Below are 216040 nucleotides of genomic sequence, written 5' to 3'. Positions count from 1 at the left end.
GCGGGGAGAAGCCACGCTAATTTCCGCAGGGAGCCTGACACTCAGCTCTATCCTGCTCCCCTTTTCGCCGCTGGCTGGATTCCGCGCTTTTCCCCTTCCCGGATCACTATGGTTTACCCCGTCCTTACGCCATAGGCGTCCTTTCTGCCAATCAGAGGCGAGCTGGCCTGGATGGGCTACGATTGGCTCGTCCTGGCCATGTGACCTTGAAGTCGGGTGCTGATTGGCTGGAAGGGGGAGGCCTACGTGAGACTCGCTTTAGCTGCAGCGGCCGCTGGGGGTGGGAGTGAGGCTGTGTGCCGGGGAGGGGGCGGAGCTCGGGGCGAGGCCCAGCGGGCAGGGGGAGTAGACCGGTGGATGTGGAGGGCCCTAGGCGCCCTAGCGCGGAGGAGGCCGGGAACGAGAGTTGGTGCGGACCAGGCCTTCCGAGGCGCCGGCCGCAGCTGGCCCGTGCGAGCCGCCCCGAAGCCGCCGCCGCCGCCCCCCAGCCAGCAGCCTCGGCGCTCCCCCGCCATGCCCGGCAGGAACAAGGCCTCGTGCAGTTGCCCGGACCTGCCTTTGGGGCAGCAGGTCGGGGAGGGCGGCCGGGACGCGAAGGGCCGCCTGTTCCAGGAGGAGTCTGAGGAGGAAGGAGGAGACCGCAGGGCAAAGCCCAACTTGGGGGACCCCGACGTTGTCAAGTCCCCCAGTGACCCCAAGCAGTACAGGTGAGGGGGGACGGGAGCCTCCCTCCCCAACCTGCTGGAGGCAGTGCGGGGCGAGGGAGCCAGCATTGGGGGAGCTGCCAGTGGGAACTGGGAGGGCTCCGTGTAGCGCGAGGGGATGCTGGGGCATGGGTGAACTAGGGGTTTTGTGTACACGTTTGAATGCACTTAAGGCTGACGTTTTAGCCCATAATTATCACACATGTTGCGGGTGGTTAGCGGGAGTTCAGAAACCAGAAGCTGGACCATAAGTCACAGTCTGTGATCATGACCTGTGGGATTCTGACTTTTCCTTTCTAACTAATGGAGTTAGAAATACTGCCTGCTGCTCCAGGGGGGAAAGGGGGAGCTCTGGGGGAATCCAGGCGGGAAGGGGGCCTGCTTTCTTTGCTTTTAGCAAAGTTGTGTTTTGCTTGTTCCCCTCATGAGCTTTTTCTCCTGATGAGATGGATATTTGAGGGAAAACAAGAGAGGAAAAAGTGCCCCGGGGAAAGGATACAAGATTGGTAGGATGCCTGTAAGGGAGTGGAGACCTCGTTAGGGGGAAGGGGAAGAGAAGTGTCTTGAATGAGGGAATCGGAGCCTGGGAGAGTGAGCGATAAACAGTACTGGAGTGCATGTGGGGAAGATACTAGGGGCTGGGTCTCTGAACAGTGCAGGGGTGGTGTTAGGGCTTTTAACATTAGAGGTTTGGTGTCCAGGGAGGAAAAGTGGCTATGAGTTAAGAGGAATATAGCTTAAAAGGGTCTCCAAGCAGTACAGGGTTCAGGTTGAGGGAAGGAGAGAGGGTGTGATGAGACATCTTGACAGTAGAGGGCTGGCGTTGGGGAGAGATCCAAGTCAGCAGTAGAGCTGGCAATATCTTGTAAGCCTTATCCATTATACTGTGCTGCCACTATTTAATATTTGCAGGGTTAAAAATGTATGGCCAGGTCTAAACTAGAAACATTTGCTGATATAGCTTTACCAGTAAACTCTCTTAGCGTAGATACAGACTTATACTGCCAAAAAAAAAAAAAGGCTTTTTGGTAATATAACTTATACCTGTTTTCTATGTGAAAGAGGTTATATGGGTAAAAGCACCCTTATGCAGTTGTAAGTGCTTCTACAGTAGGGCTTTTGCAGGTATAAAAATGTTGCCCAAAAAATCACGCCGCTGACTAATGTTGCTGAGCTGTCAAAAGTTTCTAATAAAGGTCTGGCTTTCATTTTCCAGCTTGCCAATGACACACTAAAAACTAGTTCTGTCAAACAAGAGGGAAACCAGTCTGGGGAGTATGTGACCTAGCACCCATGTGCTTTAGGCCCTAAGTGAGCAAGGCACTTACCTAATTTTAAGCGGGGGGAGGGGGGAATTATTTTGTGTTTAAATATGCTGTGAATTCAACAAGGCATTTGCTTCAAGAAGAAGGAGGTGGAGGCAGAGGCAGAATAATCCAGTGGGAGTGGCTAAACAAGATGGAAATAAGTGGCCCATCTAATGATGGGACATGACATGTGTTTGTTGTGATGAGTAGCTTCCCTGGATCTGTTTATACGTATTTTTTTTTACATATGCATGCACCTAACCCTTTGAAGCATAATTAACCATCTATTTAGATACAGTTTAACAATTTTTAAATGGTTAGCTAGCTGGCACCCCTGTCACTAGCTAACTTAATTTTAAAGGTGTTAATCTGCATTTTACACTAGGCAGTAAGTGGTGTTTCAAAGGGTGCTACGTCCCCCACTTTTTAAAAAGCCCATCTCTCTTCCTAGTTTAGATAACACCTCGGGTACTAACAAAGTTAATTTTGTGGGTTGAGAGAAAAATGAAAGTGAATGCCTCGCTAATGGAGTCCTTAACCAAAGTGATATGACCACATGATAGAGTGGTCTCTGCACACACATCTTCCTTGAATGCAGCTTAATTTTATGGGCCACTGGGAGCAGTTAGCCATTTTTGCCATTTAGTTCCTGTAGCCTTCATCCCAATGAACAATATATGGCAGCCATTTTTAAAGAGGCCAGTTAACTGGATTTCTCTTAAGGAGATTTCTGTGTGCCAGCCTCTGTTTAATGCTAAACTTTCAGTCTTGAAGAATAAAGGCCAAAAAAATTGCCACTGGGGGTGAAGGCGGTACTCTTCATGCAGCCAGCTCCCACTGGCTGCATTTTGCCATTCCAGGCCAATGGGGGCTGCAGGAAGCAGCAGCCAGCACATCCCTCAACCCATGCCGCTTCCCGCACCCCACATTGGTGGGAACAGCGAACCGTGGCCAGTGGGAGCTGCGATCGGCTGAACCTGCAGATCCTGCAGGTAAACAAATCGTCCCGGCCCACCAGTGGATTTCCCTGATGGGCCGCATGCCAAAGGTTGCCGAACCCTGCCCTAACTCTTCTCTGATGGAAGTCAATGGTTAAAAGTCACTGATTTCCATTGGAGGGGAGTTAGGCCGGCACTTGAATGGTTTTGAAAATCTCACCCTTAGAACACAACTTTGGTGTTCCTGTATGCTATATCTGACAACCCATAAGCAAAGTATTCAAAAGGCAGGTAGTCTAACAGTATATGCCATCTACTTCTCCACTCACAGACACACACTTAACCACTACGGTACACCACAGACCGTACACCATAGCCTTAATTCTGTGTCCCAGTGATGCCAGTGTGCCACCATTACCTCTTGCCAAACTACACCCTTCACACAACAAAACAAAGTACCTCTGCCCTCTAGTGACATCATAATGGGGGGGGAATTTTAGATTGGTTAATTGGGACAAAAATATCCATGTCTTAGGTCATAATAGCCGGGCCACGCAGTAGCTGTGTCATGCCATCATTCAGTTGCCTTAACTGAACATTTCCATACCATTAATGAGTGTGTTTGGAATTCTTTAAGTTTAACCTTATCCGCGTTTCCTGGGTTTATAATATTTGTACTTGGATAATTACAGTATCCCTGTAATGTTCCTTAACCTAAATTGATATGTATCTCAGTCTTTATTAGTTATAAGAACAAAAGTAACAGAGAGTCCTGTGGCACCTTTAAGACTAACAGATGTATTGGAGCATAAGCTTTCGTGGGTGAATGCCCACTTCGTCGGATGCATGAAGTGGGCATTCACCCACGAAAGCTTATGCTCCAATACATCTGTTAGTCTTAAAGGTGCCACAGGACTCTCTGTTGCTTTTTACAGATCCAGACTAACACGGCTATCCCTCTGATACAAGAAAAAAAGTGACATTCTGACGCATAACTTATCTCCAAAATTGCTGTGTTTTGAGCATTCTCACTTTTATTACCCACAAATACTCTGTGGTATGTTCATCTGTATATCTGAAGCATCTTATATCAGCATTAGGATTTTAATTCAGTAAATGGAGTTTCCTCTGCTGGATGGAGCAGAGACTCTAGCTTGCTGTTTTTTTGGCTAGTTGACATGTAAGGAGGTAACTTGTCACAAGAATAAGTGTTCTGTTAATGCTAGCTATGGTGTTTAAATTTGATATCCCTTTTTAAAAACAAAATCCTAGCCATTCTGTGGCCAATGTCTAGTCTGAACAAACAACAATGAAGAATTTCTAAAAAGCAACCAAAATATACACCACCCTAGTTTGTCTTTATGTTTTAGGTTCAGTGATGGGAGTCCATCATTCCTACATGCTGCTCAGATACTAGCAGTAACTAGTGTTCAGTTATAGTTTGATTACACCTCTCTCTTTTTTTCCAGCTGTGACTAAAACATGGAAAAAGTGAACAATTAGCTCAACTAGCATCTCTGCTTAGCATTACCTAACTCTGTTTTAGATTCTTGCTAGCTGAAACCAAAGCGCCTTCAGCAGTTGCCTAGTTCATCCACAGCGTTGTTCGTGGAATCTGTTTCCCTGCCTTACTACTTAACATCTTCAGTGATGATCTGGAGGTGGGGAGTAAATATACAGTAGTATCATCTGCTCACTTATTTATAGGGGGAAGTGTGGTGAGGACAGAAAAAATAATGAAGACTTTAAAAGATAAAACTTGCCAAACCAGCATATGGCTTCTGTCAAATCTTTCTTCCAAAACAATAGGGATGCTGTGTTGCTTTACCTCAAGCTTCATATTGATCACTAGCAAATGAGTACCAATTGTGGGCCATGAAAAACTGAAGAAGCTAACGGTCTCCACCAGTGAAGAGGATAACTGATGCTGTTCAGTTGTAGGCATCCTGAAGCTATTCTGAAATTACATCAGTTGAGGATTGTGCTTTGAGTTCTATGGGATTCGAGTAAATATTATAGGCAGTATTTGGAATTGTATGTGTGTAACAGCTGTGATGGCCGAGTGGTTAAGATTTTGGACTTGATACTTATGCAGTTACAATTGTAAATAATTTTCCAAATTTGTATGTATGGTATAATTAAGATTCAGTGTTGGTGGTAGTGGGGTAGTTTTTAGTGCATGGAGTGGGGTTGTCTCAAAAGTTAATTATTTCTGCATAACAGAGAACTATTTTAAAAGCTATTGTCATGATACCTCCAACTAATAATAGTCTGGCTTTTCCTTCCAGATCAAGTGAAGGGAGGGCTTCTACCCTATTGGGTAAATGTGATCCTTGTCCTTGGCTGTGCTAAGGATGATAAATCCCTGCACAGAGGTGCAGTACGCGGAGGTGGTGACTTGGACCTCTTAGCCTTTTAGGTTGGTTTTGGCTCTGTAGAATGTAAATCATAACTTCATAACACTCAACAAAACACAAATGAGAATCAGCTGGAGAAGAATACACAGCTAACTTTTTTGTGGAAGTAGATTATCCAATGTGCATACATGAGTGGAGGGTGAAAGCTGTATTACTGAGAAGAGTTGTGGAGTAACACTGGGCAGCGAGTTACAAATTTGTGCTGCATAATAACAGCAAAGAAAGCCAGTTATTTTCTTTAGGCTGTAGCAGTTTAAAGTCATGGAGCAGAGAAGTGATATCTTCTCTCTGTTGTGAAGAAGAGGCGTCCGCTGGGAGGAAATTCAGAGCAACAATGATTGGGGTCTCGAGAAATTGACTTAAGGAAAGATTAAGACCCACTTCTACAAACTGCTCTTTGTGCATAGACCATTGCACAGGCAACGTAGAGTCCCATTCACTTCACTGAGCTTTCTAGGTCCGAAGGTCTGTCTGCATAAAACTAGTTGCACTTATAGGTGTATTTGCTTCAGGAAACTAATATGACATAGGGAAAGAACTTCATAAATAGCAACTGCAGCATTTGATGGTTTGTTTTTTTTAAGTTGCATAAGGTAATAAAAGTTCACATACTTTCCACTGACTTTATCTCACTGTAAAATTTTCATCTGGCTTCTGCTAGTGCTTTGAGCTACTTCCATGTCTCTCCATTAGTTCTTAAAATGCTCCTCACGTATATTCTGCAACCAACAGGTCTACAACAACACTGGATATTTCACATTCCTGTCATACTTTGACACCGGTATAGCTTGTCATATAATGTACGCTACCATAGCAGACTGAGCACTCGACAATCAAATATTCTGCATCTGTGTAGGAAAAAAAAAAAGTTGCACCAATAATTCACTCATATAAAGATAATTGTCAAGTAAAACACAATGAAGTCTCATGATATTACATCTTCCTTTCATACTTTGTAAACCTAGATCTGGAAAATCTGAATTGGGGATTGGGCCTTGTTATCCTTAACTATATGTGTCTTTAATAATGTAGGAATTAATGTATGTGCAGGCTGTTTTATAAAAGTTAAGCCCATGTCAGCTTATAAGGCATATTTAATTAAACAGCAAAAAATGTACTGGTAGATTAAGTTCTGGTTTTACTTTTGCACGGTGAAATTATTCATCTTGCTTTAGATCTTCAGTTGTTTTGATTTTAGAGGGTTTGACTAAGGAACTTCAGTTGAAGAGCCCAGAACAATTGTGGCAAATCCAGAAACACACAAACTTTCTGTGAGGTTCAGAGGTTTTAGGAAACAAGTGAAAAGTCTAAATAGTCATATAATTATTCTTATAGGTACATCAAATTACAAAATGGCTTGTGTGCGCTGTTGATTTCGGATTTAAATAACATGGACACTGCCCCTTCTGTGGTGTCTTCGGAGGGGGAGGACAGTGATGAATCTGAGGATGAAAGTGATGAGGATGACGACTCTGGAGCAGAGATTGAAGATGACAAAGAAGGTGATGATGACGACGATGACTATGATGAAGATGATAATGGTGGAGATGATGAGGATCTCAATGACCCTGATGACAGTGAATTGGAAGAACTAGCAGAAAAGGAAGAGACAAGAAAGAGGGGTTGTACAGAAAAGCAGGTATGTACTAATTTTACATGATGGAAAAATTGTTAAACGGAGAACTCCTGCCTAGGCACAAACTCTGAAGTGCTGTGGTCAGACAAGCAGGCTAGTCTTCCATGCATGTGTGTGTCCCCTACCTAATTTATCTTTGTATTTATATTGCCTTCATCACTTTTATGTGAGACCCCATCTCTTGCCCAGGTTTGAGCCTGTGCTGTTATTCATGAACACAGTGCTTGCCTAGTGATTGCAGCAGGAATAGCAGTAGAATGAAACATATTATAGTCCTGGTCCATATTCCTCTTCTGATCCTGGGGGGAATAGGGTAACTGCTTGATTGGTGTGGGATTCATTGCTACCAGATATAATTTTGAAAAATGACTCTTACCGTGGTGTATTTTCTAGTCTGCAGCTGCCCTTTGCGTTGCTGTCGGCAGCTTCTCTGACCCTGAAGACCTACCTGGATTAGCACACTTTCTGGAACACAGTATGTATCTGTTTATATTTCACATTTTCCTATTTCAGTGAAAAATGTGTTGCCATGTAGGTTTGACTTTATATAAGACACTAAAGAAGCAGCATTCTAGACTGCAGAATTACTGTTTTCCCATTTCAGATAGCTTGTGCCTGAGATTTTTCCCCACTGAACTCCACCTACATGTAGAATTCTTGCTTAATGACTGTTTGCATACAAAATAATTCTTCCTATCTAAAATCTTGTGATAGGTTGTAACTAGTATAAAATGTAGTTGAAGTTCAGTTTGTTTTAATTTTAAGGTACGGAGGATACTGTTTTGGAATAACATAATTTAATAAGGGAGAATGCAAAACATAATAAAAAGATGTATACATTAGTCGTAAGAATTAACTCCTTAACTTTGTATTTTGTAGATGCACACGCACACCCACCCCACTCTCTTTATCTGTGCCCAGATACAAAAACTCTGCTTTCTAACACTTAATCTATTATTATTAAATGTGGACCAAGCCTTTCTCAGAGAACTAAAAGCATGCTTGATTGATTCTGATTTATCTGGTTAGATGTGCAGGTCTCTAGAAAAATTCTGAATTCAACTGTTCTTCTTTTCCCTGATCCTATTTTCATTTGATTCAATGAATTGCTCCTTTGCAAACATTATCCAATAGCAATTCTAAAATTTTCTTCCGACAGCCATAGTTGAGTGGTGGATTTTTCTTTCTTCTTGTTTTGAGTGGTTATTTTTCTCTGTGGTCTTGTGAATTTGAGGGAGTGTCTCCCAAAACATGGCAATATAGGTTTTTATTAAAGTGTATATTGAAGGTTATCTTGTAAGCTTTCCGATATTCATGGGTAGTCCCAGGAAACACATATGAGAGATGAGGCACTTTAAAACAACAACAACAAAACCCTAAAACCCTTGGTCTTGATTTGCACACTCTTCCACTGCTTTTGTACCCATGTAACTCCATTGACTTCAGTGGAATTGTTCCTGATTTACATCAGGGTATGTGAGAGTACAACCAGAACCTTTGTTTTTATTGTTGTGCCTCATGTTTCCCTCAGGATAGGCTTCTTGCTTGTTCTTTAAATCTTGACTTTCCTGTCAAACAGGCTTGACTAGGAGGAAATTTAGGGGCTTTATGCCCCATCAATACTGAACTTTTTCCCTTTTAGTTCACCTCTCTCTCCTTTTCTGTATGCAATGTAGTTGTAGCCTTATTGGTCCCAGGATGTTAGAGACATAAGGTGGATGAGGTAATATCTTTTATTGGACCAGTTTCTGTTGGGTGTACCTTTTCCAGACCTGAAGAAGAGCTGTGTGTGGCTTGAAAGCTTGTCTTTCTCACCAACAGAAGTTGGTCCAATAAAAGAGATCTACTTTTCTGTAATGAATACAGTGGCAGATGAGCCCACAAATGGCTCATGGGAGGTGGTGATAGATAGCTTGCATGTCTGGCCTTTGTATAGTGACCACTACGGCCAAATTCAGATCAATATACTCGGTTGTCGTGGCTTAAAGACATACTTGAACATGAAACACTTGTCCTGAATTATTGCATGATGTTAGGCCCACAGTAACTGACCAGCCTGCTTTTCAACTGCCTTATCCATGATATAGTTGTTTATGTCTGTGGCAAGTTGCTGTAAACTGCTAGTATTCTTATTTGGTAGCATCTTGCACCCACTTGCTACTGGTATAAATGACTACACGAAGTGCAAGGCAGTGGAAAATCAGGCCATCAGTATGTAATTACTTCTTGTTCTACGTGATGGCTCTGTGAGCTGTCTTTCTGCAATCAAATGTTTATAAAATCTCCCTAATTTTGATGGCTTTTGTTTCAGTGGTATTTATGGGCAGTTTGAAGTATCCAGATGAGAATGGGTTTGACGCATTCCTGAAGAAACATGGGGGCAGTGACAACGCTTCAACTGACTGTGAACGGACAGTCTTCCAGTTTGATGTACAGAGGAAGTATTTTAAAGAAGCACTTGACAGGTAACTCGATCATACCGAACAAAGGATAGGTTAAAATAGACTAACATGATCTGTATCTGCCTGAGGAGACTGTGTAACTTTGCATTTTTTGTCTTGGCCTGATTGAAGGGAGCCAGCAGTGACTGAATCTTTAGAGGTCTCCTTATTGCAACAGATGACATAGATGGAGGGACTGACTGACTTTTGGATCTCTTGCTATCTTTTGAGATTGCAGCTGTACCTCACAGTTGTTTATATTCTCTTGGGATTAAGGTGATTTGTGCACCTGCTACGAGAGGAGGAAGGATTTCAATGGGTATGTCTACACAGCCTGTGGCAGTGAGCCTTCCAATCTGGGTTGACGGACTCGGGCTAGCGCTCTAAAATAGCATGTAGACAGTGTGATGGGTTCAGTCACAGAGACCCCCTTGGGACTGTCACCTGATGTGCTGAAATTACCTCTGAGCCCGTTTTCCCTGATAGCTTGGGACTCCAGAACCCTGCCTTGTTGAGCCAGACACACTAGTCTGCTGCAACACTGACCCAGGTCTGAACCATGCCCCCAAAGCTGCAGACTTTAACCAAAAACTGCTCAGCAAGTCACCTATCTCCAGCACCCAGACACCCATTTCCCAATGGGATCCAAACCCCAAATAAATCCGTTTTACTCTGTATAAAGCTTATACAGGGTAAACTCATAAATTGTCCACCCTCTAAAACACTGATAGAGAGATATGCACAGCTGTTTGCTCCCCCAGGTATTAATCACTTACTCTGGGTTAATTAATAAATGAAAGTGATTTTATTAAGTATAAAAAGTAGGATTTAAGTAGTTTCAAGAAATAACAGACAGAACAAAGTAAGTCACCAAGCAAAATAAAACAAAACATGCAAGTCTAAGCGTAATATATTAAGAAACTGAATACAAGTAAATCTCACCCTCAGAGATGTTTCAATAAGCTTCTTTCATAGACTAGATTCCTTCCTAGTCGGGGCCCAATCCTTTCCCCTGGTACAGTTCTTGTTAGTTCCAGCTCAGGTGGTAACTAGGGGATTTCTCATGACTGGCAGCCCCCTTTGTTCTGTCTCTCTGGGTCCCCACCCCTCCTTCTAAATGGAAAAGTACTAGGTTTAAAATGGATTCCAGTACCAGGTGACATGGTCACATGTCCTGTGAGACCCTAACCTCCATTCTTTCCGGCCTGACTAACAGGAACACAGGAAGGCTTACAAGTAAACAGAGCCATTTACAACCAATTGTTCTAGTTAGTGGGAACCATCAAGATCCTAAGCCACTGTTAATCGCCCACACTTTGCATAAGTACAATAGGACCTCAGAGTAATTCTTCATATTTCTAATTTTAGATACAAGAAGGATACATTCATACAAATAGGATGAACACACTCAGTAGATTATAAGCTTTGTAATGATACCTTACAAGAGACCTTTTGCATGAAGCATATTCCAGTTGCATCATATTCATACTTATAAACATGTTTCCATAAACGTCACAGAGAGCACTTTGAAGTTGTGTTTCAGGATGGAGTTGGGGCTCTGAAGTCTGCCCTCTTTGGCTTCAGAGCCTGGCCCCCAAAGCGCTGTCTGCATGCTATTTTTAGGGCATTTAACGCAAGCCCCGATAGCCCAACTCTATCAAACTGGGCTGGGAGGCTTGCTGCCATGGGCTGTGTAACTATACATGCACAATGTGTGTTTACTGCAGATAACATGTTGGCTATATTTTAGGACTTTATAGTAAAGTCTCCTGTTGTTGCATTTCTAGTTAATTCCATTTATCAACTACTCAGGAGAGGTGCAGCTAGAATCTTTTAGTGGCCTGTTCCTTTTAAATATGTGTCCCTGAAGCTATTTAATTTTTGGTTAAGTCTCTTTTCAAAAAAGAGAGAATCTTCAGTCTTACAAAAGCTCTAGTTTATGTGGTCCACAATACTATTCAAGAAAGTCCATGTTTAGTGCCATGAAAGATCATTGAGTTTGCTCACACAAGGCCATATGATATGTTAGCACAATAAAGCTCCATCAGTCTAACTGGATTCCTGCCATAAGGAGAAAAATATTCTCTCTCCTTTTGAGAAGTGCAAGTTTAATATTTTTAATACATGTATTTCCCTCTTCTTGCCCCCCCATCCTCCTGCAGGAGGAAACTAGGCTGCACTGCAATTAGGTGTTTTTATCAAAGCCATTAATATGTTGATTGAGCTAAGGTTTGCCTGAGAAGGTACACACGATGGGAGTGCTGCTTTTATGGGAGCTATGAGCAAACATGTAAGGACAGAATTCAGCCCTTAAAGGGCTGAAATCAGCCCAGCTTGAAGGGGTCTAGAAACTAGCAACAAAATATTTAGAGGTATGTTAAGATTTTTCTTCTACAGAGAGACTGAAAAGGATGGGGCTATTGTGACAAAGAAAGGATATGATAGTCTGTAAAGTAATGTATGGTATAGGAAAAAGTAATTCCTGTTAACCGTACTCATACAAGAATGACTGCAGCCAATGAATGTGAAAGGCAACAAATTACAAACTAATGAAAGGAAATATTCTTTAGTTCAGTGGATAATGAAGCTATGGAATGCTTTGCCTCATGATGTTAAAGCAAAAAGCTGAATAGGATTTAAAAAAATAATTAGACGTTTATTTATTTTCATTGTTTACTAGTCTCCAGTAAAAGGTAACCTACCCAAAGCTCTTGCCAGTCTCTAAAAATACACTTATACATAAACAGCTTGTCAATTACTCCAAGATCAAATCACCTAACAACTGCATTGATATTGTCAAATTGAATTTAAAAATTCAATGCTTAATCCCTTATCCGTTGAAGCATCTGGTCCTGGTGGCCACCGTTGGAGATGAGAATCAGGCTAGATGGACCACTGATATGATCATTCTTAGGATGTAAAGGCAGATAACTGTGCATTCTATGGTACCATGTCCTACCAATACACTTCCACTCCAAAGAGCAGGGGGCCTTGCTTTTTTTTTTAGTTTTTAAGAATACTTAAAAATTGGCTTTATAAAATTTTCTATAAAGGCTTTAAGAACTGGTGCAAATCCTAAATGTAAAAACAGTGGATGTTGTTTGTCACAAAAACAGGTTTTTTTTTTTGTTATAGAAAATCTGTTTTGTTTTTATTCTTCTCATTAGACAATGGGGGAAAATGAAATTTACCATTTTTTTTTATTTTTTAGGTGGGCACAGTTCTTCATTCACCCACTAATGATCAGGGATGCAATTGACCGGGAAGTTGAGGCTGTGGACAGTGGTAAGTGTAATGTTCTTCTCGCCATTATTCTTCCCACCTCACCATTATTCTTCAGAATGTTTGGTGCTTGGTATAACAATATATTGCACTTAAAGTACTGAATTTATTTAGATGCTGTTTCCCCTCAAATGTAACCAATATGCTCCACTTCTAATTCACCACATGTTCTAGTAAAGCCCAAAGTAGTATCTAATTGGGCAAGGAGTACCTAGGTTTTCTGACAACAAGGCAGTACATATATCTGACAGAAGCACGTCTTTGCTAAATCAGTGAAGCAAAACAAAACTGATGTACAGAATGAAAAAGAAGGAGGTTAGAGGTAATCTGCAAAGAGGTGAAAAGGTTGCTGCTGCTTTTTGATGCTCTGATACATAAAGAAGAGCTGAAAGGGGTGAGCTTTTAAGGAAATATTAAAAATATTTTTTCTTCTTGTTTTTTAAGTTAGGAATTATAAGTCTGGTCTTTCCTGATTTTGTTAGAGGACATACTAATGGCCCCAAATGTGTATTGTGAACTTTCTCATCCCTTCCACTGAAGGTGGGGCAATAGGATCTTTAACAAGGATGTCTTTTCTCTGAAGTGCTTCTCAGGGGGCTGAGTTTAATTTAAAGTTATTAACAAAAACAGAGTTTAAAACAGTCTAAGAATCCCTCATGCTTCAGCAGCTCAGTGTTCAATCTCTTGATTTCATAATCCTGCTGGAGTTCCAGGGTAGATAAACTTTGGCTATAAACTACAAGGAATAGTAATATTTAACCTGTTCTATTGTACTTTCTTTTTAAAGGTCCAATTCCACAAGGTGTTGCCGGTCCTCCATTCCCACTAAATGGAAGTTGAGGGCATGCAAAACGTTGCAGGATTGGGCACTAAATGTCTCCCTCCCCCCCCCCCCCCCCCCTTTCTCCGTTTCCCCTTCCCTCCCCATACTTGGCTTCTCAGCAATGAACTGAGGTTTTGTTCTCTTCTCTTCTCTGTCCATTTTGAGCACAGGGGGTAAGTGATGTAGTTCAGCTACTTCACTGCTGCTTCATGTGCCTGGCAAAAAATGCTCCCAGTGCTGCTCCATGTAATGTGTCCCCTGTGAAGGTTAGTATTAGTTACATAGCAACATTGCCTCGCATAGCGATGATTAATACAGTGCTAATGCTTTAAATTAACAGAGTATCAACTAGCAAGACCCTCTGATGCAAACAGAAAGGAAATGCTGTTTGGAAGCCTTGCCAGGCCTGGGCATCCTATGAAGAAATTCTTTTGGGGTATGTTCTTCTCTGACATTCTAAGACTTCATTAAACATGTGGTGTTAGAAAAGGTAGCAAAATGTCTTAACGATATGAGATTATTTGTAGTATCACACTAAAATCTGGTGGCAGTTGAAATGCGTGAAAACAGTTCTTCATTCTGAATACAGTAAAACACTTTGGGATAAAAGGTGCAATATCTATTTAATATATTTTCAACGGTAGCCCTTCTGTTTAGCTGATGCTAATTAGACTGGCTCATGGTCATTTTGTGTTAGTGTACTGGTGATGCTCTCTAGGGAAGCCCTGGTTTGCATAACCTCTTGTCTTTTTCCTTTAAAAATCCTTGGAAAAATAATATTTGTATTTGGACATAAAAGAAAAAGTACATGTGGGCTCACAAGGACTGAGTCTAGGAAGATATTTCAAAAGGGTTGGTTCAGTCTCAGGGCTGCAGTAGCAGCTGAAGAGTTGCTTCACTGCCATTCCACAGCCTTGTGGGTGGGAGAGAATTCACTTCATATGGTCCCAGGAGAGCCCTTCTGCACCAAGCCCCAAGTGTGCTGGTGTGCATAAGTTACAAGATAATGCTTGTGTTAAACCCTATCAGCTTTGAAATCTAGCCAGGTTAAAAAATGGAGTGTAGTTCCATGTGCTACATCAGGGGTCGGCAACCTTTCAGAAGTGGTGTGCCGAGTCTTCATTTATTCACTCTAATTTAAGGTTTCGCGTGACAGTAATACATTTTAACATTTTTAGAAGGTCTCTTTCTCTATGTCTATAATATATAACTAAACTATTGTTATATGTAAAGTAAATAAGGTTTTAAAAATGTTTAAGAAGCTTCTTTTAAAATTAAATTAAAATGCAGAGCCCCCCGGACCGGTGGCCAGGACCCAGGCAGTGTGAGTGCCACTGAAAATCAGCTCGCGTGCCGCCTTCGGCACGCGTGCCATAGGTTGCCTACCCTTGTGCTACAGCTGAATCTCTCCTGACAACTGTTGCAGTTTTACAATCACATTTTCCTTTAAAAAAAACAAACAAACAAAAACAAAATTTGCAATAGGGGAGAGAGAGCATCGCATAAATAGGGGAAACGAAAAGGCCATACACCAACAGCTGTCCACAGTGGAGAAAGTGAACATACAGAAAACACTTTTTTTTTTGAAATATTTGTTACTTGTAACAATACTAAGTAAAAACTGAGTGAAGTGTAACTTCAAAGTTGATGTTCCTTTAACTCTGTTTTCTAGCAGTTGTTTTTGTGTGTTAATACAGAACCTTAACTTTAGTTAAAAAAATTTCTGTGTATGTTTCCAGCATTTCTTCATGTTTTTGTGCCATTAGAACACTCTGTGCCAGATCCTGTATCCCTTGCACATGCAGAATTCCTGTTGGCTTTACTGGGAGTTTTTGGTACTCAAGGAGTCCAAGACTGGGTTCTGTGATCTTATGTTATATGAGGCTCTGGCATATCTGTATCCAGATAACTGACTTTTTTTTTTTTTAATATATTTACAGGCAATGCAGAGACACTCAAACATGAGCCTAAAACGAATAATATTGATACCTACACCAGGCTGAGGGATTTCTGGCAGCGCTATTACTCTGCTCACTATATGACTTTAGTTGTCCAATCTAAAGGTAACAGCAGTTGTTGCTTAAATACAGTCAGTTATTTACTGCTTTGAAGTAGTGGTCTGTTTCAGTCTCAGCTCAGCACTATCCCCATCTACTTACATAATGCTTCACATCTGTGACTTGTGTTGTTCTACAAACTTGTCAGGCAAGCATCTATATGCGTAGCTTTTAAACATTTAAATTAGTTTATGGGACTGTCTTGGAGATCTAACCATCAGTTGTGAAATACCTAACCAGGGAACCACAAGTTTGAATCCCGGCTTGACTCTCTCACCTGTCTTTGATCTCCTTACGTTGATTTCCAGCAGCTTACTTTTTTGTGTTTTTTCAGGTGAGATCTTAACGCACAGGATCTGTCTTCTCTGTATGGAAACTAGAGATTTTTTGACTTTTTTCAGTAGGAATTAGGGGTTTGTCCTGGGCAAAACTGCATGGCACACACCACAACTTGAATGCAGCTGAAAATGATGACATTTCAGTGATGAAATGATTTTGTACTTTGGGCTGATAGATTATATAAATGACATCCTGATCGACTTTGTGTTAGGTCTCAGTTCAGCAAAGCACTTAAGCTTGAGGTTAAAGGGAGTTGATCATGCTTAATTAAGCATGTGCTTGAGACCTTTATTCAATAGGGATAGACGTAAGCAAACTCTTGAAGTTAGGTATGGGCTTAAGTGCTGCTTTTGAGTCTCAAATTCTCTGTGCCTCAGTTCTCCCTCTGTAAAAATAGGGATGATACCTTTTCTTCTCTGACCTTTATTTTTCCTATCTAGACTGTATGCTTTTCAGGGCAGAGCCTGTGTGTTACCAGACTTTTGTGCAGGACCTATCAGGTTAGAGCTTCTAGAGATGCTACTATAATAATGGAAAACATGCTAAGTTGGATGCATTGGCCTTGGGTAGTATTTGCAAAAGGCAGATTACAGTAGTTCTGTTGGTTTTGCTTGTGATTGGAAGAAATGCATGGGAGCCACTAGCCCTGCAAGTCATCTCCATAGTCCATCTCTGTTAAAGAAATGTCGTCTTTTTTCTTTTCTATAAAAATCATCACTTTTCTTGTGATATGAGGAACACTAATGTACTGGTTGGAATGCAGAATTCTTGCTAGTCACACTTTTGCTATTTCATGATTTTTTTGAGCTGTTAACTTTATATAATCATTCCTTTACAAGGAAGCAAGGGAAAAAGTGCTTCTCATGTGATACTCTGCAATATGCTACTTAGGTGCACAACTACACCAGATTTGCCCCTTCTCAGACTGCTGCATCAGTTCTGTCCTTGGGGTGATTGAACAGATCTAGTATACTAGGCATTTTGCAAATCCCAAAGCTGTTAATGCTTATAAACAGGCACTCCAGGTACCACCAACCTTTCAATATCAGTCCTAATAAGCGTGTGGTGCAGGTGGTACAGAGCAACATCAAGACATGATCCAAGGCCAGGTTTATATGGGGTTTGGGAAAATCAGAGTCAACCCAACAGGTTTTGATGTTTGCACTCCAGCACTTACCAGTTTAGAGAGAACTGGCCTGCTGTCTCCCTAAATTAACTTGGGCAAATGGGGCAGGATTGGTAACCTGCCCTTATCATCCTGAGAATCTGCCTTTGTCCTTCAGCAAGGCGTATTTTTTTTTTTTCTCTCTCTCCTTACTAGAAACTCTGGATACTTTGGAAAAGTGGGTGACTGAAATCTTCTCAGCGATCCCAAATAAGTAAGATTCTTTTCTGATTACTTTCTTACATGGAAGCTGTGAAATTACATTGCAGACTTACAAAATTCCATGCATGCACTGTTCAAAACTGTTGAGATTTTTAAAATGCCATTACCTCCATTATTGAGGAAATTATCCTCTTCTAACTGACTGAATACTGGTTGACTTTGGAGGTTAAAAGTTAGGTTTTATTTTGATTAAATATTTCTTAATGTTTTTGCATAGCAAGTTTTAAGCATTTAAGATGCTATGAGGTATCCATCCGCCTGAAGTTAGAGTGTGATTGGCATCTGCTACACCTGTGCTGATGCCTTGTTGCCTGCTGTGGTTGGATGGAAAATTATAATCTGCAGTTACAGCATTCTAAATCTTACATCACTGCTTTGTGTTAAATAAATGGCAGCAAGTTACAGCTGAATCATGGTTTGTGGTGGTTGTTAGCTGTCATCTTTATAACTACAACAGGTTTTGATTGTGGCCTTTCAAACTAATACAGTATAATCCACTATATCATGCTGTCTAAAATGGGCACGTAATCCAAATGTAGTCTTAACCTTAAAATTGCTGAATTCATAGGGTGTATCCCCTCAATTAACAATAAAATAATATAAATAAAACAATCTTACCAATTTGTGGCTGAAAATGACTGTTTTCCCCCATCTCATACCTACCATTTTGGTGTGAATGCTTCTTGATGTGTTATAGAACACTGGGTGACTTGCACACACTTCCTCAAACTGCAAGTTCCTGCTGACAAAATATTTGTTTAAAGATAGCACCCTTTTGTTTACTTATCTATGTCAATATCTCTATTAGAAATCCAAGAGGGATAGGGAAAACAAGGGGCTCTCACAACCTACCAGGCTCTTAACAAGGTGTGGTGGTGGGGTCTGTGTGTGGATTTTGTGATATTCTTGCCTGCACCTGCTCCAAACTCCTGTTCCATGCTAGCTTTGGGAGGTTCGGTGCCATCAGTGGAGTGATGTGCCCAAAACTTGGGGAGCAGGGTTTGTGGAAGTCTCATGGGACTGGTGAATGTCGTGTGTTCTTTTATTCAGGATGTGTGTAGCTCTTGTGCCCTAATCCAGAGTCACATCAAAAGACTAGACATTTTGGTTCTCTAGGGGCTTGAGGTTATCATCACTTCAGGACCGTGGGCATAAGGCAGCTTGTACGTGCCTCTGTGTGAACCTGGATCATGACCAGTAAACATCATGCTACATACTTCTATTTTATTTTTTTTTATTTTTATTTTTTTTAAGTGGCTTACCCAGGCCAAGCTTTGGTCACCTGACACAGCCTTTTGACACACCAGAATTTCACAAACTTTACAGAGGTGAGTGAACTGATTTCTTCTTTCTGTATTGTTAAGTGTTCTAAATTGGAATTGTATATACCACTGTGCAGATTCTTATTTCTTTGTTTTAAAATGGACAATATATTTTTGTTTTAATAATGTAGGGTTATGTATTTTTCCCACTACTTTCTGCATTAAATACAATATTTTGCCCACTTCTGATTTATCAGACTTCGAGACAGGAGTAGTAATGTATTTGCATTTAATTAATACATTTCTTCCTGTTCAGTTTTTCCAGTCAGAAAAGTTCATTCATTGAGCATCACCTGGGCACTTCCCCCACAGGATCAGCATTACAGGTGAGGATGGACAACATCTTATTGATAACACATGCTTGACTATAGGGGAAAAAAATCCTCTAAATAACTGAGGCTCTTTGGATTTGTTCATATTGCAAGTTGTGCTGGTTTAAGTAAAGATGTGTGTTTAAAATTAATCTAAATAAGCTAGTGCAAACCCCTGTGTGGACACTCTTAAACTGATTTACATCTGTTTTATATAGATTAAGTTTAAATTGATAATCAGTAAGGGAGCTGTTAATCTCAATGTCCTGATTAATTTTTAGTTGAGTCACTATGTTCTGTCTACCTAAATTCCACTTGTATTTTCAATTTGATATCTCTTTATAGAGATGCTGTTTAAAGATGACACTTGTCGCGGGTGAATTGGGCAGTGTATAACGTAGTTGTTTGTCTAGTGACTTGGGATCTTCGCATAAAAGATGTTAGTTTTACCTCTTGTCATTGTAAACTTTTTTTGTTTTAGGGTGAAGCCACTTCACTACATCTCCTGGCTAGTTGGACATGAAGGCAAAGGCAGTGTTCTTTCCTTTCTTAGGAAAAAGTATGTATCAGAGTTCAATATAGTGTCCACTGTAATAAAGTGAAAAATAATATTCTAAAGTGAAAATATTTGGGAAAATTGATCTAAGATTAAGAAGAGTCAAATTTTCTTGGTAATTCCCTTTCAAGTTTGTGGCAGCCATGTTACTTAGTTTAGGATACTCTGATAATTTACTTCCTCCTAGAAGTAAACTTACTTCCCTTCTAGAATGTTCGTTCTTTCTTTCTTTCTCAGAGCTTTGCACTATGTTTTGTGAATTGGTAGAAAGGTATCTTGTGGTAGTCTGTTTTGGTATCTCTTTGAAAGTCCTTCAGGCAGTCCTTTCATTATGCAAGTCAGAGATAAGCTCAAATAAGTGTGCTGTAATTATAGCCATACTTCAGGATAGCTTTTAACTGGAATAATGGATACTGGGTTTAAATCTTCAATAGATTTTGGGCTCTTGCATTATATGGAGGAAATGGTGAGACAGGATTTGAACAGAACTCCACCTACTCTATCTTCAGCATTTCTGTGACTTTGACAGATGAAGGTTACAAGCACTTCTATGAGGTAAACCTTATTGCAATTTGGATTTCTGATCATTTTGGTATTTCCAAATGTCAAAATAACTTTATCAGTTTTTCTTTGTCTTCAGGTTGCACATGTTGTATTTCAGTATCTGAAGATGTTGCAGAAAAGAGGACCAGATAAAAGGTAACCATTTAAATCCTTTGTAGTGTGTGTTTCACCCTTTTACTTTTTTGATAAATATATATTAGAACAGATGCAGTGAATCAGTGGTGGAAAATAACTTATTTTAAAAAAAAACCCAGGAATTGTAGGTCACCATAAAAAGGCAATGTGACAAACAGCAGTGGAGTGGTAACTGTCACCTACTGGGGTTTGCTGACTGCTCTTGTATGCTTTAACCAAAGGGCTAGTGTTCAGAGAGCACAATTTTATGTGCTCTTACCTTGTTATTTCCATGTGGATGATCCAAGTGCTCTGATTTTAGGGTTGGGAAAATAGCACCGATCTAACTTAAACTGGTTTTTAAACCAATGTAGATAAACCAGTGCTAGCTCCTGCTTATGGACACTTTTTTCCGTTTAAGAACAGTTTATTTTGTTTTAACTTAAAGTTGTTACTAACAGACTTAAGGTAGACCAAGTAAGCCTGTTTTAAAGCGAAATAAGTGTCCATGCAGCATTTTGCACTGGTTAACTAAATTAGTTTAAAATAAACTGGTTCAACTCAGCATGTCCTTAGTGGAAGACAAAAAAGCAAGAAGTGGAGAATTCTGTCCTAGGGAATTGCTAAAGACATCCCTGAATGCCACATCCTTCCCCAATAGTAAGCTCAAGCATTTCTGAATTTGGTGTAGTAGTTGGAGCCTGAGACTAGAAGTCATGAGTTGAGGATTCTGTTTTCGGTTCTTTAACTAACTTGCTCTCTGATCTTGACTATTTTGTGATTCGATATCTCCATCTATAATAAGGGCATGATTATTTGCAGGAATAATGAGGGCCAACTGACAATGGTAAACTGCTTTTGAGATTCCCAGATAAAAGGAGTTGTATGTGTATTTCGAGTGCACGTCTCATAGATGTATGAAGAATTATTGCAGAGAAACTGACTTCAACTTCCACTATCATATCTTACCTAGAAATGGTGTTTCATTTGTGTCTTGGTAATAAATGTTGCAATGTAATGGAGAAACTTTTTTCCTCCTACAGAATTTGGGAAGAGATCCAGAAGATTGAAGCTAATGAATTTCATTACCAAGAACAGGTACTAGTTAATCTTCATCAGTTGCTTTCTGTGTGTAGCTTGTCTGTCAGAGGATTTGAAAATTCTGATCTCACAATACTTTGAAAACATAGATGAGATGAGGCAGAACGAGAATGTGTTAAACATAAATAATTCATATTTTAGGTAGAGAAATGTTAGACTTTGACTTGTGAAATTGTCCTTTAACAAAACCAAAACACAACTTGAATTTTTTGCATGTGGTGCCCTTCCAAGGGCCATCATCCCTTTCTTCACATTTTGATCTTCTTTTCCTTGCTTATTATGGTCAGTTTCTCTTTATCGTCCGATTTATATTGTAAAATCCTTGCAGAGGGAACCTTGTCTTATTTACCTGTAGGGTGCTATGAATGCTAATGATGCCCTCTCCCTCTCTCCCCCCCCAAGCATTTCTGCATACTCTCATTTGTGGGGAAACAGCTCTTGGTACTGTGGCACTTCAGGGCACTTATTACAGAAAGCAGCGCTGATGTGTTAAGGGGTGAAGAATGAGTTGGGCACACAAGGGGTAATGTGTTAATGAAATCCTTGTTCGCTATTAAAGCATTAAACAGTTAAGTGCGGTCTGTGGTTTTGTGTCAAGTTATTACTGGCTTACTCCCATTGTAACAAAAGCTTTTTAACCTTTTAAGAAAGATACAGGAAAAGAAGGAAAAACACTTTAAAGCATTTGAAATGGAAAGTATTAAGGCTTTCATTTTAACAGTATCCATTATTCCCTTTCCCTTTAGCTAGAGTCTCTTACAGGAGAGATGCCTGTTTGACAGGATTTTCGATGGTATTAACTGTCTCTTTTGAGGAAAAGAGAAAAGGTTAGTTTAGATCAGTGGTTCTCAAACTTTTTCTATTGGCGACCCCTTTCACACAGCAAGCCTCTTGAATGTGACCTCCCCCTAAAATTAAAAATGGGGGGATTTAATTTAATGGGGGCTTGGGCTGTCAGCCCTATGCAGGATTGACAGACAGCTCACAACTCCCACGTAGTAACGTCGCAACCCCCAGTTTGAGAACCCCTGGTTTAGATGGTTTGGAGCTGTTGTTGAAGTCCCAACTTTGCTTCCTTTAAGACAAAACAAGACACAAATACACACAAAGTGGGAGAGAAGTCTAGCAAAGATAACAAATGTGCCGTGGGTAACTTCAGAAAGTTAAGCGTTTCTGAATTGTGGATTGGAGTTAGGCTAAATAGCTGAACTCACAGCTTCTGATTTCCTCTCAGGACTGGAGAGAAACTTGTTGTAGACTTCACTGCATCAATCATGTGCTAAAGACCTTGTCCCAGGTGTGATTACCAGGTGGTACAATTGGCATTTGTAAAAAAACAGGGACAGCTACTGTTTGTATATGCTAGTGGGTCTCAATCTATTTACCATTGTGGGACGTGTATGTGGCCCACAGTGTGTTATCCAATACAACCTGTATGTCCCTGAAGATTTCACTTGGGCCGCAGCTCTGTGCTGATTGGGCTGCAAGGGCCCATGGGCCTCAGGTTGAGAACCACTGGTATATGCCTTGCATCAACATGATCCAGCCATTGACATCGTGCAATGCCTTTTTTCCCTAGTGTAGACAGACCCATAATTGTAGCCAGGATAATACAGTTATTTTTCTTGCTTTTGTAAAAGTACAATCAGATCTAACCTCTCTGCAGCTAGTCACAAGATAGGGAGAAAGCAGAAACCTTTTCATTAGTAAAAAGCAACAGAGGGTCCTGTGGCACCTTTAAGACTAACAGAAGTATTGGGAGCATAAGCTTTCGTGGGTAAGAAGAAGTGAGGTTCTTACCCACGAAAGCTTATGCTCCCAATACTTCTGTTAGTCTTAAAGGTGCCACAGGACCCTCTGTTGCTTTTTACAGTTTCAGACTAACACGGCTACCCCTCTGATACTTTTCATTAGTGTTTCTTCTTAAGGATGAGCCCTCTAATGTTGCAGGGCTGGGGAGAAGTGGGTGTTTGAGTGCCATGAGTAAGGATTTGTTTATGAATTGCATTTAGGCTCAATAACCAGAACTAAAACTCAACAAGTGCAGCACACAATAAATTCTACTTAGCAAAAAAAAGTTAACGTTTCAGATGTCTGATGTGTGAAACACCATTTTACTTGTTTACAGACTGATCCAGTTGATTATGTGGAAAGCCTTTGTGAAAATATGCAGTTGTTTCAGAAAGAGGACTTTTTGACAGGAGATCAGCTTTTGTTTGAATACAAACCTAATGTAAGTAGCACTGTAGCTCTGAATATGTATATTTGAAGTGTACAAGTTTGGGAAATTCAGACATATTGGAATGGGTTTTTTAGATTACTTGCATCACTTCTGTAATGAAAAAAAATTTAGAAAGCAGATTGCTTGGTTAAGAGTAGATGTGTAATCTTTTTGTCTTCTGGATTTTCAGAGTAATTTTAAATTTTACAGCTTGACAGACACAGCTAAAGTTGCATTTGAACTCAGATATTGGTTTATCTTTGTAGGTCATTGCTGATGCCCTTAACCAGCTCTGCCCTCAGAGAGCCAACCTGTTTCTGCTGTCTGCTGCCAATGAAGGAAAATGTCACCTGAAGGAGAAATGGTTTGGGACACAGTACAGTGAGGAAGGTAAAATGACCCTTTCAAGTGTCTGAGGTCACAGAGCCTATTAAACAGGGTGGCAATACTGCATGCAAGTACACAGGAGTGGGAGGATGATTTCTCAACTGTGATCTTGACTTTATTATGAGTCAGTAGAGGCTTAGGTGCTTTGTCCCATTCTATAGCTACTCTTTTCTGTCTGTAGCATTGGCTGAGTCCCCTTCTCTACGCCTGATAGGCAGGTCCTTTTGTTACAGGGTCTTTTTTGGGAGGTGGAGAGTCATGGTGAGTCTTCAAATTCCCCAAGTCAGTACTGAATAGAGATTAAAACTTACATAATGAAGGCTAAGACAATATGTTTTTGGTAACATGTGATGTTAATGCACACAGCTTTGTGTTTAAAGAATGACTATTTGTTTATAAGTTTGCTTAAAGTGAGGTTTGAGCAGAGTCTTAAGTGGAGGCTGGGAAGGTGAGCCAAATGGCATCAGGAAAGGAGACCCAGTCTTTGTGCAGACAGGCATGGAGGCAAACATCTAAAGGAAAGAATTATTATTTGAAGGGTCTGCAGCTAGATAGCTTATCTGCTTTTAATTTAATGTTTTTCACAGATATTGACAAATACTGGAGTGATTTATGGGCCAGTGACTTTCAGTTAAATGAGGACTTGCACCTACCTGAAGAAAATAAATATATAGGTGAGTGAGAGACTAGTATCTAGTGGACTTTGTCATTTTTCTATTCCCTGACATTCCCTTTGAGGATAGGGGTTTTCCTAGGACACGGTCTATGTTTTCCTTTTTTATGAATGTTTAGTTTTTAAATAAACTGTTTCCACTGGAATAGATAGAAAATATGGAAACATTTGTTTCTGAATTTTTATTAGACTTTTATAAGTTTAAATTTTTGGCCAAATTTGACCTGACAATGCCTCTTTAAAATACTCCTTAGTACAAGGACCAGGTAACCAAGCAGAGCGGCCATGGTGTACTCGTGAATCGCTTGCATATAGCTATAAACAATGGTACCTGGATTACCGAGAGCAATGTTAGGTTATTCCCTGCTCTTCTGGGGGGAAAACACAGACCCTTAAATAACATCTGGATCTGTTAATAGAAGCAAAAAAAACAAAAAAACTTCTCTTGAACAGGCTATAAAAGGCCTCCTCTCTTGACAGTGCAATGACCCATCCATACTTCACCAAAGGGAAGTGTGCAACTGAATGTACTATAGTGACATGAGAGAGGAGAGCAGCCTGCTTACAGTTTTGAAACCTGCACACTTGTGTTAATGGCTGTAGAATTGAGATACAGTAACCCACATATTCTGTTTCTACATTAGCCACTGACTTTGCTCTGAAAGCACCTGATTGCCCGGAGTCGGAATATCCTGTCAAAATACTAAGCACACAACAAGGCTGTCTGTGGTACAGGAAGGATGATAAATTCAAAATTCCCAAAGGTAATGCCTATTAACTGATATATTACACACAATGTGCAAAGCAAAACTTTTCATATGCAATAGTAGGCATCTAAAATAGTCCTAGAAACTTATTTAGAGTTAGGACTTGTAGCTTCATTTTAATCTGATTTCCAAACAGCACTGAGCATCACTCCAGTTGCCATTGCACTTATAAAACCCCCTTTTGTGTTTAGCTCCTTGTTTAGGTGGCTTCGGGTTGGAGCTTGGTGATCAGATTTTTGGCTAGGGAGTTATAATCCTTCACTACATAGTTCTTTTTTTTCCCTAGCTAGTTGTTCAAAAATCTTGCTTCTGCTCCTCTTCCCTGCCATTCCTAGTTTCAGTTGGTGTTGCTGCCTGGGATTTAGAATGTGAAGTCTTGAGGACATCCATTCCTCGTTTGGACTGTTGTTTCATTGGATTTTGCCTGACTATTGTTTATAAGCCTGCCTGAAGTGATGGTTAATAAATTCTAGGTGCCACTTGCTTGCATTTGGCTTAGTAATTGTGGTAGTCCCTAGAGGCCCTAATCAAAGTGACTGGGTTCCATTGTGCGAGGCACTACACGTACATAATCCGCACAACCCAAAAAGAGCGTTCCAGCCCAAGAGTTTACAGTTGAGGTAACTGATTCAAGTGTGGCTGAGGGAGTCAGAGCCAGCCCCAGCCCACCCTGTATGGTAAGTGCCCCTCCCCCCGGCCTCTGGGGTAGCAGCAGCACCCGGGGCTCTGGGAGCTATTTAAAGGGCCCGGGGCTCCCCTGCTTCTACCACCCCGGCCCTGTAAATAGCTGCCGGAGCCCTGGAGTAGTGGGCGGGGCGGTAGAAGCAGCAGGAGCCCCAGACTTTTTAAATAGCCCCCAGAGCCCCGCAGCCCTACCCCAGGGCTCCAGCAGTGGGGCTCTGGGGGCAATTTAAAGGGCCTGGGGCTCCAGCCCCTGCTGGGAGCCCCAGGCCCTTTAAATTGCCCCCTGGGGAAGCCGGGCCGCCCCGGTACGGCAAACCGGCTCTTGCCGGTATGCCGTACCGGGTTGTACTGGCTTACTTTCACCTCTGTTTAAAGGGTAAGTGGGGACGGAAGGGAACTACTTTGGTGATTCAATACAGATAAAAATGTTGTCTCAGCTGAACAAGCATTTACACATGGGGTTCAAATAAAATAACTGACAGGAAACAGCAAATAGGGTGAAGGAAAAACCAGTTAATGGTTAAAGCTGCGTGTGTTTCTGTAGTTGCTCATTTATGGGTGTGTTTTTTTTTTTTCCCCCAGCTTATATACGTTTCCATCTGATATCTCCACTGATACAGCAGTCTGCAGAGAAGTAAGAATTACCTTTCTCATGCTTATTTTGCAGAGCAGTTAAAATTCCTATACGGGGTTAAAAACAACCTCCTCCCGCCCCCAATTAACTTGTAGATAGAACATAACAATTGGGTTTCCTCTTTCATGTTCTTTATAGTTCAGTAGTTTTGGGGGAAGGGGAGAAGTGTTTGTGTAGGAGAAGGGAAGTGTGTAAGACTTTTGGTACAGTTTTCCCATGGTGAAGGGCAGGCAAAATGAAAGTGACACAATAGTACAGTAACTCCTCGCTTAACATTGTAGGTCTGTTCCTGAAAAATGGTACTTTAAGCGAAACAATGTTAAGAGAATCCAATTTCCCCATAAGAATTAATGTAAATGGGGGGGGGGGGGGGGGGAGGGGAGGGTTAGGTTCCAGGGAAACTTTTATTGCCAGACAAGACTATATTTGTTTATACACACAGTAAAAGTTTTAAACAAACAGTTTTAATACTGTACACAGCAATGATGATTGTGAAGCTTGGTTGAGGTGGTGGAGGATGGGATATTTCCCAGGGAATGCCTTACTGCTAAATGATGAACTAGCACTCGGCTGAGCCCTCAAGGGTTAACACACTGTTGTTAATGTAGCCTCACACTACAGGGCAGCAGGAATGGAGGGAGGAGAGACAGCATGCCAGAGTGAGTGTGTGTGTGTGTGTGTGTGTGTGTGTGTGTGTGTGTGTGTGTGAGACGCATTTATGTCTTGAAAGTACGCTGACAAAACACATCTTTCAAAACCGAAAAGACACAGTCTTGAGCCCTGGTGTGTGTGTGTGTGTGTGTGCGCCCGTCCGTCCCCCCCACCCTCCCGCTCTATGGAGATGGGTTACAGGAGCGGAGAGAGAGAGACATGCACATGGCAGTGGGGGGAGGGACAGCGGAACTGCCCGGCAATTGATTGCCTCCCGGGCGGCTGCTGCACAGGGAACTTAGGGGGGCTGCCGGTCCACCCTGGTTCCAAGCCCCCACCAGCTAGCTCCAATGGGCTGCTCTTTTTGCGAGCAGTGGACAAAGCAGGCGGCTGCCAAACAATGTGAGAAGGGAGCATTGCGCAGCTTTAAACGAGCATGTTCCCTAACTGATCAGCAACGAAACAACGTTAACCGGGACGACTTAAGTGAGGAGTTACTGCAGCAGTGCATCTGCTAGAACAGAATGTTTCTGCAAATGCTGAAAAGAGTTGCCTGTGGTAGACACTACAGCCAACGACTTGGGGAGAAGTGTGTAGGTGAGGGGGAAAGCGATTGAGAGCACCAGTTGGAGAGCTATAATATGTGAGCACATTACACAGACTTTAAATTACAATTCAGCATATGCACCTCGTCCTCCCATTCATGGCACCGCTACTAGCCCCGAGGTCTATCGGTTGTAACAAACAGTATAGTGACTTTATCATAAGACCACTAAGGAGCTGCAAGGGGGGAGTGGTTTTTTTTTTAATATCTTTGTAAAACTATTTTTCTGCAGGACTTACTAGGGAAAATACTGGTCTGAAGGTTTAACCAGAAGCAGTTGGTTCTAATTCTCTATGGCACTTAGAATTTTTAACTGGCTTAAAAGGACTTTTACTTGAATAAGATCTTTTTATACCTATTAAATCCTAATCATAGCAACTTCCACTTCAAATAAAGCTGTCTCTCTCAAATTCCTTGAGCATATTTTCTGTGTTAACACCCCAATATTCAACAAACGCACTTTACTATTAGCTGATGTTGCTTGAAATATATATTCTTTATTCTAGTTGGATTTTAAACCACATATAGTAGAGGAACGGGGTTGCTTGTGTACTATCCTGATGTGCCTTGTAAAGTGAATAACTTCTCCTTTCTCATCTGATGCAAAAGTATTTTAATTAATGCCAAAATGACCTCTAGATAGCCCTGGTTTTTTTGAATAGAGAGAGAGATTCACAGCCCTGTGTTTGTAGACTTCTACGTTACCCAGGACTAAATTTCTTGCAGAATACAAATCCGTTTTTTAAATTGGGTTTTGTGATTTAAGTCTTAAATATCTTTAGCTATCTAGTGAAATAATTCTTTAGGACACTTCAGCGTATACCCTCAGACCCACTGACTTTATGGTGGTTTATGTTTTTCTCTTCCTTTTTGGTTCCCACTTTTACCCCTTTCTCCATGCAGTGTGGTGCTTTTTGATACTTTTGTAAACATCCTCACCCACAACCTTGCTGAACCAGCATACGAAGCTGATGTTGCTCAACTGGAATACAAACTGGTAGCTGGAGAGCATGGTTTGGTCATTCGAGTGAAAGGATTCAATCATAAACTACCAGTGAGTACTAGCAGTATTTTTTTCTCTACTATGAGTCAACCAGCAATTTGCTGGATATCATTTTCTAAACTATTCACAGCTCTGTCCTTAAATATTGGTGTCTATTAGTGGCCTTGCAACCCATTAATGGGTTTGTATACAGTGGTTTAAAAAAAAAAAAAAAAGTCTTCCTGCTGAGATGCTCATAAATCTGCAAGAGCAGAGAGAGAGTGTGTAAGTTTCCAGGTCTGCAGGAAGGCATAGTGACAGGGATTGATGCTGGTGGGAGTGCAGTGGGGAATCATGCCCAGCATGAAATGGAGGAGATGTTCAAGAAAGCTGGGTGTGGAACAGTGTTCCAGAGGTGATCAGACGAATTCAGTCTGGCCATCTTCAGGGGAAACTGCAAAATACATTCCTATTTGATTGTCATTCTAGTTATGGAGGAAGAAACTTTCTCAAAATCAACTGACTCCTCTTATTCCTCCTCCCAAAACTAAAAAAAACACCATAAAATGCCCGATCCCAAACAAAGCTTTTGATAAAAGGAGAAGAGCTAGAGACTTGTGAAGTCCAGTAGGGACCTTGATATTGTTGGTGTATTCTATGTAGAAGGCACTCAGATATTATGGTGATGGGTAGCAATACAATAACCCAACACAGATCTATCTCTGTTAACATTCTGCCTTTCGTCCTCTCTCTCCACCCAAAATGACTATTTTTAGTAAGGAAGTTTTCCTGGTCTCACATGTTCAACTGTATTTCCTGTGTCTCAAATGACCTCATATAGTAATTTTCTTGTTGGGATGTTTTCACTAAGAAACGCCCAGCACTATTCAGTTGTGGAGATATTGAAGCAGCTGCAGGTATTTCTAAATAAACTTTTGAACATTGCTTTCCAATATGCACTTCGCTTAGCCGTAGATAAAGTTACTCTGAGACTTCCACTATAAAATACAGTTTTCATGTGCTTGGAACAGTTTTCAAAACCTCTCCTTTTGGGCAGCAACTTTCCATGCTTTTGTGGATTTATTTAAAGTGACAAAAAATTGGTATATGGGGGCGGCGGGAGGGTTAGGCAGAATACAATGCAGGAAAAACAGTCTTCTTTTTTTCCTGTTTGAATTACTATTTACATTTTTGCTCATCTGTAAGCCAGAAATAGTTGAACAAAACAGACTTGCATGCGTACTGGCTCATTGTCTGTGAGAATAGTATTCTAGATACATTTGCAGCAGAAGGTGGAATTAAGATAAAACTAAGCAATTACAAACCACTTCTGGGCATGCTTGGTTGGGATCTGATTTTATTAGAGGTTAACAAATTCTTACCCCACACCACCCTCCTTCCCCCCTGCTGGCTTACTTAGGACATGGCAGCCTCAAATGGAGGCTGATGAGGGAGAGTAAGGGCTTATCTGCACTATTACTGGGTCAGGAGACTTGGTTACAACACTGTTAAAACTTGTAGGTTAGACTTAACAAGGTGAAAGCCTTGGACAGTTCAAATTGCACCTGGGTCCTTTGACTTGATTAAAGTTGTATATATGGGGCCAAAGTGTGTCCTTTGAAATATACACAGTAAAATCTTCAACATGAGGGAGAAGGAAAACCATGGGTGTGGAGAGAATTGAGGCTCTGATCTGTACTGCGGTCTGCATTTTTTTTACACATTCTCAGCTTCCATTAATATACATCATTTTTAAAACGCTCTCTCCTCACCCCCCCCCCCGCCATTGAGGAGATACAGTAGTCAAAATAAACAAATGTTCTGCTTTATTAAAGGAGACCTGCAAAGGAGGGTTAATAGATTTGTGCATGCATGCAACAGGATTTGTTTGTGCTTGTCCTTTATTTTAGAAATATCAGGAATACCAAGTCTTGTCCTCCCTGTATTTGGGGGACTTCTGGGGGGATCAGAGAACTGGAATGGGGGCTTTTGCAGCCCTCCATTGAAGGGGCATGGTTGTTGAATCTTTCACAAGGAGAGATTTTTTCCAAATGTTTAAAATGCCTAATAATCAAAACAGACCCTGGAGATTTAAACAGTCTGACTGAATACCCTTTCCCTTCTGACTTGCTCAGGTATTTTGTGACATCCTCCTACTAATTCTCTAGTTGTCCAAAAAATAGAGAAGGTTCTGACTTTCTAATATAGAAAAAAATGTCTAGAATTCACATTCATCCTCTTTGGCAAATGTTCTCCTATTTGGTAAAAATAGCTTAGAAAACAACATTTTATTTTTCTTTCCAGCTGCTGTTTCAGCTCATCATTGACCACCTGTCTGACTTCAGTTTTACTCCAGCGGTTTTTGAGATGATAACAGAGCAGCTAAAAAAGACCTATTTTAACATTCTTATCAAACCAGAGACCCTGGCCAAGTGAGTGTCTGTGGGGAGATTAAATGTGGATGGGCTTTCTCTGGTTTAGGTGGAGGTATAGGTAGAGTAGAGTTTTCTCTGCTTTAATTATGTTATCATGCAGCTGCAGGAGTTCCCTGTTACAAGGATAAATTACTGTGCAGTATTCTGCATGGTCAGTGAATGAAATGAATCTTGGCATCCTCAAGAATAGAGCACGGAACTTAAATGGTAACTTTCTGCTTTATAAGTGCTGGTGCAGCTGATTACATAACAAAGCAGAGGTATTTTTTTTCATTCATATAAGGGAGTGTGTATTGAGTAAATTACAAACCAACAAAAATCAGCATTAAACTCTTGTCATGCTATCTAATAAGAGAGGATGGCTTGAGTGGAGGAGAGATGTAATTTGAGACCAGTAGAATCAGGCCAATTAGAGCTAATTTTACATACTAATATTAAAGGAAGTTGCAAATCTATTTCACAGTGGTGAGAGGGGTTTGTAAAAAGCCTCAGCTGACAAGAGCAGAAATTAAAAAGAATTCTTCATAAAGCTCATGGATTAATCTGACACCACTTTTATAAAAAGGCACATTTAATACACTTGTACGGGTATATGCCTGACCTCATCATTTGAATTAAGAAAGGGGGGGGGGGTTAAACCTCTGATTTTAATCTCCCCCAAACTAAATAATTTCTGATTTTCTGAAAGCTGCAGTGAAGACCAGTTTGGATTCTCTAAAGTGTTTTTGTCTGCTCATAATAACCAATATAGTTCTTATCCTTTAAGATGAGACAGAAGTGAGTAGGAAAATACCCGTCTCCAGAAAGAAGATACAGTTATTGTCTGACATTACCTTAGAGACCACAGTTTACTGTACGTTAATTTTACTCGGCAAGCGAGAAACATAACTGTTAACTGGGAATCATGTTTAATGTCTAAAACTGCCTCTAAAATCATATAAGCCTTGTACCTCCTGTTCCAAAACACAAATGATGCACTTTGTAGAGACAAAACTCATCCCTTTCCTGGGGTTTAGCTTTATTAATTAAAGGAATTAGTAATAAGATTGCTCAGTCCATGCCCTCGGTCTGCTCTCGGACCGAAGAACCCTGTGTCAGTACAGCTCAGTGCAGAAGCCTGCCTCTTCCCTCTCCTTCCAGCTTGATATTGCTGGCTGATGGAAGGGGGGGCAGGCCTGGCTTCAGCCCTTTTTGGCAGGACCCTGTAATAACCGTCTTCAGTGTGAGGCTTGCCAGCCCCAGCACATTGGATGCTCTTTAATAAATGAAGATGTTTCTTTATTGATTTTTTTTTTCCATACAGCTAATTTTATGGTGTAACATAACTATCACAGGCTCAAGCCTGAGCCCGGCAGGCTACACAGCAATGAAACAGTCCTGTAGCCTGATCCCAGTGAGCCCAAGTTGGCTGGCACAGGCCAGCTTGTGAGTATCTAGTTGCTGTGTAGACATACCTAGCTTGTCACAGCTAAATACAAGGTCTAACCGATAGTTTAGCATAAGTAGTTGGCACATATTCTAAGGGACCATTTAAGTTGAAGTGGGCTGTTAACACTCCTATAGTCATAGGACAAAAATGGGGGGGAAGTTAGTGGGTTACAGATTGTTGTTAAGCCATAAATCCAGTGTCTTTATTAAGACCATGGTTTTTAATGTCTAGCAAAATTATGAATTTAAGTTCCCAGGCTTGTCTTTTGAAAGTGTTGTGCAGGTTTTCTTTGAGGATAAGAACTGATAGGTTAGAAATAGAATCATTGCTTTGTGAAAAGAGTTCACCTACTGGTGATATTGTCTTTTATCATTTTCCTATGTGAATTCATTTGAGAGCATAGTGATTTGTCTGGTTTCACCCACATAGTTGTTAGGGGCATTTACTGCACTGGATGATGTACACCACATGTTGTGATAACACGCGTGTAAGACGGGACCCATGGATCTTTAAAGGTGTGTTGTGAGGGGTGCTGATCATTGTTGCAGTGGAGATATGTCTGCAGGTTTTGCATCTGTTCTGGCAGCGTCTGATGCTGCTTTGATTTTGTGTGTCCTGGTCCATGGGGAACTTACTTCTGATGATGAGGTGTGCTTGGGGGAGGGGGGGAGGTTTGAAGGCAAAAGAGGGGGTTTAGGAAAGATTTTTTTCAGGATCTGGTCCCCATCAGATGTGGTTGTAGTTGTTTGATACCCCATATGAGTCCCAGTTTGGGGTGGTAGGTGACAACTCAGGGTGTGAGGTCAAAGGAGATTCAATTTCTGTATTTAAGAGGGTTCTCAGGTATTTGGGTGGCTCGTTCCATGATGCAGTCTGTTTCTCGGGGGGAATGTCCTTGTTTAATGAAGGCAGTTTTAAGTTTAAGGCAGCAGTTCTCAAATTACGGGTCGGGACCCCAAAGTGGATCACGACCCTATTTTAATGGGGTCACGAAGGCTGACATTAGACTTGCCGGGGCCGAGGGCTAAAGCTGAAGCCTGAATGTTTTAGCCCTGGTGTCGGGGTTCACGCATCCGCTTCGGCCCTGGGGGGCGGGGCTCAGGCAGGCTCGGGCTTTGGTCCCCCTCTTCTTCGGTCATGGAGTAATTTTTGTTGTCAGAAGGGGGTCACAGTGCAATGAAGTTTGAGAATCCCTGCATTAAGGTGTATATCCCGGATTTTCTCCTTGGAGCATATTCTGGGATATCTCAGTGCCTGGCTGTATATAACAGACTTCTTGATGTGTTTGGGGTGGTAACTGAATCTGTGAAGGTAGGTGTGGTGATTTGTGGGTTTCTTGTAAATTGTTGTCTATAGGGTTCCATTGTTGAAGCTGATCCAGGTGTCCAGGAAGTTGATGCTAGTGTGGGAGTGTTCCAGAGAGAGTTTAATGGACGGATGGTGGTGGTTGAAGTGGTGGTGTAAATTTGTGAGGGAGTCTGTTGTCTGTGTGGAGAACGAAATTTCATTGTGTATCTCAGGTATATCATTGGTTTTGTGGGTTGTCCCCAAAAATCCTTCAATCTATAACCCACTTTTGGTCCTATGACTACAGGGGTGTTAACGGGCCACTTGACCTTGAATGTTCCCTTAGAATACATGCTAACTACTTATGCTAAACTATCTGTTAGACCTTGTATGAAGCTGTGACACTCTGAGTACCTCTCTCAGATCTGAGGAAGAGCTCTGTAGCTTGAAGGCTTTTCTCTCTCTCTGTTGGTCCAATAAAAGATATTACCTCACCCACCATGTCTCTCTAATATCCTGGGACTGACACGAAGACAACAACAACACTGCATACTACTTTTATTTAATAGCCTATATTACCACATGCAGCTCTGCTTCTGACCGATCATGTTGTGAACCACTTAGAGCTGTTCGAGTAATATGTTAAAACTCCTGCAGTGGGAAAAAACCAGACCTATATCAGTGACCTAGAGAAGAAAGGGTAGTCTGCACATCACAACACACCTCAACAAATGCTGTTTAAAGAGGTTATTGTGGGAAGCAGGCTTTAAATCTTTTCCCCAAGGACAGCCCAAAGCAGTTGGGCTGCAGAGATCCCAGGTTACCTGAGGCATTTTGGAGCTGAAGCAGGGCTGAAGTCCCAGGGCAGACTGATCAGTACTTGATATTTCTAGTTAGGATTAGCTGAAATTTTGCTTGTCACAGTTCTTGGGTTTAAGAAGTTAAGGGTTCTAAATCACTGGTGGATAACGTATTTTGAATTAAATAACTTTTTCTCTTGTTACAGAAATGTGCGTCTTTTAATTTTGGAGCATGGCAGATGGTCTATGATAGATAAATATGAGACATTAATGAAGGGCCTTTCCATCGAGTCTCTCTCATCCTTTGTTAAGGCTTTCAAATCTCAGCTCTATGTGGAGGGTCTTGTACAAGGAAACTTCACAAGCAGAGTGAGTACCAACTTCTGCAGCTGAAGCATAAATTCTTGAATTTAGAAAGTGATTAAACACGTTTGGCCCAAACCCTGTTTCACCAGCCTATGGCTTTGTCTGTACTGGCAGTTTTGGGGATCTCTCACATAGGTGCAGCTTCCCTGTTAACACCATGGGACAGCTAATGTAGAACTGGCCACTGGTGATTTTATCGCTGTGTTGTCTAAACGAACTCAGTCATTTTTTAAATTCCAGGTATCGATGACATGGTGATTTAAACACTTCAGTGCTGGTGCACCTGTGGAAGAGTTCCCTAAAGCTGTCAGTGCAGATACAGCCTGTGTGTGACAGGATGTCATACTGTGTCTCCTAGGGCCCAATACTACTATTGTTACTCTCTCACAACTGCTATTGAAGTCCAGTGAGGACTGTCTGATCCAGCCATAGGCCTGACCTAGTCTAATGGGCTTTTTAAAACTTGGATACAGCAGGGTTTGTCCCCATCCATGCAGTGTCACAAACGGGTGGCCACTGAGGAACAAACTTGCAGTCTTCACTTTGTACCCATCAGTTTATCCTTAGTCTGTCGAGCCTTTTGGGAAATTCACTAGTGTATTGGTGGGGATGGGGATCCTTGTAAGGACAAACATAGCCATGTGGGCTGATGGATTGTAGGGGAAGCTGAGGTTTAACCATGGTTCTTAGGGAGTCTCTGTTCGCAATGTATTTTGCACTAAGTGTAGTTTGTGCTGTAGTTTGAGTTAAATAACTTTTAGGACCCTGGATGCCCTGCAGTCGCACAGTGAGCCGTGGTCTACACTGGGGGGGGGGGGGGGGAAATCAATCTAAATTATGCAACTTCAGTTAGGCGAATAACGTAGCTGAAGTTGACATACATAGATCGAGTTACCGTGGTGTCTTTGCCGTGGTGAGTCGACTGCTGCCGCTCCCCCGTTGACTCTGCTTGCGCCTCTCGCGGCGCTGGAGTACAGGAGTCGATGGGAGAGGGCTCGGGGGTCGATTTATCGCGTCTAGACTAGACGCAATAAATCGATCCCCGCTGGATCGATCGCTGCCCACCGATCCGGCGGGTAGTGTAGACATACCCTGAGGTCCTGCAGCACTTATCATAAGCTCTGCTGTTTCTCTCTTGTTTGCTGGCACTGCCTCAGCAGGTGCCCAAGCTGCTCCTACATAGCATTCCCACTTACCTAGTACTACTTTTGTGCACATCCATTGCTGTGAACATCTGTTAGCAGATTCTCTTAAGACATTTCTCACATTTAGTTTCCTCTTTCTTGGCTTCCACATTGCCCTGAGAGGCTACAAACTTCCAAGGAAGAGACTGGATTGGAGATGTCTGTTTTCTTCCACAACGTAACACAGATCACGTTGTACTGTCACAGTGTAGGGGAGGAAGTGACTTGTGCTGTGTTAACCTCTGGCCAAAATGCTGTAATGTGTGGCAAGGATGGGGAGGATTGGACAGTTCTGTGTTCGCTGGTTCCTTTCTGGATGGCTGTAGTATATATTGGGGCTGATACCTAAAGGGCTAATAATTCCATTCTCCAGAGTAAAACTGTTTGTTTTATCTCTTAGGAATCAAAGGATTTTCTGAATTATGTTGTTCAGTGAGTATTTCTCTTTGACTCTCTCACCTTTTACAAGTGGGAGCTATAATTATATTACAAAACTATGAACCTTGGTTAACTTTTGGTGGGGCTGGGAAAGAATGTTGGAAACAGTTAGAATTTCCTTTTTTCAGAAAAATTTAACTGTATTGTCACTATTTTCCAGAAATCTGGTTCAGTTTTGATGGCAGTTAAAGTAAGAGGTGGTTACAATTTGTGGGCGCGGGAGGGGATTGATGGTGATTAGACTTGAGGCATCTGGAATATGAACATTGGTTCTTTGTTTTGGTTTAAAGAATGGGAAGGTGAGTATTTGACGCTTTGCTGTTTGGACTCTCTTTAGAAAGCTGCAGTTCTTTCCCCTACCGCACCGGTGTCCTGTTCAATTTCGGGTGGTAGACCTGCCAAACACACACCTACTCTGCAAGGTGAAAGCCCTTAACAAAGGTGATGCCAACTCTGAAGTGACAGTCTATTATCAGGTAATGTGTTAAGCATTTGAGTATACTCATTTATTTTCCTTGCGGTGACTGCTGCTACTTGTTATGCTGATGGCTTTCCTAATCCAGACTGTTCTCCAACCATTATTTTCTAGAATATGTTCTGAATTCTAGCGAGCCCATAAACAGAATCCCCATGAGCAAGACCCAAGTTACTAAAACCTTCTTAATGAAGTTATAGTCTGTATTCTTTTGAGAGAGTTCTAGATTTATTATGCCTTGTGCAGGCATATTCCATGCTCTTCCATCTTGATATTGCCTTCCTCTCCGATTGTGCCTGTTGCTGCCTGCCTGTTCTTTGATTACCTTGAAATTGCCTTTTCACCCACAGAGTGATCATTGTCCCATGAACAGACCCTTGTCTTTCGCTCAGGGGGCTGTTTTGAGCACACATCAGAGGCCATAAAGTCTGATTTCTTTTTGTTGCAAATTGCAATGTATGCTTAGTGCTGAAATCCATCCTGAATCGTTTTTTCTCTTAACAAGGCCATTCTAGTGACTTGGAGCCATAGCTCTTCTCTTTCCATGAGAAACTCCTAAAGTGTTTTCAATTAATGTTTTTTCTTTTAGTCTGGGGCTAGGAGTTTAAGAGAATACACCCTAATGGAGCTGCTTGTGGTAAGTTTTTGCTCCTTTCCTAACAAATCTTGAGTGCTTATTAACATGCACCCCGAGAGCGACACTTCTGTCCTGCCCCGACATTGTTTTGCTGTCAAGACAATGCTACAGATGAAAATGAAACACAGGTGAGACACATACATGCCTGTGATCTGCTCTAATTAGCCGTTTAGTTCCTTTCTGGATTTTGGGGGAGGGGGGTTGGTGTGTGTGTGTGTGTGTGTGTTAGTGTGTTAAACTGATACCAGGACAGCCCACATGAGCCATTTCATTCCTTTCTGCGATGTGGGGGACATTGAGGCTTTAGGGCTTGTCTTCAGATTACAGTACAGCAGTGGCACAGCTGTAGCGTTTTAGTGAAAATGCTACTATGCCAATGGGAGATCATCATCTTCTGTCAGCGTAGTTAATCCACCTCCTCAAAAGACGGTAGCTATGTCGACAGAAGAAGCGGTCCAGTTGACATAGTCCTGTCTATACTGGAGTTAGATCAGTATAACTACATTGCTCAGTGGTGTGGATATTCAGTTGTACCAATATAAGTTTGTAGTGTAGACCTGGCCTTAGTGTCTTTCCACTGTTTCTTGTTTTGATCTTTGATCATGCTTTTGTGCCAAGCTAAACCAAAGCTGCTGTAAGTAGCAATGCTTTCTGACTGAACTCGTGCTGTATTTCAGATGCACATGGAGGAGCCTTGCTTTGACTTCCTGCGAACCAAGCAAACCCTTGGGTAAGTTAGCTGTATTGGGGTACTACTCCTGTTCAGCTTCTTTATCGTACTTGAGTCCCATGTGTACTAATAAACTGCATGCTGCATGGTGGCTAACTCCATACTGCATAGTGTGGCTGAAAGTACAGTGTAACATACCACGACCAAAACCAGCAGCGTTTTTTGGACACCATCTTTAACTTAATTGCTTTGGTGCCCTTTGAAAAATGGCAAGGTTATGCCCAGTAAAGCTGCTGTCAAGTTACTGGCCAAAAAAAAAAAAGTTTGCAGTCAGCAAGGTCTTGTCATCCAGGTTAGAGTCCATAACCAGAAGTTAATGTAATTTGTCTAAACAGAAGACTTTCCCTCTAGCTTGATCAACATTGACTTGGATGGTGGAGCTAGACTTCCTCAAAAATAACCTCCCCTCACTCTCTCCCAAGTAGCCACTACTATAGCTTTCCCACAGCATTTATGCAAGTGGTCTGCTGAGCTGGAATTAACTCCTGTCACAACTGCAGATGCATCCCCCTCTGTTTAGGCCCTTTTGTGTGAACTAAGAGACTCCATTAACCCTGACTGCACAGTATCTGTTTTATGGGGGTTCTTGCACATTCACAGATCTGGGTTGTAGGATTTCTCAGTACACGAGTACTCTGCTAAGCATCTTACAAAGCCCAAAAAAGGATTTGCTGAACAAGAAAAAGCCCAGACCACTTGATGCAAGAGATTTGATTTGTTATTCCAGAGTGAATCTTGTGCATTGGTAGACGCCTCTTCGCTAATACCTTATGTCCAAGTATTGACAATATTCTGATTTCATAGTTATGGATGGTAAATGTAAAATGGCTTGTACTAGTGGAATGACTTTCTCCTTTTGGTTTAAGCTACCATGTGTACCCTACCTGTAGAAATACATCTGGGATCCTCGGGTTCTCTGTTACTGTAGCAACACAAGCAACAAAGTACAAGTAAGTCTCTCTTACTGATTTAAGAGGGGACTGCATGTTAATGATTCCATCTTGGGGCCCTTTGAATTCTGTGGTTCTTCACAGCTAACCTCTGCAGATTTTGGGTGAAGTAATAGTTGCTTACAACCATGCAAGCGCACAGCCAAATGGGCCATCAATGTCTCCTGAAGGTCAACAGAGCACAAGTAGAAGCTGGTACACGGACAATGTTCAAAGCTAGGGGTGATCTGAGAGCATCCCAGATGGACTCAACCATTATCGTGGAATAGGTGCTCTTTCCTAAACTCAGAAGTTGGACCGAGTCTGATTCAGCATATAGGGCTTTATATAACAAACACAGTATTTTGAAAGCACCCAAAAACTAATTGGAAGCCAATGGAGTTACAGGTTAATGTGCTCCTCCAGACAGGAAACCTAGCTTAGCAAGTGGGGTCACTGCATGCTGCCCTGTAGTCAAAGCTTTCAGGTGTAGCTCCAAACACACTGATGATCTAGATCCTCATTTAGCAAAGTAGTTAAGTATAGGGCATAACTTTAAGCATGTGCTTATATGTTTTGCTGAATTGAGACCATAAGCAGGAGCTGGTAAAGATATGGCATGGATAACTGGTGAGCTCATAACTCCTTGCTGGCAAAAGTGAAGCAGCACTCCAAATCAGAATTCAAACTAGGATGAAGGGAAGGATGTTAACACTGGTTTGATAGAACTATTGTTAGGAATAACAAACATTTCTCTATTTTTGATCCCTTCATTGTTCTTATGGATACTAATGTATGGGGGAAAGCTCTTGAAGAATTTAAATATTGCCACTGTTGAAAATAAGTGGAGGATTTATTTATGGTAATGCAAGAAGTAAATAGGATGTGATGAAGAAATGGAAAGTGGTGAGATATATGTGGCTGTGAAATAATATCCTAAGGAAGGTGGTGGAACCCCCATTGTGTGATTTATTTAAAACTAAGCTGTCCAAAGCACTAGAGAATGTGGGATAGGTAAGGCTATGTTTGTCATGGAATTAATGGAAGTCTCAGAATCCGTGACCTTTGACATTCTCTGCTTCAGCCCCAGGGGCTGCAGGGCTCCAGCAATAGGCAACAGCCCCCTGCAAGGTTCCAGCAACTGCCAACCTTGCTGGGCTGGGGGAGGGAGAACAGGTCTCAGGTGAGCAGTTGGGGTGTCCCGTTTTCTCTTTGGGAAATATCATCACCCTGCAGCTTCCAGCTGCCATGAGCAGAGGGGGAACCCTACAGCTCCCTGCCACCATGGAGCTGCAGCAGCAAAAGTCACAGACAAGACACAGCTTCGTGAATTTTTGTTTATTGCCTATGACCTGACTTTTACTAAAAATAACCTTGACAAAATCTTAGCCTTAATGATAGGGAACACTCCTAGAGTAGCAGGGAGATGGACTGTGTATGGATTTAATATCTTTTTATCTCCTATTCTAAGAACAGTTGAATCAAGGTGTAGATGGTGTATTGAGTGTGTGCACTGACTTCTGACCTCACAGCTAGAGCTACATTTGATCTGGCTTATGACAATAGGTAGCTTTCACTGAATAAAACAAATCTAGTTTGAACCATGATAGAGCTAATAGTCTATTCTTACGGAGCAGCTCTGCTCTGACAAAGAAATCTGAAAAATGATTGTTTCCTTTTGTGGAATTATTTTTCTGGTGACAATAATTTGGCCACAATATAGGGCAGCTGGATACATCCATGTTTAGAAACTGCCAGCCCTTTTTTTACAGGTTTTTGAGCTGGCCCAATAGGGTGAGAAGAGCTGCATATTAATATTCTGTCTCACTAGTTAAGAATGACAACTGTTACCAGCTGTTTATCTCATCTGCTTCACTGGCCCCATGTGAAGTGGAACTATTTTTGGTAATACTGTGTCTGCCCTGACAGATGCTGAATCAAGCATTAATAATCTCTTGCTTGATATAGGAGTAGCATTGTCTTCCATGTTCTTTCCTAGCTATCTTTACCTTATTTCTCAAGAACTGGAAGAAAATGGAAATGTCTTCACATTGTGTATACCACAGCAAGGAGGGGGATATTCTCTTCCACTATGCCAAAGTGTACAGTTCCTCAGGCAATGTTAGTTGCCAAATTCAAAACTGGTGACTTCCCCAACTTATTGGAGTGCTGTTTATTTTATTGTTTCTACCCATTCTTATTTTTTCCAGCTCTGAATTGGTTGACAAGAAGATAGATGATTTTCTTTCTTTCTTTGAAGAAAAAATCAAGCATTTGACTGAAGAAGCATTCAGCACACAGGTAAAGGGGACCAATCAACTACATAAGAATAACAATTAGTGAAGGAGTAGAGTCAAACAGAAAATACAGTCTGTTTGGAGAAAGTGGAAGTACGCAGCTACATTAATATCTGCTCCTGTCTGGTTTCCAGGAAGTGGCTGCAGTGCACAGTGGCATCCATCTGAATTAAGTACGGGGCAGATTTTTCTCTTTTGTGAATTTTGACTCCCCTTTGTCAGGGAGTTCACTGTTGTCTGGAGGTGGCCTTAGGGGGGACACAGCCTCCTACAATGGACTCTAGGGCTGTTTGTAATTCAATATTTAAAACAGCCCAGATATAGACAGATGCATATTAGAATTTAATACATTCAATGTTGGCTTTGAAGTAGAATCCCAGCTCTTTCAAGAGAAATACTAAGTGGGGTTTTCTTATACAGGTCACAGCTCTAATAAAGCTTAAAGAGTGTGAAGATTCCCATCTTGGAGAAGAAGTGGATAGGAACTGGAATGAAGTGGTGACGCAGCAGTATTTGTTTGACAGGCTTGCCCGTGAGGTAGTGAATTTATTTACAATATGAACAAAGTTTCTTGAATAGAAGTTTTAACCTCTTCGTAGCAGGTGCTTTAAATCACAAAACAGTACCAATTCAAACAAATGTTTGTTAGGTTGTATACACACAATAGCCACAGGGGGGCCCTGATCCTTGAGGGCCCTAGAGTTTTATGAGCTGTGAAAGTATTGTGCTAAGGAGTGAGCTCCAGGCAGAAATTAATGTTGACACTTAAAACAGATTGTTGCTGTAAGTTTCCACAATCTCTGAAAATAAAGTTTGTTGCAACTCCACTTAAACATCTGTTAGTGTTTCCACCACAAACTGTTGCTTTCAGGGCTTATAAATTTGGCTGCAAATAATTGCTGTTTAAATGTTGGGAATTAGAGTGCTTTTGAGATATTAGTGTTTAGCAGTTTGAAAAGTGTGCTCTTGCGTTTTTAGATTGAAGCTCTGAAATCCCTTACGAAAGCAGACCTGGTGGACTGGTTCCAAGCTCATCGAGGCAGTGAGAGCAAAGTGCTCAGCGTACATGTGAGTATGCAGTTCTAGATTCTTAAATTAATGGAGAAATCCTATCTCCTAGACCTGGAAGGGACCTTGAAAGGTCATCGAGTCCAGCCCCCTGCCTTCACTAGCAGGACCAAGTTCTGATTTTGCCCCAGATCCTTAAGTGGCCCCCTCAAGGATTGGACTCACAACCCTGGGTTTAGCAGGCCAATGCTCAAACCACTGAGCTATCTCCCCCCCCCAGTAAGATTCCTTCTGATCACTTATTCTTTTCCAAGCTCTATATTTAAATTTGGCTTGCACCATGTCTTGTCTTCTTTTTAGAAAGCCTTACAACCACAACTACAGTCTAAAAATGGTGTTAACTAGTTTAAATTCATGTAACTACCTTAAATGCATCTCAGGAGAGAATAATTCAGAATACAGTAATTTATGCTTAACACTGAGCTCTGAAAATTGTAGGGGGAAAATCACTACCTGTGTTTAGTCTTCTACTAGCTTATCAAGCTTCCATGGGGGAGATAATTGAAAAACTATTTTAAATGAATGGGTCTTGAAGCATTCATCTTCCTGTTTTCTTGATGATAAAATCTGGCCTTTGGCTTTTCAGGTGGTTGGATTTGGAAAACATGAAGGGGATGCAGAAGTACCAGCTGTCTCTGATGTTCAGAATTCCTCATGTGGTGAAATACCTCAGCTAACTTTCTTACCTCCTTCCTCCTTGATGACTAACACCACTTCCATCAAGGACATCAAAGCTTATACATCAGCTCTGAATGTTCTCCCTTACCATAAAATATTAAAATAAATGTGTCATTTTGCCCTGCAGTGGTGTGTAATTTAAATTATTTAGTCTCAAACTAATGTGCAAGATCATTCCTTAGTTTTAAAAACTAAGGAATCTTACTCCTTCCCCTCTTGTGAAAGCTGGAACAAAGAAAATATTCCTGATCTAAAACAATTGCCTATTCTTAAATATTCTTTCTAATAGAATAAAGGCAAGAGGGACAAGAAGTTATTTTCTGTAACTGCATGGTGTTACGTCCTCATAATTTACACAAAGCATTAGTTTAAAAGTTTACAGATGCTTCAGCGAACTGTGCAATAATTACTGAAAGAATTGGTTAGTTTTCAGTAGATACCTACAATGCATACTCCTATAACAAATGTTTATTTTCTATCCAGGCCACTGTATATTATAAGACAGTCTTATCACCTTTTTTCAGATCTATTACTGCTGTGTGTAGTGAATGGGCCACTTAAGTGTTAATTTATAACTACCTCAAATGCAAGGCTTAGCTCAAATCGTAAACACAGGTATTTAAATTTCATCATTAGCATTAACTGAGTAGTTGCTGATTTCCCCCCCCCCCCTTCTACTAAAGCATTAAATAGGGTTGTAGTCTGGCTGTATGCTAATTTATCAATTGTAGGATTAACAGTTGTCTGGTCTAAATGCCACTTTATCACATCCTTAGCCCTAAGCTACTGATAGACAGTAAAGTGAATTTTATTTATTGATGCTTGTGAAAATTCAGACTAATCAGTTGGAAATTAATTTTTGTTCTGGGGAAGACAAAGTAATCACTTGTTACCACCCCTGCAGTGATGAGAGAGGGGAAGGAAAAGCATCTCCTTTCTCCACCAGAGGGATGTAGGTAGGACAAACAAGGCAATGGACAGAGGCTAAGGCTCCACAAGCAGCAAAAGAGAAGCCTCCAGAATCAAATCAAGTGGCAGGGGAAATCCAAGACAAGTAATACAAAATATTACTTCTCCTTCACAGAAGAGCTGCCCTTGTTGTGCTGAGGGAGTGGTCCCTTCTAGCAGCTGCTGTGTTAGATTTCTAGTAACTTTCAAGCCTTTATACAAGTCTACAAAGATGTCTAGTAGTACAGTATGACTACACAAATTAATTCAGGAGGGGATAAATCTGACTAGATTCTATACACCACCAGAATAATCATTTTGAGTGAGTTCATCACTATCTTATTTAATGTTTCCTCAAAGCTTAAACACTGTTCAACCCATACAGTTAGCAAAATTTTGAGAGCATATCTGGCTAGTGGGAAGCAAGGCCAGGGCCAGCTTCCAGAAAAGTTCCTGTTACAGGTCTTGGGAATGCCCCTGTGTACTCTAGAGCATGGACATATGGTGAGAACACTGATACACAATTTTTTCACTGATGCTAGGTAAAACTTTCAAAAGCACTTTACATGACAAGCTACAAAGTGCTTATATAACTTTTGAAATGGGATTTAGGTGCTTTAGAAAAGTGTACTGGATTTTTAAGTGATACTAATTTTTCACATACTGAACATCTGGAAAGTAATTTTTTTCATCATAGCACAGTTTCAAAACAGTCTTGCTGTAAAAGGTTTTTATGAAATAAATACAAATCCATAAGTTTGAAAAATCTATTTTATGAAGCTTTAAGATACACTGAGTATTTCAATTGTAGTCTATGGTTACATTTTAATTTCTAAAATAAAAAAATTATTTTGGGTGAGACACAAATGCCAAAAGGTTTGATTTTTATCATACAGGTGGCAGATAACATTTATGTAGATTTCTAATAAACTGTCCAATCAAAGGAATCTTCATATTTACACATCAAAAATGTTAACTGGATTTAATTAAGTGAAGTCTTGCATTTTTATATATATATTTATATATGTAGACCCCCAGAATATTATGCAAATGATACCAACTATGTCCTTTACAGTGGTTATACCAAGTGTACGCTTCCCATGACTTAGGCCCAGGTTTCATTGATGCTTCTGAAGCATGGGTGAGGGTTCAGCCATCATGTCTTTGAAGCTTGAATACACAATCTGAATGGTAAAGTCCAAAGCTACTCTGTGACTGTCAAATAGTTAAGACATTTCCTGCTTTAAGTGTTCATCAGCATTATTAAATCCAGTATCCCTGAGATAGGAACCACTGTAACTGGAGGAGACAGGATCTCCAAAATAAAGTACTTGATAGTCATAAATTTATCTTGTAGTTGTAAAATTCACTAAGCCAAGACCTGAATGTTTTAGGTTTTTATAACCACTTAATGTTTAGTGGCAGCAAGTCGTTTCAATAGTGGCTCATCATAAACCCAACATTCTCCATCTTCATGGAATAACTAGAAGAAAATAAGTAAATGTAAGTTTTTTGGAAAAGAATGAGGCAGAACACAGGTCAGGGTGCTGGAACAATTTTTTACAGTGGGGGTGCTGATAATGGAAACCATATATTTGGTGTGTGTTGTTACTACTTCAGTTTAAAGGATAAAAGCCTTTCAGATTTACATTATTTGAATAAAAGCTCACCCTTGTTTCCCATGATGTCTCTTTCTCCTTTCTGGCTCTAGCTTCAGCTCTTTGTCTTTCTTCCAGTCTGTGCTTTGCATCTGTGGCTGCATCAATGTCTCTGATTTTTAAGTTGTAAGTTACATCTTTCCATAGGCTAAAGAAATAGAGGCTATTATTTTCAGATGTTGATCTAGGGGAGGAAGCAGTGCTACTAGGCTATAGAAACATTTTTACTGAATCTTATCACTGTAAATAAATCTGGAAAGCCTTTAACATGTTGCTACAACTAAATCAAGAAAGAATTCTGAGGTCCAAGTTCAGGTTCATTTGTACTTATTTGGGAAACACTTTAATTTAGCACCTGAACTATCAGCTATAGCCCCACAGTGCTGATTAGTATGTATAGTTTGGGTAAATTTAACTCCGTTTTAACAGAAGTTCTATTTCAAAAAAAAAATCCTCAGACATATGAACAAGATAAGAAGCTTTCAACTGTCACTTTAATGAAGCTCTTACCAGCGGGATTCATATTCCTCTTGGTCTTCCAGTTTCTTTACCTTCTTCTTAACTGTAGGCATTTTCTTGGTATCTATAAAGACTACACTCTCCTAAAGAGAGAAAGTTATTCTGCTGTTAATGTGTTTAAAAATAAAGAAACAATTAAAGTGTAGGCTACGCTGTGTTCATACAATACATTTCCTGGCAAAGGACCGATAAAGATCTGTTTCTTGCTTTAAGTTTTTCTTATAGATTTCTGTAGCAAAAGCCTACAGCCTTCAGCTACCCTCAGAGCAATTTTAATCCAGTGTGAAAAAAATTATTCAACACCTATGAACTTTCAGGCAGCTTCACAGGAGCATTCGCCCTGTGCTTTTAACATCTTAACTACTGCTGTAAAGGAGTTTCAGGTGCTCCACTCTTCCTTTACCAGATCCTTAGTTTTGACCTAAAGCCATCATTTACAAAAAGCAGGAGTGAAACTTTTACAGTAGTCCCTTAGCATACAAAGTCAGTATTTTCCATCCAGAAATACATACAAAATGCAATGGCATATTCGGATTTGCCAGCAACACAAATATCTGAACACACTGTTTCTGATAGAGTAAAAACAAGACAAGTTGCTTTACCCCTGTTGCATATTTTGCATACATGACACCATTCCATTCCCCTTCAATCGAGCAGAAGGATTTCTTGTCATTAGGAGAACTAAATGAAAGAAAAAGTAAAATAGTTAAGTTCGTTATTGCACTACAAACCCCCCTCTCAGGATCAGGTCCTTCTTGTCCTAGGTACTATACATATAAATAGTAAGGCAGTGCTTGAAGTAAAGAATAGAAAGTGTCAATAGAGATGGGAGAAGTACAGTATTATCTCCATTTTACAAATGGGAAAAATGGGAGAGAAGTGATTTTTTTTGAGTGTAACTGCATTGGTGCAAACTCTTAGATCGGCTGAGCCAGTGTAAAACAGGTTTTGATCCGGAGCAGTGTCTCTACTCCACTGCACATTACCCTAATCTAGACATGCCCTACATTACTAAATTCAATTCACAAAGCTAAAACAAAAAGTTTGTGGAAAACTAGTAACACAGGGCAGGATTTTCAGAGGCTGAAGATTGAGTGAATGTGTCCAAATCCCACTGAAATGCAATGAGATTCGGTTGTCTAACGCTTTTAGGCCTACCATATGAAAACCCCAGACAGCCTGAAAGTACAGCTAAGAGAACAGGATGCATTAATATACAAGTTGCCATAAACAGTCAAACTAGCAATCTAATGTACAGCCCTTTGTCAGCCTCCCTCTGTCCCCTTAATTATTTGTATTACAGTAAAGTCCCCAGTCAGGATTGCGGCCCCCATGATGCTAGGTCAGGGGTGGGCAAACAGCCCGGGGGCCACATCCGGCCCTTCAGACGTTTTAATCTGGCCCTCGAGCTCCCGCCAAGGAGCGGGGTCTAGGGCTTGCCCTGCTCTGCGTGGCTCCCAGAAGCAGCGGCATGTCCCCCCTCCAGCTCCTACGCTTAGAGTCAGCCAGGGGGCTCCACATGCTACCCCCGCCCCAACTGCTGGCCCCACAGCTCCCGTTGGCCAGGAACCACGGCCAATGGGAGCTGCAGGAGCAGCGCCTGCCAACGGGGCAGCACACAGAGCCGCCTGGCTGCCTCTACGCGTAGGAGCCAGAGGGGGGACATGCTGCTGCTTCCAGGAGCTGCTTGAGGTAAGCGCCACCCAGAGCCTGCACCCCTAGCCCTGATCCCTCTGAGCCCCTCGGTCACCCCCCTGCACCCCCATCCCAGAGCCCGCACCCCCCAGTCCGGAGCCCCCTCCCACACCCTGAACTCATTTCTGGGCCCACCCCAGCCCCGCCATATAATTTCCATACCTAGATGTGGCCCTTGGGCCAAAAAGTTTGCCCACCACTGTGCTAGGTGCTGATTTAACACTAAGTAAAAGAATGCCTGTATTGAAGAGTTTACAATCTAATTTAAGATGATGCAACAAGTGCGTATGACAAATAGGGGAAGGAAAAATGAAAGTATTAGTGACCTGATCATGTGCACAGACAGTCTATACAAGCAGCTTGAATTTAACTACAAATCAATGTTTTATTAGACTCCCTGTACAGAGGCCCAGGGTGAAACGGAGACGCTATTCTACGCCAGCAACATTATAGAAAAGATCTTTTAGGAGTGGAACTAAAGCATAATCGTTTCTATAATAAAGGTTTTGCTGCTAGGTATGTAAAATATAATTAAATATTTTGGTATATGGGCAGGATCCGTCTATTCCTGCAAAAGGAGTCAGGAACATTTTTGCAGTAGGGCATGATAGATCCAGGTTCAAGCAGCTTTCCTTACATCCTAATGCACATCATCTGACTTGATATGCCCAGACTAATCTGGTGGCCCACAACTGGGAACAATGACCTGGATACAATCTTTTACTATAGTTGGAGATATTGAGTACAGCCCTCTAAATTACTCTTTCTATGACAAAACAATTGTGAGCATTTACACAAATGGAGCAAGACTGAAAGAGAAAAAAAAGCTTACAAAATTTCAGCTGTAACTCTATGCTTCTTTCCTCCATAGAAAGGTTTTGTGTGGAAGACGATGTTAGCATTGTAGCCTGTTTTTGAGCAACTAATACTGCATTCTCCACCCAGTTCTATCCATGGCACTGTGAGAATAGATCTGCAATGATAAACAATTGCACTTTTCAAAAACTTAAAAGAAACAGGTGCTCAGTGCCATCTCAAACATTTTTAAAGACAAAGAGGTATAGCATTTACTTGCCTTCCATAACCATTGGGGAAAGTCAAAATATAGTGCTCATCATAATCTAGGCATGTCACACAACCTGTCAGAAAGAAAAAATTACCACTGTACTAATAATCAGCAGCACTTGTAGAGGACATTTCATATAGAAATCTCAAAGCACTTGACAAACTAAGTATTACAAAAATAAAGAGGATAAAGGCCTGATTTTCAGAGGGGCCGAGCACCGGTAATTCCTACTGCTGTCAATGGGAGGTGTGGACATTCAGCACCTCTGAAAAGTGGCTCACTCAGGGACAAGCTGAGTCCGTGATGCATTGGAAATGGATCCTGGGTCTCAAGCCACTGACAAGACTGCTTCAGCAGCTACTCGGTCAAGTCATCGGTAATTTTATTGAGAATGAGTAATACATTGCAAGAAGTTTGTAGAAATTGCTTTTTCTACACAATGAAAATTGAGCATTAAGAAACTGTTAGCTCAAGAGTTTACCTTTTAAACTACATACACACACTTACCTTGCCCTATATTATGAACACCAATAGACATCCCCAAGAATTTTGACTTGGTCCAGATGTGAGCATTGAATTGTATTCTCTTGCTAAAACACTCGGCATAAAACGCTGAAACTTAAGAAGAAAAAAAAGTAAGAATACAACAAGACATTTACAATAATTAGAAGCAATTTTTACATTCAAATAAATTACAAGATATTGCAGGGGAGGTGAAAGGGGTGAAGAGAAAGAGCGAGACTGCAATTTACTTCCCAGAAAAATGGTCTAAGGAGAGAAAAATTTCAGATTGAAAATTCATTGCTAAACAGAAAACGTTAATTCAAGGTCAAACCTTAAAAACTCACTTCACTGTTAATCAGTTCCTGTCCAATAGTATAAAACTCCAGTGGCATAGCAACTTACTTGGAGGGTGGTGAGAGACCTGCTCTGCTACAAACGTCACACTGTTTTTGGTAACCCAAGGAATTGGTCCCTCTGAAACAGGCTCCTGCAAATAAGTTAAGAGTTGCCTTCATTTGACATGGTACATACAGTTTTCAAAAATATCTGAGACATGGTCCATTGAAGTAGCTTCTAATGAGAACTATCCATCACTTAACACAATTTTAGAATCTTAACATGGTGCAGCTTCAATATAGTTGTCGGTTTGCTGGTTTGAAGAGGAAAGGTATGAACCCACTGATGCTGGGCCTTTTGGAGAACATCCCAATTTCCAGAATCAATTTGATTATAGATACATATATAGTGTTTGGAAGGTGCTCAGGGATTACAGTGATGGCTCACAAATATCTAGGATAGATGACTTCTGAGTTCACACCTTGCTATCTAAACCCCCTATGATACATTTTATACCTTCCAGGCTGGGGAAGTCTGGGTGAGCTAGGAGGATCTGAGAAGCTGGCACTCCTGGAACCTGAGATGCTGCATTTTAAACTGCTGCAGCCTTTCCTCTAGTAGCAGAAGGGTGTCTTGCTGCCTTTGGTACATGCACACAGCTGACACATCAGAATGCTTCAGGCTGCGCTTCCCCAGCTTGCCCAGACTTTGACTGGACAACAGAGCTGGTCTTTCTGTTTGTGACCAGAGGAGTGCTGCAGTTCGTGGCCTTTATCTGACAGCCATGTCTGAGCACTCTGCAGGAGGAAGAAAGAGTTGCAGAACTGGATTTCTGACCATCTCTTTCCCTGTCATTTAATCTCAGGATCTAGATCTTTGGAAAGATTTTAAAATATGAAATGCTCTAGCCTTCAAAATCATAAGTAAGATTTCTAAGAGGAAAATGAATCCAGTTTAGGGTCAAAGGTCTGACTCCAAGTGGTAAAGAGGAAACCCTGTTAAGGCTGCTGATCTAGACTGCAAGTGACTAGAAAAATGACTAAATCTGCAGTTCTTAAGACCAAGGAATGTATCCTTGGGACTGGACGGAATTAACACAGAATACTTTCTGCATGTCAAAGGATTCTTAAGAAATTAACTACTGAAATTACATATTGTTTGTAAAATAACACACAATTGAGAAGTCTGCCCTAAAAAGGAGGGTGGGGAAACTTCCATTAGGAAAAGAATCACAATATTTTACATGGTTTGCCCCCGGTACAAACCCCATGCCATTCTACTCAGAGATTAGAGGAATTAGCAGCACACATTTTAAGCAGTAAAGAACACCACCACAAAACTAACCATATTATCTTCATTTTCCGCATTTGGCAATATCCAATGACACCGGAAAATCTCGCCCAAAATGGGATTGTAAGGCTTTTTAGCAACAGATCCTTTCCTTCCCGCATGAAAAGCTGAGAGGTACCATCTAACCACTTGAACCATTCGGTCCTTTGGATCCTTTTGGTCACTAATACTAGAGGAGGGGAAAAGTATCATTACTAAACACTAAAGTAAGCCACTGCTGTTTGAAAGAGTAAAACATAAAATTAACACTCGTGTTTTTTAATTTAAACTCAGATTGAGAAGAGCTTTTTGAAAAACGAAAGGCAGATTAGATGGTATATAGATGCACTTTTCATAGTTTGGATAAAGATCAAACAGTCTTCAAAACAGTAAGCATATACTCTTGAAACTGCACAAGGCAATATCAGAACTGATTAATACTGTACTTAAATCAAATACCTCACAAATAAGTCCGGATGTGCAAAAAAGTCAGCATACATTTCCAAAAGTGATCTTCTTTCCAGAATAAAAGTTGGGAGAACCACCTGAAGAAAGAACAATACCTCAAAACTCTTAGAACGCTAGTATTTTAGTATCTAGAGAACGCCAACTCCACAGTATTGACATATTGCTAAAAACCCATCAGGTTCAGGGAACTAGAGAAGGGAATTAAAGATGAACCAACATTAATTACTTACTGAGCAATAAAGGTAACTAAAGTTATGTAGAAAAAGAAATAAAAGCAAAACAGACCTCTACATATCACTAGTAAATGGAGATTGTTGTTAACAACACTATCTTACATATATGCAGACAGTTCACATTTAAAGGGTAATTGCATACATTTATCATACGGCCTCTACAAAAATTTAAATATATGATCCAAAAACATACTGTGAAGCTCAAATCTGTGCCATGAAACTACTGCCATATTAACAAAAGCATTTGAGGATAAACTGCTTCTCTACTCCACTCCCGTGCTGTGATTTGTGAGACAGGAAATCATGGATTATTTAAGCATCTAGCCACACATTTGGTGTTACGTAGAGTTGGTTGGAAAACTTCAATTGAAAAGTTTGTCAGAATTTGCTGATTCACTGAAATCAAATCCTTTCACAGAAACAGATTCTAAAGGAATTTCCAACAGAACTCAGGCAGGTTTCTATCCGAAAACTGCCTGATTTCCTGCCAGTTTGTCCACTGGCACCTCAGCTGCTTACTAAGATAGGAGCCTCACAACTTTGCAGCCAGTTCTCCCAGACTCCCCTTCAGCCAGACAAGCAAGCTGTTGAGGATCTTGACTTCCTGGCACACTGTCAGGGAGCCAGGGCGCCTGGAAGCCAGCTCTCCCAGGGCTTGTGAGCTACTGAGGACTCAGAGGTACCCAGGTCCTCAGCAGTCCTCCTGGCAGGCTGCCATGATGCCACAGACTGAAAAAGTTCTGGACATAATTCTTGTCAGTTTCACAGTTGCCTAAAACTGAACAGCAGTGGTGAAACTGATCAAACACTTGTTAATTTGACAAGGACACCTTGATCTTGTGCATCTCTGCTTTGGGGTATGAGGACAAGAGGAGGCAGGAGGAAAGGTACTGCCTCTACAGATCTTCCTTCTCTTATCCCAACTCCATGGGTAGTTTAGGGGATCCCAAATGATCTAGGGGATCAGAATGAGCAAATGATCACTTTCGCTGGTAAATTGCTTCCCCAGCTCATGGGATTTAGTAATTCAATTAGTGTTGTCAGCATTAAACTTATCCACTTTCCCACCTCTACATTGAGACAGATCCACTAAAGGAATAGCACAAAAAGAGTAATCTATAGGGAGGCTGAAACAGTTAAAACTTATCAGAACAACAAATATATAGTTGCAATAGTATCAGAAGTGTAATATCCTAATAAACACCCTCATTCATTAAAAGCCTCACCCAACACAATATTGTAGCAATATTCCATTTACACAGCATTCAGATTTTTCATGAAGTACTGCCTTTGAGTCTTACCTTTGTTAGATCCATTCCTAGTCTAACCTGTGATAAAAGATGCATAATAACACTCTTATGTTCTTCCACTGACTCTCCTTCACCATCATCATCTCTATCATCAAGAGGATCAAAGAGATCTAAAAAAGAAGTCCACTCTGCTCATTATGTTTCTTAAAATATCCCCCCCAAAAAATACAATATTCAAAATAGAACTTACATCAATAAGTCCTAACAGAGCACATATTTTATTTAACATACAGATGAATTTTCTTTATTGTTTCATTGAATAAAGCCTTGTTGAAAAATACAGAGATCACAAAAAATATTTTAGGATTTAACCATATAAATAAAAAGAAACTTTCACAAGTGCTGAAACATTCACCTACTCTTAAGATTATGACAGAGACTGAACCCTCTTTTTTGCAAAAACAAGCTATTAGAAACTTTGTATTAAGCACTACAATAAATATACCTGGATTCCTACTGAAGAAAAGAGGCAATGCAATTCTCTTACCAGCATCATTTGTCCCATTCGACATGGAAGAATTAAGGGATTCTGTGGTGTCTGGGCGTTTCAAACTACTTCCTGTGCTGCTGCGAGTCAGGACTGCTGCAGATCCTGAGGAGCTACAGAAAGGCATCAAGTTCTCATGATTCAGAGCATTTATTTCAGGGCAAAATATTAGGATTTAACTAAATTAAACATTTACATGGGGGCTGATTACTCGAGAAGTGCATTTATGGAGAAATTACAAGACACTGGAATATTCAGAAGCTAGAATGGTATATGCAGCTTCACATAATATAATACTTCGATCAGAATGTAGCCTAATGATTGGGTAAAATCTCCAAAGTGGGACTCAGAATGAAACCCATACAAAAATTCTAAATGCACACACAAAAGGGATAGTTTCAAATACATTTATTATTTCTCAAAGGTGAATAGCAATAATTTAAAAAAGTTAGTTTACTCTCAAAATTCCCCAAATGGCAAGAGTAAATGGAAACAGAAATTATTAAAATTTTTTAAAAAAGATGGAGGTGTTAGGAAAGGAAGGACATTGGTTATCTACCAATTGCTGCAATACACCTCAGGTTGGGCATTTAACCAGTCCAAAAATAACTTGTCAATTAACAAGTCAAATATTGGTCAAATGTAAAAAATGGTCAAATATTTTAAAGCATTAATTTATTAGAACAGTAACAAAAAAGAGTAAGACCTTATGGTCTCAAATAGACTTAGCCTTAAATACTCATACCTAATGGGAAAAAAAAAAAAACGTAACAGTTCTTTTAACTCAGAAAAATGCAAAAGACAATCAAATTAACTTCTAAAAAATGAAAGAAGGCAAGCCACAGGCTACATCAGGGCAGGGCATTCTTGCTGGAACATTTGTCAGTGATCAAATAATAGTCAATCAATTGACTAGTCCACTGACCAGCTTACCAAACCTAAACACACCATGAACCCATTATTAGGAAACACATCCAGGGTTTCAGGATTACTCCCAAACACCCACACAGATAGCTTCTTACACTTCTAGAAACTCTGTTCAATAAGGCTCTGTGTTCTTTCACTACTTACTCAATGCATCGCTTTGGGGAAGAACTGTTCTGATAGAATTCATCAGCATCATAGAACTCATCTTCACTGCTGGAGTAAGAAAAATCTGGAACTGTATTTGGAGACAGATTGACGTGGCTCGGAGAGGTTAAACTGCTGCTGGGTGCCGACTGCCCACTTCCTATGAAATTAAAGAAATCTGAGCTTTGAAAAAGCTTTATTGATTTTTAAACCAGCCATTTCTAATCTACTAACCGGATTAATCAAGTTGATTAAGACATTAGCAGAGTTTAGAAACTAGGAGAATCTATAAAATTAAGAATCAATATCAGTCAGGTACACGTGTAATTTCACACAACAGGTAATACAAAATACGTTACCAGGAATGACTAATGAGGTAGAGTACAAGGCCAAAATTTTCCAAAACTGTGTGCCTGAAGTTAGAATGGGTAGCCTCCTAAATAAACGAGGCCTACTTGTCAGAGGTGGTAACAACATACAGCTCCTAAAGAAATCTCAATGAAGTTTATGGGAAATGCAGGTGCTCAACATCTTTTAAAAAAATCAGGTCACATTTATTTAGGAGCCTAAATATGGATTTGGGAGCCCAACTTTAGGCACTGACATTCCTAATAAAAGATAAGAAAACAGATGCTTGCCGAGACAAAGAACAGCCAACGTAAAAATAGCCACATATGTAGGGGCTACCTAGCCTTCTGTTCTTAAAATGTTTTTAGGTTACCAAAAATGATCAGACCTGCAATTTTATTATAAAATTCAAAGTAACAAAAAACACTGTCACAGGCAGTTGATGACACAGAGTTAGGATGGAAATACTTTCTTTGCAGTGGGTGAAGGCAATTGTCTAGTCACTTCTATTGTTACAATCCTAGAATCTTGGGCCTGGTCTACATTACAAAATTAGGTCAATGTAAGTCCCCTTGTGTTGACCTAGTTGTGTGTTGACACTTAAATTAGTCTCCCGGGATGTAAGCCCTCCGTTAAACCAACACAAGAGCACCACTTCCTAAGCGCGAATGTACACACTGCATTACCTAGGTCAACCCTAGCAGTCCTCGAGAAGCTGTCCCACAATGCCAGACACTGACAGCTCTGGTCACAATTGTGAACTCCACTGTCCAGAGGTCATGGAGAACAGGAGCCCCCAGTCCCCTCTTTAAAACCTTGCAAATTTTTGAAATGCCTTTTCCTGATTGTCCACCTGGGCAAGCCACCTAGGCAGCTCTCCACTGTCACGTGCAACTGCCCAGCTGAACGTGCTGGCTACACGCTCCAGACATGCTCTGGCTTAGAGTAGACGAGAGATATTGGATCTCCTGGGCCTGTGGGGAGAAGAGACTGGGCAAGCACAGCTATGGACCAGTTGTAGCAACATGGACATCTATGAGGAGATTGCACAGGGGATGCAGAAGGGGATCAGCAGCAGTAACACATGAAAGTAAAAGAACTGTGACAGGCATAGCAGGCGGCCAGGGAGGCCAACAACTGATCCAGTGCTGAGCTGCAGACCTCCCACTTTTACAAAGATCTGTATGCCAAACTTGCTGGAGACCCCACCCCCACCTCACACACCACTGTGGATACCTCTGAGGAGCCTGAGTCACAGAATCCTGCCATGAACAGTGAGGAGGTGGTGGAGGAGGAAGAGGATGGGGACATGGGGCAAAGGGGTCCAGATATGCCGCAAGCCGGGACCTGTTTGAGTCTCCATCGCACTCCACTTAATCCCATGATGCAGGGGAAGGAACATCAGATAAGTGTGTAAATTTATTTTGCATTACAGTGAGGGAAGGACACAGCTATAGACTTTTCATTAATTGTACACCTGGAAGATCATAACAGAGTCTAACCAGCACGAAAATAGTGTCTCACTAATTTCTTAAAAAACTTTTGGAACATCTCAGTAAAGTAAAGTAGTGGATAAAAGAGAACGAGATCATATAATTTATTTAAGACTTCTCAAAAACCTTTGACCTTTATCTCACAAACAGGCTACTAAGAAAGGTAAGTAGTCATGGGGTAAAAGGCAGCATACTCTCATGGATCAAAAACTGGCTAGAAGATAGAAAAAAAGAAGGATTAAATAGTCAATTCTGACCAGGGCAAAATGTTACATCAGTTGCCTCAAGGTTCTGTTGTCAGTCCAGGGCTGTTTAATTTATTTATTAATGAGCTGGGGAGAGAGGCGAGTAGTGAGAAAGCAACATTTGCAGATGACAGTTACTCTGAGTAGTCAGGACCAATGAAGACTGCGAGGAACTTCAAGACCCAGAGTGAATGGGCAACACAATGACAAATGAAATTCAGCGTCAACAAATGAAAGCAATACACACTGGAGGGAAACATTTAAAACTACTTGTACACCTTAGAAGGTTCTAAATTAATCAGGTAAATCTATCATATCAAGAAGAGGACCCAAGAGTCAGTGTAGATAGCTCAGTAAAGACCGCTACTCAATGCATAGTTGTGGTCAAAAAAGCAACAGTACATTAGAGCTTGCATAAGGAATGAAATCATGAATAATACAGAGAATATTATAATATACTTCAACAGTTCAGCCTCATCTGAAATACTATTTCATCTGAAAAAGGATATTGCAAAAGTAAAGGGATTTCAGAAAATGGCAACGAGAATGATCAAGGGCCTGGAAAAACTCTCATATAAAGTAAGATTGAAAAGATTGGGATTGTTTACATTATAAAAGAGATGACTAAGAGGGGACATAAGAGTTTATAGAAGGTAGATACCTAACTTTGTTCCCTTTGTCTCATAACAAGGGGCATTCAATTAAATTAAAAAGGTGGAAAATTCAAAACCAATAAAAATACTTTTTATATAACACACAAAACTGTGGAACTCTCTGCCACATTAAGTATCTGAGGCCAAGAATTTAAGATTAAAATAGAAATTGTATATTTGTATTGATAAAGAGTAATTCACCACAACAAAAAGTTTGTGAAGGGGGGATATCAAACCTCGTACTTCAGTGTTTAAGCCTCTCTCTACTGGGGATCAGGCTGAGACCTAATGTGGGGGACAGATCTGCGTAGTGCTGGGTTCTAATACCTTCCTCTGAAGCAAATGGTGCTAGCCACTATTAAGAGTCTAGACTAGACAGGCCTCATGTCTGATCCAACAAGGCAATTCCTATGTTCTTCCCATTTTGGGGGATCATATTAGAGACAAAAGGGAGAAGTATAAGGGGGACAACAGAGGGAAAAGAGGAGGTGGTGGGGGGGAAGAGGACTGGATATTAGTCAGCTTTTAAACCTCTAAAAATAAAAAAGTTCCATTTCCCCAGGAAGTCAGTGATAGCATGGAAATTCACCTAACCACATACCACCACCCCAAATTTAAAAGCCTAATTGGGCATTCCTACAAGACCATAATTCCTTTTTTGAACTAAAAAGTGAACACTAGTGCAATTTTTAAAAACCCTTATGGCCAGCTGTTGGCATTGTTGATATTATAAATGTGAATTAGGCTGTATTTTTAAGTGCTAGCTGACTGTGGTTCTGACCCTGCCTTCAATCCTTCAAACACACAGAATAGATGGTTTTAGGTTCTTGGGCTCACAATATCAGTGCTGCAAAATTCCAGAGATTCCGTTACATCGAAGGTCTAAAATAAAGTAATGAAGCACAACTGTTAATTAAGGCAGCACTATTTACTGAGCAGAAATACACTACTTGTCTGAAAACTATTTTTTGACTACCACAGATGCACCACATTTTCCTGTCTCTCTAATATGCTAGATGGGGCTACTATAAGGTGGGTGCATAACTGGCTGGATAACCGTACTCAGAGAGTTGTTATTAATGGTTCCCAATCCTGCTGGAAAGGCATAACGAGTGGGGTTCCGCAGGGGTCTGTTTTGGGACCGGCTCTGTTCAATATCTTCATTAACGACTTAGATATTGGCATAGAAAGTACGCTTATTAAGTTTGCGGATGATACCAAACTGGGAGGGATTGCAACTGCTTTGGAGGACAGGGTCATAATTCAAAATGATCTGGACAAATTGGAGAAATGGTCTGAGTTAAACAGGATGAAGTTTAACAAAGACAAATGCAAAGTGCTCCACTTAGGAAGAAAAAATCAGTTTCACACATACAGAATGGGAAGAGACTGTCTAGGAAGGAGTACGGCAGAAAGGGATCTAGGGGTTATAGTGGACCACAAGCTAAATATGAGTCAACAGTGTGATGCTGTTGCAAAAAAAGCAAACATGATTCTGGGATGTATTAACAGGTGTGTTGTGAGCAAGACACGAGAAGTCATTCTTCCGCTCTACTCTGCTCTGGTTAGGCCTCAGCTGGAGTATTGTGTCCAGTTCTGGGCACCGCATTTCAAGAAAGATGTGGAGAAATTGGAAAGGGTCCAGAGAAGAGCAACAAGAATGATTAAAGGTCTTGAGAACATGACCTATGAAGGAAGGCTGAAAGAATTGGGTTTGTTTAGTTTGGAAAAGAGAAGACTGAGAGGGGACATGATAGCAGTTTTCAGGTATCTAAAAGGGTGTCATAAGGAGGAGGGAGCAAACTTGTTCACCTTAGCCTCTGAGGATAGAACAAGAAGCAATGGGCTTAAACTGCAGCAAGGGAGGTCTAGGTTGGACATTAGGAAAAAGTTCATAACTGTCAGGGTGGTTAAACACTGGAATAAATTGCCTAGGGAGGTTGTGGAATCTCCATCTCTGGAGATATTTAAGAGTAGGTTAGATAAATGTCAATCAGGGATGGTCTAGACAGTATTTGGTCCTGCCATGCGGGCAGGGGACTGGACTTGATGACCTCTCGAGGTCCCTTCCAGTCCTAGAATCTATGAATCTATGAATGTCTTAAGTCTCAGTCTAGTAATTCAGAGTTGATATGTTTTGTACAGGAAGGAGTCAGACGCCCAATACAGAAGCAGTCCTAACCAAAAGGCAAGTTAGGTTCTGAGTGCAAAACAACTACATCACACTTCACTAATCTGAAGACCAGGCAAACAACAACAGTAGTAAATGAGACACTCCAAAGCTATGTTTGAGGCAAAATTATATCATTGTATTTGTAAAAAAAATACTATATATTTAAGATATAAACTAATGCTCACTGTTAAAGTTCTTTCAAATATTGTAGTGCTGGGCCATTAGTACTGTAATGGTTATGAAAATAGAGAAAATATGAATTCTAAAGTTCTGTTTAATAAAGAATTAAAAATTGTAAAGGACAACTTAAATAGTTACAACTCCAGCATTTTGATAATTATGAATGTTAAATTTTAGCAGCTAGAAAGCTACAATGCTCAAGAAAAACCTTGTACATTTCAAAAAATATTAATTTGATTTAGATATCTTTCATATCATTAACACTTTAATTTTGCAAATTTATATTTTATATACATTATCTCAAAATAGTTTACAAGATTAAACAATTACACAGTTAATACCTTGCTATTATTTAAAAAGGTACAAGCCCTATTTGCTGTCCTCCGACATAAGAGGAGATGGAGGAGTCCGTGAGGCTTAAAGACAGAGGGGCTGTCTCTGATGGCTGAAACAGCAAAAATCTCATACCAACAGTAGCAAGAATGTGGAAGGGATAGAGATAAGCAAAGGAAGGGAGTATGTAGAGGTACGGTTCCTCAAATAGAGTGGAGCAAAATTGATTTTAAACACATCCTGAAATGAATGTTGATCTCATGGAGCAATTTAAAGCTGAAGGCGATTTGAACATAATCCTTTATATATGTGAAACGGTAGCCAGGGCAGTAGGATTACAGAAATGTTAAAATTTGGGGGTAGGAGGAAAGAGAACTTTAGAGGCCAGAGAAAAGGAAGGAAGGGAGATGAAAGCGTGGTTGAGGATTTCAGTAGACTCAAGGTAAGTGACAGCCAGGCAATCACTACAGAGATAGACAGATCTGCATGTGCAGGAGATATGGGATGCGAGTTCATTATAAAGTATGGTATTAGGAGCAAATATAGTCTATGGTCATGTGCTGAATGGGCTTCTCTTGCTTAAGTGACACACTTAAGATAAATTTAGTTTAAATAATCCTAGAAGTTTACTTGGGTAGGACTAGCACAGGTAATTTAAAAAAATTATGTCCAATTGAATATCAGCAGCATTAAAATGGTAGCTAAGGTGAAAGTTCAAGATAAGGGAAAATGTAGCTAGAAATGGCTTCTCTTTTATACTTACATTATACAATGTAACTTTCTATCTAAAGACGACATCAAATATAAATTCTACAAAATTCAGTTTACATTAAAAAAAAATAATACTTTAACATGAAAGATAGTCACACAGCACTATACCTGTACTATTTGGTGTTGGAATCTGATGGTTTCCTAGTGATGTTACTACAGGCCCAACTGCCAAGGACGAAGGTCGCTGCTCTGATTTCAACAACTGAGCAGGCTCTAGAAGGTATTTCAATATATAAAAAGAAAACAAACACATATAAGCAACAGATCCCTGCTTTGGTATGGAAGGAACCCCTTAGTAGTTTTACAATACCTTTGATAGCCATGATATAGACAATTGTTGCCATTCTTCAAAGAGAAATATATGATTATTTCCTTCTTTGCTATTCATCTTTGCTATTTATCAATCCGTGAAGCTGGTTAGAAAGTCTTACTCCCCCCAGCCAAAAAAAAAAACCCTTTATAATTTCTGGTTTATATATTTTCATATTATATTGTTCCTGCAATACAATGTATCCAAATAGGGGACATAGTAAGGGGACTGCCATAGGGAAAAGGAGTAAAGAAGAAAGGAATATACAGAAGGAAGTTAACTCTCTAATCGATAGCAAAGCGTTCCCTGCAAACTTTTAAAAAATTGAGATGTATAGTCTCTAAAGACCCTATTTTTTTTGGAACTGAAATGAACAAAGCCAAAGATAAAGATCAGTGAAAAAGACAATCAAAAATATTCATTTTTATTAAAGAGTCATAAAGTGCCATAAAAAGAACAGGAGTACTTAAAGTGCCATAGTTACATGGACTACATAACCCAGTTCACAAGCCTGAAGATGTATGCCGATGATAGAACCCATTAAAAAATAAGCCTTCATCCTTTTTGCAATTGTATACAGTTTTCATTCATTCATAGCAAATATGCTACAAAGAACAAGACAGTAGCTTAAACCAGCTAAATGTAAAAACCACATGAATATTTTTACTGAACCATCTGTCTGTGTACTGTACCTGGAGGTAAGACAGTCTGGGTGGGCATTGTAGTGATCACTGTAGGTTCCAAAGGACTAGGCTGATATACTGCATCAACAGGATTAATAGTACTCTGAAAAAAAAAAAAAATTAAAGCTTTTTTTTTTTTTTTTTAAATATATACACTAAAATGTGTTCCATGTATGAAGATGCCTGAATGCAAGACAGCGAAGTCCTGAGAGAGACTTGACATACAAATTAACAGTTGAAGACATGAATTATTTTGCAAGTGTTAATACTTTTTATAAAGAATACTTAAAATATACTAAACTCAACTTGATGTAAACCTGAATTCTCCTGTAAAGAAGTCTAGTTTCCCAGCTTTAGTTTCTACAATTCCCTGCAACTCCCATTAATGGCCATTGTGTGCACAGAGGAGGAAGTGAGCCTAATTTTTCAACAAGACCATCAGATATGTAAACTATCATTTAGAAAACAAAACATTGTCCAGACTGCACTAAGGAACTACATAAAACTGTAAAATCACCACCACATTATTGGGCATACCTTTGACAAAAAGCATTTTTCATGGATTTACAGTGTTCATCTCAACACAGGCACTCTGAACCCAACCCAACTTCCATTAAAGTCAATGGGAATCTATTAACTTCAGTAGATACTGGATCAGGTCCTAGCAGAACAAGCATCTTAGAAACATACAATGCAAGGGCCTTTGAGCCAAACAACTTGTATGATTGTTCCTCACTTCACTGTTCTAATATTTTGTTACATAATATACCTATAGCTCCCTGCCTCTTTACATGCAAATGTCTTGGACTGCTATATTTAGGCTTGGAAGGATTGGCTTTTTATTGGTAAATATCGGTAAACATCAATCTTACTGTACACACATAAACCAATGAAAAAATATTTCTATCGATAACTGAAATTTAGAGATAGAAAAAGAAAGAAAAATGCTGCTTGAGAACTTAAGAGTCAAAATCCAGTGATTTAAACTTTTGAATTAGGATGGTTACAAATGGACCAGTGAATAGTAAAAATAGGTTTATTTTCCGGATTTAAGGATATTTAGTTTGTGTATTTTGACATGTGATATTGACAATTTGTGTTTTAGTAGTTTAAAAAGCTTTACTTTTTGAATTTCATTGTCTACTGTCAAATATTTATCTGACAATTTCCTGCAACTGTAAACACTTTTTAATCTAATTAAATTTTCAAAGAATACTTAACTTTGATATCCTCAAAATTATAAAAAAATATATAAAATTGAATTCTGCCAAGTCTAGCTATATTCGTTTTTGTTATTAACTAGGTATGTAAAGGTAGATCCTGTCCCTACCTCAAATATTTTGCTATTTAAGGTCATGCAGATTTTATACCCAAGAACTCTGCATGGATGTGCTACAAAATCCTGATGCCAGACTGGGGCATAACTAAACAAGGACTAGGGATAGGTGCCAATATGAGATTTTATCCGTTGCTATTTTTCTTGCTTATATATGTTTTTCATCCTTCCTTATTCACCTTTATTAATTCTCTGTCTCTTTTAAAAATCTAAACTTACTTTCTCTCATTTATCTAAGTCCAGATTTACCTTTAACCCTGCTCTATTTTCAGACTATTTTCATGGCCCGTTGTGGTTGTTGTGTTTTGTTTTTACAAATGCCCTATTGAAAAAGATAGATGTTTAAAAAAATAAAACTACACCTCTACCCCGATATAATGCGACCTGATATAACACGGGTTCGCATACAACGTGGTAAAGCAGCGCTCCGGCAGATCAGCGCGTCAGCTCCCAGCCACAGCGCTCCGCTTCCCACCGCCGGTGAGTGTGGGGAGGTTGGGGAAAGGACGCCCCCCATACTCACCTTCAGCGGGAAGTGGAGCGCCGCGGCTGGGAGCTGGCAGAGTGGAGCAGGCTGGGGCAGCTCTGCTTCCGCTGTTGCCGGCGAGTGCGGGACCTTTCAGCAACCCCCCTGCCCCCCCCCAGCGACAAGGCTGGGGCAAGGAAAGCCGAGCGGGCTGGGGCCACGGTGCTCCACTTCCCACCGCAGGTGAGTACGGGGGGGCCATTTCCCAAACCTCCCCGCACTCACCGGCAGCGGTGGAAGCGGAGCAGCCCGGCCCCAGCCCGCTCCACTCCACCAGCTCCCAGCCGCAGCGCTCCGCTTCCCACCGCCACTGAGTACGGGGGGGGGGGGGGGGGTGTCCTTTCCCCAACTCACCGGCAGTGGGAAGCGGAGCGCCGCAGCTGGGAGCTGGCGGAGTGGAGCGGGCTGGGGCCAGGCTGCTTCGCTTCCCGCCCCTGCCGGTTACTGCCTGTCAGGGGTTGGGGGTGTGTGGATAGGGGTCGGGGCAGTCAGGGGACAGGGAGCAGGGGCGGTTGGGTAGGGGGTGGGGTCCTGGGAGTGATTAGGGACGGGGGTCTCTGGAAGGGGCGGTCAGGGGACAAGGAGCAGGGGGATCAAAGTAAGTTCAATATAACGCGGTCTCACCTATAGCGTGGTAAGATTTTTTTGGCTCCAGAGGACCGCGTTATATCAGGGTAAAGGTGTACTGCCTATGCTCATTACTTTACCCTATTACTTCACTCCCCTTTATGTTTAGGGACCTTCACGTTTTGATGCAGGCTAAATGTAGTAATAGCCTCCCCCTCTTCCCTTTTCCTTATCTAGTGGTAAAAGAGTTCAATGAGTATTAGTTATGTTAGGTGGCAGTGGACTACTGAAGATAGCATAGTTATTCATATTCAGTTATTTGCCTGGCTCAGATTGAAGCTGCTCTCCTCCTTCTAATGTTGAGAAATCTGCAGCTTCCTAAGGTTCTGAGAAATTGCTTCTCTACAGCTAGTGCTGATGTAACACAGGACCAGTTTATATGTGATAGTTAAGAATCCATTACTACTTTTGTTTAGACTCAGTTCCCTCTTTGCATTAGGGATACAAAACTATCATTCCTTGAACAGTTTTAAAAATTAATATAACAAGACCTTCTGGGTACGTTTACACTGCAGTTAGACACCCACAACTGGCCTGTGCCAGCTGACTCAGGCTTGTGGGGCTTGGGCTGCGGGTCTAATTAACTGCATATAGACATTCCAGCTCGGGCTGCAGCCTGAGGTCTGGGACCTTCCCACCTCGCAGGGTCCTAGAGCCTAGGCTCAAGCTCAAGACCAGATGTGTAAACATCTCCACGGCATAGACATACCCTCTGTGTACATAGGACTTCACTGGCAATGCATTTGGCTGTAATGTCAGAAAACAAAAAGCAAACATCTAGTTTTCAACATTTTTTTAATCTTTCCTCTTCCTCTCATTCAACTTACTTTCCAATTTCTATATGGAAATCAGTAGCATCAATAAAACATATTTCTCCCCTTTCAACAGGCTAAATCTAAATTCAAACCTCATGTTAGAACCTTTAAGAAGCTGTAGCACTAGGATAGAAAACTTAACCCAGTACCTTCAGTGTGTTTCCTAACTGTGAAAGAACTACTGAACATTACCAGTAGCAAATTTTTAAAGTGAATATTTTGACTGTCACAAAGGCTCCCCACCCCAAGTAGCAAATTAACTGTCTATTTCCAGGACTGCACACCTGTAAATTTTCATTAATTATTCTGCTCCCCCCAAGAAACCGTATCACAGAACTGAGTATTTGACAGCTCAGCAACAAACATGGCCCACTGGATTGGAATTTTTATATTAGAACACAAAATTTCCATATAGGCTGACAATTTGGGTCACATGCCAGCCCCATCTGTTTTTAAACAGGTAAGATATTAAAGCTCAGTAAATAAGGTTTGTAACAGAAAGCCTTAATCTGAGCAAAGAAATACTGTGCCACTATAACGCAAAAGTTGTTCTTAATAAAAGTCTTAGTGTTCATGAGACAATGCCTTATGTAGATATTGCTAAAAGACTTCCATAACTAGGCAGAAGATAGAAGCTTTCAAAATGAATGATAAAAAAGTGCACTGACAGTAGTTTGTGTTAGGTTTTGGTGGAATACCCATTACTGAAGCCATTTATGTGGGGTTAAATAGATTTTTGAAATTACATTAGGCTGAAAGTTCCTCTTCAACAGGTCACACCAGTTGCACATATGATTAAATGCAGAAGTATTATCAGTAATATATTTGTATATTATACACATATTTTAAAGAATCAGAAGTATTTTTACCACAGAATGTTCCAAACAGAAAACTGCATTCAGCCTATAACTAGGGATTTTTAACTTCTTAATTTGAGTTACTCATCCTGAATTTCTACTGTTTCACATAGTTGTTTAGAAGTCTGAGATCTTATGTTGGTCTCCATCAAAGATGATCAACATACAATTAAATTCCACCATGTGTGTTATTTCAGGCACACTTAAATCTACTCCTCTACCATGGTTACTGGCTGTCTGCAATATTGCTCTGCCCAGTGATCGCAGAGAGGAAAGCGTAGCAAAGCTCATGACAAAACTGCATGATATGCCACATCTGCCATTAATTAAATACTTGCTTAAGCAACTACATGGTCGTCGGCCCTCACATTGCCCGTAGTGGATAAGTTTACTGGGTGAGGGATTTACGGTAGAGGACACGTGGTGAGCTTCATGGTCCGCAGAGAAAGTGATGAATAAATTATCTTGTCTCAGACCCCACTCAATGTCAACCCGGGTTTGATTTACTGCGAAGGCAATGGAGCTTTCTGAACTGGTTTCGTACCAGACTTGGAATTTGTGCTACAGCATAATTTCGGTGGCATTTTAGAAACAATCCACTATGTCAATGTGGACAGCCACAAATCATGACACACGGCTATTACTACAACCTCAGTCTATAAACAAGTTGTTGATGCCTCTACACTATACCTATGTTGGGGATTTTAGCCAGTGGAAATGCTTACAGACCCACTGTCCACATCTCCAAACCCTCCCAAGTACTGCGGAGAGAGTGCCGCTATACGATATTGCTGCATGTCCTCTCTCCTCCATCCCACATAGCAGAACTGTTCTGCTACATTTAGAGCAATATCCCTCCCATGGAGATAGGAAAGATAATTTCCTATGTATATGTATATATTTAATGTTATGCCATATTTACAACAAGCATTAAACAAAGTCTGCATTTATACTCACTCCAAAGTTCAAATAGACACTTGTCCATGTAAGAAAAACATTATACAACTGACACCCTTTTAGCACCCTCAGATGCACAAAAAACTGAGTGGGCATAAAAGCTGGTCTACCCTCTCACCCCCAGAGAAGGTCTCTCCACATTGGAGAGGGAGCGTGAGCAAGCCTGCTTTGCTTTACACCGGACCTGTAGAGGGGAGCCTCAAGCTCCTGTGCAATCAATTCGGCACCTTTTGCTAGCACTAAATTCTCAAAGTTTAAAGGAAAAACTAATTTCACCTTCAAATCTAGATCTACATGATAAACATTTACTTTCACAATTAGAATAACCCATTTTGTTGGACTGCATCTGCTCTTTATTGTCATGAGATCAAGTTCCCAAAAAAGGTTCAAAGTTCTGATGAGCTCATATATAAACACATTTCCAGATCTCAAGCATGTTGACAAGGGCTGGTCTCTACAGTTTTTGAAAGCGCTACATTTAGAAGAAAAATATAAAACTGCATAAGTTCTACAGCTTGTGTTGATGTCTACTTGAGAGATTGCCTCTCCCCATGCCAAGTCATGCCATGGCAGATGGGGTGTTCTTTGTGAGGGTCCCTTGGCTCTGGAATTCACTTCCCACTTTGGCTTAAATAGCTTGAGTTTTTAAGCCTTCAGGACACACTACAATTTGATAAGGCTCTTGGGGATGGCTGAAGGGGGGGGCTCTAGGTGGAGTGGAATGATATATACTTTGCTACTTACTTATGACTGGTATGTTAAACTTTTCTTGTTGAATTATGCTGTTCAGCAATATTCCTATTGCTTAGAAGCATAACTTTTGTCATGATGTCTCAAGCTTGTGCACATAAATTTTTACATGTTGAACAGAAATACACATTTTATCAAGAGTAGAATCCATGGCAGGAACAGACTAAGGGATCAGAAATTACATTGTCGATTGTAACGAAAAGAACATCCAGTTTTTAGGAAATTAAGTTCTAGAGCAACCAGTCCTCTATCAATACAGATGTGATTCATACTCAAACAATGACAAACACAGAAAGAGGAAATAGAAGTCATGAAGGACTGAAAACAAAGATAAAGGAGAGAAGTTATATTAAAAATGAGATGGCTGAAGCAGACTTAATAACAGAATCTTTTTTTCATTTCTGTGTGTCAGATGCAAAATACCGTATCGAACACCACCCCACTTATAGCATGTGGGCAACAAAATGTACTCTATTTATAAAGTATGTCAGATTCAACATAATACGCTTATTTCTATCCCAACCATTTCCCCTTGCATCTAGTTCACATGCAGATTTTAATTTGTTTAAGTAAGTTAAAATAAACAAGGATACATTCACAATACGGTCACTTAAAAAGATAAGTAGAAAACCTGGAAAATATTTTTCCTAATGGTAATGATAGATGGCCAACTGCAGAAGCTAAAGTTTCAACAGATAAAAAAAGAAAAAAAAACAATTGAAGCAGTGAATAAGAGAAAGAAGGAAGTTTGTTGTAAATGAGTGGAAATTCAGGTCTCTGTTCACATGTTCTGCAGAAATAAAGGGAGATAACATTAGATTTAAACTTACTATAAGTCCATCTGCGTGCTTCTCCTCATTACTTTGGTCCTTAAGGAAAAATGTTAAAAATATTAACATATCAATCTTTTATAGTTAATCAGTTATGTATTGTGGCAACTATACATATTGTATGTTTCTCTTAGGGATGGTTCAACCTGTTTTTAAAAACCTGAAGTGACTTTTGAAATTAGGACTTAGAAGCGTTTGAAAATCTTAGCTATCACAAGTACAATACATCATAGTAGTTGCCAGCAGGCTTTTAGCATGGCTTCCCTTACTAGCGCAGGTGAAACTTTTTGCGTAAGTCTATAATATAAACATGAGTCTCAGGAAAAAAAAAAAAATCCTGTCCTCACAATCAGGGGAATCACACTAACAGCAGCCAAACAAACACCATTGTAGCTTGCAGTTCTGCTCCGTATGTGGGTAGGATTTACCAAAATTTCCTAGCAATAAGTACTGTAATATCAGCCAGCACAAACAGCTAAATTTAGTTTTAACTTTTTAATGTATTGTAAGTCATAGGTTTATTTAGTATAAACCTAAAGAGGCATTTGCAGAATATTTCCCCAAATTTCCAGTTGTCAGAGTTATGGACAACAAAAAGAGCTAAATTGGCAAACAAGGTCTGCTATAAATCATATAGAAAAATACAAGAAAAGGCAGCAGTTATATTTACACATTTAAAGAGCATTCAAATAGCTAAAGTGACAATATTGTACTTTTCATGAGCTATTTATAGATTAAGTAATAGGGTGCCTTGATTTCAATATCTGACATTTGGCAATCTCTTACATACTGTTTTTACATACTTAATGATGGGATATTAAGGGCCATGAGTTTCCATTGGGTTTTAATTTAAAAAGAAAAACAAACAAACAAAAAGAAAAAACAAACCTCACCCAGTTAATATGAGTCATTCCTTTGACACAAGAGATTGTTCAGTTTGCTGTTGCCATCTCTTAACATTATGTTTATAAGGAAGTAAAATACATAGGATAATCTACATCTCAATAAAACAGCATAGCCAATACCATTAAATGGAGGGGAAAAGATCCTATGAGGCTCGACAGAAGACATTTTGACCAAAAAAAAAAAAAGGGGGGGGGGGGAAATGCAGGGGGGGAAAAATAAAATGAAAAGGAGAGGCTACTCACCTTGTGCAATAACTGCAGTTCTTCGAGATGTGTGTCCCTGTCAGTGTTCCACTTTTGATGTGCATGTGCCCTTGATCGGAGATTTTTGATAGCAGTGCCCATTCTGTACGCACATGTGCCCTACACATCTTCATGCCCTGTTCTGAGGCTATATAGGGCTGGGTGGGCAAGCCACCTTCCGTTCCTTCTCTACCGCAAAGTCCATAGAGGCAGCTCCAAAGCACGGGAGGAGGGCGGGTAGTGGAGAACCCACAGGGATACATCTCTCTAAGAATTCCAGTTACTGGGCAAGGTGAGTAACCTCTCCTCCTTCAAATAGTGTCCTTGTGGGTGGCTCCACTTTAGGTGATTCCCTAGCAGTAATACTTTAAGGAGGTGGGAGTTTTGGAACAGAGTCAATTATTGAAGAAATAAATGCAATGCCTACTGCCACGTCTGATCTTGCAGTGTGAATTAGGGCACAGCAGTCAGAAAAAGTGTGCACAGAGTACCATGTTACAACCCTGCAGGTTTCAGCAACAGTAACATCTGAGCAGAGCTACTGAAATAGACTGTGATCTAGTAGTGTGCAGTCAATCTTAAGGGAGGTGTAACCTCAGTGAAACCGTAACAGGCAATAATACATACAGAGATCCGTTTAGGAAGTCTCTGAGTAGAGACAGGTGCTCCCTTGTACCTAACTACAATAGAAACAAGGAGTCTAGGGGTCTTAGTGAATGGCCAAGTCCAGTCCCAGTAAAAGCTAACACCCTCTTAACATCTAGTCTATGAAAAGCAGACTCTTGTGTAGACTGATGCGGCTTAGGAAAAAACCTGGAAGGTGAATAGTTTGTTTGATATGATTCAGAGGACATCTTAGGTAAGAACTTTGGATGAGGTCATAAAGATACCTTCTTGGATAACAAAGTAAAGAGAGGATCTGCCACTACAGCCCTCATCTCTCCAACCCTTCAAGTAGAAGTGATAGTCACCAAGAAGGCTGTCTTCATAGATATATGCAAGTTGAGCAGGAACTCAGGGCCGTTCGCCCATGCAGCCCTATATAGCCTTGGTACAGGGCACAAGGATATGTAGGGCGCATGTTGGGGCAGAACAGGCACTGCTACCAAAAAATCTGCAATCAAAGGCACAGGGGCACATGCATACCTGAAGTGAAGCACCCACACTGACACTACTCGAAGAAAAAGTCTAACTACTGAGTCTAAAAAAAAGTGTCTAGCTACTGAGAGCTGGTATGCTTAGTTTAATAAAAGCATAATATTTGCTTTCCTCATACGAGTGTAGTTATATTATATATCATTGCTAGAACACAAGATATGTAGATCCATTACACATGTGCAAGACCAAAGTGGGGCAATTTCAGTTGTTATTTATACAGAGGGCTCTTCAATCTAACAGAGAAAGGTATAACACGATCAAGTGGCTGGAAGTTGAAGCTAGACAAATTCAGATTAAAAATAAAGGGTAAATATATATATATTTTTTTTATTTTTTTTTTGAGGGTAAGAGTAATTAACCACTGGAACAATTTACAGGGGGTCATGGTGGATTCTCCATCACTGGCAATTTCTAAATCAAGATTGGATGTTTTTCTAAAAGATCTGCTCTAGGAATTATTTTGGGGGAATTCTATGGCCTGTGCTATACAGGAGATCAGAGAAGATGATAACAGGGCTCCTTTCTGGCCTTGGCCTATGAATCTACAAAAAGAAATTAGCCAGATTTTGCCTCTGTGGCTTTGGAAAGAGAATAATGCTGGAATCTCAAATGTCTATAGACTAGAGAACTAAATGGAAGCATAATAGTGACATCAATAAGCAGTTTCAGGGCTACCAGTTCAGACACAAGGCCATAAACTGGCTTTAAGTAAAGGAGAAGAACATAAGAATGGCCATATCCGTCAAACCAATGCTCCATCTAGTTCAGTAACCTGTCTCTCAACAGCAGACAGTGCCAGATGCTTCCGAGGGAATGCACAGAGAAGGACAATTATTGAGTGATCCCATCCCCTGTCATCCAGTCCCATCTTCTGGCAGGTAGAGGTTTTGGGACACCGGAAGGATGGGGTCGTGTCCCTGACCATCTTGGTTAATAGTCATTAATGGACCTAGCCTCAATATGCAATGCAGTTGACCATTGTACAAAAATCCCAGTGCTATGAACAGACTCATTGCTAACGTTTGCATCAGAAATTAAACCAATTCAAGAAAAGAAGATCTATGTAGCTTTCCAAAGGATTCAGAAGTACTGTGCAGCCACAAACTATATGTACATGTGAAGGGCGTTTAAGATGGTGGAGGCAGGAATTAAAATGGTGAGGGAGGACTTGTAGGGAAATAGGATATTTTCTCTATGTTCAATTAACTTTTCCCAGTTTGTGTATAAAACAAACATTAAAAGAAAACTTACCTCTGAATTATTTATAAAAGTCATAAATGAGTGTAAAAAAAGAGTACATGCTGGCAAAACTCAAAATCTACAGTAATTCTCTCTCTCTCTTTTTTTTTATTAAAGTGAGCACCATCTAGTTCAGGGGTCGGCAACCTTTCAGAAGCGGTGTGCCGAGTCTTCATTTATTCACTCTAATTTAAGGTTTTGCGTGCCAGTAATACATTTTAACGTTTTTAGAAGGTCTCTTTCTATAAGTCTATAATATATAACTAAACTATTGTTGTTATGTAAAGTAAATAAGGTTTTTAAAATTTTTAAGAAGCTTCGTTTAAAATTAAATTAAAATGCAGAGCCTCCCAGACCGGTGTCCAGGACCTGGGCAGTATGAGTGCCACTGAAAATCAGCTAGCGTGCCACCTTCAGCACGCGTGCCATAGGTTGCCTACCCCTGATCTAGTTACTGATGCTAAAGGAAGGACTTGAGGGAACACTGGTCCAATTCAGTAAAGGCAAATACTACATTTGTAAGCTCATTGGGGCACAAACTGTGTTGAACTCTATACCTGTACAGCACTTAGAACAACAGAGCCCCAATCATGATGAGGGTGCTACTACTTCAGGCTTTTCCAGTGCCAAGAAACCACTTACTAGAACAAATGTTTTTATCGGTATCAGTTGAAGATTATAGGCCATATTTGTCCTCCTTCCCCATAACCCACCCTGGTCATGAGAGAGATCTGGAAATTTTATATTTAACAGGGACGAAGAGCCAATTCAGTCAGTTGTGACAGACTTTGAAGAAGGTTGTGTTTCAATGCCCCCTAGGGAGAATCTGCATTAGGAAACATTGCCCATTTTAGCAGCTACAGTGCTGCTGCACTTATGCTATAATTTTCACTGTAAATAGCACAAGCCAGGCTTAGATGTTCATCACGACGTCAGCTAACTCTGAACAGGATTAGATGACATGGTGCTAAATATGCCTGTGCATGGTCTACACTAGACCTAACACCATTGTCAGCAATGGCACAGCTACAGAGGGATGAAAACCAGGTACAAAATTTTGTATGTACTGAACCTATGTGACAATAGCAAACTACCTTAAATTATGCTTTAACAATTTTAGCACTCAATATTTAGTTTTTAAACTTAAGACCAGAAGGGGACATGGAACACTGTTTCTCCAACAGACACCTTAACACTAAGAGCTTACATTTCTTCATAAGGAAACAGGGAAGTCGAGATTTGGACTAAATTTAATCTACAAATAAAATCCCCAAGGAATAGGCTTTTCTAACTCCAGGTTTACTTGGAACAAATTTTACATAGCCTTTGAGACAATAACTATAAATCCAATCTGAACTGTAACAATATTTTTAAATACACAGAAGTTACATAAATTTGATTTTGTAACTTTTAAAATAGTTATTCCATATAAACATGGCAGCTAATGCAATTTTCCCCCCTACCAATTTAACAGTTTTCCTAAAATTAGTTTGACTGTAATTTGTCTGGTTAGCAATTAAGGACATTCTCGCTTTATCTCCTCTAGGACAGAAATAAAAGCTGTTTGTACATTATCCTTGAAAATGATTTGGGGAAAAAAGTTAAGACGACAGTTGAGCATACTGAATTACACATAAATCCTGAACTGACCCTAAATACAGAGGGATCTGATCCTGCGAGGTTCCAAGTGCTCCCAATTACCAATGGCATCAACACATCACAGGATGTACTTGGCACTACAGGATTAAGCCCAGAAGGAGCACTATCTTTGAAAACTTTTTAAAAATAATTTTGATCTAGAATACAGCTAATGCTTTCTTTAAAGTATTCAAGAGCCCCATTACAAGTTGGTGTGCTTAGGTTGCCACGGCCTCAGTCCTGCAAATACTTATGCACATGCTGAACTCTTTGCAGAATAGGGGCCTGAGTATTATATGCCAGCAGCAAGTAAGACAGTAAACTGGACAGTGTTGTAATGAACATAACCTAAATAGAGCAAGTAGGTCCCAAAAAACTACAACTTTAAGAAATTACACTTTAAATACTCAAACGGAATTTAAGAGGCATACCAAACACTTTCCAAAGTGGTGTGGAAAAGCCAGAGTGCATTTCCTGTATTTTATTTTAATATACAGTAATATAATTTTCTACTTCAAAAAGGCCCAATGTGAGGTTGGAAATCAAAAAAATTTTAAATTCCTTATCTGTGTTAATAAAACATTAAGGTCTTGTAAGACCCTTGTTGAATCAGAATTTAGATATTTAAAGGGATTTTTAAAAATACAATCTGATTTTCCCTTTAATCAAATATGCTGTTTTCATTCTTGTCCAACCTGTCTGAAGTGCAAAGTAGAGTGGTCAGTTTCATTTACTTTTATTGCTAATTTCACTTTCTGGGTCTCCCTGTATGACTAATAATATTGCATTAGCCAAACTGAAAGCCCTCTTCACTGTAATACTTTTAATATAGAAGTTGAGTGGCATTTAAAAAGGTTGGATTTTGTAAAACCTATATTTTGGGCCTAAACTACCTGAAAATACCCTTTCAATAAATTAATAGGTTGGGAGGAGGTGTCCTGTTCACTTGTACCCCAAGGCAAGTATGGAGGACAAAGAAAGAGTATCCCAGGTTACATGCAACTCAGAAGCAGGTTCAAAGCAACATCAGTGACAGTCAGTGACCTGGGGCTGCAGCAGGTCACCACACTCTGTTCCTATTGGAAGCAATCCTGGTAGTATTACAGTTATTGTGGTATAACACTCTAGCTATTGATTTTATAATTTATATCGCGTTACTTTGAGTGGATAAACCATCAGGTTCTTCACCAGGGACAGAGAATAAGCTAACACTGGCAGACAAGTAAAAAAACATCATTGCTGCCATCCTGCTTCTTACCAGACATAAAAATCTGAACTCACCACAAGATCATCTTAGTTATACCTCCTTGCTCTGTTGGCTACATTGCCATTATTACTTTTATTAATGCATTCTGAGAATCAACTCAAACAACAGGAAGCAAACTTTATGACATAACAGCCAAGGGTGACTTTTCTTGCTTTATCTACTCAAGGAACCTTAAAAGTGCTCACACTTAGGAAGTGCTTTCTTCTTGCAACATAATAAACTTTACCCACATATCTAAGAACATTTGCAAGTTATTATGAAATGAAACTGTTACATCTAAAAGCTTCAAAACAAATAACAGTTTATAATTTTATAAGTATGACTTATTGTCAAAAAGCACAAAGGCTAGAGTAATGTGGTTTTGACTATGAACTGCACACACATTTATTTCCTACAGAACTCTGTAATACAGTAACAAAAGTTAAAATCAGACAGCACCATGAACCAATTCATCACAAGCATATTTTAAAATATAACCAGAATTGTTTCAAAAGAGTGTTGACTTATATTTTAAGCAAACGTAAAAAAGAGAATACAAGTTTTCACAATTGTGAGAGTACCTTACAATTTGAAGTTCAGAACAGATAGCAGTATACTTACTTTAGCAATCTGCAGCAACACAATGCAGTGTTTTATTGATTCTACCATACTCTAGGAGGAGGAAATAAAACATTTAATATCTTTCTCTCACAAATGCTGTAAAATACAAGCTATTATCAAAAATGTATTGATCATTATGAACATTAACTAAAAGATTTTGGCTAAGAAGTTAAGAAGGGCCACTCATGGTTGGTAGAGCCACAATCTATTGTTCTCCTCTTCCTGTTTACAAAAGAACATGCAAAGAATTGTCAATATGGCATGTTAAAAGAAACCATACAAGCAACATATAACACAACACTAGAGCAAGAGGGAAGGGAAACCAATTTAAAACTTTCATGAGAAACAATTTATGAATAAGCCTCTATGTAAATATCGTACCAATGCAGTTAAACCACCACCACCAAGATATCCCCTACTCCAAAGCCATAACTTAAATTATGGAGACAGAAAAGATTAAGTTAAGAGGGTGAGAGGAGGGAAAAGAGAAAGGAGGAGCAAGTTCTAGATAATGAGCAAATCATGCAAGTTCTGATATTTTTACGGAAATTCTGAGATACAGGAACAGGAGAGGAGCAGACTGTACCAGAGAGGGAGTCAAAGGTGGAAAGCAAGGTGAAAGAAGTGGGTTTGAAGGACTGTGATAAGTTTTCCACACAAAACAGGGCTGTTGTCTCTATTGAAGGGAGCAGCATGTTAAAATGGCAGGAAGGTGAGACGGGGAGGAGATGATGAAAGGAGCAAGGAAGTGGGGAAACAGTAAAGGTTGGCAGTGGGGAGTGATGGGAGAAAGTGTGCAGTATTAAAGTTCAAACGTCAACTTTACTTATAAGCCAGTGAATGGATCTGTGGAGGGGGGATTTTGACATGATCTCAAAGGGGATATGGGGAGGGAGCAGATCACAATTTTAACTGCTGAACTTTGGGTATACTGAACACAGAAGAGTCAGGGAGACTGGGGAAGGGATGAACCAGCGATTCAACAGCAGGGATAGAGAGGGGGACAGATTTTAGAAACTTTAATAGAAACAGAAACATGATTTGGTGAAAGCCTGGATATGATATGAGAAGTGGAAAGGGAGGAAATCAAAGATAACCCCACAGCTTGACAATCAGAGAGGGTGGGAATATTGATAAGGAGACAAGCAGGAAGAGATACCCAGAGAAAGTGGGAAGAGGTTAGGAACAGACAGGTACATTTGAGTGTCAGAAGAGTCACAATGAGAGATCACTATGAATAGTTGAGTTTACCTGAGGTAAGTCCAAGAGGAAAACCGGAGAGATGATAAGGACAGACCCACAGAGAACAACAACAGAACAGGAAGAAGGAAAACAACCTAACAATGGTATCTCTGAATGAAGTGTCAGCAAAGTTGGAGGAAAACCACAAAAGGAACACATGAAAAAGCGCAAGAAAGAAGATCTGGAGAAGTGGGTTCTCAATGGCATGAAAGTTATACAGAGACACCCTTACTGGGCCTTTTTAGAAAAAGACAGAAATACTTGCTAACAAAAAACTAGTGCTGGTCAGACATTTTCTAATGGAATGTTCTTCCATTGGAAAACACTGTTCTTTCAATTAAACCTTTTTTTAATGGACCATTTCAATTTTCTGTTTCTAGGTGATATTTTCTTTTTCGTTTTACTATAAAAATATCAAAGTCAAAATCTGAAACAAACTTTTTAAATGTCCTGAAACAAAAATTTTCAAAATGTTTGTTTTCAGGAAATGTTTAAAAATTTTTCTTCCATTCTGAAATGGAATATAAGGTTTCAAAATTGTGAAACTCCCCATGAAACAAAAAATCTGGTTCCTGCACAGCTGTAAAGCAGCAAATTCTTTTTCTGCTGTCATACTTTTTAGAACTTTAAAGATTTAAACAGGATGAAATACAAGATTTTTCGCTGTAAAGTCTACATATAATAGATGCAAAAGTTAACAACAACAAAAACTTACATTGGTTGTTTCTTTGAGATTTTCAATTTTCTGTGAAAACAAAATAAATATTTTTAATAATGTAGCTAAAACAAGAATTATAGCCCCTAATTGCACCCTTATTACATATTGGACTAGAACACTACAAGTTTTAAATACCCAAAGGATTAAACAAAATATGTTTATGTGTAGACATGTATGAAAAAATGCATATTATTTGTAATGGACAAGAGAAAATCAAATTAAGACTTAAAACAGCAACATGATCAGGTGAGAGCTATCCAAGCACTACACATCCACCATTTACAGTAATTCCTCAGTCTTAATGTTCAGCTGACAAGATTTATTCAATACGTGACATTGAAAATTTTAACCTGAAAGGGCCTTGTTATGTAGCCTACAGGTATAGGGATTGGCTCCAAGTAAAGCATAGGTATAAGGTAAGATATAGGTATAAGTTACAGCTGTAATGCAAGAAAGCCTGTAAGACGATAGCTTAACGCAGTGATATTCAGACCTCAGTGGTTCAGGACCCAAATTAGCGATCAACATTACAGTAACTCCTCGCTTAATGTTGTAGTTATGTTCCTGAAAAATGTGACTTTAAGCGAAACGATGTTAAGCGAATCCAATTTCCCCATAAGAATTAATGTGGGGGGAGGGGGAGGAGAGAGGGTTAAGTTCCAGGAAAAAAATTTTCACCAGACAAAAGACTATATTATATATATGGATACACAGTATAAGTTTTAAACAAACAATTTAATACTGTACACAGCAATGATTGTGAAGCTTAGTTGAGGTAGTGGAGTCAGAGGGTGGAAGAGGGTGGGATATTTCCCAGGGAATGCCTTACTGTTAAATGATGAACTAGAACTCAGCTGAGCCCTCAAGGGTTAACACATTGTTGTTAATGTAGCCTCACACTCTACAAGGCAGCACGAATGGAGGGAGAGGAGACAGCATGGCAGACAAGAGAGTGTGTGTGTGTGTGTGTGTGTGTGTGTGTGTGGTGTGTGTGTGAGAGAGAGAGATGCGCATTTCCCCTTTAAGTACCCTGACCCCACTCTAAGTACACTGCCTTTATCAGGAAGTTGAGATAGCAGCTGCTGCCTGTAAGCTTCCTCTGGGCTGTCCTGAGCCCTGTCGTGTCCCATGCCCTGCTCTATGGAGATAGGGTAAGCAGGTGGCAGGAGCAGGGGGGACGGGGACACCCTGATATTAACCCCCTTCTTCTTCTCCCCCCCCCCCCCCTCCAGCAACCAGGAGGCTCTGGGGAGCAGCTCCAAGGCAGAGGGCAGGAGCAGCACATGGCAGTGGGGGGAGGGACAGCTGAACTGCCCGGCAATTGATAGCCTGCTGGGCAGCTGCTGCACAGGGAACTTAGGGGAGTGGCAAGCTGATAGGGGGGCTGCTGGTCCACCCTGGTTCCAAGCCCCCACCAGCTACGTGCAAAAGGCTGCTCTTTCTGCAAGCAGTGGACAAAGCAGGCTGCTGCCAAACAACGTGATAAGGGAGCATTGCGCATCTTTAAACGAGCATGTTCCCTAACTGATCAGCAACATAATCAAACAACGTTAACCGGGACGACTTTACGTGAGGAGTTACTGCTCAAAAGAGCCACAGGAGTGTGATTCATTGTTTCATTTACTATAGTACTATATATTCATTAGGGCTGTCAATTAATCACCGTTCATTTATGGGAGATAATACTGCCCTCTTCTTATTTACGTCACCTGAAAGTGAGACCAGGCGTTTGCATGACACTGTAGTAGCCGGCATAGCAAGGTAATTGTGTCAGACATGCTAAACATTCGTATACCCCTTCATGCTTTGACTTTTTCATTTTTTATTGTGCAAATATTTGTAATAAATATTTTATCAACTACAATTGGTTAATAACTAAATTACACAGTGTTTTAATACCATGTGCTGCAAAGAGCAGCAGGAGACACATTTAAGAGTCACTTGCGGCTCGCAAGACTCCGATTTTTCCCTTAGCAGCGTCCGTAGGGTCGGCCTGGGCGCCCCCTGGAGTCACGCCTTCATGGCACCCAATACAGGGCCCTGCCGACCCACCACCCCCTCAGTTCCTTCTTGCCGGCTACTCCGACAGAGGGGTAGGAGTGTGGGTATTGGAATAGACATGAACAACACATCTCGAAGAAGAACAGTTACGAGAAGCTGAGTAACCGTTTTTTCTTCTGAGTGCTTGTTCATGTCAATTCCAATCAGGTGACCCACAAGCCCAAGTTCAGGAGGAGCACCGCTCTTCCAAAGGCCACATTGTCTCTGGCTTGATGGGTAATCGCATAGTGCGTGGTGAATGTGTGTATGGAGGACCACGTTGCTGCTCTGCAAATTTCCTGGGTGGGAACCTGCGCCAGGAATGCCGTTGAAGAGGCCTGAGCCCTGGTGGAGTGCACAGTGATCGAAGGAGTGGGTACCTTTGCCAAGTTGTAGCACTCCCGAATGCATGACGTGATCCATGATGAGATACGTTGAGGGGAGACAGGAAGATCTTTCATTCTGTCCGCCACTGCCACGAATAACTGGATGGACCTTCAGAACAGTTTTGTTCTCTCAATGTAGAACTCTGCGGACATCCAATGAGTGAAGCCTTTGCTCCCTGGTGCTGGAGTGCGACTTAGGGTAGAATACAGGGAGGAAGATGTTCTGGTTGATGTGAAATTGGGAGACAGCCTTCGGGAGAAAAGCCAGGTGAGGCCTGAGCTGAACCTTGTCCTTATAGAATACAGTGTAAGGGAGCTCTGATGTTAGGCCCTGAGCTCAGACACCCTCCTAGCCGAGGGTATCACTACCAGAAACGCCACCTTGTAAAAGAGAGAGCAGGGAGCATGTCGCCAAGGGCTCAAATGGCGGCCCCGTAAGTCTGGATAGGACCAAATTGAGGTCCCAAGCCGGGACAGGCTGTCGGACCTGCGGGTATAGCCTGTTGAAACCTTTAAGGAAACGGCTGACCAACGGGTTGGCAAAGACCAAGTGTCCCTCTGTGCCTGGATGGAAGACGGAGATGGCAGCCAAGTGCACCCTTATTGATGACATCGACAGTTCCTGTTGCTTCAGGTGGAGAAGATAGTCCAGTATTAGTGGCACCAAGGCGAGCATCGGAGATGAATGGTGCTGCGCCAACAAGATTGAAAATCTCTTCCACTTGGCAAAGTAGGTAGTTCTCCTAGAGGGTTTCCTGCTGCCAAGGAGAACTTGTCTAACTTGATCAGAGCAAAAAAGCTCCACTGGGTTCAGCCATGGAGCTTCCACGCCGTGAGGTGGAGCGACTCAAGGTTCAGATGTTGGAGACAACCGTGATCCTCCGTTATTAAATCCAGGAAGAGCAGCAAGGTAACTAGGGCTTCCACGGACATTTCCAGGAGTCATGTGTACCAGTGTTAGTGGGGCCAGGCTAGAGCTTTCAATATCACCAAAGCTCGCTCCCTCCGAAGCTTGAGGAGCACCGTGTGAATGAGAGGCACAGGCGGGAATGTGTATAGGAGACGGCCTCCCCATGGGAGGAGGAACGTGTCTGCGATGGAGCCCGGGCTGTGACTCAGGAAGGAGCAGAACTGCTGACACTTCCTGTTGCGTCACGTAGCGAACAGATCTATCTGGGGAAAGCCCCACTGATGGAAAATTGAGTTTACTACGTCCGGGAAAAGGGACCACTCGTGGCTGTGAAATGACCTGCCGAGACGGTCCGCCAACTCGTTCTGTACTCCAGGGAGGTACGATGCTTGCAGGTGTATCGAGTGCTCTACACAGAAATCCCACAGCATGAGGGCTTCCTGGCATGGGAGAGGAACGTGCACCCCCGTTTGTTGATATAAAACATCGCCATGGTGTTGTCTGTCATGACTGATACTTACCTCCCTGCTAGGTGGGCTTTGAAAGTCTGGCATGCCAGGTACATTTCACTCAGCTCTCTGACATTGATGTGTAGAGCGAGATCCGCCTGAAACCAGATGCCTTGTGTTTGGAGGTCTCCCAAATGTGCCCCCCAGCCCAAGTCTGACGTGTCTGTCACTAACGAGAGGGATGGCTGAGGGCTGGTGAAGGGTACACCCCTGCACATACTACCTGTGGGTCGAGCCACCACAGGAGGGAGTCAAGTACCCCTTTTACATTACACTCCCACACCTCCCCCGCTGTCCCTCCACACACACAGTAGAATCTGTTATATTTTAAGAATATAAAGACAGAAGGTACTGTTTATTAGGACACCCCTCTTCTTAGTCCCTAAAAAGAGGCTATAGTAAGGACATTAATTCCATTCCTTAGGATCATATGAATAAATACCCTTACTTGTCTAAGACTGTGTCTACATTGCCACTTTCAGCGCTAAAACTTTAGTCATTCAGGAGCATTAAAAAACACCCCCCTCAGCGACAAAAGTTTTTGCGCTGAAAAGCACCCGTATAGACTGCGCTTTATCGCTGGGAGCCAGGCTCCCAGCGATAAAGCTACCACCCTTCATTTGGGGTTGGTTTTTATTTATTTATTTTTATTATCGTTGGGAGACCTCTCCCCCGGCAATAAAGCGTGTCTACACTGCCCATGTCACAGCGCAGCCGCGGCCGCGCTGTAACATGAGCAGTGTAGACATACCCTAAGTCTGAAACTCTAAAGAGGAAAAGATAGACCTTAGGGTAAGAGACAAAAAAAGTTCTCAAGACTTGTTTTTAAGATGTTATCTATTTTTAACCAGACAACATGATATTGTAGCTTCAACTGTTTTGTAACCCAAAATAATGGTAATTTGTAATCTCTTCAGACCATTCCTATTTGCCATAAATCCCTACCAAAAGGTCAATTAGAAAAAAAAAATATTTACGTCTATAGCATAGCAGTAAAATCACAATTCACCAACAGAAGGAAAGGCTTTGGGGACAGAACCTACAATAGCTGAAACTAAAATGAAGAGGCAACTGCCATTTCAGGGTTCAGTTACAGTAGCTACTTGTAAGAACTGGTACATTACTGGTTAACCTGAAGAAACAGACAAAATTAGTTAAAGATGCCTTCCAGAATAATTATTTTCAGACTCTCCATTAAATTAACAATTAGGAGGATATATTTAAATTAGGGTTGTCAAGCGATTAATCAAAACTTAATTGCGAGTAATCACGCGATTAAAAAATAATCACAATTAATCGTGATTAATCATACTGTTAGACAATAATAGAGTACCATTTATTGAAACATTATTGGACGTTTTCTACATTTTGAAATATATCGATTTCAATTACAACACAGAGTACAAAGTGCCCAGTGTTCATTTTATATTTATTTTTATTACAAGTATTTGCACTGTAAAAAAACAAAAAACAGTATTTTTCAATTCACCTAATACAAGTACAGTAGTGCAATCTCTATCATGAAAGTTGAAGGTACAAATGTAAAATTATGTAAAAAAAAACCCCTGCATTCAAAAATAAAACAATGTACAATTTTAGAGCCTTCAAGTCCACTCAGTCCTACTTCTTGTTCAGCCAATCACTCAGACAAACAAAACAATTTACATTTGCAAGAGATAATGCTGCCCGCTTCTTGTTTACAATGTGACCTGAAAGAAAGAACAGGCATTCTCATGGCACTGTTGTAGCCGGTGTCGCAAGATATTTATGTGCCAAATGTGCTAAAGATTGATATGTCCCTTCATGTTTCAATCACCATTCCAGGTGATATGCGTCCATGATGATGACAGGTTCCACTCGATAACAATCCAAAGCAGTGCAGACCGACATGTTCATATTCATTATCTGAATCAGATGCCACCAGTAGAAGGCTGATTTTCTTTTTTGGTACTTCAGGTTCTGTAGTTTCCGCATTGGAGTGTTGCTCTTTTAAGACTTCTGAAAGCATGCTCCACACCTCGTCCCTCTCAGATTGTGGAAGGCACTTCAGATTCTTAAACCTTGGGTCGAGTGCTGTAGCTATCTTTAGAAATCTCACATTGGTACCTTCTTTGCGTTTTGTCAAATCTGCAGTGAAAGTGTTCTTAAAATGAACAACGTGTGCAGGGTCATCATCCGAGACTGCTATAACATGAAATATATGGCAGAATGTGGGTAAAACAGAGCAGGAGACATACAATTCTCCCCCAAAGAGTTCAGTCACAAATTTAAATTAACGCAATTTTTTTTTTTAAACAAATGTCATCAGCATAGAAACAAGTCCTATGGAATGGTGACCGAAGCATGAAGGGGCATACAAATATTTAGCATATCTGGCACGTAAATACCTTGCAATGTCAGCTACAAAAGTGTCATGCAAATGCCTGTTCTCACTTTCTGGTGACATTGTAAATAAGAAGAGGACAGCATTATCTCCTGTAAATGTAAACAAACTTGTTTGTTTTAGCAATTGGCTGAACAAGAAGAAGTAGGACCAAGTGGACTTGTAGGGTCTGAAGTTTTACATCTGTAAGTTGCACTTTCATGACAAAGATTGCACTACAGTACTTGTATGAGGTGAACTGAAAATACTAGTTTTTGTTTACAAATATTTGCACTGTAAAAATGATAATCAAAAATAATATACATTGATTTCAGTTACAACACAGAATACAATATATATGAAAATGTAGAAAAACATCCAAAACATTTAATAAATTTCAATTGGTATTCTAACTGTGATTAAAACTGAGATTAATCATGATTAATTTTTTTAATTGTGATTAATTTTTTTTGAGTTAATCGCGTGAGTTAACTGCGATTAATTGACAGCCCTAATTTAAATGTACACCTTGCATCCACTCTTCAATAGGTGAATAAGTCAAGTGTTGCTAGATATTGTGGATTATTGAAGAACTAAAGCAGAATTGTGCCCTAGGGTGAAATCCTGACCCTTGTGACTTAACTAGGACAGGATTTCACCACTAGTTTCTAAATGACAATGCTTTAATTTATATTAACAGATATGTTTCATGTGTAAAATGGGGTAACGATGCATACTGACCTATTTAAAGCACTTTTAAGATCTATGGATGAAGAATGCTGTGTAAAAGCGAGACATTATTTAAAATGCAAACATTCTTCAGTATCACTGTATACAATAATAAATGTTTTCTGAACTATTTAACAAATATTCCTTAACTTTTATTTTACTTTCTTTAAAATGTAGGTTTCATAATTTAAATAACAGTATTTTGTAATATCTAACGTTATATAATACTCTATATACAGTATCTGTCAGGTCTCCAAATGGTTATTAAGGTAGGCTGCTTAATGTCTTAAGAAACAATGATCATCTGCCACCTATTTGTAAAAGCACCCTAGCTACTACCTATCATATTATCAAGAAGTGGTTGCCTGGCAGCACCGGAAACAGACTTTTTCCACCTGAAAAAACAGGTTGTGCTCAATTGTTTAGGTGGTCATTATTTCCTGGCTCTTTGCAATACTAAACAATGCTTGAAACAAAGCTCAAAGCTAATTAGTTCTGGTTCACATTTCCAATCCTGCCCTGCATGTAAACACCGAATTGAGTTTCAAAAGAAATTACAGGATACTAGAAAAAGCCTGACTTTGGTCTGCTGGAACACAGCAGCTAACTTGAGTTCAAACAGTTCATCTTGAAACACTTTCACTCTGCTTTGATTCCAACTGAAAAGAAAACCTGTCTTCTGATGGCCCATTTAAATTTATGAATCGTACTACAAAACACGGAAAGAAAAAAACAAACAGGCTTTCTGCTAGAATTTTTAATGAAGACCTAGTGGGAAAGAAAGTGTAGAAATGGATTTCCAGCTGCATAAACTTTCCCTCAAACCATATCTCCGTGGAACAACTGCTTAACCAAAGTATAGTGAAAAGCTTAATCCTTATCTAAGGAAACAGAAGCATTAAGCTGCTGCCGCCAAAGAATTCCTTACCTGTTTTAGCCCAAAGGGACAGGAAGGTTCAATATTTTAAAAAGTGATGCTTTTTGTTTGTTTTAAATGGGGAAGAAGTGGAATCTGTAGTAAAAACATTATTGATACAACATTTAAAAAAAAAAAAACTTTGAAATCAAATCTTCCTGTTCTACTGATGTATGCCTTGCTCAGATTAAATATGAAAATGCATCCTCTATCTGTAACACAATCCTTGAAGAAGCCTCCAAGGATTAAAAGTGACTCAAGTGCTTCTTACTGTCGCAGGGAAGGCTAATGTATTTCCTGAGCTGCATGAGCGCAGCTGGACAGAGGTAAAAATTGAGGGAATAATTTTCTAGTTAAACAAATAAACAAAAAAATCAGTTCTGTTCTTGCAGTTGCTTGTTCAGAGACTAGTCAAGCAGGTTTGAACTGAGCAACAAACACATTTTAAAATCTGTACATGCCGCCAAGAATAAGTGGACACAAAGATCAACGCATAAAATTGCTAATCTGCCATTATGACCATCAGACATGAAGGGGAACAAATACAAAGTCACATCCTTTACATAATACAGTATTATGTGAGGAAGCATCAAAGTGTACTCAAACAATAATACTGAAAGGAATAAGCTTTGCTTTTAAACACAAGGGAAAACTGGGAGAAATAGGTACAAAATACACAAAAATTCCCAAATCCAACTATTTTAACATTACCGTGACAGTGCAACAGTTATTATAATTGAGCAATAGCTTTAATTTTAATTCCCTATTTCCAGGTATTAAAGCTCACAAGCTAATTTTTTTGTTTCGTAACATTCTTTCCCTTCCCCCTCTCCCAAGAAAAAGTCTTTGATAAAACATTTGTCTTTCTTAAAAATAGCAATTTGAGACATTTTGACCTACTGCCATGCTCCCAAAAATGACACTGGACGGGAGCAAGTATATACACATCAGCTTTTGAAGTGAGCTACAGCCTGGCTGAAAGTTTCAAGTTTTGTACTCTCTGGATGACACATTGCATTCTGGAGCATACAGCCCCAAAGCATGTGAATATGTTATAGACTGCACATTTACACAACCCTCCCTGACCAAAAAATCCTTTTGTTGGGTGTTGGGTAGAAATAGAAAGGGGAAAGAGAAATAAGTGGAAGACAACCAGAAAGGATATACTCAGAGTGATCAAATGTAAGACTGGCAAGTCAGACTAAGTCTTCTCTCAGCCTATGGAGAGCTCCAAATATGTGCAGGGCTGAGCTCCAAATATGTGCACTGCTTTAAAAAAAAAAAAAAAAAACGAACAAAAAACAGTGTGCTCCTTATATGCTTTTCCACTATGCTTGTTCAACCTATGACTTTCAAACATTGATGAATGAACCAAAATTTGGTTATTTTATACCAAAATTTCTTCAAATACGTCAATGACAGTTGTGCCGGAGGAGATTTGGGAGTTTTAAAATTATGCTGTGTTGTCCACACATCTAAAAAGGTATTAGAACCATTTCTTAAAAGAATGAAACTTTGTTTTAAAGCTTTAAAGGTGATATCCCAATGTTATAAAAATCTCATCCTATTATATAAAGTTATATTCCCCCAATTATTCACAATATGTAACTCCTGTAAAAAGTTACAAACAAGACAGATCAAGAATTTATTTTATCAACTGTAGATTAAAATCAGACTTAAAACATGATTCACAATTATATGAGATTAATGAAAACGGAAATAAAATCATCAAAAATGTCAAAAAGAAAGGCCTAAATAGCTATATAAGATAAAGTGTACTTGCTTTTCTCTGTTCATCATCTATGCAGTGCTGAAGCTTCTCATCAAATAGCTAAAAGAAAACACATTTGTGAAAATACTGCAAGTGTGGTTTTTCATACGTCAAACAAGCTGAAACTACAAACAAAACACAGTTATTAACCTTCCGTAACTGTTGTTCTTTGAGAGGTGGTGCTCATATTCATTCCAGTATAGGTGTGTGCATGCCGTGCGCACCACCAGCGTAAAGTTTTCCTCAGTGGTATCTGTCACGTCAGCTCTGGTGCCTCTGGAGTTGCGCCCTCATAGTGCCAGTATATAAAATCCTACCATCCCGCTGCCCCCTCAGCTTCTTCTTGCTGGCTAACTCCTGCAGAGGGGCCGGAGGGTTGGTTTTTGAAATGGACACAAGCAACACATCTCAAAGAACAGCAGTTACAGGAGAAAAAAAAATTTTTTTCTTCGAGCGCTTGCTCATGTCCATTCCAATGTAGGTGACTCTCAAGCAGACGTAGGAGGAAGGTTCGGAGTTCAATGACAAGCAGACTGTAGAACCACTCTGCCAAATCTGGCCCACTGAGTGACGGCATAATGCGTTGCAAAAGTGTGGACCAAAGACTACGTTGCCACTCTACAGATACCGTGGATGGGAACTGTGACACTGCACTCCATATGTTTTATGGAAATATGCTTATGAGTGTAAATATGATGCAAATGAAATATGCTTTCTGCAAAAAGAACAGGAGTACTTGTGGCACCTTAGAGACTAACAAATTTATCTGAGCATAAGCTTTCGTGGGCTACAGCCCACTTCTTCGGATGCATAGAATGGAACATATATTGAGGAGATATACACACACACACACACACACACACACACACACACACACAGAGCATGAAAAGGTGGGAGTTGTCTTACCAACTCTAAGAGAAAAAACTTTTCAAGTGATAATCAAGATAGCCCAGTACAGACAGTTTGATAAGAAGTGTGAGAATACTTACATGGGGAGATAGATGTCCTCAGAAGTGGGCTGTAGCCACGAAAGCTTATGCTCAAATAAATTTGTTAGGCCTTGGCTACACTCGCGGATTCACAGCGCTGCCGCGGCAGCGCTGTGAAGCGCGAGTGTAGTCGCGCCGCCAGCGCTGCGAGAGCTCTCTCGCAGCGCTGCAGGCGCTGATTACACTGGCGGTTTACAGCGCTGCACTCGCTGCGCTCAGGGGGGGTGTTTTTTCACACCCCTGAGCGCAGCAAGTGCAGCGCTGTGAATTGCCAGTGTAGCCAAGGCCTAAGTCTCTAAGGTGCCACAAGTACTCCTGTTCTTGTTCCATTCTATGCATCCGAAGAAGTGGGCTGTAGCCCATGAAAGCTTATGCTCAAATAAATTTGTTAGTCTCTAAGGTGCCACAAGTACTCCTGTTCTTTTTGCCGATACAGACTAACACAGCTGCTACTCTGAAACCTGTCTTTACGCAAAAGGTCTCTTGTAAGGTATCACAACAAAGGTTATAAACCACTGAATATATTCCTTCTATTTGTATGCATGTATCATTCTTGTATCTGAAGCTAGAAATATGAAGTATAATTCTGAGGTAATAATTATGCAAAGTGTGGGCCATTAATGGTGGTTTAGAATCTTGATGGCTCCCACTGACTAGGACAATTGGTTGTAAATGGTTTATTTACCTGCAAGCCTTCCTGTGTACGTGTGGGCCAACCCAGGAAGAATGGAGACTAGGGGTCTTACAGTGACATGTAACCATGTCACCTGATAATGAAATCCATCTTAAATCTGGTACTTTTCCATTTAGAAGGAGGGGTGGGGACCCAGAGACACAAAAGATTCCTACCTTGTGCCAAAACTGTAAAAGGGGGTGGAGCAGGACAAAAGTGGCTACAGTCATGAGAAAACCCCTGCTTACCACCTGAGATGTCTGCTGGAATGAACAAGAACTGTACCGGGGAAAGGATTGGGTCCAAACTAGGAAGGAGTCTAGTCTGTGAAAGAAGCTTATTGGAACATCTTTAAGGGTGAGATATTATCTGTAATCAATTTCTTAATGTATTAGGCTAAGACTTGCATGTTTTTGCTTTATTTTGCTTGGTGACTTACTTTGTTCTGTCTAAAGAACAGGAGTACTTGTGGCACCTTAGAGACTAACAAATTTATCTGAGCATAAGCTTTCGTGGGCTACAGCCCACTTCTTCGGATGCATAGAATGGAACATATATTGAGGACACACACACACACACACACACACACACACACACACACACACACACACACACACACACACACACACACACACACCATGAAAAGGTGGGAGTAATCTTACCAACTCAGAGGCCAATTAAGTAAGAGAAAAAAACTTTTGAAGTGATGATCAAGATAGCCCAGTACAGACAGTTCGATAAGAAGTGTGAGAATACTTACAAGGGGAGATAGATTCAATGTTTGTAATGGCTCAGCCATTCCCAGTCCCTATTCAAGCCTAAGTTGACTGTATCTAGTTTGCATATCAATTCCAGCTCAGCAGTTTCTCATTGGAGTCTGTTTTTGAAGCTTTTCTGTTGCAAAATTGCCACCCGCAGGTCTGTCATTGAATGACCAGACAGATTAAAGAGTTCTCCTACTGGTTTTAGAGTGTTATGATTCCTGATGTCAGATTTGTGTCCATTAATTCTTTTGCGTAGAGACTGTCCGGTTTGGCCAATGTACATGGCAGAGGGGCATTGCTGGCACATGATGGCATATATCACATTGGTAGATGTGCAGGTGAACGAGCCCCTGATGGTATGGCTGATGTGATTAGGTCCTATGATGATGTCACTTGAATAGATATGTGGACAGAGTTGGCATCGGGCTTTGTTACAAGGATAGGTTCCTGGGTTAGTGTTTTTGTTCAGTGATGTGTGGTTGCTGGTGAGTATTTGCTTCAGGTTGGGGGGTTGTCTGTAAGCGAGGACAGGTCTGTCTCCCAAAATCTGTGAGAGTGAGGGATCATCTTTCTGTTCTATTACTTGAAACCACTTAAATTATACTTTTTATATTTAATAAATATCACTTTTTTTATTAATAAACCCAGAGTATGTGATTAATAGCTGGGGGGCGAACAGCTGTGCATATCTATTAGTGTTATAGAGGGTGGACAATTTATTAAATTTACCCTGTATAAGCTTTATACAGAGTAAAACAGATTTATTTGGGGTTTGGATCCCATTGGGAAATGGGTGTTTGGGTGCTGGAGATAACTGAAAACAGCTCAGCAGGTTACCCAAGTCTGCAGCTTTGGGGGCGTGGACCAGACCCTGGGTCTGTGTTGCAGCAGGCTAGTGTGTCTGGCTCAACAAGACAGGGGTCTGGAAGTCCCAAGCTGACAAGGAAAATGGGTTCAGAGGTAATTTCAACGTATCAGGTGAAAGTCCCAAGGGGATCTCTGTGACCGAACCCATCACAGGAACCTCTGTCACGAATGCGGCTGAATGAGAGTGCACCTGGACCTTGTTCTTGAAGAAGACGGTGTATGGGGGTTCTGAAATAAAGGCCCTAATATCCAAGATCCTCGGTGACTGGAGACATTGATGGCTGTGGTTTCAAGAGTGGGACACCTGCACATACAGTCTCTGGATCCAGCCACCATAGGAGGGTGATGATCACTGAAGGGGGAAGTGTGACTACCATGTCCAAGCAGTCCCGGCCTGGTCGGTACACTGATGCTAGCCAGGCCTAAAGAGGTCCGAGTCGCAATCTTGCGTGTTTCACCATATCAGCACATGAAGGAAGGCTCTTCAATGAACTCTATCCTTTGGACAGGGAAGAGCATTTATTTCTGCATGTTTATCAACAGGCCCTAATTTCTGGAAGGTTGACAGTATTAGCTGTATGTCTGCCTCCACGTAGGCCACGATCTGATCTCTGATCAGCCAGGCGTCAAGGTAAGGATATACAGTACCTGAATGTTTTGTTTCCTTAGGAAAGCCAAGACAACTGCCATGCACTTTGTGAAAACCTGAGGGGCTGCTGATAGGCTGAATGGAAGTACAGCGAATTGGTAACGTACCTGGTTCACAACAAATTAGAAGAATCTTCTGTGACCTTGGAAGACTGAAATAGGAGAGTGGTGTACCAGTCTCCTGGATCCACAGAAGGGATGTCCACAGAAGGGATAATGGAAGCCAAGGAGACCATGCAGAACTTCAGCTTCTTCATGGAACTGCTGAGGTTTTGCAGGTCCAGGATGGGTTTGAGACTGCCGTCGGCCTTCAGGATTAGGAAATAACAGGAGTAAAACGCCCTGCCCTTAGCTCCAAAGGAACCTCCTCTACTGCTCCCACTTGCAGAAGCATTCGCACTTCCTGGATTAGAAGTTGCTCATGAGAAGGGTCCCTGATGAGGGACGGAGGGAGGGAGGGTGGAAAGGGGGGGGAAGAACTGAACTGTAGGGCGTATCCGAATCCTACTGTGTGTGGCACTCAGTGGTCTGAGGTGATATGGGCCCACACCCAATAATAGCGGAATAACCAATCCACAAAAAATTGGGAAGGGTGGGATCCAGACACTGTCCTGGTACGCCATCCTCGGGTGTACCCTCAAAAGGCCTGCTTAGACCCAGACAATTGTCTGGCAGGGCCAGTCCCATGGGCCGACAAGGACTGGGCAGGAGGCCTCCTTTTATAGCTCCTACCCCACTTCCTTATTGTAATCTGGCCTTGACTGAGGCTGGTAGAAACGGGGCAATGGCTGGGGTTTTAAGTGCTTTCTCTGGGGTGTGTAGTCCTAGGGACTTAAGGTGGTCCTCAAATCCTTTAAGCTGTGGAGCTTAGAGTCTGTCTGCTCCGAAAAGAAAAACATGCCCTCAAAAGGGAGGTCTTGGATAGTCTGCTGCACTTCGTATGGGAGGCCCAAGGCCTGCAGCCATGAGCTTCTCCTCATGACCACAGCCAAAGCCATGGTTGGAGCCCCCACCCTGGAGTAGATCTTTCTGCCAAAGAGATCCAGCTCCTTGGCATCCTTGGCCTTGGGGGTAGGTCCTTGCTGTCCCTGCCTCTCTCGTTCGTTCACCGCTGACACCACTAGCGATCCTGGAGAAAGATGGATGTAAAAGTATTCAAACCCCTTCGGGGGAACAAAATACTTTTTCTCCAATCTCTTTCCAGTGGGTTGCAAGGTGTCTGCCACAAGGCCTTAACAGATTCCAGAATGGCACCGTTCAGAGGCAAAGCCACTCGCAATGGCCCCGAAAAGGCCAAGATGTCCACCAAGGCATGGGAGGCCGCCAAGATTTCCTCCACCTGGATCCTCAGGTTTGGACTCCTCTCCTGAGGAGCTCCTGGTGTGCACTGTAGTCGTCCTGAGCAGGCGCAAATGAAGTCCCCACTACCACCTCATCAGGAGAGGAGGAGGAGGAGGATGTAAGCACAGGTATAGGGTCCTGTTCCTGTCCTTCAGCACCTGAAGAATCCTGCAGTACCAGATCCTGAAGTTCGGTGCTGGGCTTGGTACAGGGTCCTGATTCCTGTACCAAGGGAGGTGGTGGGGGAGTTCTAAATTCCGACACGACACAGTAAGATCTCCTCGACTGAGGCCTTGGACCGGATGGAAGGCCCAGGGATTCCAGAAAGGCCATTGCCCTGGCATCTTCCACTGTGCTGGCCAGGCCATTGGTGAGAACCCTTGGCCCATTATCAGCTGTCAGGTATCAGCGGTCGAACCGGTGTTACCTCCTGTGGGAGGTATAAGATTCTGCCTCAGAGTCTGATTGTGAGGAGTCTCTCCTTGGTGACCATGGAGGAGCAGTACCGGTTGGTGCTGGAGAGCGGTGCCGGGAGGGAGGCGACCAGTGCTGTGTCATCATCACCAGTTTTCCCTTCAATGGCACCTGGGGCCTCAGTGCCATCGCTGCTCTCGTCTCTAGTGCCCATTCACGCCTGGTGGGGGATGGCAATACCAGGAGGGACAATAGCTACCTTGCTGCCTCGAACGCCTCTGGCATAGATGGAAGCGCCAGAAGCGGAGCGGCGGCGCGCTCAGGGGGGGAGGCGGAGATGAGCTGGAGCGGGGAGCAGTTCCTCTGCGCCCCCCGTTACTTGCTGCAGCCCTCCCCGGAGTCCCCCCGCTCCAGCTCACCTCCGTTCCATCTCCTCCCACGAGCGCGCCACAGCTCCGCTTCTCCCCCCTCCCTCCCAGGCTTGCCGTGCCAATCAGCTGTTTGGCGCGGCAAGCTTGGGAGGGAAATGGGAGAAGCGGAGCCGAGCGGCGCGCTCGTGGGAGGAGGCGGCGATGGCGCTGAGGTGAGCTGGGGCGGGGAGCAGTTCCTCCGCCCCCCCCCCTACTTGCTGCGGCCCCCCTGCCCCAGCTCACCTCCGCCTCCTTCCAGGAGCGCGCTGCAGCTCCGCTTCTCCTCCCTCCCAGGCTTGCCGATTGGCGCGGCAAGTCTGGGAGGGAGGAGAAGCGGAGCTGCAGCATGCTTGTTGGAGGAGGCAGAGCGGAGGTGCGCTGGGGGGGGGGGCCAGGGAGGGCCGCAGCAAGTAACGGGCGGGCGCAGAAGAACCGCTTGCTGTAACAGGAATTCGGATATAACGAGGTAAAGCAGCCCCGTCCCTCAGAGCGCTGCTTTACCGCGTTATATCCGAATTCGCGTTATATAGGACCGCATTATATCAGGGTAGAGTTGTACAACCCAAGCAATATGACCCCCAACAACAACAATTAGTTCATATTTCTTTTAGAGTATTTGTGACACGGTGACATTGTCATTGACATTCCACACTTCGCTGCAACACTCAGGCTCAGTTACTGAGGGCTTGTCTATACTGGCACTTTACAGCGCTGCAACTTTCTCGCTCAGGAGTGTGAAAAAACATTCCCCTGAGCACTGCAAGTTTCAGCGCTGTAAAGTGCCAGTGTTGCCGCGACTACACAGCTACGTTAAAGCACTGCCACGGCCAGCTCTTTAACGCTGCTAGTGAAGACATACCCTGAGGCTGTGTCTTTCGATTCCCATGCTGTTATTGTTCTGCAGTTGATTAAAAAGGTGGAGTTGATGAGATACATAGGGAGTTCCATTCAGCACTCTTTGGACAAAGAAGGCTGCTCTGGTGTAAGGTTTTATGGGAAGAGTGAGTTACCATTTAAGAACAGAGACATTGTTCAGAACACCTCCAGCAAACAGGCTTATCTGTTCTTTTATTTTATCTGAGACTGATAGATCTTTGGAGTAAGGACCCTGTTTAGCACTAGGTCTCTACAGAACCTAGCACAATGGAGTCCCCAATCCTGATCAAGCATTCTGAGTCCTATCCTGATATAGATTTAGTATTAATAATTGCTGGTGCTTGTGAATCTGTCCCATTGCAAAACATTATATAATGATTTCAAACTTTCCACCGTTCCAAACAAGTCAGCTCCCATTTACTTTTATCTCTAATACAAAAGAAAAATGAAATACAGGATTAAGCTGAGAACAGGTAAAATTACTGGACAAACTTCACTGACAAGTTATTTTATTACCATCTTGGCTGAGACAAATACACTAAATTACATTTTGAAAGCAGTCAAAAATGCAGGACACATTTAATAAGTAGGTGTTGTAAGCAATTCAAGATAGATATCTGTGAAACTAATTTTCCCTCTGTTGATATTGAACACTTCTTGTCAACTGTTAGGAATGGGCCACATCCACCCTAGTTGAATTGGCCCCCACTTGGTAAGGCAACTCCCATCTTTTCATGTGCTGTATATTTATACCTGCTTACTGTATTTTCCACTCCATGCATCTGATGAAGTGGGTTATAGCCCACAAAAGCTTATGCCCAAATAAATTTCTTAGTCTTTAAGGTGCCACAAGGACTCCTCGTTGTTTTTACTGATAGAGACTAACACGGCTACCCCTCTGAAACCTGTGACCCATGGATATGCTACTTCCCCCCCCCCCCCCAAAGATGCACTCTAGAAATTAATTTTGGAGATGTTTGATGGTCTGTGTTATATAGAAGGTCAAACTAAATCACAATGGTCCCTTCTGGCCTTAGAATCTATGATGACATGCTAGACCAAAAAAAGGGATTTTGGCCATTAAACCTCCCAAATTTGATTTATGCGAAGGAGGAAAAAACCTCTGAGTTCTATTTCAAGACTCAATGACACTTCACAAATAGGATTCCACTTACAGACAGACAATTCTGCTTTAGTTTTTGAACTTTCCTGTTCATTAGCTGGGACGTTTGCATGACCCCACAATTTTTGATCCTTAAGCATCGATCTGCTCCTACTAATTAAAGTGACGTAAAGGCAGCCAGTTTTTATTGAGGAGCCCAACTTTTGACATTGGGAGCCATCCTATCATCTTACCAAAAGCCCAAGGGCTGCACCTAATTTGCATACAATCATAATTTGTCCAAATTAAATGTAAAAAAAAAAAAATAGTAGTTTGAATTTGTAACTCCCTTGAAAGAGGAGTTAAAATTGTTTATTTAAATTCACCATCAATAAAAACTAGAGGTTGATCAGATTTGTTCTTGCCCTGCAGAGAGAGGGTTAAGAGGGACAAAGGGTGCATTTTATGTCTCCACTGATCTATGTTTGGCTCTCAGACTGCATGTTGTGTACCACTACCATACATTAAGTATCAGGGGGTAGCCGTGTTAGTCTGTATCCACAAAAACAACAAGGAGTCTGGTGGCACCTTAAAGACTAACTGTTAGTCTTTAAGGTGCCACCAGACTCCTTGTTGTTTTTGTACCATACATTAAAGATTCTCTCTCAGACACACACACACACACACACACACACACTTTTTCCTTCCAAAAAAGATGACTGGAGAAGCAGGGGAGAGGGTCTGAAAAATTTTAGTGCTTTAGTTTTCTAAGTTACTTTCAGCTACCAAATTTAATAAGATATTGCAATGGAACAAGAAAACCTCAAATGCCATCTCCTCTCTAAAACTCAGCAAGTCACTTCTCCTATCCTTTCCTCTTCTCTGGTGCCATACTTCCCCTTCCTTGAATGCTGATACCTCATTCTGCAAAACCCCCATGCCTTAGTTTCTGCAAGTCTCTCCCTGTCCCTTCTTTCTACTGTCCTTTCTCTTCACTATTTGTCAATCTTTTCTTCAGTCAGTCTCAGGTGACTGCTGAAGAGCACAGTGAGGCATATCCTTTCCTCCAGAGAGGAGTGCTGCCTGGGACGGTTTCCTCACCCCTGCTGACACGAGAGCAAGGGACAAAGCTCAGCTGTATCCTAAATCATTAGGCCGTGGGCCAAGCTCTTTATTCTGCATGTCTCTCTCACTCAACTCCATCTTAGTGCACGTACTCCTTTCCCACCGACAAGACCAAATTTGTGCTGATGCTCCCACACACAGTGCTTGCCCAATAATATCAGCAAGAGAAGCAGAACATAACTGTAGCAGTCTTAATCTGCTGGGTCAGGGGAAAATGTTGTAGGCAGAAACTGCCAAAGGATAATCTTTTGCTGTTTCCAATAGTGTGGTGGGATATATGAGCTTGTCATTCCTCATCTCCCCCACCTAACCCCAAAACACATAAGCAGAGCAGAAAAGTATTCCATTTTAGCTGCTCCTACAGAGCAATTTACCCATGGTCAAATATCAGATTCACACAAATACAGCAGCAAAATTTCCTCAGCTATCAGCAATCCCAGTTAAGCACTATGTGCAGGAACAACAGCACAGGCGGGACTCTTCTTCAGGGGAAAAAAAATTAAATATCAAGGGCAGGATGATCATTTTAAGGATTCCACTACAAATTTAAACTCATTTATTTAAACCATCTCTGCCAATTCTCCAAAGTTAACTCACTGAATATAACAGAAAGCAGATTCTCAATATTTGACAGAAAACCCATTTTGAAAGAAGGCATACATTTAAAGTTATTCTAATTTTCAAACTCAATTTTACTTGAGTGATACATGATTCCAAGATCTCCATTCAACTCCACACAGAATTCTGTTCTCAAATTCAACATAGTTTTTAGTCTGAATTTTCACTGTTACTTTTTGTAATCTTCTCTTTAAAAAAAAAAGTGTGTGTGTGTGTGTGTGTGTACACACACACACACACACACACACACACTATGGTAGACCCAGAGAGCAAAGAGAAGAAAAGGATAAAACTTTGTCATTGGCAAACCCCAGAAATAAAAAGTACTTAAGCGTTTGACAGGCTTCTCATATGGTCACATCTGCCTTAACTAATGCATTCCATCTCTTCTGCTTTTACTGTGTCAAAGAATGTCTTCTCTGACACTGGATTGTAGTTCTGAAATATGGGTGATTCCCCACCACAGCTGCCCATAGAACAGGGCCTAAGACAAGTTCCAGAGGAGACCCAAAGAGCACCTAACAGTATCCACTATCTCTTTAGGTACACAAGTGTTAGTTCAACATACCTTCAATTGGTCTATCAAGATCTGCAAATAAGCATCAGCCTCTGTAAGTTTCTTATCAAAATCCTGAACACTGGGAACAAATCCTGAATCCACACCCTACATAAAAAAATAAAATAAAAAAAAAAGAGAGAAATCAAATCTATAATAGTGTTTTTGAGCCATTTACTTGACTAATTATATTTATTCATAACTGATTAGTAGTTAATAAAGGCTGGCTTATTTCTGTACATCATGTTGCATGTACTTGGATACATGTCAGAACATTTTAACCACAAGATGGTCTCCTGTTGTATTACAACTGGTGCACAACATTGTGACATCCACAGATTGCCAGTAGTCTTCATTGGTGCATGTATAGTTACCATAAACCCATACTACTACATTTAATTAGGATTATTAAAATTAGTTATTTTTCATGTAGACATTTCAATTTCATTTGAAAGAAAAGTATAAAGGAAATAATTTTCCTATTTCAGTGCCAAATGACTACCACCAAATACCATTACACTGACTATGCCAGTCAACCAGCGCAGCTGTTGGATCACTGCCCTTGTAACAGCTGAAGAAGTATTTTCATCAACCAAAAGCCAGCTTGATTCATAGACGAGTGGCCAAAGAATGAACAAACATGAATACTGAACTAACCTCTCACTATTAGAAAGGGTCCCTCCTGTAAAGGATTTGAACTTCAGTAGGGCAGCTGGGAAATTTAAATAGATGGAAGTCCAGTTATTAGCTCCTTCAGAATGTGTAGTAATTTGTATAACTATTATGGTATATAAAAGTTCTAATCTCAATACATACACGTAAAGATTTTTATTTTTCTGACTTGTGCTTTTAAATTCTCCGCTATAAAGCTGAATTAACATAGGGTTTGTATTTAATATTTTTCCTTCTTAAACTGAAACTGTCTGTGTTAAAATAACTGTGTTCCAGACTGGAACACCACATCTTTAATGGGAAAGGAAAATGGATTTGTGAAGTTGAGTACTCCTTTTTGTGCACGTGGCAGGTTTATACAGCATGGGTTTCTTTTTTTTAGTAGTGAATGAGGCTGAAGGGTGTTATTCCTGACCATACCCAATGTAGAAAATTAAGCCTCTCCCAAACTATTATTTATAGAGTATCATCAATGCAAGGGACAGTTTATAGATCAATAAGAAAGCATTCATGACCTGAAGAACTTTACAATGTATATCAAGACACGTGACAAAATGAGATAGGGAAGGGGCAGAAGGACAGACAAGTGTTACAACAGTAACATAATCTGCAAGTTTTGAATTCTAACTAATAGGGTCCTACCAAATTCACGGCCATGAAAAATGCATCATGGACTGTGAAATCTGTTTTTTGTGTACTTTTACCCTGTACTATACAGATTTCACAGGGGAGATCAGCGTTTTTCAACCTGCGGGTCCTGACCCAAAAGGAGGTTGTGGGAGGGTCGCAAGGCTATTGTAGGAGGGTTGTGGTATTGCCACCCTTACTTCTGTGCTGCATTCAGAACTGGGTGGCCAGAGAGTGGCAGCTGCTAGCCAGGTGACCAGCTCTGAAGGCAGTACCCTGCCAGCAGCAGTGCAGAAGTAAGGGTGGCAATACCATACATTTCAGCTGCCTTCAGAGCTGGGTGACTGGAGAGTAGCGGCTGCTGGCCGAGGGCCCAGCTTTGAAGACAGCAACGCAGAAGTCAGGGTGGTAATATCATAATATGCCATCCTTACTTCTGCACTGCTGCTGGCAGTGATGCTGCCTTCAGAGCTGGGCTCCCGGCCAGCAGCTGCCATTCTCTGGCCGCCCAGCTCTGAAGGCAGCACCGCCACCAGAAGCAGCACAGAAGCAAGAACGGCAATACTGCAACCCCCCTACAATAACCTTGTGACCCTCCCCCAACAGTCCCCTTTTGGGTCAAGACGCCTAGAGTTACACCACTATGAAATTTCAGATTTAAATATCTGAAATCATGAAATTTACGATTTTTAAAATCCTATGACCATGAAATTGACCAAAATGGACGATGAATTTGGTAGGGCACTACTAATGGGTATATAGTGTAACATAAATAAAGCTTACTCACCTGTAACCAGAGGGGGGCTTTGGTTGGTTGGTTGGTTTTTAGTTGACCTCTTCACATTCAGACTCTTGGGAATGCTTCAACAGCACAGCATGGAACATTGGTACATTCCCAAGTGTCTGAATTTACCAAGGCCACTCAAAAAAAGCATTTATAATATATTTTTGGATTTTATGTCCAAAGCTAAATTCTACATTTGTATGTAATTCTCTCCCACATTGTTAGTTTTGTCAACACAGGTTGGTTCCTTTTCTTTTTGTAGAAGATTGGTCTAGCATATAAAAAACTTTGTTGGTGTCCTTAGAGAGGATGGGGATACTATTATATGCAATGTAAAAATGACTCATTTATATTAGAATCTGCAAAACTGATTATATGTTATGGTGCACGAACACACTTTTTCATGCTAATACAAAAAATTAAAATACTGATTTTACAAGGGATCATTTTTTATCTGCCTGCCAAGTCTTGAACTGAGCTACAAAATGAGGCCCTGATCCTGCACACTGTTCCCACAAGGATCTACCCAAATGGTACAGCTTGTAAGATGAGTGCATTCAGCAGCCAGACAATCCATACTGGCCAAGTTCAAACACCAGCATTTTGAAGCAAGGGCTAAAAATGGGGGAAACACTTACTGATCATTGATCCAATAAAAAACCCCAAATCCTCATAACACCCTGATGTAACAACAAGGTATACAGAGGATCTAAACTAAGTAAACCAAGTAATTCTTGGTGAGGGATTTACTTGTGATAATGATCCGATATACAGCTACAATTACATAAAAATCAGTGTAGTAAAAACTTTGTTATCCGGCATGCTGGGGGAATAGGGGGAGTCGGTTAGTCAAAAATTCTGGTTAACTATGAGTTATACTTACCAACGGAGGGAGGGAAATTGGGTGCAGGAGGGAGCTCAGGGCTGGGGTTTGGGGCACAGGAGGAGTTTCAGGGTGCTGGATCTGGGCAGTGCTCACCTCAGGAGGCTATCTGCAAGCGGTGACATGTCCCTGCTGCGCCGCGCCCGGAGCTCCCATTGGCCGCAGTCCCTGGCCAATGGGAGCTGTGGAACCAGCGTTGGGGGCAGGGTGGGGGTAGCGCACGGAGCCCCCATGGCTGTTCCTCCATCTAGGAGCAGCAGGGACATGTCGCCACTTACGGGGAGCCGCCCAAGTGGAGTGCTGCCTGGATCCAGCACCCCGAAATGCCGGTTTCTAGAGCTTTCCAATTGGTAAAGTGCCAGATAACACAGCTTTTACAGTATTGTGCTCCATAGCTAAAGGAAGAGAACACTGTCTAGCAGACAGTGACACCATAACTGCTGCAAATGGTCTACCACTCTCAGATACAAACTTTATATATCTAACCTACTTGAACTACAGAAGATTTCTGGTGAAGACGCTGCACTATGTATCATTAACATCACAGCACAGAATACTGTGCAAACAGTCTTTATATTGCATAAAATTGCTAATTTTTACTGCAGTCACAAACCAAAATATTAATATGTGAATGGCATGGTATTTACAGTGCTGATTTTAGGATAAAAGGCCATTTCCAAGTTCCAGGCTCTTAGTGCTAAAAAAAAAATCTGATTTATATATGATTTATTTTTGTATGTTATGTAATATTTCTTAAAATGTTTAAATATACAGTAAAATTCACAAAAATAATTTTATAAGAAAAACCAACTCACCACCAGCAGGGGAAAAATAATAAAACCAAGTATAGAATCTAGCTGGCAAAGAGAAAGGGTTTTATTTCTCAGCATAATTAGGAGTTGGTTTGGAGAGATCAACAGATGCATACACAGCTGCAGTATTTCACTAACCTGCTTTTGGTTTGTCTATTCAAGGGCAATTAAGATGCAGTCTGATAATCTGGCAAACAAACCTACTGCTTTGTTCATGAAATACGGCAAATTTAGATGGGATTGTTTTAAAGGAAGAGCGAAAGATGTTTAGAAAGTTATAAAGTCAAGGTCAGCAATTTGCACAGCAAGATTATTATACAAGATACTAGAAGTACAATTCAATGGTTCAGATTTGGTTGTTGACAGGCCATATTTGCAGGACACAGTACACAAACAAGACAGACTTGAGTGACAGGATTATTTTAATGCTTCTTGATTTGGCTATCAGAGGATAAACTGGGGAGAGGAAAGTCTCTCCCTCTCTCTATGTGTAAATAAGGCTTCAAAAGAAATAAGTAAATGAAAATCAATGGAATGTTTCAAAAAAGTTCAGTACAATTACCAGAGGTTGCAAGATGCTATATAAAAAGATTTTTTGTCACCTGAATTTACAACCATTATCAATGTGATTTTTTAAGATGCTGGTTTTGTTTCTCCATTTACATACATTTTCAGATTATGGAAGTCTTTTAATAAAAAAGGAGCTCAACAAGATGTTTTAGATCTTTAGAAATATGCTGATTCAGATTTTCAGTTAAAACCCTTATATCAGTTGAGCAAGATGTTAAAATAAGTGTATACGTTCCCCATCCCCCAAATAACCAGTACTGATTATATTGTAATTTAAATTCAGTTTAAGAAAGCAACATACAGTATTTGCCAGATATAGAAGGGGAGATGGCGGAAATGATAGGACTGCAATATATAAATTAGTTTTAAAGAGGTGGAAATCTTCCATTAAAAAAATTATTATTCCTCGTAAACTTTCAGTTATGTTTCCTAACATTCACAGGGTGAATTGAAATAAATTAAACTGTTCTAATATTCACTGTACTGATACTCTGTGTAGTCCTTTTCCATATATCAACATACACACAAGTTTCTAGTAATATGCTTGAAAAAGAAGAAACCTAGAACTTTTATACATCACACATGGGGTCCTTTTCCTTAATTCTCTAGTAACTTTTGATCTCCAAAATTGCTTTGAAACCAATGAAGTAAAAATCGGAGCTTCTCATTACGCCTGCCCCAAAACACAAGATTTGGTGTCTGGAAGTTGATGCTAGACAAATTCAAACTGGAAATCTGGTACAAATTTAAAGTAATGGTAATTAGCCATTGGAACAATTTACCAAGTGCTGTGGTGGATTCTCCATCACTGGAAATTTTTAAATTAAGATTGGATTTCTTTCTAAAAGATACGCGCTAGTTCAACGGTTCTCGAACTGTGGGTCACAACCCCATTTTAAAGGGGTCGCTAGGACTGGCGTTAGATTTACTGGGGTTCAGGGCTGGAGCCCATCGCCCGGGGCTGAAGCCAAAGCCCAAGGGCTTCAGCCCTGGATGCCAGGGCTCAGGTTACAGATCCCCCACCCGGGGCTGAAGCTCTTTGGCTTTGCCCCACACACACACACACACACACACACACACACACACTCAATGCGGCGAGGCCTGGACGGGCTCAGATTTCTATATGACCCTCCTGGGGTTGTATAGTAATTTTTGTTGTCAGAAGAGGGTCATGGTGCAATGAAGTTTGAGAACCCCTGCACTAGAAATTAATTCAGGAAAGTCCTATGGCCTGTGTTATGAAGAGTGTGCAGAGTAGATGATCACCCTCTTCCCTTCTGGCCATACAACCTATGAAAAAGAATTGACCATGTGATGTACCTAAAAACAGACTCCAAGAGATGCAAAAAGTCATGTTGCATTTTTTACCTTTTCAAGTATAGTTTTAAGTTATTTGGGAAAGTAGAAAAATTATTTAAAATTACACACAAATAGGCAGACCTGCTTAGACATTCAGCAGCAGGGTGGCCTCCTCCGCAGCTGGGGATGACGACTACTTCTCGCGGTCCTGATCAGGTGTCTTCTGCTCTGCCCTGCCAGAACTGCAACCTTCTTCACAACTAGTGCCTGCAGGGATTGGGTGTTACCCGCCCCACTCACTCACCAGCCAGGAGTGTGGGAGCCATCAGAAACTGTTCAGCAGAGGAGTGGCTTCCCCCACAGCCTGGGGCTCATCCTCCTCCATTAAGCCTTGGCTGGGGCTCTCTGCTCTGCCAGGCCAGAATGATCCAGCCTCCCCCATACCTTGTGCTTCCAGGCATTGGGTGTCACCGGCCCAGCAGCCATACAGGGAGCCATCTACAGGTCCGCTGTCACAGCCCTGCTCCCTCACTCCCATGATAGCAGGGCTGCAGAGAGCTCCCCGTGCTGCTGGTGACATCCAATCCCTGCAGGTGCATTGCAACTGTTAACGGATTTTTCCCCCCATGGTGTAGCATGAAATTATGAATGTATGAAATTAAAGAATTAGACTTAGCTTAGGTTTTGTTAAGGAAATGTGTGTGTGTTGTAAAGAAAGGCCCTGACTAGAAAGTAGAAAGAACACCTTGAAAATAATAAATTATAAGGCCAGAAGGAATGAAGTAGGGAGGATGTCTGGTTTAAAGAACTAATGCAATAAGAGAAGTTTTTAAAAAGAAGGCTTCTGACCAGCAGGGGTGACTGCAGATTGTTTTAAATATGAAAGAATCTGCCTTAAAATGAACCAACATGGCCCTTCCCGACCCTAACACCAGTGTTAAAAGTCCATATGAATCCATGTGCAATAGAAAACTGTTGGACAGAAAGAAGAAGGGGAGCAAAGGCCTTGGGAAGAAAGGAGATTGGAAATAAGGGTGAATTGTCTCAAACTGTTTTTTAGCTGAAGTCAGTACTTGGTAATGACATCACTTGTTTGTTGAAAGGTATAAAAAAGTAAACTCTTACAGGGGTTCTCAAACTTCATCGCACCACGACCCCCTTCTGTCAACAAAAAATACTACAGGACCCCAGGAGGGGTGACCGAAGCCTGAGCCCGCCCCGAGGCCTGCCACCCGGGAGGCAGGACGGGAGGGAGAGGAGGAGTGTCAAGCCAAAGCCCCACTGCCCCAGGCTGGGGGCCAAAGCCGAAGCCCAAGGGCTTCAGCCCCAGGCAACCCTAGCCCTGAAGCCCTTGGGCTTGGTCTTTGGCCCTGGGCCCCAGCAAGTCTAAGCCAGCCCTGGCAACCCCATTAAAATGGGGTCCCAACCCACAGTCTGAGAACCGCGGTCTTAAAGGGTTCATTGCCAATACCTGCCTGACCACACTGAAGACAACCAACATGGGTCTAAGCACCCCTAAGTTTAGCCCATTTGTAAGTACCTCAATCAAATGCTTATAAATGTTTTGTTACTGTTTGGATGTAGTAAATTACTCATTATTTAGGCATGTTTAAAACACTTGTATAAGGCCTTTGAATTTAATAAAGGAATTTATGGTGAACTTCATGTTTGGAGGTTTCCCATATTAATAATTTCAAATATTATTAATAATTCTAAACATGTGCATTTCAGGTGTGTCATCTGAAATCAACATTTACCAACCGTTACAGATTAAAATTAAATCCTGCCAAGCCCCTCTATTATAGCAATATGGAAACATGCAACCTGGGTATATATTTGTGGGATGGAACGAAAGCTGAAGGGCATATGAGTTTTTAGTACCACTTTCTCAAACATTGTTTAAACTATCACGGAAATATTCCAACAAGATGTTGGAAAGGAACTTCACAAGAACGTAATACAGTATAACTTCAGAGTTATGAACACCTCGGGAATAGAGGTTGTTCGCAACTCTGAACAAAACATTATGGCTCTTCTTTCAAAAGTTTACAATCATACATTGACTTAATACAGCTTTGAAACTTTCCTATGCCGAAGAAAAATGCTGCTTTCCCTTTTTATTTTTAAGTAGTTTACATTTAACACAGTACTGTACTATATTTGGTTTGGTTTTGGTTTTTTTACTCTGCTGTTGCCTGACTGCATACTTCCAGTTCCAAATGAGATGTGTGGTTGACTGGTCAGTTCACAACTCCGGTGTTTGTAACTCTAAGGTTCTATTGTACAGATGATTTTAAACTATTTTGTTTAAAGTTAGTTGTGCACTAGAAAATTAAGAGCAACAGAGGGTCCTGTGGCACCTTTAAGACTAACAGAAGTATTGGGAGCATAAGCTTTCGTGGGTAAGAACCTCACTTCTTCAGATGCAAGGTTCTTACCCACGAAAGCTTATGCTCCCAATACTTCTGTTAGTCTTAAAGGTGCCACAGGACCCTCTGTTGCTTTTTACAGATTCAGACTAACACGGCTACCCCTCTGATACTAGAAAATTAAGAGTTAATGGAAAAGAAAGCTTGGGGGGAGACAGCATGGGAATAAAATGGAAAGTTATTTTAAAATAAGTATAAGTTTCTTTACAAAGAAAAACTGTAGCTTTGAAGGTGTTTATTTTTTCTACTTCAAACGAAAGGCAGAGCTATAACAATATTAGAAAAAAGTCAACTCTGCCACATTTCAGGAAATATGTGGACAAACTGGAGAAAGTCCAGAGGAGAACAAAAATGATTAAAGGTCTAGAAAATATGACCTATGAGGAAAGATTGAAAAAATTGGGTTAGTTTAGTTTGCAGAAGAGAAGACTGAGGGTAGACGTAACAGTTTTTAAGTACATAAAAGGTTATTACAAGGAGGGAGAAAAATTGTTCTTGTTAACCTCTGAGGATAGGACGAAAAGCAATGGGCTTAAATTGCAGCAAGGGAGGTTTAGGCTGGACATTAGGAAAAACTTCCTAACTGCAACTGTAGTTAAGCACTGGGATAAATTGCCTAGGGAGGTTATGGAATCTCTGTCAAGTTTTTAAGAGCAGGTTAGACAATCACCTGTCAGGGATGGTCTAGATATAATACTTAGTCCTGCCTTGAGTGCAGGGGACTGGACTAGAAGACCTCTCGAGGTCCCTTCCAGTCCTACGATTAAGGAAACTATATACATTTTTTTTTTCAAAGTGTCTCTACACTCGGGGGGGGGGAAATGAATCCAGCTTTGCAACCTGAGCTAGCTCTGCTGAAAGAGTCCTCAAACAAGGGTGGACTGGGACAGCAAAGGAGGAGAAGCGGTTGTCTACACTAAGGGTTAGATCAGCTTAACTACACTTCTCAGGGATGTGGATTTTCACACTCCTGAGCGACAGTTAAGCCAACTTAATTTTCTAATGTAGAACAGGCCATAGTGGTATCTGTACTGAATGGTGAAAGAACTAATTGGAGCAGCTGAGCTGTGATTGTGATATGAGACGATCTGGAGGGGCTGTGTCCTTGAGTCCCTCTCCCTGATCCCTATGTGTGTGTGATCAAAGGAAAGAGGTACGTGTGTGTGCTCTGAGATATCCAGTATCTCTCAATTCAGTGCTGTGTTGTGCAATGTTCCCTCTAATTTTTTCCATCCATGCACGGAATAAATTTTGTTATGTGCAGCACCAAAATCGAGGTAATATGCGGATGTGCACCATCACTCCATACTTTCATGGCAGCCCTTATCCCACTAAGAGCTCACAACGTCCTACTGCTACAACCTAGCTGGGTCTTAGGGAAGGTCTGTCTTCAGGTGACATCTGCAGTACCTATCTATTCATTCCTACAGCCTCCTTCCATAAGGATCAGTACATGCTTCACAAACGAGACATATAAATACACCACTGAAATGCAGCCACCTCTGGGGAGGAAAGTCAGCAGCCAGCTAGGCCAACAGCACAGAGAGTAGTTTGGAAAGAGAAGGGGGATTTTGGACAGGAAGAATCTTCTCCTCTTACGCAAAATGCTTGAGATATTTAATGTTCAGACAGGGCTTCATCTGTAAAGGTCTCACCTGACTGTAAAATATAATACCATCATATTAGAAATCAAAGTAAATGTTTCTTTTAAAATCAGGACACTAAGGCTCAACATTTTTAAAAATACTCAAAATTCCCCTTACTACCATCCTCTTGTATTAACAATACAAAGCACTTTAAAAGTCTATAGACTACTCAACCTTCATGTTGTTTATATTTTTATATTGGATCAGCTTGGACAATTAAAGTAGCACAGTCAAATCACCTTAGGGTATGTCTACACCCAGCCGCTAGTTCGGCGGCTGGGAATCGAAGTTCTGGGTTCGACTTATCGCAAGACGCGATAAGTCGAACCAGGAAGTGCTCGCTGTCGACTGCGGTACTCCAGCTAGACGAGAGGAGTACCGCGGAGTCGACGGGGGAGCCTGCCTGCCGCGTGTGGACCGAGGTAAGTTCGAACTAAGGTACTTCGAACTTCAGCTACGTTATTCACGTAGCTGAAGTTGCGTACCTTAGTTCGATTTGGGGGTTTAGTGTAGACCAAGCCTTAGATTCTCATGCACACATACAATGTTCCAATGTCTGGGTTATTACAGTGAAACACATAGCTCTGTAAATTTACAAAGCACTTTACAAACACATGGTCCACTCAGGCAAACTTTCACTTGACATGAAGTTCTGCCACTTCTTTTCATGAAGCCACTCACATGAGTAACAGCTACATGAGTAATACTTTTCAGGATCAGGACCCTAGATAAACCACATATCCTGCCCACAAAAGCTTTGCAAACACTGCTAGGGGAAGTTTAAATCCACAATAGGGAATTGTTGTCACTGGAAATCAGACAAAAACAGTCACAAAAATATTTCCATTATTCCTAGTTTTGATAATTTCCTTTTAAAACACAAATCTAAAAGCCAACAATATTTAGTGCTTTTCATTTATAAATCGCAAAGTATTTTACAGAGGAAGGTCAATATCATTATTCCCATCTGGAAAATGGGGAAATTGAGGCACAGTGTGGGGTGAGGTGACTTTTCAAGGCCACACAGAAACTCAATGGGAGAGCTGGGGAAAGATCCAAAGTCTCTTGACTTCCAAGGATTCCGACTCCCAGCCCCAGGACTGGGAGAGAGGACTCTCTCCCCAGGGTCCAGGTGGGGAGGGGAGGCAGCAAGATCCTCCTGGGGCTGGAGGGGGAGCCAGTACTGCCTGTGCATCACCATCCCCCACCTCACCCCATTGCCCTCCACCCCCCATTGTCCACCCATCTCCCCTCACTGCCATTTACCTAAACATCCAGGCACACTTGTGGCTATGCCCATGTACGCACCAGTACTAATCAAGTGTGTGGCCCTTGATGGCCCCTTGTGCAGCCACACAGGTGTGCAGCTTAGAGGGAACACTGATGTTCTGTAGGCTGTATCACTAGTGGGGCACAGGGATCTTCTTGCTATGAGGACTGTCAGCAGTTAGGTAGGATATGAGAACGGTCTGTTAAGCTTAGTGATACATAAATGAAAGTACACCTCTACCCCGATATAACACGAATTCGGATATAACGCGGCAAAGCAGTGCTCCAGGGCGGCAGGGCTGTGCACTCCGGCGGATCAAAGCAAGTTCAATATAACGCGGTAAGATTTTTTGGCTCCCAAGGACAGCGTTATATCAAGGTAGAAGTGTACTGTATAGTGTTAGATGGCACTGTATGCATAAAGGAGAAAAAGGTGTGATATTCGTTCTGTGGAGTAGGCTGAGTGAGTGTAGGGGAGGGTGCAGGTAGCTCCTGTTCAGTACAGTGCAAAGGTAGAACATGAGTATGTTTTATGGATGTAATGGGACATTGCTCAAAGACAATGAGTTAAGGATGAATGGGCCTGGACCTCAACTCTATTTCCTGATCCCTGTAGATGGGGAGAGCTCCCCATGCCACAGCTCACATGAGGGGGCTCAGCCCCCACAGCTGGGCAGAGGTCCCTCCCAGATCCTTGTTCACACATGGAAGGGGAGAATGTGAGACTGACAGGACTCCTGCCCCTATTCTCCCCCAGTCCCTCTGCCACTTGCCTACATGTCCCCCTTCCCAGTGTCTCACACTACCTTCCCCCCCCCACTCTTTCTAACCTCCACTCCTTCACCCCACCATAGTCCCCTAAATCCTCTAATCCTCCACTTCCACCCATCCCCATTATCCCCATCTCCTTAACCCCTCTCCCCTCACTGCTGTTCCAAACCCCTCTCACCCTATCCCCCCTCCCCACTGTTCTGCTTCCTAATTCCCCCTCTTCTCCCAGCAAGGATTTGCAGGTGTAGAGTTTTTTTTTCTTCGTTTCGAAAAGCTTCAGTGCCTTCTGATTTTTTTGCTGTACTCAGATCCCCAAAATAGAAAAACTGTGACAAAGGCAAATTGTAGCAAATGGCCTTTTTTATTTCAAATTTTTGACCAGGGTTGGATTTGAACTCGCCTCTCTCTCTCCACCTGCTCAGGATAATATTTGGTGCTTGAGTCTTAGAGCTTTTCTACACTTAAAACATTACAGCAGCACAACTGAGCGGCTGTAGCACTTCAGTGCAGACCAATACCTATGCTGACAGGAAGGGTTCTCCCATTGGCGTAAGTAATCCACCTCTCTAACAGGCTGTAATCTAGGTCAATGGAAAAATTCTAAGGGAGGACCTAGAGCTTTCTACACTGATGGGTTGGATTGGTATAACCAAGTCTCTCAGGCGAGTGGAATTTTCACACCCCTGAGAGTCATAGTTATACCAGTGTAAATTCCTAGCGTACACCAGGCCTTAGGCATGACCCTAAGTGGAGAAGCAAACTTTTGCTAATAACGTCGCAAATTTTGCTCTCCAAAAGGGCTAATGGGCACTATGCACTGTCTGAAAGGCAACCCTCAAGCATGTGACAAAGTTGTGCCAGAATCAGAGCCATGGTTTGATCACCAGGTGTATGCAAAAAAGCAATGCAAAAAATGTCAATTTAAAGAAAATCTGTTTTCAGAGGGGTGTATCTCAGGAACCCCTTGTTCGAATAACCCTAAATTTGGATCACTAATGCTACTCTGTGACACACCAAATTTCAAGACAATCCAAGTAAAAGTGTGCAATTTGGAGCACTTAGAAGAATCAAGCTTTAAACAGAAACTTGGTTTTAATCTTAGCTATAGAAGAAGTGTCAGTCTCCTATAATAGGTTTTTACCATACAACTGGTGATTCCTCTAGCAATGATATATTATGTTAGTTTCTTGCCCTTATACCTGGGACAACAGGCCATGAGTGGGAGTCTTAATTTCCTGCACAACTTTGTTCCGAATCTATACTTAATTCGGTCCCAGCATACATCATTCATAAGCCCAGCTCTCTCCTCTAAGTGAACGACCTTGGGGCTGAGGGTGGGAGGAAAAAAGTTATCACACTGGCCTGTTCTACACTATGAAGTTAGGTCAACATAAGCCACCTTGCATCGACCTAGTTGTGCATGTGTCTACACTTAAATTTGTCTCCCAATGATGTAAACCCCCCATTATGGCAGCGCAGTAACACCATCTCCCTGAGCGGCAATGAGCCATGGTCAACACACTGATGTTGGCACAACATGAGTGTAGACACTATATTACCTATGTAGACCATAAAACACAGTCTTCCAGCAATCACAGTCGTCCTACAATGCCTGACATTGACTGTGCTGGTCACAATTGTGAACTCCAGGGCCCAGGGAACACGGAGACTGAAAGCCCTCACACTTGAAAATCCTGTGAATTTTTGAAATGCCTTTTCCTGATTGTCCAGCTTGGAAGCATACCCAGCAGCTCCCCATTGTCATACACAACTGCCCAGCTAACCATGCCAGCTCTGCTCCAGATGTGCTCTGGCCTGGAGTAGACAGGAAACAGTGGATCTCCTAAGCCTGTGGAGAGAAGAGGCAGTGCAAGCATAGCTACAGACCAGCCAGAGAAATGTGGACACCTACAAGCAGGTTGCACAAGGGATGGAAGAGAAGGGGTACAACAAGGATCAGCTGCAGTGCAGCGTGAAAGCAAAGGAACTGCAACAGGCATATCAGAAGCTCAGGGAGGCCAACAGTCAATCCAGTACCAAGCCACAGACCTGCCACTTTACAAAGAGCTACATGCCATACTTGGAGGAGACCCCATCATCACCTCACAGACCACCGCATATGTGGCGCCTTCAAAGGGCTCAAGTCACAGGCCCCTGCCGTGAACAGCAATAATGAGGAAGAGGTGATACATGTGACCAGTGGGGGAGGACGGGAAGAGGGAGGGTCCAACTATGTAGCAAGCCAGGATCTGTTTGAGACTCCACTGTAGTCCAGTTAGTCACAGGACTTGAGCACAGGTGAGCCTGATGCAGGGAAAGGAAACTCAGGTCTGTGTAAATTTCTTTTCCATTACAATAATGGCACCCCAAACTTGAAACTTTCATGGAGATACTCTGCAATCCTCTTCCAAAGGTTTCTAGAGTTGGCAGCCTAACTTCTTCCTCTGCATCAGGACACTTTCCCACGCCAGTCGGCACTAACTTCAGTAGGCACCACTGTAGTAAACAGGCTAGCAGCATACGGGCCAAGGCACCTCCAGACCACTAGCAGCAGCTGTGCTCTCTTGTGCCTTTGTCACCCTCAGGAGTGAGATATCAGCTAAAACAACGCTGCCTGTGGAAAATGGTGTAGCTAAAATGGACATGAATGTTCTTTTTCCTTCTTTAAGCTCTGTTCCATAAATTTATTAAGGTTTTAATGTATTTGCTTTTAACTTGCCCAGAATTTTTTAAGTGTTTTTGTTACTCAGTAAAATTCTCTTTATTAATTCCCAACATATGCTGCAGAACGCCTAGCAGTACTGAAAGCACCCACTTGTTATTGTTCTCTGTGACACAACTCTTAGGATCAATGACAGTGTTATATTCATAGACATATACCAAGCACCACACAATTCTTAACACGCCCCAAAACAGCAGGGTCAGATAGAGCACTATACACCACATTACTGTTTCTCACTGTTAAAGTGCTCTTTCAATGCCTCCTGGAGCCATATAGATACACACTGAGCTCTTCTGATAGCCCTTGAGTCTGGCTATTCTAACTCCACAGACAGATGCTCCACCTCTACCCTCACCCCTGCAGCAACTTTTCCCTCTTTGCTTAACAGATCTTATTCAGAACACAGCAAGCAGGTATAGCTATTAGGATATTTTTTTCAACAGAGATCCAATCTTGTGAGTGAACAACACCAGCGCACCTTCAATCTACCAAAAGCACATTCAACTGTCATTCCGCATCTGCTGAGCCAGTAGTTGAATCTTTTCTTGGTGCTGTCGAGGAGGCTGCTGTACAGCTTCATGAACTAGGGGATGAAGTGGTAGGCTGGGTTACCCAGAATCATGATTGGCATTTCAGCATCACCACTGGTAATCTGCTGGCCGGGAAAGAAAGTCCCTGCTTGCAGCTTTCTGAACAGTCCTGTTTTCTTAAAGATGCAAGCAGAATGCACCTTCCCTGATCAGCCAACACTGATGTCCATGAAGTGTCCCCGGTGATCCATGAGCACTTTCTGTTGATATTCTCTGTGGCAAGGTGGCACCCAGCAATCTGATGTCCGATTTCCTAGAATGGACTTTTCTTATTTCACTATTTGCTGGAGAGGCACATAGAGCTATCTCCAGAACTCACAAGATACAACTCAATAGTGTTTACCTCATGATTTATGTTTAATTTGTTTCGATCCTTCTCACTTCAACTGGAATACTCATCTTGTACTTAGCTCCCCTCTCACCAGTGAAGTCCAAAATGAATCTAGGTTTTTTTTTTACCAGCCAAATCAAAGAATGCTTTCTCTCCTCTATTGTATCCTCCTTAGCTTTTGCTCATGAAGATCTGAAGTCTCTCCTGAGAACCTTTTCAACTAGCCCTGACATAAGGAGCCTCTTGTTCTAATAGTAATTTTTATTACAGTAGTGCCTAACTATGCCAGAAATCCCTTTTGGAATCTGAAGGGCATGTTGTTTGGCTTCTTTTTTTGGTGTCTGCCACTACCTTTCTCCAACTCTTCAAACACTACCTGCTAGTTTTAAATGAAGCTAGGTACTGCATAGCCTCGGAATCTCCAGACCAAATACATAGGTTACAGGTTCTTCCCAGATACTGTGTTGGCTTTCATCACCGAGCAAGCTCTCTGATGGCATCTATCAGTGCATTGCTATGAAGGAAATGGACATGGATATTTTGTCAATTCAACTATTCCCCAAAGACAAGAAAACTGACAGTCATCTCAGTTCCTCTGTCCATACAATGACTGCCCTGAAGAATTAGGTAGATGCTGAGGAGGCTTGGAACGTTACTGAACTAGCTTTGTACTTTCTTCTGAGGGTAGTCCCTACTTTGCAATCTGTGACATCTTCGAGAAAGAAGACCCTTCTTCAAGAATAAGTGTCTTTGATGTGGGTTGCCAGTACCACATCCACTTTGGACAGCATGAAAGATGGCTCCCTCTTATATATTCATAGAATTTAGAGCATTGCTTATTCAGCTGGAGCATTGCTTATTGTACTCTTTTTGAAGGACCTTTCAATGAATGCACTCAGTGACATTTTACAGTAGGCTATCCTTCTCTAGCACCCCTTGGCGAGAGGGTGTGTGCTGCTCCTGTCTCAGCAACTGGGGCACAGTTCTCCAGCTGTGCTATTCCAGGCATCGACCCCCTTGTGCAAGACAAGATTAAAGCAGTCCCAACAACAAAGTCAGCATCCTTCCCCACGCCACAAAAGCAATGTCCTAGGCTTTTGGGAAGTTAGAGAAAAAAAAAAATAAGAAGAGAAGTACCAGCCCTCCTCCCTTCTAAGAGGGCCAGGGCAGCCAAAGTTCTCTAGCCATTCCCCCAGTCAGTTACCCCTGCTTCCATGGGCTGGGGAGCTCTGGCATGCAGTCCTGCTTCTTCAGAGTGCTGTCCTGCACTAAGCAGGTACCCTTCCCTTTAAGGACCCACCCCTCTCCAGGCTTCACAAGCCTTACATGTACATAGGGGGTTAAGGTTGACTCTGCCCAGAAGAGCTCTTTAACTCTTTCCTGGCGAGGATGGGGATCTGTCCCACCATCCATATCATGGCCTTTAAGGTGCACGCCTGCACAGGAGGCCACCAAGGGCCTCACACTTAATTAGCAGAGCCACACAGGCATGCACACTGCACTCAGGTGCATGGCTCCAGATGGGCCTGGAAGATGACAGTCAGATAAAGGGGGCGGGCGGGGTGAGGCGCCTCTCCCCCGGCCCCCAAGAGCTGCTGCGGCAGGGCGAAGCGCCTCTACCCCAGCCTCCGGAGCTGCTGCAGGGAGAGAAGGATGGGGGAGGGGGTGGGAGTCCTCTCTCCCCGCCGCAGACCTGGGGCAGCCTGGATCCCAAATCCTCATCCCCGGCCCCGCCCCAGAGCCTCACCCCCAGCCGGAGCCCTCAACCCCCGCACCCTAACCTTCCTCCCCCTCCCACATCCTGAACCCCTCATCTCCGGACCCACCCCAGAGCCCACACCTGGAGCCCTCACCCCCTGCACCCAACCCTCTGCCCCAGCCCTGATCCCCCTCCCACACTTCGAAAACCCTCGGCCCCACACCCACCACACATCGCCTCCATATTGGTACACAACAAAATTCATTCCACACATGGATGGGAAAAATTAATCATGGCTCTTGTGCAGTATTGGGTGGGATGAGAATATGTGACACTGTGTTGTGCTTCTTCTCACTCCATCTGAGGCTTAGGGCCAGAATGACCATATATATGAGCCTAGATGGGAACAAAATTTGGCAGAAGAAAATTGTATTCGTCACTCTCCCCTTCCTCTGACTGAAAAACATCCAGTCATCTTAAGGGGAGAAGGTGGTAACACAACAGGAACTGGCACCTGCCTGAGGGAGAAGACAACTGATTGGATGTGTGCTTCTATTTGGTCTTCCAAAATACTTAAGTTTATTCCAGCTATTTCCATGTCCCCCAACCTGGGGAAAAATAGAAGAATAAGCCTCTGATGTTTGTTTGGACAGTTTCCGTGTGACTTTTTTTATTATCATCAGTCTGATACTTTGTATTCTCATAGTCCACACCTCTGCTTCTTTAAGAGAGTAAGGAAGACACAAGCCTGGTTTCTGAGCAGGGGAGAATTCCTGATTGTTTGTTCCACTGAAGCATTTATGAATCAAACATCTCCTGTGGAATTCTGCTGGGTTGGTGACTTCAGACCACTCATGTCTACCACATGCCAGAAACAAGTTTCTTACTCTCTTCCTGTGCCTTATCTTCCTCATAGCCCAACCGTGCTGCAATTTCTCCTTCTCACCTGACGCAGAGGGAAACTAAACAGCCTTTTTTCCTTTAGGCCCTGACACCCTTCCCATTTGCTGCAGGTCTCTGCTCTGGGGATGAGAAGCAAGACTATTTAGTCCTTCGATGGGTCTTGCCAGTTATTTGATCACACCAGTTCTTGCCTGACTAAGGGACAGATCTGCTTTTCAACATCAAGACCCTGTTGTCTGTTTCTTGTCCATTCCTTCTCTGCGCAACAGGGGAAGTAGTAGCGATAGGAACTCCACACAGCTGAGGGCATACCACTCTGGCCAGCAACAAAGTACTGGGAAGGAGTAAGAGACTAAAGGTTAAAAAAAGCTCACTATGGTCCCAAAGAACATTGGAAAAATGGCAGGGTACTCATGAGAACTCTGAGCTGCTACTATGGAGGCACGAAGTTCTAGGGAGCCCCCAGCCGTCAAGTCCTTATGAGAGGAGGAAGAGGCCACTGCTGAGTTGAGCTCTGAACTTCCTCCAAAGATTGTGATCTATACTCTTGGTAAAGGGCATCTGAACTATGAATAGGTGGGCCTGAGAGATTAGATTTTTATCACTAAATGTCAATTTCACCATAGACACAAACTGATGATGATTATTAATGGAAATATTTTTCATCATCAAAATTTACAAATGGGCAAAAACAAAAAATGCAGCTTGAGAACTTAGTTTGATTTAACAATATTTACTTACTTTGTATATTTTGACATTTGATGTTGACACTGTTTTAATGGTTATAAAGCTTTAACTTTCTGAATCTCAATATCTACAGTCATTAAATAATTATTGTGTGAACCCCTCCAGTTTCCCGCAATTGTGAAAATTTAAATAAATATTTTTAAATGCTTAAAAATAAATATCAATATCAGTCAAAATGATGAAAAATAAAAATCAAATTTGGCAAAGCCTATGGATAGCATTCAATGTGGGACAGAACTAAAACCCAGCAGTAAAATGCTTAACATCAATACAAGAAAGCTCTGTAAGAAAAAACTAGTTAAGTACTAAACACATTTCTAGTAACATTATAAAAAAGATCAGAGGTGTAAAGGTGCAAATGACTGGCAAGGAGAATGGACTTCAGTTTTAAAATTTAGAGATTTTAGGACTAATTTTAAAAAAAGGAGAATAAGAGGACACACAATGACAAGATTTGGCTATGGTCCACTAAAAGGATAAACAGAGAGCCTGAACTAGGGAAGAATTGAGCAATAAAAAACCAGAATAAACAAATTCCATCGTAAAGTGTCAGACAACTAGTAATAATTTGTTGCAAAAAAAGTTAAATAGAAGGGAGGAGCTTACAAAACTTTTTACATAAATGTTGTTTTTCATAAAGTTTTATAGAAAAAAATATTCCCATAATTTGTGCCCAACATATTATGCAAAGGAAGGTGAAAAAAAATTAAACTATCTACTGTTGTTCTTTAGTCTTATGTTCCGGCCAGTTCTACACTAGCAAATTATGCTAGCATAACTACATCACTCAGGGATGTGAAAAATTCACACCTCTGAGCAGTGTAGTGATGTCAACTTAGACCGAAGAATTCTTCCATCAACCTAGCTATAGCCTCTCGGAGGTGGATTATCTATGCTGATGAGAGAACCCCACTCATCCGCATAGGTAGTGTCTACACCAGGGGTTCTCAAACTGGGGGTCAGGACCCCTCAGGGGGTTGTGAGGTTATTATGGGGGGGGGGTGTCGCAAGCGGTCAGCCTCCACCCCAAACCCTGCTTTGCCTCCAGCATTTATAATGGTGTTAAAAATATAAAAAAGTGTTTTTAATTTATAAGGGGGGGGGGGGGTGTCACACTCAGTGGCTTGCTATGTGAAAGGGGTCCCCAGTACAAAAGTTTGAGAATCACTGGTCTACACTGAAGTGGCACAGCTGTGCCACTGTAGCATTTTAAGTATAGACAAGCCCTCAGACACACTTCCTGGTCTCTTCCATCTTCTTATACCTGTTTCCTTTTGCAGGTTTGTGCCACCAATAGACATTTCACACCCAGCTTTTAGTGTTAACTTTTCAGATCTCTCTAACAGTGACCGAGTTTTTTCAAACATTGCACACAAAATTCACTTTTGGCCTGGCAAACTTGAAGAATCCTGGGTCAAAAGTAAGTAGGGTTTTGGTTTTGTTTGTTTGTTTGTTTTTTTAAAGGCAAGAAAATTAACATTTGTATTTAGAAAGGATTAGAACAGGAAGTATCTTGTAGACTTAAAGGGACACTGTTGAGGGCAAAAAACACGTTTGTAAAAATAAATCTTTTATAAAAAAAAAAAAAACTAAAGTATTTCCACTTTTGATTGTAATTTCAACTAAAATACTTCTACAGCAAATAAACCCCCTTCTGCAAGTGCTTGAAAGCCAAACTGTAGAAAAGGAGAAACATAATTTTCCATTGTCCAAACTGAAAGAAATGCAAAATGAAAATCCAACCGTATTAAACAGCGAAAGAGTTTTAGATGCTCACTAAAGGGAAGGCATTGCTTGTAAACAAACATTTGCTACAACATACACCCTTTAAGTTCACAGAATGCCCCCTAAAATGCAGAATCGCCGCAAAAGAAACCCGGTAATGTTTGAGCAGCAAATGAAAGTCATTTTCCCAGGCGGTCCTGCGAACTCCTCGAGCGAAGGAAACACTGGACCCCGGTTTTATGCCCGTTTCGTGCGGGGCCAGCAGCGCTCGCCGCTTGTTGTGAGCTCCCGGCCTGAGTTTCTCCTCGCGGAATCACCACTCGCTAGCTCCGCGTGTGGACTGGCGACAAGAGCAGCGCCAGCCGGTCCTGGCGGCCGCCTCCCGCACCGCGAGCCGCCGAGACACGGACGGGGGAAGGACCTGCGCGGCGGGGAGCGGGACCCAGGAGTCCCGGCACCTGCAGACCCTGCGGCGGGGGCACGAGGGACTGCGTGCAGAGTCACCCCCCGCCCGCGGATACCCCGCCTCCGTACTCACACTGGCCATTCTCCCCGCGGGCGGTGGGGGTCGTTTCTCGGCTGGGCCCCCGACAGCGCCGCCTCCCGCTGGGAGCGGGGTGGGGAGCAGCCCCCACAGGACCCGGCCGCCGCGACCCGCTGCTCGGCGTTCGCCTCAGAACCAAGGCGGCTCCCGATTGGCTGCGGGTCAGACGCCTTCCCCCACCCCCGAGTGAGCGGCGGTTGGGGGGGGGGGGCGGAGTTGGCCGCTCACCCCCTCCCCGCGGAGGGCAGGGCCCCTCCCACAAGAGGTGCGGTGACATCCGGCTCCCTCCAGGCTCCTGCTGCGATTGTGCGGGCAGTGGCCGGCGGCCCCGCCGGACTGAATCCGAGGGGCCGCTGCTGGGAAGGCTCAAGGCTGAAGTCAGGCGCCTGCTCCCTGCCAGCGGCGGCGGCACGTGACGGGGCTCCGCGAGCCGGTGCCTGAGCGACTGCAAAGCGCCCCGCGCCGCCGCCTCTGCTTCAGCGAAGCCCCGTGATGCGATGACACAAGGGCGGCAGGGCAGCGCTCGGACGTCAGGGGGGCCCGACTCCAGCGGTACAACCGCGCCTGCCGTAACAACACAACGGCTGGGTAACAGCGAGAAGTGCCATCTGCGTGGCTTTCCACTGCAGCGCTGGCTTGCAGGGCACCGTACTGACAGGAGTCCGGCCTGGTCTGCCCACAACGGGCCGACACGGCCTAGGCCTCCTTTCGCCCCCGGCCGGATGCTCTCCGGCTGTTTCCCGTTCAGATTGCGGCTGCTGTTCCCGCCCCCTGTCCTCGCCAATGGGGTAGCGGCAGTAGGGCGGCGGCATCAGAATTCTCAGAAACAGCCGCGGCTCAGAAAGCCCCCCACACGTCCCCCAAATTCTTACTACTATAGAACTTTTATACAACTGTCCATACATGAGGTAAGCATGGGAGGAACCTTGCATTGTGCATGTAACACTTTGTAACACAAAAAAAGGTAGGTAGGTCTTGGAAAATCACCCAGAAATGTGTTATAGACTGTATGGACAGCCCCCAACACACTAGACATAGCTCAGGGCTTTGCCATAACAACAAAAAGAGCTTTGTCTAGATTAAGATGTAAAGGTTTGTTAGATCTGGTAGCTACCTTGATCAAATTTAAACACACCACTTGAAACTCTGGTCAAGAAAAGGCAAACTGTACTTTAGCTAGTGCTAAATTGGTCCAGTTGAAGTGCTTGATAAAGTACAGCATGCCTTGCCTTGACCAGTTTTAGGAGGTGTTCCTTAGAACAAGCTAGCTAATATGATTTAACAAACCTTTAAATCCTAGTCTAAACAAAAGCTTTAGAAAACCTCTTCTTCACTGACTTATACAGGTCCCAATCAAAACCAGTAGTCCTCTTAAAGCAGCAGCCCTCATTCTAGTTTTCAGTTGAAATAAAATGCTAGCTTCTTAAAGGTTAGACTCAGAGGTAGTATGGTAGAAAAAATATTTAAGATGGGCTTTTCAGTGAAGTCAAAGGGAATTAGACACATCTCAACTCCCAATGAGTTTCCCTAACTCCCTTAGACTCCAATGAAAGTCTCAGCTGAAATCAGTATTTGAAATCCAAGGATTCAATCCTATAGAATTCATATGCAATCCCACAGCTGTTACTATGCCAATACCAACATGTTTGAGGGTAGTTTAGAGAACTACTTCCAATACATTGGCGAGGAACAAGTTCTCCCAGACTCAAAGGGGGAAAAAATTATATTCATAACAGAAGAGAAAAAAAGAGGATTAAAAAGGCAAGGTGTATACATTATTTCCATATTACCTTGATATTTGCTCAACAACTCAGGCTAAAATATGGAGCTGAAAACACTGAAGTTCTTTGATCAAGAAGTCTAAATTGGTGTTACGCGGGGTAGTCTGTAACAGTTTTATGGCATTTTAAATTGGAAAAAAGGGTTTTGAGAAGATGACTGCTGACAACAGACCACAGAGTCCAAACAGATATCACTTTCAATACTTGCACTGGGGTGGGAGGGGCGGAAAATACTACATCGCTCCTTGTTTCCTGACAGTCAAATATATATAAATCTTTCTTGTTAGAATGTTTAATATAACAATCACTAATTTTTATTAGCTTCATTTACTTATCTATATAATTTTTTTTTCATTTGAAGAGCACTTAGAACAGGAGTGTAGTTTAATCAGAGTCAGATCTCAATATCCACTACTTCTGACCCTTACAAGAAGTCTGCCAACAAAATGATGGCTAAATTTGGTAAGGGGGGAGAAAATCTATCTTGATAGAGATTGAATATATATTGTTCGTGTTTCACTGCCCTGCCACATACCTCTCTAATTTTCTTGGACTATAAACACTTACAGATAGAGACTGTATCTATTTCTATTTGCACAGCACCTTCCCTCTCTCACATCTCACCCAATCATTGTCATCTTAATATTTTCTCCTCCTCCCTTGAGATTTAAGGTTTTTTTAGTAAGCCCTTAGTACCTAGCACAATGGCACTCTAATCACTGATGTATATACTACACTTGAGGGGGCCCAGTCTAAAACTACTTTAAAATATTTTTTATTTGTATTAAGTTTTACATGCACTTTAGGAGGCATAGTAAGGGACCTGGGTGCCATTGTGCTAGGCACAGTACAAATATAGTGAGAGAAAGTCCCTGCCCAAAGAACTTACAATCTCAGTAGACACGACAAAGCGAAACAGAAATGAAGCATTAGCCCCATTGTACAGATAAAGAATTGAGGCAAAGATTAAGCAGCGTGTTTAAGGTCACACACAAAGCCAGGAATTGAGCCTAGATTTTCCCAAGACCCAGTCTAATACCTTCATTTTAAAGCTAGCCTACCTCTTTCAAAACCAAAAGAAAATTATTTCAGAGGAAGATAAATAACAAATCACATTAATACAATAAACTACTCAAGATACAATCTAACAAGTCAGGAGACCTTGCCTTGCCTAAATTTAGCTGGATACAAACAGTAACCTCAGGTACCAGGGCTGATATATCACTATGTACTGTATCTTGTACCATCAGATAATCAGCTGTTTACAAACTACTCTGGAATATCTGATATCAGAAATTGGGTCAGTACGTTTATTTAGTTATTCTGAAAATAAAAGAGCTTCAGGATCAAGAGTGAAGGTTAACTTACCTGAAGCTGAAGAGTATGACGGAGAATTGTTTCCTCTAAAGCATGAATCCACTTCTCTCTCTCATCAGCATCTCGAGCTGCAAAAAATATTCAATGTTTTCTTAAAATCTTTGACATTTTTTCAAGGCTTTTAGACTGAAAACCATGGTGTGTGTCCAGACTAAAACTTTTAAATTAAACCACACTACCTAAAATGGTTATCTAGAAGAGAATTCAACAGCAAGTGGACTCTGATTTCAATTTAGGAGTGGCTTACTTTGGTTTATGTTAAACTGATTAATTGACATTTTGATTTAGTTCTAGAGTAGCCACACAGCTTTTTACATGAGTTTAAGATGGTTTAAAAATCACAACTTTAGTTAACTGAGTGCAAGTTTCTCATGTAGACAAGGCCGCAACGAAGAACCTGTACACACTTTTGCTTAATCAGATGCTTAGCTTCTCACTTCTATAAATTACATTGTACCAGCTATAGAGAATACACCAGGCTTTCTGTTAAAATCTCAGCTCTTCAGGGTTTATAGTTTAGCTGTAAAAAAAAAAAAAAAATCACTCCAGATTCAGATTAGCATATGCCATGTCAACATTGGTGCTATTTATGGAGAGTTAAATGGGGAGATTTTGAAAAATTGCCATTGCACGTTTTAACAGCTGTTCTTTCAGAGATGTTTTCTACTCTGATCAAGATATTTTAAAATAATTATATTCTTGCATAACATCATGTTTCTTGATCAGAAGGTGCACTTACCTATGCCTGTCAAATCAGTAGCATGTGATGAATTTTTAAACGGTCTAATCTTCTAGAGCCTTTGACAAATACTATTTAAAAATTCCTCTGCTCTACCATTTTCTAGGGAACAAGGTAAACATATGCCTTTTATTAAAGATTATTTACATGAGAACAGGATCTTTAGTGTTTGAGTGCAGTCCCATGAACATTCCCCATTAAATGGAATTAGTTAAATATGACATCCTAATCATTTCCACAGCAGCTATACATGATAGCACAAAGCAATACAGTGCCTGGTGAAAAATAAGCACAGGAGCCAATTATCTCAAGAAAAGAAGGGTTTTTTCCCCATGTAAAATACATTACAATAAAAAAATGTAGAAACAGAAAATCTATGACATCAGCATACTTGTATCTTCACAGAATATATTTTTCAAATTTTTCTGAGTCACCAGAGGTTCCAACCTGTAATAAATTACTCCTAATTTTACTTCATTATAGATGTATCATAACTTAGACAAATAAAGAGAGCCTGATCTCTTTTTCAATATCTTTCAATTTTAAAATAAAGCAATTATAATATTTATTAAGACAATCCTGTGTAAAAATTTTCTTCTATAGAACCAGGACTCATACACTAGCAAGAATATGCACAAGATGGTCCACCTATTCCTGTATCACACAGCTATAAAATTTCCATTGAGAAGCAGAAACTAGGGTCAGGTGAAGATAAGTCATCTCACAGGCGATGGTGATCAAGGAGGGGCGATATGAAATGCAAAATGATATGGCAGGACTCTGCGGGCAGGAAAGAGATCCAGAAACTGACCGAGGATTATCACTACCCTTTTCTTTACCCACTTTCTAACACACTGTGTTTTTTCCAGTACAAAAGCTTCACTGTATTTTGCTAGCCTGAAAGAGTTCCTTGCTGGGGGGCACGGATAAGTGTTCACATCACTCTCCCCATCAGTATCCAAGCAAGCTAATGATTCAACCAGTGGACCAAATTCCATGATGAATCCTGGTCATGTGCCACCTGAAGTGCGTTGTGCATACGCTAAGAAGTTCTTTGCTGTGGTGGAATATTGCAGCAATGGTACAGGAAGTGACAAGGGCATTAGAAACTGGGTGAAGAAAAAAGGGTGATAGCAACAGGAGGCATTTAGTGAATTTGAGGGAGAAGAAGAGGAAGGAACACTGACTTCATGCCAATAACTACACCCAGTTGTTTCTAGTTCCTCATTCAATAACACAAATAGTGCATATGTTGTATAAGACTACTTGAGGGAGTTTCCTGTTTACAAGGGAACAATCAAAGTAGACTAATTATACAAAAATGTTAGTTTTCAAAGTTTGATCGTGTATGGTATGCTTATTACTCAACTCAAAGAGTATACTGAAATGTATTCTCCATCTCCACCTGTCCTCTCATTGTTTATATCCCTCTGACCTCTGTATCCACATGCCCACAACATGGCTGCTTCAACTTCCCATCTAAAAATCACAAGATTTGTAAGGGAGGAGTAGTGGAAGATGTTGGGGAGGAAGGTTTATTCATCCTATTCCATACAAACTGTATAAAGGAGTGCTTCCTTTGTCAAATATAAATTTTATTTAACATCAAAGTTTAGAGAGGAGACAAGATGGGGCTGAGATATCAGAATTTGGATGCCTTGAATTCTGAGGCCCTCAGCCAATCAGTATAGAGATTTGCATGCTGCATTGTTACTAAAACAGTCATCATGCTAATCAACACACAACACACCCCTAGCCAAAGTGCAGGAAATTGCATAATTGAGAAATAAATGTACTGCATGTTGTCTTTTTAAAATCAGAGTTTGTATAGTGTCTAGCACAATGATAAGTTTAAAGTTGCAGACCAAAAGCAACAATAATAGATTCAGAGTTAAATAGAAATTTGAAGTTCAATTTTGGTTTAAAAACCTGCTAATTACTGCACCTGCCTCTCTACTCCCTATCGACCTGTGTGGTATTAATCACATTTCCCTATTTTTAAGAAGTTTCTCTCCCCTGTTACTTTGTTATGGACCTACACAGGGGAAACGAACTATAAAGTACTGTCAAATGCATAAAGTACACACGTTTTTACAGTAATTACAGTAATACTAGGTGTTACTTGCAACAATAGTAGGTAAATAAAATTCCTACAGGAATAATGTTTAAGTAGGGTGGATGAACTTTTTTGCTCTCTATACAACGCTCTGGAAAGCACAATAAATACAAACGTTAATGTATAGGGAGGGCAGGCTAGTAGGGCTCTAGATGCCTTAAAAAAAAAAAAAGAACTAGACAAACTATTAGTCCATCCACAATAGATTGGTTAAGTTCTTGCCTCTTCACCCATAGTCACCCTTTAAGGAGTCCAATTAAGTGAAAAGAAAGGGTATTCAGAATACAACAGTACAGTATTTGAATGTTTCAAAAGCTCTAACTTTCTAGTTTTCTCTTTTTAATTGAAATTCTTGGGTGTTTTAGGACACACTATAATTATACATTTGCTTAATAAGCTAAAGCTTACAGAACTGGGGCAGCAACAACTCAGGCACACAGTTTCAATACATCCGTATGAACAGCAATGGGTATCCTGAAAAAGGTTCTAATGTTATTTTGTTTCTGTCCTTCAAAGGCAATCCTAGTCATTCTATATTTGGGTTTGATCATCAGATGCAATACAAAAATACTAATATATTTGAGTAGATAACTGAAGCTCTGTCACTGGATTTCTTCTGAATTAATTTAGAGAGAACAACTGAAAATGTACAATAAAGAAAACTTCTGCAGACAGCAGCAGAGTGAATTGGCTGTCCAAATAGATCATTTCCACCTTTAGTATCAATGACTTCTAAAAAGTTCTCAAGAACTGTTACACTATTATATGGTGATGGGAGCATATAAATACCTAGACAGAGGTGCTTGCATGTCAAATTCTGAAATTAAGTGCTCAAAGGTTATTTCAGCTACCAAAAAAGGAATTTAAAGAAGGTAACTTCAACAGGCTACCAGAAAGATAAGAACACAGTTTGCTAAGGCTCATAGGACTACTATGATAATTGCATAGGTCAGCTTGTAGTTTATTGCTACAGCTGTCTGCTTTGTTTACCAAATGTTTTAGTGGTTTAGGTAGGCTGACCATCAGCATCAGGTGAGCAGAATGAAAAAAAAAAAATTAAGTGAATGAAAGGAGTACATTTTCTTCCCCCAATTCTAGCATCACACCCCTCTCTGAAAGTTTATTCTTCAAATGTCTCCCCTCTCTTTTTTTTTTGGTCAGAAACAACGCATGGAAAATTTCAACACAAATAAAAATAATTTAAGAATTAAATAATCTTGTAAAACAGAAAAATCGACATCATTCTAATGCCAGGGTATGCTGTTCATGCACAGCAGCCAGCCTGCGGCTTGTATTATGGCCTGTCTGAAGACATTTCCAGTCCTTAGGAAAGGGTTACATTCCAAACCATCTGAGTACTTCTGCATGCTAACCACTAATATAGGGCACAGAGTTCATACCATTTGGAGGGGGTAGGGAAGACACTGAGCCAGAAAGGGTTGAACAACTAGCAAGCTAAATGACCCAAATTCAACCTTTGAAGACATATTTTAAAGTATATAAATGGTAATTAGGGCCATTCCTTATAACTATCTAACAAAGTCATGTTAGATAGACTAGAGCTTTGAAATGCAAACTGGTATTTTTAGAGAATTGGAAGATACTAATTGTATTTGTGTTTACCTCTCTCTTTTTAGATGTTATGTAACCAGCCGGTTCCCATCTGTTACTATCTGCTATTGATTCAGAGATCAAAAGGGAATATTAACATTTAGATGAAACTTGGATGCAATATCATCATTGAAGTTTGTAGTAAACCATCTATGAACTAATTAATGGATAATTACCTTATGCTGATGAATGCAACTATTATCTGTGTATACGTAGGAAATAGAGGTTTTACTTCAAAGCCACAATGCTCTTCACCCAAGGAATGCCTGCTGTCAAGAGACTATCAATGTTTTGCCATAGAGCTATAAAAGAACTCTAAGGCCCTGATCCTGTTATCTCAGATCTGCTTAAACTTGGTCAGTGGAAGCTTGAGTCGCAAGACTGAGGTCTCCAGTGCCAGTCTGGATTACCCTGCTACTTCTCAGGGAAGAATTTATACAGACTCTGCATATGGACTTGCCTACTGGATTATAACCTAGGGAATTGATTCTGAAAGAACTTTTTGCAACTCAGCAGCTCACCATCTCTAATGTGAAACTGACCCAAGAACTTTATACATACATATATGAATAATGATCTTTTAACCACAATACTCTCTCTCTCCTTTTTAAATAAATCTTAGTTTAGTTTAGTTAAGAAGAATTGGCTGTAAGCATCTATTTAGGTAAGATCTGAAATATTCACTGACCTGGTGGGTAATGTATCCCATACCTTGGAATTGGTAGAACTTTATATATGTTCCACAAGATTTTCAGTAATCCTCATCATATTTGAGTGACTGTCTGGGTGGGAGCCCCAGGTTAGATTGCTTTAAGGGAGCTGTGTTTTTGGCTTCTGGGAAACCAGTAAAGTATAGTAGACGCTGTTTTGTTGCTGGCTTGGTGAACCAAATCATCAGAATAACCACCAGTTTTGGGGATAGTCTACCCCATTCTTTGCAGTTTGCCCTAATTAAGCAATCTCAGTGTGGCCCCTCCAGGCAACAAGGGTCACAGTCCGTCTCTTATTTTAGTTAAACTGAATTTTTCCCTCCTCTTCCCCGACAGCACAGACAGATGAAGGGTGAGGGCTGCCCTATCATATGGAATGGCACGAAGAATTCACTGGGAACACCAGCCAGCACCACCATGTTACGAGCTGTAGTCTCTCTCTCTCCCCCACCCATAGCATTCCACATAGCACACTAAGGATATGATACCACGACATTAGCCAGAAAGTCGTGTCATATAGTACTCCCATGGTATCAGACACAAGCACACTAATTGGGTCTGATATAACATTAAGTGTTAATATGAAGAAGCTGCTGGGGACAGGTTTATAATGCAACAGAACCAAAATGACACATTGGCAGCCTCCATGACCTCCAAACTAAATATAATTAAGCTACATGCTACTGTCAAAATGAAGAAGGATAATATTTTGAAATATTATGGTTGCAAAACAGATTTAGTTTAATGCAACACACAAATTACTGTTCCATATACCCGACTAACAAGAACTGTTATGAAAAACTGTATACCTTGAAGTCAGATGGCATAAGCCTAGTTGCAAAATATTATATCCTTCTTCATTTTGACAGTAGCATATAGCTTAATTATATTTTTCATAAGAAATGTCTCTGGTCCCACCCCAAGAATGAGATCCGATTGTCTGGCAGAGCAGGGAAGTTTCACATAGTTTACACTTTTTAAACAAACCGCTAGTGAATTAAAGAGACAAGGTGGGTGAGGTAATATATTTTAATGGACCAACTTCCCTTGGTGAAAGAGAAGATTTCGAGCCTATAGAGCTCTTCTTCAGGTCAAAGCTTCTTTCACCAACAGAAGTTGGTCCATTAAAATATATTACCTCACCCACCTCATCTCTCTAATATGCTTGGACCAACGTGGCTACAACAATGCAACAAACACCAATGAATTATCAGCATCAGTGATATATATTGAACTTGGTTAATTCTTCGCATTCTTACCACTATTTCAAGTGTCTATGGAGTTTTTCAAATCCTTATGTACTAAATTATAGTTTTCAAATACAAAAACAAAGTGGTGGCCATCAGACCTCCTCCCTGAAAAAAAGATTACTCATTTCTTGGACAGTTAAAGTGAAGTGTAGTCAATGCCACAAGACTAAGTAGCTCATGGCATACCAGGACCCTCTGCCCACATTGTGTTTCTGTGATCACTTTAGAGTAAAGTGTACAGCTAGGGTGTGTACTGATTCATCTTTCTGTTGTGGTGTCTCATATATCCTCCAAATTGACACTGAAGCAGGATTACAGTGCTCAAGGTAATATGTTAAGATTTGCTAACTACCTCCTATAGGACTCATACACAAAGCTAAGGATTTGTAAAGCAGATATAAATTGGGATGACTGGGCAGAAACTTAACAGCCACAGACAGTAAAGTCTATTCAGCATCAAGGAATCTTTATAAATACAAGCCAAACAACACAGTCCAAAGAATGAACAAACTTCTGCAAGCCCAGGCATCAACCCAGCCTTCAAAGCCCTCCCTACATACATGCTCCTTCTCCGGTCCCTCCAGCAGCATTTCATAGGCCTTTCCCTTTTCCATGGGTGTTCAGTAGAGGGGAAAGGAAAGACTGTGTTTCTTTGTGTGTACTGGTGACTCAGTAGTGACCCTGCACCCTGTCACAAAGATACTTACAGCATGAAAAACCACCCATGATTAGACTGTTGGTCAAGGTCATGCAGCTTCATATGAACTACAGCTGCAATTCAGGAATCACATCAACACTCTTGGTACTACAATAGACTAAGTCTCCTCTACCAGGAGATCCTGGAATGACTGCAACGTGAAGATTATTTACTGGTGGTTTTAGTACCTACTGCCAATCAGCAGCCTTATGAACAATCACCTATTGCCAGCCAAGAGACCTACATGCAGACACTTTCTAGCCAATAGTGACTCATCAGCCATCCATCTCTCAGTACCAACCTCTAAGAAAAGCTCAGAAGCTTCACTAGCATGCAATTCCCAGGAAGAACAAGCAGAAAGGTTAAATTAAATCTAATCAAAATGGCTGTTGAGAGATTAAATGCAAGGAAAAGCTTCCTAGCAGTAAGAGCAATTATAGAATGGAACAACAGCCAAGAGGTCATTGAAGCACAGTCTATGGAAACATTCAAAAAAGGATTCGCCAAAACACTCAGGGGAAAACCTGCACTAGATACAACGTGGGAAATTATAACGTCTGACCAATCTTTCTGGCAATCAGGTTAGGTTTATTATGCACCTTTTGTTTTTAAGAGGGAAACTGACAAACTGACATCTTGTTATTTTAAGAAGTTTTGTAGCACACCCCACACAATATTCATCAACATCAGGAACAGTAGGGTAAGGATTTCGGCATTGCAGATCAGGCTGAGCACCATAAAAACAAGTTAACAGTGTTGGGTACTTCCAGATGCAAAGCTGCCTCCTTCCCTTTTTTTTTTTTTTTTTTTAATATAAAGTTAGTTCTACTGTGCTGTTCATAGTGCAACAGTATCACTGGAAAGGTCAAATCTAAGGAACACCTCCTAAAACGGTCTCAGAAGCACTGATTCAGCCAGGCATCATGAAATGCAGGCATAACAAGGGCCGGGTCAGACACAAGAAGGGAATACAAAAAAGAGAAGTGGGTTTTTTGTTTGATGAAGTTAAATAGATGATAAAAAGGAAGATAAAGAAGGGGTCACATCTCTTTTAGTATATGAATGCTCTCAACCAGTATCCTTTTCCATACTGCAGAATGATTCAGTAGTTTCATCTTCAGATTCACCATTGCATTCTAGTACTTTGTTAGTGAAAAGAGATTATGTATGTTTATATAACGTGTGTGGAATGTGAAAGTATTGCACACCAGATTACTTTTCCTAGCAAAGGCTTGATGGCATCCAAAAGGTGAAATATAAATATGTTGAACATGTCTTTTAGTTTACACTGCACTAACAGCTAGCATTTCTAGGTCATACAGAGCAGTACATGAGAACACAATGCACAAACCCACCATCTCAAAATTAGCATCCCTGTAAAAAAAGCAACAGCACATGAATATGAAAATAAAAAACTAGAGAATTATTTTAAAAAATCATTGTTGTTATAAAAACACACTCTTAGGGAGAAATGCAAGTTTTATTTTCATTCATTTTAACCTACTTACCAATTGGCTGATCTGTCTGTAAGTAACGCGGTCTCCCTAACCAGGAGAAAATGTCTGTTCCACCCACTGAGACAATGGGGCTAATTATGCATTCTTTATTCAGGCAAAACTCCCACAGACTTTATGGGAGTTCCTGCATTCTTTACTCTAGCTATATCAAGCCCTCTGCACTATGTTTATTTTAAACATAGCCAAACTGTTGGTGTGAAAATCTGGCTCCACTGAAGTCAATGGGAGTTTTACCACTGACTTCAGTGGAAAAAGTATTTCACACCCAGTGCCAGGTAACGTGTGAAAAGTCAGACCTCTATTTCATGGCTATGACATCTTAGAGGACTCTTTTTAAATTGGGAGAAGGACATTTTAACCACAGAACTGCAGCATGCAAAATGAACTGAAGATAACTATATGACAGTTCCACTGCTCTCTCTCCAGTCAGCTCCCTTTCCTAGCCTGTAGTCAGGCTGAGGATAGATTCAGTCACCTGAACTCTTAGGCTTTCAGTCAAGGCAAACAAATTCCTTATGTTTGCATGGACAGAGTATAGCAAGAGTGAAGTTAAGCTGTTTCTGCCATCAGTTGAGCAGAGCTAGGGTGACCAGATGTCCCGATTTTATAGGGTATTTTTCTTATATTCAGAGCTTTTTCTTACATAGGCAGCTATTACCCCCCACCCCGTCCCGATTTTTCACATTTGCTATCTGGTCACCCTAAGCAGAGGGCAGGTGAAGGGTACATAAGAGGTAAAGCTTCTAGGGCTGTCAAGCGATTAAAAAAATTAATCGTGATTAATCGTACTGTTAAACAATAATACAATACCATTCATTTAAATATTTTTGGATGTCTTCTACATTTTCAAATATATTGATTTCAATTACAACACAGAATACAAACTGTACAGTGCTCACTTTATATTTATTTTTATTACAAGTGTTTGCACTGTAAAAAAAATGAAATAGTATTTTTCAATTCCTCCATTACAAGTACTGTAGTGCAATCTCTCTATCATGAAAGTTGAACTTACAAATGTAGAATTATGTACAAAAAAACTGCATTCAAAAATAAAACAATGTAAAATTTTAGCACCTATAAGTCCAATCAGTCCTACTTCTTGGTTCAGCCAATCGCTCAGACAAATAAGTCTGTTTACATTTGCAGGAGATAATGCCGTTCGCTTCTTGTTTACAATGTCACCTGAAAGTGAAAACAGGCATTCTCATGGCCCTGTTGTAGCCGGCGTCGCAAGATATTTACATGCCAGATGCTTCGGCCACCATTCCAGGGGACATGTGTCCATGCTGATGATGGGTTCTGCTCAATAACAATCCAAAGCAGTGCAGACTGACGCATTTTTGAGTTAATCGCAAGTGTTAACTGCGATTACTCGTAAGCCCTAAAAGCTACTGATAAAATGACTCTCCATCTAGGGAATCTTCTATGCAAAAGATAGGCTGACTGGCCTCATTATATATTAAAGTGTAGAGGCTGACCAGCAGAGAAACGAGACATTCCAGAGGTAGAGGACTGCAGAATAAATGACAGAACTAAGAAGTAAGGAGACCTAACCCACAAGAATGCCTACCTATACTCTGCAGAATACCAAATCAGTAATTTGGTGTTGTCTCAGTCCTCCTTCTTTCTATTCCCCCCCCCCCCTTTGGTATCTTCCAGCCCTAGGGGGGGAAAAAAGGGTTGGTGCCTCACTGTGGTTGGTGCATGTGGATGAAAATGAGTAAGCTGTGCCCATCTAATTTTGTATAGCATGCTCATCTCCATGGCATCAGAGTACTTGTCCTGAGGATTAACACCTGTGCTTTTTTTTTTTTTGGGGGGGGGGGGGGGGGATGGGAGAGAGTGGAAGAGATGAGAGTGGAAGACTGAGACCACATCTAACCTCTATCAATCTACCACCACCTAGTCAGGTTAAGGGATGCACAGCCACGATCATTACCAGAGTTCAGATCATACTCAAACCAAATCTTCCTGTGTACAAAATATCGTGACAGTTAGCCAAGAATTTTTTTTTTTTTTTAAATTACAGAAAAGTCAATGCTTGTTTCATTGTTGTAGGTTTGTCCAACCTACGGCCTAAAAGCCAAATTCAGCCCATAGCCTTTGGAAATATGCACAACCAGACACTCAGCTGAAAATGTCAGTAGTTTTACTGACATTTTAATACCATCAGTGGTAGTGAAGCAGACGAATGAGAGGGAATCAACATCTTTCCATCCCTACTCCCCAATCCTGGCTTTTTCTACCTCAATACAACCACTGTCTTAAGAAAGCGTTACCAGTGGTCATGCCTACTAGCTTTTAACTGGTGGGCCAGTCTGTTTCCTCCTGTGCTCTGAATTGATCCTGCCAGTACTACTGAGTGCCTCGGTCCCCAAAAGAGGCTGTTTGAAGCAGTCTCGTTACACTGTGGTCTGAGAAGAGATAATGAAACATCATCCCATCTGTCCCTGGTCCCCAGCCCCAACTTGCTGTTGCTCCTTGCTGGCTCAGCCAGACTCATTCCCTGACACAGCCTCAATTGCCACCTGCCCTGTGCTGGTTGATACACTACCCCCAACTATCACACTACTAATATTCAAGGACAAGCAAGCCTGAGTCTCCTTACCCACACCACAAGGTGCACTTTACTATACAACCATGGAGGCTGAGCTGACTTTTGTGGAGGAGGGAGCCCTGTTCACTGCCCACACTAAAAATTATTACATCATGCCAACAACCTTACTGTCCAGTTTCTAATCTCATCTTAACTGGATGGCACCCAAGGGAGACAATAAGTGTTATAGGATAGAGGGAAGAACTATAGGTTAAAGTGACATACACTGCTTTTCTTTCAGGTGGCTCACACTGAGGGAATGGCCTGAATTGGCAAGAGCAGAGCCCATCATCTACAGCATACACTAAAGTACATGTACCGGAGTCTGTGCAAGGTTGCATGAACATAAGTAGAGGTTTGCTTTACACATGAGGCTGTTTGTGTCTTATTACACAAAGAATTAAATGGGAGATGAAGCTCCTGTTATACTTAAGGTTAAGTTTTAAATTCTACTGTAACCGTTTGCAGTTATTCAGAGTTCTGATTTTTTTAAAATAGCTGTTTTCTCCTCTGTGAAAATTTGGCTAGTTTGTTCAGATCCTTTACTTATACAAAAGAGCAGAGGGGAGATGGAACACACTTCTCAATTAAGTTTCAAGATTTTTTTTTGCTCATATGCAACTCAAATGGATGTAGTTCATAACTGAAAATATTCAGTATGAATAATCCTATTTGAAAATTCAACATTTATTTTATTTATTATTGACCAAAAATTAGTTAGAATCATTTGAACTGTTTCAAAAATCCATGTTAACTTTTGCTAACAATGGGAGCAATAATACTACGTTGCAGATGTTATCTACAATAATAGTTTTTATTTTTTAAAATTTCATCTGCACACAAGTTACGCTGCAAAAAATGGATTATGTGCTGAAGTCTTTATGCTTTCACAATTTCTAAACTCCAGAGGAGGGATCTGAAGATTTTAATTTTTTCCTATTTCTCACCTCCTCCCATCTTTTGAAGAGAATGAAGCTGGGAAGGGAGAGACAGGAAAAAGAAGAATACAAACAATGAAAACTCACACATTGCAATGTTAAATTTAATTTTAAGGTTATGATACTAACTTCTCCAAGGCAAAACAATTCAGGTATAACATGTAACTAACTACTTCCTTACGCATACACATTTGGATAGTATTTAAACAAAAGCTCACACAGCCCTATATACATGCAGCATCTTATAGAAGAGGCTACTTACTTGTAACCCCAAACATGGATGCGCATACACGCCATGCGCCAGAGCCAGAAGGTTTTCTTAGCAGTGTCTGTTGACCTGCACGTGCATCCCCTCATGCTCTCAGCTGAGGCTATAATAGGCCATACGGCTCGACACTTCTCCCATTACATCTCCTCTTACCGCTGAGTAGTCGAGTCCATAGCAGAAGGGATGAATAGTGGGTACTGGAATCCAAATAGGGACCACACATCTTGAAGAACCTCCAGTTACAGGTAAGTAGCTTTCTCTTCTTCGACTAATGGTCCCTATATGGATTCCAAATGTGGACGAGTAGCGAGCAGTGACCAGCATGCAAGTGGGTGTGAGGATGTGCTCGGAAGTGCTGTCTGTAGTACAACGCAGGCCACAGCTGCAGCCATTGCGTGGGTGATGGCATAATGATATGTGAAGTTGTGCATGGAACGCTATACCACTGTGCGACAAATGTCCTGGCAGGAGACATCGGTGAGGCAGGCCAATGTGGCCGCTTGTGCTCAGGTAAAGTGTGCCATGACAACATCACATGGCGTTACATTGTTGAGTGCATGCATTCACAGATGCTACAGAGAAACCCATTTGGAAATGCACTGTAAGGAGAAGGCTTGGCCCTTACAACTGTCAGCAATTGATGCACAGAAGTCATGGGTTCGGTGGAGGTAGAACACCACTGCATGTCGGATGCCAAGGGAATGGAGGATCCTGTCAATGTGGGAGGCGTGGGGTTTGAGACAGAAGACCGGGAAGTGGATACACTGATTTAGGAGGAACTCCAACACCACCTTAAAAAGGAATTTAAGGTGAACACGTAAAGAAACTGTCTTTGTGGAAGACAACGTGGGGGGGAGGGGGAGGTGTCAGCCATCATGGCTGCCAGCTCACTGATTCGTCTAGCCAAGGTAATGGCTACCCAGAAGATTATTTTCATGGAGAGATGAGAAAGCGAAGACATTGCTAGGGACTCAAAGGGTGGTTTCCTGAAAGCAGAGAGAATGAGATTAAGGTCCCACAAGGGTGTAGGTTTGAGTACAGCTGGGAAGGTATTGGGTAAACCTTTTAGGAAACATAGGGTGGTAGTGTGTGTGAGCACAGTAGTGCCAACCACTGAGGGGAGAAAGGCACTGAGTGCTGCTAAGTGGACTCGTATGGATCTGAGGGCTAGGCCCAAAGTCTCGAGTTCAAGAAGATAGTTGAGGATGATAGGTATGGATATCGTAGACAGCAGGTATTTGTGGAGGTGAGCTCAGGAGGTGAAGTGCTTTCATTTCACCTGGTAGCAGACCCTGGTTGATGCCCTCCTGCTTTGGGTAAGGATACATTGCACTGGGGTGGAGCATGCTCTACCTATCCCCAAGCTCCATCCAAAAACCAAGCTGTGAAGTGAAGACAGCTGAGAATGGAATGTTAGCGTCGGCCCCAGTCTTGCATGAGGAGATGCAGTAGTGTGTGGAAATAGAGTGGTGTGCAGACAGAGAGGTTTGGGAGGTCTGTGAACCAAAACCAACAGGGCCAAAATGGAACTATTAGGATTACCGTCGCTTGATCCCGACAAGTCTTGTGCAGGACTTGTGGGGGGAGGGAAAAGGTGTAGTGAAGGGAGTCTGTCTAGAGGAGGAGAAGGGCGTCACCCTGCAAGTACTCCCACATGGCTTCTCTGAAATAATAAAGTGAAAGTTTGTGGTTCTCTCAAATGGAGAAGAGGTCTCAGCATTGGGTGCCCTATTAGTGGAAGAGGCACCAGAGCTTGACATCGTGCAGCTTCCACTCGTGGTTCAGGTAGTGTCCTGCTGAGCATATCTGACAGGGAGTCTTTGGGTGCCCAGGAGGTACGTGGCCTGGAGTGTGACTTGATGTTTGATGCACCAGTTCCAAAGGTGGATGGACTCTGAACAGAGGTAGGGAGACTTGGCACTGCCCTTTTTGTTGATGTAAACTACCGCTGCAATGTTGTCAGAATAATTTGATGTGCTTGGCCCATATGAAGGAAAGAAAGTGGCAGACAAGACGGACCGTCCTCAGTTCCAGGATGTTTATATGCATCCTGAGGCATCCAGATGCTCTATGTAATGTGGCGGTCTAGGTGAGCTCCCCAACCCGCGAGGGAAGTGTCCATTGTGAGCGTGGCGTGGGAATTATGAAGGGAGTACCGACCAGGACCTGGGAAGTGTCGGTCCACCATATGAAGGACATCAGTACCTCCTGGGGGATCAGGACTTTGCTGTCCAGGCAGTCGTGGTGTGGTCTGTAGACTGAGAGGAGCCAAAACTGGAGTTAACGCATGTGAAGATGGCTTTCCAGCCCAGCAGGTCCATCTCTTTTGCCGTTCTGTCTGGAGAAATGGATTTCTGAGAGTGTTGGCCGACTCATTCTGCCTCTGCGAGACCCACCAGGCAATTTGGAGGTGAGTGGGTAAAAAGGAATTGCACTCCCTTAGTAGGAACAGAGGCAGGAGTATACCACACCAATTGCACTGGTTGCAGGACAGCATTGTTGATGGGGAGAGCTGCTTGAGTAGGTCTCCCTGGGGTTGGAGGATGTCCAGGAGCTGGTGTTGCATGTCCTGGACCTCCTCCAACAGGATCCCCAGATCCGTCGCCACCCATTGTAATAGTTCTTGATATTGGTGGTGGTCGTCTGTAGGGGATAGTGAGGCAGGAAGGAGGGACTTGTCAGGGGAATCCGCAGTACCGGTTCAACCTCTCCTTCCTCCTTCTCATAAACAGACTGCACTGGAGGGCGAACAAGGAACAGTTGGTGTGAAGCCACCAAGGGGGCCTGGAACCCTCAATAGGGATCCCATGGCGGCCAGTTGGGCCAGTAGTAAGGATCTCTGTGCATGGGTGGACCTCACGGAGAGCAGTACCGTGGTTCTGCAGCAGGGTCATAAGCCAAGGGATATGGTAGTCAGCAATGCAATTCTGGCTGGGGGGCGGGTGAGAACAAGGGTTCCAGTGCTGAGAAGCCTCAGACTTGGAGGACAATTCCAGCAATAGGGGTGCAGACGGTGCCGGAGGGCTGAGGTGCAGCAAGGGGACATGCCGCTCTGGGGGCAGCAGTAGCGATTCATCTGCTGGAGATGGCGAGACGGTGGTGTGTGTAGAGCCAGAGAGGAGCATGGGTATGGGAGAAGCAACTCTGCCATCAATAGTAGCAATTCCAGGCAGCTGGGACTGCGCAGGGTCACACGAGACAAACCCCGGGTCCAGGCAGCGTCAACAGTGCCAGCAGGAGATGCGCCGATGAAGGAACCAGTGCAGTCACCAGGGTAGGTGCTGGTAACGGTGGATCCTGCTTCTGTTTTCCTTACCCTCCACCCGGAGTAACATGAGAGCTGGTCCGGTAGCCAGATAGACGTGCAACTTCTCGCCCGACCAAGCATGGTTTGGGGAGGAAATGCTATGTTTTTGAGCAGTCCTGGACGGGGATCTATGCCTATGTCTGTGTCCATGCTTCTTTCCCTCATGGCGGGGCGTGGCCAGCAGTCTCAGTACCATCAGATCCGGTGCCTGGGAGGTGCTCGGAGGAGGGCTGGGCGCCAGTGCAGGGTGGTGCACCACTGGTTCCAGATCTGAATGCACTTGTGCATGCATGGCCTCCTCCATCAAGAACTTCCAGAGCAGAAGTTCTCGAGCCTCCCATGTTCGAGGCAGGAACAACTTACAGATAGTGCAGCGGGCGACCATGTACCTGAAGCAGTACAGGCAGCGCTGGTGCTCGTCACTCACTGAAAATGAGCACAGGTGAGAAGCACAGTTTTAAAGCCAGGAACTTGGGCATAGTCCTTGCGGGGGTGGGGGGGGGGGGAGGGGAGGGAGGTTGAGAAGGTTGGCCAGGAGGGACCCAACACCACATCCATACTTCTACTGGAAACTCCCCTGCTCGTGTGTCCAAGGATCACATCTGCTCTTTTGGTCACAACATCAGCCTGGGAACTCATGTCTAATCTAACAAGATCCCTGTCCTTTGAATCGCTGCTTTCCAAAATACAGTCCCCCATCCTGTAATATGGAATTCTTGGATCCTAGATGTATTAAAATGCATGTTCAAGTAAGCACAGCTTACCACGATGATTCAAATTCCTCTGTTGAACTGACTGGTTCTTATTCCTTACCACTCCAATTTGTGTCTCATCTGAAAACTTAACCAGCAAGAATTCGGTTTTCTTCCAAATCACTGATAAACACTAAGATCCACTCCCCATTAGAGTGTGTTTAAAGCAAGTACCAAAATGTTTTCGTTTGGAAACCTGGGTTCAGAATGGAAAATTCTTCAGAAGTACACCTCTACCTCGATATAACGCTGTCCTCGGGAGCCAAAAAAATCTTACCGCGTTATAGGTGAAACTGCATTATATCGAACTTGCTTTGATCCACCCGAGTGCGCAGCCCCGCCCCCCCCGGAGCACTGCTTTACCGCGTTATATCGGGTCGCGTTATATCAGGGTAGAGGTGTATCTGGAAGGGACATTTAGAATATGTAACAATGCATAATCGTTTATTTTAATCCATTGGTGACTATCAAAGCAGATTTTTTACTAACGTGAATATCTAGCAAATATCTTTCCCTCCCTCTATGGAAGTGAGCTTGTATTGCCTTTTAATCTATGTTCAGCTAATAAGTACATATACACAACATGCAATTCAATCAGACTAAAAAGCTAGCATTCCACGGTATGCTATTTTCACAGGTAACTTTAAATGAATTTTCTAGGATCACAAAACAAATAGGTTGCACCAAGTCCATTCAATCCTGAAGTTTTTAATAAAAGCTGTTCAAGTGAAAAAGAAGGGAGTTAGGGGGATGTCAACAATATTTAGTGTTAAATAATGCAAACTGCACGCTTCTCTGATACAGCCATATAGATTGTTAAAATTCTATTTTACCAAAATATTTTGCCACTGTTAGACGTTCATCCAAAAAGGTATTTAGAAGTTATAAAAACCTGTAAACAAAAGCTTTTCATCCAGAAAAACCTTTTCTACCAGTATTATAGTGTAATTAGCATAACCTTATACAGCCCTGTCTACATTACAGACCTTGGCCATTAAAAACCACAGCAGGGAAACAGTCAAAATATCTAGGAGAACGCTTCAAATAGAGAGATGTCTCTGACATCAAAATAAGCCTTGTGAACATCTTGGTTGAATTTCTAGACTGAATTCACAGAAAGAAGTTGTTTACCTTGTACAGTAAGTGGAATTTGAGATTTTTGTCAATATGGGTGCTCCATTTTAAGATGTGCATGCACCAGTGCGCTCTGGATCAGATTTTCATCAGCAGTGTCCACAGGTCTGCACCCTACACATTCTTGTGCTCTGATGTGAAAGTATATAGGGGAGGGAGGACCCACTGATGCTCCAGTTCCTTCTTAACCATGAAATCCAGACAGAAAGACTCTGAACAGAGGGGAAGGAGGATAGATAGTGGCGTACCCATAGGAACAAAACATCTTGAAGAATTCCAGTCACTGTACAAGGTAAGAAACCTCTCCTTCTTTGAGTTATCCCTGTGGGTGCTCCACTTCAGGAGATTGCAGAGCAATACTTTGATTATGGAGGAGAGTGTGGAAGCGGCAGATTCAGTACGCACTATAGAACTTCACTCAAAGCTGTCTCGGCTCTGGAAACAGGTATGAGAGCATAGCATGGGGAAAAGGTGCGCACTGGAGACCAGGTGGTGGCCTTGCAGAGATAATAGAATACATTGCTGCTCTGTTGCCTACATTATTTTGAGTGAGTGGCCCCTGACATGGTGGGGTAGGAAGTGATGGTAAGCATAACAAGTCATCTTAAGCTCTAATACATTGATGCAGAGGGTCACCTCCTGCAGGGACGGTTTACCCTGAGCTGTGAAGTCCTGAATGCATGTGCCCTAGCTTAGTAGGGATGCATCCGTGGTGATGGTCTTTGCAAGGGAAGGTTGCAAGAATGGCACTTCCACACAGACCTTTTGGGGAGCTTTTCACCAATTGGAAGTGTGGAGGACCCTCTGAAGTATAGACATCCATTTGGACTGATTGATTGTTGGGGACGTAGACTGTCCTCAGCCAGATACTGAGAGCATAGTCTTGCTAAGCGTGTAACAAGTGTTTAGGCTGCCATACAGCCCAGGAGTTTAAGACAAGCCCTTCTCTGGTTTGTGGGTTTTGCTCTATCGTAGAGATGAAGCTGGATATTGTGGCGAATCTGTCCATGGGCAAGTATGCTCTGGTGGTGGAGTCCAGAGCAGCCCCAATGAGGTCTGTTCATTGTGTGGGTATGAGTATAGACTTTTCCACTTTGCACTGAGATGCACTGGACAGAAAAGGGAGCAGTGAGAAAAATGAGCGTACAGTAATTGGCTGCCTGCTCAGGTGTTCTGGGAGTAGCCTCTAGAACTAGGGAGAGGAGCTGAAGAGGAAGTCTGCTCACTGCCTGCAGCCTTATTTATTAACGACATTTCACCTAGCATGAGGGGGGCAAATGTGCAACTGCCACTCCAGATAAACAAAAGCTGGCCAGAAGACTCCAGAACAACATTAACCATGCTCAGACCCAGTCCTCCTCCCCTCCTCTGTGCACACACATGCTTGTCATTGCTGCAGTTTCAGCTCTGCTGCTGCTCTTGCTGGTAAAAGTCTCATAGAGAACACGAGGGAACACTCCCATAGCAGGGTATGAGTCATAGAAATGATCAGCAACAACAGTAAGTCACTATGTACAAGGTATAAATGCTAGAAAAATAATGTCTCTAAATCTGGTAACTTTTAACAGTGAGGGTAATTAACCATTAGAACAATTTACCAAGGATCGTGATGGATTCTCCATCACTGGCAATATTTAAAACAAGATTGGATGTTTTAATTAAAAAAAAAAAAAAAAAAAAAAACATGCTCTAAGAATTATTTTGAGGAAACTATATGGTCTGTGTTCTACAGGAAGTCAGACTAGATGGTCCTTTCTGACCTTGGAATCTATGAATCTTCCAGTTATAGCCATTTTAGGTGGTATTTTGCCCTCTGGGCCCTTATCCTTAATATGTCACCTCTACTGCCATAATCAACTACGGGAACCCCGAAGGAAGAGACCTGCATGAGAGTCTAGAGAAGATGGCAGAAGCTGGGTGAGAAGCCAAGCCATGGAAGCACAAGGGAGGCAGGTGAGAATGTTCAGCTCCTTCCCCCAGGATAGAATATGCTTGGGCCACAGAATCTCCCCTCAGCTCCCTCTTCGTTTGAAGGGCTTTTGCTGACCATCTCTCCTGAACCAGGCTGCTGGGGTTGCCTCTTCCACTACCCAAGCTTCTTGCTGGTCCTTCAAGGACCCCCTCCCTCCATTTGCAAGGACTGGCCTTTCCTCCCACTGTCAGAAGCTCTCAGGCACTCAACCTTCCAGGGTTCTGAGCCCACCCTTCCACCCTGCTCTTACTTGCTGGGGTTTCAGGCACCCATATTAACAGTGGCTACATGTACCCCATCCACCAATTGCTGGTGTTGCCTGCTCTTCCCATAAACTGAGACTAAGTCCCCACCAGCACAAATGTTGATTAGGGCTCATAGCCTCACCCCATACTAAATAAGTACTCTTCCGCTATGCACTAGAACTCTGTGCCTAGCCATCCACTCCCTTTACCTTCCCAACTGTGACTGCAGGCAGCCAGGAAAGGAACTGAGGGGCTGGGGAGGCAGTAATCTGCTTTCCCATCTCACAGTGCACCTACAGAAGCAGAAGAGGTGCACCGGTGCATTTATGCTTCCTTCTCATGGCAACATTGTGACACTATGTTGAGAGAGGGGTGGGAGAAGAAGAGGTTAAGCCCTGCTGTTCTCCATGGCTAGCTGCCAGAGAGCAAGAGCTACTGCAAGTCCAGCTCACATCAATGTACAGGACCCTCTCTGATCTCTCAGAACTTTATTTATACAGCAGCAGTGAAACATGGATGGCAAATACCTGCTATGAAACGATGATGCCCCCTTAGATCCATTCTCAAACAATACATTTTCAGATGGAAGTGAGAGAGTGTCAAGTTGATGGTATCTTTTCCAAGTTAAAAAAGTCCACAATTCATATTTCTTTACATAAACCCACCAAAATAAACCAACCCAGAAAACCAACAACCGCCACCATCCACAATGCGATTGCAAGTTGCAACAGACATCAAGTCACATATTAAGGAGGCAAGACTGCACCTGGAACACTCTGTTCTGTTCATTAGATTTGTTTCCAAACACTAACATTCTAGAGGACACTAAACTGAACAAAGCGATGTAAGGGGATGAAGGACTGACTTTCCAAATGAAAAAAAACTAAATATATATAGCTTGGCTAAGTGATGAGCTAAATATGTGGTGGGCAGAGGAAAAAACACAAAGTATTTCAAGGGTCTGAGCGCTTAGGGCTTGTCTACCCTTGAAATGCTACCACGACGAAGCTGCACTACTCTATCGCTTAAGTGTAGACACTACATGCGCTGACAAGAAGGGTCCTCTCATCAGTGTGGGTAATCCACTTCCGCAAGAGGCGGTAGCTAAGTCGATGGAAGAATTCTGTCAACCTAGTGCTATCTACACTGGGGGTAAAGTTGGCTTACCTACACCACTTGGGGTGTGGATTTTTCACACCCCTGAGCGACGTAGTTAAGACAACTTAATTTTCTAGTTTAGACCAGACCTTAGAACAGGGAGGAGTTACTATAGTACAACTAGGAGCAACAGGATGAAGTTACTAAAAGGGAACATTTAGGTATCAGGGAAAAGCTTCCTGAGAGTGAGATGTACTAGGCTACGGACCAGTCTCCAAAAGAGTAGTGACGGCTGTCCTGACGCTTGGGACTTTCAGATATCCTGAACAAACCTGGGCCTGATCCAAAGCTCCTGGAAGTAAATGGGAGTCTTCCTCTTTACTTCAGTGGGCTTTGGTTAAGGCCCTAGAACAGGTCATACTGTAGAGCCAAAAGATGCCTCCTCATTCAAGCAGAGAAGGGATGAGCTAGATTACTTTTAAGTCTTTTCCCATCTAGTTCCCACCTCAAAGTAAATAGATGGAATTTGCAACAACACTTACTAAGAAAAAGAAGAAAGGAGCAGAACTTTGGCATAGAAAAGCGGAAATCTACTGTTAAGTAAGTGCCTTGACAAAGTCAAATTTAACTGAAAATAAATGTATCCCATGTCAAAAATTTATTCCACGGACGTTATTCTTTTATATAAAGTGATCAAAAAACATTACTTACTGCTCTTTGGTCTGACTGATGTTGATGCAATCATGACAGCTGATTATTGAAAGCCTGTATTTCCCTTCCATTAAACAACAAGGATGCTCCAAGCTTAACCCAATCAGAAGACAGATAAACTTTTACATCACTGTTCTGTAATTGAATGATTGGTTATTTTTGACTGGCTGAAGGTTTTATATTTAAATCAGTTTACTTGGGACACCTATCTAGGTATTAAGTTATCTGACCTTGTATCACTTGGTATAAATTACTGAGGTCAGGCAAGGTACAGTAGGCAACAATTCTTATATTGGATAAGTTGCATAGTGATCTATGGGGCAAAACCCAACAAATTTGTTCTGAGGATGGTTAGATTTATACTCAGGGCTATGTGATTTACAGAATGCCCCTATGTTAAAGCCACGATGTGTGGAGCCCTGAGCTGTTGGAAAGAACAAAGACACTAGGATGACTTTCAGTATGGTCCTGCTGTTGGAGGTTGGGATGGGGGTCATCACAGAATTTATCGTTCCTCCCTCTAGTCCCAGTGCTGAAGAGGAAAATATTGACAGACCATGATTTACAAAGCTTTCAAGTGCCCTTTCCATCAGGCACAAAGCAGCCACTTGCTTTTTGTGTGCTCCAGAACCAGACCCGAAACTGGCTAGTCCTAGAGTGCTTTATAATTTATATGTAGCTGACCAGTTTCCAGCACTCAGATAGTCACTAAGGAGTGCTGTGGAAAAGATCTCTGGCTATCAGAAGCCAGGCTGGGAGTCTTAGCAGGAGCCAGTGCCCAACTAACCACTGCCAAGATTCAAAAATGTCTTAACACCTCCCTTTGGTTTCAATGGGCATTGCTGGATGCTTAGCACTTTTGAAAATCTGGTCCAACACACACAAAACACATGTAACTCAGGAAGGCAATATCCACATGACAAATTGATCACAGGGCTCTGCAATTTATCGTGCATCTCTGACTGTCTCACCTGCCTTCTACCCTTTCACCTACCTCTCTAGATATTTTAACTTTCCAAAATACAGGTAGAGCTTCAAACAGATACCATATTACAAACTAAAAGTCAGCCTGCCCAGGAGGGGAAGGAAAAGAGTTTCATCCTCCTTCCCCCAAATGTAACTCATTAGAAAAACTGCACCTAAAGCACAGGATGGGAAAGACTCAGTCCTGGGCCACTGATGGTTTTTCTACACCTAACAGATGTTTAGACTGAGGGTGCTGTTAATTCAGGGCCAGAAGGGGAAAGAAAATAAAAGAAAAAACCTGTCCCATTGATAATGGGAGATTCCCAATGGGACCTCAAATTACTGGGACTTTAAAATCATGAACATTTTAGATTTAGCAAATATTTTAGACTTTTTACATATGTTTTAAATTTACTATTTTCTCTTCCTCTTTCCCTTCTCAATTCAACTCCAGGTAATTTGGGTACATAGCTGTATTATCTGTATAGGTGGAAGAATAAAGATCTCCCCTAATTTTTTTTTTTTATATGTAGAAAATACAAGACGTTCCTAGAGTAGCTCTTCTGTAGCATGTAGAGTTTTTATTTAAAAGCTCACTACAAATACTGATAGTGTGCATCTAACATAATAAATTCTTGCTGAGCAATGCGTTCATGTATTACATATATACAATCTATAATAAAATCTGATTGTAATAAAGGTTTTATCAGAACTCATTTAGAAAAATCTGCATAACTCAGTCATGACTTCACAACTCCAGAGTGATGTAATCATCCCGAATTCATTCCCAACAAAACCTTTATGCCATAATATTCCAGGCATTTTATCTATATGTATGTATGTATGTACGTACGTACACACACAATATTTGCACACAATACACAATTTATGTTATATAGGATATGTATTATACATTTTAAAAATATATAGTTTTAAAAAAAGAAAACTTCCACAAGACTAGGTTTGTTTTACATTGAAGTGCTGTGAGATTACAATTTTTACTGTAAATTGAAAATACAGAGTCAGTGGTGTACATTGATTTTTTCCCTAACATTAGCACAATTTGCTGGCTATAGGCCAAGTTACAGTCTTCAGCAAATTAATGTAAGCACTTTTAAAAAGCTGTTCTAAGAGAGAAATTGCTGTACTGGACATAGATCCTAAATTAGAAAACAAACAAGCAAGATAACAGATTAAAATGTACATGTATTTTTTAACATCTTAAAGTTCTAAAGCATGGATATCTATGTGAATATGAATGACAGAATTAGTACTTATAGAGGAATTGTTTAAGTATCCTACCAAATAAAAATATTAATCTTGCTTATAATAAATTGTATCAAATGACTGTCTTCTCTCAAGAGGTTTCAGTCGCCTTCCATAGGGAAACAATACAGCAGATGAGGAACTACAGCAAGAGGAAACTGCACAAGAGGTATTTCCCTAGAAACTAAACACAAGAGAATTCCAGGTTTCACCTTTTACCGGCATCAAGCTCTCATACAGAAATATTTATAAATATTTAGCTTTGTAGCATTGAAGAATACCAGTGTTTTGTATTCCGTTATCTAAATTAGCTTACCTTTCTGTTTTATCAGCTATCCTTGAGAACAGAGGAGTTAAGTGTTGCTGTTAGCAGAGCTTTATAAAGGGAAGGTTTATGAAGCTTAATGCAGTGAAGCTAGAGTATAGCCATATCATTTAGGAGGTACTGTAGCATAGAAAATACATATGCCAATGAAAAACATGGTGCATGACTAATGTTTATCATTAGATATTATAGAAATACATTCTCAAATACTGCCCTTATTTCACCTTAACAATTCAAAATGCATGCTGATTTTGAAATATTAATTTGTAAATCTATACAGCACAATAAAGGTTATAGATATATTCCAATTTTATACAAATGTAAATGCTGACTGTCACATACACAGCCCTGAAATATTTACTTACATTTTCCAACTCCATACAAGACAGTTATAAATAAAATTCTTCCCTCACTCTATATTTCAAAGAAGTAGTGGGGGTGGGAGAGTACCAGGAGAAGGACAAATAGATGTTAATTGAAGGTTTTAACCCACGAGACAACTACATGATCTTAACTGTACGACGGGAGAAAAGAGGTACTTTAAAACAAAATGTCATGACAACATTTACCAATGCTGTGGTTGAAGATATTTAAGGGTTCTGTAGCAACCCCAATGAGAACAATTATACAGTACCTTACCCTTTCTACCGGTGAACCATAGCATGCAATGACGAAACATAGCAGTGGCAGATGGCATTGGAGTTAGTAAATATGATTAAAAGGATAAGAGCAGAGAAATGGTGATTGGCAGACAAGACACAGAAATGCAGATGAAATTAATGCAAACTTGCAGATCTTGAAGCAAAGATCCATCTTTAAGCCAAATGTTGCCTCTAGTCTCCTCAAAACTGAGTTTCAAATCCAAATGAACACAAATTGCAACCTTCACACTGGTCTTGTGACTCTTCATGCAGAAAGGCTTAATCATATATCCTGACAATGAAGATGGGTAATGTTGGCAAAACATTGCCAATCAGCAGAAGCCCATTATGACTGATTTATCCTTTAAATTTTTAATCACCAAATCCTGCCAAAGATACAGTCTTTTCTAGCACATATGTATTCACTGCAGATATAAATCCCTGCCTAACCTGCAGCACCTCTGGATCCAGAATGTTCCCAGGGTGCTCATTCATGCAGTTCAGTTGCCAAACATTTAAAATCAGCCATTGAACACCAAAACAGGAAGATAGACAGCAGCAGTCACATCTATTGCAAAAAGAAAGAACCTCATCTTTCAGCTCACCCTGGAAATGGAAGGTTTTCTGATCAACCGTTATTGTGAAGGTACTGTCGTCCTCATCGTCTATACCAATCACAGCTCCCTGTGAAACAAAGAGCAAAAATCCTGATAAGGCAAGCAGTGACATCAGCAGCACACACTATCACTACACTACCGGAATGTATAAAGCATTGACAAAATTGGAAGTAGCCTGGATACTGCAAAGAGGAGGGGGGGAAAGGAAGATTTACTGTTTGTATTTAAGTATAAGAATTAAACCAGATACTTGGTGAAAAGACTGCACCTTGGTTGTAGAGAAAACCAATGGCTATTTCTACAAAGGCTTTATAATTTTCTAAATAAGTGTATACATATTTTGTTTTTGTGATAGACTTAGCATTTACCACAGCACCATTATAAAGCAAATAGTACTCTATTTTGTATTGCACCCCAAGAAAAGTAAGGAATATAGTTAATAGTATCATGTATAGAACAATAATAGTTTTCAATACACAATTAAATGAAGTATCGCTCAGGAGATCTTGTTCAGTCTCTAAACAAGATTAATAGTCCATCATTAGTATGTACTACTAGTGGTTAACTTTTGCCTTTGTTTTCTCGTGCTGAGTTATTAGAAGCAATAGACAGATATTTTAAATTTATATATACTCAAGTGTTCATTTCCACATTTGTTCACAGAAAAAACAATTGTATATGCCTGAAGGAGGATGACAATAAGGAACATTCCAGTACATTCAGCATCCAGTTCAAAAGGTTTTTAAATCATCCATGGATTTACTCCTACCTCTATTCTCCTTCCTCGAGTCATCTAGCAACAACCTTCCTCTCTGCCCTTTCCTTACAATTGCACCCTATGCAAGAGCTTTCTCCTGTGCAGCACATAAGTCTGAAACTATCTAGGTTTCTGCCTCACACACAGTCTCTCTCTCATTTTAAGTAGCAACTGAAGACATCTTTTCTGCCCTATCTATACTTAATTTCTCTATTACTCATTACATCTGATTTTAACACTAAAACAGAGATACAGCTTATATGAAAGCCGATGATACAAAATGTTATTTGTATGATAAGATCTCTCTTCCTTCTCACACAACACACAATATTGATAGAAATAGCTGTGCATAAAATATTCTGAAAAAGCAGACAGATGCTCTTATAAGCTTCTTCGATGTACAGCCCAAACAGCGTCACATCAAGGACAGAATTATCCCTACACTACCTTTGCCTGAAAGACTGAAGAAGCCAGCTATTTGTTTTAAATTACTTAATAAGCCATGAAACCTGGAATTGATCTGGATTCACTGGAGCGTTCAGCAAACCTCAATGTGCAGAGATCACATGTTACCTACATGTTTGCAGCAAGTTAATCTTACACTACATCATTCACATAAAATGTGTTCAGTCTTGTCTGACAGCTCAGCAAACTGAGTTTCCACATTGAAGTTTGCAGTGTTGTTGAAGACATGTTGGTCCTGGGATATTAGAAAGAGACCAGGTGAGTGAGGTAATATCTTTTATTTGACCAACTTCTGTTGGTGAAAAAGACAAGCTTTTGAGCTAAACAGAACTCTACCTCAGATCTGGGAAAGGGCCTCGTCCACACTAAAAAGTTAGGCTGACCCAGATATATCCTTCAGGGATATGAAAAATCCACACGTCTTGAGCAGAGTAGCCAACCTCCGGCGTAGACAGTACTAGGTTGATGGAAGAATTCTTCCATTGACCTAGCTACCACCTCCCAGGGAGATGAATTACCCACGCCAATCTGTCAGTGTAGGTAATGTCTATGCTGAAGCACTTCAGTGGTGCAACCGTAGCTATGCTGCTGTAACATTTCAAGCGTAGACAAGCCCACAGAGCGTCACAAGGTGGAATAGATTGTTTAGCATAAGTAGTTAACACATACTGTAAAAGACCATTCAAAGAGAAGTGGTGTGTTATCTTTGGGGGGAAAAAAAGGGGGGGGGGAGGTTAGTGGGTTGCAGAGTGCTGTAATAAGCCAAAACTCCAGTGCCTTTATTAACACCGTGTTTTTTAATGTCTAGCAAAATTATGAATTTAAGCTCACTGGCTCATCTTTTGAAGGTGTTATGAATGGCTTCCTTTGAGGACGAGGACAGATGTGGAGTGATCATTTTGTGAAAAGCATTAGCATGAAGGAGACAGTTTTAGATTCCAATCCAGTTTACAAATTCAAGGGGCCTCAGGAGATCTTTAAAACTAGAGACAGTACCCAAAGCCAGTGTTTAAATAAAACTAACATTATGACTCTCAAACCAACAGAATAGCAGGACAGAAACTGATTAGAATTTGACAGTTTAGTTTTCATAGTACTGGTGCCATCCTAGGGGCCACAACTCAAAATCTGAGAAGTGTTCATATTAATAAAAGTTCACTAGTCTCAAGTAGAGTACAGCTTTCACATGAGCACTGTTCCCTACATGAATTTCTAAACCACTGGGCTATGCAAAATGAGTTTTGTTTTTAGATAAAACTAAATATAACTAACTGAAAGATGTTTTTTAAATAGCGACTCCTACCCCGAGTAAACCAAGTGGATGTTCTGTTAATATCAAAATGTAACCCGGGCTAATGAGTCTGACGAAAAAAGGCAATCAAGCTTATTGCTGCCTAGAAGAGAGATGGGGAAGACTGTAATGTGTTCACTTTGCCAATTGGGGGGGGGGCGCTGAGTCTTGTGACTGGGCGAACCCTGGGGGACAGAAAGCTGACTAAGCCAAAAGGACGGGGGACGAGAGGATGACAGCCCTCACTGAGGCATTGCCTATTTTCCCCTTAAAAGGGAGTTGCCGAACTACTCTGGGAGAGAGAAACTGGACTTAGAAACACTGAGGAGGGCCCCCTATGTCATGGGGATTTTTTCTACTGTGAGAAATGCTTATTGCTGCCACAGAGCGGTTGGCTGCCTGGGCGAATCAGTGCCCTCATCACCTCAATTAAGTGCCTTCAAGCCTGCAAGGACTCATCAAGGTACATGGGTTCCTCTACGTTATGGAGCCCCCAAGTGTGGACTAAACTGGACTCACGAATCCAGGGAAATCACCCTGGGGATAGTGTTACTTGCAGGTTGTAGGGTAATTTCCCTTTATATGCCGCCTCTTTATTTCCCCTTGTAAATAAAGTGTACCTTGTTTGTGGGTTCATCCATTAGAGGTGTCAGAAGAGTATATGTACGTGGTATCAGGCTAGTCAAGAGATCCTGACTACCTTAGACATATAGGTGGAGACACCACTAGTTAGAAACTAAGAACCCAGGCCGTTGAAGCCTACTGCAGCCAAAGCAGAAAGACAATGGGTAAGGGCTCTTCTTGATGATTAGCTGCCTTTAGGGGTACACCATCCCATAAAACCCCCTTACAAAAAAAATTTCTGTGAGGACCACCCCCCAAGATGGTTTAGAAAATAAATGATCCAGCATGAGGGCTGTTTAGTCTATGGCTGGATTTGAATGAGATTATAAAGAGATATTTTGCCAATCAGATCATTTGGTTGTCTGAACATTTCCAACCCTATATCTCTGAAAGATACAGGAACAGCTTCCACAGCAGTGGTTCTGTGGTTAGTTTTGGATTGGAGAAGAGGAGAACTGCACGTTTGAAAAAAACACTGGCAATATTTTAATGCATGTTTCACAGTGCTTTTAATATCTTCTGCACATCCCCTTTGTTTTCCTTTAATGTTGTCAGAATAGTGCCAAATAACTTCACACTTCAGTCTCAACAGCGCCCAACTCCCTCACAAGGCAGTATTAACAAGGCTATGTTTTAGTTAAATATTACAGACCTTATAGGTAGATTTTGCAATAAGCAAGCCCCTTGTGTATTCCATGGCAAATTAGAAGTTTAGGTGTTTTCTGACCTTAAACACTCATAATTGGAAAACTAGTGAAGTGACAACACCATGAGAATCAAGTGAGTGAAATCTGATCAGTAAGTGGAAAGGATTTCTGAACAGACTGTTTAAAAACACTTTTGTTTGTTTTTGTTCACACCTACTTAACTGCAGTGATTAATGAATAATTTAAATAGAGGACATCTTTGTTAGAGATTCAGATTTACACTCCCCCTGCTTCAGACTTCCTTATAAACCACTGTCATCTGCCATAACAGCAGTTTAAGTCACACTGAATGGGGAAAGACTGGGAAAAGGAGACCTAAAAAAAACCTACACTCAAAAAATGAAAGGGAAATGAACATGGCAGCTCAGAAAAGCTCCAAAGAGTAACCTAGGAAACATCAAGCTAAGTTAATGTTCTTATTACACTTTTTTAAAAGTAGCTGATACTACAAAGTTAACCAGATTCCTATGAACTGCCCCTCCTTCTCTAGAAGAGAACTTCACATGTTCCACAAGGGGGCAGGCTTTGCTGTGACCGGCCTCTGCATGGAGAGCTTACTACCCTACGTGCTGCTGCCAGTGTATGTGCAGCTATATGCCACAGTGAAAAACAGACTGTCCACACTGCGATGTGTTACATATGGCAGTGAAAGGCTCTGGCAGGGGGAAAGCAGTGGGACACTACCAGGGCCGGCTCCAGGCACCAGGCAACCAAGCTGGTGCTTGGGGCGGGGCGGCGCGGCGCTCGGGCCGCCGGGGAGAGCGGGGCCACAGCCGGGCTCGCCGCCCTCCCCCCGGCGCTCGGGCCGCCCTCCCCCCGCGCCCTCCCCCCGGCTGCCGGGGGGAGAGCCGAGCCCCAGCCGGGGCTCGCCGCCCTCTCGCCGCCCTGCCCCCGGCGCTCTGGCCGCCGGGGGGGGGGGGGGGGGGGGAGGAGGGGAGAGCCGAGCCCCCGCCGGGGCTCGCCGCCCTCTCGCCGCCCTGCCCCCGGCGCTCTGGCCGCCGGGGGAAGAGGGGGGGAGAGCCGAGCCCCCGCCGGGGCTCGCCGCCCTCCTCCCGGGGCTCCGGCCGCCCTCCCCTCCGGCGCCCTGCCCCCGGCCGCTGGGGGGAGAGCGGAGCCCCCGCCTGGGCTTGCCGCCCTCCCCCCGGCGCTCTGACCGCCCCCCCCCCCCGCGCCCTCCCCCCGGCTGCCGGGGGGAGAGCCGAGCCCCAGCCGGGGCTCGCCGCCCTCTCGCCGCCCTGCCCCCGGCGCTCTGGCCGCCGGGGGAAGAGGGGGGGAGAGCCGAGCCCCCGCCGGGGCTCGCCGCCCTCCTCCCAGGGCTCCGGCCGCCCTCCCCTCCGGCGCCCTGCCCCCGGCCGCTGGGGGGAGAGCGGAGCCCCCGCCTGGGCTCGCCGCCCTCCCCCCGGCGCTCTGACCGCCGGGGGGAGAGCCGAGCCCCCGCCGGGGCTCGCCGCCCTCCCCCCAGGGCTCCGGCCGCCCTCCCCCCAGGGCTCCGGCCGCCCTCCCCTCCGGCGCCCTCCCCCCAGCCGCCAGGGGGAGAGCGGAGCCCCCGCCGGGGCTCGCCGCCCTCCCCCCCCGCGCCCTGCCCCCGCCGGGGCTCGCCGCCCTCCCCCCCCGTGCCCTGCCCCCGGCCGCCGGGGGGAGAACAGAGCCCCCGCCCGGGCTCGCCACCCTCGCCCCGGGGCTCCGGCCGCCCTCCCCCCGGCGGGAGAGCGGAGCCCCCGCCGGGGCTCACCGGTCCCCCCGGCTCCGCCCCCCCCCCCCCGCGGGGGGGGGGGGGGGAGGCTTTTTTGCCTGGGGCGGCAAAAAAGCCAGAGCCGGCCCTGGACACTACATTGCTAAAAATAGCAGTGTAGACGTCTGAGACACTGCTTAAAACACAGAAAGCCATGGATGGTATATACCTTAAAGTTCTGGCATATCTTTACTCGCCTAAGCAGTACCTCACTCTCTACCATGCTATTTATGCCCATGATAGGGGGACTGTGATGAGGTGGATAAACCCCACACTGGACAGGCAGGGATGCAGGAACAACTCTGGGCCCAGGAAGCCCCACCCCAGCAAGCCTGCTGAGCATGCTCTAGTTGGAGGAGGCGTTAAAAAAAAAAAAAGTCTGTTCAGCACAGCATGGTAGTGGGTGGAGAGAGGCAAGCCTGCACTCACTACTATGGAAAGAGTGCGGCAAACAGGTATCGCCAGGAGGGGACTGCTGCATGAAGCCAGGACTCCCTAGTCTGCTGAGGCTCACGGTCCAGATTGCAAGGAACAACTACAAGCCACAAGGCACAAAGTGGTAGGAAGAGGCAAAGGGGAAAGTATTAGTCTGACCGCTGATAGGGATACCTTCCTTCCAGTGCTCCAGAGAGCCCATCAATCAGAACTCTGTGGAGTCGGGGAGCCCAGCTCCTCCTGCTCCTTTAACAGCTAGACACAGCTGCTATCGCAGACTTAAGCCACATGGCAGGGCTGCCACCATAGACTCTGACCATTGGGTGGGCCCCCACCTGGCTCACAACTGGTGGAGAATGCCAACACGAGGGCCCAGTCCTGCTGAAGGACATAAGGAAGGCCAACTGAGAAGCGAGGAAGGAAGAGGGGCGACATAGATGTGGCGAAGCTGCTGAAGGAGGTGGTGAAGAGCCAACAACAACAGGCGATCCAGTTGCAGCAGCAGCAACAGAATCAATTACGGCAATGGCTGGCCACGCAGAAACAGGAGCAATTCATCTAGAAGCTAACCACTCAGCACCAAGAACAGCACCACCACCAGGTCCAGCAGATGGCAGCACAACAAGCCCCAGAAGCCACTGCTAACCCAGGGTCAGGGTCCCGTAGGGTGATCCCGATGCCAGGGATCCTGGCCAGGCTGATGAAGACAGGCCCAGAGGATGAATGACCCCGAACCTTTCTTGGTGACATTTGAACATTGTGGCCACCATGGTAGCATGGTCACCAGGCCATGCTCTTGACCCCATACCTGACAAGACTGGCCCAGGTGCTAGATACCAGGATGCCTAAAAGTATCATAAGATCAAGGCAGTCATTCTCCTCAGAGACATATCGACAGTGCTTCCAGAGAGAAAAGCACCGCTGGGGGCCTGCCATCAGGTAGTGGCCTAGCACCTCAAGGATTGTTGCTGGTGCTGGCTAATTCCAGACAGGCGCACTGGGGTACAGCTGGTGGAGGATATTGTGCTCAAACAATTTATCTAGGTTCTCAGGGGCCAGGAGTGGGTGCAGAGACATTGACACAGCATGCCATCAGAGATGCCGGGCCTTATGGAGAATTACCTGGCTACCAAAGGGCCAAGCCTCCAAGGCGCTGTCGCCAAATGTAGAAACCCAAGCACAACGGAGAGAATGGGGCACAGGAGACCATCAGCTGAGGTGAGGCCTTAGTGCCTTCCAAGGCAGAGACTATGAGGCTGAACAAGAACTCCGCAGAACACAGAGATGTACAGAGCTGGGGTCCATGGAAGCCAAGGCTCCCCCAACCGTGATAATCCCAACGGAGGGGTGGGGAGACAACAGCCCCAGCAGCAGGCAATTGCTTCAAGCAAGGGCAGCACAGTCACTTTAAAGGTGACTGCTCCTTTATGGACTATAGCTACAGGCAAGCCTGGACAGCCACTCCCAGAGCCCACAAACAGGGACCGGACAAGATGATAGTCCCAGTAAGGATCTACAGTTCAAAATGATGGGCTTAATAGATTCAAGGTGCAGCCAGGCCCCCATATACACAGAGATGTGCGCTCATACACCACAAAGGAGATATAGTTGACAGTGAGGAACCACACCAAGACTCTCCGTGTGGGGCCGGAGGTCTCCCTCACCAACCCACTAGTTCTGCACCATGACTGGAACTACTTTGGTGAAGTCTTGCAGGGGCAGTAGAAAGACCCGTGCAGAGGGGATGACCGTGCCTTCAAGACCAGAGAAGAAGTGGGGTCTGGGGAGCCGGCTGATGCAGGAACGTGAGAATATCCGGAAGAGGGGACTTCACAACTTGTGAGAGGGCCCCTAAGGGACCAGTGAACTCAAAGTCCTGTGGGTACAGAATGGTTGACCCAAAACAAGGATTTCATAGGGGAACAGAAGAGCGATCCCATCTTGAGCAAAGCATACAAATAGCTGGCCACTGCCAACGGGGAAGCAGTCAACCAATAGAGGCTAAGACATGCATCCAAATAAGAAAGGAATGACTACCAGGTGGTACGTGACCCCCAGATCACCAAACCGCAGTCCCAACTTCTGCTACCCTGGTCCTTTCAGAGAGTTACTCCAGCTCACGCACTTGGTACCATGCATCAGCCACCTGGGAAGGGAGAAAACCCTTGAAAGAATTACCAGCCTGTTCTATTGGCCAGGAATCTACAAAGAGATAAGGGGTAATTTACTATTTGTCCTGCCTGGAATGTCAGTTGACAGGACCCAAGAGCACTCCTAGGCCCACCCTGATACTCATGCCAGTAACAGACACCCCCTTTGAGAGAATCAGCATTTGACTGGACCACTAGAGAAGAGCATGAAGGGATAACAGCACATACTGGTGATCATGGATTATGGCACGTGGTACTCAGAGACCATTCCGCTTCGCACAACCAATGCGGTGACCACAGCTATGGAACTCATGATGGTCTTTGTGAGGGTGGGGATCCCCAAAGAAACAGACCAGGAGCTGAACTTCATGTCACAATTGATGAAAAACATATGTGAGCTACTGAAAATCAAATCTCTAGGACATCTGTCTACTACCCCCAAACAGATGGACTAATCAAACACTTCAACGGGACCCTTAAAGGGATGATGCCAAAGTCTGTGGCTGAAGACCCTCACTACAGGGATCATTTGTTATTGCCCCTGCTATTTGCAGCGCGCAAGGTTTCACAAGCATCCATGGGGTTCTCACCCTTCCGGTTGTTATATGGGAGACAATCCCAGGGGATTCTACATCTAGTTGGGAAACTTGGGATCTTGCTCCTCTCACAGTCACTGCACTAATAAAGCACATTCTCCAGCTCTGAGCGAAGCTGAAGACACTATGGACTTTTGCCCCTTATAGTCCCAAGATTGTCAAAAACGAGCCTATAATAGGGGCACCCATCCACACAAATTCCAGCCCGGAGACAGGGTATTGCTGTTGCTGCCCAGCTTGGAATCAGAGTTAATGGCAAGGACCCTTCAAGGTGGCACACCAGGTAGGAGCAGTGGATTACAAGATCCAACAATCTGGGAAGAACAAAGAGACCCTGGTTTATCATATAAGTCTTCTGAAGGCCTGACAAGACCGCAAGAGGTTATTCATAAACACATTACCCCCAATCCAGAGCTGAGCCCCCATCCACCATTATCCCAGGGCCAGACAATTCCCTTGGGGGAAGGGCTTCGGCTGTCCTAATGGACTAAGACGTTGCAGGTGGTCCAATCTTTACCTTCCACGTTCTAGTCACGACCCAGATGAACCCATCTGTTTGTCAACCTCACAACAGAGCACAGACACAAGGTCTGTGAGAGTCGACATCCCCTGTCCAGAAAGAAGCAGGATGCTATCCATTAGGAGCTGCAGGCAATGTTGGACCTCAGGGTGGTAGAAGAATCCCACGGATGGTGGGGACCCAATGTCCTGCTACCCATGGCAGATGGGACAACTCGGTTTTGAAACAACTTTAGGAAGGTGAATGCAATATCCACATTTGACGCATATTCATATTGTTGACTGATTGGGGGCCACGAAGTACATCTCCACTTTAGATCTGACCAAGGCATCTCAAGAGAAAACAACCTTTGCAACATCTTTCAGCCTGTACCATTTCAAAACTATTCCCTTCAGCCTTCACAGGGCCACGGCCACCTTCTAACAGTTGACAGACACAGTCCTGCAACCACACAGCCAGTATGAGACAGCCTACATAGTCGATATACACCTATACAGTTGTGATTGGAAAAAACACCTCAAGCATATATTGGTAGTCCTAGGGGCCTCAAAGAAGCTGGCCTCACCACAAACCCAACCAAGTGCTGATTGGGGTTTCATGAGGTGATGTATCTGGAATACACAATTAGAAGGGGCAAACTTAGGCCTTTAATTGGGAAGGTCCAGGCCTTGACTGATTGTCCTGTGCCATCGACAAAGAAACAAGTTAGATGATTTTGGGGTCTGGCTGGCTACTATAAGCAGTTCATACCCCATTTCATCACAATAGCTGCACCCCTCACTCACTTAGTGAAGAACTCTATCCCCAAGATGATCACCTGGTCTGAGGTCTGTAACAAAGCCTACAAAAGCTTGAAAGACTGCCTGAGCAGTGAACTGGTCCTCTTCCACCCGGACTTCACGTGATTATTCATACTCCACACAGACATTTTGGATGTGGGGCTATAGCACTGCTCTACAGCCAAAATGCTTCTGAAATAAATGTAGTCAAACTTTACTAATTCTGGGTCACTGAGAACGAAAATGATGCTTAAAATTGTTGATTGGCTCTAGTTTTCAAGATGCGCTATTGGGTCAGTATATACGACCCTTGACTTGGGAATGGCGGAGGATAAGTGAGTTATAAAGGGAAGGGATCTCAATTTAAACCAGAAATGACTAAAATACATCTTTGACTGGATCTATGAATAAATCTATGACTGGGTTTGGACAGTACTTGCATTTTAGGCGAAACAATGAATGATGCAATCTGAAGCTGGTATTGCGTCATACATTATATGAATTGCATCATGTTATTCCTAGAAGTCATGGATGATGCAATCATAACGAAGCTTACATCACTCTGCTGAACAAATTGCCCTATATCAGCTCTAGAAATCATACAGTGTCGTGCTCTCTTATTTGTCAGTGTTTGGTTTTGCAAAGGGACACATTTCTGTTTAGCCAAAGTGAGCAGAGATGCCTCGTACTTGTGTGAACAGTGCAGATAACTTCTGCTATGTTTGTGGTGAAGTGACTTTTGCATCACAAAAGCGCAGTATAACCACTATGGTTAAGAAAGCCTATCACCTTTATTTTGGCTGCAAAATTGGAGATCAGGACAAGAGGTGGGCCCCACACATATGCTGCAACACTTGTGCAACAAATCTTCACCAGTGGTTGAACAGGAAAAGGAAATCTATGCCTTTTGCAGTGCCAATGATTTGGAGAGAGCCAACAGATCATACCAGAATTGTTACTTCTGCATGTTGCCTCCAGTTGGGAAAGGTGTGTCAAAGAAGAAAAAGTGGACCTTGCATTATCCAAACATTCCATCAGCTATACGCCCAGTACCCCACGGAGAAGGACTGCCGGTTCCTGATGCACCAGAATCATTCTCATTTGAGTCAGACGAGGAAGAGGATGAAACTTCTGGTCCTGAACCATCAATGTCACAGGACCCACATTTTCTCCCATCCTCCTCCTCTGAACCACACCTCATAACACAAGGTGAACTGAATGACCTTGTCAGGGATTTGGAACTACCCAAGAGTAAGGCAGAGCTGTTGGGCTCCAGACTACAGCAGTGGAATCTCCTGGCAGGTGATGTTAGGGTTTCCATGTTCCCTGACCGTCAAAAGGATCTTGTCCCATTCTTCTTCATGGAAGGTGATCTTGTAGCCTGCAACAACATCGATGGTGTGATGGCAGCCCTCAACATCGTTCACAATCCAGATGAGTGGAGACTGTTCATTGATTCATCGAAGACGAGTCTTAAAGCTATTTTACTGCATAATGGCAATGTTTTGCCATCAATTCCAGTTGGTCATGCAGTCCATATGAAGGAAACCTATGACAACATGAAACAACTTTTGAGGTGCATAAACTATGACCAACATCAGTGGCAGCTTTGTGGCGATTTGAAGGTTGTTGCTCTCTTGCTTGGTCTGCAGACTGAATACACAAAGTACTGCTGTTTTCTCTGCCAATGGGATAGTCGTGCAAGAGATTCCCACTACATCAAGAAAGATTGGCCACTCCGACAGTCATTGGAGCCTGGGAGGAAAAGTGTTCAGCATCCACCACTTGTTGAATCAAGGAAGATTTTGTTACCACCCTTACACATCAAGCTGGGTCTGATGAAGAACTTTGTCAAGGCCATTGACAAAACACAAGCAGCTTTCAAGTACCTCCGTGGAAAATTTCCAAGGTTAAGTGAAGCTAAGATAAAGGAAGGTGTCTTTGTTGGTCCTCAGATTCGTGAACTTCTTCGAGATGATGCATTTGACCATGCACTGCGTGGCAAGGAAAAGACGGCATGGAAAGCCTTCCAGTTAGTGGCAATAAATTTTCTCGGAAACAAGAAGGCAGACAACTACAGGTTGTTTGTGGAAAACCTCCTCAAGGCATACAAAAGCCTTGGTTGCAACATGTCACTAAAGATACATTTTTTGCACTCTCATCTAGATTTTTTTCCACCGAACTGCGGAGCAGTGAGCGACGAGCACGGCGAGCGATTTCACCAGGACATTGCAACAATGGAGAAACGCTATCAGGGCAAATGGAGCCCATCAATGCTTGCAGACTATTGCTGGACAGTGACAAGAGATGCTCCATTTAATGAATACAAGAGACAAGCCAAGAAGTGCCGAGTAGACACTGAATAGGACTAAACTATGTACATAATAGTTTTTTGCCTTTTGTTTCATAATAAATTTTATTTTTATAACCCTTTTGCTGATTTTTAAAGTGTTACATAAACAGGACAGGTGAAATATTATCATGTAAAGCAACCATAAACACATGAAAAGACCTAGATTTACAATTTATGATTAAAACTCTACTATCTACACAATATACGTAGACATAAAATATAAAAACTTAAATATCTTAGAAACAGTAGCCAATCAGTTGTTTTAATTGTCATATTTGAATTCAGCACATCAAAATACATAATAAATAGCACATTTTATCTCTGAAGCAGATGACTTCTCAAAAATTGTAGACCAGTGTAGTCACCGCTATCCCAAGACTTTAATGAGGAAGACAATCCAATACGCTACATTGACCAGAAACTATTCCCGAGAGAGGGCCTACTCAACCACAGAAAAAGAGACCTTGATGGTGAAACGAGCGGCGAACAGCAGAGGCTAACAGAGGGAGTTAGCGTACCTCCTCTCGGACAGCTCCCAGGCAAAGTGCTGCATTAGGGGGGCTGTGTTGGTGAGTATCTGAGTGTCTGTTGCTGGGACAGTTTGACCGTGTGCTTGATTGCTTGCTTGTTTGTTTGAAAAGTGTGAATTGGGAGTGCTTTGTTCCAGGTGGGCCTGACTGGTATATAAGGGCAGTCAGCAGCGAACCAGCTGAGCGGCAAACAGCAGAGGCTAACAGAGGGAGTTTGCCTGGAGAGAGCTCACTGAGGCTTTCATCTGCAGGTTTCTCTGAGTAGTTCTTGCAACAGCTGAGGAAGCTCTTAAGAGGAAGGTGATATGGAAGGTGTGCGATCAGCTGTTGTAACCTGCACAGGTTGTGCCATGTTTGTCTTTCTTCCACAGGACAAAAGCGACTTTGTCTGTACAAAGTGCAAGCTGGTCTCCATATTGGAAGAGAAGGTTCGAGGTCTGGAGAAACGAGTATCGACTCTGCGTTGCATAAGGGAAAATGAAGATTTCCTGGACAGACGTCAGGAGATGCTTCTACGGCCACAATGTTCTGAAGATTCAGAGCAGGCGCAGCAGGGACAGACGGATGATGAAGAAGTTTGGCAGCATGTGACCTCCAGAAGGAGAAAGAGGAGCGTCCATGTACCAGCAATGGAGATACAGGTGAGCAATCGTTTCCATGTTCTCTCTACAGGTACTAATGCGGAGAGTGGAGTAGATGACCCATCTGAGGGAAGGGAGCAGAAGGAGACTCCACCGATTGGAAGGCAAAAGATGCACTGTCCTAGGGATGGGGGTTCCACGACCACCACTCCCAAGAGGAGAAGGAGGGTGGTGGTGGTCGGGGACTCCCTCCTCAGGGGGACTGAGTCATCTATCTGCTGCCCCGACCGGGAAAACCGAGAGGTCTGCTGCTTGCCAGGAGCTAGGATACACGATGTGACGGAGAGACTGCCGAGACTCATCAAGCCCTCGGATCGCTACCCCTTCCTGCTTCTCCACGTGGGCACCAATGATACTGCCAAGAATGACCTTGAGCGGATCACTGCAGACTACGTGGCTCTGGGAAGAAGGATAAAGGAGTTTGAGGCGCAAGTGGTGTTCTCGTCCATCCTCCCTGTGCAAGGAAAAGGCCTGGGTAGAGACCGTCGAATCGTGGAAGTCAACGAATGGCTACGCAGGTGGTGTCGGAGAGAAGGCTTTGGATTCTTCGACCATGGGATGGTGTTCCAAGAAGGAGGAGTGCTGGGCAGGGACGGGCTCCACCTAACGAAGAGAGGGAAGAGCATCTTCGCCAGCAGGCTGGCTAACCTAGTGAGAAGGGCTTTAAACTAGGTTCACCGGGGGAAGGAGACCAAAGCCCTGAGGTAAGTGGGGAAATGGGATCCTGGGAGGAAGCACAAGCAGGAGAGCGCAAGAGGGGAGGACTCCTGTCTCATACTGAGAAAGAGGGACGATCAGTGAGTTATCTTAAGTGCCTATACACAAATGCAAGAAGCCTGGGAAACAAGCAGGGAGAACTGGAAGTCCTGGCACAGTCAGGGAACTATGATGCGATTGGAATAACAGAGACTTGGTGGGATAACTCACATGACTGGAGTACTATCATGGATGGATATAAACTGTTCAGGAAGGACAGGCAGGGCAGAAAAGGTGGGGGAGTTGCGTTGTATGTAAGAGAGGAGTATGACTGCTCAGAGCTCCGGTATGAAACTGCAGAAAAACCTGAGTGTCTCTGGATAAAGTTGAGAAGTGTGAGCAATAAGGGTGATGTCGTGGTCGGAGTCCGCTATAGACCACCAGACCAGGGGGATGAGGTGAACGAGGCTTTCTTCTGGCAACTTGCAGAAGTTGCTACATCGCAGGCCCTGGTTCTCATGGGAGACTTTAATCACCCTGATATCTGCTGGGAGAGCAATACAGCAGTGCACAGACAATCCAGGAAGTTTTTGGAAATTGTAGGGGACAATTTCCTGGTGCAAGTGCTGGAGGAACCAACTAGGGGCAGAGCTTTTCTTGACCTGCTGCTCACAAACAGGGAAGAATTAGTAGGGGAAGCAAAAGTGGATGGGAACCTGGGAGGCAGTGACCATGAGATGGTCGAGTTCAGGATCCTGACACAAGGAAGAAAGGAGAGCAGCAGAATACGGACCCTGGACTTCAGAAAAGCAGACTTTGACTCCCTCAGGGAACAGATGGGCAGGATCCCCTGGGAGAATAACATGAAGGGCAAAGGGGTCCAGGAGAGCTGGCTGTATTTTAAAGAATCCTTATTGCGGTTGCAGGAACAAACCATCCCGATGTGTAGAAAGAATAGTAAATATGGCAGGCGACCAGCTTGGCTAAACAGTGAAATCCTTGCTGATCTTAAACGCAAAAAAGAAGCTTACAAGAAGTGGAAGATTGGACAAATGACCAGGGAGGAGTATAAAAATATTGCTCAGGCATGCAGGAGTGAAATCAGGAAGGCCAAATCACACTTGGAGTTGCAGCTAGCAAGAGATGTTAAGAGTAACAAGAAGGGTTTCTTCAGGTATGTTAGCAACAAGAAGAAAGTCAAGGAAAGTGTGGGCCCCTTACTGAATGAGGGAGGCAACCTAGTGACCAAGGAACAGTCTAAGGATAGCTCAGTGGTTTAAGCATTGGCCTGCTAAGCCCAGGGTTGTGAGTTCAAGCCTTTAGAGGGCCACTTAGGGCTCTGGGGCAAAATCAATATTTGGGGGGAGGGATAGCTCAGTGGTTTGAGCATTGGCCTGCTAAACCCAGGGTTGTGAGTTCAATCCTTGAGGGGGCCACTTAGGGATCTGGGGCAAAAATCAGTACTTGGTCCTGCTAGTGAAGGCAGGGGGCTGGACTCGATGACCTTTCAAGGTCCCTTCCAGTTCTAGGAGATGGTATATCTCCATTAATTATTTATTATTATAATTATATTATTATTATTATTATTATTATAGGATGTGGAAAAAGCTAATGTACTCAATGATTTTTTTGCCTCTGTCTTCACAAACAAGGTCAGCTCCCAGACTGCTGCACTGGGCAACACAATATGGGGAGAAGGTGACCAGCCCTCTGTGGAGAAAGAAGTGGTTCGGGACTATTTAGAAAAACTGGACGTGCACAAGTCCATGGGGCCGGATGCACTGCATCCGAGGGTGCTAAAGGAGTTGGCGGATGAGATTGCAGAGCCATTAGCCATTATTTTTGAAAACTCATGGCGATCGGGGGAGGTCCCGGATGACTGGGAAAAGGCTAATGTAGTGCCCATCTTTAAAAAAGGGAAGAAGGAGGATCCGGGGAACTACAGGCCAGTCAGCCTCACCTCAGTCCCTGGAAAAATCATGGAGCAGGTCCTCAAGGAATCAATTATGAAACACTTAGAGGAGAGGAAAGTGATCAGGAACAGTCAGCATGGATTCACCAAGGGGAAGTCGTGCCTGACTAACCTAATTGCCTTCTATGATGAGATAACTGGCTCTGTGGATGAGGGGAAAGCAGTGGATGTGTTATTCCTTGACTTTAGCAAAGCTTTTGATACGGTCTCCCACAGTATTCTTGCTGCCAAGTTAAAGAAGTATGGGCTGGATGAATGGACTGTAAGGTGGATAGAAAGTTGGCTAGATCGTCAGGCTCAACGGGTAGTGATCAATGGCTCCATGTCTAGCTGGCAGCCAGTTTCAAGCAGAGTGCCCCAAGGGTCGGTCCTGGGGCTGGTTTTGTTTAATATCTTTATTAATGATCTGGAGGATGGTGTGGACTGCACTCTCAGCAAGTTTGCCGATGACACTAAACTAGGAAGCGTGGTAGATACACTAGAGGGTAGGGATCGGATACAGAGGGACCTAGACAAATTAGAGGATTGGGCCAAAAGAAACCTGATGAGGTTCAACAAGGACAAGTGCAGAGTCCTGCACTTAGGACGGAAGAATCCCATGCACAGCTACAGACTAGTGACCGAATGGCTAGGTAGCAGTTCTGCAGAAAAGGACCTAGGGGTCACAGTGGACGAGAAGCTGGATATGAGTCAACAGTGTGCTCTTGTTGCCAAGAAGGCTAATGGCATTTTGGTCTGTATAAGTAGGGGCATTGCCAGCAGATCGAGGGACGTGATCGTTCCCCTTTATTCGACATTGCTGAGGCCTCATCTGGAGTACTGTGTCCAGTTTTGGGCCCCACACTACAAGAAGGATGTGGAAAAATTGGAAAGAGTCCAGCGGAGGGCAACAAAAATGATTAGGAGTCTGGAGCGCATGACTTATGAGGAGAGGCTGAGGGAACTGGGATTGTTTAGTCTCCAGAAGAGAAGAATGAGGGGGGATTTGATAGCAGCCTTCAACTACCTGAAGGGGGGTTCCAAAGAGGATGGAACTCGTCTGTTCTCAATGGTGGCAGATGACAGAAGAAGGAGCAATGGTCTCAAGTTGCAGTGGGGGAGGTCTAGGTTGGATATTAGGAAACACTATTTCACTAGGAGGGTGGTGAAGCACTGGAATGCGTTACCTAGGGAGGTGGTGGAGTCTCCTTCCTTGGAGGTTTTTAAGGCCCGGCTTGACAAAGCCCTGGCTGGGATGATTTAGTTGGGAATTGGTCCTGCTTTGAGCAGGGGGTTGGACTAGATGACCTCCTGAGGTCCCTTCCAACCCTGATATTCTATGATTCTATGAAATGGGCCATAGAAGCATTTTGGTATTACCTACTGGGAAATCCCTTCCTCCTGATAATTGATCATGCACCCCTCCACTGGATAAATACCATGAAAGACACCAAACCCACAGATTATGAGGTGATATTTGGCCTCACAACCTTATGCCTTCCAGATAGCCCATAAGCTAGGGAACAAACTCCAGAATGCCCAATGGACATGCTCCAGTTGGAGGAGAGGTTTAAAACGGAGTCTCTTTGGCACAGCAGGGTGGTGGGCAGAGAGAGACAGGCCTGTATTCATGGCTAAAGAGGAACTACTGCAGACGGGTATCCCCAGGAGGGAACTGCTGCACAAAGTCAAGACTCCCTAGCCTGCTGAGGCTCGTGGGCTGGATGACAAAGAACAACTGCAAGTAACAATGCACCCTGACGTGGTACAGAGTGGCAGGAAGAGGCCCGGGAGAGAGTGTTAGCTGGACTGCAGATAGTGGGTGCCTTCCTTACAGAGGGCCCCTGGGTTAGAATTCAGGGGAGTGGGAGGAGCTGGATTTCCCTACCCCCTTAACTGCTAGGTGGGGCTGATGCCACAGACTGACCATAGGCAGGGTGGCCCAGCACAGTCCCCCTCTTCCGCCCCACTCACAGGGGCATGCAGTGTACTTACTTTACATGCTGCCGTAAGCATAGACATAACCTGATAAATTTACAACTCACCCCCACCACCACTGAGGAAAAAAAGACAGAAGATGGGCATAAATGGCTTTTAAGAGAATAAGTCATGTGAGATCAGAGTGACAGAAGAAAATCATTTTTAGGTAGATAGTGTGAGCAATCAGCAGACATTTTGGGCCTAAGCGTGCTCTCTCAAACTATCTAAAAAGTGACTCTCTCGTTGTACATGGGTCAGTAGGATCACAATAATGTCTAGTTCTTATACAGCTCTTTATCCATAGATCTCAGAGAATTTGATGAAGGAGGTAAGTATTGTTATGCCCATTTTACATATAGGGAAACGGAGGCCGGGGGGGGAGGGGGGGGGTGTCAAGTGACTTGCCCCAGGTGAACCAACAGCCCTGTGACAGTGTGAGGAACGGAACCAAGGTCTCAAGTCCCCAGTCCAGTGCCCTATCCAGTAAAACCACATTACCCACATTGTAAGGTGTTAAGAAACACAAGAGAAAATACTTACTCTGAGTCGAACACACCCTCTTCGTGATCCTCTCATCATTTTGTCCTTTGACTGAAAGAGAGAACAGATTAATTGGATTAATAAACTTACTAAGAAAATCACATTTAAAAAATTATTCAATACAATTTGGAAAGAAGTAAAGCATTTTGGAGTAAAGTTTTATGGACTGGTGAAATAAAACTACCACTATGACAGAGGTTATACCAGAGGCGTAGCGAGCGCCCTCCGTACCCTCCGACCGGAGGGGGCCCCGCAAGGAAGGGGGCCCCTAAAAGTGGCAAAATAAATACCGCATTCCAGTTTCTGCATTGTAAGGGGCCCCGCCCGGACATATGTTCGGAGGGGGCCACCGTTCGGAGGGGGCCACGTTCTTTGTTGCTACGGCCCTGGGTTATACTCCATATAGCACAGGAAGAAAGAAGCCATAACACACAACTGTCTGTTTTCTGGTGTTATGTATGGTAGGAGGTAACGTCATGGCATGGGACAGTAGCTCTTCTAAAGGTGTCACACAATAGAGAGTCAATAAAGTGCACATCAAACCACATATAAAACTTCTTGAAGAAAGAGACTAAGGGCTCCACACAACCATCTACTCCATTGTCTCTGAAAGTAGATTTTGACCTAAGTGCACAGGAAACACCGGAAAATGCAACCCAACCACATTTGTTTTCAGGAAGTAAGGATGGATACAGTCCCCCAAGCGGCAGCTACAGAGCCCAGAATGATTATCTTAGAAATTCCAAACTAGGATTTAAAACTAAACTAGTATTTTCAGAGGAGTGAGTTTGTTTGTTTTTAACATAATGAATGCTTCTGCAGATAAACTCTCTTACAATTAAACATGTTAGTATGTTGCATAATTACCTGAGAACAGATTTACATATTGCTTGAAATTTGTAAGGTATGTTTTCTTTCCACAGGAAAAACAACTCTGTAAAACTGTACAAAATCTAAAGTAACCCTTTTGGAAAGTGTCAAAGACATCAATTTAGAAACATGCCGTGACAGATGAGCTGAAAAGATCAACACAGAAGGCTGAACAAACATGGAATGATGTTTGTGACTGAACTTTAAGGCTTTGTCTAGTCTAGGATTTAAAGATGTGTAAGCCAACACATTCTAAACAAGTTTAGTGTAGACTTATCCAACTTTGCATGTGTTCAAGTCTACAATAGACTGCTTAGAATGTGTTAGCTAATATGCCAACACCACACCTTGAAATCCTGATCTAGATAAAGTCAAAGATGAAGAGTGCAGCCACACCAGAAAAAGTGTTTTCTTACCATGTTAGTTAACAACTGGTAACAAACATGAGGTAGAATCCTAGTGAAGACAAGGCAGTGTGTCTTTTACTAGGATTCTACTGCGTTTTAGTTTCCACATTAGCTAAAGTGTGGTAAGAAAACATTTTTTTCCCCTAGCATGGACAATGCCTGAGGCCTGGTCCACACTACCCCCCCACTTCGGACTAAGGTACGCAAATTCAGCTACATTAATAACGTAGCTGAATTCGAAGTACCTTAGTCCGAACTTACCGCGGGTCCAGATGCTGCAGGCAGGCTCCCCCGTCAATGCCGCGTACTCCTCTCGCTGAGCTGGAGTACGGGCGTCAACGGCGAGCACTTCCGGGATCGATTTATCGCGTCTAGACAAGACGCGATAAATCGATCCCACAACATCGATTGCCTGCCGTCAGACCCGGAGGTAAGTGTAGACATACCCTAAGAGTACTGACAGTGGATTTTATCATGCTCTGCTAATGATCAGGAACTATTACAGAGTTAATATATATGAGAACTACTAGAGATTTAGATGTCAAGAAACACTAAACATTTCCATCACCTTTTCTTTAATAAAAAATATTTACAAAAGATCCATCATTGTTTTTCTACTTTAAAATAAAGGTATCACTGTTAAAGGAAACACCAGAAAAGACATCGGTAAAGCTTAAAAAGAAAATGTGTAGTGTAGCACATACCACACACAAGACAACCAACAAGGCCAAGCAAAGATATTTGGGGGCCTAGGAAGAGACTATGAGAGTGGGTCCCCTCCCTAAAGTTTATTAATAAAAATACCCAAAGACCCCAGAAATATATGTTCCTGCTCTGAATTTTGGAGGGTTTTTTTTTTTTTGGGGGGGGGGGAGGCCCACATACCTAGTTTATATGCATTTTTGAAGATTTACAATTCAAGTATACCCAAGTGTGACATATTCCTCATCCATCTTCAGTTTTGCCTCCTCGGGCTCCTATAACCACACTCAACCTTGGGCTACACTTCACCTAGATTTGCTGCTCCAACAAACAGCACTTTCAATGATGCACAACTAGTTTCTCTAAATAAACAAGTATTTGGCAATTAGCAGTTAATGCCTTCTGCTCATTTAGAGTGGAAATATAGAAGAAAATTTGCACCAAAAGCAAAAATCTATTTTGCCCCCATATTTACAGAAATGTGGCATTGTTAGATTCCTGTTGTGAAACACCTACCTCCTATTCAGCAATACCTCTGAACTCAGGTTCTGTAGGAACCATATCCCTGGGGTACAATAGGCCCACATGACAAAATACAAGGCATGTGGCTGTTCAAGATTGCAGCTAGCTAAAACCATACAAAAGAGGACGGGGGGGGGGGGGGAGAGGAGGGAAGTTTTAAAAGCAAAGACTGCTTCCTCTCCTCCATCTGCCAAATTTCACCTGCATTTTGCTTGTAACAGATGCCAGAAGAAAGTGTGGATTTTTTGCATGTATTCCACTAAGTAAAATTTGATAGTTTCTAGTAATTGTTTCACACTCCCACCATGCCTGAATTGGTTGCCAATTTAAAATATGAATACATCTGTAACCAATTAGTGATGATAGGACTGTAAACCTACTGGAAGCTACTGAATTTTACTTCATGAACACATTAAAAGTGCATTTTCATATATAACTACATTGACATATGCTGCTGACATAGCTGCTGACATCTAGTCTGGCCCTTCAGTCACCATGAAAGGGGATTGTCTAATTAGGTCTGCCACAGGAAAGGAGTGTTGCTGATGGGTTCATGAAAGAGATATACAAATAGTATTTAAATTATACTGTTTTGAACTTGCTTCAATTTTATGGAGTGGTATTTGGAACAAGAATTAATAAGGTGCAGAACTTCCATAATCCTCTAAAAATCAGTGTAACACAAAGATAGAGATTCATTTATAAAAATTAGTTTACAATCTCACTTACTTATTCCGTTTTTTACAGGTTTGTGTAACTATGCCCATCTGACTATCAGTTTTCATTACATTGCTAAAACATTATTTTCATTTAGTACAGCAATACCTAAAACCTAAAATGTTTAGACTAAACTATTACATGAACTACTTTGAGTATGACATACAGCAATTTACTGTACCTTGCATTTTGGATTCAGCTTTAAAGGTGATTTTAAAAGTCATCAAACCAGATTACTACAAAGTATAGAAAATGCAGTTGAAACAGCATACATAAGTAGCTGGATTTTGTAGAATTAAATGTTAAAACACTAACATTACCAGGAGAAAAAAAAAGAGAATGCCAATAGAACTGAACATTGACATAAAGTGATGGATCTATTAAACCAACATTTATTGATGTTTTAACCTTTATTTCTGGTGAAAATGTATGAGCCAGAAAGCATGGTTTGACTTTCTGATCCCAACTTGACAGTATTCCACAGTGACTTTTGCAGAATAAGTAATCCAACAAATTTAAGTGGTAGATCACTTCTTTCACTCAAGGTGAAGGGGAAAAAAACCCAGATAAACAACACTTATTAAAAAAAAACCCTCTTATCTCTCCCCCCCCCCCATTCACCGTTTTTTTAACGTACTGGTTACATAAACGTTTTTTGTACTCCGTAAGTGGTGGCTAGAAATCTAGTCAGTCAGCAAGGTAAGAGCCTAAAAGGGGTGATCTGTTCTTGGCGTGGGGTTTACACACACACTAGTACTATTCTGCGATCCCTGGAGAACGGGTGCTACAGAAGAGCGAAGTGCTTTACAAATGCGTAGACACTCAGCCTCACAACAGACGCGAGGAAGGTAAAACGCTCCCGACGCCCCATTCTCCAGAGAGATGCCGAGTCACTGAGGACCGGCCCCTCGCGGTGGGTCACAGCCGCCGGGAGCTGGGGATAGGAGCCAGGAGCGCGGGCAGCACCTCTCACCTAGTGCTCTGGGCAGCAGGGGCCTGTCGGCAGTGAGCCTCCCCCCGCCCCCCATTCAAGTCACGGGGGGGGGGAGGATCCCAACGCCTTTTGCACGCCGGGACCGCCCCCTCCAACCACCGGGCCTAGCGACGGGTTAGCAGCGCCCCCCTCAGAGCCAGCCCCTCCACGCTGGGGGACAACGGGGAACAGGCGGACCGAGACCAGCGTGTCACACACTGGGGGGGGGGCAGAACCCGACGTCCTTCCACATGCTCACCCCCCTCCCCCCCATCCTATCCCCGCACGCGGCTGCCAAGAAAAACGCTTCTCGCCCCCCGTCTCTAAATCTTTCACAGGGGCCTCCCGATTGGCTACCACCATCGTCTCCTCCCTCCCCATTGGCCGCCCAGTGACCAGCATCCCCCTCTCTCCGAAGCCCGCTCCCCCCTCACCCTCCCGAGCTCGGCCCGCCCGGCACCTCACCGTGTAGTAGGAGAGCAGCCCCGCGTTATAGTCCAGCACGAACCAGCGGTACTGCCAGCCCTTCATCACGTTGGTCCATTTGCTCAGCGGTCCCTCCATGATGGACGCCATCTTGGGAGCCGGCCCGGCACCGCGGAGCCGGAGGCTCGGCGGGGATGGGGGAGACAGCACTGCGAGCGGGCTGGGGCCGGGCACGCAGCGGGAGGGAAGAAGGGAACAGGCACTAAACAAACAGATGGGAGGGGCAGCCGGGAGAGCAAGAGAAACAGTCGGGGGCGGGGCTTGCTCACGCGCAGGGGGGCGGGGCCAAGCAGCCAACAAAACAACCCGGGGGCGGAGGGAGAGAGGGAGACCTTTGCCTGGGCACGCGGCTAGGGGAGGGGTCAGGGACTAAACTCAGCGCGAGCTAGGGAAATACAGCGGAGAGGCTGGGCCGCTAACAGGAAGTGGCGAAGAAAAAGAGGGCGGGGCCATGTCCTGGCTCCTCACCCAGGGAAGCTGTGAGCTCAGCAAGGGGGCGGGGTCTGGCTCCTCTCTCTGGGAGGGGTGTGTCTCCGCTCCCGGGAGCGGGGCCCCGCCCAGAGCAGTAGGCGGTGCCAGTCTCTTCACCCTGGAGCAGGGCCCGGGGCAGGGCCTGGCTCCTCTGGCAGGGGGCGGGGCCCCGGCCTGCGGCTTTTAGAGGCGCGGCAGGTTGCCTAGCAATGAGTCAGGTGCTGGAGGAGCGAGCGTGGGCACTGTGTACTGTGCACCAGGGCTGGGTGCTGAGGGGAGTCAGAGCTGAGTGTGGGGCAGCCGGCAGGGCATGAAGGCTGAAGTATATATGAGGTCAGGAGCACTGGGCCGCATAGGTCCTGGAACTAGGGTTGCGTCCACATCCCCTGTCTTGAAGTAGTAATAACCCAAATACATGGTTTCTGCCTTCACCACCCCCACTATAAAAATTGTTCTGCCACCACTGCTGGGTAGTGGGGCCAATTTCGAGGCTAGAGGGAGGTGTGAGTGCAGGGGCTTCAGAGTGGGAGAGCCAAGTGTGCAGCTGGGAACAATGGGCATGAGCTGTGAATGCAGGGCTTGGGCCAGGGACTGAGTGTGTAGCTTGAGCCAAGGCTGCAGGGGGTGAGAGCTGAATGCCATCCTAGCCATGGATGAGGGACAGGGCAAGGTGCGGGGAGCATGGGCAGGGTGCCACATGCATTCCTGCAGCATTCTGCTGTCATCTAGTGCCTCAAATACTGCAGGGCCCACTAGCCCCTTTCTGATTCTGTACTCACGGTGTAGTTTACAGATGTGGCACTGCATGCACTGCCAATCTCTGTCAAGTTTCATTTACATTCATTTTGCAAAACTTTCCCTTCAGGTACCTTTTGTACCTACTTCCTCTTGTACCTTTCCCAGACAGTGGGCCCGGTTGAACCCTGGTATAAGTTACTCATTACCTTGCTCCTGCTGGAAGTGGTGTTTACATTATACAAGGGCTGCACTTGGTCTAAGGTCTTAGACCAGAAAACTGGTTAAGAGTTTAGTCATCCGCGCACACTTCTCACACCACTTTTATGTCAGAGTAGCTCTAATGACTACAGGGGGTTTACTCCTGATTTACAGTGTTGTGAAAGGAGAATCAGGCTTCATTAATATTCCTCTCTGCAATGCAAAAACATTCATCTTTGACCTTAGCAGAGAACAAATACTTTACTATTTGTAACTTATCCTGGCATTTCACATCTGACTGCTCTAAAAACCTCACTGTGGTTGCTACTGTACTTTGTTTCCAGCTGCAATTTAAGGAGTTTGATGTAATATTTCTGGTAGGCACCAGATGGTGCCCTTACACACAGTCTTACCAGTTCGGTTGTGATGATGTACAGGCAGTTCAATCTTGCAGAAATTTTTGTCAGTTGTAACAATTTTTTTTAGCTGTACATGTCTCCACTAAAATCTGTTTACTGCTTTAGTATCTCTAAATGCAGAATTGCTGCCTATAGATTATACCAACATAAGCAAAATAAAACATTACACAATGTCAAAACTCTAGTTTTAACATGTAAAACCTTTCATTGGTTTGGATCCTGGTTGTCTCAGATCACTTGTTTCACTGTGTCGTACCACAGCAATTGAGACCCTCCAAAGAGCTCAAATGAACATCTGTCTTGTTTAATTTGAGACTGGAGGCAGCACACTCTCAGAGAGGGATCCTCCACTGAGGAATTTACACTTCCTCTTTGTTTGATGGAGCCTCAAATTCAGATTCCAAGGCCAGAATCATCTAGTCTGATCTCCTCAAAATAATTCCTATACCATAGCTTTTAGAAACATAACTTTGAAATCAAGATTGGAAATAAGGTGTACATTTTTAACAGTGAGAGTAATTAACCATTGGAACAATTTACCAAGAGTTGTGGTGGACTCTCCATCATTGATATCCAATCTGAATTTGTCTAGCTTCAGCTTCTAGTATTCTCTGCTAGAGCCACATAGACTGTGATCCAGTCACCCCTTCTCCTCCTCTTTGTTAAAATCAATAGATTGAGCTCCTTGAGTCTATCACAAAAAGGCATGCTTTCTAACCCTTTAATCATTCTCGTGGCTCTTCTCTGACCCTCTCCAATTTATCACCACTTGAGTTGTGGACACCAGTCTACTCCTACTCAAGATTCCCCTGTTTATGCATCTAAGGATCCCATTAGCCTTTTTAGCTGCAGATTTGCACTGGGAGCTCATGTTGAGCTGATTATCTACCATAACCCCCATATCTTTTTCAGTCACTGCTTCCCAAATTAGAGTCTCCTGTCCTGTAAGTATGGCCTATGTTCTTCGTTCCTAACTGTATACATTTAGCCCTATTAAAATGCATAATGTTTGCTTATGTTCAGTTCACCAAGCAATCCAGATCTCTCCATATTAGCCACCTGTCCCCTTCATTATTTACCATTCTCCCCAATTTTTGTCATCTGCAAAATTTATCCATAATGATTGTATGTTTTCTTCCAGGTCGTTGATAAAAGTGTTAAATAGCATAGGACCAAGGACCAATCCCTGTAGGATCCCCCTGGAAACACACCCCTTGAAGATGATTCCCAATTTACAGTTATATTGAAGCCAATTTAATGTGTACCTATAAATTGATGTTCTCACCTCTAGGTTACCCCTTATGCCTGGACATGGTGCTCCAAGTGATTTTGCCTCATGCATCTCCTCCGGTAACCACTTTCTCAGTCATAGTGACCACTCAGCTGGTCTCTTCCCCAGACTCCCTCAGTGGGTCTTCTGTGGCGCAGCCCTCTGGCCAGGTCAAACACTCATTCAGTCCCCTTGCAGGGTTCAGCTCTGAATAAGAGGTCCTTTACCACTCCTAGGCTTGACTTCACAAACAAAGAGTTCTTTACCCCTTCTGGACCCAACATCAATTTGTTTTGCCCTTGTAGGCCCTTGCTCAGGGCTCCCCCACAGAAGCCACTGTGCTACTTGTGGGTTGCTCAGCCTCTTCCCAAAGCATATCTCTCCTTGTTCCTCTCTACAGAATCCTCCTCTCTCTACTGAGTGCTCAGCTCTATTTAAGGGTATGTCTACACTGGCAGAGTTACAGCGCTGGCAGTTACAGCACCGCTCAGAGACTGCTGAAAGGAATCCGCTGTTGTGTGTTCACACTGTCAGCTGCCTGCGCAATAGCATGTTCACACTTGCGGCACTTGCTTCAGTATTCGGAGTGGTGCACTCTGGACAGCTATCCCACAGAGCATCTCTTCCTCTTCTGCCACTAAGAGTTGTGGGAAGGCGGAGGGGGTCACGGGGCATCCTGGGTCCTGTCCCAATGACTCGTGATGCCTTGCTTCACATCCTAGCAATCCCTGTGCTTCTGTCCGCATTTGGCGCCATCTTTCAACAGTTTGTGTACTGTGCGCTCTGCCTCTTCGGTCTGCAGGAATGGATCCCGCACTGTTGACCAATATGCTGCTCGCTCTCACTAACACATCATTAGTGGCAGTGGAGTTATTCCTTAAACTACAAAGGCAAGAGGACTTTGACATTGATCTCACCATGCGTAGTAGCTATGACACAAGATTGCTTGTGGCATTCACAGAGGTGCTGACCACAGTGGAACGCTGCTTCTGGGCTTGGGAAACAAGCACTGAATGGTGGGATCACATCGTCCTGCACTTCTTGGATGACGAGCAGTGGCTGCAGAACTTTCGGATGAGGAAAGCCACATTCATGAGACTGTGTGATGAGCTCGCCACAGCCCTGTGGCACAAGGACACGAGAATGAGAGCTGCCCTTTCATTGGAGAAGTGCATGGCGATTGCACTGTGGAAGCTGGCTACTCCAGACTGCTACCGATCAGTCACTAACCAGTTCGGAGTGGGAAAGTCGACCGTTGGACTTGTGTTGATGGAAGTGTGCAGGGCCATTAATCGCATCCTGCTCCAAAAGACCATGACTCTGGGCAACGTGCGTGACATTGTGGATGGCTTTGCACAAATGGGCTTCCCGAACTGCGGAGGGGCGATAGATGGCACGCGTATTCCAATTCTGGCACCAGACCACCTAGCCACCGGGTACATTAATCGGAAAGGGTATTTCTCTATGGCTCTCCAGGCGCTTGTGGATCACCGTGGCGTTTCATGGACATTAATGCAGGTGGTTCGGAAAGGTGCATGACGCATGCATTTTTCGGAACACTGATCTGTTCAGGAAGCTGCAAGCAGGGACTTTCTTCCCGGACCAGAAGATCACCGTAGGGGAAGTCGAAATGCCCATTGTGATTCTGGGAGACCCTGCCTACCCCTTAATGCCAGGGCTTATGAAGCCATACCTGGGGAACCTTGACAGCAGCAAGGAGCAGTTCAACAACAGGCTGAGCAAGTGCAGAATGTCAAGTATCAGGGGGTAGCCATGTTAGTCTGTATCCACAAAAACAAGAAGGAGTCCGGTGGCACCTTAAAGACTAACAGATTTATTTGGGCATAAGATTTCATAGGTAAAAAAAACACTTCTTCAGATGCATGGAGAAGTGGGGTTTTTTACCCATGAAAGCTTATACCCAAATAAATCTGTTAGTCTTTAAAGTGCAGAATGACTGTTGAATGTGCTTTTGTCCGTTTAAAGGTCCACTGGCGCTACCTATATGGGACGCTGGACCTGGCCAATGACAATACTCCTATACTTATAGCCACGTGCTATATGCTCCATAATATTTGTGAAGGGAAGGGTGAAAGCTTCACTCAGAGCTGAACCACTGAGGCTCAGTGCCTAGAGGCTGAATTTGAACAGCCAGAGACCAGGGCTATTAGAGGGACGCAGCGCGGGGCCATAAGGATCAGGGATGCCTTGAGGCAGCAATTTGAAGCTGAAAGCCACTAATATTTCTTGCTATGCTCGGGAGTGCAGCGCTTGTAATGCTAGGAGGTGATTGTGATTGGTGCAGACGATGCATTGTGAAGGTTTACAAAAATTGCCTGTTGCTTTGTAGAGCTCTGTTTGCTTTCAATTAATGGAATAAAGATTGCTTTCAAACCAAAAAAATTCTTTTATTAAAAAACAACAACTGGAGGAGAGAGACAAACAAAAAAACACATCAGCACTGAGGAGGATGGGGGAAGGGAAGGTCCCAGGAGGATGTGGGGTCCCGGGACGGTTAAAGTTTTGTGTATGTCCAGGTATCATATGCAACCTTGTCCTTTGGAGTACAGTTCAGCAGGTACTGTACTTCCGCAGGGCTAAACTGCAGAGGGACGGGTGTTGAGTGCAGTGGGTACTGGAAGTCCGCAGGGCTGGATTGTGACAAGGCAGGAGTGGAATGCAGTGGGTACAGACTGGAGCCAGGAAGTTAATAAGAGTGTGTTGGCGGTGTCTGGGGGGCACATGGGAAAGAGTTTTGCGACAACAGCTGCAGGGAAGGGCAGGCACGGAGCTGCTCGGTTTGTAGTGCTAGTAGCGCCTGGAGCATGTCCTTTTGGCGCTCCATAACGTTTAAGAGCTGCTCCGTGGCTTCGTTCTGGTGTGCCGCATTCTCCTTTCGGTCCCTCTTCTGAATGTCCCACCACTCCTTCAATTCTTGCTTTTTGGCCGCGGAGTGCATCATGACATCATGCAGAAAGTCCTCTTTAGTTTTTCGTGGCCGCTTTCTAATTCTGCGCAGCCATTCAACCAGCGATAACAAAGAGGGAGGCTGGGCTCCCAAGGTCATATCTGTGAAGCCAAAATGCAACATTTTACAGAAGCAGTATTGTTTTCAACACAGAGACCACCGATTCAGTGATTTAAAACACAGCCACTATTCACATAGCTGTCACTAACTGGCTGACCCCAGGCAAGCACACATGAGCCAGAAGACCCCCAAAATGGTGAGAAACGCAGGGGCAGGGGAAATCAGTGTTCTAGGACCGTACTGCACACTGGGGCACATGGCTCTTGGGGAGAGCCAGCACTGTAGGGAGGGGCCTTATAATCATTACTGTCCCCACATTTTCCACAGGCTGTGTTCATTATGGAAGATACCTCGCTGCTGAGGGTGAGCAGGGAATCAAGGGAGGAACTTCTCCAAGACTGCGGCTTCCGCCCTGGCCCTTATGCAGCTCGCCTGTGTGCAGCAATGATCCCCACCCCCAGTGACGGCAGAGTGGTGCAGGAAAGTTACCCTTAATGGGGCAAGAAATAAGGCAGCTCTGCCAAAGAACCTGCAGCAGCGGATTGCCCAGTATCTCCATGAGAGTTTCGTGGAGATCTCTGAGGCAGATTCCCATGAAGTGAGGGAGTCAATCAACACCCTGTTCCACTGCTTAGACTAGGCATGTGGTGGTGTGTGCATCATACAGACACAAGCCTGCTTTCTGCAACCCTCCTGCCCCCAACAACTCACTTCAGCGATTCCCAAAATCAAAGCCACTTACCAGGGGCCTCCTCTCCTGTTTGCACTTCGCCAAGCTCTGACAGCTGTGACGGGCTAGCCTCCTCTCGGGTAGAGAAGAGCTACTGGCTGCATGGATCTCTGACTGCCAAGTCATCCTCTGCCTCTGGGTCCCCCACCCCCTCCACATCCTCGTCCAAGATTTCCTCCTCCTGGCTCAGTCCACTCTCGACTGGCACGCGAGCCACCAAAGTATCCACAGTGGCCTTCGCAGTGGAGGTGGGGTCGCCACCAAGTATCGCGTCCAGGTCTTTGTAGATCCGGCAGCTCGTGGCGCAGCCCTGGAGCAGTGGTTTGCCTCCTGCACCTTGTGGTAGGTGTTCCACAGCTTCTTCACTTTGACCCTGCCCTGCAGTGTGTGCTGGTCATGGCTCCTTTCTGTCATGCATCATGAAATCTGTCTGTAGGTATCATAATTCCTATGGCTGGGGCACAGCTGGGACTGGAGAGCCTCCTCTCCCCAAATGCTGATGAGGTACAGTAGCTCGGCATTGCTCCAAGCGGGGGATCACCTCTGTGCGTGGAACAGGCATGGTCACCTGGAAAGATGCACTGAGACCACTGCACGTGTCACCGAGCAAACAGGAAGGGGACTTCCAAAATTCCCAAGGAATTTAAAGTGGGGGGCATGGTTGGTCACCTGAGGGCAGGGCAGTAGAGTTCAAACCGATAACCAGAGAAGCAAGAACAGGCATTGTGGGACACCTCCCAGAGGCCAATTGCAGCACTGTAATCGACCAGGGTGGCTACACTGGCACCGCGGCACTGTAGCCCCAGCGCAGAAAAGCCTCCCTCAGGGTGGTTTTTTTACAGCACTGCAACTGCGCAGTTTCTGGACACTAAGTGGCTTGGCAGTGTGTACACCTTGGGAGTTACACCACAGAAAGCTGCTTTACTGCGCAGAAACTTGCCAGGGTAGACAAGGCCTAAGTAGTGCTCGCCCTGCTTCACCAACACAGCTGGGGTCAGTCTTTCTAATTAAGCCCCATTACACCCAGCTAGGGGTCATTATTAACCATTATGTTGTCAGCTCATCAGTGAGGCTGAAGGATAAAGGCTGAACCCAGCTGGCTTCAAAGGGCCAGACAGTCTGTGACAGTGCATGTTAATTTTATATCATTCTAGTTTTTTTAATCAAAATACCATGTGGTACCAAGTCAAATGCATTACAGAAGTCTAAGTATATTACATCAACACTATTACCTTTAAAAAGCAACAAAGAGTCCTGTGGCACCTTATAGACTAACAAATGTATTGGAGCATAAGCTTTCGTGGGTGAATATTCACGAACACTTATGCTCCAATACATTTATTAGTCTATAAGGTGCGACAGGACTCTTTGTTGCTTTTTACAGATCCAGACTAACAAGGCTACCCCTCTGATACTATTACCTTTAACAACCAAACTTGCAATCTCATAAAAAAAAGATATCAAGTTAGTGTGACAGAATCTATTTTGCTGTGGTGATTGGCATTAATTTGTTGATCTTCAGCTCACACTGCAAAGCCCACTTTTTGTCGTGGGCTTTTCCTAAGGAGAAGTGGGTTGTGGGCTCATCTAGACATGGATAAAAAGTGTATTTTTAAAACATGTTAGCTAACCCATTTTAACTAACACTTTTTAAAACCATAGGGTAGATAGGCAAGTTGTATTAACATGGTAGGTGGTAGAGAAGAACTCTAGGTTCACCCTATTTTTAAAACAAACTTTGTATCCTAGTTTAGGCATGTCCTGAGAATCCGTGGGCAATATGGCAGGATTTAGAGAGTCATTGTTGTTGTGTGCATTTTTTAAAAACTAAAAGGAAACCATACAAATCTAAATAAATAAATATGAAATGTTAATGCACTGTTAGTAGCATTCAAGTCTCAGCACCTTACATCATTTTACAGTTTGATCATCATCAGATTGGTCCCATGTTCATTCCATACCCTCTTTCTTAATATGACATAGGATGAGTTGTCCTTTTTCATGTGTGTGTGTGATCATGTCATTATTTATCTGAGCATCTTTGGTGAGTATATTGCCAAGGTAATTGGATTTATTCAGCTGGATCCCACTGACAAAGATTATAGGTGCCATGTAGAATTTACTTCAGAAGGTTGGTACAAACACTTCATTATTTTTTAATATATCAATAAACTGAAGTCAGCCACAGCTGCTGTATGACCCATCCATAATCATTTGCATGTATGTCTTCAGTTTTGAGTGAGCAGTCACCGGATTAGTTCCTTAATTAATTCTGCTGTTTCCCTTTCTGTGTTCATGCTTTGCTCAGGTTGGAAGTGTTTTTAAAAATATGATAGTTTATGCATCTGCAGACTGGTTTCTTGTGATACAGTCTCCATAAATGCAAAATAGAGACTAGACAGACAAGGACACCACCCTGTTTACATCATTAGGTAAAGTGTTATTTTATTATGATCAATATATTTTAGAGAAATATAAACTGTAGGGATCACTACTATTGGGGTGGAATACAATAGCCAGTATAATCTTGCTGCCCTTATTTCAGGCAGAGTCCCATCAATATAAAACTTCCTTACCTTCCATCGTGCATTTGGCACACACAGTTAACATATTTTTGCAGGCATCCAAATTTTGTAAGCAGTTTCCATAAACAAGCTTGAGACAAAGTAGCAAAGACCTTAATAGAGTCAACAAGATAGTACGCGGGTCTTAGCACGGTACAAGATGTTTTTCTTGCCATTGTCATGCTGCTAAGATAGTATCAATAGCACTTCTTTGAGTTTGAAAACTAGACTGTGGGCCCAATTCTATATTGTGCTGTGGCCTTTTTACACCACTCTGACAATGGAATGGAGCCAGGAAGCTGGCCGAGCTGGCCACCCAAGAATTCCCGCTGTAAAGAGAATCCCTAGGTAGCGTAGAGTCATAATGGCTCCATGCCACTCCCCGCCCCCACTTGCAGTTTGACCTCCAGTTTAACAAAAGTTTGGTTAAGTGAAGGTTGTTTATATTATCTCATAGCAAAGCACTACACATATCCAAACCTTGTATTTCAAAGGTTTCTGAAGTCTCTCAAACCTTATGGAAAGGGGGTTGCACTGTTGCAACATGAGTAGTGAGGTGCAAGTTAGAGCAGCCTTATGCTGGAGGCAGAGATGCTGGACAATTTGTATAGTGGGCAAGGCCGGCTCTGGCTTTTTCGCCACCCCAAGCAAAAAAAAAACAACAAAAAAACCCCATGTGCGGGGTGGCCAGAGCCGCGAACCCCCCCCCCCAAAAAAGGGTGGCCGTGCCGCCCTAGGATTGGACAGAATGCCGCCCCCCCTTAGAATCTGCCACCCCAAGCACGAGCTTGCTCAGCTGGTGCCTGGAGCCGGTCCTGATAGTGGGAGTGCTGAGAGCCATTGAACCAAACTGTAAACCCTGTATATGCTGTCAACCACTTCAAGCCAGGGGGTGTGGCAGCACCCCCAGTACCCCTACTTCCAACAGCTATGGCTGGAGGGCAGGCAGGAACTTCAGGGACCACCTTTGTCCCTAGCTCCCATTCCCCAATACATGTGCTAGAACAGCTCAGCCAGAACAGAGAATTGAGGCCTGAGTTTCTAATAGATCAGCATAATTTATGTTGGAGAGCAGATAGTACTAAAAAAATAATCCATCCAACAAGACAAAAATGGATACTACTGTGCTAGATACATTAGAAAAGCTGACGAAGATAGATACATTTGAAGGGTATAAACACCAAGGAGAGAGAAGAATTGTTTAGGTTATTCCAAGGTGGTAAAACTAGGAACTTGTGCAAAAGATATTTATGTTAAATATCAGGAAAAATTTCCTAGTAATATTATTAGACAGTGAAATAATCTACCAAAGGAAGTATCAGCAATTCCTCTGTTCATTGTAAAGTGGATAGGACAGACCATTGAAAAATATGCTGTTACATGTATCATATATGCTCCCATTCCTGCAAACACTTACACAAGTGCTTAACTTGAAGCACGAGTAGTCCCATTGGAGTCAAGCTAATAATGGGTACTATAAATAGTAAAGTGCAACTCCAACTTTCCCTAAGGTTTGAGAGACATCAGAAATCTTTCAAATACAGGGCTTGGATGAGTGTGATGCTACCCTATAAGACAATACAAACAACCATGGTCTTTGTTAAACTGAAGGTCAAAACAGTGGGGTGTAACTGACTGATTCTGCCATGGACTGCATCCATCTTTTAGGCACCTGTTTTACTCCTCTGACTACCGGTTTCGAAATCTACAGTACATGTAGATATAACTGCCCAGCTTTAAGTAAATTATTAAAGCATAAGTTATTCATATTTATTATTATTATTCATAAACAATTATAACAAACACTATGAGCTCATGTTTAAAGCACCTTTTTGTGAGCTGACACTTATCCAGCTTCTGCTAAAAACAAAGCACCATCAGATAGTGACATTTTCTGTACGAAGCCAAGGCTTCTGTGCCTTTGAAACCCTCTGTTAGTATTTCGCTTTTTCTGTCCTCCCTGCTCCTTTTCAAGCTGGCCCATGGTGTAGTCCCTTTTGATTGGCTTTTGTGGCTTAATTATGCATAATTTCTAGCAAATAGGGAGGAAGCATCTGTTCAGAATGGGTACTAATGTAGGGACCATAATGGCTGAGGAGAAGGAGCAAAAGGATTCTCAGAGAAGGATATTGAGGCTCTGTAGCAGCTCCGAGAGGAAACTGTTTTGCCATTGAAAAGCTTTGTGTAAATTCAGCTGAACTAGTTCAGGAGAACCTCAGTGATGAAGCTATGTTGCTCGTGGGCCTTTAAGATGGGGGTGGTGGTTGGAGCCTGATGGGCAAAAGTATCAGCTGCCACCCCAGCCCCTTAGAGCAGATGTAGCAGCCTGTGGTGCTGGGGTATTTCAGGGAGCAGTGTGAGGATGGGGTGAGTGACATTTTGATTCCTTTCCATGTCTCTCCTCAGGAATGTGGTGGCAGCTTCATTTGGTCTTCCTCACTCTAAGAATCATCTCTGTGTGTGAATTAATACTAACAACGATAATAATTATAATTATACAAGGGTATTTTAAGTCTGTCTGTGGATGATGTTTTGATAAATAGTAACTAAATATATCAATGTCAAGTGGATTCTGAAGGAGCCTCCTGCCTCCGTTCTCCTTGCTGCCCTGTAAGGACAGAGAGCACAGGGAACGAAAGAGCGGGTGGGGTCAGAGTTTCAATTTTTGAGGGTGCGTGTGAATATTGCTTCAAAATGACATTTGTTGTAGGAATTTGTGAGGCGGCAGATAGATGGGTGACAAACACCTCCACCCTTCAAATACACTTCTTTGTGAGGAAAGAGGAAAGTGAAATCCTTCATCTATTGGCACGTGTAATAATAAAAAGGAATCTTGTGATTTTTTGTACTAGAGTTATTTAAATATACAAAATGATTAAACAAATCAGTCCTCACAGTGGAGAGGAGAATAGTAATGGGTCCTGTGTCTCAGTTTTGACGCAAATAGATAAAATATTCTAGAACTTTCTTTCCAATGTTTATTGCTATATGTTCCAAATAAATAAAAGGCATCAGCAATAAATGTCCCCAACTCATCCCTGTACCTGGAAAGCTTCCCCCTGCATTCCCTTCCTTTCCTTTCCTAATTAAATGTGATTTATTCCTCAAGGACCATGGTTTTCAACCTGGTATGTGTACCTGAACTCTCATCGGAGGCACATAAGAGAAATCCCGAAACACATTTTATTTAGTGAGATTTGGCAGTCTAATCATATTATGACCCTATCTCAGATGAGCGCATGCAGTAGACTACATATTTGGAAAGGGGTACAAAACCTAAAAAGTTTGAAAACCACTGCTCTGGAGTGAGTGTTTATATCTGTGTCTGGACTAGATTTCTTAGGAGAGACATAAAAGGGCAGGGGAAAACCTTACATTCAGAAGAGAGAGTTATGAAGATTTGAGTCTTCTTCTGTCCTGTTATCTCCCATCTCCAGGCCTTCTCCTCTGCTCATATGTCTTATCCCATAGATATTTTTGGGGTGCATGGCTGAGCAGTAGGATATTCCCCTCCTTTTGCTTCCTTCCCCAGGAGATGTGCTTTTACACAGGGAGTTTATTCTGGCACAACGTGTTCCTATTTATGAAAAGGTGAAATGCTTTTGTGGTATTTAGCACCCTGACTGAGATGCTGCTCTGAGAATGTTTTGAGATCTGGTTGATTCATTGAGTTATTTATTTAGCCCCTTTTAACAGTGCTAGTCCCATGTCCAGGAAGATAATCATGTAAAAAGGCAGACAAATAACTGAACATGAACCTACAGGCACTGGTGATCCCTTTGGGACTAGGAAGAAATTGTCTGGTGTTGTAGTGTGAGTTAAATGCAGAGTATGATGATGCACAGTTAAACATTCTTGAGTGGCTCTCTTCTTTACCAAATCTAATTACAGGTCTCAAGGGAAACACATTTAAAGGGACACTGTAAAGTAGTTTAGCTTTATAAAATTTGCATAGATTTAAAGATTTTTTAAAATGGCATTTAAAAGGACGTATGTGATTGACTTAAGATGTCCGACTTGATTGCACACTAGCTAGCAGATGCAAGAAATGTAAACATACATTTTATTAAATCAATAACCCATTTCACAAAGTGCACTTCTCAGCTTGCTAAAGTGCTTTGTCATTCAGAAATTCAGAGATCTACTGTAGGCCTTTCACTTGGAGGAGGGCCAAGGTGCTCGTGCAAAACTTTCATCTGCATTCATCACATTACACAGTTGGGATCTGATAGTGCAGGACCTGCCTGGGCAGTTGCCTAAATCAGTGGGAGTTTTTTGCACAGTTTGCAGGATTGAACTATTTAGGGAATAAAATTAAAACAGAAAGATCACTTATTACCAAAATGCAATCTAGACAATATCAATTATAGGAGCATTCTACAGTGTTCTTATATTTGGACTGAACTCAAATCTGATAGCATAGATTTTAGAATGCATGCACAGCAGGTTGTATTTATTCATTGATGAAAATGATACAACACAGGTAAAAAATGAACGTATTCCTTAACAATATCTGGACACTGTACTCTGCTCCCCACTAGGCAAGTCACTCTAGGCCAGATCTTCAGTAGGAGGAGGGCCTTAACGTCTCTCAATACATCAGTTTACTCATCTGTAAAGAGGTAACAATAAAATGTACTTGCCTCACTACTGCAGTGAGGATTAATTAGTTAATGTTGTAAAGTTCTTGTTAGATAGAAGTCCAAAATATTATAAATGAAATTGATCTAAGCTTGCAAATATCATCCACACACTGGCCTTTATCAACAAGAATACAGGTCTTCCAAAAGTCATATGCCTCTGAAGAAAAAGATATATAAATAGTTTATCTGAAGGCCTTTTCTTATAAACAGGATGCATTTTTAGGTGTTTTTAGAAGAAGGTAAGCCTGTGTGATAACCTGCTCTCAAGAGACTTGTATCTTTAATCAAAAATACCAGGGGACAATGCATTCCTTGAGTTGTATTATTGTACATAGAGTTCTCAGTTACTTTTTCTACATTAGAACTTGTTTTTAGAATTTTCCAACCAAAGTTATTTTTTTCTCACTAAAATAAGTTTTTGAACTGACCTTCATCTTACATGAGTCTGGGGGTTGTATGTCATACCGCTTCTTAAATCTTTCCTGGACTGTCATCGTCTCACCTCACAACACATATAAACTATAAAGTTATCCCCGACAGCAGGGGTTCTCAACCTTTTTATTTCTGAGGCCCCCCAATACGCTATAAAAACTCCACGGCCCGCCTGTGCCACAAGAACTGGTTTTCTGCATCTAAAAGCCAGGGCCGGCATTAGGCGGTAGAAAGCAGGGCAATTGCCTGGGAACCTAATGCCCCAAGGCCCCCGCATAGCTAAATTGCTCAGGCTTTCACTTTAGCCCCGGGTGGCAGAGCTCAGGGACCCAGGCTAGGGTTGCCAACTTTCTAATCCCACAAAACCAAACACCCTAGCCCAGCTCCTACCCTGAGGCCACGCCCCCCACTCACTACATTCTCCCTCCCTTGGTGGCTCGCTCTCCCCCACCCTCACTCACTTTCACTTGGCTGGGGCAGGGGGTTTCAAAGGAGTATTGTCACTAATAGCTAACAACAAGCATCACGTGCTGTATTTTTGCCCAGTGATTTCTTTATTTGTTAAAAACATTAACTTTGTTCAGATCTTAACTGATTCTGCAATATTTTTTTAAAAGTTGGCCCACATATATAAGTAGCTTCCAGAAACACTTGAATTTTATCCAGTTGATATTCACAGTTTGTGGTGCTAAGATTTAGCGGTTTATTACAATTTGGAAAAATCTAATTTTTGTTTCTTTTTTCCAGTTGGATGGCAGAAGCGATGGACTGAATCTAAGCATAAATCTATTATGGTAAATTTCAGTTCACAGCAGGAAGATTCTATGGAAATGAAGAAAAGGATAAAGGTAAACTATATAGCATTTATGATCTGAACAGTCTAAAAATTATATTTCTAGGGATTTAGCCGTATTCTTTGATTGCCTCCTTTATTCTTTTTCCTCCATTGCTCACAGTAACAAAAATGTGCCTGTTAAAATTAAATTTCAGTAGTGTCAACTTAGGCCTGGTCTACACTTAAAATAGATTGACCTAGCTATGTTACTCACATGTTTGAAAAATTCACACCTTGTAATGCCATGGCTAAGCTCACCTAACCTCCAGCTTAGATGTTGGTAGGTTAATGGAAGAATTCTTCTGTCAACCTAGCGACCGCTGGTTGGAGAAGTGGATTAACTACAGTGATAGAAAACCCTTTCCGTTGCTGTAGGAAGCATCTATGCTACAGCACTACAGTGGTGCAACTGCAGCACAATAGCTGTGTTGCTGTAGAGCCTATCATTTAAACATGGCCTTAAAATCCGTCCCTGAACACTTCCATGTTTTCTGTTTGATGCCTAAGGCCAAATCCTAAAGTTCTTACTCAGGGCCAGATTCTGTCCCAGTGAATCATGCATTGGGGTGGGGTTGGGAATTGGTGTGCGTGTATCTAGTCTGCACATGTATCCAAACTCTCCTTGTAGAAGGGGCTTAGGTGCCTCTGTAGTACCATCTCTGATTCCTGGAACCCCACAGAGGTCTCTTTTCAGGGTCACTGATTCTTGCACAAGGACTAGATAAGACTGAAGTAGCAAGGTATGGGCCTGATTCAGAACTGGAGAAGTCTTTTTTCTCTGCTCCGAAGAAGAAAGGGATCTAAAAACTGTAGGTGCTAGGGGGAGTTTGGTTTTCAACCTTTTCAAAACGTTTACTTTCTCCTTGTTCTGAAGAGGGAAAGGATCCAACGACTGTTTGTTTTCATCCCATTTGAAGGTTTTACTCTTGCTCTGTTCCATGCAAGAGGAAGAGAGAGAGACTTTGGCTTTGTCTACATTGGAACCTAAACGACAAAACTTTTGTCGTTCAGAGGTGGGGAAAAAACACTCCCCCGAAAGACAAAAGTTTTGCTGACAAAAAGCGCAGGGCCGACAAAGCTACCGTCGCTCATTGGGGGTGGAAGTTTTTTGTTGGCGGGAGAGCTCTCTTCCGCTGACAAACAGCGGCTAAACTGCGTGCCTTTTAGCGGCATGGCTGTAGCTGTGTCGCTAAAAGGTGCGTAGTGTAGACATAGCCTTTGTTTTACTAGAGATGGAGGAAGTAGTCTTGAGAAAGCAAGAGAGTTTGCAGAATGAACCCAGATTGCGGCCTTATGTTCCAGGCTTAAGACTGGAGCCATGTCTTCACTACGGATGCTACAGTGGCACAGCTACAGCACCATAGCGGTGCCACTGTAGTGTCATAGAATAGTGCTTTCTACAGCAATGGAAGGGGTGTTCCCATTGCTGTAAGAACTCCACCCTCCTACGCAACAGTGGCTAGGTCAAAGTGAACTTTCTTCACAAGAGGTGAAGCTTACACCAGGCAGAGGTCAGCATAGGTATGTTGCTTAGGTGGTGTGAATTTTTCACACCTCTGAGTGCCATAGCTTCTTTGACCTAAGTGTAGACCAGGCCTGGAGTTTCCCTCCCCACTCAGTGACTGCTAAGAAACTTACCCTGTGACTGTATTAAACACTCACTTAAAGCCATTATTTTTGGAAGGCTAGTTATAAAAACCTGTGGGCAAATTTCAAGGAATCTCCTCTCTCTCTCTCACACACACACACACACACACACACACAAAAGAAATATAGAATTTCTGTGGGGATTGAATTTTAATTTCTGCTTTTGCCCTGTTTTTACATTTTAATGGCAGAGGGCCTGTTTTTCATACGTTCCTAGCACTTGAAGCTCGCAGGGCTTATCTATACTTCAAACGCTGCAACAGGGCAGCTGCACTCTTGCAGCAGCACCACTGTAGCCACAGGCGCCGACTTTCCAAAGTGCCGGGGGGGTGCTCACACCCTGCTCTGACCTAGGCGCAGCCCCCACTCCCCCCCTTCCGCCAAGGCCCCACCTCTGCCCCACCTCTTCCCGCCCCCACTCCACCCCGCCTCTTCTTGCCCAATTCCCCCCTCCCCCGAGCACATCGCATCCTCGCTCCTCCCTCCCAGCCTCCTGCACGCATGGGGAGGGAGTTGGAGGCACTGATCCGCAGGGCCTGGCTGCAGGCAGGACGCACTGGGTGGGGAGTGTTGAGGGGGAGCTAATGGGGGGCTGCTGAGCACCCACCATTTTTTCCCCATGGGTGCACCAGACCCGGAGCACCCATGGAGTCAGCGCCTATGACTATAGCGCTTCAGTGAAGACACTACCTACGCTGCCAGGAGTGGTTCTCCTGTCATAGGGTTACCATATTTAAAAATTTAAAAAAGAGGACACTCCATGGGGCCCTGGCCCCGCCCCAACTCCACCCCTTCCCCGACCGCCCCCGCCCCAACTCCGCCCCCTCCCCTGAGCGCCCGCATTCCCCCTCCTCCCTCCCAGCCACGTGAAACAGCTGCTCGAGCGCTACCGGCTTCAGGCAGCCCCCAGACCTCCGGACCCTGCACCCCCGGCCGGACACTTCCCCTCCCGGGTTCCGGCGGCGGCTGCTGCATGCTGCTCCCTGACTCCTCAGCTCTGTAAGAGCAGAGCTGCCTGAGCGCTACCGGCATCGGACAGCCCCCATGCCTCCGGACCCTGTGCCCCGGAGCGGAAGTGCCCGGCCGGCGGCGCAGGGTCCGGAGACATGGGGGCTGCCTGAAGCCGGTAGCGCTCGAGCAGCTCGGCCCTTACAGAGCCGAGGCGTCAGGGAGCACAGCAGCCGCCGGAGCCCGCTCTAAGGTAAGCCAGGGATGCCGGAAGCTGGGAGTATTTTTCCCGGACATGTTCGGCTTTTTGGAAATTCCCCCTGGACGGGGGTTTGATTACCAAAAAGCCGGACATGTCCGGGAAAAACTGGATGTATGGTAACCAGGGCCGGCTCTAACTTTTTTGCTGCCCCAGGCAAAAAAGAAGAGAGCCGCCCTGCCGTACCCCCCACCCCACGAGCGCCGCCGAAATCCCCACCCCCCCAGCACCATGCCACCCGAAGCCCCGCCCCCCCAAGCAGCACGCCGCCCGAAGCCCCTGCCCTCCCTCCGAGCAGCACGCTGCCCGAAGCCCCGCCCCCCCGAGCACCGCCCGAAGCCTCCGCCCCCCCTCCGAGCACCGCGCCGCCCGAAGCCCCGCCCCCCCTCTGAGCACCACGCCGCCCGAAGCCCCCGCCCCCCTCCGAGCACCACGCCACCCGAAGCCCCGCCCCCCTCCGAGCACCACGCCACCCGAAGCCCCCGCCCCCCCTCCGAGCACCGCGCCGCCCGAAGCCCCGCCCCCCCGAGCACCGCCCGAAGAATTCCTCCTATCAGCCTAGGTAGCCTCTTCACTGAAGCACTACAGGAGTGCAGCTGCGCTGTTTTAAGTGTAGACAAGCCCTTGAGAGGAGTTAACTCGAGTGTAGATAACCCAAGTGAAGACATAGCCAAGTGTTAGTAGTGCCTGCAGGAAGCAAGCACTCCCTCAAGGCATTAGAACCAGTAAATGTATCATAGAGTCTCTTGCTGGTGTAACTTGAAATAATAGCAGGTGAGAGAAGCATTCATGTGGCTTTGTTTAGGTAAGTGTATTTCCATGTGCAATCATTAAACTTCATGTTCAACTCTATTTCTGAGTGCTCCAGTACTGCTAATGCCAAGCATGCAAAAATCATGAGTCTGGTGCCAAAAAATCATGACATCATCTTAAAAATGATGAGGTGTTTTAAAAAACAAACAAACAAACAAACAAACAAACAAACAAACACATTTTGAATTATTTTTGTTAGCCTTCTGGTTTCCGATCATTTAGGGTTCACTTGGGTCATGTTTTCAAGCTTTTCTTCACAACCATGAGGGATAGGCATTTGTTTATTTATTTAAATTAAAGCTCCGATTCTCATGCAATCTCTTGATTCCCAAAGTTGGAGCTTTACAAAAGAAAATCACAAGAACTAGCAACACTGGCTTCAGATTCACGTGCCTTAGTGCGGTTTGCCCTTTAGAGCAAGCAAAATTTGCAATGGATGACTGGAAAAGGGAAAAGAAGAGAAGAGAAGTTCCCAAGCCGACTGGACCCCTTCCATTGTCATCTGAAAGGGTGTGTGGGGAAAACTTTCATTCCACTTAACCTTTACCTTTCGGTTAGCATCTGAATAGGCCCAGGGGGTCTGGCAGCTCTTCTGTCTATGTCAAACAGAATGTGCTCAGAAGGACACACTGCATTCAGGGATATGACTTCCCAGAGCACATGAAATTTGAATAGGATGTGCAGTTCAGTGATCTTAAATACAAATGTAATGATTGCACATTCAAATAAACTCAGCTAGTTTATTTTGCATAGTATGAAGCGTGCACACACAGCTTGATAACAAGCAATGTTGAGCCAGTAAATGCACAGAGAGTACTGAGCCAGATTCAATGTCTGAGCAGTGCAGAGTGAGAGGAAATCACCCAGTTTCCCCAGGGATTCCTTCATCATACAGGGGAGTCCCTAGTAGACATAGAGCTGGTATAGCCACCAGCTCTGCAGCCCTGGTGTCAAGGATGTGTTGGGGGGGAGGCGAGGCAGAAGTGCCTTGGAGACTATCACTATCTCTATACTGTTGGAGTAGACCTGGCCAGAGAATCTGGGATCCGAAACCAGCTCTATGATGGCTCCTCCTCTCTTGCTGCGCCAAGTATACCTTGGTCACAGAAGAGAATCTGGCCCATAAACTTTAGTGGTGTGTTAAGTAAAAACTTTGCTTTGTTTTTAGTGTTCTGGTGGCATTTCTCTCATCTTCCCATGCTAATTGCTTCACAAACTTTTTTTTTTTTTTTTAAGACTACATTTTTGATGGTTTGTGTGGTGTTTGTTTTTTGTCTCTGCCCTCCCTATCCCCATATCTGCTACTCAGTTACTTTTATCTTTCAGCCAGTTTGTGGGCTTTACGTAAATTCCTTGTCTAACTTTTAGATTAGAGTGTAACTTCCCTCTTGAATTGACATCATCATTCTGTGGCTCAGTAGCTACTGTGCTGAATAATAACATCCTTGGCTGGAGATGGAGTATCTTTAGTTACCAATACTTACAGATATATGGCCACACCCTCCTCTTCTCAGTTATTCTGATGTAATCCCATTGAGGTCAGTGGAATGGAACTGGTGTAAGTGAGAGGGGAATTTGACTCATACAGGGCAGTGATGGAAGTGTAAATTATTAAGAGCCAGAAAGGACACTAAAGGGGTAAATGTAACTTTATGTAGAGGTTTTCTATATTTATATGTTTGATCTTACTGTGTCTCCTCATTATTGGTCTTCAGACTAGTCAAGATGCCAGATTTTATGCAAGATTTGAGCCCTTTAGTAATTCCATTTACCGTAAAACATAAACAGAAGATTGACTGTGCTGGCGGATATATTAAACAGATTCCTGCAAAACTTAACCAAGAGGATATGCATGGAGAGTCTAATTATTACATCATGTTTGGTAAGGTCTCTAAAAATTCTATATCTGTTAGAAATGCTTGATAATGTCAATTTGATAAAATAATCTTATAATACATATGGGTAACTAACTGTAATCACACATTTTAGGAAATTTAAATTATATAATAAACTGTTGTCTTGTCTATTGTCCCAGTACTGTCTGATCAACTGGGATGAATTTGGCCCTTAGTTAATAATTCTGTTGCTGCCTCAGACAGAATAGAATCCAGCTCCCTCTTTCTTAGTTGTATTAGCTCTGTAGGGGTGAAAAGAATACAAAGTTATTTTTGTCCAGTCCTTGAGGTATGTATGTGTAACTCTGAGTACACACAAGGAGCAGATCTGTTGCATTCAAAACATGCCATGTTTACATAGTCATTTTTCAAAGCAGCACTACACTTTAAAAGAAATAACAATGCATAGATTGATTAAAAAGTGACAAGGCTGAATGTTACCGTAAAGTACAGACATTTGAATGTTGCAAATTCCAGTGAAGGAGAAGAATTGTTTGTGGTGGTTCAAGGGGGTATAATAAAGAATGATTGTTTGAAAAAGAGAATTTGAGCTGAATACCAGAAACCTTTTTCTAACAATGAAGTTAATTAGATTGTGGAGTAGTTTCTCAAGGGAATTGGTGAGAACCTGCATTACTTGGTCTGTTAAAACTGGACTGCATCAAGCATTGTGTATATACTGCAAGAAACAATCTTGCTTTGGCAGTGACATGGACTAGATGAGCTAATAGCTCTTTCCACCCCTAAGTTCTCTGCTTCTGTGTTTTGTTTCTGAGTCTTAAAAATCTGACATTTTAAAATGAAAACTAATATTATCATTATCCAATGTTACAATATATTGAAACAAGCACTACAGGGCCATGTTCTACAGCCCTTTCTCAGGGCTATGTTGTGCTCTGTGGATGTGCAAAGGCAGGGAGGGCACAAGAAGATACCCTTGTGTTGCAGCTAACTGTTGTCATCTCTGTGTACCCTGGAACACTGGGACTGTCCATGAATTGCCTGAGGTACAAGACAGCCAAATGGGATGGGGAAGAGTGGAAAGAGGCTGGAAGGCCCTGCTCTCTATACATATACCCTTGCATTGAAAGGAGGCAGTACAGGCACATTCCTCTGTGTACTGCAGAGCTCCAGGATGAATTTTGGCTCTCTGAAATCCCTGTGGGGACTGGGTAGTACTGCTATGCATCCTGCCAGCACGGGGCTGTGCCTCAATGCATGTATGAGCAGTGATGAGCTCCCAAAATCCTAAGAACCGGTTCCCTACCGGGTCCTCGCCGGCACTTCGGCGGCGGGGGAGGGGTCTTCACTCGCTCCGGGTTTTCAGCGGCAGGTACTTCACCCGGAGCGAGTGAAGACACACACCCCCCGCCGCCAAAGTGTCGCCGAAGACCTGGTAGGGAACCGTGCGGTGAGTACAAGCCCCACGTGCCTGTCTCCCCCCCATCTGACCCCAACCCACATCCTGCCCCCGACTGCCCCCCTCAGAACCCGCAACCCATCAACCCCCCCCGCTCCTTGTCCCCTGACCAACCCCTCCCGAGACCCCCCACCCTAACTGCCCCCCAAAACCGCACCCCCTACCCAACTCGCCCCGCTCCCTGTCTCCTGACTGCCCTGACCCCATCCACCACCACCCCAACAGACCCCCGGAACTCCCACGCCTACCCAACACCCCCCCCGTTCCCCGTCCCCCGTCCCCTGACCGCCCCCCCCCGAGCCTCTGCCCCCTCCAACCGCTCCCTGCCCCTTATCCAACCCCTCCTCCCAGCCCCAGCCCGGCCCCCTTCCCATGTTGCTGTGTAAGGATGCCGCACGGCCGCTGGAGCTTGCAGCCCCACCCCCTTACCATGCCGCTCGAAGCGGCAGGAGCTGCAGAGCTGCCCAGAGCGCTGGCGCTGGGGCTCTACAAGGAGGGAGGAGCGGGGGGAGGGGCCGGGGGAGCCTTCCCAGCTGGGAGCTCAGGCAGGCCGGGCAGGACGGTCCCGCGGGCCGGATGTGGCCCGCAGACCGGAGTTTGCTCACCCGCCCGCCCCTTTAGGAACCGGTTCTACACCGGCTTCTAAATTTAACAAATTTTTGCGAACCGGCTCCAGCTCACCACTGTGTATGAGCCCTCATTGTTTACTCAGCCCTTATTCTGGCAAAACACACAGGGCTTAATATGGAGAGGTGCTGAGTAGCTGAAGCTCTCATTGGGTCAAACCTTTGAGTCCTTAACTCTGGTAAACGTTGAAACTCTATTGAAACTCCCTTTGGCTTTATTATCAAGGTCTGGCCCATAGAGAACAAAATCTTAGGAACCTAATTTAACAATTATCACAGTCTATTTGTGGTTCCTCTAATTAGACCAATGCTCTTATTTCTGATCCCATCATGCCCATCATTTATAGGACATATTGATCTTCTGGGTACACTATCATTTCGCTTGGTACAAAACAAATTATCTCATGATTTTATTCCAAATTTTAAAAGTATGGTTAGTTCATAACCCCTCTACATTATAGCAATGCACCCAGCAGGCAGAGTGATTTAAAATAATGCTATACCACATAATAACTAGGATCATTAGTCACGCTATGAATGGCTAGGTTTACATGTGAATGTCTTAGAATGACAAAAGAAAATATATGTTATATGTTCACATTTTTCTGTGTATTTTCTGACTTTTGAAGTTAGTTTTTCCGAATGGATATATAACAACTTATATAAGAATGCTTTAGCAATCACACGTTTTCCTTATTACATTTTATATTATTTCTATTGCACTAACAACCAAAAGTACACACATACATATAGGAAGACACAGGGCTTGATCCTCCTTTTGCTTACCACCTCCTTTTGCTTACCTTTTGCTTGATCTTCCTTTTGCTATTGGGCCTGCATCTCTACTGCCTTGCACCTTGGGCCAGATCTTCAGCTTGTTTAAATCAGTAGCTTCATTGACTTCAATGGAACTATGCCAGCTTGTACCAGCTGATGATCTAGCTACTTATGAAGTCATTTACACATGTGCAAAGTGAATGCAAACTGGGTGCAAAACATTATCAACTCAGAATTGTGTAAGGCAATGGAGAATCAGGCCCATTGAATATAGGGGAGGTGCACCTGTATGAGAGCAAAATCAGGCACATAGTCCTAGCTTCAAAGAGTTTAGAATATAAGACTAGCAAGAGATTAAGGGTTGGGGAAAGGGACAAAATGATGGGCAAACGGGGCACCCAGACTTGAACCTTTTGATCTGCAGTCATAATTAGGCTTGGCAGAATTTGATTTTTTATAATTTTGGTAAGATAATATTGGTGTTTCTTTTTAAGCATTTTTTTTATTTTTAAATTTTCACAGTTGCACAAAATTATGGGTTTTAAGTATTTTTTAAAATGTATTGATTTAAATTTTCACAGTTGTGGGAAATTATGCGTGGTCAGACAGTAATTATTTAACGACAGGAGAAAGTTCAAGCTTTATAACTGTTAAAATACAAATTGTCAACATCATATGTCAAAACATACAAAGTATATATCCTTAAATCAAACTCTAATAAGTTCTTAAGCAGCATTTTTCTTAATTTGCCTATCTGTATATTTTGATTACTGTTACTGTAAATATTTTTTCATCGGTTTGTGTGTATATAGTGAAATTGACTTTTACCGACAGTCACCAATAAAAATCTAATCCTTTCAAGCCTAGATATAATGCTTTTGTTTATATATTTAGAACACTAATACAAATTGCTTGGATAATTGAAGCTTTGTGATATCCTTTATGTCGGATATATGTGGATCTGGAACAAAGAAGGTGCAGGTTATCTTTAATTACAAAAGACAAGAACCACTTAATCAACAAAGATATCAGATGCAAGGTACAATATGTGTGTTCTAGTATTAAAGAGTTACTCCTAACTTGCAATCTGTTTAATTTTTAAAAATGGATTAAAAGTAATTTCAGGTACTATTCCTGCCCCAAGTCCCCCTGCCAAATTTTTTGATTTTACATTAAAGTTTCCAATTTTTTTCTCCTCTATTCCTGTGTGAACAACAGGGCAAACCATTACGTAAAGGATAGATTGTACTTTTGGGCACAGCCCTGGATGTGGAGCAGAGTATACCTGCATTGCCTCAGGAGGAGCACCATGAAGGCATTGTACCTGAGAGACACCCCTCTGAGACAGTTCCTCCAGAGCAGCCTTTTTTCCCCACTGTAGAGCGAGTATGCTGAGTGAGCCCTTTACAAGACAAAGTACACTCCCTATAGAGCCATTCTGGCCCAAGTCAGCTGACTCAGGCTCATAGAGCTTGGGCTGCAGGGCTAAACATTAGTGTAGATGTTCGGGCTCAGGTTGGAGCCTGGCCTCTGAAACCTCTGGGTCTCAAAGCCCAGGCACCAGACTCAGTCCGAACATCTACACTGTTATTTTTAGTCCTACAGCCTGAGTCCAACAAGCCTGATTCAATTAACCCAGGCTCTGAGACTTGGTGCCGTAGGTTTTTTATTGCAGTGTTGATGTACCCTAAGTCCACCTTTGCACCCCTTTCCCCTCCTAAGCCGCACGGGGTGCAAAAAGCCAGACATCAGAAACTGACCAATAGTGCTGTCAAATGCACAAGGTAAACACTCTGAAAAAACAAAAAAAATATTTTCTCTAATCTTTCTTTTATAATAATCTTAGGTTTTACTTGTAACTTAACAGGTACAAAAATTTTCAGACAGAAGTGTAATTTTTAAGTTGACATTGTTCCCTTAAAGGTCCAGTTTCTGTCTTCAGGTTCACCTGTGCAACCCCACTGAAGTCTTGTTTGAGTTCAGAAACTTAATCTAGAGCTGGGGTAGGCAACCTATGGCACGTGTGCCGAAGGCGGCACGCAAGCTGATTTTCAGTGGCACTCACACTGCCCGGAACCTGGCCACTGGTCCAGGGGACTCTGCATTTTATTTTAATTTTAAATGAAGCTTCTTAAACATTTTAAAAACCTTATTTACTTTACATACAACAATAGTTTAGTTATATATTATAGTCTTATAGAAAGAGACCTTCTAAAAATGTTTAAATGTATGACTAGCACGCGAAACCTTAAATTAGAGTGAATAAATGAAGACTCGGCACACCACTTCTGAAAGGTTGCTGACCCCTGATCTAGAGTGACATCTACCAGTGTGTGTACAAACCCCACACTGGGCCTGAAGGGGTTCAAGGACAATACTGGGCCCAGGTAGCCCTGCCCCTCCAGACCTGCAGAGCATGCTCCAAGTGAAAAGGGAGCAACTCAGCCCAGAAGTGGGAAGGCTGGGGAGGAAGACTGACCTACCCTGAGGGCTCCTGGACAAGAGTATTGGACAAGCCTCCCCACGAAGAACAAGACTGTACGCTGACCTCGGCTGGAGCTGAAGGTTTAGTTTTCTTTTTTCATTTTTTTTTAACCTTATTTTGGACTTGGAGCTGGGGGAGAGAAACAGAGGGTAGGAACCGACCCAACTCAGGGCACTCTGGGTGCCAGACACGGCTGACTCTGTTTGGGCCCTGGGTTGGAGCCTGGTAGAATAGGAGGGCCTGGGCTCCCCTACCAACTGCCCCTACTGCAGAAGGGGCATCAGCCTTATGCCCACCTCACTCTGCTTTTGGTAAGAAGAGGGACTGGATGAAAGACTTCCCAGCTGAGAGCTGGCACTAGGCGTGCTAAACACTAGCCCGCAGAGGACTCTAATGCAGTGATTGAATATTTAATGGCAAGCCGAAGACAAGTCTTACATTTAATTTAGGGCTGTCAAGCGATTAAAAAAATTAATCGTGATTAATCACATGATTAAAAAATTAATCACAATTAATTGGATGATTAATTGCACTGTTAAACAATAATAGAATACCATTTATTTAAATATTGTTGGATGTTTTCTACATTTTCAAATATACTGATTTAAATTACAACACAGAATACAAAGTGCACAGTGCTCACATTATATTAATTTTTGATTACAAATATTTGCACTGTTAAAAAACAAAATAAATTGTATTTTTCAATTCACCTAATACAAGTACAGTAGTGCTATCTCTTTATCATGAAAGTTGAACTTACAAATATGGAATTATGTACAAAAATACCTGCATTCAAAAATAAAACAAAATGTAAAACTTTAGAGCCTACAAGTCCACTCAGTCCTACTTATTGTTCAGCCAATCGCTCAGACAAACAATTTTGTTTACATTTGTAGGAGGTAATGCTGCCCCCTTCGTGTTTACAATGTCACCTGAAAGTGAGAACAGGGATTCGCATGGCACTGTTGTAGCTGGCGTCGCAAGATATTTACGTGCCAGACACACTAAAGATTCATATGTCCCTTCATGCTTCAACCAGCATTCCAGAGGACATGTGTCCATGCTGATGATGGATTCTGCTCGATAACAATCCAAAGCAGTGTGGACTGACGCACGTTCATTTTCATCACCTGTCAGATGCCACCAGCAGAATATTGATTTTCTTTTTTGGTGGTTCGGGTTTTGTAGTTTCCGCGTCAGAGTGTTGCTCTTTTAAGACTTCCGAAAGCATGCTCCACACCTCATCCCTCTCAGATTTTGGAAGGCACTTCAGATTCTTAAACCTTGGGTCCAGTGCTTTAGCTATCTTTAGAAATCTCACGTTGGTACCTTCTTTGCATTTTGTCAAATCTGCAGTGAAACAACATGTGCTGGGTTATCATCTGAGACTGCCATAACATGAAATATATGGCTGGATGTGGGTAAAACAGAACAGGAGACATACAATTCTCCCCCAAGGAGTTCAGTCATAAATTTAATTAATGCATTATTTTTTAATGAGCATCATCAGCCTGGAAGCATGTCCTCTGGAATGGTGGCCAAAGCATGAAAGGGCATTTGAATGTTTAGCGTATCTGGAACATAAATACCTTGCAATGTCAGCTTCAAAATGCCATGTGAACGCCTGTTCTCACTGTCAGGTGACATTGTAAATAAGAAGCGGGCAGCATCATCTCCCATAAATGTAAACAAACTTGTTTGTCTTAGTGATTGGTTGAACAAGAAGTAGGACTGAATGGACGTGTAGGCTTGAAAGTTTTACATTGTTTTGGTTTTGAGTTATGTAACAAAAAAAATCTACATTTGTATGTTGCACTTTCATGATAAAGAGATTGCACTACAGTATTTGTATTAGGAGAATTGAAAAATACTATTTATTTTGTTTATCATTTTTACAGTGCAAAGATCTGTAAAAATAAAAAATAATAATAAAGTGAGCACTGTACACTTTGTATTTTGTGTTGTAATTAAAATCAATATATTTGAAAATGTGGAAAAAGATCCAAAATATTTAATAAATTTCAATTGGTATTCTATTGTTTAACAGTGCAATTAAAACTGCGATTAATCGTGATTAATTTTTTTGAGTTAATCACATGAGTTAACTGCAATTAATTGACAGCCTTAATTTAATTTGTAGAACACTCAAAGTAATTTAGCATTAAGACATGAAAGAACAAGTTTTAACTGTTTATGTTGACATTCTGTATATAAATGGGTCAAGCTATGTTTTGTATTTCCTTAAGATTTACATTTTGGTATGATGGTGAAGAGGGCCAACCAGCTATTTGGAACATTGCATTGGAAAACTGACACCTATAGCCATATTATAACTTTAATGTACTTCCCTTTTTTTGTTCTGGATGATGTGTACACACAACTGTACTCTGATCATTCATTCAGATGGTACTTATGAAGTAAAGATTGATAACCAAAAAAAAAAAAAAAATGGAATCTGGTCATCTAGAAGAAGACTGGGAAATCTGACCTCCCAAAAAGATAAAGGATCCTGATGCAAAGAACCCTGAAGACTGGGATGAACGGGAAATGATTGAGGATCTTGAAGAGAAGAAACCAGCAGTAAGGGAATAATGAATAGCCATATTTCACTCTGGATATCATGACTATGATAATTATTATCTTGAGGTCTCTTGATTTTTCTATATACATTTTTTAATAACCTGGTCTAGACTGGCTGACCTATATTAAACCTACCAGGCCAAATTACATCTTTGGATACATTCTTGCTATTTTCATTGATGTCAATGGGAGTTGCAGCTGTATGTCTGACTGCTGAATTTGATTTATGGGCACTCTAGCGTATTTTGCTTACACTTTTCTCTTAATTCATGTAGGCAGGATGGAATCCTAGACATTAATGATGGAGAAGATGTATTAAATCATTTAGTCCACTGCCTGCTTATAAATACGTAATAACAATTCATTAATTCACTAATTCTGGCTTGCTTACAAGATCTAAGAAGGATAGTAAACGAATGGCACACAAATGGTCATGATCAAACCCAGTGTTGCTTGAGTTTCTCTTTAGAGAAACTGCTATTTTAATTATGTCACTGCTTTCATTTTGGAATGAGTATCTGTTTTCCAGGGGGAAATTAAAAGTTAAATATTGTTGTGGTCGTTTCAGGTTGGGGTTCATAAGTCTTGACTGTGTCTGTGTTTGTGTGTAGTTAATACAGGTAATTATGAAGGTCAAATGTTAAATCTAGAATAATGTAACAAAATTCAAAATGACTTGCTACTGTGTAGAAGTCTGTAGGACAGACCAGGAAAAGCATGTAACTGTTGCAGGGATTCATGGGGCCAGATTTAGCCATTGAGTTCTATTGACACAAGCCAGTAAAACCCAAATTCCAGGCCTCTAGTGGCGGAAAGTCTACTAGGAGCGGAGATACAGCAGCCCAAGCTTCCTGAAGTTAATGCTCAGCTAGAGGACTGGGGCCAGGCTGACCTGAAAATGTACTGACTGAGACCCTCTGTTGGGTAGCCCGTGCTAGCAGCACTCTTACAAAGGCCTGGCTGGCATTTAGCACTACTGGTTTCTAATGGTTGAACTCCTACGTATGGTGGCAGTGGTACCACCACATACCCGTCTCTAAGTTGTATTCACTCCATCTCAGCTGCTTCCGTGGTTTCAGAGAATCAAATAGCACCAATATTTTACCTGTAGGGGTTAATCTGACTCAGATTTCAGTTAATCAAAACTCAGGATATGTTGGGGGAAAGTGGCACCTGTCCAGATAAAAATATGAAAGATAATGAAGTTACTGGTTAACCCAGTGAACAAACAAATCTTTATTGTGAACAAAGGCATGCATTTAAGAGAAAATTGGGTATTGTGTAAATCTGTTCCCATGTGAGCAGTAGCATTTCCCAGCAAAGCATTCATTCATTCACAACAAATATATTTTTAGAACTCTTAGCCTTTCTGACACATAAATATAATTTCAGGACTGGGACCAGCTAGAACACTTTCCTGACCCAGATGTCAAGAAGCCAGATGACTGGGATGAAAAGATGGATGGGGAATGGGAACCACTGATGATCTCAAACCTGGATTATAAAGTAAAACATTGTTGCATATCCTTACTGTGATTAAGGATAATAATAATAATAGATTCAATACGGAATGGAAATAATATCAGGTTCATAAAACTCTAATCCTGAGACTGTAGAAGAGACAGTACAGGTTTTTCTAAATCTCACAGTTAATGCTTAATAAATATTGAATCTCATTTGTCTCATTCGTATTGTGAATTCCTTGGGGGCATGGCCTCTGCCTTTTCTAGGGCCAGGTTCTGTCATCTTTATTCATGTTAAAATCACCCAGTGATCTGAAAGTCTATCTGAGTTCTTTCCTATTTGAATATCATCCTCAGTAATTTTGACCCATCTGAAGTTTATTATCGGTAGGTTAAAATTCACCATGCTCTTCAGTTACACCTTGACTACACCTGTAGTACACCTCATTTGGTTCAAGGTTACTGGTGATAATGTGTAAACAGGTAAAAGCTCACCCTGATGTTCAGATCCCAGGGTGAGTTTTTAGGGCTGGCAGTGAATTTAAAAACATTGTTTTACTTGTAATCTTAGGAAATTGGATCTGAAAGCTATCATGGGACAGTGAACATGATGCTCCATGGCCTGGTTTTCACATTGTCACTTTTCAAAGTAGAACCATGCTTCAAATATTTTTTTCCTGTGGTTGCCTTAAAATAATTAGAATGCGTTTACAATGCCGCCAGAAGTTCATTCAGGAAAGGATAAACAAAGTCATATTTTATGAGTGGCCTCTGATCTTTACGGTTATAGCTGTTCAGTTCCATCAGTGAAGTCTGGTACAATCTTTGATAATTTTCTTATTTCAAATTATGAACATTTTACTGAAAAAGTTGGAAATGAAATATGGGGAGTTACAAAGGCCCATGCTATTGAATGAAACTTAAATTCCAGCAATTATGCTTGAGTCTAATCAGCCATGTGCGCCCTTCAAATGGTCTCATAAAAGACTGGTTTCAGAGTAGCAGCCGTGTTAGTCTGTATCCGCAAAAATAACAGGAGTACTTGTGGCACCTTAGAGACTAACAAATTTATTAGAGCATAAGCTTTCGTGGGCTACAACCCACTTCTTCGGATGCATATGCATGGTTGTAGCCCACGAAAGCTTATGCTCTAATAAATTTGTTAGTCTCTAAGGTGCCACAAGTACTCCTGTTATTTTTTCATAAAAGACTGAGTCAACGGGTATATTTCTGAATTCGTTATACTGTTAAATTAATTTAGAAAGAGAAAATTAAGCAGACATGCAAAAAGCACATTGTTTTTGTTCAGAGGCCTCCCATGTTGGTCCAGTTGTGTATGTGTGTGCGCCATACAAGAATAGATGTTAAAGTGTTAGCTAGCCATGCATACGTTTCTAGAAATAAGACAATAGTGCCTATTATTCACCTCAGCCTTTGATTTGCGTCAGAAATATTTGCTACATGAAAAGTAATAATTTTCAGCCTCATAAAAATACATTTTTAGATGCCCTCTTGTCTGTCAGATTAACTTACTGGAAAATTATATGATGTGACGTATAGTAAAATGACTATTAATTGCACTGAGAGAGACAAGGTGGGAGAGTTAATATCTTTTATTGAACAAACTTCTGTTGGTGAAAGAGACAGGCTTTCGAGCTCCACAGAGCTCTTCTTTAGGTCTGGGAAAGGTAATCAGAGTGCCTTAGGTAAATACAAGGTGGAACAGATCCTTAAGCATAAGAAGGGAACACGTGTGGCAAGAAACTATTCAAAATGAAGTGGGCAATTAACACCTCTGCAGTCATAGGACAAAGGAGAGTTAGGCTTTGTCTATACTACCTCCGACACAACTGTGCCGCTACAGCTGTGCCACTGTAAAGGCACACAGTGTTGCTGCTGTTTGTCAGCAGGAGAAAGCTCTCCTGCTGACAAAAATCTTCCACCCCACATGAGTGGCAGTGGCTTTGCCGGCAGGAGAGTGCTTCTACCAGCAAAGCACTGTTCACACCGGCACTTTTTGTTGGTAAAACTTTTGTCGTTTGTGTGTGTGTGTGTGTGTGTGTGTTTTAACACCCCTGAATGACAAAAGTTTTGCTGATGAAGTTCCAGTGTAGACAGAGCCATAGTGGGTTACAGTTTGTTGTAATGAGACATAAAACCAGTGTCTGTTGAATCCATTATTTTTGGTGTTTAGCAGAGTTCTGAATTTAAGCTCCCAGGCTTGTCTTTTTAAGGTCTTGTGCTGGTTTCCTTGGAAGACGAGGATTGAGAAGTTAGATATGCAGAGATCGTTTTGTGAAAAGTGTTCACCCACAAGTCATAGGGTGGTTTGGTCATTAATCATTTTTCTGTGTGAGTTCATTCAAAAGCATAGTGATTGTTTCACCCACATAACTGTTGTTGAGGCATTTGATGCACTGGATGAGGTACACCACTTTTGTGATAGGCATGTGTAAGACCCATGGATCTTGAAAGGTGTATGGTGGGCAGTATTGATCATCATAACAGTGGAGATATGGCTGCAGGTTTGGCATTTGTTGTTATGGCAGGGCCTGCTGCCACTTTGAGTTGATGTGTCCTGGTCTGTGGGGAACTTGGTTTTGATAATGAGCCTAGTGAGATTGCAGGGTTGTTTGAAGGGCAGAAGAGGGGGTTCAGGAAATATTTCTTTCAAGATGTGGACCCCATCTAATATGGCTTGAAATTGTTTGATGATACTCCATATGGGTTATAGTGTGGCGTGCTAGGTGACAACTAGGGGTAGGCAGTCAGTGGAGAGCTTACTTGTATTATCAATTTTGAGAAACATTCCACTTTTTTTTTTTTAATTAGAAATACACAGTTTAGAATAGTAAACTATATGTGGGCAATGAGGAATGATGGGTACCTTGTGAACATATCTACTTGGATCACAAGTGATAGTTCAGTAGTCGAGGGGGGGGGAAAAAAAGATTTTGTGGCAAAATTCCTCGCTGATTTATACCCTCTGAAGTCCCAGTGATATCACTTGGGTTATGTGGCTGTACCTAAGAGCAACATTTTGTCCACTGATGTTTTGCAATAATGGATCACATCATCAGCCAGATTTTTTCCTCTGTTATACTTGTGTACTTCCAGAGTAACTCCACTTAGATGATGTTTTTCATGTGTTTACAGACATTGGACTGGATTGTGACTTTGAGAAGGAACAGTGCAGTGGAAATAATCCCTACGGGAATTCTGGTGGACTCAGCCAGAATTCCTTAGGTCTCTGGAGTTTTACAAAGTGCAGTGTGCACTCTCCCCTGCACCCAGGGCCAGCTCTAGGTTTTTTGCCGCCCCAAGCAAAAAAACAAAACAACCTCCAAGAGCGCCACTGCCGAAGCAAAAGAAAAATAACAAAAACCCTCATTGGAATGCCGCCCATAGAATTGTGCCACCCCAAGCATGTGCTTGGTTTGCTGGTGCCTAGAGCCAGTCCTGTCTGCACCAATTCTGCCCTACTGACTGGTGCAGATGTAGGTGAGTCATGGCCCTGCCCTCACTCACTTGCTCTCTACTTCTATTTGCAGCAATTACAGGCCTTGTCTCTACCAGGCAAATGCACTATGTTAACTAACATGTTTTAATTAACAGAATGTTAAACATAACTTGAATCATGAGCAGCAGCTAACGCAGTTGTTTTTGTCCACACTAAGGCAAAATTATGTTTAACATAGTGCTAGTTAAAATGAGTGTGTTAACACATTTTCCAACATGATAAGGGCTTTAGACTTGCATAATGGTTGGTCTCCCCACTATGGGTACGTCTACACTTACCTCCGGGTCCGACGGCAGGCAATCGATGTTCTGGGATCGATTTATCGTGTCTTGTCTAGATGCGATAAATCGATCCCGGATCGATCCCGGAAGTGCTCGCCGTCGACGCCGGTACTCCAGCTCAGCGAGTGGAGTACGCGGCATCGACGGGGGAGCCTTCCTGCCGCGTCTGGACCCGCGGTAAGTTTGGACTAAGGTACTTCGAATTCAGCTATGTTATTAACGTAGCTGAATTTGTGTACCTTAGTCCGAAGTGGGGGGGTAGTGTGGACCAGGCCTATGACTGTCAGAAAAGGGAGGAAAGGCTTCTCGTGCTCTCGTCCGTCACATACCAGATCAAGCCCAGCCATAGTCTGGCCTAACAGCTAATTAATTGTCACAACACCCTCTGAGATAAAATAGTTAATATTAGTTTTACAGATGAGGAAACTGAGGTAAAAAGTGTCCGACTTACGAAGACCACAGAGGAAGTCATGGTCTGAGATAGGATTAGAATTTAGGAGTACTCAAATAACCAAATATGCTTTCTTTATGAATTTATATTCTTTTCTAAGAATTTAGGCCAAAATTTGCAAAAATGACCTATAATTTGGGGTATCTCAGCTTTTAGGTTCCCAACCAGAAATGCCCAATCCTGATTTTTCAGAGGTACTGAGCAGCCACACTCCTCCTGAACTCAATGATCTATCATCAATGCGCTATAACTCTTACTCCCAATAAGTAATACCTTACACCACAAATATTCTTGTCAAGGCCAAGGGGATCACGTACAGAGTAAGGCCCCAATTTAAAACAGCATTTAAGCACATGCTTAAAGTTCAGCACATGATAAAGAGATATTCTGAATAGGGATGAACTTAAGCCTGTGCTTAAGTACTTTTCTGTCTCTGTGCCTGAGGTATTTCTGAACATGAGTAAAGGGTTCATGTGTTGGATTATTGTGATCTTGGAGGGAAAATAATGATTTATCATATAACCTATATGAATTGCACCGACATTTATGCCACTATTTTATCTTCACCGTTTCAAAGTGGTTTTGAAATTCTTATTTGATAACTAGGAAGCAGAAAAGAAAATGAAAGAAGTACAGGAAGACTAGTAGTGTAAGAAAATATATAAAGAGGAAGAGAAAGAAAAAGAAGAGGCTGAAAAAGAAACAGATTTCATCATCAAAATGAACTCTAATGGAACAAAAATAGTGACACCCTGGTTATAGTCACCAAGCTGTCTTAAGTATGGGAAGCAAACCATTCAACCTCTCAATAATGCACTCTTTTAACTAAATAGCAGTCGTACATTACAATTTTGAAATGAATGATCATACTTTCTGATGTACATAGAAAAATAGGTTTAATTTAGGTCTGCTCTGAAAATTCAATCTATACTACTCCCTAGCTACTAAAAAAAATTGAATTGATTTTTGTTGTTTTAAATAGGTCAGTTATGCATTTCCTTAATTTATAAAGCCACCAGGCACTTTTTAATATAGACCATATGCTTAGGAAAAGGGGAAATAGAAGAAACTGTTGATAAAAGCCTTTCAGCACAGTATTTTGTAAGCATGTTAGTTCTTGGCCCTAATTTTGGTTGAATAATCACACATTACAATGCTGACATGTTTAATTTATAATGAAGGCTGTTGTTGTTTCAGCATCAGTATCATTACTTTCCGTATTTCTATTTATGTACATGCTGGGTAGTGCAAGTGGTGGCTAAGCTTTTGACAGTTATATTTGTTGACAGTCCTATTGAATAAATGTTTTTAGAGACCTCTCTGGTTTAAAAAAGTAATCTTATGATAAAAAAATAATTTTCAGTGTGGAAGACTGCACGGCTATATTCCCCCAGGCTGGCTTATGAGGAGTTAATTTATATTTTATATATTTTTGTACAATAGTTGTGGGGTGTGAGATGCATCAAATTAATGCAAAATATCTGGAGAAAGTATGTTTACAATCTTCAATGAAAGGTTAAATCTTACTTTGAAGTGTTTTGGGATGTTATAGACTATGTTTTATTGCTGTTGAATTTCAGGTTGTCAGGACTTCTATAAAACACATTTGTTTTGAAGAGATTTACTCCGTTTATTTTTAAATGTCCTGTCCAACAACACACTTTAGCCAACCACTTTTTTTTATTTTTCAGGCTCTTGTTCATTTTCAAAAGTGAAGTGTTATGAGCAATCCATAATGTACTCTTATTGCCTTTGATATTTGGACTGCCTAGTGAAGAAATTAAACTTCTGAAATGCTCAGCCATAATCTGGGGTGCAACTGAAATGCAGAAAGCACAGGTCAGAGGTGTATGTGCAAAGGTAGCTTAAAACTCACCTTTGCGCTTCCCTAATCCTGCTATTGCTTTGTGCAAGTCTGGTCTCCATAAACCATATTAAAGCAACTTCAGGGCTGCACTAACTTTGACAGGCAGAAAATGGCCACAAGGACTGATATAGAGCAGGAGCATTCTGGACACATCCCCTTTCCCTCTGGTCACTTTCTCTTTTTCTTACTTAGCCAGCAGTAGTGACGAGAGTAGCATAAGTGCCCCTACGTCAACTGTCTGACATTGGAGAATCAACTTTATGCTGCGGTAATCCTCCCTGAGTGAGTTAAACCATCTTTAGGGCTAGATACTGCTGTAGTGTGATGCAAAGAGGCTGCTCCATAGGGCAGGATCTTGTCCACAGGATCTAATTTTTAAAAGTGGTTACTCTCCATGAACAGTGTGTACTTAGCAATGTTATTTAATAAATGAGCAATGCTGTGACAGTTCTCAGGGTACCTAGGACTGTGAGTCGCCTAGTTAGACCCTTGCCTCCACTGTGAGGGAATCTTGCTTGTGCTTAACTGGTGTCAGCTCCCTGACACCCCCTCCCTATTAGTCACCCAAGAACTCTCTTCTGGGCAATGCCAGCCCTTCCTTTGCCTTGCAGATTAACCATAGTTGCACCCCACTCCCTGAATCCTTTTGAAGTGTTACCCCTGTGGTGTTCAGCCTCGTAGTCACTGAGCACTCACAGAAATACCAGGTCTGTTGTCCCCCAAGGAACAATGTACACACCAGCTTGTATGATTCAACTTAAGATCAGCACCTCACTTAATATCATAGCAGTAAGATATAGTTATCATGAAAACTAGAATCAGTTTATCAAGGATTCAAGTGATAATAAGAATATTGGAAACAAATGGTTATATATAAAACAAAATCATAACACACTTTCTAGAAACTAAACTTAACTAACAGGTTAACCTCCTCTCTAAAGAAATTTATCTCATCCCCAAAGTCTTCTGCAGCATTTCAGCCAAAGTTGGCTGAGATCCCATTTTCACAAATGTAAATGCACTGTCCATTTACTTCCTAGGTGCAGGAAGATGGGATGTCTTCTTTCATTCATAGATATACCCCCAAAGCTTATTGTCTTTGCACACAGCCAGAATGACAGAGAGAGACATTTCTTACCTCCTATTTGGAGGAAAACCTGTTTTTCATCCTTGCCTGGATATAGACATTAAAACCACATTATCAGTATATAAACTGAACTCCTCATATACTAATAACCAGTGTGACTCTAGCTTTTATTTAAGACCTCAAATGACATTCGTTGATGAACCAGATTGTACGTACCAGAATCAAGATATTCCTGTATCTCCCCCAACCCCTCTTACCAGTCGGCATTAACAAGTTCTTGGGTCACAAATGCCTCAGCATGTTGTTGTGTTATGGAGCCCCCAAAGGGAAGTGTGGTATTACTGGCATGCAAAGACAATACGCAGAATCTTCAGGTGTGGGAGCTGACAGTGGGAGGAGACAGCTGGTTTTAGGTTAGACTGAAAGAGTGACCTGAGTTAAGATGGTCTGTATATATGTTAACTGTGTATCTAACAAAGACTATTGTTAAGTTATTAGCAATGAATTATTAGGACTAGTGGATTACTTGAATATAAAACAAGAAATTAAACATTTCAAAAAATTAAAAATCTTTAGAGTTTTCAGGTACCCAAGTCAGTGGAAGTTGAGGACATGGAGGCACTGAGGCCCAGATCCTAGAAGGAATTTGGCACTTAACATGCATTGAAATCAATGGGAGTTAGGCGCCTAACTACCTTTTGAGGATTAGGGCTTTAGTACCTTACACAATCAGGTCATTACTGAGCATTGCCAGTAATCTATAAACAGGAGAAAAACTTTTCTTCTTTCACATTGTTTTATAGTCTTACCAATTTAACTCCTCTGAAGGAGAGGGGAATTAGCAAAATGGTCAATCATATGTCTCCTTTCATAATCAGCTGGGTATATACTCTCATAACTAGATATCTGTCTAAAAGATATGTAATAGCTCCAACAGGCCTTTTCGTTTGGAATATCACCAGGTTCAATCATCACTGGGATTCGCAGTCTGTTACCATTAATTTTTTAAGTTCTCAGCCATTTTGACTTTGCAAATTATACCTAAGTGACAGCACAGGCTTTCAGCTATAGTAAGGTATATATCTATGCCATGCCAAGAGTCCTAGATGATTGTAATGTCAGCGGCAATTCAATCGATCACCACCCTTACTCTACAGCTAATTTGCATGCAACAATTTCATTGCTTATATGAGGGAGACTGCATAGATGGTGGATTACTTGGCCCAACTGCCACGGCTCTTCAAAACTGCCCACACAACAACACAATCAGCACACACAATAACCCCAAACACACTCAGGCCCTTTCTGCAGCGTCCACACCCCTCCTTCACCACCCACACAAATCTTCCAGGAGTACCACTCTGAAGCCTAGAATAGATGTTGAGTCAGTGTGAAGTGACAGAAACAGCTACAAACATGGCTGAGAGCTCTTTTTGTTCAGAATATCACCAGGGTCAATTGTCATAGGGCCCTGTGACGACCAGATGAAATGTTGGATCCAAAGGTTCTGTGGTGACTGGAATGTGACAGATGATCAGAGAAGGTGGGAGTAGCAGCTATGTTGGGTAACAGATGATTGTGCCACCAGCCCAAGGGCAGCTCTGTGCACAGACTTTTGGAGACTTGTACAAACAGCAACATTGCTCTCTACAAGCCAGTGCATGGAAACAAGAGCTCCTATTTTCAGCTTTTTTACACACATGACTTCACAATTTCCACCCACACGACAGCACCGGCTTTCAGCTACTAGTTAATTATGTGAAACGATTTCTCATCAGCATCTGTGATTGTCTGTTTCCCCCTCTGAAAAATGGGACATTATTACTTACACAGCCTCGGAAAGTGCTTTGTGACCTGTGACGGGTTCCGTGCGTCGAGCCAGGGAGCCCCCGTTGGCCCAGTGCAGGGTTGGTGCACCCAGTCACTCTGAAATAGTCTGTAGTCTCTGGATGGGTAAAACAGACAAATCATCTGAAGCCCTGGAGCCCCTTGGCTGGGCAAAACGAACAAACAGTCTTGTGGCCCTGCAGCCTCTGGGCTGAGGCAGGCAGTTACACTGGAGAATTAGCCCCCAGAGAGGGGCAAAGCAGTAAGCAGACTACAACCTCTGGGCAGGGCAAAACAAACAAACAGTCTATGGCCCTGCAGCCCCTGGGCAGGCAAAGCAGACAAACAGTCTACAGCCCAGCAGCCTCCAGGCTGGGGCAGGCAGTTGCACTGAGGAGTTAGCCCTCTGGGCAGGGCAAAATATCAGTCAGTCTGTGACCCCTGGGTGGGGCAAAACCAACCAACCGCCTATAGGCCTTACTTCCCTCTCCGTTGGGACATAGAACAGGCAGTAACTTCCTCAGCGGGCAGCAGCTTGGCTTCCCTGGCAGTCTCCACCATCGGTGAGTCACCTGTAGAGTAGTTCAGGTCTTCAGGCTCTACCACCAGAAGTGTTACAGGAGTCAGCAAGGTACATCCTTCCTCCTCCATCACCTGCCCTGCCCCCCCAACTGACCTGGGCTGCCTCCTTTTATGTGGCTTCTCCACCTGGAGCATGCGCAGCAGGGGAAGGGGAGGTGTGGTCACCTGGGCCCACAATGATTGGTCCACCCTTGGGGGCCCAGTGTGGGGTTGGTGCACCCTGTCACGTGACCCTTAGATAAAAGATGCTTTTGGTGTGAAGTATTAACTAATATTGTTTTATTATTCTCCTCCCCATTCCTCAGAAGTAATCCTTCAGTAACTCAAGTATGGTAACATGTCCTTGCCCAGTAAGGACAGGGTTGGCTCTTGGCTTTGTGAGGCCCTATTCAAAAGAATACAGTGCCCTCCTCACTTAAAAGCAAATTCCCTTACATTTCTCTCTATGTGCCCATAACATCCCTCCAGCTACTTCTTGCTTCTTCCCTCCAGTGGTTGCGGTCCTCCTGCCTTTTTGTGAGGCTCCGTGGCCTCTGGCTATCATTGTATGTGGACTGGAAAACCCAGAGATGGAGCCAAAATACAACTTGCTAAGCAGAGGAAGAACAGGAAATTAAATCTCTGCCATGGCCAGAAGTCACACAGGACTCCTGACAGGTGACCAGAAATGGCTCTCTGGCTTCTGAGCAGGTTGTGTGCATGTGGCCCCAAATTAAACATCATGTTTGGGGTGGGGGTGGGGAGATGCAGCTGCAGATATGGGACAAGAATACCAACTGCCACTGATTTAAATGGGGGTAGATTCTGCCACTCTTACAGTGAGCAGTTCCACTGATGTAGTCTACTCATAAAATAAGATACTACTCAATGTGATAAAAGAGATAAAAGAGCATCTGGCCCAATGAGAGAAGAATTGGGCCCAAGCTAATATTTTGGGGTGGGGTGGGGAAGGTATTGAAAAAAGGCTGCTGAAAAGTAATGATTATAGAATAATGATATATCACGGCTTTGTTTATATGAGACACCCACTGAAACTCCTAATGGTTTCATTCATCTATACTTAAGGTTTTAAATTTTGTATTTGTAGTATTAGAGTTGTTAATCTGTTTTTGCTCTGGAGCTGAGCACTAAAAGGACTCAGTTCATCCATACAGCTGGGTAAAGCATACCACACACCGGCATGCAGGAGTGAATCATCTTTCCAGTCAGCCTATTGAATGCTAGATAGTTTTAATAGTCCTTTTGCCCACAACGGGCAGGACCAGTCATACCAAACATCTAGGTGTTGCCTTGGAAAAATAATGAGGTTCCTGAAGCTGGATCCATGGCATAAACAAAGCTATCATAAAACAAAGGACAGTCATTAAAGTTAATACTTCCTGGGAGATCAGAAGATATCATACAATGTCATTAACACTATTAAAGCTATTATTTGGGGACTCGTGAATATATTGCTAAAATACATGGGGACATAGGGACCTGATTCTCATTTCCCCGCTATGTTGCTTTGGTGCTGCACAGAGTATCCAGTTGGTGTAAGTTGTGCTGATGCAAGTCACTTCTTACACCTGTGCAGCACATCTACCCTAGGGGTCTGTACCAGTCCATGTTCGCATAGCTACACTGATGCAAAAAAGGCAGGGTAGGCAGGACTTGGGTTACTTTGACTTACCAACTTTTATTCTCAAGGCACTTGTTTTATGTGTTCTGTGAAAAGTTAGCATGTGCATACAGTGGTGATTTGTATATCCTAAACTAACAACTCATGAACCAAAACACCAGAACGAGAGCCTCTCCCTCCCCGAAACAAGAGGAATGTTCAGATCTGGATCCAAATTTTGCAGATTAGACCTGTCTATACTGCCGTGTTCATGAAAAAATCCCACAGAGTAATTCTTTCATACTCTCAAACAATAGCACACCAACTCTTGTCTCTATGTCCTTCACGTGATGACACAGCAGTGTCCACTAATAGGTAAACTTATACTGTCCTACTGCAGTTGTTAATATAGAAAAAAGGAAACCTAGCTATCTATTGTACAAAGAGAATTAAAATTGAATGGGGAAAGTTGTAGAATCAACCTAATCATAGAATAAAGTCTTCATGTAGTTCATGGACATTCTGACTCTCTTGCTGAATTATCTACCATGTATCAAATTCCACATATAATACCTGCAGAGTCTGTAGTTTTTAGATCAGCAATTGATTCGTATTTTTATCCCTATAGCATACTTCAAAGCTTTCTGAGAGGGTACAATACTATTTGGCCCTGATTCTCCATTGCTTTATACATTGTGTAGTCATATACCTGAGTGGTGGGGAGTCTAAAGTGGATGTAAAATGCTACCAAACCAGAATGGTAGCATTTTACTCTCACATTGCCCAGGTATAAATGACTGACTACACAATGGACTAAATCCTCAGTTGTGCCAAAGGAAGGAAAGGCTCTTAAAGCCACCCTCCCTGATCTAGGGGAGCCATTTTGGCCCTTGTGTAACTTAGAGCAGCCTAAGGATTGCTCTAAGTTACAGTGGTAGCAAGTGATCCTATAGGGAGAGCTGTTCCAGCTGACAACTGGGCAGAACGCCATGTGCTCCAGCCCCATCTCGGCTATGCCCTGGCCTGCCTCTCCTGTGCTACACCCCTGTTTATAAGTAGTCCTTTGGAGGTACCCATGAACTCTGCCCAGCGAGTCCAACTGAGATAGACTCCTGTTGAGAGAGTTTTTGCCCTCTTCAAGGATCAAAGCACCTCAGGAAGTATTCGCAGTGACAGCAGGCAGCCTTTTCAAAACGGAGTAGGGATTATTAGTCAACTGGTGTTGACCCACTGGATGACTGTTCTAGCCAATCTTCCGCTATACTGCCTAGTCTGTGTGACTTCCCCAGTGGCTAGTAGGGCCCGCGGGCTGAAAAAGTAGTGGTCAAACCCAGGTTCTCCTACTAGCCATTGGGGAAGTGGCACAGACAAGGCAGCGGAGCAGAAGACTGCCTAGGACAGTTGTTCAGTGGGACTTTGGTACCCTGGAAGGGGAGGACTATAGTGAATTGCCTGGAAGGCCAAGCCATGAAAAGAGAACACCCTGAATCACACAGAGAGGGGCTTTTCGTCTGGCAGCAGGGCACGTGAACCACTGACAGAAGAAGATGCCAGATTGGCAAAGAGCTAATCGCCAGAGCAGCCAAGAGGAGGCAAGAGTGAGTGTTTCCTGTGACAAGACTAAGGATTAAGACCAATACGTACATCAATGGAAAATCAGGCCTCCCAAGTCTTTCTTGTGCTGCTCCCAGCCAACCACTAAACAGGCTCTATACTGCTAGCTCCAGCTGAGATGATTGCAGGTATACATTCTCACAGTACACTTTTCAGACACTAATTTTTGGATGTCATTCCACTTTGTTCTCGAGAGAGGATAAACAAGGTAACTGAAGAGATAACTTATGCTTTTAGGGACTTTGTTCAAGAGGAATGGAGTACAGAAAGGTTAAATACAAGGAAGCATATATCATTGGCTGATGGTGTTCAAAACTGTGTGAATAATTACTTATAATTACATTGTTTGTGTTCTACATTCTTCCCTCTCTCAATAATTTCTTCTTGCTGTTGCTGTGGCTGAGACAAATCAGTGAAGCAGACTTCCTTATACTAGTCACAAGGTATTGAAAATAAAATCTAATTGCCACATTTCCATTCATCTAAATGTGCATTTCAGACTCCCTGATCCCATCCTAGTGCAGGAAAATTAGTCTAAAATGACTACATGAACACGAGACTGAACCCCCCCCATGTTATTGTACAAAAAAGAATGCTGAGTGACTCTGAGTTGCATCAAATCTGTACAGCAAAAATACTGTTGCTGCAGGGTAGGCAGTGGAACACAATAGTGATGTAGAAGTACTGAAGTGCCAAGGGAGAGTTGATAGTTATGGGTTAAGTAAACAGCAAATCCATTACTAAGTTTTCCAGGATGGTGCAGGAGTGGATGGTGCAAACCTAACAAGATATTTACATGGAGTTATAGTATGTTCCTCTGATGCAACAAGCAAATGCCCTTTAACATAAAATGAGTGGAATGAGGAAACCTGAAGGCAATTAGGAATGACATTTGGAACTTGGCAGCTGTGGAATGATAGTAGGGAATGCTATTGGGGATTGGCAGTTGGGAAAGGCAGTTGGAACCAGGCAGTTGCAATAAAACTGTTGGGATTAGTAGTTAAGAAATGATAGGATGAGGATTTGGAGTATGACAGCTGGGATGAGCATGGCAGTGACGTGAAGAAAGAAAAAGGGAGAAAGCAATAGAAGAAAGAGCAGAGGAAGGAAAAAATGGACTGTGAAAACCCTCTGGCAGATAAGCACAGGTTTTGGTAATTCTCTCTCACTGCATTGAGTGTATGAAAAATTTTAATTGGCGTCTGAGCCATCTTTGGTTAAAATCTAAAAATAAGAACTATTTCTATTCCCTCTCCCCACTGAATGAACTCTGCAACGTCCCAACACTCTGGTGGTGCAAAAGTGCAGGAAAACTGTTTAAATAACCGTTGTTGGGACAGTGATCAATGGTAGCAAAAGTACCTTGTGCCCTAGCAATCCCTGCTGCTGGGGATTGTTGTTATCAGCAGATGAAGGACAGAGCAGCTCTTGTATGCCCCCAGGATTTGAGGGAGGGCATGCACGGAGGTACCTCATTTCCTGCAGGTGAGGGACAGAGGGAGAAAGAAAGAGGTAGGAGGCTGAACTCAAAGACTATGTTTGTTGATGATGAGAGTGTGGGTGGGATTCTTCACACCAGCACTTTGCATTGGAGCCTCCTGTGATTTTCTCTTGGTTCTGTTAAGTTTACAGTCTGCCTTATGAAGGAGCTCCAACTTACTAGACCATCATAATGGTCCCTTATGGCCTTAAAGTCTTTGA

The 216040-nt window shown here is 42.6% G+C and overlaps 2 protein-coding genes and 1 pseudogene across 3 annotated transcripts; 2 read left to right on the top strand and 1 right to left on the bottom strand.

Moving 5' to 3' along the window:
* The first annotated feature begins 357 nt into the window (after window positions 1-357).
* Window positions 358-43780, top strand: NRDC (nardilysin convertase). The gene is made up of 31 exons (XM_065410155.1): window positions 358-707; window positions 6702-7005; window positions 7396-7477; window positions 9314-9467; window positions 12655-12728; window positions 13889-13984; window positions 15489-15611; window positions 17266-17323; window positions 18586-18659; window positions 18910-18979; window positions 19446-19523; window positions 19955-20075; window positions 20161-20219; window positions 21242-21296; window positions 23428-23532; window positions 23787-23910; window positions 24495-24581; window positions 25225-25344; window positions 26614-26665; window positions 28824-28974; window positions 31207-31334; window positions 35060-35222; window positions 36804-36835; window positions 37179-37317; window positions 37906-37953; window positions 38631-38683; window positions 39550-39633; window positions 41823-41913; window positions 42330-42446; window positions 42888-42977; window positions 43564-43780. The coding sequence occupies exons 1-31, from the start codon at window positions 358-360 to the stop codon at window positions 43759-43761; spliced, it is 3480 nt and encodes a 1159-aa protein (XP_065266227.1). The 3' UTR covers window positions 43762-43780.
* Window positions 43781-45357: 1577 nt separating this feature from the next.
* Window positions 45358-171497, bottom strand: OSBPL9 (oxysterol binding protein like 9). 2 transcript variants are annotated; one of them, XM_065408795.1, is made up of 24 exons: window positions 171246-171497; window positions 166590-166640; window positions 147831-147909; window positions 122355-122431; window positions 98195-98290; window positions 87812-87859; window positions 78174-78203; window positions 76217-76267; window positions 69167-69205; window positions 62478-62571; window positions 61584-61688; window positions 55280-55439; window positions 54209-54321; window positions 53713-53831; window positions 52170-52255; window positions 51726-51900; window positions 50448-50532; window positions 50049-50159; window positions 49551-49614; window positions 49308-49448; window positions 47383-47461; window positions 46772-46863; window positions 46274-46409; window positions 45358-46086 (listed from the first exon to the last, which is right to left on the bottom strand). In XM_065408795.1, the coding sequence occupies exons 1-24, from the start codon at window positions 171354-171356 to the stop codon at window positions 46012-46014; spliced, it is 2217 nt and encodes a 738-aa protein (XP_065264867.1). In that variant the 5' UTR covers window positions 171357-171497; the 3' UTR covers window positions 45358-46011. The 2 variants fall into 2 exon arrangements, with proteins under 2 accessions (XP_065264867.1, XP_065264868.1); XM_065408796.1 differs by lacking the exon at window positions 69167-69205.
* A 12300-nt stretch (window positions 171498-183797) lies between these two features.
* Window positions 183798-204756, top strand: LOC135882379 (calreticulin-like; annotated as a pseudogene).
* Window positions 204757-216040: the final 11284 nt, after the last annotated feature.

This window comes from Emys orbicularis, chromosome 8 (genome assembly GCF_028017835.1).
Source record: "Emys orbicularis isolate rEmyOrb1 chromosome 8, rEmyOrb1.hap1, whole genome shotgun sequence".
Taxonomy (NCBI): Eukaryota; Metazoa; Chordata; order Testudines; family Emydidae; genus Emys; species Emys orbicularis.
The sequence above is the reverse complement of the archived record's forward strand: the minus strand, read 5'-3'. Positions and strand labels throughout refer to the sequence as shown.

What these genes read in the sequence shown, in the direction of transcription:
- NRDC (XM_065410155.1), top strand. Translation starts at nt 358, where the DNA reads ATGTGGAGGGCCCTAGGCGCCCTAGCGCGGAGGAGGCCGGGAACGAGA. An exon ending in AAGAAGCATTCAGCACACAG is followed by an intron (nt 41,914 to 42,329) that starts GTAAAGGGGACC and finishes TTTCTTATACAG; the next exon opens with GTCACAGCTCTAATAAAGCT. An exon ending in GCAAAGTGCTCAGCGTACAT is followed by an intron (nt 42,978 to 43,563) that starts GTGAGTATGCAG and finishes TTGGCTTTTCAG; the next exon opens with GTGGTTGGATTTGGAAAACA.
- OSBPL9 (XM_065408795.1), bottom strand. Translation starts at nt 171,356, where the DNA reads ATGGCGTCCATCATGGAGGGACCGCTGAGCAAATGGACCAACGTGATG. An exon ending in CATCCGGACTTATTTGTGAG is followed by an intron (nt 51,901 to 52,169) that starts GTATTTGATTTA and finishes CCCCTCCTCTAG; the next exon opens with TATTAGTGACCAAAAGGATC. An exon ending in TTCCCCAATGGTTATGGAAG is followed by an intron (nt 49,449 to 49,550) that starts GCAAGTAAATGC and finishes TTATCATTGCAG; the next exon opens with ATCTATTCTCACAGTGCCAT.